Source organism: Vipera berus (assembly GCF_964194415.1).
Source record: "Vipera berus genome assembly, chromosome: 1".
Classification (NCBI taxonomy): domain Eukaryota; kingdom Metazoa; phylum Chordata; class Lepidosauria; order Squamata; family Viperidae; genus Vipera; species Vipera berus.
This window is the reverse complement of record NC_138202.1, coordinates 152,851,405-153,110,700: the sequence shown is the minus strand read 5'-3', so window position 1 is coordinate 153,110,700 and position 259,296 is coordinate 152,851,405. Positions and strand designations below refer to the sequence as shown.

At 41.2% G+C, this 259,296-nt stretch overlaps 2 protein-coding genes across 4 annotated transcripts in view; one reads left to right on the top strand and one right to left on the bottom strand.

Moving 5' to 3' along the window:
* The window catches only part of DPP4 (dipeptidyl peptidase 4), an 89,823-nt gene extending 77,738 nt beyond the window's left edge, over positions 1-12,085 (top strand). For both annotated transcript variants that reach the window (XM_081314536.1, XM_081314537.1), the window contains exons 24-26: positions 5,796-5,868; positions 6,719-6,792; positions 9,735-12,085. In XM_081314536.1, coding sequence (XP_081170662.1) covers positions 5,796-5,868; positions 6,719-6,792; positions 9,735-9,833 — 246 coding nt within the window. In that variant the 3' untranslated portion in view covers positions 9,834-12,085. The remainder of the gene's footprint in view (positions 1-5,795; positions 5,869-6,718; positions 6,793-9,734) is intronic.
* Positions 12,086-17,670: 5,585 nt separating this feature from the next.
* SLC4A10 (solute carrier family 4 member 10) lies at positions 17,671-149,839 on the bottom strand (the record flags this gene model as incomplete). Of its 2 annotated transcripts, XM_081315154.1 has the most annotated exons (26): positions 149,819-149,839; positions 126,816-126,897; positions 117,354-117,500; positions 104,070-104,208; positions 99,574-99,734; positions 84,310-84,498; positions 78,047-78,138; positions 75,798-75,896; positions 67,789-67,946; positions 66,454-66,541; positions 66,001-66,147; positions 64,770-64,870; positions 63,487-63,661; positions 63,199-63,332; positions 61,786-62,031; positions 47,772-47,877; positions 43,725-43,886; positions 41,539-41,652; positions 40,655-40,816; positions 39,482-39,733; positions 38,301-38,369; positions 36,158-36,331; positions 33,137-33,259; positions 29,413-29,480; positions 28,032-28,148; positions 17,671-17,737 (listed from the first exon to the last, which is right to left on the bottom strand). In XM_081315154.1, the coding sequence occupies exons 5-26, from the start codon at positions 99,602-99,604 to the stop codon at positions 17,671-17,673; spliced, it is 2,874 nt and encodes a 957-aa protein (XP_081171280.1). In that variant the 5' UTR covers positions 99,605-99,734; positions 104,070-104,208; positions 117,354-117,500; positions 126,816-126,897; positions 149,819-149,839. The 2 variants fall into 2 exon arrangements, with proteins under 2 accessions (XP_081171280.1, XP_081171281.1); XM_081315155.1 differs by lacking the exon at positions 75,798-75,896.
* Positions 149,840-259,296: the final 109,457 nt, after the last annotated feature.

Genomic DNA, 259,296 nt, shown 5'->3' with positions numbered 1-259,296 from the left:
AGCTGAAGCCACCAGCCTGAGGATGACGGATGAGATTTCGTTGAAACGTTGCTCTTACACCTTCAATTCTACGTGGGAAAAAACCCCAATGACCAAAGATCTACATATATATATATATATATATATATATATATATATATATATATATATATATATATATATATATATATATATATATATATATATATATATATATATATATATATATATATATATATATATATATGTATATATATATATATATGTATATATATATGTATATGTATATATATATGTATATGTATATATATATATATATGTATATATATATATGTATATATATGTATATATATATATATATATATATATATATATATATATATATATATGTGTGTGTGTGTGTGTGTGTGTGTGTGTGTGTGTCAAATGCTTGTTAACTATTTAGATTACCTTGCTAGGCCCCAAACATGGGGCAAATCTTTATTTCCTGTTTCAGCCTATCATGAAGGCCATCGAACAGGCAGTAGTCACACCAGTGACAGCTCATATATTTGTGTAAATTGCCTTAATTCCCTTAATTCTTTGTTAGCAATTTACACACACACACACACACACACACACACACACACACACACACATATATATATATATATATATATATATATATATATATATATATATATATATATATATATATATATATATATATATATATATATATATATATATATATATATATATATATATATATATATATATATATATAAAGGGGACGCGGTGGCTCAGTGGGTTAGGACGCTGAGCTTGTCGATCGGAAGGTCGGCAGTTTGGCGGGTCGAATCCCGAGTGCCGCGTAACAGAGTGAGCGCCTGTTACTCGCCCCAGCTTCTGCCAACCTAGCAGTTCGAAAGCACGTCAAAATGCAAGTAGAAAAATAGGGACCACTACGGTGGGAAGGTAACAGCGTTCCGTGCGCCTTTGGCGTCTAGTCATGCCGGCCACATGACCACAGAGACGTCCTCGGACAAGCGCTGGCTCTTCGGCTTTGAAACGGAGATGAGCACCGGCCCCTAGAGTCGGAAACGACTAGCACGCATGTGCGGGGGAACCTTTACCTTTACCTTTTTATATATATATATAAAGAAATAGTACTGCAAGCTAAAAAAAGGCAAAGAAAAGGACATTCAAAACGGGGTGCAACGCGCGACGAAATGCATATCGTGTAAAACTTGTAGCTTGTACTTGAAGGTCCTCCTTTACTGTAGTCGCCTATGGTTGTCTCTAAAAAGCAAAACAAAAAGCTTGGTGTGAAGATGAGAAAGAAAAGACATGATGGGTGAAGTGTTGAAAGTCATGCATAATGTAAAATAAAATAAAATTGAACAGTCTTTCCCCCCACCCTTCCCTTTAACAGGAGGAGAATCATGGCATGAAAGAACATGTGGGAAAAATTGGGACTAGCGAAAGAAAGAACTTGTTTACACATTCATAATTAATTGTTGGAACTCCCTGCCCTCCCTGTTATTTATTTATTTTTAAACGGCTTTCAAAGTCCTGAACAGAACTCATTCAAATGTGGGCAGCAGCTATTTCTCCCTGTCCTTTTTGTGACTTTCCTCCAAGCAGTTGAGTCAAAAGTCTTTGTGAGGTGCACTTGGCCTGATCCAGGGCTCGTCCATTGTTTTTATCAAGTTAGGAAATAAATTGTAACAGTCTCCAGGGAAAAATCTCTGGATTCACAGTTTGGCCCTTGACCCTTTCTCAAGTCTATGAGAGATTTAAACTTAGAAAGTTGTCTGGGTTTTCAGTAAAACACTCTCATTTAAGTCCAACTAGTTATGAAATCTTTATTCTACCCTACCCATCCGTGCTTTCTATGTTTGGGGTGGAAGGTTGCTTGCTGAATAACTTTGGGCTCTAATAAGTCACTTTGTAGAGTAGCAGATCCACAAAGCCCTTATGGAATTGGAAGTCTCTTCACTTTCTACAGATTGAAATGTTAGTGCTCTGGGTGCACTGTGTCACTCTGCAGCTTCACAGCACAGATGGCTCCAGAGGACTGTGTAATCTTCCTTTTTGCCAGGAGTCGACTTCTCTTGGCATGGCGTTCGTTGCTGGCAGTGTCCACGTTGAAACTGCCAGTACCCAAAAGTTAAAGGTTTCCAGTGTGTTACTCAGAGGATTAAATGGGAGAATTTGAAAGTTAGGGAGAGATGAAGATATGGAAGAGACTTATTGTGAATGCCCTGAAGGAAGAAATGTTTAATTCAGTTCATGTTATAAGTAGCAAGGAATGAAAATCTTCTTGGTTTAAGATATTATTTGGAGTAGATTTCTCCCCTTTCAGTGGCCCAAGTTTTCATCTCTTCAAAGAACTCCTCAGAATATCCTCACTTTTCAGAGATCCTGATATTTCTTTCCTTCCTTCCTTCCTTCCTTCCTTCCTTCCTTCCTTCCTTCCTTCCTTCCTTCCTTCCTTCCTTCCTTCCTTCCTTCCTTCCTTCCTTCCTTCCAAAGGCAGTCAGCTCTGAACAATCTACAGAATCAATGTAACAGTGCTAGAGGCTCATTATTTCGCTTTAATTGATACTCCTATGGTGCAAAAACCTTTCTAGCATAGATAATGGTATAGGCAGAAGCTCCTTTACAAAATTCTTTTTTTTATTATTTTTTTAATCCCATTTATATCCCGCCCTTCTCCGAAGACTCAGGGCGGCTTACAATCTAAGCACAAATCAAATGTGCTTAGCAATAGCCTTCATTCTATGTATATGCCTGCTTATTAGGGCTTTCGCCCCCCCCCAAGCGGCATTATTACAAAGTCAGCTTATTGTCCCCAACAATCTGGGTCCTCATTTTACCTACCTCGGAAGGATGGAAGGCTGAGTCAACCTTGAGCCTGGTGGGATGCGAACCTGCAATAATTGCAGGCAGCTGGTGTTACTTAAGGAGGCATTAGCCCACTGCTCCACCAAGGCTCTAAAATTCTGTCTTGTTTTCTCCAGGTTGGGGAGCACATTCCCTATGTTGCTATTAAAAGAATGGTCATGTACTTGATTGCCATTTCAAGAATTCCTCCTTATTTTCTTAAGGAAATAAAACCATGCTGGGTGGAAATTTATCTCTGTGAATATTAAGGCTGCAGGCAGGCTGTCCTGGAGCCCATGCATTTCATAGTGACATGTAGTACTGATCCACCATTTAAGATTGCTGCTTTTGTGAAACCCAGTTTACATCAGAACATACAGTGTCTGTCTTCACATGGCAAGTGATTTCTATTCAAAGGCCACTCATACCATTTGGGGTATCGGCATCACAAGTCACCAGCAACTATTAAATCTTTGGTGATGCAACACACTGGGTGTCTAATTCACCCAAGCACATATTGCAGTTCAGGGAGATTCCTCCCCTCAACAGCTGAACATGTGAACATTCAAAGGGATTCATTCACCATCTCACCAGAGATTGTGAGATGGTGCTAAAATCAGTCTGTCCATCACATCAGACTGAGGCTTTGCCTTTAAATATCCTCACTTGATATGGCAGCCATGAGGTGATGAAGGAGTGTGGAGCAGCCCCGGGTCAGAGCCTTTGTTCCGTTCAATTTTGCAGCAATGGCTGGCTTCCCAAGTTGTACGGTGGTCTTCAGCACCAGAACAAGTGTTGTAAAATAGAAGAAGGTGGAGGGCCAGGTGGCAGTAAATTCAGTAAGAATAATGCCGCGTGCATTGTGGACAGGTCACTCCACCAGCGTCTCTGGATTGCAAACTGGAAGAGATTTTAAGCCAGGGAGATGAGCCCTAAAATTGTAAATGTTCCCAAAAGGAAGATCAGGAGAAGGCCTGAAGGAAATCAGACTGACATGTACAAGGGGGTGGGGGATGTGAGGGCTGAATTGATGACTTGGGGGGTGGGTGGCAATGAAGGGTGATGCAGATAGTAGCTGTCATGTGCTGCCAGAAGACCATGCACTGGAGGGGAAGTGGTGGTGGGGGGACTGTTAAACTTGTGAAAGAGGTTGTTTTGCAGATCTCTCTGAATTTGATATGCTGTTGGCAAGTATTCGAAGCAGTCATAGATTTGGCAATCTTCTACTAGCAGATTTGAAATGTTCATTCCTCAAGAACTGCTGCATCATTAGGTTATGCAAAACAGGGTACAATTTTGTAAATATGCCATCTTGTACTGGTATGACATTTATTCTGTTATCCAAGAAATATGCCAAAGGGAGAGAGACCTTCAGATTTCAGCCAAATATTAACTTGTTTATTGAGTGCTGGTAAAATGTTGACTGCTGTTTGATCTTTTCACAAAGCGAGCACTCCCTTGCTGTGGCTTTGGTGTTAAAGAGGGGCAGAGGGCATTTTTTGCAGCTGGATTCATGAAAAGAGTGCAGGCAGACAGATTGCCTTGCCTGTAAAAATTCCCTGAAGCCTATTTCCTGAGTCCATTTCTTCCTCGTAAAGATTCATTCGATAAGAATTAGGCAAACGTGGCTTAATAAAGAGCAGTTGAGAATGGTGATTCCATTTTTGGCTGTTCTTATTTTTTTTTTGGCAATATTTCAAAACTGATCTTACATTCCCTAACTCCCACCCCAGCCCCGATGGGTCACAGTCAACAAATTGAACAATTGAAGGATGAAAAAAAATCAGGTCAGTTTCCCAGGAGAACGAAGAGCTATTAAAATATAGCATAGATTATCTCTTTCTTGATTGTCACTGGATTCCGTACAGAGCATCCATGCTGAGCACTGCAAGTCCCAAAGAGGAGCACCAGAGAAACACAGGGAAATGCAGTGTTCAACTTTGTGCAGTGTCATACTATAGTTTTACACATCTACTCGCTGCATGTCGGAAGCCGAGTTATCTTCCTGCTGAAAAGTGGCAAGTACGATTACCTTGAGGGCACTAATCACGAAAGGGGAACAACAGGCATAGAGTTATTTCTGTTTATTCCCCTAAGCTAGAAGCCTGTGCTGTCAACACAAAGTTGGCAAGTGGGCTGTGAGCTTTCACAAACACATGCATACACAGCTTTGCAGGGTTGAACACAATGGCTGCCTCCGATCTGTGGGCACGGTATATATGTGTGAGATAAATTTTTAAATTTACGGAACATTTTTATACAGATAGCTTGAATAGGTACTAAAACCCTAGCTGATCAGTAGCAAACATAACAGAGAGCTCTTTTTACCAAAGCTGTAATGAGCATCAGTGGGGAAGTAATTTCCCGAAGCTATGTTTTGGTTCATGCAATGTGTTACTTCCACTTATTTAGATTCATATTTTGCAATTTGTCTTCAGAGCATGAACAGCAGTAGCTTTTATACAGTTTTTTTAGTTATCCAAAAGTGTTGGGTACTTGTCCAGTCATTTTAGATAAATGAAGAAGTTATGTTTCTCCATTTAAAATCCGGGTGTAGTAATTAGAACATCAGCTTTGCAAGTTAAAAAGCTTATTTCTATAAACTTCTCTAAGTGAACCATTCCATTTCTGTTCTCAGAAAGTAAAATAAGATCCAGAAGTGACATTTTTCCATCATCAGAGTTCTGTCTTTGGACATATTTGTGATGATAGTTGAAGCTTTCAGCAGCACTTTAGAGGGAACAGCTGCATCTGTGTCTCCTGAAGTCAACTTAAGGGAATCTTCATGATAGGCACAGAAGGGTTTTCGCATTTGTTATATGAATACCATAGTCATATAGACATAACCTGTATTTTCCTTTTGAATTAAAATAGCAATCTGTTGTATTCATGTGTTTTTGAGTTACTCACACAGAGGGTTGTGTGGTTTATTTATGTTTGCGTTTTAGAACTCTACAGTTATGGCTAGAGCAGAAAACTTCCGAACAGTCGACTATCTACTGATCCATGGAACAGCAGATGGTAAGCAGAGTTGGACCTCATTGGTCATATAGAGAATGGGTCTACTACCGTGTTTCCCCAAAAATAAGACCAGGTCTTATTTTATTTTATTTTCGGACTGAAACACCTACCTGTTAGGTCTTATTTTCGGGGGGGCATGTGTTTATTTTGCAGCCGCCCGCCCACTCCTTCCCACCATCTGCTTGCCTGTGGCCACAATGGCTTATAAGGCTTCCCAGGGCAGATGCACTTCTCACCTGGACAGAGATATGACAGGAGACTGGAAGCTTCGTCTGCTTGCAAATGAGACGCTTTGAAACTGAGCGAGTCGCTCTTGGCTTGCCCGTAGCCGTGCTGGGATCACCTGCTTTCCCCCCCCCCCCATGCCTCTGCCTCCGCTTGCTGCCAGTGCTGTCACACAAGCCTCCACAAGCCTCCTGTGAGCCAGGTGGATGTGCAGCACATCCAGATCGCCTTAATCCCCTCCCCCTCTGACTCCGTGCTTGGACTTTCCTGTGCTGCATGAAGGGGCCGGAAGGCTAGGGCTGCTGCCAGACATCTTCAGCCCACACATGTTCACCATCTCTTTGTGCTGGCCATGCCCCATCCCCCAGGCTTATTTTTTGTGGTACGGCTTATATTAGGCCCACCCAAAAAAAATCAGGCTAGGGCTTATTTTCAGGGTGGGTCTTATTTTCAGGGAAACATAGTAGTGACAGAACAACCCCCCCAAAGGGAACCACCTTGAGGACTGCTTTGCTCACGTCTTGGAAATCTCTAGTAAAGCTCCGGGATGAGTTCTCCCTTCTTTCTTTCCATCTAAGCGATAGTCTGCTATTATTGTGACAGTTTGTCTGTTCTTGTTTCCTAGATAATGTTCATTTTCAGCAAGCAGCCCAGATTTCAAAAGCTCTGGTTGATGCACAGGTGGATTTCCAAGCAATGGTATGTGAAGAAATACATACATGTGTTTTACATTCTCAGTGAAGAGGTAAATGTAGATAGTCCTCAGTTTACTACTTTAATGGATCCTGCCCATTCTAAGTCATGACAGTCATAAAGCAAGAGATCCCGTGACAACCCTGATTTTATTACCTTTTCTGCAATGGACGTTAAGTGATTGACATAGTCATTAAGCCAGCCTTGCGGTCGTTAAGTGAACCCACTGTTTGTTATGAGGCATTTCTTTTCTGAAAACCAGAAATAACTGCCACTTTTGGGCAAAAACATCGTAAATTGCAGTCACATAATCGCAGGATGCTGCAAATAACCATAAACGTGGACCCAGTTGTCAAGCATTCAAAATGCAGTCATGTGACCACAGTTGACCATTGCAACTTTGAAACCAGGTAATAAGTGTGTGTGCGTGTGTGTGGGGGGTGTCTTTCTGACTTTGGTCGCTAAGCAACTGGTCATAAGTCAAGGACAATCTGTATAAGAGGAGGAGGTTTGTAAAAAGGGGATGTACACATTGCCGAAAGCAATGTTGCAGATATGAGATTGTAGAAAATAGAAGGCGTGTGCATTCCTTCCTTTAAAGTGAAGAAGTTGGCTTCATTTGCTGAAAAGCTCCAATTAGGTGTATTTAGGAAGGGAGAAGATACGATCCACTGAGTAGATCGCAAACGTTTTCCCCCCTCTTTTTTAAGCAGCACCGATTTATTTTCTTGCTACTGAGAGGTACTAAGGTAAAGGTGGGGAACTTGGGAATATACAATGGATACATTCACTAAATAGAAACTTGCCCATCCCCAGAATGGGTTCAATAGAGAGCATGGCCAATGCATAAAATATCCATTTACCAGAAAGTAAGGATGCTTGTAACTATCCCGGTAGAAATTGGGTGAGGGGAAGGTATTCTTCTAAATAACTACAGCCCTAGAAACTATAGCTACTTAATTTATTTTTCTTTAAAATGATCTTTCAAGAGAAACCAGGCAGAAGAGAGAGTTTGTTGAGCATTGTGGAATGTAGGGCACACTGGTGCTTGTGGGTGCTGCATGGTCTGCCAGCACACAAAGGGCTTGCTGATGAGAGCAACTAAACTGTTGCTATGGTTACGCAAACCCCATCTTCTCCCAAATGTTCTTACCTATCATTGAAAGTTGCAGATGTCAGGCGTCAAAGAAGGATACATAGTGATTCTGCTAAGCAGATTTCTTTATTGATCCATGCCTATAGGCGGAATCTTGCCAAACTAAAGCAGTCTGCTATATGTGCAAGCCTATGCTCAAAGAACTATTAGAGGAGGGGGGATGTCTTCACCCTCTTTCTCTCACCCAAAATATCTGAAATGAGTTGCCTGCTCCTCTGAAATCGAACCCCTCCCTCCTTGATGATATATATTTGGCCAGGCCTTCAATTAGAGATATATTTGGCCAGGCCTTCAATTAGATTCTGGCATAGTTGTGTTGATACTATCTACATCATAGCAGTATTACATAGATTATTGCCACAGGAGTGCTCTCGTTTCCTCTCCTGGCCCTAACTGGGAATTAAACACCAATCCTAAGTCCAGCATCCACAGCATACCAACTCTCAGCTTTTCTACAAAGAATGTGTATCATCTCCCCAAGTTCTTTCTGATCTAATCTAGGTTGGCCAGATCTGGGCTGCAAAAAAACCTGTAGCCAAGAAACACAGGGAATCTTCAGTAATTGGCTGCCATTGAGCAGATCTTAGCAAGCCTGTTCTTGCCTCAAAGGAGCCTTTTTGTACAGCCCTGCCTCTGTGCATAAGGAGTGTACGGACCTGTTGAAGAGGGCAGCCTTGCCCGCTTCGAGCTCCCCTCATCCCAATAGCAAAACTTCTAAGGTTAGGCTCAGTTCCCCAGCTCTAAATAGGGGTGATTAGTTGGAGCTTACTTTCGCTCTGGATGCTAAGCTTAGGGCAGGAATTACACTTGGAGGATTCGTATGGCCAAGGCCAAGAGAAAAGTGAAGGAGCTCTCTTCATAACTTATATAAGGCAAGAATGGACTTCCCGCACTGAGAAGCTTCCAGTCAGTTCTCAGGCAACAGTCTTACAATATGTAGTTATCTGGAAGCAAAGCCCCTCTAAACCCCTTCCCTTTCCAGTCTTTCCCTTCCGTCTTTTCCTGCTCCACCCTCAAGTATTGGTGCAGTGTATGCCTCCCAGCATACACAAAGGGACAGCACAGCAGGAGGCTGATGGTGCAGATCAGCAGAGGGGTTGGACAGCTCCGGGCGATAACTGCTCACTCAGGATAAGCCTAATGAGTTAAGCTGTTGACAGCCCCAGGCATGGTCAGCCTGGTGGGAAGCCAGGATCTACACCCATTGTCACCTGCACTGGCAGGAAGCCCAGGTTTGAACTGATTGGATGCCATCCACCTGGGCAGGTATAAATAGATGCCAGGCTTCCCTGTTTCCCCAGTTCGTTCTGTTCAGAATAAACTCATCTTTACCCCAGCTCTGTGTCCGTCTCTATGTGAAGCACGTGACTTTACAATTACGGTATCTTCTCTTCTCTTGCATAAAATTGTTGATCCAAGAGTCATCATCATGATTATCCTATGATAACCACCTGACTTCAGTGGCACTTTTCCTACGTGAAATTTACAAAATGTGAAACAATCCATAACTGAAGGGAATCCTGTTAATTTTCACTGCAAATTAAAGCTGGGATTGACCGTTTTTAGCCCTCAAACAAATCAACTTTCTTCAAATGTTTTCATTACATTCTGGTTTCAGTGGTATAAAAGTACTGTTTCTGTTGATCCAGCATGCTGGATGTACGTTTTATCATTTCAAGTAATCAGTGGTGTTATTTGCTCTAATGCAAAGCACAGGGAGTTCTGAATTCGTGTAGTGTTCCAGTTTTGTGATGGGCCATTGATCATTGATTTTTTTTTCTTCTTTTTTCAGTGGTATACAGATAAAGATCATGGAATTGGAGGACATGCCCACAGCCATATTTACCATCACATGAGTCATTTTATGAAACAGTGTTTTAAATTGCCATAATATTGGGAGTGCCTTATCTGTGTGAAGCTGTTCAACTTCTGAAGTCTTACGAGCACTTTTTCTAGTAAATTGTCCCATGTTTCATTGGATGACACAGTCAGTTTAATTTGTTTGGACACTTGAATGAAGAAAACATATATTTTTTTTCTTTCTGCAATTACCTGCAGGGATCCACTGAGCACAAACCAAAGAACTGCAGATCCCTATCGTTCCTGTAAGAGCTGCTCTAGTCTTTTTTTTTCTTCTTAAGGACTATTTTGCATAATAAGTGTTTTTTAAATGCAAGTTTCCTTGCAGTAAGCAACCATTGCCCTGGGTGCAGAAATCTTGATATATATATATATATATATACATATATAAATATATGGAACTTGTTCTTTTGAAAGAAGGCTTAATCCAGGTTCATCAGCTGCTCCTTACAAGCTAGGAAAAAATACTTGAATTTTAGGTGAAAATTTAGCATTTCAATAAGTATCAGTTTGTAGTTTTAGTTTTTAGTTTTTCTTTACCTGAACCTACGTGGCAGCTCTTTATAAATAGGTGGATTTCTACCAAAATAAACAGTAGCTGATACAGGGAAATCAATCTGTGATGGGAGAGCTTTGCAATCAAACTTCTTGCTTAAATGGAGAGGAAAGACCCTAACCCTAGAAGCTCCTAACTTCTTTAAAGTCAAGATGGCAGTTTTATTGGAATATGCCTCCAGATAGATGGAAAAGGAGAGGAGGGACAGGAACATTAAAATGTTTTTTTCTATCTGGAATATTTGGGAGAAAATTCCAGGAGACACTCTAGAACAGAGGTCCCCAACCTTTTGGGCACCAGGGACCAGTTCTGTGGAGAGAGGTTTTTCCGCAGACCGGAGGGGGCGTGGTGTTGTGTGCTGCCTGCATCTCGCGGATGAGGCTTTCCTTGTTTGTGCGGACTGGCTGCTGGCATGCCGCGGCCTGGTACTGGTCCACAGACCGGGGGTTGGGGACTCCTGCTCTAGAACCAGCAAGTCAGACTACTTCCAGAACTGCGGCAATTGATAATCACCTAACAATGAAAATACCAGCCACTTGAATTGTTCCCGTTGGGCATTTGGGAGGCAGGGTACCAGGGCCAGCTCACCAAGGGCTTTCATGAATCTGTCCAAATGAATGATGCCAGGTTTCAACCTTGAGAATGGCAGGATACTTGGAAAAAAGCAAAAGGTGTTTGGTTTGTGCATCTAGCGTTAAGCAAAGTGGAGGAGTGAGTGGCTACATCTGGGTGCCTCAGGGATTTTATTAAGCCTGTTGGCACCAGCAAGCAGCCAATTTTCTCCCTTCTGCTTTCTATATGCTTGCTATACCAGATGAACTCGTTTCCCATCTCCAGCATGTATCCAGTACAGTGGAAATTGCTTTTCCTGTATGATTAGCCCAAACATAGGCAGCATTTCTGGTGATACTGCCTGCAGTGGGTTCCAGATTGGGTGAGAGTGAATATCTAATCTGCCAAATGCACATTTCTAAACAATCGCTAGGGAGGGACCCGGGGTTTCCACAGAATTGGAAATGGAGAGTAAGGTTAAATGCTACAGGGTGAAAATTAGCACATGAATTGGAACCAGACTACCTACTTTCTGAGCCATTAGATATTTAGTCTCTGTATTAATCCTATCTCATTTGAATTAATATCAAATTTAAGACCCGTGGTACAGGTTTGGTTCTCTGTATGATATAATTATATGTACCCATCATACATAGGAATCATGAAGACAGCAATAATCTGGTTATGGTGAGTAATATAATTTGTGAGAATGGGATGCAAAACATGGTTTCAGAACTGTTCTATGCATGAGATTCATATTGGATGAATGTAATTTGTTAGCACAATCTTCTAAAAAGTTCAATATGGTCGAAAAGGATGGTTAAAATAGACCGCCTTGCAAACGTTATTTTAACTGTAATGCAATAAAACAATTTTCTACTACCAAGGACTAAAACGTGATGAAGTCTTTACTTGTTAGCCTCAGCTACAGATGTTGCAACAATTTAGAGTACAATCCATTGTTGGTCCTAAACTTTGGGAACTTCTCTGGCCCACACTTTTTACATTTTCATAATAGGCATCGTCATAGTGTTTCAGTTTAATTGATCATGATTTTTATGTTACTTTAATTTGCTTTTAATTATAATTTTTATTAATTATGCTTCCCTCTCTTTTTGAGAGTTGAAGATCATTTGGAGGGCATCCAGGTTGGGAAAAGCGGAATTAATAGGATTGTACTTTGAGTCTCTTTAATGAGTGGAAAATTTTAATTTAGTGAATATTAGCAGCTTTTCATAATTGCAACAGTTCATATTAGTATCATGTAACAAAATTTGTTGAGTATGTTATATTCAGTAAGTCAGTGTCAAATCTTACTTTTTCTGGCATGGTGAGTTGTCAGTGACATTAGGTGTGAATTCAAAGTAGACAAGGGAAGGGAGAGGAGAGCTGTGTGGAGAACAAAAATCATTTTGTGATACATGTCATAAAGATTTTAGATTCAGCAGGGAAAGAAAATGTATTCTGATTTCTTCAAAGTGAAAGTTGTGCAGGAAGCTTGTTAAATAAAGCAGATATAAAGTGTCATAATCCGCATGTCTCTGCACCAGGAAGCAGTCCTATAATGTTACTTTTTGAATACCTCCTGCTAGCTCTGTTTAAAATCCACAGATGCCTGAATTTTAAAGTAAAAACAGGCAATCATTCATGAAGTCCATCAAATACATATGTAATTTGCTCTTACATAAATTGTAGACTTGCAGTGAATTGTAAACTTGCAGTGAAAAAAAGAAGACTGGATTTAGTTCTACCAAGAATAACACCCATCTAATATATATGTAAAGAATTAGTCCTAATGGGTTCACATTGGCTTTTTTCAAGTGTCTGCATATGTGGGTCTAGAGTTCTACATAATTGTAAATTGTGTGGAACAGGAGGGACAATCTGCATCCCGAGAGCCACATATGTCCCTTAAAGACTGCTCTGATCATGATTGCTGAACCCTGGCAGCCTAGTTTCTTGCCATTTTGTGTGGGGATCAAATAGGAACTCAAAGACATTTAACACCCCCATTCCTCCTAACGCTTGATTTAGACTTGTCTGCAACTGCATGTAGCATCAACACATACCTAGGCTGAGAAGAGGGTTGATGGATAAGCGTAGGTTGCAGATGGTTGCAGACAGGTAACCATGCTCATACTTCCCAATCTCAACTAAGCATTGTGTGGAGATGCAAGTCCTGCATGCTGATTGGTTGATTCAACTTCCTCTTGGGAGGTGGGAGGAAGGCAAGACATATTCAAACATTTATAGAAGTGCTAATACAACAGCTCTGCAACCGTCTCTGAATGATAAGTACATACTTGGGATAATGGAGAGGTCTAACCCAAGCTTTACTCTCTTTCCTTATCCCTCCCTGTTAAGGGTTGCTCATCCCTAATTTAGGTAATTATATACACCGATCTTACATTGGAAAAAAATATATCCTGGAGTGGGTTGCAAAATAAAATAAAAAATATACTATGGTGTAATGTCATATCAGTTCAAATGTATAGAATTCATCAATCTAGTAATGATTAATGCTATTCCATAGCAAACAAACTCCAGCTGGAACTCAAATTCTGGTGGCTTCATAGATATATCCAGTGGTGGGATTCAGCTGGTTCGCACCATTTTGGCAGAACCGGTGGCTAATTTTTTGTTGCCCAGGCTCAGAATGGACTTCAGGAAGTGGCATCCACACAGAGAACCGGTTGTTGACTTATTTGGATCCCACCACTGGATATATCCACATAGCTTTGTTGGCAACAAGATATAAGTGGTTTGCCATTGTCTCCTCAATGTTTTTTTTAACTTCTTGGTACCCTCCAATCCAATGACTCCTCCAGTCTAACCTTGATTAGCTTTTTGAGATTAGCTAAAGTCTGATAGATGCTGTTAAAGCGTCGCGTATTGATTTAGACATGAAATAGTACAACAAATCTCTTAGGGTTATGGCAGGGTTAATAATTTTTAAATTTGGATCCTGATCCAGAGAACTGCAGGATCTAAAATTTGCATGTTTACTATAAGAGAGGCCTGAGACCAGGACTTGCTAGCAACAAATCACTGCTGCAGTGGTCATAGGAGAGTGCTGATTAGCTGTGCATGTTGGATTAAATCCTTGTATAAAATCTTATTTGTATTTGTGGAAAAGGTTAATGACAATGTATTTTGCCTGCATCGTAAGCAATAAATATAGGCATGTTCAATATAAACAGGAAGAACAGTTAGGATAAATATTTATTTCTGGATAACATTTCTTGATTCATGAAAAAACAATACTCCATTCACACGTACACTTAAAACTTTTTAATAAATTACATCCAAGAAATTAAGCAGTTTGACCAGGAAATGGGAAATTAAAAGTAAATATACTACTGCCAGTTGCATTTTATTCTCTTACTGTGATTTGAAAATGTTGGGATTGATACTCGCACAAAAACAGGCTGTTTTTAAAAAGAGCCCTCCAAAATACTGAACAGAAATACTGCAGAATATAATTCAGTCCATGAATTTTTAGTGTCCAGAAAGCTGAGTTGATTGTTCTGCATATCAGCATTTTTTTTAAAAAAAAAACAACAACCAGCGGTCAGTTTCTCTTCATGGACTACTCTGCATTGCATGGCTATTAAAAGACTCACTTGGAATGTTACAAGGGATCATCCAGTACACAATGACAAAGCATTTTAGAGTCATACTTTTATCTAAATTTATCCATACATTTTATTCAGTGCGGTTTTTTTCCTTTGAATTTATCATTTGCATACATGAATTTGAAGAATTTAGACAACACTGAAAAAATATTGGGCATCAAAAATAGCTTCAGAAGCAATGCTTTTTATTATGTAAATCTAATCTAGCCTACTTTTGGCACAAAAGCAGCTGGTGTGATACTGTGTACAAAGCACAAGGCATATGGAATTGGGTAGCCTAGATTCTTACTCCACTGTCATTGAAGAAAAAGTAGCCTGTGCAGATGGATGAGGCCCATTTCTCAGACCAGTCACTCCCAAGCTCCTGCAGTTGAGCAGGTTGCTGTGAATCTGACACAAATGGCTCTTAAGGCTACAACTTTCTTTCAAAAGGCAAGAATACATTCTCTTCTAGCTGATGACAGGAGAGAACATGTCTATGGCAAGGCCTTGGCTCCTTAATCTTGGTTCTCCATCCGCAACATGGAATTAATACCACATACTCCCCACTTGAACAGGCAGAGAAAATCTGAAGCTGGTGGATGCATTTGACTACAATCGTAGCAGATGTTCTATACCAGGGGTAAGGAACTATGGTCCCTTTATGACTTGTGGACTTCAACTCCCAGAATTCCTGAACCAGCTATGCTCAGGAATTCTGGGAGTTGAAGTTCACAAGTCATAAAGGGCCTGTAGTTCCTCAACCCTGTTCTACAGGAAAGACCAGAATCTAGTTGCTGCTGGTGGTATCCAATAAGTGGATCTAGTGGGGTGAACAAAGCCTTCCACACACAAACTGTTTAAAAGGTATGCTAAAAGGTTAAGCCATTTCCAAATTGTAAAAAGAACCGTGCCTTTTTTTTTCCTTCTGTCCTGGAAAATCCCTATCCTTTGGTCCTATGTTCCTGTCAACATGTACTGTATTTACTTTGAAATTCATGATCCTTTGGAGAGAAACAGGCACAAATGCTTCATCTAAAGATTCCCATTTGTTTCTTGCACAGACTTAACTTCCAGTGTATGGCACCCACTCAAACATTTCAATGGAGAAGTCAGTTCGACAACTGCAACCTTTCCAGGTCCCTGACTAGCAAATCAGAATCAGGGATGATTCTTATCACTGATTCTGCCCCTTTATTCTCTTCTAGCTATGCAAGCCCTGCTGCTTGCGGCTGTTATCATGCCTGGCAGCAAAACTCGGCTGAGGATTCTTCCCATATTAGGGGCAACTTGGAACTTGAAAAAGCCTGAATGTTGAAATGCCATAAGTATATTTTCCTGATTCTTGAAACCACTGGTGAGCTTGTAAGATCCGGTTAATTGTTTGTTAATGTCCCCCCACCACCACAAAAGCTAAAAACATATAAAAATAAATTTAAAATGTTTGATATTGCCCTTTTATTTTACTCACAATGCATTCATTCTCACAGGTGCTTGGAGCATTTTTTTTTCCTCCAGCTGCCTTCACACAATGGAACTGAATCCTTCTTCATGAATATGCAACCACAGGTTGCTTATGCAGATGCCAAACATGAGCAACCAATGGGTTTGTCTATGGGGAGAATCGTTATGGTGAGATTGCCCTAAGGAAGTTGTGCTCAGGCAGCCTATTAAAACTAGGACGCCATATAAAGCATGGCTTTGCAGCAACCTGCTTGAGGGATGGACCCTCTTTGAAGTTGTTTTCTGGGATGAAAATATGTAATTTGGCTATTCATAAAATCCAAGACAATAATAACATTATATGGCTTCTACAGAAAGAGTGTGGATTCCAAAATGCATGAAACTATTAAGAAAGACTAAACATACGTTAGTGCAGAACAGTGATCTGATCAGTAACAGCCTTGTCCCTAAATGTCAACACTTTTATTTCAGTGGGATTCTGACTTCGAACTTAATTAACAATAGGAAGTAAATGAAATTACAGTCAAATCACACCTTGGTCCCACTGGTATCAAAAAAGGAAAAAAAAGAGGTGCATGCTTCAACCATTAACCTGAAATCAATAGGTTTAAAATTTTAACTATAGATGGATTGTGCCTGGAAGCATGCACTTGAGGAAAAGTGAGAAGCAATTGCCCTGTTGATTATTCTGGGTCATTTTTACTGATCATTTCTGTCAAGGATTATAATCCAGAAAGTTAGGAAAAAAAGTATTATTTATCTCCACAATGCAGCTGTTGGACCTACCACTGCAACATTTAGTACAGTACAGTATAAGATACAATAGTAACAGCTTGCATTCACAACAAATATTGTACGGATATTGCACATCGATGGATGTGGCTTTTTTTTCCAAACAAGATGAGAGAATGTTAACTATATTCTATATATCTTTATATATTATATTGTTTTATTTTTCCAGTTATATATAAATTTAAATATTAAATATCCAGTATTAAATCAAGGAAATTGCACAAATATAGGTCTCATCCTGTAAATCACACACATACATACAATCGTACACGCACACATACAAGCCATGATTTTAAACTTGGGGGGGGGGTAACTCATTAGAACGTTGAGTTTGGAGGAGGGTCAAAGCAATCCTTATTGAAAAATAGCTCTAAAAATGATTTTTTTTTCTTTGTTATTTTTAGGTTTCTGAAGCAATTGGTCCCAAATTATACAATTCTTCCATTGTAGGAATATGGATTCAATATTTGAATCCTTTACTCAGATGAATAAAGACTATTTCCAGTTGTTTTTTTGTTTTGTTTTGTTTTGTTTTCTTCTAGTATGGAAAAGCTATGAAAATAAGCCACATAGGCAAAGTAGGAAAATAGGTCCAATTCTACAGAGAGTAGTTGGAATGGAAACACTGGTTCACATTTCCAAAGGGTTTTCAATTGGGGAACCCCAGCAAGGTTTCATTGGCTACCCCCATTTTCTGCATTGCTTCAGCCAGAACCGAAGAGCAGACAATGAACTGAAGCACATACTGCACGACTTACATTTTTTTACCAGTGCTACTGTGAGATGATGCACAAGATGCACAAGGGGGGGGCAATCAAATCTGGAACATTCATGATTGCAGCACTCCTGCATTTGCCTTGTTTTTTTAAACAGACACACTGAAGAGCAAGTCACAGACAAGTCTCACGATCCACACCTTTCCCTGAGTCAGCTTTCTTCTCTTGTTGGCCTTCAGTGCTAGTTGGGGGAGAAGAGAGAGAAAGAATTAAGTTTTGCACTTGTGTTTCCACAATGCATCGCTTTGGGGACTGAGTAAATGAAGCAGCTCTCTGTTGCCCCCCCTCCTCCTCCTGCCCCCATATTTATTTATTTATTTATTTATTTATTTATTTATTTATTTATTTATTATATTTTTATACCGCCCTTCTCCCGAAGGACTCAGGGCGGTGTACAGGGCAATAAATACAAAAACAGGATACAAAAGTTAAAAACGATTAAATAAATGCCCAAGGTTAAAACAATAATTAAGACGTATTAAAACCCCAACCCTAACCCATCAGACCAGGTCAGATTGCTCAAATAGATATGTTTTTAGACCGCGCCAGAAGGAGCGAAGGTCGGGGGCCATCCGGAGCTCAACCGGCAAGCGGTTCCATAGGTCTGGCGCGCCCACAGAGAAGGCCCTCCCCCTGGGGGCCGCCAATCGACATTCTCTGATCGGAGGCACCCTGAGGAGGCCCTCTCTGTGGGAGCGCACTGGACGGAGGGAAGTTGACGCCGGCCGCAGCCTGTGCTCTCATGCTACACTGTTCAGTCTTGGACACGAGAACAGAAATGGGTCTGCTGTTTGTGGATTACGATTACAAAGAAAACTGTCAACATCACAGATAAATAAGGAAGGAGGCCACAGAGATATTTTAAAAAAACTTGACATACAAATCTGCATGCACAAAGACAAAAAAAAAAAGATACAGTACATTGCATGGGGCAAACAGCAATGAAAATGCCTCTTGCAAATAACAACTGACAAGGTATTTTAATTGCAGAAACAAGAGAACGTCATCCAATTTATTTGCCATATTTATTATTATTGTTGGTGGTGTTTTTTTTATTCTCATGACCATTGACAGAAAGATTGGATCAAAAGTGTCAATCCATCAATAAGCACATGTGCAATAATGCATTCTTTCTTTTAGTAATGTTGCTTGAATGCAACATCAAGGAAAAAAATCATACTGTGGGGGGGGAATGAGAAAAAATAGATGTGCAATATTTACAACGCAACAGAATAGGAAGTTCTACTTGAAAGTTTATTCTATAGTTGCACAATAAATTGTATAATTCAAGCCTACTGTTAGGATATTGAATGTAGTAGCTGGAACAGTAAAGTGTGCAATAGGCCAGAACACACAGCTGATTAGCTAGAGAGTGCTGACTCATGCACGAGGCAATCTACATTCCGATTGGTTGCTGTAAGTATAAAGGGGGAGTTTCCCTTTTTTCCCCTCCTTTTTTCTTCCCTGTGTTCTGCATACTGTTTAATTTACTTCATGATATTCTTGTCTTCCTGACTATCTTATGTTCTTTCTTTCTGGATGATGACAAATATTGCTGTAAGTTTTATATATTTATATATATAAAAGACTACAAGTTTGTGTTAGTGTCTCCAACTTCATGTGGACAGCTGCCGCACAATTCCATGACATTTGCTTCTATAAATCAAGAAATGTATAATATCATTTTCTCATGTTCATGCATTTATTGATGCTCTGCTGAAAAGCATTTATTCTGCACAGCTCTTCCAGGCATAAAGATGAATTTTTGGTCACCATCTCCTCTCATACCTTCTTAATCAGAATTTTTCCAACACCTTCCCAGATACATTTGTTGTTGTCTTGGCCTTTTACAAACTTTCCTTTCGTTTTGAAGAATGATTACAGTATTTTTCCGGTAGTTAATCAATCTGCAAAACTATATAACTATATCTTAACATTTCTTCAGTTAGATCATCCACGGCTGCAACTTTATCAGTTGTCAACATTCTCACAACATACAAGGCTACTTTTTCCTTATTTTTTTCTTGGACTCTAATGCTTTTAGCATTTGTTTCAATTGCACTGTTCCACATATTATTATCATTTGCATACAAATCTCTAAAACATTTATTCCAGCATTGTCTCCTTTCAGTATAACTACAAATCTTTTTATCATTTTTAATTCCATTCATTCTGCTGGATGTCCTTTTCATTGCAGTTTCCGAAAGGTTTTCTATTTCCATCAAAGTTGGACTTCCTTTGTTTTTTCCCCTCTTTATCATCACTTGCTTTCTTTGCTACTGTTTTTCTCTCAATAGACATTGTCTAATATATTTCACTCATCAGTTTTAGAGGTAATCGTTCCCTTATGTTCACTTTTTCTCATCCATAGCAACTTTCACTTCATTCCCCCTTCAACTATTTTATGCTATCCATTCCATACACTTCAGTAACACTCTGTAATATAATTCTGTTCACTTTGTACTAAGTATCTTTGATATCCTTTTCCTTACATCCACATTCCATTCATTTTGTTGTGATAGTGATCTACCTAATATATCCCATGTTTAAAATATTTCATCATCATTTTATGCTTCACTAATTATCTCAAAATTTCATTATAAACAATTTTTTTCTGTTTATATGTATTTTTTCTATGCAGATACTTGCAAAACAGTCATCATTCTTATTCTATTCATATTCAAATGGTGCAATAATTTTTTCTACATTACCTTCCCTTGGCTCCAACCATCCATTTATGTCACTTAACAGAATACTTCTTCTCCCCAGCTTCTGGTTTTGCACAGTAGCGCATCAGCAAAGGGATTGCAGGGCTCTGCACCCTACGGCCAATTTTTTCCTGTTAGGGGACCCTAAATGGGCCTAAAGTTGCCCCATAGAGGTGACAAAGAAGAAGGGGAACCCCGCTGACCGTGGAGAGATAGTGGTCGATCCGGTCATTCAGGAAAAGCCCTCCAGAAACCAGCAGAAGAAAGACTAGCTTCACTCCAGAGTCTAGCCCAAGCTACAAGCAGCCGAAGCCAAACAGCACTAATTTAAGCTTGATCATAAACAACGTGTTTGGAACTGGGTAAGAATATCGATTCTCTCTCTTCTACTTGATAATTGATTTCCTGGGGGGAAAAACCCAAGAAGCAAAAATCCTCCAAAAGTGAGAAGGAGGGACCCTTGCCCCACCCTCCCACAGAAGAAAGCGGTGAATTAAACTTTTATGGGGGACAGAAATATATTGAAATGAAAATAAGATTTAAATCTGGATAAGTTGGAAATTGGTGGAATTTATTAAGATTTTCTTTTCAAAAGATTACTAATGAAAACAGGAGAAAGTAATTGCTTGTTTTGAAAACTGAAAACTGAACTGGTGCTGACATGTTGATGAAGATATACAACTGTAGTTGCTCTAATACAGGAATTGGCAGAAAGCCCAGAAAAAGATGTTTTTGTGACCTTCAATGTCTTAACTAAACAGACCTTCAATGTCTTAACTAAACAGAGAACAGCTGTAACAAAGAAAAGAAAACATTTTGGGCTACCAAAAGGCGAGAACTATAAACCTTAGGGGAAAAAATTGACCTTCCTGGATTATAAATACTTATTGAACTGTGACTCTAAAGCTGTTTGCAGAGAAAGGAAAACTTTGATTTTTGGCTATCATTGAACATCAGAGATCTGCAGAAAGAACATATCAAGAAAAAACAAATACTTTTCAGGAGGAAATGTATGCTATGTTGCAACTAATTCAAACGACTATGATTTCAAACCACAAGGAAATTAAAAACAACTTTGGAAATATAAATAAACACAACTTCGATTTAACCTTACAACAAAAATACTCTCAGAAAATAAAAATAGAGAGTGATCAGATAAAGCAGACAACCAGAGGAAACCAGAGGAAAGAGATTTAAAGATGGAACCCAACAATGGAAGGAATTATGATTTAACCCAGGTGGAGAAAAACTTGCAGGACATATCAGACATGGAAAAGATAACCTACACTTTAAGATTGCAAAATAAGTCTGAGGACAAGAAAAAAGATTTGACAAAATGGATTATAGAGCTGTCAAGAGAACTATGAGAACTTGAGAGACAAAAAATGATAAGAGAAATTAAGAAAGAAAGAAAAAGATTTTCAATGAATACGAATACCCTCCCACAAAAACATCTTACTGGATTTGTCTCTTGCACTTATAACAACATCTACAAGACTATGGGAAGACTTTTTGGTCCAGTGGAGCATACAGATTAGGAAAGAAGTTTGCCCCCCCCCCCAAAAAAAAGGCTAAAGTTAGAATTAAGAAATTAGATGATGGGATTTATCAGATGGAATATCTAAAAATTAAATACTTGTTTGAATATGGTTAGAAAATAGGAAAATTCTGGATATAAATGTATTTTAGTTTAAGAGAGATGGGCTCCTCAAGTAACATAGTATTTTTTATGATATGAGAAATATAAAAATATAGGGATGGTTTATATGAGGGAAAAGTTTTAGATACACAAGTGTAATTGATCTTGAGAAAATCTCAATTGATAAAAATGTTCTGAATAGATTTCAAAGATTAGATGATTGGATTTATTAGATGGAATACTTAAAGATTAAACATTTGTTTGAATATGGTTAAAAAGAATAGAAAATTTTTGGATATAAATGTATCTTAGCTTAAGAGGGACATGTTTCTCAAGTAGTATAGTAATTCCTTTTTTTCTTCTCTCTTTTTTTTAACATATGAGAAATGTAAAATTGTTGGGATGGCTTGTATGAGGAAAAAGACTTAAATACTTAAGTGTAATTAACTCTGAGAAAATCTTAACTGGTAAGAATGTTTTGAACATTGTGGGGAAAACAAATCTAAATAAGCACTTTGAAAATAGGATCTATGAAGAAGTAATTAAGATGATCAATTAGAAAAGAAGCTTTATATTGACATGGTTGTTAAATACTAGAAAAAATGTATATTCAATTGTTATCTATCAAAATACTAAGAAATGTACTAATTCAAGGTTGGTAAAAGAGAATATTATTGGAAAAAGAGAAAATCAAAGAAAGCTACTATGTGGATTATGGAATTATAGAAATTGTTAGGGTTGGGGTTAGATATAAACCCATACAACACACTGTTTACCAAATATTAAGATGACTATGTTAAAAAAAATCAATAAAATATATTTTTAAAAAGAATACCTCTTCTCCTCCTCCATAACATCCATTGCATAATTTTCACCAAATGAGAACTCAGGTCAGTCCATTACCATCATTCCCTGGCACGTAATATGCAGCTACCACAATCCTAAACATTTATACAACTTCATAATAACCTAGATCATACCAATCCACGCTTACTGATATACAGTTTATCCCTTTCATTCTTTATTAAACTACAGCTTCATTTTTGTGCCTATATTCACCAACTCCATTCTCCTAGATCAGACCGCCTTTATTCAATCAGCTCCATTTTATTCCTATTTTTCATTTTTTTACTTCATATCACTTTTTTATTTCATTACATTCATTAATGGTCTTTACCATTTGGCATTACATCGTGCACGGTTAGCATTTAGAAGAGCCCCTAAATATTGACTTCTACTGCCTATCATGATTTTGATCATCTGAAGCTTTCACATAATGCGTTTTCATAAGATGAGACTGTATGGATCGCTACCAGTCTTTGCTGTACTTGTGCCACAAATATTGTTCCCTACTAACAGTAAGGGCAGTAATATAGAATTAGGCAGATTTTGGTCAGTATATTAGTGGCACATCCAAGGCCCAGTTTCACCTTATCTAGGAATTAATTTAATTTAATTTAATTTAATAATTTGATTTCTATACCGCCCTTCTCCCGAAGGACTCAGGGCGGTGAACAGGGCAATACACAATAAAAATCAGATACAAAAATTAAAAAACCATTAAAAACCAATTAAACATCATGCCCATAAAATCAATACATATTAAGTTAAAAACTAATTTTAAAAAAACCCAACCCCACCCCGTCAGACCAGGCCAGCTTGTTCGAAAAAAATGTTTTAAGATCGCGCCGGAAGGAGCGAAGGTCGGGGGCCGTCCGGAGCTCAACCGGTAAGCTGTTCCAAAGGTCTGGCGCGCCCACAGAGAACGCTCTCCCCCTGGGGGTCGCCAATCGGCATTCTTTGATCGGCGGCACCCTGAGGAGGCCCTCTCTGTGGGAGCGCACTGGACGGAGGGACGTTGACGCCGGTCGCAGGTGTTGCCGTAGATAATGTCTTGTAATCCAACATACAGTCTAACAACCAGGCCCTTCCAGAATCTAACAAGAGAAGATGGGCTATTCACAGCACTCTACTGCAGAAAGAACTCCTTTGGAAAGATTTGCTGTTCTGTTATTTTTCTGTTATTCTTGGTGTACAATCCAACTTCACCATTTCCTGTCAGCACAGGCTCTTCTCTTATTGCTGAAGCTTACAGAATAACAGAGTTGGAAGGGACCTTGGAGGTCTCCTAGTCCAACCTCCTGTTGAAGCAGAAAACTCTATACCATTTGAGATAAATTACTGTCCAATCTCTTCAGTGTTGGAGCACCCACAATTTCTGGAGGCAAGTTGTTACACTGATTAATTGTTCTAACTGTCAGGAAATTTCTCCTAAGCCAGTGATGGCAAACCTTTTAGAGACCGAGTGCCTAAACTGCAGCCCAAAACCCACTTATGTATCGTTGGGCGCTGGGTGGGCATGGCCCATTGGGTGGGTGTGGCCCATTGGGTGGGCGTGGCTTTGGTGGTAGCGGCAGACTGGGTGGGACTAATCAATCAATCAATCAATTCCAACTTTGTGAGATCTTTTTTTCCCCGCAAGAAGTTGAAATTGATTGATTGATTGAACCTCTCTTTTTTGCACATGGCGGTGGAGGCCTAAAGCGAAAAGGTTTTATAAAACCTAGCTGAAGGCCTAGAACTTGAGCAATGGCGCGCGTGCCCACAGAGAGGGCTCTGCGTGCCACCTGTGGCACGTGTGCCATAGGTTCACCACCACGGTCCTAAGCTATTAAAAACCAGTTTGCACCCACTTAGAATAGGGAGACATTTGAGAGCTCATGGTTGCTTAATTAGGTGCCAAGCTACCCAAGGGATCTTTAAAATGTTACCCTAACTCATATATTCAGAAGCCAGGGAAATGGCAGGATGGTAGAGCAGTTTGAATCTTTCCTCCCACCTTGGCAAAGCAGGGTGATGACAGTCTCCATCGAGGATCAAAATGACACAAAAATTAGTTAGTGTGATTCTATCTTTCATCCAAGGTGGTCTTGGACCACAGCCACTCACCCAGAGTCAGGATGGACATCTGTTGAGGATTGGGGACTATTTTTCAGTCTATTTTCCAGAGAGTTGCAGCAGGCCATCTTGACATTAAAGCATTGGATGGGAGATGAATATTGTTTGGGGATTACTTTATATAGAGAAGCAACCTAGAACTAAGGAGAAACTTCCTGACAGTGAGAACAATTAACCAGTGGAACCACCTGCCTCCAGAAGCGGTGAATGCTCCAACACTGGAAGTTTTAAAGAAGAGACTGGACTGCCATTGGTCAGAAATGGTATAGAGTTTCCTGCCTGAGCAGGGGGTTGGACTAGATGACCTCCAAGGTCCCTTCTATCATCATCATCATCATCATCATCATCATCATCATCATCATCATCATTATTATTATTATTATTATTATTATTATTATTATTATTATTATTATTATTATTATTATTAAATGGTGGTGGTGAAGGGAGGGAATGAAAGCAGTATGGCTCCCAGAGCTACCTGCTTCTCTTCCCATCCTTAATTTTGGAAAAAAGAAACCTGACTGCCCAAATACATTCTTCCCTTTATTTAAAACAAAAACCAGCAGCGACCATGCTGACTGCAGGAGGAGGCTGACTCTGGTCTGCAATTATGCTGTTGCAGCATCTCACCCTATGGAATGAATGAATTAACCTTAACCGTGGACAGATTGTCTTGTTTAGGCTGCTGAGAGGGAGGGAGACCACAGCAAAAGCAGCATGCCATTTTGGGGTGACAAAATAGCAAGACCCAAGCTGACATCTTTCATCCCTGCTACTTTATTAAAGCTAAGGAATGTGGCTAAAAGCAGTATGCTCCTCCAAGTTGCATGTGTTACTGTTATATTAGAATGAAGCTGGGCGCATCTACATAGTTTTCCAAATGTGCTTTTCGTATCATTTTGAAATGTATTTTGTCCCCCCAAAATTTACACATAGTATGTTTGTAAAAATTTCAAAAGATACCAGACAGTAACAATCAAGACAAAGATTTGGGGAAAGGATCTTACCTTTGGGAAATCAGCTTCTAGAGATTAGGAAGGGGAGCTTATGGTAGGAATGTGATAATGGAACAATCAAGTAGAAAATCACGTTAATTCAGAATGAATAGTAACTGAGGGAACAGTAATTAAACAAGATTGCACTCCACTCAACACAGAGATTATCACACAAATAAACCTGCCTTTTTTTTTTCTCCAGAGGCCCAGCAGCCTCGGAAGATGGAAAAGGTGAGAGAGGGGCTACTTAGCCCACACCCTCCATACTCTGATCTCTCAGAAGTAAGCTACTTGAAGTCATCTTCTCATGGGAAGGACCCTTTTCAATCGTTAAAAAGGTAAAGGTAGAGGTTCCCCCGCACATGCGTGCTAGTCGTTTCCGACTCTAGGGGCCGGTGCTCATCTCCGTTTCAAAGCCGAAGAGCCAGCGCTTGTCCAAGGACGTCTCCGTGGTCATGTGGCCGGCATGACTAGACGCCAAAGGCTCACGGAACACTGTTACCTTCCCACTGTAGTGGTCCCTATTTTTCTACTTGCATTTTTACGTGCTTTCGAACTGCTAGGTTATGCATATTACATTTTCATTTACAATATTTTATTCAGACAGGAAAGTCTGCCTTTTTTAGCTCTTTTCTACCTGTCATTTCTACACTCTGGAACACAGTGTAATTTTTTTTTTAAAAAAAATGTGCCATTATTTGTCTCCCTTCACTCCCCTCCCTCCTGCTTTCCTCTGTGTTGCAGCCATTGGATTATTAAACCTGAAGGCGGAAACTATTTGATGATTTTGTTTTTGTTTTTAAAAAAATGTCATCTGTCAAACCCTTCCCTATCAGGTTACACCAGAAAATAGATCAATTCTGGTTGATGTGAGAATCAGCTTATATCCGCTGGAATCTCTGTAGCACCCAAGTGATTTAAAAGAGGTGATGACAGGAGAGACTAAGCAGACCCATGATAAGGAATAAGGCAAGAGGTTCCATGGCATTATTAGCACACGTCTCTGATGCTAGTTTTAAGAGTTTGCAAAGGCTGTCAAAGGCCTGCCGCTGTACTATAATTATATTGAAAGAAACAAGCTCTTTTTGTGAGACAAGAACATCAGGAAAGAAGAAGGGACAGAATGGAGAATGCATCTGAGAAGTGTGCTAAGCCTTCTGTTTGTGTAGTTTTAAAAAGAAAGAGGTCTACCAATGAGAGAGATTGCTTGTATCCCACCTCTAGTATGATAACTTCCATATGGAGGACTCTGTCTGTGCCAAGGGATTGTACTGATCCCCAAGGTGATTCTAGTTACCTTGATGATTTACGCTAGCACGTAAATCAGACTAGCAGGATCTATGTGGGTGGCACACCACAGATTTCTATGCCAGGGAGCTTACATGTGATCTTCAATATGATTGCTTCTGAAAAGATCCCTGTGTCAATCCAGTGAGCTCCAATGCAAATATCCATTGGGCCTCAACAGAGAGGGGAAATGGGGTGGAAATATTTGCCTGAGCTTCTTCTAGCTTATGGTATTCTGGAGGAAAGCAAGGTTAGCCAATATGATCCCTGAAGAGAGGCACTTTTTCAAGGGGGCAAAGATGCATTACAATATTTTGTTATAGGCTCCATTTCTATATTCTAGAAATTCTCTTGGAATTCTCACAGTTTTGGGGAAGAAAGGAACAAATCCCAAGTTATACATACCAAGGTCTGTAAAAATTTTACTGAAATTAACTGTGGGCAACTATTAATATCAAGATGTTGCCAAACTAGAATTTGCAGGATCCCTTGATCCTGCAGGGCATCTTGACTAAGGTTGCTTGAAGATGTTGGTCAGCAATGTCTGAAAGGCCACAAAGTGACCACCGCTATTATAGAAGCTGAATGTTGGTGCAATGGCTTAGTGCGTGTACATATCTAGGCTGCACTTTTATAGATCTTTCTTCAGATGACTTTATTTTATTCATACTTTGGGGTTTCCCCCACAAAATCAGTTGAATGCATTCTCAATCACATTATGTAAATCTAAGTAATAAATGTATAGTGTTTTTACTGTGCTGAGCAAAGCAAATACTTAACCCTCCGCTAGCATAAATTATGAAATAATCTGTTAGAGCTCAATATGCTGATTCAGTCAACCAACCCCACTTTAAAAAAAATGTATAAAATAAAAAAATATTTTAAAACCTTTTAGCAGGAAAGCTGGACTCCTTGTCCTTGGCATTTTCTGATGATATCAACAGTGTCTTCCATACAGCTGTTTTTGCCATCTCATCAGAAATATTTATTACAGATGGGTCATCTCTGGAACAAAATCGGCACGCTCAGAGTTACAATCAAACTGCTGAATGTTATCGTTTAGAAGTGCTTCAAACGAGAAGAAGTGGGTCGATCTGTTTAAGGTATTCATTTACATTACCTGCTAGAACTGTGTGAAACTTTAAGTGGGCAATTTATTTCGAAGGAGGTTCAGCCAAAGCACCCCTCTCAAGTTGAAACTTTCAATCAGCTGAATTGAATTATCTGCCTTCCAATCAGTTTGGAGTGATTCAGTTGCAAACTGAAGATGTAATGGATTTCCCAACTGAGTTAAGAAAGTGGCAGCAGCATTCAATGATCATTTCTCGCCCTATTGGTGCCACCTTTATTCAAGCACCTATTTTCCTGGACCCGCGCCATTTTCCTGGTTAACATGAGGGCTCAGGAAAAGGTGGCTTCTTTCAGGAGTCACCAACAGCAATGTGTGCATACACCTCTGAATTTCCTTTCCCACCTCAGATTTGAATGGCTGTCCCCAGTGCTTTTTTTGTAAAACAAAAAGGTGCCGGAACTCACACATGTCATACAACCTGCCTTGCCTACCCTACAAGGTTCCATCCAAAAAAGGTGCCGGAACTCCGTTCTGAGCGTTCTATGAGAAAAAAAGCCCTGGCTGTGCACCATTAGGAAGAGCTACCCCTCAGTGACAAAGGATCTACTTTTCACATGGCAAAAGCCCCAGCTAGATCCCTGGCATCTCAGAGGCTTCTGGCTGAGAGTCACGCAGAGCCACTATGAGCAATAAGGAAGTAGAAAGAGGCCACCTCTGGAATTAAGGCAGCTTCCTCATTGGGCTAGAAATGATCCAGCCTTACCATATATAGACCAATAGGCAGGCAGGCCCTTTTAAAGGTTGAGCTCCAAATAAGAAGCAAACCAGAAATGAGATGGGAGACATATAATCAATGTCTACTTTTTAATTTTGCACTGGTGTTATCATCGTCATAATCAAAGGAGATGCAAAGGTTTTTCTTCTAGCAGGGAATGAAGGCTGTGGGGTTTTTTCAATAGAAATCACAGAATTTGGGTTGGATCCTGCTAGAATCTAGATAAAGATGGAAAATATCTTTTTATAGCTTTAACAGTGGTTTAACTGGAAAAATGGGATGGGGAAAACAGTTAAATAACATTCACTCTCAATCCAATTATGAAACAACTGCATTGCATCTCTTTTGGTTCTCAAGCAACAAGAGAAGCCAAGATTCAGTTCCTCACTGACAGGGAACACAATTAGTTCTGAGTAGTTTACCTGCAGTGTCCTTCAAGTGGCAACTGGACTGTTCCTTCCTCTTCCATTGCTAACATACTTTGTTCCTCCTAAGACAAAAAAAATGGAGAGGTTGACCAACAAATTATTGCTACCATATTGCAATTTTCAAATCAAATCCCTTTCCCTTAAAAAGAGCATAATTTCTTCACTTCTTTTCCATCCAAATGCTTTTTTTTAAATGTTCTGAGAAAATCAAATGTCATTTCAGTGATATTTCTCATTCATAAATCCTCTTAGAAATCATAGGTGCCAGAAGTTAGGCATTTGCTCTCCCCTGCCAATTTTGATGTACAAATCAGGATTAGTAAGTGAGGAAGGAAAATAAAAAAATATGAAATGAGAGAGAGAGATGAGAGATGATGATGGTGATGATGATATAGATAGATAGACAGACAGATGATATAGACAGACAGATGATATAGAGAGATAGATATAGATAGAAGATACTGTAGATATTTGCAGTACTTCTCTCTTGCTTTGTGTGTAATTTCTATTCATTTCAATAGAATAGCACAATTTCATTTTGGGAACATTCTGTATCTTCTTTCATTTCATGATATTCTTCTTCACCTCTGTCAAGCAGTTCAGCTCAGCCAAACAATACTGATTCCCTTGCCCTGGTTTTGCCCGCTGGCGGAAAGCTTAAACCAATTATGGAGTCCTTGGTTGTTTTCTTGCAGACATTTCATTACCAAATTAAGTAACATCATCAGTCTGCAAGCAAGAAAACAACCAAGCTCGGAGAGCACCAATGACTCTACAATTCAACCTTGAAACTCAGTCATCTGGCATTAGTCTTATACTCTTAAGTGAAGAGAGGGCAATAGCAACTGCACTCAAATAAAATTTAGTACCTTTGCTAGATGTTTCCATTCAAAGAACAGATTTTTTGATGATTTTTAGCCTTTTTTTTCTCAATCTGCTGGACAAGTAGCCAGTAGAGGTATTATTAGCTCAAGGGTCATAATTGATAAAAGAAATACTACAGTGATACTCTCAGTTTGTCAACTATTATTCCCCATGATTTAGAAATGTTACTTCTGTACATGCAACCTAAAATTGCATTTGCCTTTAAAAAAAACAAGTTTATTTATAAACATAGAACTGTGCGGAAAGGCAACACCAGAAAGCGGCATTTAAATATGGTCAAGGTATAAAAATGGCCATACAGATTCGTAACAACAAATCTATTTTTACTCCATGTTCTAAGTACCCCTTTCCAAGTAATGACGACCTGCATATTGTGTGGGCAGAGGGAGAATTTGGAACAAAAAATGGAACAATTGCATTTAAATGACTACATCAACATCAACAATACAAGTTAGTAAGTGTCCCACTTACGTCAATGGGAATTAAATAAAACTAACCGCTAACCCATTATGATGAGGAACTGTTGAGATAACAGGATTTCCTCTTTTTTGGATGTATGTGTGCATCAAATTTAATTTCAATTAGGAATATCACATTAATCCATGACAAAATAAGTGACTGAGAATAAATATTGTTTCCCACCTTGATGCTTAATGGTTACTATTAATGGAAATTTAATATTAGATTGAAGATCAAGCCACAAAATGAAAATCTTGATCCAATCAAATCAGACTTTTAAAAACATCTTGTCAACTTCGTTTCTATCTGTATGGAGAACAGATTTCTATTTTTAAAGCCAGCATAATGGTGCCTTTGCAATTAAATTCCAGAGGCTCCATGTCAAAATTTTTACTTCTAGTTAATTTTGTCATTTCTAAGCTTCACAGCTTCCCAGGATTTTGACAGCTGAACAGGTTTAATAATAGCCTCAAATATTTAGTAATGCCATAACATGTAAAAATAGGGGCTCAAAAAATATAGCAATTGAAAAGAAAAAAATACTTATTGCTTTGCTTTCTGCCACCATTCATATTTCTAAAAAGAAAGCGCAACATAGAAAGCAAATCAGACCAAAAAGAATGCATCTCTGTTCAAGCCAAAGAAATATCTTGTCTACATTTGACACTTCTCATTGCAAGAGACAGAACATATCACTTCAGCTGAACACGGGTGTATGATTCAATTATTTCTCTAAAGAAAAGTTAGGTAAAAGAAATCTAAGAGCACGCAAATACCTATTGATAAATCTTTGTGTTCCTTTTCTAAGCAGCAGAAACCTGGATAAGCATTAGATGGCAGCAAAGAGTTGGAACAATCAAAGAGTCATAGGGATGTTTGCAGCCAAAAAACTCATGCCGACTTTCCTATTTCTTATACGCAAACCTGCACTATTTCAGAGAATTACTGAGCATAGACACTGACATCTTAATGATTCCTAGAAATAACTTAACGTTGGGTGGATTGTATCTGTAATTATTTCATTCAGTACTTCATATTTAAACCAGAACTTTGGCTACTCCATGTGGAAATATACTTCCTATTTGCATGAAAAGTGTACCAAGAGGCTTTATCAGTCATACCGTATTTTCCGGCGTATAAGACGACTGGGCATATAAGATGACCCCCTACTTTTCCTGTTAAATTATAGGGTTTAGGCTAATAACTCAATATTTCACTTCCTGGAACACAATCTGCATATTAACAACTCGTTTAGCATTAGTACCCTTTTTTTATAAGTGCCACGATGTTGCTAAAATAAAAGAGGTAAACTTCGTGACCCTCCCAGCCCGTGCATAAAACAGAAATGAAAAGTCTTAAGCCTTTCTGTTCCCAAATACCAAGGTTTCCCCTGAGTTTTGTGCGGTTAAACAAACAGCATTTGCGTATTAATGTTTCTCCACGAAGCACAAAATTCGCCCAAATTAAGGAAAGTGGGGAGCTAAAGAATCTGGGGCTACGGGGAATGCCTCGTGGGAAACACGAGGACTGTAGCGGCACCCTCAGTTTGCACATTCCGATCCAGAAAGCGCCTGGAACCTCCTCCATTACTTCTAACGGAACGTCTCCACGCCCACGTCCTGCCCGCCTCGCCTTTTAAACCCCGCCTTTTCCCCCGTAACATTTCTCTGCTCCGCCTGCTCTGTGATTGGCCCAGCTTTGCTCCTTCCCTGCCAAAGGTGGGCCTCGCCTTCTTTCCTCTGAGCTCTCTCGCTTGGTGCGCTGCTGCTCTCAGTTCCGCACTCCGTGACCGGGCAAGCAATTCTTCTGGTCGGCGCAGGTCAGGCGGTGCCTCAGCAGGAGCAAAGGTGCTCCCTTCCTATTGTCGAGCGGTGCGCCTCTGGGGACCGCCTGCCCCTCCTCTCATTGGGGACCTGACAGTGAGCATTGGAAGCGCCAGCATGGCCAGTCCTAGAGAGAGCAATGGCAGCGTCTGCAGTAGCCGCCCCAGGAGCTGACGAGAGTTTGCCCTCCATCACCCGTTCGCCGTCGGCCGCTTAACCACGGGTTGCCATCGCCTACCTCCATTCACCCAGCGATCCCGCCGTCCAGCAGAAAAGAGAAAAGACCAGAGAGGTGAATAGTATTTTCCGGCGTATAAGACGACCCCCAACTTTTGAGAAGATTTTCATGGGTTAAAAAGTCGTCTTATACGCCAAAAAATATGGTACTCATGTAAAAAATGACAAACAAATCCCCTCTTAGTGAATTGGCCACCTTTATCTGCACCATTGTGTGTTAATTTGCTGCTTCAAAATATAATTTTAATAAGCTTAGCCAATAATATTGTAGAAGGAACAAAGAGACAAAGACAGAAAAGATATTGTAAGCATACCTCTTTTTCAGCATCTTCAAGTTTTTTTTTCTTGCTCTCAGGCATCAAATCATCCAGCCAGCTTAACTCACGTTTGGTGAAAAAGAAGTCCATGAGTTTTCTGACAAACACCAATGCCAAGACCTAATCCAAATATTTATACTATGGTAAGATTATTGACAGGCACAGATGACACATTTATTCTTAGAAGGAAAAAGTCAAAGTCTACAGTTCTAAAATTGTTTTGCAAAATTCCCTCAAGCATCACCAATAATTTACTGCTATAAGCATGCAAGTAATTTATCTGAGTTACAGTATAGGTCAGTGATGGCGAACCTTTTAGAGACCGAGTGCCCAAACTGCAACCCAAAACCCACTTATGTATCACCGGGTGCTAGGTGGGCGTGGCCCACTGGGTGGACGTCCCCCCCCTCGAGTCAGGGGTGCCAACTCAGCAGCAACAAGGTGGATTGGTGTTGCTCCTGGGGAGGGATGCCTGTGGGGGCCGGGCAAGGTTGGGGGAGATCCAGGGGTCTCTGGTGGGTGGGGCAGTGGGCAGGAGGGCATCTTGCTCAGCTGATGGCTTGAGGGGGAAGGGGGAAGCTACACCCCCTCCCAAATGTTGCCGTCTCACGAAAGCAGGATGAAAACTCCAAAAAGCAACAAGGAAAAAAGTTAAAACAGAAGAGTGTCTCATTACGGTTTTCTTCCCCACTTCCTTGTAGCTGCAGTTTAAATATGTAAAGACCACAAAAGAAAAAACTTGGCTTTCTCTCGTTTTAATTCAGAAGGCAGGAACGGGAGGATTGGGGGGCGGGGGTGTTTGTTTCAAAGGAAGGGAAAGAGTGGGGCTGGGGGAGTGCAGCAAGCCAACAGCGATGGTGCAAGGCTTCTGGCTATGCAGGGGGGCGTTGGGGCTGCGTTCTCTTTAAAAGAGCAAAACAAGGCAAAAAATAAAAATCCCCCCCTCACTCCACCTCCCAAAACACAATAACAGAGCTTTCAATGAAACAAACAGTCTTTGGAGGCCATCTGGGTGGGCTCACTGCCCCTCTGGCTCCCTCCCAGACACTTGCCAGAACCTCTTAATCGCAGAACGTTGGGCAGAGGGGTCCCCCCCTCGAGTCAGGGGTGCCAACTCAGCAGCACCAAGGTGGATTGGCACAGTCTGTCTCACCCTCGTTTCACCGTGTGTGTGTGTGTGTGTGTGTGTGTGTGTGTGTGTGTGTGTCTTCCAACCCAGCCTTGGCCTGCAGGGCGGGTGGCGTCCCCTAAGACCACCCTTCCTCGGGTTGCCAGCATCCTGCTCTCCCCCCCCCTTCCTGGACTGCCATCTGTCAAAAATGGTGCTTGAGCAGTGTGTGTGTGTGTGTGTGTGTGTGTGTGTGTGTGTGTGTGTGTGTGTATCTGGACTAGAAAAATCAGAGATCCCAACCTTTTGGGCACCAGGGCCTGGTTCCACGGAGAAAGGTTTTTCTGTGGACCAGAGGGTGCATCGTTTTGTATGCTGCCTGCATCCCACGGATGGGGCTTTGCTTCTTTGTGCAGACCAGTTGCTGGCATGCTGAGGCCTGGTAACGGTCCAAGGACCAGAGGTTGGGAACCACTGGATTAGATGACCCTTCCAACTCTGTTATTCTAATTCCCCCTCCCATGCCCGTCAGCTGCTGCCAAGGTGGCTCATCTCCTTCCTTTGGGGAGAAAGGTGGCCAGCATGCCCTGGGGACCGGGGGGATTGGGGGGCATGGGGGAGGCTCCTGAGCTCCGCAGCTCTTCCAAGGGGGGAGGAGGAGAGTGGGGTGGGGCTGTGCTGGGATCGGGGCTCCTCAGGCCCTCTGCTACCCACCTGTGCTCTTCTGCCGCAGATGCTGCGGCTCCGCTTGCCTAGCAGGGTGGGGGGCACACTCGCTCATAGGGACATGCATGGGGCTGCTGCCTTGCTTGCTGTGCCACACCGGAGCTGGGCTGGGTGTGGAGCCTCCTCATTGCTTCTTCCCCCATGGACATTGGGAGCACCCAGCCCATCTACCATTCATCCAGGGGCAGCTACTGCCATCTAGCACTCTCCAGCCCGTCGCCGGACAACCAAACATGCCGAGCTCGGGCCTCAGGGGATGGAGGCCAGAGGGGAGCGAGATCTGTGACTGCCCGGCTCCTCCACCTGAGGACACATGCGGGGAGAGGCACCACTGGCTTGGTAAGCTGCAATCCGCACAAAGGAGGAGGGCTGGCTGGAGACGGGCTGGTGGTGGGCGCAGCACTGCCCATGGGGGGAATCTGACCAGCCCCAGCTGGGGGGGGCAGAGAGGCTAAGGGAGCCCAAAGAGAGGCAGGCACAGTGCTCAAGGGATAGCTGCTCTCCCCCCCCCCCCCGCGTTCCCACAGAAGGGTTGGCTGGCTTCAGCGTCACCTGGGCAGACCTGGCTGCACATCTGCCAAGCGATGCTGGCAGGCCTGTCCTTCCTTCCTTCCTTCCTTCCTTCCTTCCTTCCTTCCTTCCTTCCTTCCTTCCTTCCTTCCTTCCTTCTTCTCTCTCTCTCCCTTTCTCCAAAGTCCAAACTCATGTCTCCTCCTTCCCCTGCTAGCCTTCTGCAAAGCGCAAATGGACGCCGCGTCCTGCTTGTCTTCTCCAAACTCATGCCCACCATCACTTCCGAAGGCCGTCTGCTCACTCACTCGCTCTCTCACTGCACTCCCGCCAAAACCTGCTCCTTTTATAGGTTCCCGACCAGCTCTTGCAGCTGTTCCTGCGAGAGTGCTGCTGGATTTGGTTTCCCTGCCCTCTGCGGTTCTCACTAGTCAGGTGCACGTGAAGAGGGGGAGGGGAGCGTCCCTCTGGCGTGTGTGCCGACAGAAAGGGCTCTGCATGCCACAGGGTCGCCACCATGGTTATAGGATGAAGTTGGTATGATACGCAAGAGAAAAGTTACCCTTTCACTATGGAAAAGAAGTCAGTAATAATCACATCCATGCTCAAAACGACTACTGTCCCTTAAAGACAAAACTGAATCTTATATGAATGTAGAAATATTGGATTCATACCATCATTGGAAATACAATGGCAGCTTTTGAAACTTTAATAACCCATAGTAACACAAGACAGCTCAGCTGGATTACTGTGAAGAGATGGACTTTTCGAAGGGGAACATGCCTTAGGTAGATGAAGTCTGGCTGGTGTTTGGCAGGCATCCAGAATAACTTGATTCTGTCAAAAAGCTAACAAAGGACAAACTAATTGTTTATATTTTAGAAAAGACATTACTTTAGAGATGTTCAAATGAAATGTCTGGAGAACAAGGCAACTACGGTAACAAAGTCTTTTCCATTGTCTGCCACTGTTATGAATTCACATGATTTCCCCATCTCTGTGATTCTTGATTCCTGAATTAATCTTAGTTTTGTCTCTTAATTCAGAAACTTTTTAGAAGTACTAGTATATCTGAGAATGTCTTTACCAGAGTAAGATTGAAATAATTCAATAATAATCCACCTGTGATCTGCATTTGAATTCCATTCTTTCAATACACACCTGAATTTTTAAATAACAAATAAAACCTACATAAAACAGCCCTCCTACAAACCGTTTCCTCCCAGATGTGCAAAAATTAAGCTACCATCATTCTTCAGCTAACAAGGCCTTTGACCCTTCACTGTGGATAACGGAAAGTTCAAATCCAATATATCCAAAGCGCCCTAAATTGGGGAAAACTGTTGAAATCCATGAGTACAACAGGTGTAGCAAAATAATCAGTGGTGGGATTCAGCCAGTTCGCACCAGTTTGGAAGAACCGGTAGCTAATTTTTTGTTGCCCAGGCCCGGAATGGACTTCTGGAAGTGGCATCCACACAGAGAACTGGTTGTTCACATATTTGAATCCCACCACTGAAAATAATTTGGCGGCAGCCATTCCAGCCACTTCCAAAACTCAAGGATGGAGCAGAGAGAATTTTTTTTCCTCACTGACTGTTGAAGATTGACTTTTTTGCCTGAGGGAGAGGAAGTGGCCATTTTTAAACCTGTTCTCTCCTCTTCCTCTTCTGAGCACACACACAAAAACACACACAATTTACTGTAAAAATATTCTAGAATGAAATATAATGGGATTTATCATAGTAAATCTTTTTTTTTACTGAAATTTCATTTTATACATTAAGTGGTGCTTTCTGTTGTCAATATATAAATCTTGTCTCTTCACTTACAGTCTCCATTTTAAATACCAATAAGGGGTTGTTGTTTTTTCTCCAGATAGTCACTTTCCATGGTGCCTTTCCCTTGACCCCACTTACTATACAGTTAGTCCTCAACTTACAACAGTTCATTTAGTGACCATTTGAAGTTACAACGGCACTGAAAAAAGTGATTTATGACCGTTTTTCACAGTTACAACCGTCGCAGCATCCCCCATGGTCACGTGATCAAAATTTGGACACTTGGCAACTGACTCATGTTTATGATGGTTGCAGTGTCCCAGGGTCATGTGATCACCTTTTATGACCTTCTGGCAAGCAGAGTCAGTGAGGAAGCCAGATTCATTTAACAACCACTAGCTTAACAACCGCAGTGATTCACTTAACTGTGGCAAGAAAGGTCATAAAATGGGGCAAAACTCACTTAACAAATGTCTCGCTTAGCAACAGAAATTTTGGGCTCAATTGTGGTCATAAATCGAGGACTACCTGTATTAGCATTAATAAAAAAGCAAAAGGAGTCTTGGCCTCTCTGAAAGAATCCAATAAACAGGGAATTGTGACAACCCAACATCTCACAATGGATGCTGGGTTAAAGGTGCTGTTTGTTAATGCTGGATAGTTCCTAAATTCCAGAGCCATACATCGGTTGATAAAGAGTAGATAAGGTAGCTGAAATGACCTTATACATCCTTACCAGCTATTGTGTCTCTAAGTTTCCCAAGCAGTGATACCCATGGTGATAAGGGGTGGGAAAGGAAACAGGATCATAGGCCCAGTAATATGTCAGATGCAAGCTATAATTCTGGCAGTCTAGAGATGTGACTCAGAGTTTTGCTACCAATGCTGAAGTCTAATCACCTCTTTTTATGTAGGTTGCGCTTTTTTCACATTTGTGTCCAATTTAATAATGCATAGCAAGCAATAATAACTTGGTTGTGTTGACCAGGGCAACAAAAAGGACAGGAACATAAATATTTCACATCCTCCACTTTACCTGAATTCCTTTGAGAGAAGAGGCACCCATGTAAAGAAATACACCATAAAGTACTGGCATGGGAATAAACTGCAAAGAGTAGAAGGAAAATATATATCGTCTCAGTAAATTGGTAGCGACAGGAGACATGAAAAAATGAACAACCTGGGCAATTTATTTATTTATACTGTACTTTTCTATTGAGATCTCACAGAAGAGCAGACAAAAGGTGACACTGTCTATCTTTATAGATGATGTTTCACTGCTGTAACTTCAGCTTGCAGGGTTCATATGCTGAACTATATTGTATTGGATTTTGGCTTAAGTTACTGCGTGAAATTGTGGATTACAATTTGTGAGTTTAGCAGGTCACTATAAGTTGCTCAATAAACCACAGTTAAAATACTATGTGAGCCCAGCCACTGGAGTTGGGCAGCTTATAAATGTAAATACATACATACATACATACATACATACATACATACATACATACATACATACATTCATACATTATATACATAAAATGTTTTTCCAAAATGTTTGACTTCATCTTGCTTCAAATTCAGCTTTGTTCACAGAAGAAAAAGTTTCTCTTGAAATTCTATCGTGCCCAACAGGGTCTTTCAACTCAAATAGAATAGATTTTTTAAAATGAGCTGGGGGGTCAGATGTTCAAAGAGGGGGGAAAAAGCTTATCTTAACAATCCTCTGAATTTGGCCATATCTTTTGTGAATGTATTAAATGAAATGCCAATTTATTACATCATTATTGAAATGTTAAATATTCTATATGGCACAGGGAACTTGAGTTAACCATTACTAGAATTATTCAAATTATTACTGAATGGGTATTACTCATATTGAATTAGTATTATAAAGACATGATGATATCTTTCTAGTCAAATATTTAATCTATGGAGCTCAGGTCTATCTGGATGGACAGCAGTTCTCCAAGATCTCATCCAGCTATTTTTCTAATACTTTGCAACCTAAAATCCTTTGTTTAAAATGGAAATACCCAGCATTTGCACCCACGGACTTCCAGATCCAAAACATATGCTTTATTGTGAAATGGGAAAAAAGTGTATAACAAAAGTATCATTTGTTTGTTTTAAAATAAGAACCCATGTGTTCCAAACTGACATCAGATGTATGTAAAGTGCAATTCACTTTTAGTTTGGTTTTACGAAGTGTATACTTACTTTAAGCACTCTGGTTAAAAAAACTGAGCAGCCCATAAGGATAAATATCATGAGCCCAGTGACCCGTTGCTCGCGAATGCCAAGAAATTTGGGCTGCTCTCCTGGAGCTGAACATTCAGATTCCAACTTTAAGCTGTTCACATGAGAGATGGACAGAACAGTGGCAGCCACAAACCAAGGCAGGCCCATGATTGAACACACGCCAAGCATGAGGGCCACCATCAGCAAGTCCAAGTGATAGCCACAGCCTTTCTGTTAAAACAGAGGAGACAATGGACAAAGCTAGAAGGATAGGAGGCAACATCTACTTAAGACAGAATATGAACCAACAGTTGCACCTAATAAATGTTTATATGCCAGTAAGTGAAAAGTACAGGAAATTGTATTAAAGTTTCTCCTACAGTATTTTTTTCTCTTATAGTGTATCAACTTTTCTCAATCTAATATCTTCTGTTCTAGATGGGATTCTGAGAGCTATAGTCCAATACATCTGGAAGGCATCAGATGGAAAGGATTCATAGTCATACATAAGAGAAGATGTATCTTCCGTTCCTTCTATGTATTATTTGTCCAGGTGAGAAACCACAGCCCAATGCTTGATAGATTGTACTATTTCAAGGGATGTTATTTTATTCCCATTTCTCCTAACCTAATAACTTTAGATTGAAACCTTCAACTCTCTAGATGCTAGCCAAGTTAGGCTATTGATGACAGAAATTGTAACCCAAATGATCCAGGAGACATTAATTTTGATAAGATTGTTTTACAGAATCACTGCTATTTATTTCTTCATATTCTGGTCTATAATGCAATTCAAAACAATGTCAGAGTCCACTAAGTGTGTTGGAACTAATTTCAAATTACATCTTCATGCCTGATGTATAGACCTTTTGCATAAATGCTCCACTAGATAATATTTATGAAATAGCATCTATGCTGGAGCAGGTTTGCCTACTCATGCTAACAAAAAAAAATCATCACCATTTCTGACATGCATTAACCCTCTTTTGCATCAAGAAATATGTTCTCCTCTCTACCGATAATCTGTAGTGAAAGATACAAAATACTTGCTTTTAAATGCTGTCAAGTAAATAATTTACATTTAAAAATATGCAGGAAGCCTGGAATTCTAAAGTAAAAGGTTAAAATAATTCCGTGGAGTTACTTTCTTACCTTTAGCTTATGTTCTTTTCTGTTGATAATAACAGCTGTAATTTGTTGGTCCATAAATATCAGAATAGTACAAAGAAGAGCTGGAATTAGAGCAGCTAGGACAGTCCACCAAGGATTGGGACCCAAGGGTGAGACAATCCAGCCACGGTCATCCCTGGTAGGCTAAAAGAATTCAAGCACATTCAGACGGTTGAAACTTATTAAATCAAAACATCATTTGCCCTTGAAAAAAGGGCAAAATGTGCTATATGTTATAAAGCCAATATGTTTTACATTAGGTTCACACCATTTTAATAGCACTGGTAATGGTTCAGAATTTTTTTAAAAATAATCCCTGCAAATTTCAAATGGGCACAGTGCTTGTTCTTAAAATATAAAAACAGTGTTAAGGCAGGGGTCTCCAACCCCTGGTCCGTGGACCAGTACTGGGCCGCGGCATGCCAGCAACCGGTCCGCACAAACAAGCAAAGCCCCATTTGCAGGAAGCAGGCAGCACACAAAACCACGCCCCCTCCCGTCCACGGAAAAACCTCTCTCCACGGAACCGGTCCCTGGTGCCCTAAAGGTTGGGGACCTCTGTGTTAAAGAACATATTTTAAAAAATTCTATGCAGGATTCTGCTGTTAATATTACAAGGTCTTTAGGGATTTAACATGGATACTGGAGCAGAGCAAGGAAGTCCTTACTAAGCTTAGTTAAGAAAAGCAACCTGAGCTTCACTTATCCTTTGAGTTTATTCTTAAATTCCTCCATTAAAAATGTGCTATACAAACTTCGTATTCCTGATTTTACAATCACATTCAGCATGAAATAGCTGTAAGATGCATTGGTTGTAACAAATGCCAGATTTTTGTGAGGTCTAGCATAACTTGATAAGCAATTACCTTAAAAACATTTGGAACCTGAAGTTTTGGTGATGGGATCCCGAGGAAATAGTCAACTACCACCATAGATAGGATGGTGAGAAAGACGGCAAAGTCACTTATCACAGACCGTACCTGTAAATATTAAGCCAATCATCACTAAGAATGCAAAGAGCTTTCATAGATGAACAGGAAGAAAAAGCAATACCAGGAGGGTTGTTTCAGATTTCAACAACCTTACAGAGTAAGTGCTTCAAACTACCTGTGAGCACAGCACCTTTGTTGTTCTTTAAAGTCTTCTTTGTGAACCTAAAAAATGTGCAGCTGCTTTGACAATTCCTCAACACAGACAAGCAACACACACATACACACACACACACACACACACAAACACACACACATTATCTGACTAGAGGCAGCAGTTTGGGAAGGCTGGTTAAAGACCCTCTGAAATACTTGAAGATTGAATTGTGAGAAAGCAGCAGCAGTAGATTTGGTATAATGCTGGCTACAAAGCAATCCGTAACTCTACAAGCCATAAGAAAGTTAGCAGAAGGAATGTCAGACCATTAACACTTTATCCAAAGTTTTAAATAATAAAATTTGCAATAAAAATAAATAAATAAATAAACTGGAACCTTCTTTCCTAAAAAAAAAAAGAAAAAAAAGAAAGAAAGTTAGCACTAAACCACAGGATGCAGAAGCATTTGAGTTTTGGCTTCAGGTACTAATATGCTTAAAGCTGCCTTGTTGTATTAAGAGATGTTATCCCTAAGGAGGACCTGACACTTAAAGCATGCTACATACAGGTACCCCTTGACTTATGATGGACTCTCCAGGCGTACTTGCAACCAGTAACGCAGTTCTAATGACCTCTGCCCCATGCGGCTATGTAACTGCATTTTGGGTACTCAGAAACTGGCCTGTATTTACAACTGTTTGCAACATCCCATGTTCACACATGACCGTGTTTTACATTTTTGCCAAAAACTGACATTTACTTTTTGTTTCAGCAAAACCCGCTGTTGTGATTCAGGGTCAGCCTGTGGGTTCGGCAGTTGGGTCGGATGACTCAGATGAGGGGGAGGAGGGGGGTGTTGAAGAACTTGCTGATGATGGCTTTGAGGCTCCGCAGAGCCCCCAGCCAGGCCCCTCCTACCTGGTGGAGACCCAGCTGTGTGAGCCTGACTGTGGATGAAGATGACCCACAGCTGGCCCTGTTCAAGGACGCCCGACGCAGGAGGCAGTCAAGTAGGAGCAAGCAGAGGAAGGCTGTGGGACTTCTCGGAAGGAGGCAAAGAGAGGCCACGCCCTGAACTCTTTATAAAGGGAATGTTTGGGGGAGGGCTGGTTTGCTGAAAGCAACCGCTCCGATAGTGTTTCAAAGCTCCGGTATCTTGTTTCATGTTTTGTTTGTGTAATAAATTTGGCAGACGTATTCCAGCCTTTTGCCGTCTGTAAAGGGGTTGCCTTTTCTGCAAGGCCGGTAGCAGGCTGGTACAGAACACCCGCTCATAGCGAACAACTGATTTGTCTAATGACCACAGCATTGGATCAACAACAGGAAAGCTGAGTAATTGGCATGACTGGGGAATGTTGCAAAGTTGAAGGCTATCTGTACATTTTCATTTTAAAATTCCTGCATTTGATTTATTTATTTTGCCGAAAGTTAATCCCTGCCCAGTATGGGGAAAACAAAGAAAGGTTAAAACATACTTTCTCTCCTCTCCATTGCTATTCTCAGATATCAATGCCCCAATGGTATTAAAAAGTAAAGGTAAAGGTTCCCCCGCACATGCGTGCTAGTCGTTTCCGACTCTAGGGGCCGGTGCTCATCTCCGTTTCAATGCCGAAGAGCCAGCGTTTGTCCGAGGACTTCTCCATGGTCATGTGGCCGGCATGACTAGACGCCAAAGGCGCACGGAACGCTGTTACCTTCCCACCGTAGTGGTCCCTATTTTTCTACTTGCATTTTTACATGCTTTAGAACTGCTAGGTTGGCAGAAGCTGGGACGAGTAACAGGCGCTCACTCTGTTACGCGGCACTCGGAATTCGACCCGCCAAACTGCCGACCTTCTGATCGACAAGATGCTGCCCTGCCGAACCAAGATGATACTAATAACAATTGAGTTAGAGGTAACTGTATCCGGCATCGTGTGCTTGCAATATTTCTTTCATGATTTGATTACAAAAAAAATTAAATTACCTTGGTTGGGAAATAACGACTAGTCTTGAACTGCTTCAGTGTGGATGACAGTATGACTGTAGAAAAGAATAAGATGACTGACCAGAAGAGGACATCTGGAACATAAGGCCCATGATCACGACAGGCTTCTCCAATGAACATTCCTTTCCAGTTCTTACATTCCTGGCAGAGAAAGCAAAGGCATTGTTTCTGTTTGCAAACTGATGGCATGCTGAGGTGGGGGACTATGGCGCCTTTATGACTTGTGGACTTCAACTCCCAGAATTTCTAAGCCAGCATAGCTTAGAATTCTGGGAGTTGAAATCCACAAGTCATAAAAGAGCCATAGTTCCCAACCCTTTATAAAGAAACCAAAGATGGGACTTTACACTCCATGATATTTCACTGTCATGGTCTAAAACCTAACATTGAAGTCTATTGTAGACTTTTTTTAAAAAAAAAACTACCCATCAGTTTATATTGTACATTTAAATATCTTACATGTTTGAAAATATATATGTATATTATATACAGAAACTCTAATCTAGGAGTTTAGAACTGGCTCTGGACTTATATTGATAGTGCAATTGTTGGCAGATTAATTCTGCTGCTAAAGAAGTTAGGAAAAATGTTTACGCCTTTTTATCCCTGCTGTCTGGAAACATTGGAGGAACATACATAATCATCAGCGCACTGATGATGTTCCCTAGTTTGGTAAGGAAACGTCTGCAAGAAAACTCAGAGAACACCAAGGACCCCACAGATTAAATAGCATCATTTTCCCTTGCTAATTCCGATTGGCAAGCGCTGAAAGGGATTGTTTTTCACCCTTCGCAATACAGAGCCCAGAAGAAAAGGTGACTTGCAATGGCAGATGCTAAGTGAGGTCATGTGTCCTCTTCCAATTTGCTGGTGCTTTCCCAGCAATTCTGAACCAACAGCTTGGACCAACTTAAGCACTTGCTTCCTGGAATCCTAAAGCTAAATTTAACAGCCAGAAATTAGAGGCATCGTTATATCTTTCCTCATTAGCTTTCCCTTTTTTTCTCTCTTCTTTGAGCCTCATATTCTGGCTCAATTAAAGCACACACAGAACTAGTCAAGATGTTAAATCGGCTTCAGACAGTTATTTCAAAACAACTAATCTGACTTAAAGCCATAATAGATTAGCTATGGTTAAATGTAACTAGTGGGAGATAGTGAGGAACAGAGAGGTTCAGACCTGGTTGATATCACGTTTCATACCAGCCAGTGACTGTAGTCGCATGAGGAATATTACTGGAAGGTTCTGAGGTCTATTCTAATCTGGCACTTCCCCTCAATTTGTTAGCAATCATTATTTTACATTTTTGGTAGCTATGTTTTTGTTCATTTTGTTTTGCTAATGCAGTACTTAGAAGAAATTATCTAAGTTTTAATAACTAACTTAAGGCAGGATAAAGTGCACATTTAAAAATCTCAAAACCATTTTCTCTGGATCAGTGCCAAGTAACTGGTTTGTAAAGACATCTTCTGTGATGGAAAACATCAGATGACTATACAAACATTTAAATAATTTCTGGTAGCTTTTACTAGATAGGTCTTTCTGTTGCCACAAGGGGGCGATAGACTCCACACAACCACATTAGGATAAAACTTGTCTGCTGAAATATTTGAATGCTCATTCAAAAAGGTACACATTCCCAAGCTTTTCATGGTGCATTTCCCCTCCTTCTATGTGCAGAAACATTTTGTACAGGTAGTCTTCAATCTACGATCACAATTGGGCCCAAAAAGTGAATCTCGCTTTCCCACTGGAGCTGATAGTTGTTAAACGCATCTGGCTTTCCCATTGACTTTGCTTGTCAGAAGGTCACAAAAGGTGATCACATGACCTTGGGACATAGCAGCAGTCATAAATACGAACCAGTTGCCAAGCATCTGAATTTTGATCACGTGACCATGGGGATGCTGCAAAATTCGTAACTGTGAAAAACAGTCCTAAGTCCTTTTTTTTAATACCACTGTAACTTTGAACAGCACTAAGTGAATTGTTATAACTCAGGACTACCTGTACAAACATATCCAGAATCATATTTCCATATCAAGCCCTGCAGCACATAGCATGCATAGTTGTTCACTGTAAATGTTTTAAAAGACCATTTAAATGAGTTCTGTCAGCAAGCTGCACTCTAGTCTATGTGGTTACACTCTTTCCTATGGCTGAACTGACAGATTAATGGAAATTGTCTAGCCCAGGGGTGCCCAAACTGCGGGCCGTGGCCCACTACTGGGCTGTGGCTTGCTGGCCAGCGGGCCGCAGAATACGCTGGCCAGTGCTTGCATGTGTGCGCACACACTCATCCCCACTCGCGCTAGTGCCACTGCCGCTATGCAAACGGGGCGTTGTGTGGTGAAAATGGGGTGCTGTGTGGTGAAAACAGGCACCACGCAGCAAAAACAGGGCGCCGCACGGCAAAAATGGGGCGGTACTAGCAAGTGTCACGCAGGTGCTAGCACCGCCCCAGTTGGATCGCATGTGCTTGTGGCCTCGTTTGTGCGTGCGTGCATGCGCGTGCCTAAAATGCTTCCCCTGCGCTTTCCCTCTGTTCCGCCAACCGAGGAAGGTTGGAGACCTCTGCCCTAGACTAGGTTTTCCCCTGTTAAACAGGGAAGGGAGTGGAGGAAAGAACATTTGGAAAGTGAAGTTTTCTGCAAAAAAAAAGTTAGGATTAAATCAGAGAATTATACACATCAGAAGACAATAAGACTAGTCTTGTCTTCCAAGACATGCATTTTTAGGAAGCCAAATCATTCAGAGGTTAGAATGATCCTTAAATCAATTTTAGCTATTTACCGTAACTAATGATCGTAATTCATCAAAAGAGATGCATTGGAAAGAACATTTAAGAAAAGTCTGTACATAGCCTGTTTTTATCCCTGTGCTTTGTCTAAGGATATTCGCAGACATTTTACAACTCTCCTCTTAGTAAGATTCTCAGGCCACTCAGATTCATCCTATTCTTACTATTTACTGTCTAGCCGGAATGACAAGCACCATCTATTTTGTTTGACTTCTCTTTGTTTATTTATTTCAAAAACAAAACATAATAAGCATTACAAAAGCCATATCCAAAACCAATAATTAACCGCAAATGAAAAGCCAAGATGAAACTCAGAATAGGTCCCACGGTCAGTCATCTGGGAGCCAAAATGTAGTGGAATGGAACAGCTTTAACATTTAGAGAATTGCAACAAGGTGGGGCCTCCACAAATGCTTGGGAAGATTAGTCCAAAAAGTAGGGGCAGTTTATCTTCTACTTTCTTTTCTTCCTGCTTGCTTTTGCTTTTATTCTTGTTTTATCGGTCTTACCAGGTTTCCTGGTTATCAACCATAATAAAGAACATCGTACTGATTCACGTTCATCATGCTGGTAAAAGAAGAGTTCGTGTTTATGACTACCCTGCTACCTTATGGCCTACTGAAAATGCTATATGGATGCCAAGGGATTTTTCTAAACAGAATGAAATGTGGAGCCAAGGGCAAATATCTAAAGCCCCTCCCCCCCACCCCAGCTCAAAAAATAGATGGAAGTCAATTCTCTTCTGAGATCAGAATCTGCTTTTTCAGGGAGTCCAATGAAATACACAAAGCCTCTTTTCCTAGAATAGATCACTACTACCTGTCTTCAGAACTGCTTGCATATCTGGTGCAAAGTGAAGAGGCCTTCTCCTCCTTCCCATCATAGTGAACACTTTTTTTAAAAAAAAAATAGTCATCTTCTTTTCCAGGGTTTGATTTGTTACTTGACTTTAGCATAAATTGTAATTTGTATTTTGAGACTTTTTATGCCTTATGTTTTATTTTTTGCCAATCATCTTGAATACTCAGTTGAATAGCAAGGAGAGAGAATGAATGAATGAATGAATGAATGAATGAATGAATGAATGAATGAATGAATGAATGAATGAATGAAGTAGTTTGCAGACTGGGGAGAACAGCCTGCCGTTAGCCTCTGTATTCGACCCAGATGGGTTCTATATGTACACCTTGAATGCCTTCACGATATGATTTGGTGGCGCACTTACAGTCACAGTAAGATTTGCCCAAGGTATTGCAGATGAGGACACATTTTCTGACTGCCAATATTGTAAGGTAGTATTGCTTGGGTTATCTGGTTCAACACAGCTGCATCTGAAAAACAAATCGATGGCTGATGTTATCTCAATTAGAAATGAATAATTTAATTCACCATTACTTTGTAAATTGTCTGGGGCAATCACATATAAATTAAAGTTGATTAAACAGCCCTTAATGATACCAGACATAATTTTCCCATCCAGCAATGCAGCAATGGAATTGAATTGCTCCTGTATTGACTCTCCCCCTCTTCTCTTAAATGTTACATAGGGTGCTTGTTTTCATAGTATATGTCAACGCTGCCAACATTGGATGTTCCTGCTCTGACAACTGATGAAAATGCAGCCATTTTCTCTTCTCCTTTAACATGCTTTTCTTTATTTTTAGAATTTAGGTGCAGCAGGGTGGGGGTTGGGGGTTGGGATGTAAGCTCAGTAAGCCATAATAATAATATGGGAACTCAAGGACGAGCTGATAACGTTTTGGCGGGCTGAGGAGCTAAGGAGAGAGCCTGTGCTTGAAGCTAATTGGGGAATGTGTTTTATGACAGTTTATTGGGGGTGGGAATTATACTTTGTTATTTTGTATCAGGGGGAAGGGAATTTAGTTTTAGGGTTCAGCTATGTAGTGCTGATACTTTGTTTCCCGAATAAATGTTCTTTAAGGAAGAATTTTGCCTCAAATTTCTTTTGATGGGTTTCATCTATCGGAACCATGACAGTATATTACAAAGTTGCATAGTGATTCATTTGTAAAAGCTCTCTATAAGATCAAACCTCTGCCTCAGCCCATTTTTTTATTATTTATCCTTTATTTTTATCTTTCTTACTCCCCCTCTTATTGGTATTATTATGATGATGATGATTATCATTATTCTGTTGCTTTGCATGTACACTGAGAACTTCTGCACTGGAGACAAATTTCTTCTGTGCCTAATCACACTTGGCCAAATAAAGTATTTCAATTCAATTCAATTTTAGTCATTGCTCCACTTTGAAGGAAGATGATGAATCTCCAAAAATTTTGTTTCTACTAGGTTCTCAAAAGAACAAAATTTTATTCTGTTCAAAAATAAACTTCATTACAGTGTAAATTGAAGGAGGACTGCAGCATTGAGAAGATTCTCTAAAAAACAGGAGAGAATAAATAACTCTGTTGTGAATCATTTTTATAATATTACAGTCCTCATTCACCTATTTTAAAAAGTACACAAATACATGTGCCTTCTTCAGTCAATAACTGTTCTCTGCACTGAGATTATGTTGGAATTCCTAGCTTTGTATGGCTGAAATCCTTTATTTCATTACAATAATTACATTACAATTATTCAGTCTGAATTATTCTCAAGAAAAGGATGCAAAGGAATAATAGCTGGAAAATATTCTGTTCCTATATCTTTTTTATAAATTTCCTATGGTGAAATTAATTGGTTGCTGGATTTGGTAATAATTTACTCTGCTTCAGTAGGGCTTCTTTATGTTACAGAAGCCTGGAAGCTTTGAAAGATCTATTTACAGATTTATGAATCAGCTGGCTCCAATAGTACATACATAAACTCATAACAATAAGGTGCCTAGATGGGCTGAGGCTGCATTGGCTCTCAAAGGTGAAAAGTTTTGGGAGGGATATACTGTAAGGGATATAGGCCACATGATTGGGAAGGTTTTAATGTATTTGAGCAACATGGTGGAACTAAGGTAACATACGACCGACAATCTTTGCTGGCATGGCAAGTTTCTAGCTGTTTTGGAACTTTTGGTGAGACCGTTAAAAGTCATTGGCGCTGTTTGAAATTGTTCTGCCGGCAGCGAGATCTGACTGCTGGCCCAGCGACGGATTCTATTGCAAATCAGGGCTGTTTCCAAAGGAGGCAGAGGAAGAGAAGCCCCGGGTCTTATGGAGTGAAGGAACTGGATGAGGCTGTCGGCAGGCCCAGAGGAAGGGAGACAGGCTTCTGGAGGAGTTGGTGGCAGCGGCAGCGTGTTCCAGGGGCGAAAAGAAGCAAGGCCTCTTTAAGGAAAAGGAGCTTGTTTTTTTGCAGACGTTTCATTACCAAACTAGGTAACATCATCAGTACTGATGATCTTACCTAGTTTGGGTCATGAAACATGCGTTAAGAAAACAAGCAAGCTCAGAGAGCACCAAGGACCCCTCATTTCAACTGAGAGTTATCTATTTACAAAATAGATGTCCTGCTGGGTTATTGAGCTACAAATATTCTCCTTTATTGGGCTCAGCAGATACAGGTACTGTATTTTTCCGTCTATAAGATGCACCCTTGTATAAGACGCTCTGGCACGCGAGTTTCTCCATGCTGATCAGCTGTTCGGCACTCCAGCAAATCCGGAAGTTCAGCTGGCCGACAATCTTGCCCCCTTCTCCCTCTCATTAGTGGCAAGCCCACAGGGGCTTGACACCTGCACCAGGCGGCATGGCAACGCACACAGGCATGCCCTGGGCTGCGGAGGTAACCATTATTTTTCCGTGTATAGGACGCTGCACTTGTATAAGACACGCCTGATTTTTGAACAGGGTGTTTGCAGGAAAAAATAGCGTCTTATACACAGAAAAATGCGGTAGTCCTTATGACCACAACTGAGCCTAAAATTTCTGTTGTTAAACAAGATAGTTGCTAAATAAGTTATGCTCCATTTTACAACCTTTCTTGTCACAGTTGTTAGGTGAATCACTGCAGTTGTAAAATTAGTAAAACAGGAACTAGTAATTTGGCTTCCCCGTTGACTCTGCTTGTCAGATGATAGCAAAATGTGATCACATGGCCCTGGGACACTGCAACCATCATAAATACATGCCAGTTGCCAAACATCCAAAATTTGATCATGGAACCACAGAAATGCTGTAATGATCGTATGTGAAAAATGGTCGTACGTCAACATTACAAGTTGCCCACCAGCTCTAGAACTTGGATCCTCTTGTATTAAGCCTTAATTCATTTTAGATAAAAGAGACCATTAATATATACAGCCCTATGCTGTTTCTTCTGGCTTTCAGCAGGTTATCTCAAGCAGAGAAATTTTTCTATCAGAATATTAATCTTTATTTTATTTTTTAATATCAATCGGGGATTGAACCTGGGCATAAAAAGCCTGTTACTAAGCTTGATGGGGTTGCTAATATCAGTTTTCATGATTGTCATCCAGGGATTTGTGGCAAAGCTAAATGAAAAGGTTATGGATAAACAGGAAAAAGGGATTATAAAATAAGGGATTGGGCTGGAAAACAAAAAAAAAGATCATACAGTGGGGTAATTCTGTTTGCAACTTCAAACTCTGTGAAAGTTTTTATCATGTTTCAGGAACAAAACAAAGATTTTACTTTTGCCATTTAATTTGGAATGATATGCAACTGCACTGTGGAAAATAAAAATAATTTGCCCCCTGCTATGGGAAACAAATAGTATTGAAAAAGAGATTTGGACCAGTTTTATCAAACCATGTGGACATGCATTAATATTCCACTTGGTCATACTGCAATGTACTTATCCTATTTCCCAGCTGCTGTTAAAGCCACACGTCAAAAATGAATTATGAAGCTAAATGAAAGAACTACAGAAGATGCCATGTAGGTTATCCAAGTGTTGAAAAAGCAACTCCAAAGCAACTGTGGATCCAAGGAGGAAGATTATTCTATACAGTACAGTACATTGTCTCCCCCCAAAAAAATGAAGAGACAAATGCTTCTCGGAAAGTAACCATCTAAAGCAGACAATAAGCTACACACACACACACACACACACAAAGAGAGAGAGAGGGAGGGAGAGGGAGAGGGAGAGAGAGAGAGGGGGGGAGAGATGCATACATATAAATGTTATCTTCAGATCTAGAAAGTATTTTTGTTATCTTGGGCAGTTGAAACTAGAAATATGGGCAGTTGATTAAGACAGGTGCCCACCTGTTCAGGCTTTCCAAAAACTCTGTTCCAAACCGAAGAAAGTACCTGTAGCTCATGCTGGAACTGTGGAGTCCTTGGTTGATTGCTTGCAGACGTTTCCTTACCAGACTACTGTAGGTAACATCATCAGTCAGCAAGCAACCAATCAAGTTCAGAAAGTATCAAGGACTCCATTCTGTCCCCTCCTCTCCCGACCACCAGCATTCCACACCCACTGAGCAACCTCAGGAATGCCTGTGCTGTTCTCAATTCTTCCGCCCCCCCCCCCGCCATACACAAAGAATGTCTGTGCATAAGTGCACTTGTATGTGTGAACATACACATTTTCTGACAAAAGCACCAGCCCTTGGAAACTGAATTCTCTATCAGTGTACATGGGCAGGTGCTTAACTACATGTGTACATATGTTAGCATATGGGTGTGCATGTTTATATGTTTGTGCGTGTGCGTGATGTACGGTGTTCTTCTAACTTAGACTGTTTTTGTTGGTTTTCTATTGTTTTATTTAGAGTAAAAAGTTTAAATACGTGCTGCTGTCCATAAGATTTCAGTACCACATTGCTGCTATCCAGGAGAAATGCTCACAGTTGGCTTCTGTCTCCTTCTCTTAAAATAAATTAGCTTTTATCCGTTTTACAGACTTGATGGAAACTATGTCTACATCAATGTTTACACGTAGGCTTGAAAAGGGACTACCATGAAGAAGGAAGGAAGGAAGGAAGGAAGGAAGGAAGGAAGGAAGGAAGGAAGGAAGGAAGGAAGGAAGGAAGGAAGGAAGGAAGGAAGGAAGGAAGGAAGGAAGGAGGAAGGAAGGAAGGAAGGAAGGAAGGAAGGAAGGAAGGAAGGAAGGAAGGAAGGAAGGAAGGAAGGAAGGAAAGAAATGAAACATTGTCTTAGTTGTCATTTGACACCAGTTAACATCCCATACATATAGTCAAGGCTATGGTCTTCCCAGTTGCAATGTATGGCTGTGAAAGTTGGACCATAAGAAAGGCTGAGCGCCAAAGAATTGAGGCCTTTGAACTATGGTGCTGGAGAAGACTCCTGCGAGTTCCTTGGACTTCAAGGCGATCAAACTGGTCAGTCCTAGAGGAGATCAACCCTGACTGCTCTTTAGAAGGCCAGATCCTGAAGCTGAAGCTCAAATACTTTGACCACCTAATGAGAAGGAAGGACTCACTGGAGAAGAGCCTAATGCTAGGAAAGGTTGAGGGCAAGAGAAGAAGGGGACGACAGAGAATGAGGTGGCTGGATGGAGTCACTGAAGCAGTAGGCGTGAGCTTAAATGGACTCCAGAAGATGGTAGAGGACAGGAAGGCCTGGAAGAACATTGTCCATGGGGTCACGATGGGTCGGACACGACTTCGCAACTGACAACAACAACCATCCCATAGTAAAGGCACACAGCTTTCAGGTTCAGATTGAGTGTAGGAGTATTTTATTTTAATGCTTCATGTCCCTTGATGACTGCAAAGTATCAGGATGTCCAGTGAGTGTATGAGGGGTTAGCAGAAGCATGATAGATGGTGTCCAGATTCCTTCCACATCAGTGTGCCTGCTGACCATGTTCATAAGAGATGGTACATTTGGCTTCATTAGGGAAGTGGCTACATATAGAAATAGTTGTGCGCTTATCTGAATCCTCTCTCCAATCAGGCACCATCGATCAAATTTCCCCATCTGGTAAAAGAACATATTCAGGTTCCCTTTTCGCTAATGTTTCGAAGGCATTTAGTCAAATGTGAGTAGAAGCCTCTTTCAGACTCAGTAACTAGTGCCTGAGAAGCTGAACTGGAGTCTACATTTAGAGAGCTGATGGTTGTGAGGCCTACTTGCAAAAACCTTTGTTGCTAAGTCCCCTCATTCATACTTAGTATTCAGAGATAGTTGGAGTTTACAGGTTTTAAATATGACTAAACCCCAAAATAAAACAAACAAACAGATAAGTAATAGCAGCATCCTTTAACTAAAAGAACCAAGCATAGTTATTCATCAGAATGACATGAACTTGGCACCTTAAACAACTTTCACAGTGGGATATTATGCTCCCAATTCTTAAATGTATGCCACGGACAGATTGTCATATGCATACCGCCATGCCAAAGCTCTTTGAAATTATTCAGTATAATCTGTTAATAATCAAGGGACGTCTGGTAAAGAATTAGTTTTTCTTTTTTGTTAGAAAACATCAATTCATCCCTTTTGAAGTACAGAATAGAACTGCCAAAGTAAAGATGAAATTAGTGAATCAATTTTTGAATATTATCTAGAGAAAACTGAAGTCACGGCATATGGGGATGACCTTGGGAGATAGGAAGAAGAGCTACAGACCAGACAATTGGCACATAAAGATGCCTTAACTAACACATAGAAGGGGGGATGGCATGGAAAATATTTCAGAAGGGCCACACCCTAGTAAAAGGAAAGAGGAGAAATGCATTCAGTCTTGCAAGATTCTGTTAATGTAGCCTTACAATGAAAAATAGAGCTTGTACTCTTGGTTGTGCTTCTTTTATGGACTACCTCGCAGGGATAACACATAATTAAAAAAAACTGGCAGCATTTAAAAATGATTTCAAAAAGTTATCCTTTTTAAAAAAAGAGAGATAAAGAGTCACATTTTATTTTGAAAATTTGCCTTCATTTTTCTCCCACCCTGTCAGCACTTAAAGAACACACAGCAAAAAAGGGGCGGGGCTTCTCAGCAGAGGCGGATATCCAACATTTCAATGCGAATATAAGCAGCCATTGCTGTTCTCGAGGATTCCATACCAGTATAAAACTATGGGAGCAAATCATTCAATGACAAAACTTCAGTTGCCAGAAGGAAGCCCACAACCCTGTCAACTTTACTGCTGTGGCCATTGGACCCTAAAAAGAAAATGTGTGTGTGGTTACCAAAATGCCACCTGGCCCTGTGGTAGGCGCTTATAACACTGCAGTCTAAAAACCCTTTTAATAACAAAAGGGAAATGTAGCATATACGTTTTATAGATTTATTTGTAGATTGTTGTTGTTGTTGTTAGCTGTGAAGTCGTGTCCGACCCATCGCGACCCTATGGACAATGTTCCTCCAGGCCTTCCTGTCCTCTACCATCTTCTGGAATCCATTTAAGCCCATGCCCACTGCTTCAGTGACTCCATCCAGCCACCTCATTCTCTGTCGTCCCCTTCTTCTATTGCCCTCAATCTTTCCCAGCATTAGGCTCTTCTCCAGTGAGTCCTTCCTTCTCATTAGGTGGCCAAAGTATTTGAGTTTTAGCTTCAGGATCTGGCCTTCTAAAGAGCAGTCAGGGTTGATCTTCTCTAGGACTGACCGGTTTGATCGCCTTGCAGTCCAAGGGACTCGCAGGAGTCTTCTCCAGCACCACAGTTCAAAGGCCTCAATTCTTTGGCGCTCAGCCTTTTTTATGGTCCAACTTTCACTGCCATACATTGCAGCTGGGAAGACCACAGCCTTGACTATACACACTTTTGTTGACAGGGTGATATCTCTGCTTTTTAGTGTGCTATCTAGATTTGCCATGGCGTTCCTCCCAAGGAGCAAGCGTCTTTTAATTTCTTGGCTACAGTCCCCATCTGCAGTGATCTTGGAGCCCAGGAAAATAAAATCTGTCACTACCTCCATTCCTTCCCCATCTATTTGCCAGGAATTGAGAGGGCCGGATGCCATGATCTTGGTTTTCTTAATGTTAAGTTTCAACCCAGGTTTTGCACTCTCCTTCTTCACCCGCAACAAGAGGCTCTTTAGTTCTTCTTCACTTTCTGCCATTAGAGTGGTATCATCTGCATATCTTAGGTTGTTGATATTTCTTCTGGCAATCTTAATTCCAACTTTTGATTCATCTAGCCCTGCCTTTCTCATGATGTGCTCTGCATATAAGTTAAATAGGCAGGGCGACAGTATACAGCCTTGCCGGACTCCTTTCCCAATTTTGAACCAATCCGTGGTTCCGTGTCCAGTTCTCACTGTTGTTTCTTGGCCCACATATAGGTTCCTCAAGAGACAAATAAGATGGTCTGGTACGCCCATCTCTTTAAGAACTTGCCACAGTTTGTTATGATCCACACAATCAAAGGCTTTAGCATAGTCAATGAAGCAGAAGTAGATGTTTTTCTGGAACTCTCTAGCTTTCTCCATGATCCAGCGTATGTTGGCAATTTAATCTCTAGTTCCTCTGTCTCTTCGAAATCCTGCCTGTACTTCTGGTAGTTCTCGATCCACATACTGCCAAAGTCTAGCTTGTAGGATTTTAAGCATAACTTTACTATCATGTGAAATGAGTGCAATGGTGCAATAGTTTGAACATTCTTTGGCACTGCCTTTCTTTGGAATTGGAATGTAAACTGATCTTTTCCAATCCTGTGGCCACTGTTGAGTTTTCCAAATTTGCTGGCAAATTGAGTGTAGCACTTTTACTGCATCGTCTTTTAAGATTTTGAATAGCTCAGCTGGAATACTGTCACCTCCACTAGCTTTGTTGTTGCTCAGCTTTTCTAAGGCCCACTTCACTTCACATTCTAGGATGTCTGGCTCAAGGTCAGTGACCACCTCATTGTGATTATCAGGGATGTTAAGCTCATTCTTGTATAGTTCTTCTGTGTAATTTTGCCACCTCTTCTTAATCTCTTCTGCCTCTGTTAGGTCCCTGCCATTTTGGTCTTTTATCATGCCCATTTTTGCATTAAACGTTCCCTTCATCTCACCAATTTTCTTGAAAAGATCTCTGGTCCTCCCTATTCTATTGTTTTCTTCTATTTCTTTGCACTGTTCATTTAAGAAGGCATTCTTATCTCTTCTAGCTATTCTCTGGAATTCTGCATTCAATTGGGCGTATCTTTCTTTTTCTCCCTTGCCTTTCACTTCCCTCCTTTCCTCAGCTATTTGCAAAGCTTCCTCAGACAGCCATTTTGCTTTCTTGCATTTCTTTTTCTTTGGGATGGTTTTGGTTGCTACCTCTTGTACAATGTTGCGAACCTCTGTCCATAGTTCTTCAGGCACTCTGTCTATCAGATCTAATTCCTTAAATCTATTTGTCACCTCTACTGTATATTCAACAGGGATATGATTTAATTCATACCTGAGTGGCCTAGTGCTTTTCCTTACTTTCTTCAGTTTAAGCCTAAACTTTGCAATGAGAAGCTCATGGTCTGAGCCACAGTCAGCTCCTGGTCTTGTTTTTACTGACTGTATAGAGCTTCTCCATCTTTGGCTGCAGAGCATATAGTCAATCTGATTTCTGTGTTGACCATCTGGTGATGTCCATGTGTAGAGCCATCTCTTGGGTTGTTGGAAAAGAGTTTTTGCTATGACCATCGTATTCTCTTGACAAAATTCTATCAGCCTGTGCCCTGCTTCATTTTGTACTCCAAGGCCAAACTTGCCTGTTATTCCAGTTATCTTTTGGCTTCCTACTTTAGCATTTCAATCCCCCATGATGATAAGGACATCATTTTTTGGTGTTAGTTCTATAAGGTGCTGTAGGGCTTCATAGAACTGGTCAATTTCATCCTCTTCAGCACTGGTGGTTGAGGTATAGACTTGGACTACTGTAATATTGAATGGTTTGCCTTGGATTCGAACTGAGATCATTCTGTCATTTTGAGGGTTGTATCCCAGTATTGCTTTTCCTACTCTTTTATTGACTATGAAGGCTACTCCATTTCTTCTGAGGGATTCTTGCCCGCAGTAGTATACCTGATGGTCATCTGAATTAAATTCACCCATTCCTGTCCATTTTAGTTTACTGATACCTAAGATGTCGATGTTCAGTCTTGTCATCTCTTGTTTGACCACGTCCAGCTTGCCTTGATTCATGGATCTTACATTCCAGGTTCCTATGGAGAAAAAATCTTTACAGCATCGGACTTTCCTTTCACCACCAGACACATCCACAGCTGAGCGTCCTTTCGGCTTTGGCCCAGTTGCTTCATTCTTTCTGATGCTACTAGTACTAGCCCTCTGCTCTTCCCCAGTAGCATATTGGACACCTTCCGACCTGAGGGGCTCATCTTCCAGCGTCATATCGTTTTGCCTTTTGGTACTGTCTATAGGGTTTTCATGGCAAAGATACTGGAGTGGGTTGCCATTTCCTTCTCCAGTGGATCACGTTTTGTCAGAACTCTCTGCTATGACCTTTCGGTCTTGGGTGGCCCTGCACAGCATAGCTCATAGCTTCATTGAATTACACAAGCCCCTTCACCACGACAAGGCAGTAATCCATGAAGGGGTATTTGTAGATAAGTATCTATAAAAGGTAAAGGTAAAGGTTCCCCCGCACATGCGTGCTAGTCGTTTCCGACTCTAGGGGCCGGTGCTCATCTCCGTTTCAAAGCCGAAGAGCCAGTGCTTCTCCAGGGACGTCTCCGTGGTCATGTGGCCGGCATGACTAGACACCAAAGGCGCATGGAACGCTGTAACCTTCCCACCGTAGTGGTCCCTATTTTTCTACTTGCATTTTTACGTGCTTTCGAACTGCTAGGTTGGCAGAAGCTGGGACGAGTAACAGGCGCTCACTCTGTTACGCGGCACTCAGGATTCGACCCGCCAAACTGTTGACCTTCTGATCGACAAGCTCAGCGTCCTAACCCACTAAGCCACCGCCTCCCTTCCAAGTATCTATAGTATAATCCATTATGAGGTAAATGCAAAGATATCATTCAACATTCAAGGAAGGCCTATTTTTATACCCGGTAATAAAGTATCACACAGAAATACACACAGACACAAATACACACAGACACACACAAGGCATTCTTGTACTAAGGACAGATTTTACACAACTATTCACACAAGCCAAAGGACTATTACAGAGGGGTATAAACTCCATATATACCCTTTAATTCATTTTCCCACAAGAACCTCTATATAAATATACTTATTTTCTATACATGTCCACTGAGAAATGAAAAATTATTGATATTCATTGGACTGACTTTTAATAAGTACTCAGAAAGTTGCAACCATATGATTAGATATTCAGCTTTGGAAAATATATGATGCCTTTTTATTCATCAGCTACCCATCAGTAAAGTGATATTTTGGCCAATTACAAAGTCCATATATAATATGTTTGGGGAGGTTGGGGGTTATTTCGAATGTGAGAGAGCTTTTAAATATGTATGGAGCTAAAGAAGTGGAACAAGACAAAATGAGCAGGTGTGTATATTTACTAATGATATTGGCTAGCAAAACAAAAAACAAAAAACCACCAGACAATTTCATTTGTTATCCCTGACAAGTAAGAGACTGATAAAGATTTAAAACTGAAGAGATCTTTCAGAATTTATTACTGTGCCAACTCATAAGCAGACTCATACATCATTTACAATTGCCCTGAAAATACCTATGTTGATTTCCTTAGAAATACTTAACCATATAATTAACTATTCTAGAAAGAATTTCAGGATAAGGACCTACAGCAGGGGTGTCAAACTCAATTTCATTGAGGGCCGGATCAGCATTGCGGTTACCCTCAGGGGGCCAGGTGGATATGGCCAGGGTGGGCGTGGCTAGAGTGCATATGGCCTACTGGGTGGGCGTGGCCAGCTCTACATCGTTCGCATCAAGGGTGCCTATGGGGGCCTGGGCAGGAGTGGGACAGATCTGAGGGTCTCTGGCAGAAGGAGGGTCTCTGGGCCAGGGCCAAGGCAGTGGGGGCCGTTCCCTCACTGTTTCCAGGATGGCTTCGTGGGCCGCATGAAACCTCTTCGCGGGCCGGATCCGGCCCCCGGGCCTTGTGTTTGACATGTCTGACCTACAGTATACGAAAAACAAAGGATTGAACAGCTTTCAGAACACTGAGGCAAACTTCACTACAAAATTGTGGATAAGCATATTAGCAAATTAACCACTGGATCCCATCCATCATCTTGATGCTCCCTCACTAATCCCATTCTCATTGTCCACTTCGCCATCTTCTCTTTCACCAAAGTGGAATAGCCTCTACTAGATGCTTTGAATTTCAGCTCCTATCAAGTTTATCCAGCACAGTCAATGTGAAGGAACTATGGGAGTTGTAGTTCAGTAACTTTCTGCCTCTGTTATGGCTCAGCTCCTTTCATCCCTTCATTCCTTCATCCCAATTCAATGGGATTCTGACAGTAGGAACATTTTCATTCTCTACCAGTTGCATCTGAATGCAAGTTATTTTAAATGGTAGCACGCGCAACCTTTCCCGCCACAGATAATTACAATCACACCTCGATATGCCACCAACATTTATAAGATACAATACAATAAGATACAATAGTGGGCTGCAGTTGTGAAATTCTAGCATAAAAGTAAAACAGCCAGCCTTTCCTTGGCACCAAACCCAAGCAGTGTTATAGTTGAGGAAACAGTATTCCAAAGCTGTAGAGAGGAAGATGACATTGACAGAAATAGATGAGCTCTGTCACCAAGATGATAAGGGGAAAATCATATATTAAGCCCACAAAATAGCTTTCACAAATGGTTCAAAAGAAACCTCATTAATTCACAAGTGTATAAGAAAGGGAAGGAGATAGAGCATAGCGTAATTAGACTTGAAAGGTCATATTATTACATCCAATAATAGTAGCTTTGGCCTTCCTAAGGAGTTCGTTTCTTAGCCTGGTCTACCTAGTCAGGCTGATAGAAACCATGACAAAGAAGGTCCACTAGTGCATTCTCTTCACAATGCCCCTTTTCCTAGCTAGGGTGCTGAGGGCACTCTATCCTAAATATTTTTATGTATTGGAGAAGGCCCCCTTTCAAGTACCAAGGGCCTCTGAAATGTTATTACTAAAATCTTAAAAATCCAACCACTAGCAAACACATAGGCAGCCTGGACAGCTCCTATAAAGGTATCTACAAGTTATTCAGGCAATACTTCACAGCATTCTACACTAACTGCAGGGTCCACATTATTTTCAGAGAAAACCCATGGAAAGGACACAACACAGTTTAACTACAAACTAGATTTTTAGCATTAAGTCTAAGATATACAGTAGACTAAGTTAGCATAAACTTAGTTCTACCAAATGAGCTGGCTAGATGTTCATTTAATTCAAAGATAACTGAGTAAAATTAATTTAGGGTTAGATGAACATTTTAATTGATTCAGAATGGTTTTGCTGAAGGGCTTATGTTGCAGAGTATCTGAGTTGCCGAAAGTTTGTGGCTATCAAGAGGCAGCATAGTAGCTCTTAACTGAAAAGGAGAATTTTGGCCTGCACACAGACATTTCTTTTTAAAAAATAAAATAAAACCAGCCCTATCCTATCTATTAGTTACTACTTTAAAGCTTACATTTGTGGGAACGGCCAGAATTTGGTCTCTCAAGAATTTGGTTTCTCACCCTTCAGCCTTTCCAGACCCCCCTAATGGGCCTCCCTGTTGGTTTCAGTGAGAGCACACTCTCCTGGCTCACAGGGGGGCTGGCATGTGGGAGGTTTGGGAAACGCTGTGATAAAGCCTTCACATACATCTTATGGTACCTTGTTTTTGTGTGATCTCATAGGCACCTGAGTAATCCAATTATTTCTATGTATCCTACGTTGTATGAGATTGATGTAGTTTTTGTAATGTTGGAGGTGAATAAAAGTTCAGCGGGCAGTGCTCACGGGAGTTCTTTTTCGGAGACGAGGCTGCCTGGCTGGTTCAGGACAACTCTATCGACCCGGGTCCCCGGATTTCCTTTTCCCTTCATATATTCATGAAATAAATTTTCTTTTGGAAAACATCAGTTTACCCTTCTTTGAATTTGTAATGATTTCTTTATTTATACAGTATGAACTGGAGAAACAGTATAGAAACAGTATATAGTGCAACTTCAAAATTAATAGGTATGATAATAACAAAAGGGGAGATAATGAGTCCATATCACTGGAAGCCTTCTGCTGTGCCTCGTTTATTTAAAATTTAATTAAAATATTGACAAACAACAGATACCAATGTGATCTTGGTGACCTTGACAAGTTCATAGCAAATTTCTCTTCCTACTGGGCATCTCCTTCTAAGTCTCATAGTAGAAACTCTCCCTTTGGCAATTAACATCAGCAATGATTAATGAAGAAAATCTTACTTACGAGTATTGTGTAAGGAGTTCCAAGTTATTATGCATGTTGATTGGATATGTTTCTCTGAGATGATAGAGCTTTTCTAAGGCCTCATAAATGAAAATGATGCAGATAAGAGATGCAAAGGCTTCTTCCGTAAACCGAGTTATGTAGCACACCAAAGAACTTGCATCAGTCGCAACGAGAATGAGACACAGAGTTGCAGTCCATAAACCAATGCTCGCTCTCAAAGAAAGGTAAGACAGTTCGTATTCCCTATGAATAGATTTTTTAAAATATTACTGCGGTGGTCAAATGAGAAGACATAGATTTAGGAATTCCATGTGGTCTCTAGACAATCAATTATTCTACAAAATAGCTTTTTTTGGAAAGCATAGCAAAGGCTATAACTACTTGTTGTCATTTGCCAATGCTAAGCCATAAAACCTATTTCAGTAATAAGACTGATTTTACTGGCTTATAGTTGTGGCATTGCCTTGAAGGCAAATTCCTAGATTTGCTTGCAAATCTCAAAAATAAAAAGGCTTCCATTCTGCTCTTGAAGAGTCCATGATTTTATTACTGGATTTTATTTATTATTGTTCATAATAGGAGGGGCAATAAGTACATGAGTCAACAAATATATAAATACAATGCTATTTTATGTTATGATTCAAGGACTTGTGCTTCACACATTCCCCTCACTCAGGAGAAGCACTTGGAATCCATTTTAAAGAAAAATGATATCCAAATATATAAAATAAAACAAATGCTTAATTAGGCACAATCCCAAATGATCAAGAATTTGGGCATAAACTATCAAGATAGGCAAATAACTCTAGGACCACTCTAAATTGGCCAGGGAATGTAACATTTTAAGGATGCTGCCATGTTGTTTTTTTCTTTGTCTATCTGATCTGCAGTACTTTGGCCTTAAATTAACCTCTCTTAATGCTATTTTGTAGATAGCAATAGCACTTATATACTGCTTCACAGTGCTTTACAGCCCTCTCTTAAGCGGTTTACAGAATCTGCATATTGTCCCCAACAATCTGTGTCTTCCTTTTACTGACCTCGGAAGGATGGAAAGCTGAGTCAACCTTGAGCCTGTCAGAATCGAACTGCAGACAGCTGGCAGTCAGTAGAAGTAGCCTGCAATACTGCATTCTCACTACTGCACCACCACGATTCATAGAAGCTCAAAGACACTCAGGAATTTTTTAGATGGTACTTAAAAATAGTTCCCATCGTCCCTGATTACTCGAGCTATGGGCAAGGCACATGGCTCTACTCCAGTGCTAATACCAATCCAACAGTAGTCTTTTAGAAATGATATTAAACATATCAAAAGATTTAGCACATCTTTTTGAGTTTTTCCAAGAGGCTTGTTCAAGGGAAGGCAGAAATGATGAAACTCAAAAAGGAGGAACACGGAACACTTACTTGCAAAACTTGTATAATATCTTTTCAAACACCAAAACTGGTCCTGTGCTACCTAATATGGTCAGAGGCTGCCCACCAAACAATGAGTAGGCTATTCCAGTCATCGATGCACCAAACAAAGATTCTATTGCACTCTGTGTATTTAGAAAAAAAAAGCAGAATTGAAAAGTTAGAGCTGTGACTTGGGAACTGATCCTTAGAAAATGCAACCCAGAACATTTTATTTATTGGGATAGGGATAGGGACAAATAGATATGGCAAGACTGCAAATCCAATTGCAACACATACTATACGACCGTCTGTTGCTTCTCCCAGCAAGCCGCCAAATGTGATAACAGGAGACATACAAGCACAATAGAGAAATAGAAAAGATGCTAGACACTGCAAGCTGAATGCATCGGTGAAGTCACTCAAAAAGAATGGCACTTTCCTCTTGATATCTAAAACCAAGCCCCCAAAGAGCCTAAAGAGAATGAAAAAAGAAAGAATATCACTAAAATGTGATAATGGGGGGTTTTTTGTTGTTGTTTTAAGCAGAAACATATACTTACACGAATTCAATGTAATGTGCTATTTGCATTCACTTTTAAAATGAGGTATGAAATAGACAAGAGCTCCCCAGCTCACCATCTCCCTGTTTTTAGCCTGAAGCCTTAACCAGTAGTACATCAACGGGTTACTTGCCTCCGAGATATTAGAGAAAGCAGAACTATGGCCACTTCATTTTGGCAGCAATCCTGACAAGAGGACTGCCTGTTCATTTACAAATACAGCCATCCATGGCATGGAGAGATCTTCAAAATTGCAACTAGGCCCCACAAGAGAATACAGCGAACTGATCCTTCAAGTGGGAAGTTTAGTGCCTTTGCTTGAGAGAAAGCCAAAGCGTTCACCTAACCAGGTTTTCAGTATTAATTGAGATGAACAATTTTGTAGGAATTCCAAATCATTGGAACTTCAGTTATAGCAATATTATATAATGCATCCCAATTGAGTAATTATTAGGTAAAGGTAAAGGTTCCCCCGCACATTCGTGCTAGTCGTTTCCGACTCTAGGGGCTGGTGCTCATCTCCGTTTCAAAGCCGAAGAGCCAGCGCTTGTCCGAGGACGTCTCCGTGGTCATGTGGCCGGCATGACTAGATGCCAAAGGCGCACGGAACGCTGTTACCTTCCCACTGGAGTGGTCCCTATTTTTCTACTTGCATTTTTACGTGCTTTCGAACTGCTAGGTTGGCAGAAGCTGGGACGAGTAACAGGCGCTCACTCTGTTACGCGGTGCTCGGGATTCGACCAGCCAAATTGCCGACCTTCTGATCGACAAGCTCAGCGAGACGAATCTCATCCATTTTACTAGAAAAAGTACATTTACGTAAGTATTGGTTTTAAATAAATGGGACAGCCTATTCATTTTAACCATCATTTATATGTGGGTATCAGAACACCTATTGACCTTTAGGTGGGTGCTAGATCATATTTTTTAAAAAGAGTCTTACATGTCTTTGTACGTGTGTGTATGAATGGATATCTATATGTGTATGTATACAAATAAAACTACTATCTTACTACTAACTTTCCAGTACGTTGTAATTCTGGCCCCGAATGTCCCCCAAGTGGCTCTGGATCTCCATGAGCAGCAGTTCCATTTGGTACACCTGGAATTTTACGTTTCTCCTAAATGAAAAAAAATGGATGTGTCTGTTTTGAATTTGTTTTCCATTCCAAATTGTGGGCTGTCAAGGTAAGTTAGAAATGTCATGTCTAGCTTCCTTTGATAGGCAGCTTTCACAAATGAAAGTCATCAAAGTAACTTATTTAATAGGACTTCTAGCATTTGGAGATGCCAAGCAAAATCTGAGAGAAGCGTCTTGAAAAGTGCTACAACTTGAGCCTCCTTAATAATAACAACAACATTCTGCCAGTCTTCAGCACCAGAGATTAAAAATCAAAAACAAAAACAAAAAGGACTATATTCAGCCATCTTTCTCCTGTGGGTTTGTGGGATGCTGTATCCACCACACCTGTTACATTGCTGAGACTGTTCAAGTGCAATGAAGTCCAAGTCAAGACAGAGAAGGTCCATATTCCTGCTGATTTACTATTAAGACTCAAGGACATGTTACTGCCGTATGTGTGCTACTGTTGTACCTCTTTCTGGAATCTCTTGCTGTGTCTGTCTGCCTGGTAAAATTTATTTACAATAAAAAAAATACAATGACAAAGTCATGCTCAGACTTTTACTGAATCATACAAGCTGAAGAATAGAGCAGAATAGAGTAGAGTAGAACAGAACAGAACAGAACAGAATCTTTTTTTTAAAATTCCATTTATATCCCGCCCTTCTCCGAAGACTCAGGGCGGCTTACAAGCTTAGCAGTAGCCTTCATTCTATGTATATGCCTGCTTATTAGGGCTTTCACACACACCCCAATCAGCATTATTACAAAGTCAGCTTAATTGCCCCCAACAATCTGGGTCCTCATTTTACCTACCTCGGAAGGATGGAAGGCTGAGTCAACCTTGAGCCTGGTGGGATGCGAACCTGCACTAATTGCAGGCAGCTGGTGTTACTTAAGGAGGCATTAACCCACTGCTCCACCAAGGAATCTTTATTGATTTATACATGACATATACGTTGTATATGTACTGAAAAGTCATGGGGAAAAAACTCTTTGAGATGCCAATGATCTACAGTATAAGCAAGGTAAATGATGCAGAGCACAGATTGTATCTTATGTAATTGTATCACAACTGGAAGAGATGAGGAATATAAATGTAAAAGATAAATAAAACTAAATAAATACCTGAGAAGGAACATTTTTGGGAGGTTCTATGCGAATTGTTGGGTCCCATTCTCCTGGAGGGAGAACTGTCACTTGATCAAGAAACTCATCAATTCCAGCGACTAAGTCATTGCGGTCCTTAGCTTTATATGCAACATCATGAAATACCTATGAAGGAAAGAAGGAACTCCATGAGATTTTATTTCTAAGGAGAAAAAAAATCCAAACACAGTTGTTTCTCAAAAAATCATAAAATTTATTTTCCTGCTCATTTTCAGTTTTGTTCCCTGTGATTCAAAATACTGATTTTTTTAATCTTTCTATTTAAATGGCTCTGAAGGTTGAAATAAGAAACTGCTAGTTATTAAACTAAAGCATTTTAGATGGACATGGTGATGTAAATTTTCATACAAAGCACTTTAAAACAGGTAACCTTTCAATGGGTTTAATCAACGCCTGTGAATAGATAAGTACCTCATCTGTCATTAATGTGCCAATTGATCTGCCAATCTCATGATACTGTTGACCTTTTCCTGAGGGTCCCAGAAGAATAAATAAAAATCTATGAAAAATAGAACACAAAAATATTCAGCTAATGTTAATTTTACATAATTCTAGTATCTGAACAAACACAAGTTAGAAGAAACTATGTCTGCGTTTTAACTGCTCTTGAATTTGTATTATACAAGTTGGAAAATAATTTCTTTTGAACAATGATATACCATCAAAAACATTTTTTAAAAAACCCCAAGAACATGTTATTTTTTTTAGGAAATTATAAACACTTTCCCTGCTGATGAGGTAATTGGTAGTTTGGGGCTCATGTGTTTCTTAAAACTAAACAGAGAAGTATACACATTAAAATGGTTTCCTAATGTATTATTAAGCTGTAACTGTACCCAGGGCTTTTTTTCTCATAGAACGCCCAGAACGGAGTTCCGGCGCCTTTTTTGGATGGAACCTTGTAGGGTAGGGAAGGCGAGTTGTATGACATGTGTGAGTTCCGGCACCTTTTTCTTTTACAAAAAAAGCACTGACTGTACCAATACATAATGTTACACAAAACAAAGTGAGAATCATTTCTGTTTGAGAAGGTTTTTTGCCGTGTTTTAGAATAGTTAATGCTTATTATGTTCTATTTAGGCTCATGAACATCCTCCCAGCTTTGTACAACCATTGATTCCCTCTTAATCATGAATACAAAACCCATTTTCCTATCAGATTTAAATGGAATTTTTCATTCAGACTCTTATAGAATTTTCACATATGGATTTAAACTTTTAAAATTGTAAAAAGGAAAAAGAGAGAGAGGATAGTCTATGAAATGTAGACTTTCTTTTGACTTTATTGCAGGGCATTAAACTACTGCGATCCTAGGTAAAGTTTGAGACTGCTTAACCTTCAAAGCAGAATTATGCATACATCAAACTGTACTCAGTGATGTTGGTTTTCAATGACTTCTTATCTCATAGGTGGATGGAACACATTTTGGCTACAGTTGTTTGCTATACAAATCAGGAGTTTTGCTAAACTAGTTAGAGAACTTGTGAGCCTAGCGTTGATGATATTGTCCAATTTGGGTGGTGAGGTGGTCTTCACATTTTTTTTAATCCCATTTATATCCCGCCCTTCTCTGAAGACTCAATGTGCTTAGCAATTGTGCTCTGGAGCAATATATAATCCTTAACATTATTCAGAGAAGTCTTCCCTTATTCCCTGATTGGCCCTTATTCTTTTTATCTGTGAGCTGCAGAATATAAACCAAGCTGGAATAATTACATTTCTTTCTTAGCAATGGTTATAAATTACCTTGATGGGATTGGAACTTCTGTCAATCCTGAAAGCAACATAGCAGGAGACAATCTAACAAAAGCGACTACGGCACGGTCCAAGAATTCAAGCTCACCAACCAAAATGTTTGAAGCTTCAGCTCCAGGCGGGATTTTTTTCATGAAATGCAGGTCAACCTGATCATTAAAAAAAAAAACCATACAAGAAAAAGAAGAATGGGGGGAGGAGAAATGAGAGACCCTAAGAGATGTGAAGATTTCTAGCATTTCATTTCACTGACACATTGATACATCATAGATCATTAACCACAGGACAAGTTAGCATAAACATGTATTAGTGCAGGTACAAACTCTGATAAATTAATTGAAGTTACCAATCAATAAAAACTTTAATTGTGGTTTTATAAGACTTGACAGCTAATTTAACAATTAAAGCTCTAAAATAAATATTTGTGCTCTAAATATAATCTACAATCTGCAAATGTTATCCTAGTCATATTGATATCTTACAAAAAAGCTAATGTTTCTGGTACTGTGCAAAGTCTATTTAGGGTTGTTGATTTTACAACGCTTGCATAGGCAGCTTAAGAATGTGAATTCCAATCCAAATAATCTTCAACCAAGGTGTTAATGAGTTTGTCCAACATGATTCATTCGAATAGGACTAAGATCTGACTATTTTTTAAAAAAAATGGGAATCATAATTCAAGCTTACAGAGAAAAGGAGTACAGTTATTTTTACTTATTTAAAATTTTAACTAAATTGATGAATGAAAATGAGATTGTGATTTTGCTTTACAAAATTAATAGTTTTATTTTTGTTATAGAAGAATATTACATTTTATATGGAAGATTCTTCAATGTGGCACTTCTGCCATGGCCCAGAATGAGCCAGGTGGCTCACACTGGAACTCCATGATTCATTTCCATGGGAATCAAGAAAGATACACTCAGTGTCCTCACCTACTGCTCACATGGCCACAATTATTGTTCCATGATTACCATGACCGTGTCTATGCCGCCACAGCAGTTCCACTGTAAAATGCAACATGACTGGCAGCTGCTGCAATACATAAAGCATCCAATGAAGTTTTCCTTTTACAGAATAAGGCATTAGAGTAATCTAGACCAGGGGTCCCCAACTCCCAGTCCGTGGACCAGTACCAGGCCACGGCATGCCAGCAACTGGGCCGCAGAAATAAGCAAAGCCCCATCCGCGAGATGCAGGCAGCATACAAAATCATGCACCCTCCAGTCCACAGAAAACCTCTCTTCACGGAACTGGTCCCTGGTGACCAAAAGGTTGGGGACCTCTGATCTAGACAACGTCCGTGGATTTCCACTCCACAGAATGTTTAGCAATGACATGTGTCTGGGGAATTCTGGGAATTCAAGCCCACACTTCTGGGAATTGTCAAGGTTGGGAAGCACATTGGGAAACACCCAATGGCCCAACACAGAGCTTGCTCAAGTTCCACTGTCACAAAAGCAACAATATTGTTGAAAGTTCAACACATCATACATGTGTTGTTAAACTTTAATGCTTTAAATTGTGTTTGCTGCTACTGCAACAAAGCGTTCCTCATCACTTTTCCTACAATGCCTCATTCTGAGGAAAAATCTTTTCCTCAGTAGGATGCATAAACATTCAGGAAAAAAATTCACAGGAGGCCTCTGCTACTTTATAGAGACACTGTTACACTGTTAGCATTAAGCATAACAGATCTCTCATTAGATTATACCGGCCACAAGTACTTGCAGAGTTAATAAGCAATCAGTTGAAAGACTTTTAATCTTTCTCTCTTTCTCTCTCCAGAAACAATTATTTTGTATTAGCTTTCTGAGAAAAAGAGGATTTGTAAACAAAAAGAAAGAAAGAGCAACATTATGGTAGAAGAGTTACCTACTGATTGCATTGAACTTCCTGTTGCCCAAAAATCCAATGTGAGAACACTTAGGAGCATTATGTAATGCAAGAACAGTAACCAGAAAAGCGATTCCATAACTATGTGGGCGGGGGTTGAAAGGGATTGTATTAGCTTTTTGAGAAAATAAGGAGGAATTCTATACACACAAAGAGAGTGCAACATTACAGTAAAGCAATTTGTTATTAGCTGCATTCAAGTTCCTGCTGTGCCAAAGATTAATACTAAATAATACCACTGAGAAAAATAAAAAGGAAGGTTCAGCTAATGGAGGGAATGTCAATATGAGTATTGTGCCTAGGCCAGGGGCAGGCAACCTCGGCTCTTTTATGACTCATGGACTTCAACTCCCAGAATTCCTCAGCCATGCTGGCTGAGGAATTCTGGGAGTTGAAGTCCATGAGTCATAAAAGAGCCGAGGTTGCCTACCCCTGGCCTAGGCAAATACAAAAATACGGAATCAACAGTATTATAGCAAAAGTTCTCTTTATTCCTGGTCCTTCCTTTTTTATTTTATTTTATTTTTATTCCATTTATATCCCGCCCTTCTCCGAAGACTCAGGGCGGCTTACAAGCTTAGCAGTAGCCTTCATTCTATGTATATGCCTGCTTGTTGGGGCTTTCACACACACCCCAAGCGGCATTATTACAAAGTCAGCTTAATTGCCCCCAACAATCTGGGTCCTCGTTTTACCTACCTCGGAAGGATGGAAGGCTGAGTCAACCTTGAGCCTGGTGGGATACGGCCTGGGTACTAGCTTGATACAGTGCTTTTATGATAGTCCACAATCATGAAAATAACGTTTTACAACCACAAGATCTTTTTTTTAAAATCCTAGTTTAACATGCTCAAATTAGAAATTCTCTCGAATTATTAGAAATTATTATAACATATATGCAATTATACTATAATTATATATTATTATTATTGTTGTTGTTGTTGTTGTTGTTGTTGTTGTTGTTGTTGTAGAACACAAGCCCCAAATGACTGCAGGTCTTTGAGGGTATCACAGGTAGCCTTGATAAACTAAATAAAGCATTAAATGGGCTGGATCTCAGATGTCAGAAAATGGCCAAATCTTGTAAGATTTTAGTGCTTTTGCTTCAAATCTCACAAGATTTTACCATCCTTTCCCCCGTATCACACCAGATTTCAGGTTAAAACACCATCTGTGATCATGCAGAAATCTTTCCAACAAGCTTTTAGAGTGATCTTTGGAACTGACAATGCAAAGATCCACATGAAGAAATGGTTCCGATTTGCTACTCTGTTCATCAAATTATTGAAAAGAATTTTTTTCTCTCTTTGATCTGTGTCATTTACTTTATGTTAACAGTTAACTGTCTGGTGTTCACAAACATATTTTATTTGTGTTCTCCCCATAATACCTTTCTAAATGTTATGAAGAGTAATTCACAAAACAACATGTTCAAATTGATATCACAGCTTCATATTCTGAGAATTTCAAATTACTGCGTTTTCTTCCCATTTGCTTTCCCATTACCAATCTAGAAACAAAAACAGTGACCAAATCCAACATAAACTGTTAAAGTGACCATTTTAATGTCTATCTCACAGCCATCTGTCAGTAGCAGTGTGCAGTGTGTCTTCAATAGTGTTTACAAAGTTGTTTTCTTGCAAATGGCTCTGGCACGTGGACAGAATTTAAGCGCCATGGCGTTGTCTGTGTTATGAAATCATTTTCAAAACTTCCAACATCTCCAACAATTAAGCCCAGAGTTCTTTTTCACTGCTTTGCCATCTTATTTACATATTTCTTGTGGAATAATAATTTAAATCTACATATTTATCCAGTACCAAGGAATTATCACTGATTGCTTGAAATGGAACAGTTCTCTTGAGGGAGGACTACTTCACAGATGGGAGAAAGCATATGCACAAGCTTGGAAGGATCTGAGTTACTTTTGATGGCAGGATTGTAAGTGAGCCCTCATACACTGCAGCAAAGAGGCAGCCAAGACTTTTTAGTGGGGTGCTTTTATGCACAGATAAATTGCCCTACCTCTTATCCCCAGTCTCATTTCCACTGGTCATCAACACCCAAACGGCTGGGAATTAACCAAGCAAGTATGCTGATGATACCCAGCTTTTTCTTTCCACCCCAAAACCAGCCCAGTGATGCCCTCGACGTGATGTCCCGTTGCCTGGAGGCGGTCCGGGTTTGGATGGGGAGAAACAGGCTTCGACTCAATCCCACCAAGACTGAGTGGCTGTACATACCGGCATCTCGGGAGAACCAGCTTTGTCCATCTCTAACTATGGGGGGTGAGGTGTTACCCCCCGTTGATAGGGCTCGCAACTTGGGCCTCCTCCTGGATTCACGGCTCAGTTTGGAAGATCATATAGGAGCCGTGACCAGGGGGGCTTTTGCCCAGGTTCACCTGGTGCGCCAGTTGCGGCCCTATCTGGACCGAGATGCCCTACGCACAGTCACTCATGCGCTCGTGACCTCCCGGTTAGACTACTGCAATGCTCTCTACATGGGGCTGCCCTTGAGGACCACTCGGAGGCTTCAACTGGTGCAGAATGCGGCCGCGCGAGTTGTGATGGGGGTTTCCCGATACTCCCATGTAACACCTTTACTCTGCGAGCTGCATTGGCTTCCGGTTGCCCTCTGGGTGAGATTCAAGGTGCTGGTGATGACCTATAAAGCCCTGAATGGCTTGGGTCCGGGATATTTGAGGGAACACCTGCTGCCAGCATCAAGTTCCCTTCGTCCAGTGCGCTCACACAGGGAGGGTCTTCTCAGGGTGCCGCCGGTGAAAGATTGCCGGCAGATAACACCCAGGGGGAGGGCCTTCTCTGTGGGTGCACCTGCCCTCTGGAACCAGCTGCCCGTGGAGCTCAGGACTGCCCCTGACCTGCGTTCATTCCGCTGGGACCTGAAGACCTGGCTGTTTGAGCTCTCCGGCCCAGGCTGAGAATTTTTAACTGGGGCTTTTATTTTCAGGGATAATTTAATCTTTTTAATTGTTTTTTAACTTTTGTATTTGTATTGGTATGATTTTAAAATACCCTGTAAACCGCCCTGAGTCCTTCGGGAAAGGGCGGTATATAAATCTAATAAATTAAATTAAATTAAATTAAATTACCCCGTTGATAGGGCTCGCAACTTGGGCGTCCTCCTGGATTCACGGCTCAGTTTGGAAGATCATATAGGAGCCGTGACCACGGGGGCTTTTGCCCAGGTTCGCCTGGTGCGCCAGTTGCGGCCCTATCTGGACCGAGATGCCCTACGCACAGTCACTCATGAGCTCATGACCTCCCGGTTAGACTACTGCAATGCTCTCTACATGGGGCTGCCCTTGAGGACCACTCGGAGGCTTCAGCTGGTGCAGAATGCAGCCACGCAAGTTGTGATGGGAGTCTCCTGATACTCCCGTGTAACGCCTCTTCTCTGCGAGCTGCATTGGCTTCCAGTTGCCCTCCAGGTGAGATTCAAGGTGATGGTGATGACCTATAAAGCCCTAAATGGCATGGGCCCGGATTGTCTTAGGGAGCACCTGCTGCCAGCATCAACTTCCCATCGTCCTGTGCACTCCCATAGGGAGGGCCTCCTTAGGGTGCCACCGGTCAGGGAGTGCCGGCGGGTGATCCCCAGAGGGAGGGCATTCTCTGTGGGCGCGCCTGCCCTATGGAATGACTTACCTGTGGAACTCCGGACCGACCCCGACCTTCGTTCGTTTCATCGGGACCTGAAAACTTGGCTCTTTGATCTATCTGGCCTGGACTGAGGGGTTTTAAGTTTTAAACTTTGTTTTAATTTGTTGGGCTAGTAATTAATTTATTTTAATTCTATTTCTATTTTAACTTTTATATTGTTTTTTAAACTTTGCCCAGTAAACTGCCCTGAGTCCTTCGGGAATAGGGCGGTATATAAAACTAATTAAATAAATAAATAAGTATTCAGCACAACTCCAACTGGGTTAGTCAATTGTTGCCATCAAAGAGATTGTCCAATGAAACAGTAGAGGTCACCTAATGCACTCTACAATGCCCCCTGGCAAATTTTGATATTTAAAAAAAATCAATTAATTTGCAACACGTTGTTCACATCTAGAAATAATTGGCCAACAAATGAAATCGATCTTGGCAATCCATGAATTGGAGTTATGATCATGTCCTGTAGTCCTGCAGACTTGAGAGAGACCTTGAGTCTATTAAGTCTCGGGCTGTAGATGGCTTTTCAAGCACAAATGTGAGTGAAGCATGAAAAAGCACATGGAATGCAAATTAATGCCTCTTATCTCCCACTAGTTAAGCTTTGGCCATTGCAAAAATTGCTCTGCCAATTGAAAGAGCTATATGACATGAGAAACTGTTTTACAGAGATCTGCATGATTTTTTTTCTGAATTCCAGAGGACTCTACTTGCAATCCATTCGTTAATAAGTTTACTTGCTTATTGTTGGAAGCAATCTGTTTGTCTTTCAATACTTCTTGGCCTCCAAAGATGTTGAGGCAACTCTAAGCATTGCTTCTTATTCCTAATCTTTTTTTCATAACAAGCAGATTACATCAGTTAGCCTGAGAAAGAGAAACACTGATCCTGGTCACTTATGGGTAAGGTTAAGTCCTAACAACATGTATTTTGTTTTGTTTAGCATTCTTTGTATATTAGGCCACTGTGGTTTTTCCAACAAAATCCCATGCGGAGGCCTTGGTGCTCTCTGAGTTTAGTCTTCCCTGAACAACCAAACTTAGAGAGTACCAAGGATCCCATAGTTTACTCTGAGTTGCATATATATTCCCTTCTATTAAAAATATCTTATCTCAGCTAGGGATTGACAACCTTTTGGGGTCTTGAGCACCACTGTGTAATCTTATACAAGTCTCCATGCACTAAAAAAAAGTATCAACCCAAATCTTATTATATCACTAAACCTTATTAGATGTACCACAATACTTTGACCTTCCCATGCAACATCACAGAAAATTATCACTGAGGTTGCTGAAATCTCATACACACCTTGCATGAACTCAGTCTATGGCTAGCTCAAAAAAGCAGGATTCAGAAAGCCTACATACTCACTAATAAGCTCAAGTAAGCTGCCATACTCCACCAGCTGAGTGGAGATCTGAATGTGGGTTTTTTTAATTTGATGCCCATATCTGATGCATCACCAATCAACTTAAGACAATTGCATTCAGAAAAGAAAAGAGCCATTACCGTTTGCTATTTTGCAATATGAATCTGTACAGTTTATGGTACATGTTTATGCTAAGAATGTTTACCTCAATTCCTGGTGATTTAACAGACACACACATGCAGTTTTCTTGGCTACCATATGGAAGTTGTTTACCTTCTCCTTCTTATGGGATGCCCAGCACCACAGAGTTTTCTGATAGGCTCTCATCCAAATATCACCCAGGCCTGAACCTACTTAGCTTCCAGGATCAGGCAAAGTTGAGAAAAGCAATCTATAGTTTTCAGTACTTCTGTTTTGCTGGCAGTACAGATAAACACAATGCCTCTCAGGGCATTTCCTCTTTGGGTCTGATTTTAGTGAGTTTATTTTAGCTTGTAGTCCTGTATCAACTTACCTGATAGTAAGTAAGTAAATAAGTAAGCTTCATTGAATTCAATGGAAGTTCCTATTATATTACGAATAATATTATGGTAATATTAAAGATAGTTGTGCTGAGAAAATATTTTTGCTTTTCTGGATTTATGTGTGCGTGTGTGAAATAAATTTATATCTTCAATTTCTTAAAAAAATCTTTGTACTGTACTATACTGTATATAGGAAGGTTATGAGGACAATCGTCAGATGAAATGAAGGGGGGCAGGATTGCTGATGTTTAAAATGTTCAAATGTATACATGAATCTAGAGTAGCTTTCCCCAACCTGGTACGTTCCATAAAGATTGGACTACATCCTATCTTCCTCAGGAAAAAGCATGCTGCCTGCTGGGAGGAAGATGCATGGTCCAGGGAGAGCCAGACCAAGGAAGGCTGATCTAGAACATCTGGAGCTTCTGCCAGCTGCACTGACCAAACACAGCATTGAACTGGTACTAACATTTAGCAAGAGTTGCTGCTTGCAATCACCATATAAAGATAGACAGAGTGGGTCCTCACCTCTCTCTCTCTCTCTTCCTGATGAAGGTGTCCTTTTTCATTTCTCTGTTTCATCCCAAATAGACTACTGTTATGCCCTTTTTGCTGGTCTCCTAGTCCCTGCACGCACAATTAACAGACTTCAGCTGGTTCAAAAGGCTGCTTCTCATATTCTGCCTGGCACCAGATGGAGCAAGCACATAACTAGAACTGGCTCAGCCACACTGACTGGATGTCACATTCAACAACAAGTCAAGGCACTGTTGGCATCAATTTCCTTAGAAGAGAAACTCAGTTCAAGATACCCTCTTTAATCCTCAACTGCCCGACTTGGTTCAGCTGAGGCCAACTGCCATGGCTAGTGTTTTGTTCAACCAAAGCCTAATACAACCGTGATTTGGTGACCCAACACCCCTTAGGCAATTTTTAGCTACAAAGAGGTTATATAGTGTTCCCAATAAATCCATGTTTTCCTTTTCAGTTCTTTTGGACAGCCATGCTGGTCGTCACAATTTACAGTGAGCAATGAAATATCACAATGTGATCACAAATCTCAGATTTTTGTACATGATTAAAAGTGGTTTTTATATTGCCAAAGGGTAAATGTCATAGAATATGTTAGAACCAATATAAATTTGAACAGGAAGTCAGCAGAAGATTCTTTCCCAATTTTCTAATTTGACAGGAGACTATTTCCACAAATAGTCTGAAAATGAAACACAGGAATGATTGTTTGGCTGTAGCTAAATATTTGGGATAGACTTTACCGGAAACAGTCTAAGTATGTAAGTTATGGGATAAGAAATCTGGGGAAGGGCATCTTCCTGGCTGGTCTAATTGCTCCTTTAGAAAAGCCAACTTCAGGGGTTAAAAACTTCAGGGGGCAGAAGTCAGAAAGGAAAAAGCACATGGAGCTTATTGCCCTGTTATTGCTTTGCATGTTTCAATTAACACCTGGAAGACAGAGGTTGCTTAGACAAGCTAGCTCTTCCTATTTACTCTTGCAAATTGTGACATAACAAAACTTTTTGCTCTAACCTCAGTCAAATAATTATTTCTCTCTTTTGTCATAGCGGGGGCCCAGTACCTGCTGGACACTTAATCTTCATTAATATCTAACCTTCCTTTGCTGATACCTAACATAAGCAACTCTGGGATGGAAGGAGAAAGATAGATTGCAAGGCTATAAAAGGTGGCCAACAAAAGCATCTCCTTTGTGAATCAAATTTCAGAGACCACCTCACCATTTGGGCTCATCCAGCTGATTGGGGCAGATACCCCTGTGCTGTGAGTATATTCAGGGACAATTTAATAAACTTTCTTCAAAGTCTGTCACCATGCCAGCATCTCCCTTAATGTTATAGTTCTTTAGCTCTGTCCTGCAAATCCTAAATTAAGTATTGTCACACTAATTAGTGACAACACCTCTTTTCCAGCAAGTTAGATTATGGATTTCTTTCCTTAGCCTATAAATACAGCTGTCCTGCATTCCAAGCAAAATCTTTTCCAGATATCCTTAGGAATTGCTAAATTGAACCCAAGTTCTCATGTATGCAATGCAGGGTCTTTATATTATTGATTGATAGCCTATTAATATCCAAGCTTGGCAACTTTAAGACTTGTGGATGTTAACTCCCAGAATTCCCCAGCCAGCATGGGTGGCTAGGGAATTCTGGGAGTTGAAGTCCACAAGTCTTGAAGTCACCAAGGTTGGACACCTCTGCTGTAGAGCTTTTATTAAGGGACTTCCAGGGTTTTGCTGCCAGACAGAAACTAACTGGCTCTTTCACAGTTGACATCACAGAGAGCAATTTTTATACCCTAATACTGTAGCGAAAGGGTGAAAAGATGAGTGTGTCTATCAGAACTCTACTACAGTAATAAAACTAAGCCTTAAATATATTGTTCCCATGTTTCACTTTCAGAGATGGGGAAATGCTTGAAAATGCTACCATATCACTGATATTTTTTTTCACAGAGGCATTCGTTTCAAAGATTTTTCAGCTCAGATATTGAAACACAGCTTTCATCTCTTCTAAAGTTTAATGATGTCCTCACAGTGATCTGGAATGAAATGAACCATCTTTTTTTTTAAAAAAGGATAGTTTGTCTTAAATGATTAAATGCATCCCCCTCCATTCATTTACATAAAATGCATGTAGTATGAGACAATGGCCAGTAATAATTTATTACACTGAAATGAAACGTGCTTTATTGCCAGAACTAAGCTATATACTCTTACCATTCAAAGATTCATGTTATTGTCTTACCTTACTAAAGTCAACAGTACTGTTTTCTCGGCTGACGTCATTTTTGGCTTCAATGCTGGTTGGCACAGACTGTGGGGAAACAATCTGACCTGCTGGAAAAAGTTGTTATTACAGAATACTAACGCTTTTCTGTATAATTGTTATAAAACAGCCAATTGAATTAAAAAGTAAATTCTCCCTTGAGTTAGCTTGAGACCAGTGGACCTCAGAGAAGGGGTTGCAGTTTGCTTGGCAACAGTAGATAAATAATAATTTTCAAAATATCAGTCTATAGTTCTGGATTTCCTAGTCTAGCCTCACATTCAAATAATAATCAGGGCAAATGCTTCTTAGCTTTTTCAAATTACTCGAAGACTTGCCAGGTGCTACTTGAGAGGGGCACTCAGATGAAGAGATATTTAAATGAAAGATTCATATACTTCAGGAGTGTCAAACTGCTGGCCTGCAGGCTGGACGCATCATCCAGAAGCTGCACCCACCCCATTGCCGGCAATGGCAAAACAGTCCCAATACGCCTCGTGATGTCACGTGACGTTGCGAGTTTGACATATATACATCATATTTTACATGCAAAACATTTCATGTTCCAAAGTACATCCCGTTACTACATGTCTAAGTAATACATTTTCTTGATCATAACTTACTAAGATTAAGGCCAACTGAATAAAAACTTTCGATCTATTTGCAATATGTAGCACATTATAAAAGTCTGCTAAAGCCATTTCTTTATTAATTTACTAAAGCTCATGACTCAACTTGTGTTTAAATAACAAAAGTAAATTGGTTGTTTAATGCAGAGGGAGGAATATTAGATATGCTTGCTGCCCTGAGTTCTTTATATAAATAATAAAGGTGAGATTAAAATAAAATAAAATAAAATAAAATATTGAAATAGTCACCCCTTCTGGATGGTGGTTTCATGAAACATTAAATATAAAAAGCATGACATAAGGCAGGGGTGGGGAACAATAGCCCCTTTATGACTTGTGGACTTCAACTCCCAGAATTCCTGAGCCAGCATGAATGGCTCAGGAATTCTGGGAGTTGAAGTCCATAAGTCATAAAGGGGCCATCATTCCCCACCTCTTACATAAGGGAACAACTCTGTACCTCTACTCTGAAAGTTCAGCTAAGGAAAACTATTCCTTCATAGCTTGTCCATATATTCCCCATCCTGCAAATCCTGAAAATCAGAGCCATTATAGTTCATGAAACTAAGTGCCCTATATAAAATACAATAGCTTAAGAATTTAATTCCTGGCAAAGTGGGGGAGATTGAATCCTATACAGTCTAATCCCAGTTATAACATATGTACCTGATAAGTCCCAAAAAGGATGAAACTGGTAATCAAGTAATGTGTAAAATATTAATCAAATGGAAGTTGACTATTGCAACTGCAATAAATACATTTTCCCAGGATCACTGATAGAAGGCATCTCTATACTGCAATAAGATGTGTATTTCCTTACAAAATTGTACAATGCTTATTCATATCATGAGTGTTTAGGATTGAAGCATTTAACTCTTCAGTATTAATTAATTTTCCCAAGGAGGTTGTGGGAATTATAGTTTTGTGGGTGAGCATATAAGAATTTTGAATGCGGTGCACTCATTCAACTATGCTCCCAGCAATATTGGGGAGAAATCATTCTTTTTAAAAAAATCTGCACAGGTTAAGTGGTACCTTGGTACTTGAATGCTTTGAAATTCATCAAATTTGGTACTCAACACATTTTGATGTAAAAAGTTTGTCCCGGTACTCATTGTTTGCTTGCTATTCACGCACAAGCTAGAACTTGTCAGTGTCAGCTGCCTTGTGATTCACTATATTATTTCTAATGGGAAAAAGTTGTTTGGTACTCATCATGCCTCCTAGAACCACATAATGTTAAGTACCCAGGTACCACTACATACATTGTTCAAATCCATTCTATATTTTCATTCAGACTTTTTCCCAATTTTAGTGTGTGTGTGTGTGTGTGTGTGTGTGTGTGTGCGCGCGCGCAATCCATTTCTAATTTGTACTTTTCAGATTAGAAAAATATTAAAACTATTTGCAAAAGAAAATTATCCTGGCTAGAGTGGAATAGCTATTAAAACTCTGGTACCTTTTGCAAAAAGGCCCCAAAGACCTTAAAAGTGATGGTCTAGATTAATCATGATGATACATTATGCTAGAAGAAACTGATTTGAAGAGTGAATATCTGAATTGACCTAATGTTCATGCAAGATAGATTGATAGTACACTACCTCTGGACCTTCAAGGAGTTTACAGAACCCAAAGGTTAGAGATGAAGGAGGACAAAGATGGGATGAGCCTGTTAGAGACAGATACAATAAAGATACAGCAAAATAAAGAACATGGAGATGATCATGCACAACAGCAGAGTTTAGATAAGAGATTGTCAAACTTTCTCTGGCTGTGAAATCTGCTAGTTAGAAAAAATATATATTCAAAAAGCCTTTATCAAGAGGTACACCTCTCGTGATAGAAAACCTGCTATATGCTAGTGAACTATTTTTTTTTCCTTATCCTCAATCTCTCAAACACCCCTATCAAGTTCTCACAGAACTGTAGGGTTCCATGAAGCATAGTTTGAAAAACTCTGGTTTAGATCATGCTCCATTATGAACAGGAACGCCTATGGTGAAAGAACCTATGAAGGAGATGTGATATGAAGTGGAAATGATTAAGAATGATGGAATATTTATTTCAAAATAGTAGCACAATAACATTTTTATGAAAAGAAACAGTAAAACTGAAAGGAATGAACAGAGGGGAACAAGTGAGAAAATAAGTGCTGCACTGCTGTAAAACAATAAAGCAACTCAGCTGTGGTAATTTTGAAGTCAGGAACATCTAAATTTGTAAGGAATACAAGCTAGGAATTTCAACCAGTGCGGTATTTTCCTCCAGCAGCATGAACATTTATGAACATTCCATAAATTCGTTAAGACTTTTATTGGAACTCACAGCAGAAGAAAATTCTGGTAGGGCAGTCTAAACATAGGAAAGGAAAGGAATCCCTGCGGATTTTACTCCGCTAGTCATTGCTGACTATAGGGGACAGTGCTCCTCTTCATTTCAAGACCATGAGCCAGCACTCTCCGCAGATGTTTTTCCCAGCATGACATCACAGAGCACTGTTTCCTCCCCATCAAAGTGGCACCTGTTTATCTACTTGCATTTGCATGCTTTCGAACTGTTAGGTGGGCAGGAGCTAGGCCAGGGGTCTTCAAACTCGGCCCTTTTATGACTCATGGACTTCAACTCCCAGAATTTCTCAGCCAGGCACGCTAGATGAGGAATTCTGGGAGTTGAAGTCCATGAATCATAAAAGGGCCGAGTTTGAAGACCCCTGAGCTAGGCAAAGATGGGCACTTTTCCCATTGCATGACACCCAAGTTTTGAATCCAGGCTGTCGGCTTTCAAGCTGACAAGCCCAGCATCTTAATCACTAAGCTATCGAACCACACCATCTAAACATATCAGTGGCATGTTGTAATCTCATATAGCCTCCCAGTACCATGGAAACTGAAGACAGGACTGAAAATGACAATGTTACATTAAGGATGTCACCTTAATCACAGATGTCATAATTGTTCTGTATTTTAATATCCTCACTTCCACCATTAATGTCAATAATTAATGTAAAGCCAATAATGTGAAACCTACTCTCTCCATAGGACATTATTTAAATGTGTATGAAATAAATATGTAAATATAAATATGTAAATATGTTACTACTGAAGTTGCAATAAAAAACTGATCCTATGATTTTCTACATATAAGAAACAAGTAGGGATATTTTTTTTTAATTCCATTTATATCCCGCCCTTCTCCGAAGACTCAGGGCGGCTTACAAGCTTAGCAGTAGCCTTCATTCTATGTATATGCCTGCTTATTAGGGCTTTCACACACACCCCAAGCGGCATTATTACAAAGTCAGCTTATTGCCCCCAACAATCTGGGTCCTCATTTTACCTACCTTGGAAGGATGGAAGGCTGAGTCAACCTTGAGCCTGGTGGGACTCGAACCTGCACTAATTGCAGGCAGCTGGTGTTACTTAAGGAGGCATTAGCCCACTGCTCCACCAAGGCTCTTAACTGTTAAATGTGATATTTTACTGATAAATGTGATATTTTACTGATAAATGTGATATTTAAAGTTTGGCTCCCTCAAAATACAGTCCATTTAGAAAAAAAGTCATGCATGGCCTTATTAATTGGGATATCATGAAAAAAGTTAGATTAGGAACCTAGTGATCTGGTTCTACAAATGCAAGAATTCTTTTATCTGTGGTAGAAAAGATGACAGTTACCTATATGAATAGTTACCTATTCCCCAAATCTGCTTTTCCAGAGAAAATACTGTCAGCTCAGCCATAAAATAAATGGAAGGTTAAGGAATTTTGCTAAATATGGAATATATAATAGTAGGCAAGCACAGGTTATCCCATATAAATAACTCTCTAGGAAGGAAATATATTCATGAAATACTGATTTTTTGGGGGGGTGGGGGGGAGGTGTCTCTCAAATAAAGCTTTGTTTGTGTAGTACTGTCTTCATTACCTCACATAATCCCCCTTCCCACAACTGATCTCAACAAATACACAATGCTATATCCATTCATGCATAGTTCTATATAGGAAAATTGCATCTTTGCCCTTGTTAAATTTGCTTCTGCTGCCTCCAGTACCATAATAAAGAATCTGTGCTTCAATGGTTCAATTTAAATAAATTCAAGAAAATTTATGAGAAGTTTCTCCTACCCAGCATCTGGTCATAAAGGGCTCCATCTACTGACTTCATTAATATAGGTCAGATACAGATGATGCAGTTGGTGAAAACAGTGCTCAAATTAAGCAGCTAAGTAGTAATAATAAACTAACTAAGTAGTAATAAGACACAATGACAGAGATTTAATATCACTAACTCTTGTTACTTTAAAAAAGATTTATCACACGTGATGCTGTTTAAAGGATGAGTGTACTGCTAAGTGTTCAAAGTAAGAATTCCTTGAAAATATTCAAAGTGGATCCAGAAGATATACTTCTGGTTTGCACTGTATAGACCATAACATTACCCTAGCAAGATTAGGTAATCTGTAATTTAATCAGTTTAATCTGTAATTAGAGCCATCAAAATAATCTCTTGACTTGTATTAAAATTTGCACTCGAATATAACCAACTCAAATACCTTGTTGTTAATAGAACTTATTAAATGTTAACAGAATGTAATTGCATCAGTGTTAGTTTACTAATATGTACCAATCATTGCAAAATGAGTCAAAATAAATTGATACTGTTCAAATATATTGATCCAGAATTTGTATCATTCTCAAGGAGCAGTCAATAAGCAGGTGAGTATGGAATTGTATTCTAGCACAGATGCAGGGCATCAATTTAGAAAAAAAGTGCATGACATATATCAGGGGTCTTCAAACTTGGCCCTTTTATGACTTGTGGACTTCACAAGTTGAAGTCCACAAGTCATAAAAGGGCCAAGTTTGAAGACCCCTGACATATATGGTATAATTCTGAATCTGCTTACCTGAAATATGTTCAGAGAAAGCAGATTTGGTTAAAGCTTTTATTTCAAAACAAAAGATGACTAATTTGCAAAATCTTTTTCATAAGAGATTTTATAAAATTCATTGCTTAGGTCTCCTGAAGTCAGGATAATTGGCTTGCCTTGTTCTGAAAATATCATCTTTTCCATCTTAATCTTAGCAACTCATAATTGTTTAGGAAATGGAGTGAAAACAGACACACTTACATAACCCCATAAAAATGATTGCTTTTTCTTTATTTTATAACTCTCTTCTCACTTTATCTCAAACCAAAAATGATGTACATTGGAAGTACACTTAGGAATGTTTAAATGTTATTTAAACCCTTTCAGTAAAATCAAAGAGGTATACAGGTATATATCTTTCTATAAAAACAGCTAGTTAAATAAAGAAGCCAATTAAGCTACTGCACATCAGTGCCAAAAACTTACGTTTCCCCTTCCTGATTGCCTGTAAATTGATTCCTTTCATGAGGTGTCCTACTCTATAATTTCAGAGCCATTGTCAAAGATTTGCTACCATCCCTTATAACTCCAATTTCCCACAGTGAAGGAAAGGGAACCTGAGAAAATGTAAGTGTTGCAGTGATGTTGGACAAGAAGACTTGAAATGGAATAAATCACCGATTTTGGCTAATCCATTGTATCAAAGCTACAGTAACCATTACTTAATTAACATGACACTTTACCATTTTTGTCCATGGAATGAGGTTCAGACTGTTTCTTGCCAATGTCAGCAAAGGACCTGACTATTGGGATCCTATTGCTTAACTTCTTTTGGTTCTGATGGTGATGCTGTTTGAGTAAAGCCTCATGGACTCTGTGGCGAACATCCTCACTGAGCTGTCCAGACCCTACTTGTTGATCAAGAATCATATCTGAAAAATAAAACAGCAATTGAATTATCTTTTGAGTCAATTGTGTAATAACTAGCCACATTTCTAATGGATTCTCTGTGGAAGCATTCAGTCAAATCTATCACTTATACGAGACTTTATCACTGCGCTGCAAATCTCATTGCAAGTAATACCTAATATTGATTATTCAGATTTCCAAGGGAGAGCTAAAGGGATTAAAAACAAGGGAATATGTGAAAGGTACCCCCTGAAATCACCACCCAGGTCTGCTTGGTCACTGGCCTCCAGGATTGAACTGGGAAGTTTGCAAGGGGCCTCTATTCACATTTGTTTGTAGTGAACTTGGATCAATGTAAAAAAGTTTCCACAAGCTTGAGCCGGATGAATGTCTGCCCAGACCTCTATATCCTCATAATATCAGTTTTGGTGCTGGTATTTGGTACTTTGGTAATTTACAACTATGATTATAAACATGAAACTTAAGCAGAATTGGCAAACAAGCAGACCAAGTTTGCTATTAACTTCAATATGCAACTATTCAAATTTATGTAAGCATTTGAGTAATCAGGCTACGGACTATGGAAAGTCAATTTTTGTATGCAGTATTTGCATCTCCAGATACGACAATCCTGTGGAAAATAATTTAACCAAGAAAGGATATACATTTTAATTGTCCTGTTCAATGTAAAACGGGCAGCTAGATAAATGCTGTAAATAAATAAATAAGATTATATGAACAAGGGCCATAGGCTTTGAGCAGCTCACACATTAATTAGGGGGCCTGTGCGGCTGAAGTAAAGTCAACAGACATCTTTGTAAAAGAATATTACTTTGTGAGTCACTTCTTGGAGTCCAAGGTTAGAGAATAGAATCAGAATATCTCAAAGATCATTTATTTTGTACATTATTAGACCACCTGATTGTTTGAATCACAGTTTCAGAGATTTTCGTTACCTAAACAGAGAAGCCAAATGACCACAGGAAAAAAAGCATTGAGACTAAGAGCAATTTCCAACTTCCTGCCAGCTTCCCTATTGGCTTTCCTTGTAGGAAACTGGCAGGAAGCATTGGAAATGATGATCATGTGACCTTGGCTCCCATCAGTGGCAGCACTGAGGCAGCCCCAACTCTACCAAGTTTGAATCTCATTGGAGCCATGGGTCCTGGATTTTGGACACATTCTGTAAGTTAGCCCATTTAAGGTACGCTGATTTAAAACTGTTGCCCTATGATACACCATTTTGTCCAAATGAAGGTTACAATCAGCCATACATAAGAGTTTTAGTAGTATACTAGACAGCATATGACCTGTTGGATCTTTTTTTTTGCACATAAAATATAGGCCTATGCTGTTACCCCTCCTCTCACACTCTTCAGAGAGCCCCAGTGAAGTGGGAACAAAGGGAATGGAGGACTGTGAGGAAAACTGCACCCTTGATCCTATTCCAGCATCTCCCCAAGACTTCCCTGCCTCCAGGGAGGAAGAAGTCTCACAGTTAATGGCACTCCCCAGCCAGCCTTACCTCACCAGCAGGCATCCCAGTTGCTCCCTAGTTCTTCCTCTTTTCACACATATATTTAGGCTTTCACCATTTCCCCTCCCCTCATGAACCTCAAGGGGGTCCCCAATGAAGCCGCCTCTGCCATCACCATCATTGCCTTTTTGGCTGACCTGCAGATCTGCCAGCCACTTTGTTGTGGGGAGGGGGAACAAAGGGAGCCAAGAACCACATTGAAAACTGCAACCCTGCCCCTCATTCTTCCAGAGGGCTCACCTACCGATTGATGGTGTTGCACAGCCAACCCTACCTTGCCAGCAGGCATCCATGTTGCTCCCTCGTTCTTCCCTCACTGGCCATTGTCATTAAATTTCACATTTAGACTTTAGTTTGAAAGCAGCCAATGGCTGCTCACCTGTCGGGCCTTGCCCTAGCTGATTGGGTGTGGAGGCAGGAAAGAGGGTTGGGATATGTCTCTCCCATCCTTCCTTATGCCACACAATCTACAAGTTTCTAGGCACGATAATACTAAACAGGCCACAATTTTGCTAACTTTCAATCCCACAGGAGCCATGAATCCCAGACACATTCTCTAAATTAGCCCATTTGAAGTATGTTGATTCAAAAATTATTCCTACATGGTGTACAGTTTTGCCCAATTGAAGGTTACAAAGAATCAAACAGCCATGGGAATTTTGACTGTAGTATTGGTTATGTTTTGATACAGACAGAAACATGGATACCGCCATACCTGCAATCTACCTGAGTAATTCTGCATATGGTAAAAATCTAAATCCTATGTAGCTGGCTTTTTCATAAATAAGACCTGAACTGTATACATGTCTCAATTTTCTTGCTCAGCCATCTTAGACCTGAATGGATTTTTAATGTAAAAAGTTAAGGTAAAAAAAAAATCTATTAGCAAAAGGAGTACAAAACCTTTACAATGCTTCTGTGAGCTGCTCAGTCTTGGACCGTAGGTTCACCTTTATAGTTATTCGGCATCTTATTTACTCACTGTATAAATCTGAGGGTGTTCACAATGGTATTCCTGACTGTGGAACTAACAGTAACAATGCAAATAAGAACAAGAGACTGGGATTAAGCCCCAAGAAAAAGCCACCAAGTAGAATTTAACTCTTTCATCACACATCATTTTCATTCCACCTGCTGGCATTCCTACTGTAATTTTCTTGTTGTACAAAAGCCACAGGGAGTGGGCTTTTTAAAGAAAACAAAATAAGCAAGTAGGGTAAGGATTAATCACTATTCCACCTCACTTCAAAAACTCGGTTTGCCTCTGCTGCTTTGCAGCTGTTTATTGGAGACCTTGTTTTCAAAATGTATGATGAGATAGCATCTTTTAGAGCAGTGTTTTTCAACCTTTTTTGGGCAAAGGCACACTTGTTTCATGAAAAAAATCACGAGGCACTCCACCATTAGAAAATGTTAAAAAATTTAACTCTGTGCCTATATTGACTATATATAAAGTAATTCTCTTGAATAGGAATCAAATAAACACAAAGAAAGTATTTTATAATTACTTTTCAATTTTTCCCACGGCACACCAGGCAACATCTCGCGGCACACTAGTGTGCCGCGGAACAGTGGTTGAAAAACACTGTTTTAGAGGAAGCAATGTGTGTGTGTGTGAGACAGAGAGAGAGTATGTGTGTGTGTGTGTGTGTGTGCACGCGCGTGCGCAATTATTGACTATATCAAATTAATAGGCTGGATAGATAGAACATTTTCTCCTATAAGAAAATTAAAGAGGGAAATAACAAAGAAGGAAGCTGGAGAGAGAAATTTTGTACTGTTAAGTTTTAGATATTTTTAGAAAATGGTAAGACTTTAAAAAGCAAGTTTCTTAGTGCAACAAATGAATCAACATTAATTAAACCACAAGGAGTTTGCATATTCATTAGAAGACACAATGTCACACAGCCCCTCTGACATAGCCAGAGTGAGTCATCAACAGTTTTGTTGAAAATCCTTGGATGGCTCATGAGCCTTTTTCTGAGCCATTCCACTTCTCCAAGAAAACTCAGGCGTGAAACAAGAAGGGCACGCAGATGTCAAAAGCAGATGGGATTAGTCAAGTGTTTGATTATTTGAGGGAAAAAGGCACAGGTACTCAGAATAAAAGGCACAATTCTTAATTATGTATGTCTTCAGAAGAAGCCAGCTTGCCATAAAATGATGTGACAGTCATCCTTTTATATCTTATTGAAACAAAAGAGACCATGTGATTCGAAGAATACTATTGTCAAGGCCAAGCATTCTGCATGGATGTCTACCAAGAGATGTCTTATTTGTATATCCATTAACCCAAAAATCCAATTGCACGAAGACAAGTACCGTATTTTCCGGCATATAAGATGACTTTTTAACCCATGAAAATCTTCTCAAAAGTCAGGGGTCGTCTTATACGCCGGGTGCTGAAAATTTAGGGACAGGGCTGGCTGGAAAACCTGGAGCGGATCTCCCATTTCGTCTGCGCAGGGAAAGTGGGACCAATTGGAGAAGAAGCTGCAGTCTGTGATTTTTTAACAGGCTGGGGTCTGGGCGTCTTTCCTTCTAAAGTTGAAGAGCAGCTGCAGTCTATCCCAACTTGAAAGGCAGGTGGGGAATGCAGCAGCCAGAGCAGCTGCTTAGCTCTAAGGACACATTTGACTCAGGAACTGGGCGGGCTGGCTGGAAAACCTGGAGCAGATCTCCCATTTGCGCAGGGAAAGCTTTAGAGTGAATTAGGAAAAGTTTAATCCACTTGCACTGTTTTATATTTACATGTTTGATGACAAACAGCCTTATGTTTATAAGTGACAGTTTTCCTACTAAGTACCTGCATGTCATAAGCATTTGAATTAAAATTACCATATTAAAATCAAATCTGATGTTTTTTAATTTTTATTTGTTGTGCGTTGGAAGAGGGGTAGTCTTATACGGCGAGTATAGCCCAAACCCTATAATTTAACAGGAAAAGTAGGGGGTCGTCTTATACGCCCAGTCATCTTATACACTGGAAAATATGGTACACATGTGCAGAATCTTTCAAATGTGCAGGGGTTGACACAGAGGTAAGACGCTGGGTGACTTCTAGGGCCTGCTTTCCGTTTAATTACATTGACATCTTTCATGGGATCACCACATGGAGGAAGAGCATAAAAAGGCTGCCTTCTCCCCACATTCTTCGACCTGAGATGTCACATAATGACACTTTTATGCACAACTGTCAACTTCATGCTCAACTTAAGAATTTCTCAAGAGCATACTACATATCAGGGCACTTTAGGACAAAAGTCTAATCCAATAGTATAGTTTGTGTCTGTTTAAGAAAGGCCTATGCAGAATGGCATCATATAGTTCTACTTTCTATTTCACCCATAGCCAACCAAATAGCTCTCTGAAATGTATTAGCAAAGTAGAATACGTTTTCCCCAGCATTTAATGCCAAGTATTTATACAGTCTCCTATAAAAAAACCCTTCTTGGGTAAGTAGGTAGGTAGGTAGGTAAAAAGAATAACTAATTTTTAAAAACAGCCAAAATCAGCCAAAATTTACATTAATACATTAATAAACATAATCTATCCTTGACCAGGATTGATACCTACCAAAATAATAAGTATATCCTTTGAATGAAGGATTTGTGCCCACGCACCCCCCCCCCCAAATATCAATGTCCATAGAGGTGCTATAATGCCCATAGCTTCTGGAATATTAAATACTAAAATACTCATCTTTTATTCTTAAGAACAGCCCGTGGCATTCTGGCATCAACCTTTAAGTTCTCCTTAAAGGAGAATATTTGTAGCTTAGGGTTGAAATGAAGGCTCTTTGATGCTCTCTGAGCATGGTTGTTTCCTTGCAGATATTTCATCATCATGTCAGTGATGATGTTACCTATTCTGGGTAATGAAATGTCTGCAAGAAAATAGCCAAGCTCAGACAACACCAGGGACCTCTCATTTAAATCTCCTTCCAAGATTAGATTTTCCTATCCAAATTTTTTCAAACATTTTTATAAAAACCCATTTGATTTTGATTTGGGATGTAAATGGAGGCTAATAATAAGGTTTTATTATCAAATTTTCCCTTGAGAGTAAGATAAATCCTCATGCTTATTTTTTTGAATCTTTTCTATTTTCAATTCTAAATTGGCTTTAATTAATATGGCCACTCTCTGTATTCATTAACACTTCGGCAAAAAAAAAGCTTTTCTAAATTGCTTTTCTTAAGCAATCCTAATTTGTATGTTTCCCACACCATCACTATTGATGCGTTAAAGGATCTTAATATAATTACAGATATTCCCTTCTATTGGAATTTATATATTTGCTAATTATAGTTCTTTTAAATCAAATTTCCCATTCCCCTAACATTTAAAGTTACTGCTGTATTTTATATTAAGTCATTTCTGCTTTATATTTCTCCAGTGTACATTTTGCTTCCCTAAATAAGGCATTGCAATAACAGCTACAAAGATATCATGTCAGCAAGCAGATAGTTTGATTAAGTTGGAGTAGATTTCAGAGAAACCATTTAACTTAATCGTCCCCTTTCACCTGAAGCCTCCCTTCTTCATTCCATTGCCCTAATTCCCATCTAACATCTCCCAGCAAATATTGCCCTCCCTGATCCTCTTGACTGGATGTGAAGACCCTCACAGAGGATTGAAGAGTCCTAAAATGGAGCACTGCGGGCAAGGAGAGGTTATGTAGTACTGAATTCATATTGCCCCCATATCCAGCTAGACTTAGGCCTTTTAAGTATCTACTGTATAAAATAGGCTGTTTTATATTCATCCTAATATTCCTTAACTGTTCTCAGACACTTATTTTGTCCTTTAACATTTTTCTTTCCCTTTTTTTAATCATAAAGTCTAATTCTTTAATATGTTTTTCAAGTTCATTTACAGTATCTTATTTTCTCAGGGTTAAGTCAGCCATTTTCCAAGTATACGAGTTCACCTTCTGATAATAATTCATGGGGCTGTCAAAACTCATTTTGGAGAGAGTGTAGAAGTAATCTCCTTTCCCTGTAGTTAAAGACAATTAACTTATTCCTTGTTTTATAAACCTCTTTGGTACAAAGTTTGAAATCTCTCCTTCCTTGTAAGGTAGTCAGATTTACATCCGGGAAAAGATACATAGTTTCTTCCCATCTGTTTTATTTTCTCCAGCTCATGAGCCTTTTATAAATTTTATTTCTCACCCAAGATTAAGAAATCTTATAATAATATCTTGTGGAGTTTGCATTCTCATGAGCTTTGGTCTGTAAATTCCAAGGGCACATTTCAGATCTTTCTCAGTAAGTTATACTTCCGGCACATAAATTTTTGGAATAAGATAACCTAATAGTCTTATCTATATTCTCCCAAATGCCTCTAATCCTTAAATTGTTCCTTCTGTTTCTACCAGCCAAGTCCAATGCCATGTTCATCGAATCTTTTTTAAATTATGCTAATATCACTCTTAAGGGACGCGGTGGCTCAGTGGGTTAGGACGCTGAGCTTGTCAATCAGAAGGTCGGCAGTTTGGCGGGTCAAATCCCGAGTGCTGCATAACAGAATGAGTGCCTGTTATTCGTCCCAGCTTCTGCCAACCTAGCAGTTCGAAAGCACGTAAAAATGCAAGTAGGAAAAATAGGGACCACTACGGTGGGAAGGTAACAGCGTTCCGTGCGCCTTTGGTGCCACATGACCACAGAGACGTCCTCGGACAAGCGCAGGCTCTTCAGCTTTGAAACGGAGATGAGCACCAGCCCCTAGAGTCGGAAACGACTAGCAGGCATGTGCAGGGGAACCTTTACCTTTACCTAATATCACTCTTATTTTTATAGCAGCGTATTAAGCCTTGCTAACTGTCTGATCAATTGCTGAAATCTGATTAGTCATATCTTTGAATTGCTTTTTAATATGGTCAGGCATAATTTCAAGGTGTTTGCAAAGTCCAGTTGTTAATTTATCCTATTCTAATTTGAATTCCTGCTTGAATTGTTTGTTTGTTTATATTTCCTATTTCTAAACAAACCATCTCCCTCAAAGAAGAACTCTGAGTAGTATACAATAAAACAGTGTTTCTCAACCTTGGGGACTTTAAACCGTGTGGACTTCAGCTCCCAGAATTCTCCAGCCAGCATTGCTGGCTGGGGAATTATGGGAACTGAAGTCCACACGGCTTAAAGTCCCCAAGGTTGAGAAACACTGCAATAAAACATTGATACATAAAAAAGTATATTACAGTAAACATTAAAACAGTAAAGTTAGAATGTGGGTTAAAAAATTAAACAATTGTATTTTTTTAAAAGTTATAAAATTCCTAAGGAAGCAAGAATAAGTTTATCTTGTTAAAAGTTATTTAACAAGGACAAAGGGAGGACTCTCATGGCACTAATGAACTAGCTGGTGCACAATACGTTCCGTGCGCCTTTGGTGCCACATGACCACAGAGACGTCCTCGGACAAGCGCAGGCTCTTCAGCTTTGAAACGGAGATGAGCACCAGCCCCTAGAGTCGGAAACGACTAGCACGCATGTGCAGGGGAACCTTTACCTTTACCTAATATCACTCTTATTTTTATAGCAGCGTATTAAGCCTTGCTAACTGTCTGATCAATTGCTGAAATCTGATTAGTCATATCTTTGAATTGCTTTTTAATATGGTCAGGCATAATTTCAAGGTGTTTGCAAAGTCCAGTTGTTAATTTATCCTATTCTAATTTGAATTCCTGCTTGAATTGTTTGTTTGTTTATATTTCCTATTTCTAAACAAACCATCTCCCTCAAAGAAGAACTCTGAGTAGTATACAATAAAACAGTGTTTCTCAACCTTGGGGACTTTAAACCGTGTGGACTTCAGCTCCCAGAATTCTCCAGCCAGCATTGCTGGCTGGGGAATTATGGGAACTGAAGTCCACACGGCTTAAAGTCCCCAAGGTTGAGAAACACTGCAATAAAACATTGATACATAAAAAAGTATATTACAGTAAACATTAAAACAGTAAAGTTAGAATGTGGGTTAAAAAATTAAACAATTGTATTTTTTTAAAAGTTATAAAATTCCTAAGGAAGCAAGAATAAGTTTATCTTGTTAAAAGTTATTTAACAAGGACAAAGGGAGGACTCTCATGGCACTAATGAACTAGCTGGTGCACAATACGAAGTTGAGCAAAGATCAAGCTGAGCAAATTGTTTCATCCATTATTGATTTATTTGTTCAAGATCCTGATTTCACCCAGGGCAATACTTAACGTTTTCAGTTGTGCTCCCTGGATATCCTCCCCCTCCTCCTTTGTTTCTTCTTCATTACTAGAGGGGGATAGTGCTTCAACTCTCTCTTTAAATCTACCAGGTGTGCCTTTATTCCTTCACCTCTTTGTGAAATTCCTTTCTTGGGTATCTCTGCCAATTTTTCTTATCACCCAGTGAAGTCTTTCGCCCAAATTCAACAACTAAACATTTTAATATAGCTGGTTCAGGTGGAGAGCTACCAGCTCAGCGTGCCATCTTTCTCCATGGCCAGCCATTCCCATATAGGCCAAGGAGTCCTGAGATGCAGATGGTGATTAGTTTGTTATAAAATAGGCAATCTGCAATGGTGAATGACATTGCAGAGCAACAGAAAGAAAACTGGAATCAAATGTGCCCAGGAACAGACACCTGCATGTGAAGGCATGCTAAGTCAGTCTCCAGGGATCCTGGTGACTCAACCAATGGTGGCAATACAGGACAGAACCTAAGTCTACAGAACTGATTATATCGTGGTTATTTTCCTGGTAACATTCTTATAGTCTTCCACAAGAATAATCTGAACTGAATTAAATGGAGAATTTAATTACAAAGTGGGAAGCACATTCTGAAGTTAATTAAGGTAAAAAAATGTATTCTAATCTAGTGCTATACGTTCCTGGTAAACATAATGACTTTTTTTACTGTTTTCTACAATATTTAACATAGGAATGATTTTCTTACAGCTTTTGAGTAAAACTGTACTTTTTGAGGGGCACTTGTGTGACTTCAGGCTGGAAGAATGCATTATTTGAAGAGAATGTGGACTGTGGCTATGGGAGTCAGCAAACAGCTAATATTAGGAAGGAGCAATGGGTTTGGGAGCCATCAAAATATTTTAAAACGATGACCAATCTGTAAAGAGGGCAGAGCAAGTCAGAAGGTGTGATAGAAACACTGGTCAATTGCACACTTAACACACTGCCAACTACTTTATCCTTATGACAGCCTTTCCTCTACACATATACCGTCAAGAATACACCCTGTCAGAGCATGCACAGTCTTATTGCGCTGAGGTAACCCAGGAGTAAATGCAGTACACAGTGGCTTGTAATTAAATGTTGGTTTATATTACACTCTACCTACAAATATACACTAGAAACAAAATACATACAAGTGGTGAAACAGCAAACTCCAATACGTAGCAATTACAGCAGGGAACAGACGAGAGAAAGACTCCAGCAAAAAACTTCCCTTTTATACTCAGACTCTTAAAGGGATACACACACCTGCTGAGTCATTCCTATTATTGCATAATCCAGATTACATTACATCAGGGGTGTCAATCTCACAACGTCATGTGACGTGTCACGCCGTATGACTTTTTTTCCATTTCCGGTAATGGGGTGGGCGCAGTTTCGGCATGATGCATCCAGCTCATGGGCCGGCAGTTTGGCACCCCTGCATTACATGTTAACATGACCTGTTTAGCTATTAAATTATTATCTTGACACACCCTGTTTAAAGTAAGATATTATGCTTAAAAGTAAACAGTTGCTTCAAAGGAGCAAACTGAGGATTGGGGCCAAGTCCTCCCCCACTCCACCCCTGCTGCCCTTATGAATCACCATCTGGATCCCAAGGCAAAGCAGCTTTCTAGGGCAGACTTTGAAGGATTTTTAGAGGCATGTGTTATGAGACCATCAAGCCATCCATGGAAAGCAACTGGAAAGTTGGTGATGTGGCCAATCAGCCAGTGTGTGAATGGACTTTCAAGTGTCAAAGGTGGACCAGCTCAGCTTCTCACTAACAATACTAGCAACCTCCTAGAAGATTGTTTTCACTGATTTTATACTCAAGGTTTATTTTATTGATGTTTTATGTATTTATTATTTTATTTATTAGATTTATTTGCCGTCCACCTCACCTCATGTTTTGTAATATGTTTTGTAAAACGTTTCTTCCTTCCGCTCTTTGTTTGGTGCTTTATATTTTGGAATTCCAGAGCAACAGTTTTAATTATTATTTAACTGTTACAAAATATTTAAATCCTTCTGGAAAGTAAGGTGGGATATAAATCTATTAACATTAAATTGTTTGAACAGCCAAGGAATTTACAGCAAAAAAGATCGGTAATGTTTTTCTTTTAAAGAACTGCAACCTACACAGATTTTAGCAGGGATTCCACTGGGAATATTTTGGGCAGTTAAAGGATATTCAGTGTGGATACTTGAGTGATGCTAGGCAATAGCTACTTGGAAGTAATCTAGAGAGGCCAAAACCTTGATATAATCTGACTCAGCCCTGCTGGAGGAAGGTCTATATGAATTCAGCATTAGAAACTGTAAGTTGTAACAGCTGTAGATGAAGCTGTAGTTCAGAGTTGCAGACAACAGCTTCTTTATGGCTATAAAAGCTAAAAGAGACATCAAAACAGGCAAATTGTCAGACATCATACTGCGCACGGCAATAAATGTTGATTCTCCAAAAAACTCAACTAGCTAAGAGCAGCAGCTTTGTAAACTCTATATTGCTATCTAAGCTAAAGTTGCTAAATGGCAGATGTGAACAAACTCACATACTCTGTGCACAGAAGATCCGATTCCTGCAAAATCAAATTCATGTACCTAAGGTTGCTTCAGAGTGTAAATCCAAGATGTATTTATGGTTTGATCTGTTTAATTATATTTGTAGCCTGCCCCCATCCTGTCTGATTCTGGGTGGGGTACAAAATAGTAAACAAGATACTTAGATACAAGTCTTAAAGTCATTAAAAATCAAATAAATATAATGCACTTCTCTTAGAATGGGGATAAATAAAAGAAAAAAATTATACTAAGATACCTGAATGGCTTTCAACAATGGAAGCCTTTGCTTACCCAAACTTAATTAGCTATGATAAACTCGTAACATATAAAGACTTACTGGACAATGAAGGAAGATTGAAATCTAGACAAGACTTACAACAACAAGATATTGACCTATCATGGTGGCCATATTTACAAATCCAATCAAGATATGAAAAAGACGTGAAAACAACGGGGCTCTGTAAGGAACAGACAGAACTTGATCTTACATTGCTAAAAACAGATGAAAAGCTGATTAAAAAAAACTCTATAGATTACTGCTTAACTTAAAGATGGAGGAGGAACAATGATAATATGGGCAAAAATGTTGGATACACTATAGAGCTTGAAGAATGGGGAAAGCTATGGGATAGAAATATTAGATTAACCAAAACTGTATCATATAAAGAAAATTTGTATAAAATGTTTTATAGATGGCACATGACACCAGTGAGACTAGCTAAAATGTTTAAAAATACTTCAAATGTTGGAAATGTAATCAAAGACCAGGTACTTATTACCATATCTGGTGGTCATGTCCTAAAGCAAAAAGGGTTTGGCTTAAGATACATTTATGGTTGGAGAAGATGATTAAAAAACAAATAGAATTTAAACCAAAATTGTTTCTCTTAGGAATGATAGGCCCCAACTATGACAAGGAGAGCGGATACTTAATGTTACATGTATTGACAGCAGCGAGAATTATGTATGCCCAATATTGGAAAAATGAAAAGTTACCGACTGAAGAAGTATTAATTAAGAAAATATTGGATTGTGCAGAAACGGATAGATTAACTTTAGAGATTAAAGAGAAAGAACATTTAGTTTACTATAGAACTTGGAATAAATTCTATCAATGGCTAGATAAGCGAGTTAGAGAGAAAGGAATGTGATATGCAATTTTGAATTTATTTGAGTAAGAATGATATCATACACTGAAAATTTAGTATTGTTTTTGATAATTTATTATACCTATCAGTGTTATTATTAGCTTTATTACCTTTATTTATGTATATTTACCCAGACAATATGCTGTTTGCCAAATATTGAATGTTATTGGGGGAAACCCCAACCCTCACCCCCAACCTTTCCTCTACCCTATCCCAAACCCCCATTCCCCTACCCTCCTTTTTAACCCTATAAAAACTAATAAAAAAATAAACTCTGAAAAAATCAAATAAATATAAAGAGCCCAGGTGCCCAATAAATTAAAGCACAAATGGACTCAAAGTCGTTACTTATTTATGAAAAACAAACAGGGCTGGGGCTACCAATACTCCAGGAAAAAAATTATTCTTTAACATCAAAGACACTGCAGAGAAAGCTTGTTGCCTAATCTAGACTCCGTGCACTTTGTGAAGGGAAGGGATGGTCCCACAACAGGCTCTCTCTCTCTCAATGGCCAGACTGGATAAGCAGATTCAATGTTGGCAGTTATAACTGAAATATCTTGGTGCTACGTTATAAAGAACTTTGAAAATAATTACCAGCATTAACATGGAGCTCAGAAGACAAAATGGTAACCAATAAAGTGACATCAGAATGGGTGTTACAGGAGTTTATGTTGTGTACAGGGTGTTATGGTTGTTCAGGAGTTTATCTTGTAGCTTCCCAGTCACTTCCAAAGGCAACCCTACGTAGAGCACCTTATAGTAATCTGAGTGGTAATCAGGGAGTCTTATCCAGGTAGAGACATACCTGACACATCCGGTAAAGCTTGGTGAAGTCTCTCCTGGCTACTGCTGGATTAGCAATTTATTTTTAGTAAGATTTCATCTGTGCTTATTTTGCTCTTATTTTGTCCTGTTCAGATCTTCATAATCTCCAGGTACGGTACCAGTCTGTTCTTCCAGGCCTTTAGAATCAATGGACTTTTGGCAATTCTCTCAGCCAGAGAGTCAAGATAAGACTGTCTCTGTTTATAAAATGGCTCAGTCTTGTAGGTTCTTACGTTGCCTGCTTCAACCCTAACACATATCACTATCTCTTGGTTTTGTTTTTTATCCCGCCCTTAAATAAAAATGAATTTTAATAAAAATGAAGGTTTGATTCCTTAACAAGAAAGTCACCATGATCTAATAATAGAATTATTCAAAATAGAAACTGGACCTTATACAGAGATAGACTTCTAACCAGAAATTGTAAATCTCACTTATCATAGTGTGAGAAATCTCTTCTAACAGCTTTGCAGATAAATTCTGTCACAGTAATATTTCATTTTATAACAAATGTTTATTAATCAAAATGAAAGTTATATGTAACTGTTAATTTATTTTACCAGTTTATATTACTGGTTGCATTCCTATATTCACTTAGCTAACAGTAAGCCCCATTGACCTCAGTGAAACTCACTTCTCAATTAGGATGTAAAAGAAATCTTTTGCTGATTTATTTTCAAATAAAATATTTCATCTGACAAAACAAAATCTGTTGTGATATGGTACAAAGTCCACCTAATGTACACCTTGTATATTTCCTAACAAAAAAAAATCAAATAAAAATGAGCACAGTTTGGAAAGATTACATATAAAAAAGAGAGAGAGGAACAAAACAACAACTGAGAAATTGTGTACATACAAAAATCCTCCTAGGTATCAGAGGTAGCTGGATAAAAAATATTAGAGAGAAAATTACTTTACAGAAATATCTGGTGTTATGGAAAGTTTGTTTCCAATATTTTCAGGGGTTTTTTTTACCATCAGAAAATAATAATTTCCAGAAAAACTGATAAGGAGAACTAATAGTCTACTTACAGTCATGGCCGAGCTATAAAATTCTTAGTTCTGAATACACTATTATTTATTAAATCACTTTTTTCCTGTTCAATAACAAAAGCAACCCACAAAACATAAGCTTCATATTTCTTTCATTACTCAATATAAAGTTGAACAATTAATGATAGTATTGAAGTGCAAATTTCAGCTTTCCAAACCAGCTAAATGCTATTTCAGCAATTTATGTAGTATACCAGGAATGCATTCATACCACTGTTACTGTTACCTATAAAAACATTTCTTTTTGAACATTTCAGTCGTCTTTCATATTTATTACCACCATGAGTTCGGAAATTTCTTTAAAACACACAGATGTTAACACACAAACACACAACATGGCAATTACTGTGGTTTCTTTTGGGCCTTACTAATGAAGCTGTATGTAGCTGAATACAAAACTGGGTCTTTCTGCAGTATCCCATCTGATCCCCTTACTATTATTCTGATAAATGGTATATTTCTTTCAAGAACAACCTCATCCAAACAGATTTTTTCTATTCACTCTTACAGTTCTAAATCCACAACTAATAGCTTCCTGCCTTGGAGAAAATAATGCAAAGTGCAACATCAACACTAAGTAATATATATGACACATGCTAAAAATGCATGTAATAATGTTGGAACCTTTAAATTAAATTAAATTAAACTTTAAATTAAAGTTTTAAAAAGTTTGCTATCTCACCCTAACATCTTGGGAGAGGTTTCTGAGCGGGTAAGTTAAGATGGAAAGATGAAATAAATAAATAACTCACCTGCAATTTCTTCTAAAGAATTTGCTCGCATGTCTAGTAAGACTGTGCCATTAAGGATACAACTTCTCAATTCAAACAAGCTATGAAGTGATAAAGTAGCAACATATGGTTTACTCCACCTCTCGCCTCCATCTTCAACATCTTCTTCAAACTTCAACCACCTGGGGGGGGAAAAAACCATTTTAGTCGGATCTCCTCTGCTGAAGAGCAAGCATGCAGTATGACAACCACACATAGAAAACAGTCCACAAATAGTTGATATAATATAGTATGAGAGAAGATATGAGACAAAGAGGGAACTGCCAAAACCATCTTTCTAGGTTTCCAGTTTGTGGGATCAGATAGCCTACTACGAACAGGGGATTACCACTAATCTATCTTTGTTTCTGAATTTTTGACTCAATTTGTATTAGAAAAATTATACTACTGCTATAATGTCATTAATTCTGTATTACAAGGATTTCCAAGATTGTGTATGCAGCACTGACAGTAAAAAATGGTATATATTTGTCAGAAATCATGTTACAATAATAATAATAATAATAATAATAATAATAATAATAATAATAATAATAATAATAATAATAATTAGTAGTAGTAGTAGTAGTAGTAATAGTAGTAGTAATAGTAATAGTAGTAGTAGTAATAGTAATAGTAGTAGAGTTGGAAGGGACCTTGCAGGTCACCTAGTCCAACCCCCTGCTCAGGAAGGAAACCCTATACCATTACAGACAAACGGCTGTCCAGTCTCTTCTTAAAAACTTCCAGTTTTGGAGCATTCAAAGCTTCTGGAGGCAGGTTGTTCCACTGGTTAATTGTTCTAACTGTCAGGAAATTTCTCCCTAGTCCTAGGTTTCTTCCCTCTTTGATTAGTTATTAGTTTATAATAATACACTAAAGCCTATTACTTTCTATTTTCAGCTAAGAATATACTAGAATTTTGAGAGCAGCTTTTGGCATGCTTGCTAAACAATTACTATGCTGGAAACCCTGTGGAATTTTTCATTTAAAAGCATGGAAACCAATGATGAAAAATATTCCTTCCCTAAGACCTTCTAAAAAAATGGACTGATGAAATTTGATCCACACATAGACAATTTCAGTGGTTTCTCCCCACCTCATCTACTCAATAATTGTATTCCAGACCATTTCCACACCATCTTTACCTAAAAAAGGATTTTGTTTTGCTTATGTTTGTGGCTCTTCTTATGACTGTGTTATACTGTTGCATGTAGATTTAGGATATGGTATTCTTGGAAATCCAAGAAGATGAAGCAATAATTGATCGGATAAAACAACAGAAATGTAATCAACTAGTGCACTGTGGCTAGTTTCCACCTGTACTGAAAGGCCCACTTAAGATATATTCCTCAACATACTTTTTAACATCCATAAACTGACTACAAAGCATACACCAGAACTAACATAATTTCCTGAAACATTGCTGGATGGCATTCGAAGTGTAAGATAGTTCTTTCATGGATTATATCACTGGATATGATATAATTACGTTACAGATGATCTGCTCAACTGAAGACAGAAAGCCTGATAATTACATTGTATAATCTCATAAAGCTACCAGAGCTAGGAAGTGGGACTATGCATTTGTGTTTCAAATAAGACACAGATACAACCAGTATTTCTATGAGCAAATTAGAATCCAGCAATCAGTTTGCTATAGTTAGAAACCTCCAACTTATGCCCTACGACTTCATAATTATGAATACATTACTTCCTCCTCAGCCACTACAAAAACACAGGGGGAAAATCTGGCACATGTTATAATTCTATGAAACATTCTTAATGGAGATGGAGGGCAAAAGTTCTGATAACTTTAGCTCAGCGGTCTTCAGACTTGGCCCTTTTATGACTTGTGGACTTCAACTTCCAAAATTCCTCAGCCAGGCACACTGGCTGAGGAATTCTGGGAGTTGAAGTCCACAAGTCATAAAAGGGCCAAGTTTGAAGACCCCTGCTTTAGCTGGAGATTTTAACAACTGGCAAAAAATGTTTATGAACTCTATTAATACTACTCTTTTCCTGCCTAGACATAGAGTTAGCTCCTTGTCAACATAGAGCTCCAAAAATAATGGAGTTTACTTTTCTGGAACCCATTATATAAAAGTATACCTTATTATTGATAAAAGGTAAAGGTAAAGGTTCCCCCACACATGCATGCTAGTCGTTTCCGACTCTAGGGGCCGGTGCTCATCTCCGTTTCAAAGCTGAAGAGCCAGCGCTTGTCTGAGGACGTCTCCGTGGTCATGTGGCCAGCATGACTAGACACCAAAGGCGCACGGAACGCTGTTACCTTCCCACCGTAGTGGTCCCTATTTTTATACTTGCATTTTTACATGCTTTCAAACTGCTAGGTTGGCAGAAGCTGGGACGAGTAACAGGTGCTCACTCTGCTACGTGGCACTCGGGATTCGACCCGCCAAACTCCCGATCTTCTGATCGACAAGCTCAGCGTCCTAACCCACTGAGCCACTGCGTCCCTTATTATTGATAAACCTGCTCAAAAAGCTGTGTTGCTTTAGTAGAAGCCACGTTATAATAAACACAACCACGTAGGCTCAAACACTTTTGATACAGCATAATCATTTGCTTAATACTGACAGAATTATTTCAGCTACATCTGTTGTGTTTTTAGAAGGAGCAGTCCTATCTTTATCCAACAGATATATGCTGAGACAAATTAGTTACTTTATTTATTATCTTTTTTACTGCCAAAAATGTTACTTGTGGGATTTTTTTTTGCCAATAACTTAGCTGAAGAAGGGGTGTTATCTGCAGCTCCATCTTGGGCAGTAAAATGTCTTGGGACAGTTCACTGCTTTCTAAAGATACCAAAATCTAGTAATTTCCTCAAATTATGAATATGGATTTACTTTTGCTTACTTTCTGAATAAGTGAATCACAAACACCCTGATCAAACTCACGCCATTAAAGATTACAGAAGTATTATCTTGATTAATACATTCTGCCACTTCAGTTAATAATGGGTTCAGTCTCTCTCCTAGGTTGATTTATATCACTGATTTATTCATTATTATTTCTGTTTTCAGACACAGCATGTAGAAAGCGAATTACCACATTCTTCTCTGAGGAGACAATTTCATAAATTGTGCCGCCCCAGTCCAATTTAGGGCTTGACAGTTGTTCACAATTCAACCCAGCAACAAGTTATCAATAATATTTTGATTTATATTCTGATTCTATATCATGTCTGAGATACTGTATCTGTTTCCCTTCCAAGCCCAGTCCCTCTCTTTCTGCACCTGTTAATTATAAACCTTATCAATTTTTCATTAATAGAGAAAAATGAAATTAAAGTCAGGTATATATATCCTACAATGGAAAAGTTTGAATTACCACATTAGATTATATCAGCTACACAGAGACACATACACACAACTTCATATATCACCTTTTCTTCTTGAAAATTCTTTTTGAAGTTCTAAATCTAAACCCTCATCAACTCCCTCCAATCACTGCTTTCTCATTTTCTCTTGTACCTATCCCATTTCCTCGTCCTTCTTTGTTTTGTAATTTGAAACTCAGTCAATTTGAAATTTCAGTCCAATCAGAAACAATTCTACCAATCCATCAATAGAGAGTACTGTAATAAACCAGTCACCACCTCACAAAGAAGAAATTGTGCACTTCTGGATGCAGCTATGGGACAGCTCAAAGAAATACAGCGAGAATGCAACCTGGATAAAGAAGGTAAATAGGGGGGGGGGGAGAAGCTAAAATGAAAGAACTTTTAATAAACAGCAGAAATGGTGAAGGAAAGGGCAAAGGAGACCAAGAAGTGGTCACCCCCAGGTGAAGATGAACTGCATGATTTTTGTAGATCCAAAAAGTCCAAGTTAGTGGAGGAAACACTATCAAATCAATTAACACCTTGGTAATTCATTAGATTCATTAGATCCACAGCTGGAACAGTGGATTGGACTCATGCAGAACTAAAAACCAGAAAAATGATGACGATGAATCACTCCCTTCATTCACACACAAACATTGACAGACTCTAGTTACCAAGAAGCCTAAATGGACATGGAATGTTGCAAATATACCAGACAGTTGAAGGAGATAAGGGGGCATTGGAAGGATATTTGAAGGATACTTGCCCTTTTCTTCTTCTTCAGCTATCTAGTATACTTGCAAAATTACACCATGCAGGCTTACTGAATATCAGAGAGGCCAAATGGCCTACAAGAAAGAACAACTTAAGAACAGGAAAGAGAGCATTACATGGCCTTCCATCCCTCCGTGGTCGGTAAAATGAGGAACCAGATTGTTTGGGGGCAATATGCTGACTTTGTAAACTGCTTAGAGAGGGCTGTATAGTACAGTAAAGTGGTATATAAGTCTAAGTACTATCGCTATTGCTAAATGTAAATGGATATATTGTGCTTCCTGTTTTTTCTGCTGCTATTCATTGGTCTTAAGCAATGGGCCAGGTGAAAGGAAAAGAAAATCCCATTTACCTGGCACTCTCCCTCCACTCGGCATCGTCTCCTTCTCGCAAACAAAGTTCATCAAGCTCGGTGAATAAATCATGTGGGATGTGCTCCTCATCATCATCTTCTGTTCCAAGAATAAACTGCACCCTCTGTGAAGGAGTATCTGGGGAGGAGAAAGATCAGTACTCAGAAAGTTAACCAGAAGACAGGACCTTACCAAAGCAGCTGAACAGCCAGCAATATATGATTTGATAGAAATATTATATGCATCATAGTAGGCAAACATTATAGGAGAGAGGACCAATGTGAAATTTCAAGAATACTCATTCATTCATTCACAAAATGACTGCCGTATGTAGATTTGTCAGTTGATAAGTTAACAACATAAATTGAAAAATACCCCTTTATTAGAAGACAAGGATATGCTTTCTTGTACCATCCCATCCGACATCCCAGCTCACCTCTTTTCTTTTCAGAGGGGGTATTTCCAAACAAATCTAGACAGCACACTAAAAAGCAGAGATATCAACAAAAGTGTGTATAGTCAAGGCTATGGTCTTCCCAGTTGCAATGTATGGCAGTGAAAGCTGGACCATAAAAAAGGCTGAGCACCAAAGAATTGAGGCCTTTGAACTATGGTGCTGGAGAAGACTCCTGCGAGTCCCTTGGACTGCAAGGCGATCAAACTGGTCAGTCCTAGAGAAGATCAACCCTGACTGCTCTTTAGAAGGCCAGATCCTGAAGTTGAAACTCAAATACTTTGGCCACCTTATGAGAAGGAAGGACTCACTGGAGAAGAGCCTAATGCTGGGAAAGGTTGAGGGCAAGAGAAGAAGGGGACGACAGAGAATGAGGTGGCTGGATGGAGTCACTGAAGCAGTAGGCGTGAGCTTAAATGGACTCCAGAAGATGGTAGAGGACAGGAAGGCCTGGAGGAACGTTGTCCATGGGGTCACGATGGGTTGGACATGACTTCGTAACTAACAACAACAACAATTTCCAAACAGAGCACTGGACCAACCCCTCCCCCACACCATTTTATTAATGATGCCTATAAAATAGCTATAGCACTTCAAAGATTGGACAGAGCCTGGCTAGTACAGAGGAAAGTGTCAGTGGTCATACTGGTGCCCCGATACAGATAAAAATTGTTAAAGTAGATGTAGCCCCTATTAAGAGTTCAATTAGGAGTGTTCCTGAATTCTTTTTATCTTTCCACTGGGGAGAGGAAACTAAATGTTCACTATAAATGTAAGATGAATTTAAGCATGACAATGAATAAATGTAATCACATTTGCTTTATAAAGGAAATGAATATGTGGATGTCCAACAAGAATAAACTAAGGATAAGCACAATTCACTGACTAGGAAAAAAATATATATATCCTGTGGAATATTCCCATCTCTCTGGATTATCTTAAAGTTCCTATGGATCTTGTTGTTCTGAGAACTATTTAGTGATTTGGTGAACTGGAGGCAGTTTGAAGTGGTCCATTGTGATTCAGCCCCCCAAAATCTGTTCCATCTGCAAAGCCATGTCCAGAATACTTTGACCTACTTCTGATTCAAAGGATTTACTTTCCAGAGGGTTAATTTCTGGTACAGAGGATTAATTTCCAGAGGAAATTCAGCATGGTCCTGGGACAAGTTTTACACATCCCTGCAAGAAAGGAAGAGGCGTGTAAAGGTTCATTTTTTAGGGGGAGGGTTATAGATACGACACTGCATGGACATCTGGTTTGAAAAACCCACACTTGCTTCTGGGTTTGGGTCATTCTATACTTCCAGCTGTTTCTTTTAGATCCTGTTTTTTTCCTTCAAAGTTTCTGATTTAGTTTGGTTTTAAAATTGATAGATTTCTTGCTTTGAGAAGCAGTAGGCACCATGAAAAATATAATGCCAATAGGAATTATTAGGCATTAGGCATTAGATAACTAACTGGGCTTTCCATTAAAGCAGTCATTTTTTGTGAAAATGGAAGTTGGAGAAGTCATGAACTGGAGGACTTCTACACAAGAAATAGAAAGAGCTGTGTGAACAATGTTGGCATTTCCCTATGAAATATTCCATGGCAGAGAAAGACTTCACAAAAGAGCAATGTCTCACTGCCTTGTGCTTGAAGGGGTGGCCTGGGCCTTCATTATAAAGAATTTTTGACTCACCCTACCTCCCACTTCAACTGGGATCCTGCTGTAGCTCCATGCTGATCTGATTAAATCTAGGAGCCGAATGGAGAACATGTGAATGTGTCAGGCATCGGGCATTTGGAAGACAGCAGAGTTTTGCCACCACAGCATGCACAAAAAGTAGGGGAGGAGGGGGGGACTGCTAGCAATTTACTCTCTTTTGTACTTGTGCAAATGGTAAAGGGATGTGTTTTAGGCATGGATCTTGAGTGGGCAGGGTCAGCCACTTAGTTGCCAGCTGGTAACTGAGGTATTATTATTATTATTATTATTATTATTATTATTATTATTATTATTATTATTATTATTATTATTATTATTATTATTATTATTATTATTATTATTAATTATTTGTACCTTCAAGTCAGTTTTTGACTCCTGGATATTGCCTAGAGACACATCCTTGCAGTTTTCTTCGCAAGATTTGTTCTTGCCTCCTTTCTAGGGATGAGAGAGTATGACTGGCCCAAAATCACCCAAGTGGCTTCATGCCTAAAGTGAGACTAGAATTTACAGTCTCCTGGTTTTTAGACTGATGCCTTAACCATTACACAAAACTAGTTGTCAGTTGAGTTTTTAAGTGAGCACTAATTGGCTAACAGTTCTCTGAGCTCAGCTATTAGCCAGAATGGCAATCACAGACTGGCTAATGGTTTATTGCAAGCTCTGTGAACTCACACACCTGTCAAATGTGTTCTATAGACAAACAGACATTAAAAAAAACAGCTTGGGGTGGAGGTAAAAAAAAGAATGTAAAATTCTGTATACAACTAGATGTTGCTCACACAAAAAGGTTTTCTGCTGTCGTACTTTGTTGTTAAGAGATGTTTATGCAAAAGTAGCATAGTTCCCTATCATTGTTGCTCGAATAATTTATTACATTTTGGATAACACAAAGCAGTAAACATATCTGATACTCCTGCCTCCACAACATACCTCTGAGGAGAGTTGGGCTGAGAGAGAACAATGGGCCCAACATCACTCAGCTGACTTTGCTCCCTAGAACTCACAGTCTCCTACTTTCTAGGCCAAAATCTTAACCAGTACGTCAAACTGGTTCAAATTAATTCTCTGAATGAATAGGGGAGTATGTAAATGACCCTTGAAGTTTGTTCCAGATTTTAACAGATGAATGCCCCAAAGCTTGTGTTAATACAAGATATGCAGAATGTTGTAGCAAAGCTCCTAGATGTGTTGCCTTTGAGGTATTAAATAACAAACTATGTCCAGGCACTATTTACAGGGTTCCTCGTTATCTCAACACCAAAAGGGTATCTTGCTTCCTCTCAGTGGTCTCAAAAGAGAAGCGTCTTTTTGATCATTACACTCTGAATAGGATCTGCATTTCTGGAAAACACAGAATGATGGCTGCTGTTTCTGCCACTCTGCTTCGCCATGGAGAGCAGGGCAGGCATTGCTCCTAATTGCGCAAGAGCCATTCTTTACTCAAGGCACAGCAGCAACCAAGGGTTTTCAGCCGTAATGGTGGGGCAGTCTTAATGCATGGCTTTCCTGCATGGTGATAGAAGACCTAATTCCCCAGCTATGCTAAGCCGTTCGCATAGAGTGGGAGAGAATGGGGGAGGAAAGGGCTAGTTTAAGATGGCAAAAATAAAGGTGGATACATTTCCTGACTGCAGCAACAATTACAAATGGACAGCCATGGTGTGCAACAGGTAATCTTCAGGTTATGATGGCAGGTGGGCAGGCCTCATGTGACCACATCACTTAACGACAGCCCTTCCAGTAATGCCTGCTGCCATCGTTAAGCAAAAACCATGTGAGTCATTAAGCAAGGACCTCACATAAGTGCGACTTATGACTTCAGCCATCAGAAGTTTGAATGGTGACAGAACAAATGGTTGTAACTGGAGGACCACCTGGATTTCAAATCCACGCCAAAGTCCATCATAAAACTGATCCATACAAAGACTGAACCCAGCATGGGCATGAACTCAATTGAGGGTAGACACTGGTCTTGCACCTCTTGGAAGAATCTTCATGGGGAAGGAGCAAAGATATGGAGGGTGGAGGGAATGGCCTTGAGGGTCAGGAAGAAGAGTAGATACTACCGTGGTAAAAGGTACCCCCACGTGCATGTGAGTTACAGCGCTGCCGAGGCAAGAGTCAGAAAAAAAGTGTAGACCAGGCCAAGAAAATATTGTTAAGTAAGCATCTCAGATTAGCCTCTCCATAGTTCACATGAAGATAAAGGATGAGTGCATTCAGACATGCAAGATTCTGTTACTATAGATTTACAATAAAAGTAGTTCTGATCTATATGGTATTGGTTTTCTAATTTGGTCTACCTTGAAGAGCTGACGGGTAGGTGGGGGGATGTATCTGTTTTTCATTTTCTGATGAGGCCATCAAACCACTGCTACCATTTTGCCTCAGTTTCAGTTAGTTTCCAGAACAATAGTTACTTTAGTGTACATCCAGCATGAATGCCTCTCAACTCTTTTCTGTGGCATCTAGAGCATCCCTAACTGCTCTGTAGATTTTCAGTTAATTTTCTTTTCTTTTTCTTCCAAGAGGTACAGCAGATAGACGTCTTAAGCTTCCGTGAATCTCTATGCTTTGTTTTGCATTAATTCCCCCAAATTCTTCTAAAACAAAAAGCTAGCAAATGATGCCGTGTCTCTTGGTAACTTCATTCAGTATCCCTAATTTATCTCTGGAGTTCCCTACCTCTCTCCTTGATAAAAAAATAAAATGCTGTCCTTCATCAGAAAAAAAATATATTTTCCCTGGCCAATAGCAAAAAAAAAATTATCCTTAAGAGCTCAGTAAGAATATTCATAATAGCACAAGCTTTCATAAACTGTCTGTTTTGTCATTTGCATGAAACTGTGGTCTTCAGTTAGCAAATGCTATATTGTACATACACAGGCAGAGAAAGAAAATAAATGTCCATAATACTGACTGTGACAATTAAGCAAAAAGTAACAGTAAAAAACAAGCATGATGACAGTTCATTAAAATAATATTGCTAAAAGCACTCATATTTCAGCACACTGATTACATCTTATTGTGAAAATGAAAACTGATCAAGGGCACAGATTTAAATCAATAAAATTACTTACTTACTTACAAATGAATGTGCACAGATGATTCCAAAGAAAGAACAGGGGAAGTTACAAAGTAGGTTACGCTTAATTTTTAATAATACACAAATAGCTCTTCTTCTATGGACTCCCTAGAGCCATATGTTAAATAAGCCTCAGGAATAAAGTTTAGCCTGCTATAAAATCCAGCCATATGGATGTCTATGTTGTTAAGCTCTTTAACTTGTTCAAGCCAAAATTATCATGAAAGATAAAATATGAATATTGTACAGACTGCTATTTTCATAAAGCATCTTAAAAAAGACGGAAAACCTTAACAAAGTTATGGGAAACTTCATTATTATCCCTTTATTCAGATAAAATATTTTACCTTTGAATCTGTGTGTAGCACAAAAAATATTACTGATATATTCCATGAATTTTGGGAGGTCTTAAAACTATCAAGAAAAGGGACATTAGATGCTATATAATCAGGTTCAGAAAATCAAAGCAACATGTAGACTGGTTTTTCCCCCCTCTTTCCTAGGAACAGCTCCTTAAGAAACATATGGCATGCTAGAAAAAAATCTGTGAAATCTATTATTAACTACCGGTAGATTATTGCTCTATTAAACTTACACTCTTTTCCATTACATATATGTATTTGCACAAGTTTACTTCCTGTTTGCACATAGTACATATCGTTCTACTTTGGAGAAGCACTATGATCTTTCTAAGCAAGCATCTTTGAATGAAATAAAGAATGAAATAAAATCAAAGGGAAAAACCCCTTAAATTCTATTGTATCTTAACAGATAGTTTACTTAATATACAGTATAAGAGGGTTCTGACCATAGGAACTAGTTCTACCTAAAATATCTGGTCTGTTTGTTCAATCTCCAATCCAACCATGTTGGGCAGCAAAGCTTAAATTACGACTCTAGTCATATTTCCTTGAATAGGAATTTTTTCACAGTTGGTGGAAACCTGCATAATGCAAAATCCATGACTGAACAGAAAGTTTATGCAAGTCAAAATCTGCTTCAGAGACTGCCAAAGCACAAAAGGAATATTAGGATGAGAATGGCATCCTTCATTTCTGGTCTAAGCAGGTCTATACCTATAAATCTAGCTTCATGCAGAATGTGAGGGGAATACGAATTAGTTAAAAATCTTCCAAGCTGGCAAAAGCCAGGGCTTTAAAAATGCCATTTTAACAACTGAACAAGCCATTAATATCTATATGACCTTATGCTGGGAATTTTAGCAGCTTCAGTTGAAAATTTCATAACATTTTTTCAATTGTTGTTACCAAGGTGACAGCTATGAAATTGGTATTTAAAACACACACTGTATTAGTTAAGGTTCCTATCGAACCTAACCTGAAAATGCAACCTAGTTCTTTCAAAAGCAAACAACCAGCCATGTCAAGTTGACCCATGTATTATCAAATTCATCACACATTTATCCCATTCTTTTTAAGAAGATTTTCAGAGAGACTTAGAAGCTCCTTTTACACAGCGAGGAGATTTATACTCGCTTAACACAGTCAGACCTTTTTCCAGGTCATGTGGAAAGAAGATGCTTTTTTTTTCCTTTTGTATTAGGTTATTTCCCCAAACTCTAAATTTATACATGGATACTAATCTATGCTGACAGTTTGGGGTCTTTTTTTTAATGGAAGTATATCATTGAAGATCTAGACCAGGGGTAGGCAACCTCAGCTCTTTTATAACTCATGGACATCAACTCCCAGATTTCCTGAGCCAGCATAGCTGGCACAGGAATTCTGGGAGTTGAAGTCCATGAGTCATAAAAGAGCCGAGGTTGCCTACCCAAGATCTAGACAAAAAGACATTTGTGTCGCTAGTAGTGTTCTTGAAAGAAGGCGCAATCTGAGTCAGAATTTCCTTGTTATGGATAAGAGAAGCTTAACATTATGATTTCAAAACAGTGGTAGGAGATGACCAGGCTGAGCCCAAGGGCAGAGTCAAATGTGTCATCAGTTTGGAAGTGGAAACTTTGTACTTTCAGACTTGCAAGATTCTGTTAATGTTAAGAGCCCTGGTGGCGCAGTAGTTAGAATGCAGTATTGCAGGCTAATTTTGCCGACTGTCAGCAGTTCGATTCTCACTGGCTCAAGACTGACTCAGCCTTCCATCTTTCTGAGGTGAATAATGAGGACCGAAATGGTTGGGGGCAATATGCTGACTCTGTAAATTGCTTAGAGAGGATTGTAAAGCACTGTGAAGCAGTATAAGTCTAAGTGCTATTACTAATGCAGCCTTTCAATAAAGCATTATTAGTGCATCTAATCCAGTTTCCTGTCTAAATTACTGGAGAGTGTTGACCATAGAGTACATAATGCATAGTTTTTCTTTTTTTTATTGAAAGTTTTATAAAAGTTACAATATAAACCCACCCCACCCCACCCTCCACCCTCCCCCTCCCTCACTTCCCAGAGTTGAATACAGGGTTACAAATAAAATAAACATAATCTAACTAACATTAACCAACTATGTAAGTAACCAAGTTCTTAATGTGCTTTAACTCCCTTTAAACTAAAAATACAACTTGATAACAGCTAATTTGATGTTGAAATGCATAGTTTTTCTTGTCTTAAGTAATTTGATATAATGAGATGAGGCATGAAAATAAAAAATGAATTACCTGCCTCTATAAATAGACATTGTCTTTCAGCAATTAATAAGAAAAGATTGTAACCACATTGTCAGCTTTCTCTAAGTGCAACAATTTCTGCAGTACATAAAACACTACAACACCTGACAAAAGTTATTTATCTCTACAACTCATCCTGATGACTAACATTGGTATTAAAACTAATGCAGAGATCTTTATGTTCTTTCTCAGTATGACATTTCATGTATAAAAGCTGGAAAAAAATCTCCATATCTGAGAAATTTGGAATTCTTTTTTTCAGGTCAACGTTCTTCAAGGCAAAACTTTGTTATGATGTAGTAGCCAATAGCAATTAAACATTAAAAAGAATACTCTGTAGCCAAGCTCCCAAATGACGTAGATTTGATTATGAAAGAGAGCTTAACATTAAAAGCATGAAAGAGGATTAAGTAAAAAGCAGACTGTGTTTGAGTATGCCAAAATATCCACATCTCTGAAGAGTTTTGCTAGCATCAACAAGTATATCAAAAATTCCAGCAAAATAAATAGGAAATGGGATAACTCAGCCTGCATTCTTACAGCACCAAGTGAAACTTCTACAAACCAGGATTCAGAAAGATAGACATACTCATAAATGCTCATATTTTTGACAAATTAAAATGCTAATAATAAATTGAGATGTTGAGAAGTAGTGATCTGATCAAGTATTCATAAAACTGGCCCAGGAAGTAAAGAAAAAACAAACCAGAATATAGATCCCCTCTTACTCCTTTGCTAAGCATAGTGAGTAGGTTCCAGTGAATTCACTGGGGCTCAAACATGGATAAAAACATATTGCTAATCTCTGATTAATCCCCCCCCAATTTTTCTTTTAAACATTTGGATTAATATTTGAATAAATCATCTGTGGACTTCTGTAAAACTTCCCTATTTATTTTATCAATAATTTTGGTATTTTATATGTATTTTATTTTCAGTCCACATTGATACAAATGGCAACTCTGGGAATGGATGACTTTTTCATTTTACTTTCTATAATATTCTCATATTTTCAAGTACAAGTTCGTTCCAGGCCATTTCTGCCCTGTTTCTTATGAAAAATCTGTGTGCAGTTTCTAACCAATTTCCATTCACATTTTCAGATTCTTTTTAGGAAAGTGAGAAAAATCAAAGAACAATTTATTATTTATTTATTTATTTATTATTTAAATTTATATACCGCCCTATTCTCGTAGGACTCAGGGTGGTTTACAGGGAGAATTAAAATACATAGCATACAAAAATTAAAAGCAGTTAAAAACTATAATTAAATTACAGTCCCCGAAATTAAACTAAAACCCAATTAAATTAGTTAAATTAAATTAGTTAAAACCCCTCAGTCTGGGCCAAACAGCTCGAAGAACCAGGTTTTCAAGTCCTGGCGAAATGAGCGAAGGTCGGGGGCAGTCCTGAGTTCCGTGAGAAGTTGGTTCCATAGGGCCGGCACGCCCACAGAGAACGCCCTTCCCCTGGGAATAACCCGCCGGCATTCCTTAACCGGCGGTACCCTGAGAAGGCCCTCCCTGTGGGAGCGCACAGGACGATGGGAAGTTGATGCCGGCAGCAGGTGTTCCCTTAGATAATCCGGACCCAAGCCATTTAGAGCTTTATAGGTCATTACCAGCACCTTTAATCTCACCCAGAGGGCAACCGGAAGCCAATGCAGCTCACGGAGAAGAGGTGTTACACGGTAGTATCGGGAAACTCCCATAACAACTCGCGTGGCTGCATTCTGCACCAGTTGAAGCCTCGAAGTGGTCCTCAAGGGCAGCCCCATGTAGAGAGTGTTGCAGTAGTCTAGCCGGGAGGTCACGAGCGCATGGGTGACTGTGCGTAGGGCATCTCAGTCCAGATAGGGCCGCAACTGGCGCACCAGACGAAGCTGGGCAAAAGCCCCCCTGGTCACAGCTCCTATGTGATCTTCAAAATTGAGCCGTGAATCCAAGAGGACGCCCAAGTTGCGAGCCCTATCGATGGGGGGTAACACCTCACCCCCCATCATTAGTGATGGAACAACCTGGTTAACCCGAGATGCCGGTATGCACAGCCACTCAGTCTTGGCAGGATTGAGACGAAGCCTGTTTCTTCCCATCCAAACCCGGACTGCCTCCAGGCAAGTGAGCTTTTGGTCAACTCATAATAAAAAGCCATTGAAATAAGTGCCTCCAACATCAGACAAATCTATTCAGGCATTATTCACTGAACATGATAACACAGAATTCTAAACTGTGTGCAGGTAGCCTGGGAAACTTACTATCAACTTTAGAATGAGCACGGCTGCAGCCATTTTTCCCTTTTCATTCCTAGTTGCCACATAGCATGGAGGGAGGGGGGTTTGCCAGGTTTTGTGCTAGACAAAACGGACTTTTTATATTCAACTTTCTCTCATGGGAACCAAGGTCATTGGCTGCTCCCGAGACTGCGGGCTGGGCCAACAAGCTGAGTGGGGAAACGTAGTTGTTTGCATAGCCTTGGGGGTGGGATTTCTTAATTTTGTATTGGGGAATTGTTATGCATCTCTTCAGTCTTGGTTTCACTTTTGAAGTACTGATACTCTGTAGCAATAAACACATTCTTTGAGGAATTTGAAAGCCTCGGAGTTCTGCTTTATTTGTCTCTGTCGGTCGGAACATTGACTTTTATACCTGTTTAGTCTTTTATATTTGTTTTCAGGCTACCTGCTCATCCCTTAAAGGCCCCAAAGAAAGTAACCGATGCCAGAGGCAAAATATTTGTTTGCCACTCAATAGCTCTGCTGTATCCAAGTTGCTTGGTGGGGTGAGTAATGTTTCAACTTGGCTACCATGTAAACAACACTGATATAACTTCTAGAAGACGCAGAGTATTATAGTTATTCTTACCTTACTGTCATCCTTATGACAGAAGCAAGAAATCACTGTAGGCAATTAACAATGGCCTGTGATTCAGTGCTCATGTAAACAGATTCAGAAACAGATTCCAAAGAAAGGCAATGACTCAGAAGGCCAGCCATAAATTAACAGCCCGGGTAATCAGCCCATTCTGAACACACTATAGATCAATGGGAAAAAATCTGTCAAATATAAAGTTCACCCCGGGTTCTCCCTACAGAAAGAGGTCTGGCCCTCTTATGTAAGTGCCTTTATGTTTATCAATAAAAGATTGATTATAAAACATGGCAAACAGCACTTCCAAAAATTGCAATCGTCAAGAGGAAAAGCTGTGTACGCATGATTTGTTAAAAATGCAATAAACTGAAATATGACAGAGGAAACATTAAGATGATAATAAATGTTATTGTGGAAGAGTATATGGAAATTTAAAAGGCAGACAATGTGAATTCAATTTCTCTCTCTGACCGGTACTACCAAGATCTCAGCAGCTAGCAGCACTGGATTGATTTCTATTAGGTTGGGTCAGGCTAATCAATATTGGGATGGGAAACCTTCAGGGAATATTTGGGCTGCAGGGCTAGACTGAAAAAAAAAAACATCTCAGAAGCATGTGATGGCAAAGCTCTTTCTGCAAAGAAAACTTTATGGAAATGAAACCGGTCAAGCTTGAAGGAGTCTTTAGGTAAAGGTAAAGGTTCCCCCGCACATGCGTGCTAGTCGTTTCCAACTCTAGGGGCCGGTGCTCATCTCCGTTTCAAAGCCGAAGAGCCAGCGCTTGTCCGAGGACGTCTCCGTGGTCATGTGGCCGGCATGACTAGATGCCAAAGGCGCACGGAGCACTGTTACCTTCCCACCGTAGTGGTCCCTATTTTTCTACTTGCATTTTTATGTGCTTTCGAACTGCTAGGTTGGCAGAAGCTGGGACGAGTAACAGGCGCTCACTCTGTTATGCAGCACTCGGGATTCGACCCGCCAAACTGCCGACCATCTGATCGACAAGCTCAGCTCAAACCCACTGAGCCACCGCGTCCGTCAAAGGAGTCTTGTTATGTCTTGACAGTAAGTCAAGGAGTCTTTACTTACTGTCAAGACATAACACCATGGTAAGCAGCCAAACTGCATTCTTGTTTCCCCTATAAATAATTTCCACTGATTAAAACTCACTTGTATCACATCTTATGTATTGCTCTACCTTTTAGCCCCATGGTTTAAAAAGCTTTACCAGCTACTGAACACTACCGTACAACAGATCATCATGACCACCCTCAGAAAAATTGCACTAGATGCTTTCAACCTCTTACTTGATAAAGAGAAGTGCAAGTTTTGGCTTTGTATTTTCATCTGAAGATCCAGTGGTAACAATAAACCTTTTATGAAAGACTTGCCTGGAAGCAAGCAATCAGGACTCACTGCATTGCTCATATCACCCTCATCTCACCTGCCCTCTTGGTTTTTAGTCTCTGTTTTGTATTATCTTTTTATCATTTTGTAAGCCACTCAGAGTCGCTGTAATAGTGAGATAGGCAGGGTCTACATTTAATAAATAAAAATTGTAAGTGTACTATTTAAGTGTACAGTTAACAGTAATTTTTGTTAATAATTTCATTAAGAATTATAGTAAACAGATAAAACAGATAGAAAAATACCAAACCAATACAAAAACACATTAAAGAAATATAGAAGGTGGAGAACCCCACCCCATTTCCCCCCAAAAGGGAGTGAAATAAAAAAAAACCTTCCTTTTTATCCCCAGCAAGTATATTCAACATTAACAATTTATCTCTGTCTTTTCACAATACAACCAAATATTTCTTTATTCCATGCTTCACCTAATTTTCTACAAACTCATCTCTAGATCCTCAGCGCACGTTATTAAACAGCAAAATCCAATAAAAGTTAACAAAAATATATATTCCCATTTCTATTTAATGCCTAATCCCCCTAATTCCTCATAAGCAAAACATGGCTGTGCTTTGGATGAGTCTTTAGAAGGTTCTTGTCATAGGGTAGATACATTTCTGAACAAGGAAATGGCCCTTCAATCGCATTGATGTGTCTCCTTCATTCTACCATTTTCCAGGTTTTTACAGAGTAAAAATCATCTTAAAGTAGACAAAATAACTCAGTCCTGGGAAGAAAGAGATGCTGATGGTAGGGGGATTTCATTAATCCAGTTTTGAGGAATATACAACTGTACTCTGATTACATACTCTTTTATGAATTAAGATTGCAGGCAAGTATTTTTTTGGTCTGTCATAATTCCTTAGCTGTTTAGATATGCAGCAATATTTGCTAGCTTTGCCTGCTATACCATCCTGCTTTGTTCTAGGAAAAAGGAACGTAATTCTATCATATATATTCTCTTTTGTCACCTTGACGTGTCTGCTTTAATGCGTTCCTGTTGAGACTACCCCTATCATCCAAAACTTCAAAAGGACTAGAATGTATCAGTTCTTGTTTACTGTGGTTCCCATTTCACTGAACGTTTTTCAAAAAGAAACTCAACAATAAAGCAAGACTTACCAAACGAAGGAGACTCTCGACCATCCTCTAATCCCGAATCCCTTTCTCTGTCTCTCTTTCTGTGTTTGTGTCCACGGTGTCTATGGCGGCGATGGCTTTTTCTTCCACCCAATGGCACATGAACCCCGATAAACAAAGTCCTGTGACCTACACAATAGAATACAGTCTAAATAAGTATATTTGATAATACATTCAACACTAAGATGTTAGGACTACAATAATGTTTATGCATTATATCGGGGTGAATGGAAGTCTTAAAAACATGTTAAAATGGGGGGAAAGGGGGGGAAAGGCACAACAGATTTAAAAGCATAACACACACACTTCTATGCTATCGTGTGTGTGTGTGTATGTGTGTGTGTGCGTGCGTGCACATATGGGGATGCATATAGTACCCAGTCTTTCACATACTGACTAGGAATGCTGGGATATTTAATTCTAACACATTAAACAGCAATAGTCTGAGTGATGGTGCTAAAGCATAAAATTACAGTTTCAGAGGCTCTGAGAACCATCCTAAGATTACAACTATAATCAATTAAATAACATGGAATGATAAACAGCCGAGGTAAATTTTAGAAAGAAAGTAACTCAAGCAAGTTAGTAAGAGAGAACAAAGTAAGTTCAATGCTAGTTCCAATTAGGACATTTTCCCCACCTAATCATTTGCTTTAGAATATAGATCATCATACATGGCAGGGTGTGTAGGTGAGTGCTGCCATGCAGCACAAACAGAGCAGCATGCCCAGGTGAGTGCGCCGTGTGACACAAGTGCCAGCAAGTGGGGGGAGGGCTGAACCTTGCCACAGGGCAAGAGTGCGATAGGGCATGCAGGTGGATGCTGCTGCATGGCATGAATGCAGCAAAGCACTTAGATGTGTGCTGCTGCAGGCCCCAAGGGTGAACACTGAGGTGGGGCCTAAATGGGGCCCACACTCACCCTGCCACCCAGAGGCTCCTCAGACGTGGAAAAAAAAAGTAATGGGAGTGAGAGCAACTTAGAGGAGCGACTTGCGATCTTCCCTGCCTGTTTCTCTATAGACTTTGTTTGTGGGAAACTGGCAAAGAAGGTCGCAATGCTGATCGCGTGACCATGGGACACTGCAACCGTTTTAAGTGCAAGATGGTTGCCAAGTTGGGTGTTGCAGCCATTTCAAGTACAAGCCCTGACTGCGTCGATACTGTGATGGCTGCAATTTTGAAAGACTGGTTGTAGTTTGCCCTCATGCAGTGCCTCCATAACTTTGGACATTTGCTGAACAAGTAGTCACTAAGCAAAGACTGTATTTATTAATATTACTGACTTACACTTTCCTTTCATGCTGACTTATGAACAAAGATTGGGAGAAGCTCGTAATAAAAGATGCTTGACAGTTAAGATGCTGGGGAAGTTTGTCTTTGTAGGTGGGACTCTATTGGAATTATTATGGTTGCAGATTTCTGGATTGAATCAGTTTTCATGGCCACCAAGACCTCTTCAGAACATTCTTCTACTATCATCACCATGTTCATATAAAGGACTGAACTGCCTGATGAATGAATGAACCTTTATTGTCAAAGTACAACCATGTATAGATTGAGATTGGCTGATTTCATCCACCCATTAAGATTACTCTGCCTGTTATGTGCCACGTTCATTTCATCTGTTTTAGAAGCAGGGTTGATGCAAAACCGCCCAATGCTTAAGGCAGAAAATATCCACCTGCTGCTAATCCCCCCACCCACCCAGCTGAAGTTTGAATTGCAACAACACTACTGATCTTGCTCATCAATAATTTCTTCTGGGACAAGAGTGAGAAATATAAGCCTCCAGTATTGCTGAGCTACAACTCCCTGCATATCTAATCACTGATATGATCAATGGTGAGTGGTGCTCAAAATTATAATTTATCAACATCTGGAGAACAATACAAAAGTTCATTCCTCTCCTGAGAGGGAGAGTACAGTAAAACACTTTAGCCATGGTATCTATAGATTCTCCATAGAAACCTTGACTACTGCCTTGACTAAATCCTTCCTTGGAAGAAGGCATTAGAGTTGGCAGGGGTTCCAGAAAGGGATTTAGAAGTGGTCTTTGGGCCGGGCAAATATTCCAGAGAGCAACTTGTAAGCCATCCAGAGTCATTGACTGACAATTGACAAATAAACTGCTTCCCTGCAAATACAATAGGAACAGAGAGTTGCAGGATCCGATCTGGGTCCCTCTTTCCGAACAGTAGTTCACCCACAATAACCTTAGAAGAGGGTGTAAAGTAACATATTTTACCAGCCAAAAGTTCACTTGTCATGAAATGGATCTGAAGCTAGATTCCTGGTCTCAGCATTGAATAGCATTTGTCACCCTCTCCATTAATGCAGTTTCTCTGGAAACAAGACAAAAGGAATTCCCTGGGAACATCTTGATTAAAACTGATAATGTATGATGTAACGTGGCTTTATCAAAGTGGCACTGTATCCTAGACAGGGTTCTAAATAAAAATAGATTAAGGGATAGAAAAACTCAATAAGAAAGGACGGTTGATCTCGGGCAATGCAAACATTTACTGAAGAGCGAAGAAAGGATCAAGGAAGGAAAAGAGAACATCTGCAAACCACTATTCAAACTCTGTGTTCCTAAAGTTAATTGTAGCCCAGAAACCAATAATTTGGGATTCAAAAAAGGGGGAAATTAGAGGATTGTAACAGATGATAACTACTGAAGAGAAGACAGAATGGGAGCTAAGGAATAAACAGGAAACATGAGGCCTAATGCACACTGAGGTGATAAAGTGGTGGGCCTTGGTGGAGCAGTGGGCTAATGCCTCCTTAAGTAACACCAGCTGCCTGCAATTAGTGCAGGTTCGAGTCCCACCAGGCTCAAGGTTGACTCAGCCTTCCATCCTTCCGAGGTAGGTAAAATGAGGACCCAGACTGTTGGGGGCAATTAAGCTGACTTTGTAATAATGCCGCTTGGGGGGGGTGTGTGAAAGCCCTAATAAGCAGGCATATACATAGAATGAAGGCTACTGCTAAGCTTGTAAGCCGCCCTGAGTCTTCGGAGAAGGGCGGGATATAAATGGAATTAAAATAAATCTTGTTTGGAGCATTTCAAATTGTGGGCAGGGGCTTCCCATGATTTTGTTCTTCCAGATAAAAATTTCCCACAGCATAAAAACAAAAGGCAAAAATAGAGGCACATTCTATATAGGAGCTGTTACATCATGTGAATTTCCCCTGCCTTTTCATTATTGCAGTCCCAGCCACCGCTTTCCCATACTATTGTGAAATATTCTTAAAATAATAGTTATTGAGCATAATGGTTCCACCCTGACACATTTTTTGTGCTGTTTCCTCCACTGCCCAATCGGAGACCATGGGAACTGCCTTCCAAAGGCTATACAACTAAGCAAACATTTAATCTACATTAAATTAAATCTCTTTACAAAGAAGAAAAGAGAAGCATTCCATCTAACTGAAAGCTCATTTACACCAGGAAGGATTATTTTATTTATATTTATTTATATTTCATATTTCTTATGCACCCATCTCCCTCAGAGAGCGGCTGTCTGCATTATAACTTAGGGCAGCAGCTGTTAACCAAAAATGAACTAAGAATTATTGCTGCTCAGTCTATTCAGAACCTAGAGTTTTTTTATACTTCGTCTTCTGCTTTATTACAATAGATCATGGTTTGCTATTTTTCTCCATCAAGCAAACATTTTAAAGAAGACTGTTCATTAACATAATCTGATGTGCAGAAAAACAGCAACTTTTTTATAATGACTGTGAAGCTCAAAAATGAATCTCCCTAAAGAGGCATTTCTCTATTTTAACATTTAGGAGAAAGTTAAAAAAAGCAACTTTTCAAAATGATTTAACTTTCAAGTATAATGCTTTTTTCTCCCCTAAACTTCTGTTACTCTGTTGATTTTATATTCCACAGAAGTTTATCTGATTTGAAAACCTCTTGAAACTAGGGAGAACAGAATTAAGCAAATAAAGCACCATTCAGGATGATGACATTAGTCTTCCTCAAATACTGGGAATGACTAGCTCACTATAAATAATAATTATCCTGTTTTAAGTGTTTATTTATGCAACTAATTTTTCTGTGCCTGTTCATTATCAGTGAGTGCTAGTCACAATGAGTAATTCCCATTTTGCTGATTGGATCTTGCAGACATTTGATCATTTATAGTACTACTTCTTCCACTATTTTTTTGTTTTCTTTGGGAACATAGGTAGTCCTTGACTTATGACCACAACTGAGCCCCAAATTGAGCCCAAAGTGAGACATTTGTTAAGTACATGTTGCCCCATTTTGCCACTTTTCTTGTCACAGTTGTTAAGTGAATCTGGCTTCCCCATTGACTTTGCTTGTCAGAAGGTCACAAAAGGTGATCATGTCACCCAGGGACACTGCGACCGTCATATATATGAGTCAGTTGTTAAGCACCTGAGCTATGATCACATGACCATGCTGCAATGGTCGTAAATGTGAAAAACAGTCTTAAGACACTGTTTTCAGTGCTGTTGTAACTTTGAGCAGTCACTAAACAAACTGCTGAAAGGAGAGGACTAAATGTACTCTTTGTCTTATATAGACTTGTGAACGAACTAAACTAAACTCTTCAGAGTGATTTAAAAAATATAATTATGAAGAGCTATAGGAGGATCTTTTGAAATTGTGTGAAAGATCAATCAAATAGCAAATACAGTGTACTTTTAACTAAATATGCTGCACTGGGGTAACAATGGTAACAAATTGACTTTACATAAGGTCTATGTTATCCTTTATCTGATCTTTTTTAATGGTTTAGGAGAAACCTAGAAAATATGTAAAAGAGGGCAGAATAATTTGAGCATATGTGTTTAAACACCTTTCTTAAGAAACATGGTTAGAATGCTTGAGACTCTTTAGGTTGGAAAAAAAGGGATTGAAGACTCTTAGGATAAGAAGAACATGATCTGAGGTTTGGGCGGCATGGTTATTTATGGTACAATGAAGTTAAAGTAAATGTAGATTTTAAAATCATTATTATCAGGAATGCTATATTCCAAATATGGAGCAGATACAAATCCAGGCTGTGCCCAAAAATACTTTCGCATGTCTCAGCCAAAGAAATGTTTTACAGAAAAGAAACACTGTCAAAGATAAATGGTTACATTTTAAAGGCTTGTTAATGCAGGAAAATAGAGAGCTTAAGATGAAATCAACTGACTGCTGAGAGACCTAGTTTTCAATGGTTTTCATATGCACAATTAAGAGAAAGATTTAATATAGATATCACAAATAGAACATGATAAAATGAAATGAAAATGAATTGTGCATAAATGATGAACATGTAACTACTAAAATGTACTGTATGAAATTTGAAATGGAAGAAGTTACAGAATGCATGATAAAATGGACCAAGAACTTTGGTTTTTATATTTTGGCTAGAAGGGACTGTGATCTTCTAAGGCAGGAGATCACTATTTAAATGGATTAATGGAGAGAATAGGGTTAAAAGCAGTGGTGGGATTCAGCCGGTTCGCACCACTTCAGCAGAACCGGTAGCTAATTTTTTGTTGCCCAGGCCCAGAATGGACTTCTGGAAGCAGCATCCACACAGAGAACCGGTTGTTCACATATTTGAATCCCACCACTGGTTAAAAGGTTTGAAATTTAGGCTCTCTTACAATTTAAATGGGTAGCTTTATAAAATGATGCACAATTGGTATATGATTCCAGAAAAGTTGTCTAAGGTGTACAGTGGTACCTTAGTACTCAACTTTAATTGGTTCTGGGAGGTGCAATGAGTACCAAAAATGATGAGTACCAAACAAATTTTTCCTACAAGGAATAATGTAATGAGTCACAAAGCAGCCGATACTGAGAAGTTCTAGCTTGTGCATTGAGTACCAAACAAATGATAAATATCAGGACAAAAAGTTTACATAAAAGTGCACCGAGTACCAAATCTGATGCGTTTCTAAGCAGTTGAGTACCAAGGTATTAAGGTACTTCTAATATTGTTGGAAATGTGAAAATATGGAGAGACATTTCATCATGCATTTTTCTTTTAGTCTTTTATAGTTCTTTTTTCTCTTTCCTTGGTCAGATTCAGTGCCTTTCCAACAGCTGAAGAAATTTCTTTCAAACTGAGACTGTGTCCAGGTGGTAGAGGAATAACTGAATCAATGGAATATGTTATTCTGTGTTGCCGTCTCTATGTAGGTGCTCACCAGGAATGAATGTTTTCATTCTTTACACAATAACCTGGTTATTCCAAATTGTTTTTATCTGAAGAAACTGTTATCAAATCAATCTGATCTTATTTCCTTGACCACAGCCAAGTACTGTTCCATCATCTGCACAGAATGCCACAGCATTAACTCTAAACCTTTTTAGAAATTTTAGAATAACTATATTCTTCCTTTTATCTTAATTAATTGTGACTCTTCCATTTTATTGGACTGAATAAAGATTTTATTGACTGATTTTCCCCCTACTTTTTCATTTATGTTTCTGCAAGTTTTTTTTAAGCCTGTATAAAATATTTTTTCATAAAAAACTCTTTCAAAAGGAAAAAAAGGAGATAGAAGGAGGACATAAATCACGAGATAGGTAAATTCATAAAATGTATAAATTCAAATAGCATGGAGAAAATAGACAGCAAGAATCTTTTTTTCCACTAAAATTGGGGAATCATCCAATAAAGCTAATTAGAAAGTGTTTTTGAAAATCAAGCCTCGAACACATATTGTAATTCACCTCTGGGACCCATGAAAGCAAAATGCAATGATGGCCACTAATTTGAATGGTTTAGAAGAGAACTGGATAAATTTATGGAGGACAGGTCAATCAAGGGCTACTAATTTTTTTAAAAAAATGTTATTGATTCTTTTGATATCATATAAAATAGACAAATAACGTAAAACAAAAATCATCACAAAGTTAACGTAAGAGCTATTAAAACTCAGCATCAACTCCAGATGCAGGCTGCATGCTTTCAAATGACAGTTGCAGGGGAACAACACTGGGAAAAGAATAAATCCTCATCTCATCTTGAAGACCCAGGAACAGCTGAATGGCTGTTGTGGGAAACAAAACACCTACCCGTCCTGAATTAGCAGAACTATTCTTTTACACCTAACCACTTCGTGCATCTGATGTGGTGATCTCTGATCAACCCAGAATAATAAACAAGTTGATATTCATTAAGAGGTGTGCATGAATTAACTAATTAACTGCACGTTTTTTTGTTACAGATAGTGTAAGCTTGCAAGGTTCTTCTACTACAGCACAACCTAAAGAAAGATAACTCAGTTCCCTCCTGTAGGCCTTCAAAAAGTAGCTTCCGAAACCTGAAAACATTTCACAGCTAGTTTTAAAAGGATGCAGCAGACAGGAGAGACATCCCACGATGCAAAGAGACTTTGGCAAAATCATGAAGGCTTTCCTATTAGAAGTAATACATACAAAGCTTTCACAAAGACACCTGAGGAAATAAACAGCTTAATCATAATATGTCACTAACCCGTGATAAATTTAGGATTCCACATTTAGGATAAAGATAAAGGGTATCTTTATCCTAAATGTATAATGAGCATCCATTTAACAGTATACTATTATAAGGCAAACATTTATTTTTATTTTCTTTCCAGGCAGAGATTGCCTTTTTTTTTACAGCATTCTGAGGCTGAGACATATTCTCCATCATGATCCGAACAAGTCATCGGAGACAATGATGCTGTGTTTTGTATCTCAGTGAATAAGGTCACAACAAAAGGTATGGTTTAAAAATAACCAGTAGGAATGTTCTACGCAAAAGACAGAACTGGCCAAGAGGTTTTTAGCTTGTCAAATCAGTCAATTCAACCTAGAGATCTAGAAGGAAACCGAAGACTATATAGCTTCCTGGGTAATTTTTAAATGAGCAGACTGGAGCTTTGCTTTCTGGGTCAATTAACTTCCCACACATGAAATAAAATGTAAGTGAAAGCTCCACGTCTTAAAGCAAATAATCTTACCCACATTGATGAGATTAGTAATAAATGGTAATAAATATATCGGTAAGTCTGCCCCTAACATGAATTTCCTTTTAATGATTGGTATTCAATATTATTGTGTTTATTAGCAAAGAAGGCCTTACAAATCTGACAGCAAAATAAAGGTAGTCCTCATTTAACGAGCAGTCACCCAACAGCTGTTCAAGTTATGATGGACTCCCCCAAAAGCTAATTACAGGTAGTCCTCGACTTACAACAGTTTGTTTAGTGACTGTTCAAAGTCACAACAGCACTGAAAAAAAGTGACTAAGGATCCTTTTTCACAGTTATGACCTTTGCAGCATCCCCATGATCACATGATCAAAATTCAGATGCTTGGCAACTAGTTCATACTTATGACAGTTGCGCAGTCTCAAGGTCAGGCGATCCCATATTGCGACCTTCTGACATGGGGAAGCCAGATTCGCTTAACAACCATGTTACTAACTTATCCACTGCAGTGATTCACTTAACAATTGAGGCAAGAAAGGTCGCAAAACTCACTTAACAAATGTCTCACTTGACAACAGAAATTTTGGGCTCCACTGTGGTCATTAAGTCGAGGACTACCTGTACAACCCAGTTCTGGAGTTCTGATGGCTGCACACACAAACCATATTTCAAGCATTTGGCAACTGACTCATCTTCATGGCTGGTTGCAGTATTCAGTGCTCAGGAGATCATGATTGATGGTTTCCATGCAAAAGACACCATAGGATTATATTGATTCATTTAATGACAGTGGCATTCACTTAACAAGTGCTGTTTAAAACTCATAAAACCAGGTCTGGCTACATGAGTGTCTCGACCTATGACCATCATGACTTATGACAGGTAAGTAGCTGCTGCCAGGCAGGGAAACAGGCACGGGTGGCCAGCAAGGCTTGGCACGATTGCAGACAAGCCCAAGATGGCTGTTACTGAGTGGGGTGAAGTGCAAGCAGCTTACCAGAACAACTTGCGGCCTATCCTTGCTGGCTGCCTCATTGACTTTGCTTGTGGGACAGCAAAGAAGGCCGCAAACAGTGTTCATGTGACTGTAGGATGCTACAGCCATTGTAAGTGTGAGCCGGTTGCCAAGCACCCAGATGACAATCAGGTGAGTATGGGGGTGCTGGGACAGCCAGAATTCAAGGACCATAAGTACCACTTGTTCAGTGCCATTGTAATTTCAAAGGTTGCTGAAAGAGAACTATGTATGTCCTCCTCCTTAAACTTCAGTGAACTGAGGAGGAATCTGCCTGAGGCACTTCCAAATTTTACCTCATTGCTTTTTAAAAAAAAAATTCAATCCCAAATTGTCGTCAGGAATTGGAGGGGGGGCGGGAAGGAGTCCAAAACTTAGATTACTTCCAAACATTTGAATTGGTTGAAGATTAGCAATATTGTATCTTCTTTATATACATTTCAAAGAAATAAAAGCCTAAATCAGGAAGAAGCAGCTCTCACCTTCCAAATCCTCCTTTTCAAAATGCGTCTTGAGGATGGAACGTGTTCCTCCCTGGTCCACCACCGCCTCTTCATCATTCCTCTGTAAAAATAAAAGTGGCTGTAGAGATCATTGAAATTCTGCGTGATTTATTTGAAAGCAACCATTAAAAAAAAGCCCATCAGAATAAGCACTGCTGGCTCTAATTAAAAGACAGTGCAGTATCCTCTTCCCATCAACACCAAAAAAATGTCTCTAAGAAACAGATTTCAACCCTCCCTGCTGCTGTTTTAAAGACTGGCTCCAATCTAGAGAGCTGAACATGGTCATCCTAAATACTACGGTAGCATCTATAGATAGCCTTAATGCTTCCATATAGCTTCACAGAAGCTTATGCTGATAAAATGCCTTCCCTGCCCATGCTAATGAAGATCTGACTGCCCAGCAGAAGGTTAATTAGCATGTAAAATAACGAAACAGGATGAGTAGGCCACTAAGCAATACTGACATGTTGCCTGAGAGAGCCAAATGGAACAAAAGGTGACAGGCTACTTCCTTTATATAGAAGGGCAGATCTCACCAAGGAAACTGCAATGTGCATCTTAATTGGTTAGAATCAATCGCTTAAGCTCTAAAATGGCATGCCACTATTTTATTTATTCAATTTCTATAGCCGCCAATCTCAGTCATTGACTCGTGCCACTGTACAAACCGCTGCAGACTTTTTAAATGAATTATCATGGGCAGTGAATGAGTCAGAATTAGGCTTAGAGATCTGCTATTAGTGCATCCTATTCATGATACATGAATACATGTATTCATGTATCGTGAATATCATGAATTCATGCATAAATGATATTCATGTATCAGGAATATCATGTATACATGAATACATGATAGTCATGATGCATGAATACATGATACAGCCAGAGCAATCAACAGAGAGGTGCTGAGTCGTATAAAACCAGACACATTTTAGAAGCCAAAATCACAAGACTATGTCTGATATACTTCGGCCATGTCATGTGTGCAAATTCATTGGAGAAGTCAATGATGCTAGGAATGGTGGTTAGTGGAGCAAGGAGAAGGGGCAAGCAAAGAACAATGCTGGCTTGATAACATCAACAACTGAAAGAAACTGTGGCTGACAGAGTAGCATGGACAGCACTTGCCTATAAAGTTGCAAAGAGTCGGACACACGATTGAATGGTTAAACAACAGTCACAATACCAGAAGTAACTGAGTTCAACACAGAGATATTAGTTAAGATTTCTATTCATCCACCATCTCTTTATTACCATAACACTATTCCTAATTACGAATCGTCCTGTTTTAGTTCATAGGAACAGTATCATGATTTCCACCTTCAATAATTCTCATGTATTATTGCCAGATCTTCTCATCATGAGTAAGTCTGAAAAAATGTCTCTGATCCTATCTTGTCACATGAAGAGGTTTGCCATTGGCTTGTGTTTTCAAAGTCTTGTTTAGTAAAAAAAAAAATCTGATGCAGTGTTGTGATGTTCAGTATTTCTTATGCTCTGCAGGTAGGCTGGGGAAATGCCAAATGCGAGGATGACACAAAACTTGTTATTCTTATTAGGCATTCCAGCAAGGTGACCCACGAAGAAATGTAGGTCAGCAATAGTCATACATCTCTCTGGGACAGCTAATCAAGTGTTCAGCTACTGATAATGCAAACGTTGCATGTTGCAATTGATATACAATCTTCCCTTGTTCTCCTCCAACATACCTTTACTTCTAATCACGGTGAATGACAGTTTGTCACTACAGGAGCTTTTGTCACTATGTACAACCTGTCAAAATAGATGCTAGGTAATTGGAGTGGAGGTAGTCCTAACTGTCAATATCAGAAGAAGAAAAGGTAAACACCCCCCCCAAGTGGTCTCAACTACTTTCACAAAGCTAATGACTGATCTTCAGTGTTAAAGTCCAGATGACTGTAAGGAATATAAATCCATCCATTCCCACCATTCAGTCAAAATTGAAGAAGCTTCTTGGATGAGAAGTGAAACGTCTTCAAGGAAAAACAAAGAAAGTCCACTTTTTTTTAAAAAAAAAAGCATCTTTGGGACAAGAAATGAAAAGCTTCCACTGAACCAATCATGAAACCATTTCATTCAGGTAATGCAGACATAAAAAGAACTAGTATAAATTGGATCCTGCCCTTTTAAGAGGCCATAACGCTAAGCTGCAAGGTTTCTATTTTTGGAAAGATATTCAAGGTATACAGCTAATAGAGGTATATTTTATTGATTGATTTATCAAATTTCTATGCCACCCATCACACCTGTGCCCCTTATATCATTATCTATTGCATATATTTTAGTAGTGTTTTAATTTTTACTCTGTGGTAATCAGCCCAGAAGTTTGTGACTGGGGAGAGCTATAAAAAAAACCTGCAAATAAATAAATAATTCAGTATGATGTGCAGACTATGTCCCCCGGGGCTTATTTTACATTCTATTGTTTAAAATTCTGGCTAGAATAATGTGCAAATCAGGCCAACGTCTCATTAAGGAAAAAAACCTGTGGACATGCATGTGTCATCCAACCACTCTTTCTTTAGAAATGTAGGTCTACAATACAATTGCTGATTTTAATATCACTAAAGAAGTAGTTCATGCCGTTATGACCAGTACAATACTTCATACAAAACACATATTATAAGATAGTCCTGATTATCTTATAAGAAAACCTGAACAGATACTCACTACTAAGATGCATTTTCTGTAATGAAATCCCATCTTTTCTGTTCCGTTTATTTTTAGGCATTTAGACAAATCCAGAGAAAACAGCTCTTTTGCTGCATTATTAATCGGTATACATATCTAATTTCTAGACGTTTATTAGGTTCAATGCTGTTTCTTAATATTCACTTTGATCAGTGCAATAATTAGCTTCATTAAAGCCAAAGAGGAGCATGCTAATAGAACATATGGATAGCTTAGAGCACAGAAGAAGACATATTTTCAAAGGTTATCAAGTTCTTGTCTTGGTTGTAGAAACTAACAAACCTCTGCAAGCTGTCCATGAGATGAAAGCCATTATGCACAACTGATTTATTAGACTAACATTTATTCACCCATCCGATGCCGCCACTATCCTCACTTTTTACAGACATAATGACATTATCTCTCTGAACCTGATAAATGTAGTCCTTGGTTAATGATGGTAATTGGAACCAGAAACTCTGTCACTGAATGACACGGTTCTATAACACAATGTCACATGGCTGTTCTGGCTTACAATGGCAGTTCTGGCAGTTCCAGTTGCACTTGTTAAGCAAATCCCGCGTGGTCACTAGGTGCAACACCATCTGATCGCCATTTGCAACCTCCTGCCAGTAATCCCATTCACACTGCTTGTCAGAAGCTGGCAGTGAAGGACACAAATGGTAACCATGGGATGCTGCCATTGATATAACTGCGAACCAGTTGCCAAGCGCTCAATTCATGATCACATGACTGCCGGGACACTGTGAGGGCTGCAAACTCTGAAGACTGGGCATAAGTCTCCTTGTTCAATGCCATTGTAACTTTAAACAGTTGCTGAAGGAGTGGTCATTAACTGCGGACCACCAGTATTATATTCCACATAAAAAAGGAGTCCCTGCAGATTTTACTCTGCTAGTCATTGCTGACTATAGAGGTGGTACTTAGCTCTGTTTCAAGACCACTGAGCCAGCGCTGTCCGAAGACATTTCCATAGTCAGCATGACGTCACAGAGCATTGTTACCTTCCCACTAAAATGATACCCATTTACCTGTTCGCATTTGCATGCTTTGGAACTGCTAGGTTGGCAGGAGCTGGTGCAATGACCAAAACTCACCCCGTTGCATGACACTTGGGTCTCAAACCTGGGCTACAGGATTTCCAGCTGACACTTCAATGCCTTAGTCACTGAGCTACCACACCACCCATTCCACATAAAGCACTGACAGAAATGTACTGATGTTTATACACTATTTTTATATGTGGATGAACTTTGGGGATGTTACAGATAATAATGTAATATCATTACCAAAACTGATCCATATCATTACAGCAATATAGCTTATATTCACAGTATTCTCTTTATTGAAAAACTCTGGTTGGCTTCATTTGGAATAAAAAATTGCTTCTGAAACTGCTAAAGCATCTGGACCATAATGTTGTAATAATATTGTACATATTTTAATTATATATACTGCCAAGCAAATAATTCCAATATATTGTTTTGAAAACATAACCCACACAATCCTTGAAACACCCTCCTTCTAATGCCCATTGTAAATCAATTGATCCAATGTGTTTATTCAGACTTCCAATAAAACATTTTCTTACAAAGCCCATTACATTGATGTAATGCTCTGTAACACCAAAGGTGTTGGAAATACATGATATTGATGGGGGTTTCCTCATACTTCAAAAACAGAACAGACTGCCATTTGGCATCCTGAAACAAGTGGGACCTGCAAGAAAAGGCTGTGTGTGAGATTTCAGCTCATTGTTAGCCTCCCTGAAAGTTTATGAGACTTTTGAAAATGAAATAAATTGTCTACCAATAAAAATAGCACAGTCAGAAAATCCTAGTTTTCTAATTCCTCTACCAGGATAAAGATGATCCTCCAAAACACCCCACTGCCCACACTGAAAAAAAAACAACATAAAATGGTTTTAGATTAAATTAATGAGGTTTCTTTACTGACAATGTTTTTAACCTTTAATAATATGTATTACCACATCCTGAATTTAAATTCCTTTTAAGCTATAAAACTGCAAATGCCTCCAATTACTGTCTCATCATCTATCCACTAATTACCATGTCCCCTAGATTTATTCAACTACATCATGGTGCCTTAAATCCTTATTCATAACTACCTTAAAGTCTATACAATCATCATACACAGGACTGTAGTCCCCTTATACTGACCAGGATTTGCCTTGGTTAATCTCCTTCAGGTAAGGATCACATTTGAAGGGGCTGGTGGCCTTCCAAAGTACAAATATGTAGGCACCACAATTACTTCAACTGCAACATGCCAAAGACCTTGGAGTGATCATATTGACAGAATGGCGTTGTTATTCCATTAAAACTTTAAAAATGTCAAATGTTCAACACTCAACATGTCAGGTCTAGTGGGAATTACCATTTCCTTTTGTGACACAGATACAAAATGGGCATTGTGGGACATTTAAGTTAACAGCCTGTTGATCACTTCAGAGACCAATTCCCAGTGCCCTGTGGCATTGGGAATTACTTAATTGGGCCCTGTTTTTTATGGTAGGTAGCACATCCGGTACAGATTTCCACAAATGTAAATCATCTACATATATTCATTTCCTGTCTCCCACACACATTATAAGTCTCTCCCTATCCAGATTTTCATTTACTGCTTTCCACAGACTTGATAATCAGCTTCAAAGTACCTCTTTTTCACTTAAGACTCCACTTCTAAACAACCATTGTTGTTTCCCTGTAAATGACAAGCTTTGTTTGTTTTGGGGCCCTAATCAATGATGGCAATTTTCTACCGGCCATTCTCCCATAACTGTATCATTAGCTTAAAATAATGATATGGTAACAGCGTCCATTGCCTGAAATAGGCAGCTGGAGAAAAAACAGGTGCTAAGGATAACAGGCCTCTCAATATTTTCCAGCCTCTTCTTTCAGCAGCTGACTAGGAGCTAAAGGGGGAGGATTCACATCCTTTATGAAGAGTTTTATTACAGACAAACTAATTTGCAGTTTGCCACTGCAAAAATAATAATAATAAGCATATCATGAATTTCAATAGATGCAGAATATGAACTCCAACTCAACACAGTAGAATTGACAAACTCTTTTGGAGAAAGGTGAGTGACTTGATTCAGAATCCCACGTTCACGCTGCTCTATGTGAGGTCTTTCACGCCTGTATTACTCAAAACTACTAGAATGGTAAAATCTTGAAGAAAATGAAACTGTGCTGAAAGAGAAAGTGAAGGAAGATGCGATCGATGACCTATTTACTTCTGAAAGCCTTTCATTTCAGGTTAAATTGTAGGAATACTGGGTTGATCATAGCTAACACATTTTGCAATTTGTACACTACAGTCATTAAGAAACAGACGTGAAATTCCTTCCCTGATTACTCGGAATAAGGCCCACTGAGATTTCTTCCGATTCTTCCATATGCTGAAAGAAAATAATTCACTGTCTGTAAAACAAGCTAAGGTTTAAAAATAATCTGGTATGAGTCATACACTCTGGGCTAACTTGGTTTCAAATTCAAATACTTTGACTACTGGGTCAGAGTGCAGCTTATGCTTGTTCAGAAATAGTGTGTCCTTTCTGCATTCTACACCAGAACTGAAGACAGTTCTTTTTTGGGAGCTGCTTATCAATCCTCTTCTCCTTATGTCCCTGCTATGAGTTCAAAGTTATGTGCAATTATAGTAAAACTAGAGCTACTTACACAAATATCATTCTTTGGGGAAGTGAAATAAAGTTGCTTCAGCACAAGGTAGCTTTCCAAAAGAAAAGTCATTTCCATATAGAAATATGTATAAATCCTGCACATACAACATTTCCACTGCATATAAATACATTTGAGCATGCTGTTTCAATTGCATTGCTAATACAGTATTACATAACTGTGCATTAAGCACAGTTTCTGATGCGCAGAAAGCGATGGCACCCCTTACTCCAAATCCTTTGGAGGAAGAATGATCATAAATAAATTTAAAAGGTCTGAAATCTTGCAAGATAAAAAAATCTCATGAGATCCTGCTCTTCTAGCATTAGATTTTACACAAGAACCATAAAAATTTGACAAGATCTGAGAAGTTCAGCATTTTTCTCATAAAAATGCTTGGAGATAATGCTTATCTTGGAGATAAGATTAGCAAATTTTCACAGATATTATCCTTTTTAAAAAAAATGGAGGTTCTCACCAACCTATGAGATCACAAAAAGGCAAATAGTGTCTAAAAAAATAATCAAGCCGAGTCACAAAACAAATGTGTCTTTTCATCTTAAATAAACAGTTGATAAGAAATAAGTTAACAGTGCAAACATTCCCATTAAAAGGATGGTAATAAATGTATACTTTTTCCCCCTATATTTTAATGACAAGTAAGAGCATCCAAGTGAAGTTTCATAATGTATCCTGGTTCTAATGTTTCTTTATCGAATCTTCTTTATTATTAATTTTTTAGATAGTCTGTTGATATGAATGAGAATACTTTTTGTTATAACTGTATCCAGAATGGGGAACTGGAACCCTGAGAACAGATTTTACTTGCTTCTGCCACGCCTCTTGGAGAAGAAGATTTAAGGTCAGTCTTCTATTTTTACAAGCTCTAATGCAGCCGTCTCAGAAAGTTTTCACACTCACAGAGCTCATGCTAAATATGAGTGGTTCCGTGCCAGACCAGTGAAACGTGGGCAGGATGTAATTTATTATTCTCCTCATACCCCTGAACAAACTCTGCCTAAGAAGGCTGTTAAAAGTTATTGTGAACAAATTGATGTTTTTGAACAGAGGCTCCAACAGGTGAAAGCATATGTCTCAATGATTAAGCAGCATGAGAGGGACTCTGCTTTTATTCAAAGCCCAGATTCAGCCATATTGCCTTCTTCTTCCAAGCCAAAGCCACACCCACCAGTGGGTGTTATGTTAGACGAAGGGAAACAGAAAGATCAAATGGCACACAAGGCTACAGTGATGCCTGAATCTAATGTTATAGCACCATCTGCTGGTGAATTTGTTTTACAAGATAGAAATGACTTATTATATGGAATGCAAGAGCAAATTAAGAGAATGCAAAATGCATTTTCACAGATGTCTATTCATCAATCATTGCTCCAAGCTGATGATGCTAGAATTCCTATTAATACTGCTACTAGCCAGGTTCCTGTCCCAGATAGAGCAAAGCAGCAGTCAGCCCAACTGCAGTTACCACTGGGTTCTCAAATACAAAGGCCAGTGCCAACTGCAGGCCAACTTAATGTTGCAGCTCAAGCGCCAGCACCTCCTGCTGGCCAGGGCAGAATTGCGGCTCAAATGCAGCCACAGCCAGCACCGGTACCAGCGGCAGTCCCAATGCATCTGCCCCAATTCTTGACACAGGCGCCACTGATGCCTCCTGCAGGTCAAGTCCAGATGGCACAACCTGCACAGCCAGTACCTCAAATGCATGTTCCTCAACAGGCATCTTTTATTGTACCACTGGTTGGCGACTTGAAATTGAAGCGATCAGGACAAAATTACAGGGCATGGGTCAGTGAAGTTGGACTTTTGCTTTGCAGAAGGTACTCATGGCATGGTATTTAATCCTCCTAACCAGCCATGGACTCCTGATATATGGGACTTGAATAATAAAGCATGCACAACATTATTGATGTCAATGGACACTGAATTGCAGCTTACGTTTTCACAAGATGCAACTGCCCAACAAATTTGGACTCAATTAGAAGCATGTTATCGGCCTACGTCAATTCAGTCTACATGTTTGCGTTTGTTCGAGTTCCATGGCTCTAGATTAAAACCTGGTGAACATATTGGAGAACACTTAACTAAAATGAAAGGAATAAGAAGAGAACTGGGTGAAAATGGCTATCCTACTGATGACTTTCAAATGATCAGCATTATTATTAACTTATTGAACTATGAATGGAAATATGCTATTACCAAGATTAATCAAGTGCCCATTGCTCAACGCACAGTGGATCATGTATGCAGAATTTTAACCGAAGAAGAGGCACTTATGCAAGCCGTGCCACATTTGAGAGGCATTTGAGAGCTCCAGCGAGGCGTCCCTTCCATGAAAGACCCTACGTTCCAAGGATGCCAAGATGTTACATCTGCAATCATGTGGGACATGCCACCCAGGATTGTCCCCAACGATTTCCAGCACCCGCCACGTACCAGCCCAGAGGAACAGATTCCAGAGGAGGCAGAGTAGAGGCGGACGACAAGGTCGTGATCGTGGTCCCAGGCATGATCCGCAAGCTCCACTTGCCACATTGGCTTTAACCAACGATCCACAACCTCAACCAGAGTTCGACAGACGACTTCTTTGGACTTTGGACAGTGGAGCAGCATTACATGTTACCTATAGAAAAGAGCTTTATACAGATGCACGAGCCTGAACCTGAACTTCGTGAACTTTACTCTTTTTCAAGTCATCCTGTTCAGGTCATGGGAAAAGGAACTGTTTACATTGAAGAGCTCGATGCATTTATTTCTGATGTTTACTATGTACCATCAGCTAATAGTAATTTGCTTAGTCAGAGTCACTTGTCTAAGGTATCAAAATTCCAGGTTCATCATCTTGAAAAGGCAAGTTATGTAGTTAAAGACAGAGATATTGCTGAAACCATGTTGATTGGTGGTGTTTACTACTTAAAGCAAAAGTCTAAGCAGCAAGAGCAGGCAAGTATACAAGCTCAAAAAGGGAAAGTGCAGGCCCAGAGAGAGATGTACCAGAGAGAGATCCTGTTACTATTTCAAAGGCTCCTAAAGCTAACAGGAAGTCAAATAAGACACAGGTTGCTCACGGCAAGCCTGAGGTTCCTAATAAATATGTTAATGTTGAGAATTCACTAACAGGTAAACCTTTGCATTACAGGTGTATTCATAAGTGGCATAGAAGATTGGGTCATGCCAGTTTCCGTGTTCTGAAGAAGATGCCAGAGTTCGCAAGAGGTTTGGATCTAAAGGAGTGTAAGGTGTTCTTGGATTGTGCTGTCTTCAAAAAATCCAAATCCAAAGCAGCAGCAATTCCAAAGCGCGCTACACGCCTGTCAACACGCATTTTTGATTTGGTACACACTGACATAGTGGGTCCTTTTACACCAACAATTGGTGGTAAAAGATATTTCTTGACAATTGTTGATAATTATTCTAGATATGGATATGTATTTCCTATGAGAGAAAAATCTGAGACCTTTCAGATCTTTAAAGACTTTGCCACTCTTGTATATACCCAACACGAAGTTAGCATCGCTAGAATTCAGAGTGATCGCGGTGCTGAATTCATGTCTCAGCATTTTCAGGACTGGATGCGTAAGAATGGCATACTACACCAGACCTCAGCTCCTTACACTCCAGCTGAAAATGGAGTGGCAGAACGCAGAAATGGGGTTCTGCAAACAATGATGTGTTGCCTACTTGAAGATGCTAACCTCAGTCTCCCATACTGGGGTGAGGCTATTAAATATGCTAATCATATCATCAACTGTACTTGGAGTAGTGTAATAAATCAGACCCCTTACTTCATGTTCTATGGACACAAGCCTGATCTCTCGCATCTTCATATTTTTGGTTCATACGCTATGGTGAATATTCCTTTAGCTCAAAGAAAGAAAGGGGGTCCTGCAGCAAAAAGAATGAGATTTATGGGTATTGATGATAATTCAAAATGGAGCAAATACATTGACTCTTCTCATGTAATAGAGATTTCACAATCCACTACTTTTGAGGAAGATGCTGACTGGTCCAGGATTCATTCTAACGATCCTGGAGTTTATTTTCCTAGAGATGATGCTCCTAATGCCACGCAGCCTGATGATCAAGATTCACAGAATGTTCCTTCCACGAGTTCTTCTCAACCTACTGTTCCGTCTTCACAAGCTGCCGATGCTGCCACTGGCAACAATGATGAAGACGAGGACGAAACGGAAGAAGAATGGACGGTTGTTCCGAGACGTTCCAAGAGGACCACAAAGGGAATCCCTCCAAAACGGTATTCGTGGCAAGTAACGAAAGCACCTTTACCTTTGATTTGTAATGTTACGCTTCCTCCTGAGAAGTTCACACAAATCAAACATCTTCCTGAATCAGAGCAAGATAAATGGTTTGAGGCAATGCAGGCTGAAATGGACAGTCTAAAGAAACTTCAAGTATTTACACCTGCAAACCCTCCAGCAAACAAGAAAGTTATTGGCACTCGATGGGTCTACAGAATTAAAAAGAAGCCAAATGGTGAGTCGTTGTATAAGGCCAGACTTGTAGCCCAGGGTTTTTCTCAACGTTATCCAAATACTTATTCACCCACAGTGCGGACCGAGAGTGTGAAAATCGCCTTAGCCACTGCAACTATTCTTGGTTTAGAAGTTTTCCAGTTTGATGTTGAAATGGTTTATCTACATGCTGATCTAGATGAAGGAATTTATGTGAAAGGTCCTCCAGGTTTCCGACAACAGGAAGGGGATACTTGGTTTCTACACAAAAGTCTTTATGGTCTGAAACAGTCTGGTTTAATGTGGTACTTATGTCTTTCTGACAAACTAAATTCAATGGGCTTTATTAAGTCTGAAACAGATGAATGCATGTTTACTAAAAGATCTAATAGGTATGAGATAGTTCTTGTTTATGTTGATGATATGGTTTATATTGGTCCAAAAAAGCAGATGAGTGAGATGTTTGCTAAAGCTTTACAAAAGTTTTTCACATTGAAGTCTTTAGGATATATTAACACTTATTTGGGTGTTCAAGTTGTCAAAACTCAGAAGGGGTTCAGTCTCACACAAGAAGATAAAATTGAACAACTATTGCATCACTGCAACATGAAGGATGCTAAACCAGTGAATATACCCATACAATCCAATTTTCACAACTTGGCACATGAACCAAGTCCTGAGTTCGAAGATCAAACACTTTATCGCTCAGTCATTGGGTCGCTGTTGTACAGTATATTAGTAGTTGGACTAGACCCAACATTGCATTTAGTTTTAATCTCCTATCACGACACATAGGCAGGGCAAAACAGTTTCATTGGACATGTGTTAAAAAATTATTGAGATACTTAAAGCACACTAAAAACATGAAGTTATTATTAGAACCGACACATACTGACTATGCAGAGTTATGATGTTATGCAGATTCTGATTGGGCGAGTGATAAGAAATCACATAAAAGTACTTCAGATTACATGCTGTTTTTAAATGGATGTCCTGTTTACTGGCATGTGCGTAAACAAAATTTTGTTTCTTGTTCATCTACTGAAGCTGAATATGCTTGTGTTTCAGATGCATGTAATTCTCTAACGTGGTTTGATGCTTTAGTCACAGATATCTGGACACAGCCGATTCGACCAATCACTGTGATGGAAGACAATGAATCTGTGGTTTATATATCTGAGAATCGCTTTACAGGTTCTAGGTCTAGACACATTGACATCCGTTATCAAAATATAAGACAAGTAGTTAAACAAAGTTTTGTAAAATTGCAGTATGTGCCTACACATGATCAGATTGCTGATATGCTGAACAAGCCACTTCCTGCAGCCCAGCATGAGTATCTGCGTAAGAAAATGTGTCTTATCTGAGTTTTGCCTTACTGACAAAAGAAGGGGATGTCACTGCGTTTTTTTTAGTTTTGTCAGTAAGCTCCTTGCAGTTTGTACTTTGCAAGCTGTCTTGTTATCTTATCATTGTAACCATGGTGAGTGTCACATGTTCAGCCAGTTTACTACTGTGTGCGCATGCCTAAAACAAGTTACTTTCTTTTTCCTCTTCTTTGTGCTCTCTGGTGAGATAGACATGTAGTCATGAGTCTTTCTGTGTTTTTACAAGTTTTCTTTGTAATTAAAAGGTTAATAGTAGAATATATGCTTCGGGTTTTCTTTGTTTATCACGTATCAAAATGAACCACAATTCATTGCCCTCTGATAGGGTTTGATTACTCTTTTGACAGATTTAGACTGAAGCAGTTTCATGAAACAGCAAAGGAACAGAAGCTTCACACAACATGACTGTGCAGAAGACAATCAAAGCAAGAATAGATCTGGCAATAGCCAGAAATGGAACTACAGATAATTTATGATTTATGACAATAACTGAGCCTAGAATTAGAGTTGTAAGTTGTGCTGGTTGTCAAACAGGTCACCCAATGACCATGCTCAATTTTATTACCTTTTTCCCGATCGTCATTAAGTGAACACCAAGGTAATTAAGCAAACCCATTTTAGCCAATTATTTATTATTTTATTATTTATTAAATTTTTATACCGCCCTTCTCCCGAAGGACTCAGGGCGGTGTGTTGTTGTTGTTGTTAGTTGCGAAGTCGTGTCCGACCCATCGCAACCCTATGGACAATGTCCCTCCAGGCCTTCCTGTCCTCTACCATCTTCTGGAGTCCATTTAAGCTCACGCCTACTGCTTCAGTGACTCCATCCAGCCACCTCATTCTCTGTCGTCCCCTTCTTCTATTGCCCTCAATCTTTCCCAGCATTAGGCTCTTCTCCAGTGAGTCCTTCCTTCTCATTAGGTGGCCAAAGTATTTGAGTTTTAGCTTCAGGATCTGGCCTTCTAAAGAGCAGTCAGGGTTGATCTCCTCTAGGACTGACCAGTTTGATCGCCTTGCAGTCCAAGGGACTCGCAGGAGTCTTCTCCAGCACCATAGTTCAAAGGCCTCAATTCTTTGGCGCTCAGCCTTTCTTATGGTCCAACTTTCACTGCCATACATTGCAACTGGGATGGCCATAGCCTTGACTATACGCACTTTTGTTGACAGGGTGATGTCTCTGCTTTTTAGTGTGCTGTCTAGATTTGCCATGGCTTTCCTCCCAAGGAGCAAACGTCTTTTAATTTCTTGACTACAGTCCCCATCTGCAGTGATCTTGGAGCCCAGTAAAATAAAATCTGTCACTACCTCCATTTCTTCCCCATTTGCCAGGAATTGAGAGGGCCGGATGCCATGATCTTGGTTTTCTTAATGTTTAGTTTCAACCCAAGTTTTGCACTCTCCTTCTTCACTCGCAACAAGAGGCTCTTTAGTTCCTCTTCACTTTCTGCCATTAGAGTGGTATCATCTGCATATCTTAGGTTGTTGATGTTTCTTCCGGCAATCTTAATTCCAACTTTTGATTCATCTAGCCCTGCCTTTCTCATGATGTGCTCTGCATATAAGTTAAATAGGCAAGGCGACGGTATACAGCCTTGCCAGACTCCTTTCCCAATTTTGAACCAATCAGTGGTTCCGTGTCCAGTTCTCAATGTTGCTTCTTGGCCCGCATATAGGTTTCTCAAGAGACAAATAAGATGGTCTGGTATGCCCATCTCTTTAAGGACTTGCCACAGTTTGTTATGATCCACACAATCAAAGGCTTTAGCATAGTCAATGAAGCAGAAGTAGATGTTTTTCTGGAACTCTCTAGCTTTCTCCATGATCCAGCGTATGTTAGCAATTTGATCTCTAGTTCCTCTGCCTCTTCGAAATCCTCCCTGTACTTCTGGTAGTTCTCGATCCACATACTGCTGGAGTCTAGCTTGTAGAATTTTAAGCATAACTTTACTAGCATGAGAAATGAGTGCAATGGTGTGATAGTTTGAACATTCTTTGGCACTGCCTTTCTTTGGAATTGGAATGTAAACTGATCTTTTCCAATCCTGTGGCCACTGTTGAGTTTTCCAAATTTGCTGGCAAATTGAGTGTAGCACTTTTACTGCATCGTCTTTTAAGATTTTGAATAGCTCAGCTAGAATACTGTCACCTCCACTAGCTTTGTTGTTGCTCAGCTTTTCTAAGGCCCACTTCACTTCACATTCTAGGATGTCTGGCTCGAGGTCAGTGACCACCTCATTGTGATTGTCAGGGACGTTAAGCTCATTCTTGTATAGTTCTTCTGTGTAATTTTGCCATCTCTTCTTAATCTCTTCTGCCTCTGTTAGGTCCCTGCCATTTTGGTCCTTTATCATGCCCATTTTTGCATGAAACGTTCCTTTCATCTCTCCAATTTTCTTGAAAAGATCTCTGGTCCTCCCTATTCTATTGTTTTCTTCTATTTCTTTGCATTGTTCATTTAAGAAGGCATTCTTATCTCTTCTAGCTATTCTTTGGAATTCTGCATTTAATTGGTCATATCTTTGTACAGGGCAATAAATATCGAAATACAAAATACAAAAGTTAAAAAAGATTAAATAATTATGCCCAATATAATACAATAATTAAAACTATGTTAAAACCAAACCCAAACCCCGAAGCCATCAGACCAGGCCGGATTGTTTAAATAGATAGGTTTTCAGATCGCGTCGGAAGGAGCGAAGGTCAGGGGCCATCCGGAGCTCAACCGGCAAGCGGTTCCATAGGTCTGGCGCGCCCAACAGAGAACGCCCTCCCCCTGGGGGCCACCAATCGACATTCTCTGATCAGAGGCACCCTGAGGAGGCCCACTCTGTGGGAGCGCACTGGACGGAGGGAAGTTGACGCTGGCAGCAGGTGCTGCCGTAGGTAATCCGGACCCATGCCATGTAGGGCTTTATAGGTCATTACCAGCACCTTGAATCTCACACAGAGGGCAACTGGCAGCCAATGCAGCTTGCGGAGCAGAGGTGTAACATGGGAGTATCGGGAGACCCCCAACAATGTGTCTATTTTGCTGGAAACCAGAAATAAATGCTGGTTTCTGACAAAAAAACTTCATAAATTGTGGTTAGGTGACAGTGACACTACAAGTAGACATAAATGTAAACCTGTTGTCAAGTACCCAAATTGTGATCACATAACTGTAATGGGGGGCAGGTGACCTTCAGACCTTCAAAACCCAGTCCTAAATGGCTCTGGGGAGATCCATCATAACTATGAACGGTCACTAAGCATCCTGTGAAGAACTACCTGTAATGAAATTGAATTCACAAAAGAAGGAGACACATTCCTTTCAGACTCAGAACCTACAACACTACCCTGGAAGCAAATTCCAATGAACTCAAGAGAACAGATTGGTGATGACAGCAGCAGTCTTGGAATTTCATATATTTATATTAACCCAATTAACGGTCAATGGTCTTGTTTTATGATGACTCTGTTCACAAAGGAATAATCTCATTGACATACATCTACCACTATTGACAGCATCTACTAAGAACTGAAAAAAACTAGGTATTCTCCAGCAATTCATCATGCTTTTTGATACAGGACCCCAACATGCCTTGAGTACCACTGTCACTAATACCCACTCATGATGATAACTACTGAGTGTATGCATAAAAACATTTTTAAAACTACCACACTATATATTTTCTTCATGTTATTAGTTCAGGTGATCACACATGCACGCGCGTGCGCATACACACACGCACGTATGTACAGTATGTATGTATATCCCATCCAAGGAAAAGTATGTTCATGTAGAATGTAGAAACAGATAGTTTATTTTGGTCCAAGACCATAATAAGCATAGCTACGAACAGAAATTGCATGAAATAAATTTAAATTGCACAAGCTGAATTGGACTTGAATCTATGTATCAACCTTTCACCTGAGATGCCATTTGTTTCATAGTAAGATGAAGCAAACTTTACCAAGCTTTTAAGTAACATCTGCATTTGAATGAAATAAAAGGGAATGACATAAAATATATCTGATCTACCCACAATGTTATTAGTAGAAGTGTAATTTGTAGATGAAAGGAATCCTTTTAAGAGGAACATACCGTATATACTTGAGTATAAGCCGAATTTTTCAGCCCACTTTTTGGGCTGAAAAATTCCACTTCGGCTTATACTCCAGTCAACAAAAAAACTTACCGAGGACTTGTGCGCGGCCGAGGCTTTGGTGCTTCCGGGATCGCGCGCACCTCTCCCAAGCCACCGCCGTCCGAGACCTGCCGAAGTTTGGGGAGGTTTGGGGAGGTGCGCGCGCACCTCCCCAAACCTCCCCAAACGTCAGCAGGTCTCCGTTCCTCCTGCCGACGTTTGGGGAGGTTTGGGCGCCTCCCCAAACCTCCCCAAACGTCGGCAGGTCTCCGTTCCTCCTGCCGACGTTTGGGGAGGTTTGGGCGCCTTCCCAAACCTCCCCAGGTCTCCGTTCCTCTGCACAGACCTGCCGACGTTTGGGGAGGTTTGGGCGCCTCCCCAAACCTCCCCAAACGTCGCCAGGTCTCCGTTCCTCCTGCCGACGTTTGGGGAGGTTTGGGCGCCTCCCCAAACCTCCCCAAACGTCGGCAGGTCTCCGTTCCTCCTGCCGACGTTTGGGGAGGTTTGGGCGCCTCCCCAAACCTCCCCAGGTCTCCGTTCCTCCGCACAGACCTGCCGACGTTTGGGGAGGTTTGGGCGCCTCCCCAAACCTCCCCAAACGTCGCCAGGTCTCCGTTCCTCCTGCCGACGTTTGGGGAGGTTTGGGCGCCTCCCCAAACCTCCCCAGGTCTCCGTTCCTCCGCACAGACCTGCCGACGTTTGGGGAGGTTTGGGCGCCTCCCCAAACCTCCCCAAACGTCACCAGGTCTCCGTTCCTCCTGCCGACGTTTGGGGAGGTTTGGGCGCCTCCCCAAACCTCCCCAAACGTCGGCAGGTCTCCGTTCCTCCTGCCGACGTTTGGGGAGGTTTGGGCGCCTTCCCAAACCTCCCCAGGTCTCCGTTCCTCTGCACAGACCTGCCGACGTTTGGGGAGGTTTGGGCGCCTCCCCAAACCTCCCCAAACGTCGCCAGGTCTCCGTTCCTCCTGCCGACGTTTGGGGAGGTTTGGGCGCCTCCCCAAACCTCCCCAAACGTCGGCAGGTCTCCGTTCCTCCTGCCGACGTTTGGGGAGGTTTGGGCGCCTCCCCAAACCTCCCCAGGTCTCCGTTCCTCCGCACAGACCTGCCGACGTTTGGGGAGGTTTGGGCGCCTCCCCAAACCTCCCCAAACGTCGCCAGGTCTCCGTTCCTCCTGCCGACGTTTGGGGAGGTTTGGGCGCCTCCCCAAACCTCCCCAGGTCTCCGTTCCTCCGCACAGACCTGCCGACGTTTGGGGAGGTTTGGGCGCCTCCCCAAACCTCCCCAAACGTCACCAGGTCTCCGTTCCTCCTGCCGACGTTTGGGGAGGTTTGGGCGCCTCCCCAAACCTCCCCAAACGTCGGCAGGTCTCCGTTCCTCCTGCCGACGTTTGGGGAGGTTTGGGCGCCTCCCCAAACCTCCCCAAACGTCGGCAGGTCTCCGTTCCTCCTGCCGATGTTTGGGGAGGTTTGGGCGCCTCCCCAAACCTCCCCAGGTCTCCGTTCCTCCGCACAGACCTGCCGACGTTTGGGGAGGTTTGGGCGCCTCCCCAAACCTCCCCAAACGTCGCCAGGTCTCCGTTCCTCCTGCCGACGTTTGGGGAGGTTTGGGCGCCTCCCCAAACCTCCCCAAACGTCGCCAGGTCTCCGTTCCTCCTGCCGACGTTTGGGGAGGTTTGGGCACCTCCCCAAACCTCCCCAGGTCTCCGTTCCTCCGCACAGACCTGCCGACGTTTGGGGAGGTTTGGGCGCCTCCCCAAACCTCCCCAGGTCTCCGTTCCTCCTGCCGACATTTGGGGAGGTTTGGGCGCCTCCCCAGGTCTCCGTTCCTCCGCGCAGACCTGCCGACGTTTGGGGAGGTTTGGCAGGTCTGCGCGGAGGAACGGAGACCTGGGGAGGTTTGGGGAGGCACCCAAACCTCCCCAAACGTCGGCAGGAGGAACCGAGACCTGCCGACGTTTGGGGAGGTTTGGGGAGGCGCCCAAACCTCCCCAAACGTCGGCAGGTCTGCGCGGAGGAACGGAGACCTGGGGAGGTTTGGGGAGGCGCCCAAACCTCCCCAAACGTCGGCAGGTCTGCGCGGAGGAATGGAGACCTGGGGAGGTTTGGGGAGGCGCCCAAACCTCCCCAAACGTCGGCAGGAGGAACGGAGACCTGGGGAGGTTTGGGGAGGCGCCCAAACCTCCCCAAACGTCGGCAGGTCTGCGCGGAGGAACGGAGACCTGGGGAGGTTTGGGGAGGCGCCCAAACCTCCCCAAACGTCGGCAGGAGGAACGGAGACCTGCCGACGTTTGGGGAGGTTTGGGGAGGCGCCCAAACCTCCCCAAACGTCGGCAGGTCTGCGCGGAGGAACGGAGACCTGGGGAGGTTTGGGGAGGCGCCCAAACCTCCCCAAACGTCGGCAGGAGGAACGGAGACCTGGGGAGGTTTGGGGAGGCGCCCAAACCTCCCCAAACATCGGCAGGTCTGCGCGGAGGAACGGAGACCTGCCGACGTTTGGGGAGGTTTGGGGAGGTGCGCGCGCACCTCCCCAAACCTCCCCAAACTTCGGCAGGTCTCCGGACGGCGGCGGCTTGGGAGAGGTGCACGCGATCCTGGAAGCACCAAAGCCTCGGCCGCGCGCAAGTCCTCGGTAAGCTCCGGGCGGTCACTTGCTTCGCGTCTCCTGAGGGAAGGGGGGGCGACTGGAGCGGGCGTGTTTCCTCGCCTGCTGGGTGCCGCGATTTGCCCAGGGAACGCGCGGGCCCCGAATGGCAGCGTGGAGCGAGGAAGCGGACAGCCAGGGCTTCCCCGAGAGCCGCGGCCACACAGGGTATTCCTGTGTATTCAGGCTTGCAAAATGGCGGATCGAGCCTCTGCTGGCGGCAGAGGCTTGCAGAGCGCGGATCCAGCCTCCGCCGGCGGCGGAGGCTTGCAGAACGGCGGATCGGCTTATACTCGAGTCAACAACTTTTCCCAGTTTTTGGGGGTGAAATTGGGGGTCTCGGCTTATACTCGAGTCGGCTTATACTCAAGTATATACGGTAATAAAATCCATGGCTTGGACTCAACAAACCCCCAGAAGGCAGGAGTATAGCCATTCTGAATATCTTTCTTACACGAAGATAGAACATTTAATTGGAGTAATAAAAATCTACTGCAGTGCCCTCAAAGGAAGTTATTGCAAAAGTAAAAAGCCAGAGCAGGGATTTCAATGACGTACCCTAAGGTTCTACACTGAACCATTCTGTTAAAATTCTTTGGTTTACAAGTGTTTCAAATAAACTGCTTTATAGCTTCTTTGGCCTTTAGATAATCCTATGGACACAAGAACGATGACAAGCCAGGTTTTTTTCCAGAGCGCTTATCCACCTGGAATGGTGCTGATCATACAAGTCAAGGGAGCTAAGTCTTCTGGGCAAAATAACAGCTTTAATCAATGAATGAGCCTACACTGTCAAAACAGACTTCAAAGGAAAAAAGATTGGTTTCAATGAGCAGAGCAGCATTTGGGAACCCAGCAAAGTGAGGGGTCCTTGGTGCTCTCTGAGCTTGCTTCTTTTCTTGCAGACGTTTCATTACCCATTACCCATCATTACCCTGCTGATGTTACCTAGTTTGGGTAATGAAACATCTGCAAGAAAACATCCAAGCTCAGAGAGCACCAAGGACCCCTCATTTCAATCCTGAAGTACAAATATTCTCCTTTACTGGTACCCAACAAAGTGTTCCCAAACTCACTGTCAGAAATATAGACTGTATTTTTTAAGTCTTTGTAAGCATAGCTTCGGCTTTCACAAAGGATTGTGGAAATATATTTTTAAAAATGAGGCATTTAAGCTGTGTTTGGATGAACTATAAATGCATCACTAATACTTTCCTCCAAAATTTTCCTTTACCTGCTTCAATTCTTCCCTTGTCGTTACCCGCAAACTGTAGTTTGCTATTGTAATTGTGCAGCATGCAGTCTGCTTTTACATTGTACAAGATAAAATTCTACTTTCTCATCCCAGATGTGGAAGCCAATTAGCAGCAAACCAAAGTTTATAAACACAGAGCATGACTCTTGATTTTCCAATTTAGTCACCCCTGAACATTTCCCCTATACATACATTTTTAGGAACTGCTGTAGTTGTCACGAACTGAAGTCTGGTTCCTTCTGCCTGCTGCTGCTGTTTCCATGATACTTTATCCTTTTCTCTCACTGGCTTAGATGTGTGTAATGCCAGCCAATCAAACCGTGACCGAGAAAGCATTCTAATGTCATACAACCAATGAGGGACAGTTTCACGTGGCCATCACTTTCACTTCCCTAAACCTTGGCATCTTTTTGAAGGTGACCCAGAGCTGCTGCTTCTCTGAGAAGCTCAGAACAAAGAGTAAACAAATCATTACCTTGGCAGAAGCTGCTACAGATCTAGCAGCAGTAAAAATAAAAATAAAAATAAAATCTCCCCCTTTCAGTTCCTGCCATGCTGAAAAAGCAGTACATTAGTCTGGCACTTTGGGGGAAAACCTGTAAAATGTCACTCCTACTCATTTTCTGGGCTACTGAGGGGTGGTGTAAATATTCCTGTCAGTGGGAAAATGGAGCCAAACATCTGAAGCAAACAAGCAGAAACAACTTTCCTATAGTTTCATCTATACAGGAACTCAGCTGCAAATCAACTGGCCGAGCCTCCCAGAATGGGAATATCAATTTATTTGATAAGCAAGGATACAATTATAGGAAAATAATTGAGAAGGACAACAATGTTTTTTTATTAAAAATTTAGATATCTCCAACCAGTCAGAGATCATGTAACAAATGGAGCAAAGCCACCTTATCCCATAACTAATCAAATCACAATGACGTTTGCTGGTATCATGAAGGTCAAGTGATCTATCCCAAAATGACAAAGAGGGGCCAATATTACTCTGTGTGTGTGTGTGTGTGTGTGTGTGTGTGTGTGTTGCTAAATAAATAAACTTAGCCAGAGAAATCATTACAATATCTGAACTCTCAGGAATTTCAGTAGGCTGCCAAGAAACAGAATGTACTCCTTGCATTAAAATTCTCCAAAACTCAATTCTGAAAGATTAAACATGGTTTGTTGCAATGTTCAAAAAGTATCCTTAAAACCATTCTAAAACTAATCAAGCTTAAGAATGTGTCCCTTCCCTTACTGTTAATCAAAATATAAGCTGGATAAGAACTTTACAAAAGATATAAATTACACTTACTAGCAACAAGCTAAATATTATTTTAATATACCGGTATGTTTTTAATTAAAAAATTATGGCCTTGAGTGAACCTTATTCTTCAGCGAGCCATAGTTTTGGACTTCTTCTTACATGCCTTTCAGAAAATAAACTGATAGGGGAACAATATCGATGCAAGTTTAAAATTCAATTTTGGAAACTGCGTTTCCAATACTATCCTCCCTTGAACTTTAAACATACACATTTTTTAAACAAAGAAAAGAAAACTTGAAATTCTATTTTTAGGATTCAAGAATGAGAAAGGACACACCTCCTGGGACAATCTGCACAAACTATATATCGGCAACACATGAAGTGTAACATGTAAGCAACATTAGCCTGAACATTTTTCTTAGCTTTAAAATATACCCTGATTGGTTACCATGGAAATGCCCAGAAAACAGTCCAAGCAGAGCAGTTAGTATATTAACAAGTCCCCCCTCCTCCTATAGTCATGTTTGTGTTTACTTTTAGATATAACCTATTTCCATTCTCTGTGATATGCACTGATAAGAGCTTCTTTCTTTGGTGATTCAGCATGAACATGGTTAAATTGATTGTGGTGCTTTCCATTTCTTTTCCCCTATATAAAAATAGGCTACCACTGATTTATATAAAATGCAGATCAAGCTGCCTCCTTTTTCTGAAACTTTCTTTCAGAAATATAACCTCTGCTAATAATGAAGCTGATAGGAGTTAAATCTAAAAAGCTGTAAAACATTACATCCATTAAAATCAGCTTGTTTTATAAGTACGCTTGTCACCAGTTAAAAGAAACAGAGAGATCAGGGGTAAATAAGCCTATTCAGTACAGTACACTGTTGAGCGAAGCAAGGCAGATCTCTACAGTATGCCTACAACTTTCTGGAATAATTGAGCCCTGTTATTGATTATGTTACCTGTTTTCAGACTTTTCTCACAATTACATTAAAATGTATCTTCAAGGAAGATATGCACAATTCTACCAACATGCTACTATGTGCATGAACTTTTAATGTAAAATATAAATGAAAAATCCTCAAGGGTTTTGCACCTTGTACAGGTGCTTTAGCAGAACCAGCATAACACCATGCATGATGCATTTGCTCACTTTTAAAATGGCTTTTGACGGGCAAGTGATTGCATGTTTTGATTTCTCACATCCACGCACTTCCCCCCCCACACACACACACACTTTATTTCCTACGATTCGAACAACCTTGTGGATTTCTAAAACCAGCAAGGACGCCCTCCAATTTCTCCCCATTTTAAAATGGACCCCTGCATCTATCTCTAGTGGATAATAGCATTATTGAACTAAACTGCAATAGGAAATAGGAATATAAAAAAGCAGAGAGCCATACCTGATGACTTAGTGGCTGGAATGGCTCATCAATTCCAAGGTGCATGGCCCTTTTATTCCCAGAGAGCATCTCTCCTGCCTTATAACAACGAGTCACTCGGCTGTCTATCTCCCAGGCATCCTTTGGCTAGCAAAGAGAATGCCAGCCCTCTCCATTCTGAGGCAAGGAGCAGCGTTCTCTAGTTTTTGAAATGCCAGATCTCCAATGTCTTACTCCCCCCCCCAGCCCCCATGCAGTCACCCTCATCTAGTAGCGACAGAGGTGACAGTGATGGCGATAATGGTATCTCAAGAGCAGTAAGCTTAGTGCTTAAAGCAATCCTGCAGCATCTAAGCAGAACAAGCTGCCTCCTCCAGCCCCTCACCGGTGTTACTATTTTAGAGGAGGAAGACGGCGGCTTTTAATCTCTGAACAATTAAAGTCAGGAAGGAAGGAAGGAAGGAAGGAAGGAAGGAAGGAAGGAAGGAAGGAAGGAAGGAAGGAAGGAAGGAAGGAAGGAAGGAAGGAAGGAAGGAAGGAAGGAAGGAATTTTGTTTGCATGACTACTTGATAATAAGCTGTACTCTTCAACAGAAGGCAGCATTACACAGTGCAGAAACGAATAAGGTTTCAAGTCAGGCACTCATTTCAGATCTTCTGAATTAGAACTACACTTATCAATACATCAAATCTATTACACTGAAAAGACTTTAAATATGTATCTAATGCATGTGTGTTTGTGTACAGTACATGCATCAGTTTGATTCTGCTTCCAAAACCCTTGTTGCATTTTTTTTTGCACTGTTTCTCCAGCAGCAATCCAGAAATCAACTTGGCTTAAAGTCATGCCAGTATTATGACAAGACAAATGTATTTCAGGACCAAACTGCACGATCAAATGTCTTTATTTGTGTTCTAGTAGCCATCTTATTCATCACAATTTTTATTGCTCCCTCATGAAAAACTGTGAATAATTTATTAACAACTTCAAAGAATAATCTGATTATATCTCACAATATTTTAGCATAAATCATCCTGCATGAATTTGGTCTTAAATTAAGTACAAAACCAAAAAACAAACAGCATTTCCCATAGAGAGACACTGATCCTGAAACCAGAAACACCACAGACTTTTCCAAGGGATTAATTCTGAGTCTGGGGCATAAAGATGGCCACGCAAGTAATATTCTGGGGGGAAAAAAGATTGAACAGATTGAAAAACAATCAAATTTATTTTCAGCATTTGCTTGAAAATAACATTTTACTGCAGGGACATCCATATGGAATTGTCACAAGTACCATATGAGGACAGGTTTCTTAGCTTAAGGAGAGCCAGTAGTTCAGGTATCAGGCTACAAACCAGGAGACTGTGAGTTCTAGTCCAGCCAGTGGTGAGATTCAGCCAGTTCGCACCAGTTCGGCAGAACCAGTAGCTAATTTTTTGTTGACCAGGCCCAGAATGGACTTCCAGAAGCAGTTGTTCACATATTTGAATCCCACCACTGAGTCCAGCCATAGCAATAGCACTTAGACTTATATACCGTTTCATAGTGCTTTACAACCCTCTCTTAAGCAGTTTACAGAGTCAGCATATTCCCCCAACCATCTGGGTCCTCATTTTTCCTCAGAAGGAAGGAAGGCTGAGTCAACCTTGAGGCTGTAAGAATCGAACTGCCAAACTGCAGGCAGCTGGCAGTCAGCAGAATTAGCCTGCAGTACTGCATTCTAACCACTGCACCATCAGGGCTCATGGCATGAAAGCTGGCTGGATGACTTGGGACCAGTCATTCTGTCTCAGCCAAACACACTTCACAGGGTTGTTGTGTGTGGGGGGGGGGAATAGAAAGAAGGACTTTATGTATGTTCGCTGCCTTGGTTACTTGTAAAATAATAAAAGCAGGCTAAAAAAAAAGTAAACACCGAAACCATGGTTTGTCAAGACTATTACGGAGAAGCAATGGCAGAGGAAGAGGAGTGTCTCTGGCTGTGATGAGGCCTGAGTATGTGGAGAAGAGGGCAGGTTCCCTCTGATCTGCTCCCCCAAGGAATCACACATCTTGGGGCCATAGCAAGGAGGAGCGACAGTTGTCACTGTAGGAGCACATCCAGTGGTGGGATTCAGCCAGTTCGCACCACTTCAGCCGAACTGGTAGGTAATTTTTTGTTGCCCAGGCCTGGAATGGACTTCCAGAAGCGGCATCCACAAGAGAAACGGTTGTTTACATATTTGAATCCCACCACTGAGCACATCCCCACCACTCCAGCCCTCACAGTTTGGTGCAGTACTTTGATGGAGCAGGAAGTGCCCCCACTCCCCGCCTTGGCTACCCCACCTAAGTGTGGGCCTGGGGTCTTATCTCCTATTCAGGATGAGGTGCAATGTCGACTGCCCTAATAGCCCCTGCTGTTCTACTGGATGTGAGTTAGACCATCCCTCCAAAAGGCCCTAGAGGGCTGCCCATTCTTTTTTGATACCTCTTTTTTTCAATGGATGAGATAATCACTCTATTTTGGAAGATGAAAAGACAACCTTGCATGTGACACATTCTTGAGGAATACTCCTGTGTACCAATAGATGTTGATGAGGGTGCAGCCTGGTAGCCTGGTAGCAGCTGAGGTCAGTTTAATCCAGCCTCAAGTAAGCCATGAAACAGAAATGGTGAAAATTCATGAAGCAATTTGGAATAAACAAGTAACTGGAATTGTCTCTGTCATGCTGAGCCACTGCTAATGTGTTTTTCTGCGATTAGGGAAGGAGAACAGTAGATTTCAATAGCAAGGGGATTAAAAAGGGGTTTGAGGAATGCTCTGACTGATTTGGGGGGAAAAGTACAGGTAGTCCTTAACTTACAACCGCAATTGAGCCCAAAATTTCTGTTTCTAAGCAAGACAATTGTAAACTGAGTTGTGCCCCCATTTTATGAGCTTTGTTTGCCACAATTGTTAAGCAAATCACTTCGATTGTTAAGTGAATCTGGCCTGTCCCATTAACTTTGCTTGTGGGAAGCTAGCTAGGAAGGTAACAAATGATGATCACATGACCCTGGGACAGTGCAACTTTCATAAATACATGCTGGTTGCCAAGCACCCCAATTTTGCTGGAAGGAGCCAAAAGGAGATAAGAAGGAAGGAAAAGAAGGAAAATAACAAAATTTTGGAACAGGAGGAGATCCTGGAGAACAAAGCAGATCAGTTATGGGTCCAGAAGAAAAGAGTTCGCCTTTCCTTGAAGAACCCATTTCTTAATCCAGCCATATCTAAATAAGTCTTATAGTTGGGACAACTATATTTCCAACCTTTCCTTTTCAGGAAAATATTGTGGTATCTCAGTAGTATCTCAAAACAAATTTCACCTGCAGGGGATCATAGAAATGGATTTTCTGGATTATTTTCAGTATGTATTCAAACTTGATTATGAGATAACAATTGCACTGGGGTTTCCAGTAGATGATCTTAGTTCTTTTAGACTCAGCAATCTCAGCAACCATGTTATCTTACTGAATCATCTTTAGAGTTGAAGCTATTATTTGCAGTGGTTCAGTTGCTACGTTAAAAGGTTCGGCATTTCTACGCGATTGGGGCAAAGGCAGTCTGCCAGGTGTTTAGGGTCTTATAAAAGGCCAACAAGGTCAGGGCCATCCTGATCTCCGGAGCAGACTGTTCTATAAAGCGGCACTCTATCACAAAAAACCCCCACATCTATTAGGCCCTTTCAATTGGCATTCTTTTGCCAGCGGTTTCTGAAGCATGCCCCTCCTACCTGACTGGATCAAATGGGTAGAAATACTTCGTATAACCCATCCTTATGAGAAATTAGAGGGGGTCCAAAGGAAGCCTTCTCTGCAGTGGCACCCACACTTTGCAATAACCAGGACATAACGTAAAGCTGAAAGTAGAGTAGAACCTCTGAAGAAAACCAATACTTAAGAAGGGTGGGAGGCCCTCTGGATTATGTATTTATATGTTTCCTTGTTTAGGATTTTATGCCACTTTAATCTCAGTATTGTAAACAGCTAAGATTACTGAAATAGGCCTACCAACACACTATGTTGTTATTATGAAATAATTTCGTAATATTCAGTGGTGGGATTCAACTTTGTGAACAACCAGTTCTCTGTGTGGATTCCGCTTCCGGAAGTCCATTCTGGGCCTGGGCAACAAAAAATTACCTACTGGTTCTGCTGAAGTGGTGCGAACCGGCTGAATCCCACCACTGATAATATTCCATCAACCTCAGGAAGAGGTCATTCATGCACTCATTTCATTCTCCAGGGCCCCAATAACACCAACAGGGACAGAGTCAGCTTTGTCTCCAAGGTTAGGCTGTTCCAGAAGAGCAAACTCATCCCTGGGTCCTCGTTTTATTACCCTGGAGTCAGAGAGCTTCTGAATCGACCATCATTAAACCTCATCTAGACTTTAACAGTCTTTGGATATTGGGAACAATTTCAATGCTTCACCTGATTAGCTCAGGGTAAGCCTCTTCTTCAGCATACAGATGATACCTCAGCCTGTATTAGCAAATGATCTTTCCTAGTGACTTTGTGTAGATATAAAACAGTAATGGAGAGAATGCAGAGCCTTGGGTCATCCCATATTGGAATTGCAAGGGCTCAAACACTCCCTGCCAACACCACTTACTGATATTGCTCACAGCCCGCTCCGGAGAAAACAAAGCATTGCAATACACTGCAAAAAATTTATCAACTTCAAAATAATCAGACATATCAGATTCACAATACAAATTGGAAGGGACAGCTAAAAGGACAGAATGAAGAGTTTGACTCTTTTGAAGAGTTTTATAGGCTGAAACTCTATCAAGATGCAAAATAACCCCACATAAACAAAGATATTCAACTGAAATAAAAGTCTTGTGCCTAAAGTGCAATAGTTATCACGCACCGCTGCTGCATCTAAAAGTACTATTGCAGAAAGCATTAACATGGATGACTAAAGTTAGTCACGATCTTACTTCCCAAGATCAATCAATCTATTCATACATCCTACTTACATAATTGAAAATAAGTTGTATCATCATGTTATACTGTAACTCAAAAGAGAATACGGATATACTGTAACTCTTCTCAGCATTAACAGTCTTTTCAGGTTGGCCTTAACATGATTTGCCATCACTTGATTTTAGAATTTATTTATATTATTCCTCCTTGCCTTGGATTTATTTACATTCCACCATTGTGTTCAGTGCATAAAAGGCAGCCAGCCATAAAGCTTTTCAACATCTGAGCCAGTTTTAATGAAACCAGCATCCAAAATGTGCATTTTGTGGTGCCAATTTTCTGTTGTTTATGATATCAGTGTTTGCAAGGGAGTTCTCTAATGTTTTCAAATTACATGATGACACTATACAGCATCCATTGATATCAGTCTGAAACCCATCAATGAAAACTATGCTAATTTATTTTGCTCAACAAAAGGAAATTTCTCCATTTGAACTGAACATACAATAAATAAACCCAAGGAAACATAAATACACACTAATAATGTAAACAGTATTTCAGAAAAACATTCATTTATGTTCCAGGGGTCTTGGATACGAAAAACTTTTCGTATGTATTATTCTGCTTATCTAAAAAACTGATCTTGGTTAATTTCTGGTTTGTTCCAAAGGTGCTTTTTTCTAAAAGGCAACTGGATTTTCTTGTTGTTTTTTTCTTTGAAAATGTTTCGCTTCTCATCCAAGAAGCCTCTTGGGAAAATGTGCCTTTGGGGCAACCATGGTTATCCCTGGATGCCTGAGAATCTCTATAGACAGTCTGATTTGTCCAGTAAACCATAATGATAAGAAATCACACTTTAATACGGAGAATGTATTCTCTGTATTAAAAAGAGTTTTGGAAGCTCATCTCACTCATTCTTAGATGGCTCTGTAATGTCTAGTATCTTTCTGACCTTAATGATCTCCTTTAACTTTTAGCAGTGGTCACATATTTGCTTGCTTAGACCAGACAGCTCTTCTAATATCATGGGTATGCACATGTATACACAGTTTTTTCTTCTTCCCTAATGCAACATATCCAATTCTCTCTAACTTGTCTTGGAAGACTCATTACTGGCAATGTGAACAGAATTCAGAGAAGCAAATCATTATAATAATTGACTCAACACAAATCAATGCATGGCAGGTTTAAAATGTTTTTGCATAGGAATATAAACTTAACATGTTGGAAAGAATATACTGAACATGCATTAAATACTATTAGGTTCATCAGTCAAGTGATATAGTTAAATATTATTGCAGTGAATTGCTTATTTGAGAGCCACTATTTGCAGAACTTTGTAGCCCACAAGAAGGGGGCTGTCCCCATCGCAGCTAACTGGAGGAAAATAACTATACCTGTTAAAATACGGCACTATTGGGGGGCTTTGGGGAAAATGTGTCAGGGAAATAAGGGGGATAAGATCTATAGCCACACTCAAATATTGCCATCCATGAATTTCCCACCATCAAAATTTATTCCTCAACCTACCAAGAATGATAGCAATCTGGTGATTGGAAGTGGATTGTGGCCTCTTAAAGATGCCAGACACAATAACAGATTCATATATCACCATAAATCATGGTTTGTTTTAACTATGGGGTGGTGGATATATCAGAGTGGTTTGACAAATGCACAGATGATACCCAAGGCTGGGATCACACATCAGATTAGAGCACAAACTAGCAAATCTCATTATAAATCAGCCTGACACTGTATACAGCTAATGTGTGTCCCATCATTCTGGGATTCTTAATCCCTGCCATATAACCATTCGGGAGAAGGGCGGTATAGAAATATTATTAAATTAAATTAAATTAAATTAATTACTAAAAACAGGCATTACTTCACTGTAACAGAAAACATTGACAGACAGACTGGAAGCAACATTCTAGAATCTATAGTAACATCCTTCATGGGCTAACAATAATAGCTTCTGGGGACATAAAATAATACCTTTTGGGGACAAGAAATGCTAGATTAGTACACCCTTATAAAAGATAATGTCAAGTCATGTTGCTTCAAGTATAAAGAAAAGTGAAAATACAATGAAGCTAACATTAAAGTGGGTGCTAGTGCATGGTCTATGAATTATACAGTATTCATTTAGCTGTATAAGATGTTCTTGTACTGGGCTTCCAAGACGTTAGTTAGACCTCCTCTACTTGGAGCAGGAAGGCAGATTGAACCATTCAAGTTACGCTATAGATAGGACAAGTTTCATCATTATCAATGAGGATGATTAGGGGCTATAATAATTCTGGAGAATCAAATATAAAAGAGGATCAAATTTTGTTGCCGATGCCATTATGATGCAATGAAAATACAAATGGGTAGATCTCTATGCAAGGATTTTCATCAGAAGGAATATCAGTAGGGAAGGGTAGACAAGAGGTTCACTCCATAAATAACAGAAGGTGTCGTCTATAGCCAGGGGATTTATCCTGTCCTATCTGGAAAAACATAGGCATTAAAGATAGGGCTCGCAACTTGGGTGTCCTCCTAGATTCACAGCTTTCCTTAGAAGATCATATAGTAACTGTGACTAGGAGGGCCTTCGCCCAGGTTCGCCTGGTGCGCCAGTTGCGGCACTATCTGGACCAGGATGCCTTGCGTACAGTCACTCATGAGCTCGTGACCTCTCGGTTAGACTACTGCAATGCTCTCTACATGGGGCTGCCCTTGAGGACCACTCGGAGGCTTCAACTGGTGCAGAATGCAGCCGCGCGAGTTGTGTTGGGGGTCTCCCGATACTCCCATGTTACACCTCTGCTCCGTGAGCTGCATTGGCTTCCAGTTGCCCTCCGGGTGAGATTCAAGGTGCTGGTGATGACCTATAAAGCCCTACATGGCATGGGTCCGGAGTACCTAAGGGAGCACCTGCGGCCGGCATCAACTTCCCTTCGCCCAGTGCGCTCCCACAGAGAGGGCCTCCTCAGGGTGCCACCGGTCAGAGAATGTCGACTGATGACCCCCAGGGGGAGGGCGTTCTCTGTGGGTGCGCCAGACCTTTGGAATCGTCTACCGGTTGAGCTCCGGATGGCTCCCGAGCTTCGCTCCTTCCGACGTGATCTAAAAACTCACTTATTTGAACAAGCTGGCCTGGTCTGATGGGTGATGGGTTTTGGGTTTTAATTACTGATTTTAACTAATTTATTATATTCGGGCACAATTGTTTAATCTGTTTTTAATTTTTGTATTGTATTTTTGGTATTTTATTGCCCTGTACATCGCCCTGAGTCCTTCGGGAGAAGGGCGGTATATAAATCAAATAAATATAAATATAATTGTTTCCCTGAGATGGAGGCAGATCAATCTTGGGGTTGCCTTAGTAGGATTTGATAAGAGCTATAACTTTGAGAAGCAGCCTTCTATTTGTAAGTGGTTGACTGCCATCTCTGATTTTTCCCCCCATATATACAGTATGAATTTATACATAAAGATTGAATGTAGGACCTACCAATTTCATACCTGTAAGATATAAAAGATATGAAAATGGAGTGGACTTCTCACTTGTTTGTTTAACAATTATACATACACATAGACATAGACATATACATACATACAGTATATGTACCCAACTCATGCACAGCTAACTTCTGGCAGCTTATAATAGCCCTATTATAGGAGTTTCTGATCTGGGATGTGGCAAGAGTCCTAGACCACATGAACGCTAATAGTAGCACGTAGAAACCAAGGAAACACCTTGGTGAAAAATCAGCCACTTGCAGGGGATGGAACTGGAAGCTTTGCACCATTTAACCCCAGTAAATCAAAGGTGTTCAGTTTCAGCTATGTTTGAAGAGTAAAGGAACTTTGGATGTTTAAGACTCTCCAGAGGACAGATTCTCTGTTGGAACAACACTGGCAATGGTATGCCTTGGATCTGTATGTCATTAAGGCTATGTTGATGCCTAACTCCTTCTTGGAATACAAACATTGTATTCACATACATCAGGGGTGTCAAACTCAATTTCATTGAGGGCCGCATCAGCATTGCGGTTGCCCTCAGGGGGCCAGGTGGGTGTGGCCTGGGTGGGCATGGCCTACTGGGTGGGTGAGGCTAAAGTGCGTATGGCCTACTGGGTGGGCGTGGCCAGCTGTACATCGTTTGCATCAAGGGTGCCTATGGGGGCCTGGGCAGGAGTGGGACAGATCTGAGGGTCTCTGGCAGAAGGAGGGTCTCTGGGCCAGGACCAAGGCAGCGGGGGCCGTTCCCTCACTGTTTCCAGGATGGTTTCGTGGGCCGCATGAAACCACTTCATGGGCCATATCTGGCCCCCGGGCCTTGTGTTTGACATGTCTGACATACATGGTTGGAATTTTAATCCCCAAACTGATTCAGACATTACTGCTGCTGATCCTTTGTAACCCATATAAAAGATGAAAGCTGGATTCATGACCTTACAAGCAAGCAAAAGTACAGAGCTGCACAAGTAACTGCATTTTAGTATAAAATTTAATTCCACTATTAACAGTTGAGGACCAGGTGGTACCTTGGAATGAAGCATGACATCAATTTATAGTTTTTTCATCAAATAAAATTTCCAAACTAGCAAAAGGATCTCTCTTTGAGACTCTTCATTTTTTTTCAAAAAGGCACAGTTGTCCTTTCAGATATTGTTCTAATTACTTCTGCACTGAGAGGACGGCGTGATGCCAAGACATGTTAATAATGCACATCATCATCTGCTCCAGGAAGTCCACTGACTCACCTGGCAGCTTGCTTTGAAACCCTCACCACAGCTGGTAGCTTACAAGAAGCAGAATTTCCTTCTCTCAACCCTCAATAAAACTCAGTGTTTTGATGACTTTCCAGGTTGACCACAAGCTGGCATAATGGCTAACCAGAACATAGCAAATGGTAGACAAGTGAGTCACACACAAAAAAGTCCCCCCCCCAAATCATAGTAATTGCATTTGCTTTCAAACACCACCAGGAATAATCAGAAACAAACATCTGGGAAGACAAGGCCTCTATACTGTATCATAGTGCAATGATGAAATGGACTTATCAACACTATTTGATCTTTCAAATATAGTTATGGTGCTTATATATATAAAGGTGCGCCTATAGCAGCGCTCTGAACCCAACAGACATTAGCCTAGGCCAGAAGAGGATGTACATTTGACCTAAACCAGGAGCTGATCTACTCGTCCTCCATCCAGCACTGAAAACCACCAATGTCTGTGGATGAACAATCGGGAACTTGAGAAGCATCAGCCTACTTGGCTATGCTGAGAAACTGCTTAATTCAAAAGGTCTACTCAGGAATACAGGTAGTTGATTTACAACCATCCCCTTTTGACCAAAGTTACAACAGCACTGAAAAAAGCAACTTATAACCATTCTTCACATTTACAACCATTGCGGTATGGTTGGGCAGGGACAGGAGCCTCCGGTATAAATCCAATAAGAGGCCCCTGGTTTACTTTTTAGCTAAATTTTTTGTGGGGTTAGGGAGGGGGGAGGGACTACAGGTTTGGTTGGAAACTGGGCGGTATCCACCAACCGCTATTCAGGCCAGGCCTGGGATTGATCACGGCGGGATGGAGCTTGGGCTGGTTGCCTCCGGGGCCCCAGAGCGGGGTGTGGGATTACCTATTCCCACGACGTTAGGGAATGGCAGCAGGTGCACGAACAGAGGGCCGCATCAACATCTGGGAGTGCGTCCCCACTGTCTTCAAGCGGTGATGTGCTCCGACCCTCTGGTTTCGGCCCGTGGTTCCAGGAGTGAGGATGAGCAGCCACCTGAGCTCAGGCTTCTGGATCTTAATGCCAGGTCCGTAGTTAATAAGGCTCCTCTCATCCGGGATCTGGTTGAGGGGGAGCATGCGCACCTGGCTTGCATTACGGAGACCTGGTTGGGCTCAGAGGGTGGTGTCCCTCTAGTTGATCTCTGCCCACCAGGTTTCCAGGTGCTGCATCAGCCTCGGGCTCAGGGTAGGGGTGGGGGAGTGGCGGTAGTTGTGAGGGAGACCCTATGTCCACGGGAGGCCACCGTTGTCCAAATAGCTGGGTGTGAGTCTCTCCTCCTGAGATGTGGCCCTAGGGCTCAGTTGGGCTTGCTGCTGGTGTACTTTTCGCCTAGTCGCGTAGCAGCAGCCCTGCCTGAGCTTCTCGACATCCTCTCGGGGCTGGTGATTGAGTTCCCCAAATTTATGATCTTGGGTGACTTCAATCTACCATCCCTGGGGGGATCATCTGAGTTAGCTCGGAAGTTCATGGCTTCCATGACGGCCATGGACCTGATGCAAGTAATTCAGGGCCCGACTCATGTGGGGGGTCACACGCTCAATTTGGTTTTTCTATCTGGACAGTGGTTAGATGATCTGGGTGGGGGTTCTCCAATTGTTATGCCCCTGTCATGGACCGATCATCATCTCCTGCGGTTGGTCTTCCGTTTTGCCACTCCCCGTTGTGGGGTTGTTGAACCAACGAGATGGTTCCGCCCTAGGCGCTTAATGGACCCTGAGCGGTTCCAGGAAGCGCTTGGGTCCCCACCTGCCTCCTTTGCTCACAGCTCGGCCGATGCCCTAGTGGAAGCCTGGGAAAAGGCAGCCACGGAGGCACTCAATCAAGTTGTACCCATGCGGCCCCTGACCCGGTGCAGATCCCAGTGGGCTCCATGGTTTTCTGTGGAGCTCCGGGAGATGAAGCGTCGGAGATGGGGCCTAGAGAGCTGTTGGAAATCCAGCCAGTCTGAATCCGACTGATCGCGACTAAGGTCCTTTACAAGGTCTTATCTCACAGCGATGAGGATGGCAAGGTCTAATTACTTTGCTACCCTCATCGTGTTTGCAGATAATTGCCCGGCCGCCCTGTTTAGGGTGACCCGCTCCCTCCTTAATCAGGAGGTGAGGGAGGAGCCCTTGCAGGGTCATGCCGAGGAGTTTAGCCAACATCTGTCGGACAAAATCGCTCGGATCCGGACCGGTTTGGACTCCGACTGGGCAGAGTCTGACGATGAGGACATGGGCAGTCTTGTTGATGTTAACTGGGAGGAGTTCTATCCTGTGACTCTGGACGATGTGGACAGGATCATGGGGAAGCTGAGCTCCACGTGTTTATTGGACCCATGCCCCTCCTGGCTGGTTTATGCGGCTCGGGATGGGACACGAGGCTGGCTCCAGGCAGTGATAACTGCTTCCTTGAGTGAGGGTAGTTTTCCCGCTGCCTTGAAGGAGGCGGTGGTGAGACCCCTCCTTAAGAAGCCTGCCCTGGACCCAGCTGTATTAAACAACTTTCATCCGGTCACCAACCTTCGCTTTCTTGCGAAGGTTGTTGAGAGCGTGGTGGCGCATCAGCTCCCTTTGTTCCTGGAGGAAGCTGATTATCTGGACCCGTACCAATCGGGTTTCAGGCCCAGGCACAGCACGGAGACGGAATTGGTCGCTCTGGTGAATGATCTCTGGCGGGCTCGGGACAGGGGTTGTTCCTCTGTCCTAATCCTATTAGACCTCTCAGCGGCTTTTGATACCATCGACCATGGTATCTTGCTGCGGCGTCTCAGGGGGTTGGGAGTGGGAGGCACTGTTTTTCAGTGGTTCTCCTCCTACCTTCTGGGATGTTCGCAGTCGGTGTTGGCAGGGGGGCAGAGGTCGACCTCGAGGCCTCTCGTTTGTGGAGTTCCTCAGGGGTCGGTCCTCTCGCCTCTCCTGTTCAACATCTATATGAAGCCTCTGGGTGAGATCATTCGTGGTTTTGGAGTTGGGTATCATCAGTATGCGTGCCGGCATCTCGGGAAATTCAGATTATTCCACCTCTTACTATGGGGGGGTGAGTTATTACCCCCCATAGATAGGGCTCACAACTTGGGTGTCCTCCTAGATTCACAGCTCTCCTTAGAAGATCATATAGGATCTGTGACTAGGGGGGCCTTCGCCCAGGTTCACCACCGGTCAGAGAATGTCGACTGATGACCCCCATGGGGAGGGCGTTCTCTGTGGGCGCGCCAGACCTTTGGAACCGCTTACCAGTTGAGCTCCGGATGGCTCCCGACCTTCGCTCCTTCCGCCATGATCTAAAAACTTATTTATTCGAACAAGCCGGCCTGGTCTGATGGGTTTGGGGTTTTAATATTGATTTTAATTAATTTATTGCATCGGGCATAATTATTTATTTTTTTTTAACTTTTGTATCTTATATTTTTGATATTTATTGCCCTATACACCGCCCTGAGTCCTTCGGGAGAAGGGCGGTATATAAATCAAATAAATAAATAAATAAATGCTTGTGGCCATGTGATCAAAAATCAGATTTTATTTATTTATTATTTATTTATTTTTGGGACTTATATGCCGCCCTATCTCCCGAAGGACTCAGGGAGGCTAACAACAATAAAAACAACAATACAAAAGTTAAAAAAGAATTAAACAAACAGCCCCAAAATAAATTAGCTAAACAATTAAAAATTAAAACAATTTTAAAACCCATCATCAATCCAGGTCAGCTTGATGAAAAAGGAGTGTTTTGAGGCCGCGGCGAAAGGACCGGAGATCCGGGGCCATCCGGAGCTCAAGGGGGAGTTGGTTCCACAGGGCTGGCGCTCCCACAGAGAAGGCCCTCCCCCTGGGGGTTGCCAGCCGACATTGTCTAGCCGACGGCACCCTGAAGAGGCCCTCTCTGTGTGAGCGCACCGGGCGATGGGAAGTTGTCCCCGGCAGCAGACAGTCCTGCAAATATCCCGGGCCTAAGCCATGTAGGGCTTTAAAGGTAAGTACCAGTACCTTAAATCTCACCCGGAAGACAACCGGTAACCAATGCAGCTCACGCAGGAAGGGTGTAGTATGGGAGTATCGGGTTAGGGTTAGTGTTAGGGTTAGGCCAGTTGCTTGGCAACTGACATGTATCTATGAATGTTGCAGTGTCCAAGGATCACATGATCACCATTTGCGACCTTTTGACAAGCGAAGTCAATGGGGAAGCCAAATTCACTTAACAGCTGTGCTTCTTACTTAACCGCAGCAATTCACTTAACAACCGTGGTAAAAAAAAGGGTCATAAAATGGGGAAAATTCACTTAAGAACAGCTTAGCAATGGAAATTTTGAGCTCAGCTGTGGTCATACGTCAAGGACTACTTATGACCTGCTATGTTCAGGCAGGGCCGGAGATCTTTGGCGTTTAGGGAGCAATCTGAGCATGGCAAAGGATGTTGACTTTCTACTTTGCTGCTTCAGCCATGGAAGCCAGTGCTGACTCTCAATTTCACTGGGCCCTTGCTAAAAACAGACCCTTAGCATTTGATTGCAGCCTGTCTCTTGGCTTCCCTATTTATTTGTTCTTTCAGATGCTGATCTCCTGAGTAGTTTGTTTTGCATTCTGAACTTGGATTGGATTGATGACCTTGAGGTTATAGACCAACAAATTTATCCTAGATAAACACACTGCCATTTGTGAGGCTGGGTGCCATCAACCCACTTCTCTCCCAGTTTGACTTCACAGCCAAGGGCTCAGAGAAGTAAGCCCCTTGCTCACCAAGAAGGGCAGAAGCAAGATAAGCAGCCATTTGGCCAATTGATGGACAGAAACAATGTATAACCAGCTGTGTTGCATTTAGTTGTGAAGTGGAAAGACCGAAAATAAGCTGATGTCCTCACAGTTTTCTATGACCTGCAATGCTTTACTGCTGCTTGTTGTATTGTATGAGCAGCAGGTATTTATCATGTGGTAGGATGCCATGTTTCATCATCTAAAATTGCACTGACTGGAACTATTTGTCAGCTAGCATAGCGAAGCTTTACACACTTATAAAGTGGATCAGTATCAACTATTAGTTCTATATCCAACTATGGGTAATTGGGTCTATAAATCTAAAAGCAAAGCAAAAACCATGCCAGTAACATAAGCCCAATCCACTAATTCTAGAAGGATATATGTGTTAGCCTGCTGCAATAAAAAAAAATAGCAATAGCACTTAAGACTTATATACCACTTTATAGTGCTTTACAGCCCTCTCTAAATGGTTTACAGAGTCAGCCTATTGCCCCCAACAATATGGGTCCTCATTTTACCGACCTCAGAAGGTCGGTAAAATGAGCCGGTGAGACTCAAACCCCCAAACTGCAGGCAGCCGTCAGTCAGCAGAAGTAGCCTGCAGTACTGCATTCTAACCACTGCAACACCACAGCTCATAAACAAATGTTAAAATCCCCTACCAGCACAGCTTAGATCTGGCTTCCCAGATCTGGCTTCCCAGATATCTCATTAAATTAAAATCAAAGAACAAGTAAATGTTCTTAGAAAAAGGCCATATGGAAAGTAAAGTCAGAGGAAAGTGTCCATGCAGCCATTTTACTTTTACATAAGCATAAAAGCCCATAATAATTTAGCTCTATCTCTCATCCAAATAATATACTCTATAAAATGGCTGAAATCTAGAATGCTGAAGACATGCTTTTATCAGAGAAACATTTTAAAAATATGATTGGAATTGGAGTTTTCTTGAACTTCCAGTCTGCAAGCTGAGCATGCAAAATGTATTTATTGCTCTTTCCAGAGAATCACTGTAGACATCCGAATATATTCTGTCCTGGAACAGGATTTTACTTATCATATTTCAGGGTCATTAATATATATATATTTCTATGGATAAATGCTTCTGTGGATGGAGCAGCTTGTTCTCTGCTGCTAATAGTTCTTTGGTTTCTGATACGTTTACATGAGAAAAACAATGTTTCTGCACTGATGTAGTTACCTAGTCTGGTAATGAAACGTCTGCTAGAAGAAAAACAAGCTCAGACGATAACAAGAAGTCAATCCTGAGCTACTGATATTCTCCACTATTGCAACCAGAAACAATTCAGACATCAAATAATCTTATTCCCAGGGTGATCCTTACCATGAAGTGATAAGCTGTTGAGTTTGGACAGCAGATTCCAGAAGGGGGACCATTCTCCTGCCTCCAGTCTTCATCTCTGTGCTCCTCTAATAACTGTATGGAAGAAGGGGTGATTGTAGCATGTTGCTTCGGGAACAAACATAGCAAAGACAAACATTACTGACTCCACAGGAAAAGTTGCTGCCTGTTATGACAAAGGGTCAGGTGGCATGAGTAGCCGTTTCGGTATTTATGAAACAGCACTCAAAACCCTCATAGTTCTTATTCTCCTGAAGGTTAGTGGACATGTCATAAAAGAACAGAGTATGGTTGGATACACACATTGTGCTAAATCATAATTTAATTACAATTTCTGGAACAAGACACATTTGTTAGGGTCTTTACATCACAGATCATGGTTTACAAAGCATTACGGCTCAGCATGATATCTTCACTCATCCTTGGATATGCCCTGTCTACTGAAGCACAGAAAAATACACAAAGGTCTCAGACCCACATAATAATACATTATCCTTTAGTACATCATAATAATGTCATTATTTGGTACAGGAATAGTCAACTTGTCTTTGGCCAAGGCCACTCTAATAAGTGATAAATGATTGACAACCGAATTATAAAGACGTAATCAGAATGCAAAGATATTTGCAGTCCCTGAAAATCTGTCCACATTAAGTAAGTTTCAAAGCTACATCCATTGACCTCTGAGCCACACTTAGTGGTTCGTAGCCAGGAACCTTAAAAGTTTTCAGTGTCACTGAAAAATGTTTTAGAGGACCAGAAATAGAAGAAGCCCGACAAAAGAAATTCTAAGCACAATATCATGTCTATACAAATTCTCAAAATTTGGTTCAGCTCTCAAAACGAAACCTGATGCTGTATTAGTGTGGACGGCTGTTCAGACTACTGTATTGTTATAATAAATGTGGAAGCACTGAAAGTAGATGAAAATACATTTTAAAATTTATTTATACATCTAATTGCATACCACCTATTCAAAGGCCGCTTACACTCACTGTGAACCTTAAGGTGCATTTTGTAACATCTACATTACAATGACCCAAACCCAGGCTATTAAACTAAAATTATTTTCTTCAAGGATAGATTCAAACTCCACACACATTTATCCGTAAATAAAATATACTGTATCCCCTGTGTTTTAAAGAGTGACTCCACAAAGTGCATGTTTTCTTCTTTTTTTAAAAAAACCCCACTCTACATCGTATTATTATTTATTTTTGTTTGGAACTGATAGCTAAGCATTTGCTGCTTAGCAACATGCTAAATCATTTCAGATTGCCAACAGCTTGTTTTTCTTCTGTTTTAAGTAAAGGAGCCTTACCTTTTTAGGGAGCAGGCTTTCCAGACATGCTGGCGGAATTGCTAACATTTTGGAAGATAGACTCTAGATTCAGAAGGATCTTGACAGGCTTGAGCACCGGGGCCCCTCCAAGATGCAGTTCAGTGGAGAAAAGTAAGGTCCTGCACTTAGGCAGGAACAACCAAATGCATAGGTACAAAAATAGGTGGTACCTGGCTCAATAGTAGTAACTGTGAGAGAGATCTAGGTTTCCTAGTGAACTACCACTTACGTATGAGCCAGCAATGTGCTTCAGCTGCCAAAAAAGCCAATACAGTCCTGGGTTGCACCGGTAAAAGGATAATATCAAGATCACAAGAAATGATAACATTGCTTTATGCTGCACTAGTGAGGCCATATTTGGAATACTGTGTCTGCTTCTAGTCAGCAGAATACAAAAAAAGATGCTGAGGCCCCTAGAAAGTGTGCAGAGAAGAGCAACAAAGATGATAAAGGGTCTGGAGGTTAAATTGTATGATGAACGGCTAAGGAACTAGGTATGTTTAGCCTATCAAAGAGGATTGAAGGGGGGATAATTGTCTTCTAGTACTTGAGGGGCCATCATAGAGATGGAGGACTGACTTATTCTCCAAAGCACCAGAGGGCAGGGCAAGAAGTAATGGATGGAAGCTTTTTAAAGAGAGATCCATCCTAGAAGTAAGAAGAAATTTTCTCTAAGCGAGAGCAATTAATCATGGAATATCTCGCCTCCTGGAATTGTGGCTGCTCCATTGCTGGAGGTTTTAAAAAATAGACTGGATAACCATGGGGTAGGCAACCTTGGCTCTTTTATGACTCATGGACTTCAACTCCCAGAATTCCTGAGCCAGCTGCTCAGGAATTCTGGGAGTTGAAGTCCATGAGTCATAAAAGAGCCAAGGTTGCCTAGGTCTCCTGTCTTAAGCAAGGGGCTGGACTAGAAGATCTCCAAGATCTCAGCCCTATGATTCTATGTTCTTTCTTACATGCTCTATGACTTTTCATACATAACTGGGGCAGAAGCTTAGACCTGGTGGGTTGGTCAGCCGCTGTTTTTCTGTAGAGGTGTCAGTTATAACCTTGATCTTGTCAGCAGGTGCCAACCTACAGATTCTTCCTCCATCACTCTTTTTTTTTCAATCAGTCACACTACATAAGATGTTATTTTGTACCAGCTCCAGGGGCAACAATGCCGTTTATCTGCTCACTGTTGGTTCTCTTTCTCTTCTGCTAATTCACAGTATGTTATTCGTTTTTTGCTTTCTGTGCCTGGGGCTTCTGTAAGAATTTAAGCCACCCTTGCCTTCAAGTAGGAGGAAGAGGGAACTTGCATTTAGGGGGGGGAAAAGCCCTCAATTTCAGCAAAGCTTGTTCACACAGCTTTCAGAAATATCCACAGGAAATGGCACAGAAGACAGCTGCAGTTTCAGAAGGCAAAGTGCTTTGCTTGTAAGGACCATTTATGTCCTTCCCACCCCCACCCCTTGACATTAGAAAGATGTCAGAATTTTTTGGGTATAGTTTTCATAACAATGCAGCAAACTGCCAAGCAAATTATTTTAAAAACTCCAAGAGGACTATTGTTATTTTTAAAATGGCAATGTGCCAGGCATTAGCATTATTTTAAAAATGACAGGAGATCTGCTTAGAGTTCCAGAAAGTTCAGGCAGATTGTACTTCCCTTAATCCCTTCCTCCATTCTGTTATATGCAGACAAAGATCCTCTGGCTTAGAAAGCGCAGAAAGCAATTTTCCAAGTAGTTTTTAGGATAAGCTAGATTTTGTAACTGGAGAAACGTCTTATGGCAGCCATTTTATAAACAGGACAGTTCTTCCCCATTTTGTGAGATTGCCTGAAACGTTCTTCAAACACTGCCTAACAGTCAGCTGGTATGGTAGAAAGATCTTGTATCCATTGAACCAACACTTTCAACCTCAACTTCACCTCTGTTGCTCCAAAGAGGAGTTGAACTAAGGAGCAGAAGGTTAAAATGAGATTTTGGATAAACATTAGGATAAATCTCCTAATTTAGCACTAAAACACATGCAACTGTGGAGCAGACTGATTTACAAAAGAAATCATAATATTTAAAATTGAAATCCAATCCTTTTATTTTAATCCAAATTTGAAACAGATATTTCATAAAAATGAACCTAACTTAAAAATACAGATGTGAACAAGACTTCTAACTGTATTCTGTTCTACTTCCTACAGGTAATAATATGGATGTGAAATGAGACAACCCTAGCAAATTTATCTCTAAAGCAAAAAAATATATAGATAAATGAACGGAGAATTTTAGAACTGGGCAAGACTGCAAGTTTGGGTACGAATGCAAGGGATATGATTAAGGAACAAAACTAGAAAATCTTTTAAAGAAATGTTAAAGAAATTCACACCAGTGAGCTGATAGAAATCAAATATTTGGTTTCTGGGATTATTAAAGTAGTAATTCATTTTTTAGCACCAGCAGCTTCTTCCACTGATGTACGTAAAATGTATTTTTTCTTTGGAGTAATTCATTAAAATTGAGAAATGGTTTGGGAACCAAAAAACCAGGAAGATTTGTCTTCCTTTCCAGATTCTGAATAAAAAATAGACACAAAGAAAGAATTCTAAATGCATGAGCACCACACAATTATCACATGACCAAACTGCCCAAGTTTTGCTTTCAAAACACATTTGTTAACTAATTTAGTTTTGTTAAATAATTATAATTGTATTGCTTATTGGAAAAAAAATATCTAGAACTATACTAAAATGCTGGTTGTAGAATAGCACAGCCAAAATATCCTCTGGTTCAAATCCTCCCTATAATATATTTGCTTGACACTGAGGTACTGTAATCATTTTATTTTTCAAATGGAAATTAAACTGAAGATATTCAGATTGTTCTTTAATATGGTCATACTAGTTAGAAATAAAATTTGTATTTCTCTATCAAAGGTTAAGTCAAAGTACAAGAATTCATTTTACTGAAATTGATAATAGGATCTTCCAGAGTAATGTGGAAACTGTGCTTTAAATCAGCGGGCCCAGGGGAGGGCTGTGGTTTCACACATTACTTAGATCTCACACATGCACAGATGAAGCTTTGCTTGTTTATGCAGCCTGGTTCCTATCACGCTGCAGACTGGTACCCATCCGCTGCCTGGGGGTTGGGGACCCCTGCTTTAAATAACTGAAACTGAATCTTCCCAACTTGTAATTTAAATTAAATCTGTCCTGCATCTTTGGGAGAAGGGAGGGGGTCTTTTCATCCAAAATTTTAGAAAGACTATCAAAGACGTTTAATTCAAATATTTCTGAACTGAGTGGGGGTTGGATTTGATGATCTATAAGTCCCTTCCAAACCTATGACTTTATAAAAATAGTTTCTCTAGAACGCAGTATTTGAACAAACATGGTTAGAACAATTCAGAAATGCCTACTTTTCAGTTTTAAAACTGCAAGTCAAAAAAAGCAGTATTATAATTCAATACCGGGAAATGGATATCAATGGGGAGACGGGGGCAGCAAATGACAACACATTGTTAGAGATTAATCTTGATTTGGGTGACAATATTATATAATGGAGTAAAAGCACCTTTAAGGAGTTAAACGGCCTAAGGGTGTGGCTGTAATTATTCCACATAAAAGAGAGTTAGATGTTACACGTAGTTGCTCTTGTATATGTGTTTGATGTTAGTGTTTGGATACCTCTTGTTCTCTTGTTTGCTAACTTGATATTTATTCTCTCAAGAATCAACTGCTTGCTACAGTGTATATTGTTTTTGATATTGGTAAGCAGCTTTTGTATTTTGATACTATGTTTTTTATGGACTGACTTTTATGTGCATGATACTGGATTGATACTTGGACTATTTCTTACTGTGTTTCTTTTTGTTGTCTGAGTAAAAATAAGTTATAAAACTCGTGTTAGTGCATTACTGTTTGCCTAAAAGTCCCAGTACAACTTCCACTGTGTATTAATAATACTCTGTTAAACAAACCATTTTTTCAACAACATATTCTAACACACATCCATCATGGTATCATCATGCAAATGATATAATTTGGCTAGTTACATCACTGTGATGTAATCACATGATTTTTGTCATTTGCATGATTATGTGTTATCATGGCTTGATATGGAAATTTCAGAGCTTTCGAATAGTGAGGTAATTATGATTATATCACAAACCAGAAGCCTGGTCACATTAGTATTTTCAAAATAGCAGATTAAGGATTGTATACAGGAACATTATGTTCCATTAAAGAGTATGCAGAGGAAGAAATGATAGGTAACCCCAACAGCAAACTCAAAGACATGTTCGAGATAGAGCACACTAACCATCATCAACCAGCTGTTCTATACAACATTCATCCATTAACATTTTCTTAAAATTATGCTATGTGCCAAAGGTTTCCAAAGCAATAAATAGTCACTCTATTTCAGTTTTCAAGGGTGAAATATATAGATGGCTGAAAGTGTATCTACCAATGTTTCAGAATCTATACAAGCAAATTTATTTTGCTTTTTCTTTTCATCATATACAGTATTCTGTTTTTAAAACCATGATGGGGCAGTCTTCAATCAAACTAGATCTCCAGTTAATTAATTAAATATGTTTACTTCATTATGTTTACAGAGAACCTTGGACAGTCCTATGCTGGTAACTGTGGCAAATATACATTACCTTTATGATGGAGTCAAATTCACAGCAGATGGAGTAAAATCACCCTCCCCATCCAAATTAGCATGGGCAGCAACTCATACACGCTGCTGCCCATCAATTTCATAAATGAGTGGTTCTCAATCTTCATATATTTTAAGTCCCACCAATCTCAACTGGAAAATACATTTATAATTTGTGCTTCATACAATGCTTCAAAATTATAGCAGCACGTGCACAAACAAACGAAAATCCCAGTCATTGCTCAAGGAAATAACAAATTTCTGCAGAGAGAGTAGCTGGCAATGAAATACAGATGAAGAGCAATTGACTTAACACTCTCACATTGCCCCAGTTGAGTTTCCATTGTTCCTAATGGGTGACAGGAAGAAGATAAATCATCCACAGATAAAAACGGCATTAAATGTGCTTGCCTAGAAGGAGCCCTTAATGGGGAATGGAAAAGAGAGAGAAAGAAAAATACTCTGTGGGCTCATCCCCACTTTCTTCTTGCTCCAGCATAATAAGGATGGATAATTTACCAACTACCATGGACAGGAAGAAACGATACTGTCTGTTTCTCTGTTGCTAGGCTGCTACGAAGTTTTATTGCTCACATCACAGGTAGCGTTTTCCCTTCTCTGCTGTTGCAAAGTAGGGCACAGTGGTTTATTCCATCTTAGACAAATGCCTCCATTCCAATTGGCTTGGCCTTGGTCCCAGCTTTCTGCCTTCCATGACCATTTTGTACAAGGCAGTCGGTCTGCCTGCCATGAAAGGCTAGCCCAGGGGTAGGCAACCTTGGCTCTTTTATGACTCGTGGACTTCAACTTCCAGAATTCTGAATTCTGGGAGTTGAAGTCCACGAGTCATAAAAGAGCTAAGGTTGCCTACACCTGGTGACCTTTGGGTCTTTTTTCACTGGGCCCAGTAGCTGAACAATAAAAGACAGCCCTTTTGTTTCATCTTTTTAACAAGTTCAAATAATGGGCCATTTGTCTGGGTGAAATTAACAAAAGTACTCCCAAGTTTTATCTTCTGGTCCAAATGATAGGAAGAACTGTAGAACTTTTTTTTTCCCCTTTTCCCACCAGTCCTCAAAATACTTGCCCAGAAAAGGGAAAGCAGATGGTGCTTCTTCTCCAGGATGGATGAGAGGAGAGAAGCAGGAACCGGCAAAAGTAGTCTGGACCCATCCTGACAATCCCTGTGGCCAAATGGGAGAAATGGAGCTGAAATCCAGGGGAAAAAATGCTTAATCCAACTTCATTTCCCAGCTAATTTGCACGTGGGATGTAATGTATTGGGATTTTTACTTGAACCGATTCATGTGTCTGTTTGAATGCTGGTTAAGGTTGCTAAATGGTGTCTGTGTAACGGTCACTGACTAAGGCAGACTTGTTGTCTCCAAGAAGATCATTGGTTGATTTGGGGTGGGAATGGGTTCCTTTAAATCTCTTGGCTGCTGCCTAGTGGCCAATCATATAAGTAGCTGCGCAGCAGCCTCTGTTTCAGTTCTGTTCCTGTTTGCCTCAATAAAGCATGTTCCTGTTTGCAACCTTCCGTCTCGCTTATTGCCTGCAAAGAACCGGCTACACAACACTGGCAACAAGGGTGGGATGCTGCTTCTTCGCAAGAGCCTGAAGTCACTAGGGGTGAGGCCAGCACAGCACCTGGCAGGGACTGCGTTCCCCCCCCAGTCTGCCTAGCAAGCCACGCTAGAGATCACCCGCCCTGAGGACCAGTCCCAGGGCCTACGAAGAAGCAAGCAGCACAAGGCAATGCGAGACACAAGCCGCAAAGACTTCTCACCATGTCGAAGGTCAGAAAGCTTGAGGAATTCGATGTCATGCACCTGGAGACATGGTCGTCCTACGTTTCAAGAGTGGAGAACTACCTCCGAGCAAAGCAAGTCACCAAAGATAGCCTGAAGGCCGCAACACTTCTTTGTGTCTGCAGGCCTGCAACATTTGACATCGCGGAGAACTTAGTTGCACCAGCACAGCTGGAGTCCGTTACTTACGCGGACCTGAAGAAACGGCTCGGTGACCATTTCCAACCGAAGCTGTCGGTCATAGCATGGAGGCATGCTTTCGAACAGCAAGTACAGCAACCTGGCGAGACAACCACAGAGTTCATCATGGTGTTGAGACAAGCTTCGCACCTTTGTCAGTTTGCGGACTTGGAAGAGAGGCTCCGAAATCGTCTCGTCTGTGGACTCAGGAGTAGAGAGCTCCACAAAAACTTTTCACGAAGGAGACCCTCTCGCTCCAAGAAGCCTTAAAAGAAGGTTTTTAAAAAAAATTTAATCCCATTTATATCCCGCCCTTCTCCGAAGACTCAGGGCGGCTTACAATCTAAGCACAAATCAAATGTGCTTAGGAATATGGCAGATGAAGCTGCCAGGAGGGCTGTGAAGATGTTGCAGCCCACCAAAAGCACTCCACATGAAGAAGCCATCCACCATGAGGACGCTGAGCAACGAGAAGATGTCGACTCTGACTACAAAGTTGACAAGATTCAATGGCACCAAGACATAGAACAGAAGCCTCTTTACAAGGCAGTTCCCTTCCTTTGATGTTTGGGATGTGGCGGCCGCCACCAACGAGCGGACTGCTGATTCCGGTCAGCCACGTGTCAGGCTTCTGGAAAATCCGGCCACATCGCAGCCATCTGTAGAGGTCACCAGAAGGACTGTCAACCAGACGAGCCATACAGGAGAGGTACCGGGGCCCTGGGGCAGCATAGAGTAGGGTTCTGCTCCAGCCGCAGGAGTGTCTGCCGCATGGGAGCTCGCCGCCCCCTTAAACAAAATCTTCGGCTTCAAGTTGAGCTGCAAGGTGTTCCTTGCAGGATGGAACTGGACACTGGCTCAGCTGTATCCATTATTTCACTTGAGGCTTTCCAGTTCATGTGCAATCACAGCAAGAGGTGGGCCAAGCTTAGGCCGTCCAACATCATTCTAACTGACTTCCAGAATTCCTGAGTGGCCATCAAGGGAGAGGCCACTGTGGCCGTAAAATTCAAGGGGTTTTCGGGGGCCCTAGATGTAATTGTGGTGGAGGGCCAGAGAACGAGCTTAATAGGGCTTGATTGGCTTGATGCATTGGGCATTCAAGTAACTGGGATCCACCGGACACAAGCGGCGAACTTGGCGTCAGTATGCAAGGAATTCACAGATGTTTTTGACACAGGCCTGGGAGAGTACAAGGGCCCTCCAATAGCCTTTAAGCTTGATCCTTCCATAACGCCCATTAGGATTAAGCCCCGTCGAGTGCCATTTGCACTAAAACACAAAATCAATGCAGAGCTGGACAAGCTAGTCAGTCGGGGTACTACAGCCCGTAGATGGGGGAGAATGGGAAACTCCCATAGTCACGCCACTTAAGGCCAATGGGGAGATCAGGATTTGCACTGATTACAAGTGCACCATTAACCGGGCACTGCAGCAGCACGCATACCCAGTGCCAATCATTAGTCACATCTTGGCATCGCTGCAAGGGGGTACCATGTTTGCTAAGTTAGATTTGGCACAGGCCTATTAGCAGTTACCTCTGGATGAGGCCACAGCAGCTGCATAAACAATTGTGACACACAGGGGGGCTTTTAAAGTCAAACGCCTTCAATTTGCGGTTAGCGTAGCCCCAGGAATTTTCCAAGGAGTTATGGAGCATACGCTCAAGGGTATTCCGGAGGTCTGCCCCTATTTTGATGATGTACTCATCGCCGGTGAGTTCACTGAGATGCTAGCAGGGTGGCTCAAAGCCGTCCTTCAACGGTTCCACACAGCTGAACTCAAGTTGAAGAGGGACAAGTGTAAGATTGGGGTCCCTTCCACTGAATTCCTGGGGTTCCATATCAATGCTGAAGGCATCCATCCTGCAGAGTCCAACCTGAAGGCAATTCAAAGGAGAGCTCCAGGCATTCCTGGGTCTCCTGAATTTTTACCATGCGTTCCTTCCTAACAAGGCCGCAGTGGCAAAGCCATTATACCGGCTCTTAAACAAGAAAACCCCATGGAAGTAGACTAAGGTTTTAAGGCAGCAAAATCACTACTGTCCTCAAATTCAGTGCTTACGCACTTTAGTGAAAACTTGCCTGTACGCATTGCGTGTGACGCATCTCCTTACGGGGTGGGGACTGTACTAAGCCATTTGTCAAATGATGGGACTCAAGTCCTCATTTCCTATTATTCAAGGACATTGTCCTCGGCTGAGCGCAATTATGCTCAGATTGACAAAGAGGCTCTGGCCATTGTGGCCAGGGTGAAAAAATTCCATGATTATTTGTATGGCTGGGAATTCACGGTCTTCACTGACCACAAGCCATTGTTGGGGTTATTTACCACAGACAGGCAGATGCCTCAAATACTTTCCCCTAGAATGTTAAGGTGGTCCATTTTTATGTCAGCCTACAGCTACAGGCTGGTTCACAAACCCGGCAAAGACATGGGCCATGCAGACAGCCTTAGCAGGTTGTCATTGCCACACATGGAACCAGCCCCAGCTCCAGCAGCACGCATCTTGTCAATGCAAGATTTGCCTGAACTTCCCCTCCATGCTGGGGATGTAGCTGCGGAAACTGCCGCAGACAGAATTTTAAGCAGGGCGTTGTTATGGGTTCACACAGGGTGGCTAGAAAATAGCCCGGGACCAGAGTTCCAGAGCTACTTCACACGTAGACACGAGCTTTCAGCTCACAAGGGCTGCATTCTATGGGGGAGCAGAGTTATTGTCCCCAGTTCATTAAGGCACCGTTTGCTCCAGTCTCTGCATGAGGGCCATCTGGGCATAGTCCAGATGAAAGCATTGGCATGGAACTACCTATGGTGGTCAGGGTTAGATAAGGTTATCGAGGCCCAAGTACACAGGTGTTACACATGTCAACAGTCCAGATCAGAGATGCCGCAGGCCCCTGTCCACCGATGGGAGGAGACTCATACACTGTGGTCAAGGATTCATGTTGACTTTGCTGGGCCCTTTCAGGGACAGCTATTTTTGATAGTGGTCGACAGCCACTCTAAATGGTTGGAAGTAATTCCTATATCTACTATGACTACTGCTAGGACCATCCAGGTGCTTAGAAAGCTTTTTGCCACACATGGGCTGCCGGACGTCTTAGTCTCGGACAATGTGGCCCAGTTCACAGCGGCAGAATTTCAGGCCTTCTTGAGGGCCAACCTCATAAGGCATGCAATGTCGGCCCCTTTTCACCCCTTGACTAACAGGCAGGCTGAATGCATGGTGCGTACGATGAAAGAGTCACTCAAGCGCATTGTTTCAGGGGATTGGCACCATAGGCTAGCTGATTTCTTGCTTTGCCAGCACACTACACCATGCACAGCCACGGGCAAAAGCCCAGCAGAGTTTCACTGGAGAAGAAGATTAATGACGAAACTGGACAGGTTGCATCCTGACCGGGTAGCAGCAGACACCGCACACCCAAAGGCTCCAAGGGGGTTTCAAGTGGGTGATGGGATGTGGGCCCGGAACTACAGGCATGGGAACCTGTGGGTGCCGGGTAAAATTGTTAAAATCTCGGGACCCCTTTCCTACGAGGTGGCTCTGGATGGGGGGGCAAGTCATTCGCTGACATATTGATCAGCTGTGAAGGCATTTTGCAGAATGGCCACTAAGCGAGGACCTCACTGCGAGTCCGCAAGCAGAGCCGGCAACCGGCAGCCTAACAGAGCAGTTCACACGCTCTGAGGACTCATTCAGTCATTTCAACAGGGAGGTGGTCGTAGATGGACACAGTCTGGGAGTGCAACATGGATCTCCTGATGGGGAAGGTCAATCCGAACAAGGCAGCAGCTTCGCTGACATAGCTACCTCATTGGACTTTGGTTTGGGCCGATCAGGAATGGCCAGCCAAAGGAATTCAAGTCAATCTGACTCACGTGAACCCAAGAGTCTTGGTCTACCCAGCCCGGTGGGCAAGCTGGTAGACCGGGAGCTGCCTGGATTCCGCGGGCTTTCTGAACAGTCGCATAGACCACCACAATATTTACAAGATTATATTCTTAAATAATGTGTGTACATTCTAGGGGGGAGGGGTGTAATGTATTGGGATTTTTACTTGAACTGATTCACGTGTCTGTTTGAATGCTGCTAATGGTTGCTCAGTGGTGTGTCTGTGTAACGGTCACTGACTAAGCCAGACATGTTGTCTCCAAGAAGATCATTGGTTGATTTGGGGCGGGAACGGGTTCCTTTAAACCTATTGGCCACTGCCTAGTGGCCAACTGTATAAGTAGCTGCGCAGCAGCCTCTGTTTCAGTTCTGTTCCTGTTTGCCTCAATAAAGCATGTTCCTGTTTGCAACCTTCCGTCTCGCTTATTGCCTGCAAAGAGCTGGCTACCCAACATGGGAGAGAAGGAATTCAAGGCTGAAGCACAAAAATCTCCATCAGGAACAGCATGAAATTGATCGGAGCAACTTAACTGATTTCATCTGGTTGTTTTTTTTGTTTGTTTGTTGGTTTTCTGAGACCAGAAAAATGCTGCAGCATCACTTTTAAAAATATTATAGGAAATTTATCAGCATTATAAAAATATACCCGTATTATCTTCTCTCTTAAGGCAACTGATGTATATTAATGCACAAAATCATTTGTTACTTAAGCATCTGCATTTTGATTGTTTCATCAATTACATTTAAATGCATTTGCAGCTTGGGGGGAAAAACCCAAACATCAAAACTGCTTCTCTGAGGTTTTAAAAGAACTTTGTGATGACACAACAAAGAGCAAACTGGCAAAATTCATCTTCCCCTCCCATATAAGCCTTTCATGATTGAATGCTATTCCTGAATTTCAAGAATGAATTCAGAAAAACTTCCAGGTTACAAACTCTTTTATCCATGTGTTCCTGAGAAGTAAGCTGAAGGCAAGGAGAACAGAGAACAAAACGTCCAAGCTATTTCCACTCTTCGTTTCCAGGCGAGAGAACTTCCTTCACAAACTTTTTCTTCATGAAGTCAAAAAAATTCTTCACAATTTAAGAAAATGAGGGAAGGAAGTATTCCACACAGAAGAACAACATACACTTCAGAAGACTTTCCAATATCTAGTTAGTCGAATGCTACCATATGTTACTTTTGTTCACATTGAAATGTACTGGATGCAGAATTAATGAATGCATCGTTTGATTGGTGCAGACATCAAGCCTATTAATAAAGGCCTATATTAGAATTGGTTTGAAGAACAATTCCCAAATGATGGCTGAGAACTGACAGACGGCTGTGGGAGTTTTGTCAGAGAGTTGTTAGAATGCCAGCAGTGTGTCTGGGAAACAGTACTGAAAAAGAAACTCAGGAACAGAATCTTCCAGGTCATCAGTAATAACTGATTATTCCTAAACAAAGATAATCATTCCATTTGTGCTGTGTTTGCCATGGGTTTCTAGCAACAAGACTGAACAAAGGTATTGCTTCCAGGGGCATCAGGGGTCAGCTAAAAATGACTACATCTAAATATGTCCTCACTACTGTGTAAAGAACATGAGTTGCCATTCCAGGAATAAAATGACATAAAGATATTTTGAGCTTCAGAGGTATTCTCCTTTCCTTTTATGTACCCACATTCTAAGAAGCTCTTGGTAAACAGATTCACAAGAACACTTTAAGTATGTTTTCAAAGTCATACCCAGGTAGTCTAAGCCAGGACTTTTCAACATTTTCACCCATTGTACCACTTTTAGGATGTGGCAACATCCGAGTACCACCAGTCACCTAGCAAGGTGTCAAAAACTTGATGACCAAAAAAAAGGAAAAAAGTAATGACGTACAGGTAGTCCTCAACTTACAACAGTTCGCTTAGTGACTGTTTGAAGTTACAGTGACACTGAAAAAAGTTCCCCCCAAGCCACAGCCGAGCAAGACATCTGCCTACCTACCCGGCGGCGCTTTTCCTCCTGTCCGAGGTTTTCATTGTTGTGAGCATTTCTGTTGAGGATTGGCAGCGAGGGTGGGGGGGTGCTTGGTTTTTATTTCCCCCCCCCCTCTGCTGGGTGGTTGCAGCAGGTTTTGGTCACTTCAAATGATCCTGGGACACTGTGACCATCATAAATATGAATCAGTTGCCAAGCATCTGAATGTAAATCACAAGACCCTGGAGATGCTGCAACATTCCAGCTGATCAATGCTTCTTCTGGGCTCAGCAGAAGCACCAGGATCAGCGCTGAGCTCCAGCTGGAGCCTGGCGCTGATCCTGGCGCTTCCGCTGAGCCCTGACAGCCCTGCAGCTCCAGCCATCTCTTGCTCAGGCTTGTGCGGTGCTGCCACCAGTTCAGCTCAATCCCCTCCCTCGCTACCACTTTTCTAGGATGGTCACATACCACCTGCTAGGTGCCAATGTACCACAGGTGGTACCCATACCACTGGTTGAAAAGCCCTGGTCTAAGCTTATTTCTTGGAAGACATTCAATTATAAGGGTACTTTTTATTTCAACATAATTATATTATTGAAAAATTACTACAGTATAACACTTGGGATTTTACTTGACTAGTTTTTTCTGCCTTTGAGAAATATCAGTCTATTGATTCTTTGGAACCACTGGATTATGCTTTGGATGGGCTCTGAACATGTCCAGAGCCTGGGACAATTGGTTCTGTTTCCACCCAGCCACCCACAAAAGAGGTGCTATGTAGGACTGCAATGTTCATCCACTCTTTGCTCTTATTCAAAAACAAGAGGAAAGTGAATGGGAGTTGCCAGATTTTTTAAAAAACACTCCAATGTGGAACCCTGCAAACTAGAAACAGACCCTTCCAAATGTTCTAGAAGTGGCCCGGCCACAATATGAACCTGTTACGTGGTTGCAACATGTTCCTGAGGGAACATTCTGCATACTCCTAAGTATTTCTTATAGAAAATATTCAACACTCCCATCAAAATGGGGAGCCTGTAAGTTGGCTGTTGTAGAAAAGCAGGCTGAGCTGGAGGATGGAGTAAAATGTGTCATCATCTTTGCGCTACCACAAGAGACCTAAGTCCATCACTCCATGAATTCCGCTGACCCTTATTCAGCTTTGACCATTAATTGACCAGGTTCTTGCATACAGGTAGCAGTAATAAATTCTTCCGTGCTTTGAACTCAATGAATGGTTATTTGCACCTGACAGTTGTATGGGTGGGGTGATTGTTGCTCTCCCACACTTTGGGGGGTTTATGTTTTTTATTTCGTTTATATTAGTTGTTTTATATATGGTTGTATAGTTCTTTATGGTCATCATGCTGTACATGCTCAGAATACATTTTTGGTGGGCAGTTATATAAGCATACTGAATAATAAATAGATATAAAAATATAATTTCCAGAATCCTTTGAGAAAACTCATCATGGGTGAAGTGGTATAAAACAACCATAGACTTGTAGCCTAGACAAGTTCTTTTGCTTTTGGAACAATGTATCTGTAGTTGTATGAAAAACCAATGTGCAAATACATATCCATAATGTACATGCTTTTTCCAACAAAAATGTATATTAAGAAGGGTTCAAATTTGAATGAAAGAAGTGCATACTGTAAGTGGATTGCAAAATAGACAGAAATGAGAACATCTGTAGTTGTGGGAGAACATAATGCCATATTGCTAGCATCTGAGTCAATTCCACCAAGCCTAACAAGAGCCAAATCAGAGAAAAGTTGTAAGATGAGCATTTGAATAACATCTCCTCTTCTATATAGAACTTCCAAATTCTTAATTTAATTACCAACATTTTTTAAAGAGATAAAGCTTAAAACTGAAATTGCTATTTATTTTATATGCATACCAGCTATAATGCTCCAGAGTTCACAATATAAGAAGATAATGCAAAAGAAAATTCCCCCATTTCAGCCTGATTCTCAGTGGCCTACGTTATGATTTACAGCAACATATATGCTCAGTTATTAGTAATTTACAAGCAGATATATAAGTATTGAATGACCTGGTCATTCATGATTGCCATGTACCTCCTCTCTATGTGTCGTCCAATCATTATTCTTCCAAATAAAGGCAAAATCCCAATAGCTGTGAGAGATCTCTAAAGGATCTATATGTTTTGCTGCTATCCCCCACTCCTTTTATTTTTCTCCTCTATGTCTCTGAGATAACATGACTAGAACATAGGAAGGATGCAACAATTACATTATATTAAATAATTCAACAGCTTCACATAATATTATCCCTATCTACTCTCTATCCACCCACCCATCTAGCCCCAATCTCTCCGACAGATGGAGGTTTTCTTAAGCTAAGAGAAATTGAGATTCCACTAGATTGGTCTTTCATCCACAGCTCCCCAATCCCTCTCTCATCAGTTCCTCTCCCACCTCCAAAATATAACTAGAAGGAAGAGCCCTTGGTTATCTTGTTTTAACTGACAGTTCCACCACCCAATAATCAGAATATTAAATAAAAATTAAAGGTAAAGGTTCCCCCGCACATGCGTGCTAGTCGTTTCCAACTCTAGGGGCCGGTGCTCATCTCCGTTTCAAAGCCAAAGAGCCAGCGCTTGTCCAAGGACATTTCCGTGGTCATGTGGCCGGCATGACTAGACGCCAAAGGCGCACGGAACGCTGTTACCTTCCCACCATAGTGGTCCCTATTTTTCTACTTGCATTTTTATGTGCTTTCGAACTGCTAGGTTGGCAGAAGCTGGGACGAGTAACAGGCGCTCACTCTGTTACTCAGCACTCGGCATTTGACCCACTAAACTGCCGACCTTCTGATCGACAAACTCAGTGTCTTAACCCACTGAGCCACCGCATCCCTTAAATAAAAATTAATCATAGGTAAATAAATCACAATAATTGACATCAGTTGCTGATCTTGCAGAAGCTAGCCCAGGTTAGACCTTATTAGCACTTGGATGGAAACTACTAACAAACTATAATTGTGGCAAGGAGATTTTCCTCATCTTTGAAAAACATGGTAGATCCAGGAGAGCAATAATGATGAACTCACAAGTACATGAGATGGGTCAATTCTCCAGCAACAAGTAGCAACAAAGAGGGAGCTAGATTGTCAACCCATAGACCTGAGCTCTGTGGCGGCTCAGACTTTTGTTTTTTTGTAGCTTGGGATAGTACTAGTTCTTTGAAGTTGTTTTGCTGGACCTCTTTATATATATATAAAATGTTGCAGATTGTGAAGTATATCAGGATTTGTGACCCACTCTAGATTGCATTTGTTCAGGGATCAGGGAATGGAGAATTGGAGGGTAGTGTGTGCATGTGACTTTGGAGTTGGCTTACCCACAGCAGCATAGTACTCCTCAAGCTGCTGAGAATCCACAGAAACGGTTAGGGAAGGTCCTGGGATCTGTTGTGAGGGTAAAAGTGGATGGATGGGTTCTATAGCCCAGATGGGGTTAGTGATGGTTGAGATTGGAGTGTAGTTGGAAGGAGAGGAGAGGGCACACAGTATAGTCAAGATCATGATACTCAGAGGAAGATGTGGAGAGAACTGAAAGCCTTAAGGTCACAGTGGGGCAGATTGCTGAAACTGATCCCAACTTATCTCTTTACTTTTCTCCCCCGAAACCAGGTCACTGGACCTTAGATAGTGTACTCTGGTTCTGCTATTGGATACCAGGTTACTATTAATGACTATCCTCATTTATGATTTGGAGACACCTGAATGCTAAAAGCTAATGGTTTGCACATCAATACAACTTAATAAAATGTCTTGCTAGTCCAAAACGTATGTATTAAAAGTCTATTAGATTTTGTTATCTGAGTCCTAGTAAAATATTGCATCCAATGGTGATTTTGTATAATCAGAAAACACTTCTATACGTCTAGGTCTGACCATCCAACTTTTTCTAATTTTCCCTATCCTGCTTATATGTCAGTTTCCACAAACCTTGAGTGTTTTGTATTCAAGAGGCTGTAGTAGATTGAGAGCAGGGTGAAATCTATAAACATCAAAATTATACCTTGTACAAATGGATTTATTTGCAGGTAACATAACATTCATAGATAGATAGATAGATAGATAGATAGATAGATAGATAGATAGATAGATAGATAGATAGATAGATAGATAGATAGATAGATAGATAGATAGATAGATAGATAGATAGATAGACAGACAGACAGACAGACAGACAGACAGACAGACAGACAGACAGACAGGCAGACAGGCAGGCAGACAGGCAGACAGGCAGACAGGCAGATAGGCAGATAGATAGACAGACAGACAGACAGATAGACAGATACTTGCAGTTTATTAATTTATTTGCAGTTAAGTTAACATTGATTTATTTGCAGTTACCATATCATCATTCTCTGATACATTTCAATATATTATTGGGACCATCAAACTGTTACTCATATGAAACACTTCTAGGTATTCCCCAATCATTTTGGAACAAGTGGGCGTATTTGAAATTTGAGGATATGTTGTGGGTTTTCGTTCACAGTGGTTGCTATGGTAGGTTGAGACCTGGCACAAAACACCCTGGGAGCAGAAGGCAAAGGAAAAAAAAAGGATTACAACATCCACCTTTTCAATTTTAAGAATGCCTAGGAGTCTACACAGAAATACAGGTTGTGCTTGAAGAAGGAGCTCTGATTTGCAGCATTATAGCTCCCTATTCATTTTTTTTAAAATTAGAAGAATCAAGCAGTCGGATGGAGCAGGGAGCTTATGGAGGCCAAGGTGAGCATACTGTTACTCTTAGGACCTATCTTGGGGACCACGGGTTAAACAATAAAACCGGCATTCGCCCTGTAATGCAAGAGTTGCTTTTTATTTAGTATGATTAAAGGGTTAATTGGTCACTTCCTAATAAGAAAGGCAGCCATAAAGCTGAGAGAATTTAATGATTAAAAAAGGGGTAAGAGGATAGAAACAGGCTGATCTTCTCTGGGCTGTGTAGCTTAAGGGAAGCGGGCAGGAGAGCCCTCAAAGGGATAACAGGGATGTAAACTAGATTAGAAAAGATTTTTTTTTAATCCTGGATGAAAGGAATGGCAAACTACTTCTACACTGTTTCCAGGAAAACTGCATCAATAGTGTCCAGAAATCAAGCTGTTGTTTAATTGTTCATGATCACCTGGTCCTCCAAGTAAATTAAATATTTATTTATAAAATTTATATGGCTGCCCATCTCACATAAGAAGATCCGGAGAGAGTACAAACATAGCAATAATGAAAACAACATCATCTTAAAACATTAGACATAAATCAAAATAAATTTACGCACCTAAGATATTACAGTACCACAAAAAGGACAAATAAAGAAGGCAGTGATAACAATTTAAGTTTAAACCTCTATATAATAATTCCGATATCTGGGGTCAGTGGTAATGAGTTTTCAAAGGCTATTTATCTACTCATTCCCCCAAACATGGACCAAAATTGTGCCATGTCTGCCGAAATAAATCATGGTTTCGTCACAAATGGTAGCAGTGTTAGAAACTGTAGAAGTCTCAAAAATCATGAAGAACTAATAGGATCGGGAATCAGCGGAACTAAGAATGTCTTAAGCCAAAAGTGTTTTGTAAAAGGCCACAGGCAAATACAGGTAGTCCTCAACTTACAACAGTTCATTTAGTGACCGTTCAAAGTTACAACGGCACTGAGAAAAGTCACTTACAGTACAGTATGAGCGTTTTTCACAGTTATAACCTTTGTAGCATCCCCATGGTCACATGATCAAAATTCAGACGCCTGGCAAGTGGTTCAATATTTATGACTGTTGTTGTGTCCCAAGGTCACATTTTTTGCAACCTTCTGACAAGCAAAGTCAATAGGGGAGCCCGGTTCACTTAACAACCAGATTCCTAATTTGTCAACTGCAGTGATTCACATAACAACTGTGGCAGGAAAGGTCATAAAATGGGACAAAACCCATTTCACAACTGTCTCACTTAACAACAAAAATTTTAGGCTCAATTGTGGCCATAAGTCAAGGACTACCTGTAGGGGAAAAACAAGAAATACCGTATATTTACATACAACCAGGAAAAGAACATCAGAAAGGCTTGCCAGAAGTTGAACAATGAGCGATGCTGCCTTAATAAAAGAATGTGAAGAACAGAATCTACAGCATGAAGGAGACAACGTGAAAGAAACAAGAATGAGATCAACTAAAAAAGAGTTATTAAAAAAAAGATATAAAACTTAAGTTCAAGCAGGTACTAAACATTTAGAGAAATCTGAACACCAAAAAGCTATTGAAGTGCATAGACTTTTCATAGGCAAAAAAAAACAGTAACATAACCACATGATGTTATAATTGTGATAAAAATGGGCACATTGAAGCTCTTATTTCAAGAGACAAGCAACTGACTCAAAACCAGAACCACAAAACAAGTCGCTACAAAAATTTTAAATTGAAGAAGAGTATCCAAATGATTACTTGTTACTAATTAGGTCCAGAGGAGCACATATTGCAGAAAGAATGCAAGAACCATTATGAGAAAGTAAATGTTAACTCAGCCTGAGGAAGGAGTAGGCATGGAAAGTCACTCAAAAACTGTTACTACAGTATACCCTATAACAGGGGTACTCAACCCCCGGTCCATGGACCAGTACTGGGCCACGGCATGCCAGCAACCAGGCCGCAGAAACAAGCAAAGCCCCATCCGAGAGATGCAGGCAGCACACAAATCCACGCACCTTCCAGTCTGCAGAAAAACCTCTCTCCACAGAACTAGTCCCTGGTACCCAAAAGGTTGAGGACCTCCGCCCTATAAAAATACAGAGTCCTTGCATTGTCTGCTCCATAACCTGACTTCTCTCAAAGGGTGATCAAATTAAATTAAATGATCAATTAGGAGAGTCAATCACAATAGGTAACCAAAATATTATGGGAATAATAGACACAGGTATCCCTTTTTTCTGAGGTATGTTCAGATTTGGTGAACATAAAGAGTGTTCCTAAGCAACATGAAGTGGCTGCAGCTCACTTCTTTATCAGATGTATCAAATACTGTAGGCATTTGTAACCAAAAAGTCGTTCAATATTTAAATACTTATTAGCCCACAGGTGTGAGGATCTTATTAGCTGCCTCCTTGACAGGAGCATACAGACTATTTTCTGATTTGTCAAACAACCCTGTGTCACCTAGAGAAGTAAAACTTTTGTGTCAAAGGGCAAGGATCAGGCACAGGCTTCAATCCCTGCCTCCCCTCCTTTTATAGGTTATCCCTGGCTGGTAAAGATTGGTGCCAGCTCAGGCATTTTGAAATAAAGAGTACCTTCATTCTATAATTACATCTTGTCACATTCTACATTAGTCTGCTATTTTTTTTTCATTTTGAAAGTAAGGATTTTTTTATTGCTACTTTCCATATTTTTCATTGAGCAGTCTATTGTACTGAGGGAGAAGCAGTTTTGTTACAAAGCACAGGAAGACTCATTCCCTCAAAAAGAACAGCAGATTGGTAGGCACAGTCCGTTAATGTATAATTCATACTGAACAATATCTAACATATTTAAAAAGGCCAAATAAACCCCCATTTCCAAACAGAAATTTTAACCAAGAAAAATTTAAAACTCTGTGTAATGTATTCCTGGAAAGTGAAAAAGGATAGCTTACAGCCAACAAAATTTATACTAAATTACCTAAAGGATCACAAAAATAACCTGACTATTATTTTGCAGAAAGGTTTTGATAATATTTGCACTGCAACTTTGTTCTGGCTCATTTTTGCAGTGACCAGGTTATTACCTATTATCATTTGCAAGTGAATGAGACTTGTTTTCTTAAAAAGAACATGTCATGTTCAGTAAAAACTGTTCCAAAGCTAACAGCATCAGCTGAGCCATTGCACTCTTATTAAAACTGAACAGAATGTTGAAGTAAACTTCAAGTTTCACAAAACTGCACAAACTCACTCAATGGGAAACTGACTCTGAAAACAGAACCTGCCATTTAGTATTCATGAATTCAGCTAATTATATATTGTTAGCTATGAAATGTGAATTTATATTCAGTGTTTAACACCTGATATATATCCATCACGAACCAGTAATTAAAACATCACATAGGCATCTTCCCCAAAGCAGTTCTCAGGAAACATTCTATTAATTTACCACACAATCAAAGACCAAAAGTAATGTGACCTATTGTCGGGCCTCGGCAGCCCGGCACACGAGGGGGGGCCCCTCCACCCCCCCGGCACACCCGGCTTCCCTCCCACCGACCCCACCTGGTTCCAGCGCGGCCCGGAGAAGCCGGAGGCCCGCGACGCCCCTCCCGCCGCCTCCGGACGCGCCGCGGCTGCTTTCTTCGCCCGGCGGCGCATCGTTAAGCGGCTCCCCAGCGTGGAAGGCTCCGAGTCCCGAGCCATCTCTTCTGGCGCTTCCGGACGCGCCGCAGCTGCAGCCCTCGCCTGGCGACGCGTCTGCGCGCGGCTCCCCGGCTCGGACGGCTCCGGGATCTGCGCCGCGGCTTCTGCTCCCTCGGAACGCGCCGCGGCTGCTGTGCTCGGCCGGCGGCAAGCTTGAGCAACGGACCCCGGCCTGCGGCCTGCCCGGTGGAGGCCTGAGCCGGCTCAATGTCTCTGCGGCCGGGGAGGATTCGGGAGCAGCGGCCTCACGGTGGACTGCGTCTGACTCCGACGCCATGCCTGCGCGGGACTGTGTGGATGGGTCCCTCCCCCCTACGGTGTCCGGGTGGCTGGGTGATAAGGGGCTTCGGGGGTGGGTGCAGCAGGGAGTGGGTGAGGGAAAAGGGCACGGTGGTGGCGACACGTTGGGGGGGCCTTACCTGCCTGAGCGACGGGCGAAAGGCCTTGTAGGGGAGGGGTGGGGGAGTTATAGGAGATGGGAGGGCGGAGGCCTGTTTGGGTGGAGTTTGGGTGGGGTTTTTGGATGTGTATATAGCAGCGTTGGTTGCAGATAGCAGCCAACGCTGGCTTTGTTTCTCGTTGCGGCTATTGCTCTGAAGAATAAAGTGCTTCTAGACTGCAGCAGAGGTCTCTCGTTCCTGTGTTCGGCACCAGCCCTGCTTGTTGCAGGACGAGTTGTGACAGAAAGCCAGCGTTGCACTAGCATTGCGGCCCTACTGCCTTTCAGCTGTGTTCCGTTTGTGCGCCATGGCGGAGGGTGTGCAAGGGGCCGTGTTGGAGACTGCTTCGGAGGAGGCTGGCGTGGCCGGGGCGGAGGTGACAACCCCTGTGGAGAGGGACGTGGAGGACGTCCAACCTGTTGTGAGGCCCAAAGTGCGGGACGTGCAACCAACAGACCCTGCGGTGGAGTCCCAGGGCGCTAGTAGCCAAACCCAGGGGGGGGAGTGGTGGCTGAGCTCGATCCTGGGGCGCACGGGGCTCGAGCAAGGACGAACGGCCCGGCCCGGTGGGGCTCCACTGGGTTGGAGGGAGCGTCGGCTTACCGATGATGATGGCGAGGAATACAGCTATTCAACTGCACCCGGGAGCCAAACTATGGACGTGCTGCGCGAAAGGTTCGGAGAAGTCGGGGCACGTGACGGCGGTTCCTGGGGAGCCATGGCCCCTGATGAAGACACGGGACAGTGGTCTCTTGGGGGGGCACCCAGTCAGTCAGCAACGTCCCGTTTCCGACTGGCTAGCCCAAAGTTCAAGGCGCCTGGGGAGGGAGGCGTTCGGGGCCCATCCACACGAGCCCAAGGTGGGCGTGAAGCTTGGCCAACGCCTGATCGGGGCCCTGGACGTCCTGCACCCAGGTCGGTGGGGGTGTCCCAGGCTCAGACCCGTCCACCTGTTGGGCATTGGGGACCGGGCGTGGTGTGGGGACCCCCACCGCTCACTACAACCTATGATGGGCATCCCGACCGCCTGGCTATGTTCCTAGGGCAGGTGATTAACCATCTGGACGGGTATGCCCATGCCTATCCTTCACAGTGGGCAATGGTGGTGGCGGTCACCGCGTGCCTTCAGGGAGAGGCTGCAACCTGGGCAGCGGACCTCTACAGTGACCACGCCCGCGAGCTCGGGGACGTGGGGCTGTTCTTGGAAGCCCTACGCGTCCGCTTCGAGGATGTATCCCGCTTACATCGCGCGGAAGCGGAAGTGTTAGCCATCAGGCAGCGAGGACGACCGGCAGAGGAGTACGTGCTCGAGTTCCGCAGGGTTGCAGGCAGGTTACGCTCGTGGCCCGAGCGCTTGCTGGTGCACCACTTCCGGGCCGGTCTTGATGGAGCTCTCCGGCGGGCATGTGTGGTGCGGGGGGTTCCTGCACGGCTTCAGGACTGGTTCCGGGTGGCGGTGGAGCTGGACATTGGGTTGCAGGACACCCGGGGCAGACCAGTAGCGGCCCCTGGAGCCTGGAGGACCCCGGAGGGGCCGAAGACAGAGAGCCGGAAGCCCGTGGCGGCGGCGACACAACCCGGCCCCCCACCGGCGCCCCGTCCAACAATCCGCTGCTTCCGCTGCGACCAACCGGGCCATCGGGCGGTGGACTGCCCGTTACCTCCGCCGCGACCGGGGCCCAACCCCCCGGAGGCGCGGGTCCCGACCCCCAGAAGAGCTGCAGAACGCTCCAGAACAGCGTACCAGGTGGCCGACAAGACACCCCGAACGTCGACACCGATACGTCCAGTGGGCCCGGCGGATGGACGAACGGACACGTCCGACGGCTCTGAGGATCACGAGTACGAGGAGGACCCGATGGTAAGCGCTCCGGTGTGCCCTTTTGTGCTGCCCGTGGTGTTGATAAGCCCACGAACGGGTGAGAGGAGGGAGTGTAAGGCTCTGATTGATACAGGCAGCACACGCTGCCTTATTAGCCTGATGATGGCAAGGGAGGCCGGTATCCCCCTTCAGCGGCTCCCCAAACCTATCCGATTTCAGCAGGTAGACGGGTCTCTTTTGGGTGGAGCACCCATTACGCATGTAACGGCACCGGTGAGGATGGAATTGGGTACACACTGGGAGACTCTCCGGTTTGTCGTGGTGCCGTCTATGACGGAGGCAGTCATCCTGGGGCTTACGTGGTTGGACAGGTGGGGCCCCACGGTTTGGTGGGAGGGGGGATGCCGACACCTCCGCCTCGGGACAGGGCCCCAGCCTCCTGAAAAACATTCCTTCTTGGGTCCGGAGGGGATTGGTGGGCCAGAGGGGGCCGCAGGGGTGGGTACCGGGCTTGAGACACAGGTACCACGGGAGTACAGCGATCTCGCAGATGTCTTCGATGAGAAGGAGTGTGACGCCTTGCCACCCCACCGCCCCACGGACTGCGCTATTGAACTGGAGCCAGGGGCAAAATTGCCGAAACCCCGCATGTACGCAATGGCACCCCGGGAGATGCAGGAGCTCCGTCAATACATAGACAAGAACCTGCGGAGGGGGTTCATCCAGCCCGCTCGGTCTAGGATGGCGGCCCCTGACTTGTTCAGAGAGAAGAAAGACGGGACCCTAAGACTGTGCGTTGATTATCGGGGGGTCAACGCGGTATGTGTGGAGCACTTGTACCCCCTCCCTTTGGTGAAGGACCTTTTAGCTCATTTGGCTACGGGCCGGGTGTTCACCAAGTTAGACCTAAGGGAGGCGTACTACCGTGTCCGGATAAAAGCTGGTGATGAATGGAAGACGGCTTTCAACTGCCCGTTGGGGAGCTTTCAGTTTAGGGTCATGCCGTTTGGCCTGCAAGGAGCCCCCGCGGTATTCATGCAGTTGATTAACCAAGTCCTGCATGACCATTTGTACCGGGGGGTCCTTGTCTATCTTGATGACATCCTCATATATACGTCTACGCTGGAGGAGCATGTCGCCTTAGTGCGGAGTGTGCTGACCAAGTTGAGGGACGCCCGGTTATATGTGAAGCTTTCTAAATGTGAGTTTCACAAGCCCCGGCTGGACTATTTGGGATATCGGGTGTCCTCCAGCGGGGTGGAGATGGACCCGGGGAAAGTGGAGGCTATCCAACAGTGGCAAGCCCCACGGACCCGGAAACAGTTGCAGAGTTTTCTAGGCTTCGCTAACTTTTATCGACAATTTATTCCACATTTCGCTTCCATCGCCCTGCCGCTCACGGACCTACTGCGGACTAAACAGATGGCAACGTCGCCGCGGCCAGGGCAGAAGCTTGCGTGGACCACTATATGCCAGCGGGCTTTTGAGGCGCTCAAGGCGCAGTTTGCCAAGGAGCCCGTTCTGCAACACCCGAACCCTGACCTGCCCTACGTAGTACAGGCTGATGCAAGCGACGTGGCTGTTGGAGCTGTTCTTCTGCAACGGCATGCGAAGGGGGGATTGCGGCCCTGCGCGTACGCCTCCAAGAAGCTAACGACCGCGGAGAGGGCTTGGGCTATCTGGGAGAAAGAGGCCTTCGCGGTCCGCTGGGCCCTGGGGACTTGGAGACACCTTCTGGAGGGGGCTAGCCAGGAGTTCGAGGTTTGGACAGACCATAAAAACCTGGAAGCCCTGCAAACACCCCGCCGACTGTCCCCGAAACACGTACGGTGGGCCCAGTACTTCCAACGCTTCCGGTTTCGCCTCAAGTATGTGCCTGGGGGTAGGAATTTCCTGGCGGACGCCTTGTCTCGGCTACCGCAGTACGATTGCCGGAAGGAGGAGGTAGTGCAGGCACTGGTACCGCCGCCCCGCCCGGTGGAGGAGACGGAGCACAGGGCCAACACCGTGACAGACGATTTCCTGCGGACATGTAAGGGAGCGTTGGCGACTGACGACTGGATGCGGGCGCACCCCGACACCCTCTCGTTGCGGGATGGTTTAGCTTGGCACGGGGCCAGGTTGTATGTGCCTGCAGCGGCACGAGATCAGGCACTCTACCAATGCCATGACGCTAGGCAGGCAGGTCACTACGGGTACGTGAAAACCCTGCATCTGGCCCGCCGCCAGTTCTGGTGGCCAACCATGAGACGGGACATTGAGAGCTATGTGCAGAAGTGCCGCGTTTGCGCCACCACTAAGCCCTCTACCAAGAAACCGGCAGGCCTCCTGCAACAGGTGGCAGACCCCGTACGACCTTGGCAGGACATTGCAATGGACTTCGTGGTTGAGCTACCGGAAAGCAGGGGATATAACGTTTTGTGGACAGTAGTAGACTTGTTCTCGAAACAAGCCCACTTCATTCCCTGTAAGGGATTGCCCTCGGCCCGTCGGCTGGCATGGCTGTTTGTCCAACATATCTATCGTCTCCACGGGGTGCCACGACGTATCATCTCCGACCGTGGGGTACAGTTCACGGCCCGGTTCTGGCGGGAGTTCGTGCGTTATATTGGAGCAACACAGGGTCTGAGCTCGGCGTACCACCCAAGCACGAATGGAGCCGCGGAACGTGCGAACGCGGCGGTGGAGCGATACCTGCGTTGTTATGTGTCATACCAACAGTCCGAATGGGTGGACTTGTTATCCTTCGCGGAAGTAGCCTACAACAACGCAGTGCATAGCAGCACTGGGTTCTCCCCCTTTAAAGTGGTATCTGGTTACGAGTTCGTTCCTATTGCAGGGTGCGATCAGGGGGCCCCGGCATCCTGCACACCTGGGGCGTGGATGCACCGGTTGGAGGAGGCGTGGGGGGTAGCTAAGAAGGCGTTAGAGCGAGCAGCAGAGTCATACAAAGAGCAGGCGGACAGGAAAAGACGGCCGTTTGCACCTCCCAAAGTAGGTGATCTCGTCTACCTCTCTACAAAATACCTGCGGCTGCAGGTGCCATGTAGAAAGCTAGGACCCAAGTATCTCGGACCCTTCCGAGTTATACAGGTAGTAAATCCCGTCACCGTCAGACTCCGGCTACCTCCCCTACTTGGAAAGATACACCCCGTATTCCACAGCAGCCTGCTGAAGCCTGCTACGACCGCCTCTGCGGCGGCAGGGGAGGGCGGCCCAGGACCTGTACAGGGCAGTCACTATGAGGTACAGGAGATCCTGGACTCCCGGAAACGAAGGGGGCGGGTGCAATACTTGGTGCTCTGGAAGGGGTACCCCATGGAGGAGGCCACCTGGGTACGGGATGAGGATGTGTGTGCACCACGCCTTCTCCGTGCTTTCCACCGGAAACACCCGGGGAAGCCGGGGGAGACCCCGGGGGGGACAGTTGATCATGTTACGGATTGCTCACCTCTCTCTCCTTGCATTCCAGGTGGGCCCCTGGTAGAGGGGGCAGCATGTCGGGCCTCGGCAGCCCGGCACACGAGGGGGGGCCCCTCCACCCCCCCGGCACACCCGGCTTCCCTCCCACCGACCCCACCTGGTTCCAGCGCGGCCCGGAGAAGCCGGAGGCCCGCGACGCCCCTCCCGCCGCCTCCGGACGCGCCGCGGCTGCTTTCTTCGCCCGGCGGCGCATCGTTAAGCGGCTCCCCAGCGTGGAAGGCTCCGAGTCCCGAGCCATCTCTTCTGGCGCTTCCGGACGCGCCGCAGCTGCAGCCCTCGCCTGGCGACGCGTCTGCGCGCGGCTCCCCGGCTCGGACGGCTCCGGGATCTGCGCCGCGGCTTCTGCTCCCTCGGAACGCGCCGCGGCTGCTGTGCTCGGCCGGCGGCAAGCTTGAGCAACGGACCCCGGCCTGCGGCCTGCCCGGTGGAGGCCTGAGCCGGCTCAATGTCTCTGCGGCCGGGGAGGATTCGGGAGCAGCGGCCTCACGGTGGACTGCGTCTGACTCCGACGCCATGCCTGCGCGGGACTGTGTGGATGGGTCCCTCCCCCCTACGGTGTCCGGGTGGCTGGGTGATAAGGGGCTTCGGGGGTGGGTGCAGCAGGGAGTGGGTGAGGGAAAAGGGCACGGTGGTGGCGACACGTTGGGGGGGCCTTACCTGCCTGAGCGACGGGCGAAAGGCCTTGTAGGGGAGGGGTGGGGGAGTTATAGGAGATGGGAGGGCGGAGGCCTGTTTGGGTGGAGTTTGGGTGGGGTTTTTGGATGTGTATATAGCAGCGTTGGTTGCAGATAGCAGCCAACGCTGGCTTTGTTTCTCGTTGCGGCTATTGCGGCTATTGCTTCTATTGCTGCAGTCTAGAAGCTAGTGCTTCTAGACTGCAGCAGAGGTCTCTCGTTCCTGTGTTCGGCACCAGCCCTGCTTGTTGCAGGACGAGTTGTGACACCTATAATCAAAAACATCCAGAGGACTCCAGGTTGAAAAAGTTTGCTACTGAAAATCCTTCTCTAATTATGGAGGAAAAGTAGATCTGTGGGGTCCCTGGTGCTCTCTGAGCTTGATTGTTTTGTTGCAGACATTTCATTACCAAAAAAAGGCAACATCATCAGTGATGAACGGCACTGATGATGTTACCTTGTTTGGTAATGAAATGTCTGCAAGAAAATAACCAAACTCAGAGAGCACCAGGGACCCCACAATTCAACCCTGAGCTATAAATATTCTCTTCTAAAAAGTTGATTGGCAGCTACTGACAGATCTCTGTGGAACATGTACTAGTTTACAAAGATTGCTTATTCTCAACCATTAAACAAAGGCGGTACCTACAAATCTTCCTGCTCTATTTATCCATCCCATCAAAATTAGTTCTGGGAAAAACAATTGAGGAAGCTATAAGTGGATTTTGTACTACAATACTTGAATTGCTGTTGAAGCAGCTTTGCATTCCCAGGCTAAGCAAGGAAAATCACACTGATTTTCTCTGTTCCATATACGTGGGGTGTTAACTCAGCACTGTATTATTTATAAATAAATTATTTTAAGACAATTAATAGTTACACATTATAACTATTGCAAAACATAGAAGTAAATACACAACTACAAAATTCATATTCTTTAAAAACTAACAGTAATGAAATAAAAACAACAGCACATTGAAGCTTAGGCCAAATTCTACCCTTAATCAAGGTAGAAGCATATATGAACAACTTTGTCTTGTTGATACAGTGAGTTGACTAGGCACATTTCCTGTACAAAGTAGTTCCCTCTAAAAGAAGTTCCCTCTAAAAGTAGTTCCCTCTAAAAGATGATAAGACACAGCCTCAAAACAACTTAATGACAAGGCCTACTCTCATTGATGTAAGCCACATATAGCTTTATTACCACATGCAATACTTTGCAGTAGGCCCCAAAGTGTTCTGCTTGGCTGCCTGGAGATCTGCTGCAGGGTCAATTGCACAATGTTCTAGACCGCATCCGCAACCCCCTCAAATACTCCTGAGAAGTTTTTTAAGTTTGTTTGTTTGTTTACTTAAAGAACCTGGACCATCATTAGAAGCAACTGAAGCAGAAATTCCAAGCTCATCATTTTTTTAGATTATTATTGATTGTGCCTATGCAACAAAGATGATTACAGAACTGGAGACTAAAACATATGAAGAACGGTTGCAGGAATTGGGTACGTCTAGTTTAACGAAAAGAAGGACTAGGGGTGACGTGAGAGCAGTGTTCCAATATCTCAGAGGTTGCCACAAAGGAGTCAAGCTATTCTCCAAAGTACGGTACCTGAACACAGGACAAGAAGCAATGGATGGAAACTAATCAAGGAGAAGAGCAACCTTGAATTAAGGAGAAATTTCCTGACAGAACAACTTGTCTCCAGAAGTTTTGGTTGCTCCAACATTCAAAGTTTTAAGAAGAGATTTGACAACATTTGTCTGAAATGGTATAGGGCAGGGGTGTCAAACTCAATTTCACTGAGGGCTGCATCAGCATTGCGGTTGCCTTCAGGGGGCCGGGTGGGTATGGCCAGGGTGGGCATGGCCTACTGGGTGGGCATGGCTAGAGTGCGCATGGCCTACTGGGTGGGCATGGCCAGCTCTACATCATTCGCATCAAGGGTGCCTATGGGGCCTGGGCAGGAGTGGGACAGATCTGAGGGTCTCTGGCAGAAGGAGGGTCTCTGGGCCAGGGCCAAGGCAGAGGGGGCCGTTCCCTCACTGTTTCCAGGATGGCTTCGTGGGCCGCATGAAACCACTTCGCGGGCCAGATCCGGCCCCCGGGCCTTGTGTTTGACATGTCTGGTATAGGGTCTCTTGCTTAAGCAGCAGGTTGGACTAGAACATATCCAAGATTCCTTCCAATTCTGTTACTCTGATCTGTTACTTATGCAGATTCATAAATTCTCCCTCCCCAGAACGTCTATCCTACCTAGTTTAAGCTTTAGTTGAGCCCCCCCCCCTCCCCTGAACTGCTTCCATGGATTCCTTTGGACAAGCAGTTAATTGTGTGCCATTGGCATGATGAAAAGATTTTAGCATTCACCTAGTCCAGGGGTAGGCAAGCTTGGCTCTTTTATGACTCGTGGACTTCAACTCCCAGAATTCCTAAGCCAGCCATGCTGAGGAGAAAGGGAGAGGTTTCCATGCTGAGCTATGCTGGCTCAGGAATTCTGGGAGTTGAAGTCCACGAATTATAAAAGAGCCAAGGTTGCCTATCCCTGACCTAGTCATTTATATATGGGATGCTCTTTTATACTTAGGCTAGATTCACACAACTAGGCTACACAGGAGCTAGGAATTTGTAGTTCAGCATGATGTGGGAATTCAGACATTGCCTTAGACTACTGGGTGAAGTAAGCCATCATGTTAATCTGTAATATTCTTTGAGTGTAGCATGTTATGGCAACATGGCAACCATGATTTATTAACATGTTAAAGTATTATATTAGCCCCAATCTCTTAGAGTGAATGTTAATTCATAGGTTAAAGTTCTTTTAAGTCTATGAGGTAAAATTAATGTTACTAAAATGACCATAGTCCCTTATTTGATTTATGTGCTAATTCCTGATAAATATTTTCTTTGAATTGATAAATTATTTTAAAAAATTATTTGACATAGTGGATCACTGAGATTTTCTTTGGCTAAATTGCAATTAACATTTGATAAAGGTTTAATTCATCTGATTTATCTGGTTAATAACAATATTATTGTTTTATTTTAGCAGTCACCTCATTGTGGAATGAAAACATAATTTACCCTTTATGGGCTTATGAGCTTCATCTGTTGAAACTAAATATTGTGATATTCACAAAGTTTTTACGCAATACACTGTGGAACGCCATCCAAAATAATTGCAACATGTGGTAATTGTAGACAGTTTGGATGATTTTAAAATAGATGGACAAGTTCAATTATATCTGTAGGAGAGTTGACAAAATGACCCAAAAGCTTGGGTTAAACTTCTGCATCACAGCGCATCAGGAACATATCTGTCTATTGTTCAGAGATGATTGCATAACTGTTGTATTTATACTTCTGTGAATGTTAACTTCATTTAAATGTGCCTTGCCCTCCACCCACCTCTCAAGCGGAAGTTGGATAAACCAATCAGTATGCAGGGCGCGCATCTCCACACAGTGGAGATTTTGGAGGTGTGTACATCAGCCCATCTGTAACCATCTGCAACCTTTGCTTACCCATCCACCCCTTTGCAGGGTAGTTATGCGTCTGCACCTACATGCAGTTGTTGGCAGGTCTAAATCATGTTTAATGCATCACAATCCCAACCCTTTTGTACATGCATTATGACATCACTTAGACGTGGAAAAGGAGAGGGATTTGCAGCATGACACTGCTTTCATTATCTGGAGAAAATCACCAGAAGATACAGGACAGGCATTCATGGACAGCTTCATGGAAGATCAGCCTGTTAATATCTACTCCTATTGCTTTCTGTCCTACAGTAGATTGTAGGCAGCACTCTCAAATACTAGCAACTGGGAAGAGACTGTAAGGGCCAGACTTCTAGGTTTCTCAAAAAACATCCAGTTGCTAACTGATGACATAGAACAGGGGTAGGCAACCTTGGCTCTTTTATGACTCATGGACTTCAACTCCCAGAATTCCTGAGCCAGGATAGCTATAGTGGCTCAGAAATTCTGGGAGTTGAAGTCCATGAGTCATAAAAGAGCCAAGGTTGCCTACCCCTGACATAGAAGGTTAGACCAGACTTCAAAATACTTTCTTTACAATTTTTGCTAAATGTTCCCCTTACTGGGGGAGACGAGAGAGAGAGAGAGAGAGAGAGAGAGAGAGAGAGAGAGAGAGAGAGAGAGAGAGAGAGAGAGAGAGAGAGAGAGAGAGGCCTCTCTCTCTACACACACACACACACACACACACACACACATATTTGGCCCTTCCCTTACAGACCATTTTATTATCCCTTTTCAACGCCATGTACTTTTTTAGCTTTACATTCTATATTAAATATGTCCAGTCTTCTTTGGACTGGCTCCAGGAGATATTGTAGGTTTCAAGGTTAGTATTGTTCTGTATTTATTATTCTGTGTGATTTACCCTTCTTTTTTCCCCCTAAGTAGTCATTTCTGGCTAAAATCTTGTAGATTGATTCTACTATCAAAACTGATTTTGGCCTTTTCGGTCTTAAGACCTAATATCCAGCATGGTGTGATAGCAGCAAGAGGGAATTAACTGCGGGGAAACCAGAGTTGAATTACCTACTTCAAGCAAGAAGCCCAATGATTAATCCTAAAATAATCACTATCTAGGATACCTGAGAATTGAAGCTGTTGGTCTGCGAGATTAACCTTGAGAGACAAGAGGAAGAGCTGCAACCTAAGGAAAGGTTTGATGAGAGAAATTTGAGTCCAAAACAGGAATGGGGGCACAAAAAGTAATTCAAAATTGAGAACCCCCTAGTTCTCTGGAATGTAAAAGAAATGGAAGGGAGAAGCCCTTTATATAATAAATACTTTAACCTTAGAATAAACGTAGTAATGATATTCTTGGTTTTGGTTTCCTGCTCTGGACTATCTTGAAAGGCTACAGAAGCAAAATTCAATGTTTAAAAAAATACATATTTTCTTTCCTCTTTATTGTTATCTAATTTCATTCAACCAAATGAATAAAAAAAGAACTTTTAAAATAATGTTTTTAAGTATATTTCCCAAAGAACTTGAAGGTGTTTTGTTTGTGCCATCAAAGAGATGTACAGTCGACTTCCGGTGGCGACGCAGCGCCGAAGACAGCCGCCTTCGGGCTGTCCGCTCCGCAGCTGTGTTTTTCCATCGTAAACAGCGTCGATCAGCTGTTTAGATGGATTTGAAGCCCCCTCCTCGGGAGAAGAGGAGGGGGTGAGGCCCCAGGTAGGGGTTGAGCTCTCCAGGACCGCCTGAGCTGAGAGTTTGGGCGGCTGAAGGATTGAGCCCCCCCGAAGCCTGGGTTGCTCCGAGCTGCGCAGCGCCCCTGCTCCGGGATTTATGGAGCAGAGCCAGGCGTTAGCAACCACCCCTGCCAAAAGGAAATACTTTTGATTATCAAGATGCAGGCAGAGCGGTACAGGAGGTCAAGGTGATGTGGACTCTTATCTTTACTCTCTAGCTCAATGGATTTTATAGCTTTAAAGTGAAAGTGCGCAATAAGTGAAAGTGGGGGAAGATGGCGGCTAAAACTTCTAAAGCTCTTCGGAGTGCGGGGTCTTCCCTGGTGCAACAGACCTCATTGCAAGCTTTGCTTCCTCCTGCACCTCCTCCGGCATTGACGCTTAAGGATTTACAAGATGCTCTTGGAAAGCATTCACAATTGATGTCTGACATGATGGATGAAAAGTTGAAAAAGTTGGAGGAGAAAATGGAGGAGAAAATGGAGAAATTGGAGAAGAAGATGGAAGAGAAGTTTAGAGCAATGAGGGTGGACATGTTGTCTATGATTGAATCTGTAGCTGAATGTGTGCAACAGCTGGATGTAAAAGTGAAGGATCTCAGTCAAAAGAATTCTATATTAGAAGCAAAGGTATTAGAAAATGAAAATATAAGGGATAAAATGGACGGAGAATTGAGCCTTGCTCAGTATCATCAGATGCAGTATGCTATTAGAATCAGGGGTTTAAAGGAGAACTGTAAAGAAGATTTAAAGCAGCTGATTTCTGAGGCTCTGGAAGGGGTATTGGGCCAGCCAGCATCTGAAATTGAGGGAAATATGGACAAAATTTTTCGTGTAAATTCATGGATTGCAAGACAAAGGAAATTACCCAGAGATGTGGTGGTCTATTTTACAAAGAGAGTAATTAGAGATGAAGTCATTCAAGCTGCTTATGATACTAAACTGGTAGTGGCTGAGCAAGAAGTCTTGGTTTTAAAAGAGATTCCTCCGAAGATTTTAAGGAGAAGGAAAGATTTTGCATTTCTAGTACAGGAACTTAAGAAATGTGATATTAAGTTTAGATGGGAGATTCCAGTTGAACTGGTGGTGACGCATGAAGGTAAAAGACATCGTCTGGTTACTGTGGCCCAGGCACGTGATTTTTATAGCAATGTGTTAAAAGCAACCCCCCCCCATCATTTTTGGAAGCTGTAAAGGGATACGGCGAGGGAAAGCTTCAAGATGTTGCAGACAGACAGATAGAGGACAATGGTGTTGGAGGGGATCAAGATACAGTTTCATCGGATGTTGCAGGAGGCCAGAGGATGACGCGTGCCGCCCTAAGAAGAGCGAGACGAGAGCAAGAGCAAGACCAGCAGATAGTTATGGAATCTCCAAAGTGTACTTACAGTGAAGCTGTGGGAGGGGCGCGATCCAAAGAAGTTTTGGGGGTCATGACAGACGTGCTCCAAAAGCTTTGGGGCGTTAAGATTGCTGATTAAATTTTTAAATTAGAATGTTAATGGATTAAATTTATCATAGAGGAGAAAGAAAGTTTTTTTTTACTATTTAACACAATTTAAGATGGATGTTATTTGCTTGTTAGAAAAGTATATTAGGGTTATGGACTAAAAGTATGTGTTGAACTAAGAATGGGTATGCAAGCTCCTAATTAACAACAAGTTGTCTTACAGACTGCTTAAACCTTTTTTTTTACTCTTTTTATTTGAACTCAAGGATGACTTGGAACTGCGAGACATTTGGCGTGATACATGCAAGAATTATTTTTGATTATGGTTTAGTTTGGTTGGAGATTATTAAGGTTAATAGATAGGCGCTTTTGGCGCGTAACTGAGAATTTGTTTAGAAATTAGAGAAAGGTTGGAGAATGTAAATAGTAGGTGAAAGTTTTTTTTTTCTTTCTTTTTTTTGAAATTAATATGAATAAGGACTGGGATTAAGAAAATCTATTCTGAGTAAAGCTCTTTTTCTGTTTTTCTCTTTTTCTTTTTTACTTTATGTGTAATATTAATATTGTTTGTATTCATTTTACATGAGCTAGAGGGAGATAGAATTAATAGTTTGTTGTTGATAACATAGGGGTGTTTATGTTTGTTTTTTGATTTTATACCCTGTATTTAGCTCTGGGAAGTCGGGGGGGGGAGGAGGGAATGGGGGGAAGGGATAGGGAGGGTTGGGTGGGGGTGGGGGAGGGGGGATTAAAGTCAAAATGTATTGTAAAACTTTTTAAATAAAAAAAAAGAGATGTACAGTCAAAATATCTTTGTGAAAAGTGAATTTTAGGTATTCACAAAATCAAGACTGAATGTGAAAATAAGGTGAATATTGTACCAATTGTACTTTATCAAATGATCCAGATATTTTGGTGAAATATGCCATAATATGTAGACTCACATATGCCATGCCATTCTATAATCAGTATATCAAATGTAAGATGAATAGTTTTATTAAAACATACTCTATTTCAATACTGTATTCATTCCTACCCCCTCTTTTTTTAAAAAAGAAGAAAAAGCAGTAATAGGTGTTCCTCATAAAAATATTATCACTTGGCGTTCCTTGTTCTAGAAAACTATATAAATGGAAAGGTGGGGAAAAAGACTCAAGTTACTCTAAAGAGAAACTGATTTATCCCAGATATCCCAGACAAGAAACACATGTATTATGTGTACTCCAGGAGAAAGTATTCCAAGCAAAATGAAAAGGCATTCAAATTTGACACACAAGGTAAAATTTCACACAGAGCATTCATTTATTTTATTTCTCTTGGTTGGGTTTATGAGATTACAAATTATTTCTGCTGGCACACATCCTGAATACTATAAATTTAATCTGCCCTACCATCAGCATACTCTATGAGGGTACAACTAGTAAGAAAGGAGTAGGTAGAGTGAACTTTTCTTCCATAAGTTCACACCTGGCCGGGGAGCATCTAAGGCAAACAGCTGACGAGATTTAAAATGGCCAAAAATATTTGCACAATGCACAATCAATACATCATTAATGGATTTTGAGATGCCTTTAAAAGGGATTTGGATAAATTAATGAAAGGAAAGGCCATTGTACTCATTGTAGTATGAAAGCCAATTGTTGAAAATTATTAATGGAATTACTGCTTTTGAGCATTACCTGTGGTGGTATTCCCAAAGACATTTCAGTGCCCAATTTTGTGTAATAAGACCTTTGATCTGACTGATCAGATGTCTGAATATGACATACTCCAGCTTTCTCTAATCTGCAATCGTTCATATATGTTAGATTGTGCAATGTTCTACTTAGCTAAAACTGTGGAAATTGGAGGCTGCAGTTTGAGGGGCTCCATTCCTTATTCCAGTGAGTCTAATTTTCCTGCTGAGTACAGCTGTCATATAAAGGACATGGTGGCAAGGTCACCACTTCTTCCATGAAGGAATCACTTCAGCATTCTTGTTAAAAATCTGCTATTGTAACCATTTCCTCACTCCTTCCACTATTCTGGGAGAAATCCAGCTATTTACTTTTGGTTAACTTAGGTTGGAAACTCTACACTGTGTAAACATTCTACACTATATTGCCATCAACAGACCAATTAATATTAGACTACAACTCCCAGAATTCCAAGTCATCAAAACCATTGGGAATTCTGGGAGTTAAAGTTCAACGTACCTTAAGGATACTACAATAGAAAAGGCTGAACTAGTTATACATACAGATATTATTTTTCTGACACTGAAGTCTGCCTCATGAGGCAGAATGGCACAACTATTTAACTTTTACAAGAACATGACTTGTAAGCAATGGCCAAAACAAAGGAATCAAAAACTTTACAAAAGCAAAAATGATTTATATTATTTATTTAAATTTCACATGACTATTTCTTAATATTCCTTGCAAATGTCAAGAAAAACTTGGTAGTTTTTCTGCTTATGCAATGCTTATACAATACTCTGCCAAAAAATTTAAAAAGTTGAAAAGTGTTCTGCAGAGCATTCATCTGAAAATGGATTTTCTGAATAACGGGCAGGCCTTTTAAAACTGTATTATTTCTGGCAAACGTGAAGGAAGAAACTAATGTACCTTTTTTCTTTTAAAAAACTGATACTTGATTTAAAAAACAATTATAGAGGTGAAGGCTCATGGCTCCAAAAACCACTACTTACATATTTAATTGGCATCCAATATCTACAAATCCACCTGTGACATGTTCATATGCGGGCAAACTGGACTAATAGTATAATGCAACCTATATCAATATCAATATTAATTATTTTTTTACTTCTCCTACTTTATTTCTGTTTGCTGATTGTTTTGTTGACAATAATGTACACTAAATGTCCCTTTAATTGTACTGTTGAGCCAGATCTTGTGAAAGCTCCCATATGTGATAAGGCTGCTGATCAAAGCATTCAAATATATTATCAATAAAGGATTGATCTGATCCATTGAGAATGACATTATGTGGTAATACAGACTTCCCAATCTGATTCTTTGCATATATGTTGAACTGCATCTCAAGAATTCCTGTCAAGCATGGTCAATCCAATGTATCTGGAAGACAAGAGCTTGAGGAAAGCTGCCATAATAGATAACCACAAATATCCTTGATCTAGGTCAGGGGTAGGCAACCTTGGCTCCTTTATGACTCGTGGACTTCAACTCCCACAATTCCTGAGCCAGCCATGCTGAGGGAAAAGGGAGAGGTTTCCATGCTGAGCCATGCTGGCTCAGGAATTCTGGGAGTTGAAGTCCACAAGTCATAAAAGAGGCAAGGTTGCCTACCCCTGATCTAGGTACAGGGGTAGGCAACCTTGGCTCTTTTATGACTCATGGACTTCAACTCCCAGAATTCCTGAGCCAGCATGGCTGGCTCAGGAATTGTGGGAGTTGAAGTCCACGAGTCATAAAAGAGCCAAGTTTGCCTACCGTTGCCATAGGCAGATTTCTGACATAATCATCTTCCTCATAAAACTATAGCTGATTGCAAAGCTTTAAAAACTGTAGGTAGAATGTCAGAGATAATTTCAGTATTTTGTTATAAAAAGAATATACAGAGGAGTCAAGACGTGTAGCAACTCACTCATGCTCTCTATAATGCAATGAAGAGAAATGAGTGTCTTTGATTTTTTTTTATGTGGAAGACACCAAAAAAGAGGATACATCCCTAACTAGAATGTTTTATAATTTTAGCTTTATACCTCTACAGGAGCAAATGGAAAGTAATCAAAGTTGCATTTACACAAAAGAAGACACCAGAATTGTAGAATATACTGGCTAGATGTTCACAGATATGGTAGCGCATGTTTCTAATTTATCTAGCTTGGGTCCTATTATTAGCAAGACAATCTTAAGAAAACAAGAACCCTTTAAGAAAATGGTTTAGCATAAAATCAGAACTGGGTCTTCTTGTCTATCTTCCTTTAGCAAGAATTAAGGTGGTTTATACAGAGCCATAACATGCTTGTTTCTGACTTAGCGTGATATGTGAGATATATATATATATATATATATGCTATACTTTCTTTGAGCTTACCAATTTGGCTGTATATATCCAAAACCTGTCACACCATCTCTTGTCATCAGCAATTCAGGAAGTTTTCAGATGGACAGCTCCTACCGGTAGTACTACCAATCCAAAGTTGCATGAGGCAATTGCAGTTTTTCCTTCCTTTTGTGTGTGTGTGTGTGTGTAAGGGAAAGATGAAAATGCAAGGGATTATTAGAAAAGGAAGAGACATCAGAGTTTCGCGAAGGAGCAGTTGCATAAAACCTTCTTCAGAAGCAACCACTAACTAGCAGAAAAAGAAAGCCAACATCATTTGCAAGTTGATTAGAGTAGAACTTTAATAGCATTACTTCTTGTCTTCCAAGGTAGATGTTACTGCATTTTTCCCCCAACATCCAAAATATAGAATTTTGTGGGAAAAATTCAACAACTCTACCTTCTTGCCCTATGATTGTGTTGTTGCTTCAGACATGACAGCAGATCACCAATATTAACATTACCAACAGTATTAATATAAATCTCTACAATATTTAAAAAGTGATTTCCTAATGATAATTTTTTCCAAATGCTTGTTGTCCAAGTACACATTATTTAGAATTCTTCTCTGGAAATATATTTAGTACTCTAATAGGATGTGAATTCTTTAAAATTTCACACACACACACACACACACACGTGTGAACAGAAGCAATCATCCAGATGCTTTCTGGTTTGAAAGTGAAGAAAGTGGTTCAGGATGTGACATTTTGGATTTTTATCCCAGAACTCTGGAGTTCTGTGAGTCAAAATATCCATGTAATGACATTGTCTTCTGCTTTTCAGTACCTGATAAAATGGGACAAAATAACTGGAACAAAATATATATATCCATTTGGCATTTCAAAAATTTAAGTGACATTTAATGTGTTGGATTTATTCCGGTAAGTTCTGCTTCATTTTTATGCTATACTTTATTAATGTTAGATTTCATGTGTTTTGTAGGTTTTCGTAGTATAAAAGGGAAGGTATGCTTATTTTAATAAATACATTTTCTTCACATATTTGAAAGAAGAAAAATGATGCATCCAATGAATGAGTCAGAGTATGATTAAAACAATGAGTCCATGAAGTAAGAGATCTCTCATAAACATCTGAAATAGAATTGCAGACACACATGAATGGAAAAGAGTGCACATTTATGTGCACGTCCACTCATTAGTTATTCACTAGTTCATATTTTATAGAAATAAAAGATCAGCTATTGATTTGTCCTTTTTCTTTATTTCAGCAATTTGAAATACTATTTGAAATCTACAGAAAACTTCATAAATACAAGCTAATTTTTAATTCTTCATCCACTCTTCATTTTGCTTAGCATCCAGTCTATTGATGAATTCTAGAAGAATTTAAAAAAAATTTTTTACTATTCTCTGATTATTTGATTCTAACAAATAATAGCCTGATTGTACATGTTGTTGTTGTTGTTGTTTAATGAATGCATGGTTTCTTCAGGAACTCTTGCTGCCTTCCAAAATTTAATTCAAGTGAAATTTTAAATTAATCAGAGCAAAGCCCTGTTCATGCACTAATTATACTAGAAAAATGTTAAGTGGAAGAGATGGGGCTATTCGTAACAAGCCACACACACACACCCATCTTTTCATTCCCCAAATTTCAACTTCTTGTGTTAAATTGCAGCGCCTGTTTCTTTTAATACAAGCAGCACTCTTTACACAGTGGAAACTTTACAGTACATGAGAGCAAAAACCCCCTTCAACATCAGGAGATTCAAAGGGCAAAGCTGTATCTTGTGAGGATACTTGGGGCATGGTTTTATTATACAAGTATAAAAGCCAATTAAGACTCATTGAAATTCCAATAAAGGAGAAAATGTGTAGCTCAGAGTTAAAATGAGGGGGTCCCTGATGCTCTCTGAGCTTGGTTGTTTTCTTGCAGACATTTTATTACCAACCAAGGTAACATCATCAGTACTAGATGTTACCTAGTTTGGGTAATGAAACATCTATAAGAAAACAACCAAGCTCAGAGAGCACCAAGGACCCCCTCATTGGAATTCACACTCTGGGCAAGGATCTCCAAGATAATCATCTGCATCAAGCTGAGAGTACAACATAAAAACAGTGCTTGCTATATTTTTTTAAAAAAATTCAATAATGCCCTCTAAACGAGCCAAATTGCATTCATTTTGAAAAGCTATTATGCAAATGTCATTATGTCATCTGAAATAATGTTCCCCAGAGTTATAAATGTTGAGTATTGACCATCCAGAAAGAGGCTGCAGTGGTCAACCAAGCGATATGTTGAGGATATGTTTTGAAAGAATAAAAGGCAAAAATAGGTTTTGCCTTACACTTAAGGGCAGAATCACACAGGGGAAAGCAAATATTTCATAACATCTATTCTCCTCACACAAGTCCCTAGCAAGGGGCTCATAAACTACAAGCCATTTCCAAGGAAAAGCAGCAACAGAGGTGCAGTAAGAGAGTGTCCCCCACTCCTATGCACTTTATCATCATCATCTTATGCTTAAGGCCCGAAAGACCTGATTTTCTTCAGCAGTACCATTCGTTAAGTTGTAGCAGAATGACTATACAAGGCTCTTTGACTCAGACTTTGATTCACACTGACAAGTCCATGATATTTTGTTGCCAGAGATGGACAAAATGGCGTCCTATTTCCATTCCTCAGGCAAAAACTCGCTAAATTATTAGTTGCTAGGGTATCACTCATCACATGCTAGAGGCAGATTTTAGGGTCAGGGGAGGCCCTATAGCTACTCTGCAAGCAAGAGAAACTCAGGAGGAACAATCTAGAATAGCTTTCCTTAGCCTGGTTGCCTCCAAAGCGTAAATATCAGGTCTCCAAATTCCCAGCCAGGCTGGCCATTGCGGAAAATTCCATCAGTTGAAATCCACACACACACACACAGGAAATAAGTTGGAAAACAGGTTGCCCCGGAGGTTACTATTGTCCCCTGCATTTGTCACCTTAAATATTATTACAGTTTCCAACAACAGGGCTGTCTCTGGATAAGGAGATATGCTGGAAGCCAGAGGTTGTGTTCAAACTAGGATCTAAATTCTCCATTCTTAAGCCTAGAAACATCATCTTATTAACACAAGTAACACTTCTCGGAAATCCAAACATGCATTTGCATGCTAATGACCTTCATATAAAGGAAAAGATTCTCTGAATAGGTTTCTAAGACATTTAAATCTTTTGATGGTAAGAAAACCTCCCCAACCTGGTACTCTTCTGATACACTGAAATGTGGTTCCTATAATTCTGATGTGCAGAATTTGGATAGGAATTAGGGAACCTGCAATGCAACACATTCACAAGGTACGAACTTACGCAAAACTTGTTTAGGAACTAGCTTAAAGTTCTTTCAAATTCACTTAAGCACCAAAAGGGTATCGTAACAGAATGCAAACTGGACAGTTTCGGGAACTGTTATATCTTCATGCACTCCTACTTTCCTGTGTGATCCTTCAACCACGGAATTTTTCTCTCATATACTTGGCACTTCTTGTCATTTCTAAAACTATAGTTCATTTCTTTCAAATGAAGCCAGGGCATTGCAAAGGCTGTGCATATTTGTTCAAATGTGTGACTTGTTCAACTCCTCCTTCCTTTTGCTAATCACCATCAGCCTTACCCTAAGGGAAAATAAGAAAGTTTAGAAATTGACTTGTTCATAGAGGGCACAGGTGCAAGAGTATTGAAAAGGCTTCTGAAGTCTAAGCCTTCTACTGTATTTCCCATAATCTCCTGTCTGTGCTGGTGGCTGGCATGTTGGCTGGCATGCTGGAAGGCACCAGGTTTGGAAAGACCATTAACAGAGTATGTGTAATAGTGATATCACACCGTCTAGCATTTTTTTTTAGTTCAACATAGACTCTTTAAATTAATTAATTATTTTGTTAAATTAAAAGATCCACACAGCAAACCATCTTGCCATAAACGCAGTAGATGACTATCCTAGCTTTTTTACTTTACTGATTTACAAAGGAGCTTTAAACTAGGAATGTATACTGCAATTGATTTTCACCATACAATAAAGGTCAAGATTGTTGTAATTTTTTTTATAAAAAGAGAATTTCAGACTTTGAATAGAAACGTGCACTTCAAAGCACATCCTGTATGAACCAGCTGTTGTTCCACTATATTTATCAGATTTGTCTGAACATATGGAAAGTGTCTACTCCTCAGTGCTGTATGCCAGGTTGTGAGCATCTTGAGATGCAATCTTGAGATGCAATGAATACCATTTTCAGGTTATATAATGGACAAATACTAATAAGAAACTTCCCTAAGTATATAGATTAGCCTATTCCCCTTACACTAAGGGAACAAACATCTGCAACAATTCTGAAAATAAAGACTTTTGCCCAATAAATCAGTCAGTAGATACAATGGACATTACTACCTATCAATTTCACTGTGGTTTAAAAATAGTCCCCAAACTATTCACATGTACAGAAGAAAGACTTGAATACCCACATGCAATCACAGTAATACAAAATATAGTTGGTGATGCTGCTAGGACCACCAGTTCAGCAGAGCATTATAATGGTTAGTTGCACAGACATCCTGATACCTAGACTGAATTTGACATTTTATCCATCTATCAAGTCTTTCCCAAGGACTTGAGAGAAGTACATGTTATTATTCTATCAACATTATTATTATGTTTAAAAAGGCAGCAGAAATCCTGTTCTGCTTCTCCTAGAAGCCTGTAGAGAAATGAAGATGCCTAGAACAGGTGAGGAACGAAGGAAAGGTGGGATGCCAAAGGGCATATTGTCTAGGATCTTCTCACTCTGGCAAGGTTACTGAATGTAGTTGATGTAATTTGCTCCTAAGAGGTCTCAAAAGACACACATGTTCTTCAGAAAACCCACAGGCCAGCCCTCTGTGGAGGTATATGTATGCATATATACTCAGTGCTTTTTTTGTAAAAGAAAAAGGTGCCGGAACTCATACAACCCGCCTTTCCATCCAAAAAAGGTGCCGGAACTCCGTTCTGAGCGTTCTGTGAGAAAAAAAGCCCTGCATATACTATGTCAGGCAGAAAAAGGGAATTTATCCAATCAGGCAACCTATGCATAACAGAGGATGCCAATAAGTCTAGCTGGAGAGAGAGAGAGAGGGGAGAGAGAGAGAGAGAGAGAGAGAGAGAGAGAGAGAGAGAGAGAGAGAGAGAGAGAGAGAGAGAGAGAGAGAGAGAGAGAGAGAGAGAGAGAGAGAGAGAGAACAGATGTGAAAGGTCTGCTCTAAGAACCCTTTAAAAAATAACCACAAGTGAGTGTGTGTTTGCAAAGCAGTCCCCTTCTCAGCCATTCTGCATCCATGTGCAAGAGCAGGTTGCTCCAAGAATACCTGTCTGAGTATAAAAGACAGCTCTCCCCTATTGAATCTCTCTCTCTCTCTCTCTCTCTCTCTCTCTCTCTCTCTCTCTCTCTGTGTGTGTGTGGGGGGGGGGTGGACAAGAACAGACAGAACAATGCAACTTGCTCGCGCAGGTGCACATGGAAGCAAAACCACTTATCTGGGACAAATCAGGCACAGGGGCCATTCCTGCGTGCCTGGCAAGGTCCGGCGGGCCAGACAGATCGTCACCCTCGTCCAACACTCGGTCTCCAGGAAGAGCCAATGCGCGAGAGGAGCGAAAGGAGCCGCAGCATCTCCGAAGCAGATCTGGCGCAGGGCAACCAAGGAGCGCAAGCTGGCAACTCCGGCGTCTCCCGCTTCCATCCGAGGCGCGACCCCCGCGCTTGGCGGCCCCAGGCCTCGCGCCTTCCCTCCCTCCCCCTAACCTCCCCCCCCCCCGCAACCTCCCGGCCTCAGGAAGAGGCCGGGAGAAACCCCGGGGTCGCGCGCGTCTTGAACCCGTGCGCACTCCGGTGGCTCCGGCGCTGCTGATGGCGACCGGCAGCCGAGCGTGGGGAAGGCTTCCCTCCCCCAAATTCAGCCTCCCGGTGCCCGGACCCCGAAAACCAGCCACGCACGTCTCTCGCCCCCTCCCACCAGTTGGCTTTGCGGCACCACAGGCTCGCCCGTGGCTCTCCCCGCCTCTCCTTGTTGCGGCTCTCCTTACCGTGGGCAGCAGCGGCTCCATCTGAGCGCCTTGATCTTTCATCTCCATCTTCGGCGCCTTTTGGGAAACGGGCAGCCCAGGCGCTCGATCCGCCTTGCAACGCGCCTCCCTCGACTCCCGCAGCCCCGGCCGCAGCGGCGTCGTTACCCTCGCTGCCTCTGCTTAGTATTCGGAGCAGGTAGCTCTGAAGCAGGAGGCAGTCGCACGCCCCGACTCACCGGCGAGTCACATGGCTCCTGCTCGCACTGGAGAGGCGGCGGCGGCGGCGGCGGCAGCCTCCGGTCCTCGCTCTTGCACAGCGCCTCTGCTGGGAATCAGGACCGCAGGGCGGAGAAAGGTAAGAGTGGGTTGACCTGGCGGAGGAGGAGCCTCGGCGCCGCCGACCTCCCGCTATCCAAGCAGGCACGGCGCACCCAACGACGCTTCGAGCCGACATGCTGCCCATCCAAGACGGGCTTTGCAAATCCTACAGGCCAGAGCTGGCCACGGCTTGCCAAGCGACGCATTCCCTCCCCAAATATTTATTTTTTATTTATTTTAATCCCATTTATATCCCGCCCTTCTCTGAAGACTCAGGGCGGCTTACAATTTAAGCACAAACCAATGTGCTTAGCAATAGCCTTCATTCTATGTATATGCCTGCTTATTAGGGCTTTCGCCCCCCCCCCCAGCAGCATTATTACAAAGTCAGCTTATTGCCCCCAACAATCTGGGTCCTCATTTTACCTACCTCGGAAGGATGGAAGGCTGAGTCAACCTTGAGCCTGGTGGGACTCGAACCTGCACTAATTGCAGGCAGCTGGTGTTACTTAAGGAGGTATTAGCCCACTGCTCCACCAAGGCTCTATAAATATGCCGACGACGCTGCACCCCAAAGCGCTGGAGCCCATTTCTAACTGCGGCTGCAGGAGCGGCTCCATTGCTTGTCCCACAAGTTTCCAAGATCGTTCCCGGACGCCAACTGTGTGACCTTGGAAAAAAAAATTCTGTCCAAACTGATTTCTACCCGTCACGCTCCAGGGTTATCTGACAGGCTGCAGCTCCAGTTCCATGGAAGGATAGCGGGTGCACGTTAGCTCCTTGCCCCCTTCCTCCTTCCGTGTCACGATGTCTAGTAGGCACCGAGGCAAATGTACAGCGCACGGACGTGTAACATGATTGCACAAAGAGCATCCCAGCAATTGGATTCTGCCAACTTCAGATTCCAACCTAGAAGGGAACCAGTATCAGAAGAAAAATATCCAGGACTACAATATGTGGCCTGCAAAATTCAAGACAAAATTCTGCTAAGCTTGTAAGCCGCCCTGAGTCTTCGGAGAAGGGCGGGATATAAATGGAATTAAAATAAAATAAAATAAAATAAATTGCTAATAGATGGCAGCAAAGAGATTCAGAAAAATCTGACTCTTCTGCCACCTAGTGTCTGTCTGGAGTTTTGCAGCCCAGAGATGGTAGCATAAACAAATCTCATTTAGGTAGCAGCTAAATCAAATATTTTGGTGCATTGGGATCTGCTTTACCTAACTTCAGAGCCCTGAAGCTGGAGTGTCATATTCCTGTAACAAAGTGGGAGAATTTTTTCTGTCAATTTTATGCTGAGGAGCTCGATATAAACTCTTCCTCAAAACCTTCGGACTTTGGACTTCTTTCGTACAGATCTCAGTGTAAGAAATCAATAGATCACCTGAAATCTGGAAAGGTGTTAGGAGTAGCTCTCCAGAACATATTAAAATAATCTGGGTTGGTTTGAATGTATTTCATTTTTAATTGCTACTTTATTACTTTTATCTATATGCTCCTCCATTTCCAAGGATAAAGTATCAGTACACTAGGATTAAAGCAAGCAAACAAAACCCAGTTAATACAATTTATAACTCAACTTATTTCATGCACTACAGTTCATGGGTAGCATTATTTTGCTACATCCCCAAATGCCTTTCCAAAGAGCCATGTGTTTATGGCTCTTCCAAAAAGTTACAAAAAAAACAAGTTTATTGTTTGGATATCTGGGGCAGAGGGGACAACATTAAGTAGAAGTCCAAGGAGAGGGCATTCCCTTGATGGTGGAACTCTCTCCCCATTAACTGGAGAGATAGATTTAATTAGAGAAGTATACACGTAAGGCTTAGCCTATATAGCCATGTGGGGCTTTAAAGATGGCAACCAGTATCCTGAATTGCTTCAATGACTGAAGGTTCTACATCAGGGGTCTTCAAACGTGGCCCTTTTGTGACTTGTGGGCTTCAACTCCCAGAATTCCTCAGCCAGGCACGCTGGCTGAGGAATTCTGGGAGTTGAAGTCCACATGTCATAAAAGTGCCACGTTTGAAGACTCCCTGTTCTGCATGGTCTTTGAGGGCAGGTCTGTGCAGAGTGCTGTGCAGTCATCCAGCCATGAAGTGACAGAGCATGGTTGACTATGGAAAAATTCTCACCCAAGAAAGCCATAAGATACCTATAAAATGTAATTATGCAAAAAAAAATCCCTTTAGCCCAGCCTCTACCTGTTTTTCAAGGATGTACTGTTTTTGGATTCAAAAGCTTCTGAATCCCCAGCTACTTCATCCGGATTCAGTCTAAATTTGTTTGACGTCATGAAACTTTCCAGAGACTCTGGACCAGGACCACCACTAATTGCCTGCCTGAAGATTTCAAGCCACCTTATTGATATAGTCTTCTTTAATCTGGTGCCTTGAGGATATGTTCAGACTGCAGTTTCCACAGTTCCAAACCAGTATAATGCAGTAGTTCAGATGCTAGACTGGAAAAAGCTGAATAATTCATTATTATTAACACTCCTCTTGTCAAAACTACCTATGTTCCAACAGGCAAATTCTGGTAGGCTTGAGGGAGTTCCTCAAGTACAACATAATTTCAGCAGCAGTTTGCAAGATCATTCACTGCAATAAGTTTGGCGGGTCGAATCCCGAGTGCTGCGTAGCAGAGTGAGCGCCTGTTACTCGTCCCAGCTTCTGCCAACCTATCAGTTCGAAAGCACGTAAAAATGCAAGTAGAAAAATAGGGACCGCTACGGTGGGAAGGTAACAGCATTCTGTGCGCCTTTGGCGTCTAGTCATGCCGGCCACATGACCACGGAGACGTCCTCGGACAAGCGCTGGCTCTTCGGCTTTGAAACGGAGATGAGCACCGGCCCCTAGAGTTGGAAATGACTAGCACGCATGTGTGGGGGAACCTTTACCTTTACCTTAATTTTATTATGACCTACTTTAGTGAGCTTTTATTTCAGTTTTGTGTAGCAGAACTACTGGTACAACTGATGGAGAAAGAGAGAAGCTGATAAGTTGATGTAATAATTAATATTAGGGAAAGAGAACGTGTTCTCCCTTTCTATTCTAAACTGATCTCCCATAGAGGGAATTCTTCACCACGAGATTCAGTAATGGCCAACATGTAAGACAAATTTTTAAAAAGTAAGCCTACCAAACGTCATAACAAAGTATCTTTTTTAGCATTCAGAAATGGCAGTCAGGCACTGGTGGGCGAGGACGGGATGGTGATGCCTTTTATTTTCTGGCTGGGCAATTTCAGGCATATAGTTAAAAACAGAATACTAGATGAGATGAATTAGAGACACCTCCAACAAGATAGCTTTTTTCCTAAACCATTTAACAAGTGAACCTAATTTCAGTTGATCACCCAATGGAACAGAATGGCCAAGTTACCTAGTTAGTGTATTTAGGGAATGCATACATAGCATCTCCATCATGATTGGGTCATTGAATGAATAAGACTGTTTTTTAAAAATTTAATCAGTTAACTTTAATTACAAATATCATAAAAAGTAGATGCCGAGTCTCACCCCAATTACACCGTATTAGTTTCAAATGATCATGAATACTTTATGAATTATGCAGGGATGCAAAATAAAGAGATTCTTCTTAATTTTTAGTTAGCATGCTCTATTGTTCGTCTTCATCTCTTTATTAATAGTCAGCATTTCCTGGAACAAGTAAATGCGTACTCCAAAGAAATTCTGATATTTTAACAAAATATCCAAATCATGACTGGAAACTTATTCATATCTGTTTTAAAGAACCTGTGCAACCAATGTGCCTACAAGCAGCAGAACAAAGTAAATTCAAAATGCTATTAGCATAAAATATATTTTTACAAGATGAAATGGTAATGAAATCAAATGGCCACCTAATATCTACAAATGTTCTATTAAGGATGCAATTCTAAACATTAAATATTTCAATAATTTCAACTATGTTAAGTATGTTAAATATCCTAAATATGCTACAGTACATCAATTGATACAAATGTTACATTCTTCATACTTGCAAATGAAAGGACTTGACCACTAACAGTTGATGATACACATCTGAATAAAAATTGCATTTGCTGATAATAGGAAAAAAAAACCTTTGTCGTTGTCTTTTGATCTGTTATACTCATCAGGGGATGAGCATGCATGTGAGAGAGAGAGAGAAAAAACAATAAAATGGCAGTACTCTGCTTTCTTCATAATTTCTAGTTTGTCAGCTTTAGCTAATGTATTCATACTTTTTAACTCCCTTTAGGGAAAATAAGGAGATTTCTCAGATCAGAAACAATGCCTGGTCTATTGATGTGAGGAGAATGCCAAAGTGAGGGAGGGGGAGATAAGGTTGGGAAATAGAAAAAACAGATTTGGATTGACCAAAATTATGGAAAATGAGATAGAACTGTTTGAATTCACTTATATAGAAATAATTTGTTACAATCAGTGTTGATCAATCATCCTAACTGGCTAGTAAACATAGCCCCAGCCATGTCGTGTGGCTCCCTAAGGAGAAGCAAATCCTAAATTCTGGAATTGGGAGATTCTTGGATTCTTTCAAATCCCAGCTTTCTCCTACCACCTCTTTTCCTAATTTTCCCCAACGTCTCCCATTTCCAAAACAAAGACTCCAGTTCTGAGAGTGCCAAAGGTGCTTTTCCAAAAGGTAATTGGGCTTTGTTTTTCACTGAAAACGTTTCGCTTTTCATCCAAGAAGCTTCTTCAGGATCCTTCTATCCTCCACCATTTAGTCAGAACTGAAGAAGCTTCTTAAATCAGAAGCGAAACATCTTCAAGGAAAAACAAAGATTTTTGTTGCCTTTTGGAAAAGCACCATTGGGACAACCGCGACCAGGATGATTTGAGAATCTCCATAGACATCTGATAGCTCACTGGTAGCTTGCTGGCATTTTCAGAGCCAAAGATGACAACAATCTGATTGGCTGTTGTCGCCAGGGGGATGGTGTGTTATTGTTTAATTGTTTGTATATTAGATTTTTATCTCTGTAAGCTGCCCAGAGTCACTGAGGGTGAGTGGGCGGCCATATAAACTTTCATTTATTCATAAATAAATAAATAAAATTATATCTGTTCTTTGTATGTTCTGTTATGCCTTGGGGATTTAAATGTAAAGTGTGTGCTCTAATATTTCTCAAACAAAATTCTGTGAAAAGCTAAATTAAATACTTGTGGAATACAGACAATCATCACATACACATACATCGGAATGCTAAAAAGTTATTCCCGGATTAGTTTTGGACTATAGTTCCCATAAACCCATCATTGAATTGTTACTGGAGCTGTAGACCACTATATTGCTGAAGGCAGCAGATGCCTGTTTCTTACCTAGTATGAAATTATTGATTTTATACTGCATTTTCATTGCAAATATGCTGAATTAAGGCTGGAAAGCTACCAAGAAGAAATCCAATTTATATTTTAATAATAAATTTATAAATGAAATTGGGGGGAGGGGAAACATGTAGAACTAATGAGACAAAAACGTTTAAGCACCACCAACACAACCGACGCATGCAAAGTTGCATATGTGTAAACAACCTTTCCTTAACAGCTTACGAGTAATTATGTACAATACTGTATATCCACATTATTTGAACTCTTCTTAATTTGAAGTGTTTTAACACTGCCAAGTTGCACATTCTTTAGATAATTGAATGAAAGCACTGAGGAGGTAACTAAGCCTCCATTTAGCCATTTTATGATGCGCATGACCCAGGACTGCCTCTGTGTTTATGGTTATCCTAAGGAATATGTCCTGATCCCATAGCGGGCTTGTGTTATGTTGAGCAGGGCTTACTTAGTGGAGGTTAAGTCGTCAATTCTTTTCCTTGCTAAGGAAGATTGAAAACACCAGTAGGTAATCCTTCCACAATTTAATTACAGCAAGCTGCCCTTCATTCCTGCCAGACATATTTTAGCGGGGTGGGGGGATGAAAACCAATGAAAGCAGGAATGCTTCTGGAGCAAGTCAGGCAAATTATAGTTACATTTTAACAGGCCTGCTCACAGGAGAGTGTGCTTGAATGGGAGGCCTTCAGCCAAAAAATGTAGGGTCACTTCTAATCCGCCTGTCACCTTTAACCTTTCTTATCCCCACTCCCCCGCCCATACTCCTGACCTCCCATCAATCTCCTGCCTCAATTTCCTTTTCCCATTTCTAATTTCTCTTTCCCACCTTCTCGTTTTTGCCTTTCCTTTTTTATATCGCACTGACCTTGTTCCTGTGTTACCCTGCTAAGCAATAATATTTGGTTTGAGTTTAGTAAAGTATGTGAACTCAGCCTTAGTAGATGGATCACCACATCATTACACCAGGGAACCAGCCGTGCCCCCCTTAGATTTCCCCCGATTCCCTGTCATATGCTTCATACATACACATATACACCCACACAGATGCTCACTGCGGAGGGACGTCATTACCCCCTCCCCCGATTTGTGAGGGAGGGAAAAAGAGGCCGGCCCAAAGTCACCCAGGAAGCTTCCATGGCTAAGAGTGAGTTTGAACCCTGGGTTTCCTGGATCCTAATTCAACACTTTAACCACTATGCCATATTATTAAAAGTAGTGTCATTATGAAATAATCTGTATTGTGCTCTATCATTAAAACAATTATTTTTTTTATTTTTTTTATTTTAATTCCATTTATATCCCGCCCTTCTCCGAAGACTCAGGGCGGCTTACAAGCTTAGCAGTAGCCTTCATTCTATGTATATGCCTGCTTATTAGGGCTTTCACACACACCCCCAAAGCGGCATTATTACAAAGTCAGCTTAATTGCCCCCAACAATCTGGGTCCTCATTTTACCTACCTCGGAAGGATGGAAGGCTGAGTCAACCTTGAGCCTGGTGGGATGCGAACCTGCACTAATTGCAGGCAGCTGGTGTTACTTAAGGAGGCATTTGCCCACTGCTCCACCAAGGCTCTATTTAGCTAAAATTAGCTAAAATAATGTGATGCTGATTTTGTAGTTTTTGGGTAGGGAAGGGACTCTCTCTCCATCTGCCGTAGAGCCCCCGACATATTCTTTCATTGGCTCTTGCACCTATTAAAGTTGCATATCTCTGGCTTCACAGATGCTATGAACCCGGTCAATTGCTGTTTAGTCAATAACTATGGTTAATCAAGTCCTCTTATTTGTAGTGATGTATGAACACAGTCTCTAGATTGTAGCCCTTATCTCTTTTTCCACGACTCGGAGTGTACCATATTTGCACATAATACCCATTGCTTATTTCGGCCATTGGGCATAAAAAGCAGCCTCCACACCCCGAAATATTTTGAAGGAACACAGCCCTCAACAGAAAAAAGATGGCCCACCCTCATTTTCTAACATGCAAATTCAAAGCTGCATCTGAGTGAACACCCAGATACAAATCTACTTGGGGGGGTGTCGGGGGGATGTCACTAAAGGCTCCCATTAAGTTTCCCTTTGCTTGCTCTCCCACTCTAAAGAGCATCTTACTGAATTTTCTCCTCTTTGATCCCCTTTAAAGCTTTGTTTAATTTTCCAAATCAATAATTCTCATTAAAACAGTCTTGTCAAATAAACCGTCTGGAGAATAAAAGCAGCTAAAAATAGGCGAATAAAACAGTCACCAATTAAAATCAGACAAGGCAGTAGGCAGATCTCCCTTCGCCTCATGGCATGCCGCATATAATTCCATTACTGTCTTAAGAAACAACTTTAAACCAATTATTAACAATAATTACCCAAGCTTTGTCCTGGCAAATTTCTGTAACGTGATCTATATTGTATTTACTTTGAGCCCTGTGCCATATTGAACTGAGCAATACGGACACTTAACTCGGCAAATAACAAAAAGCTGTATCATTGTTTGATACCTCCTGACGTTGTAGGTCTATTCACAGCTGTACCATTAGCAGCTTCCTGATATACAGTCAAAGGTGAGTGTAAACTAACAAAAGAGGTCCTGATGAGTTATTTATAGAAAGAAAAGTAACAATCACTATCAGATGACTGACACAATGTTACCTAGGTGTATCTACTGTGAATTAACTGAGGAAGTTGTTATGAATCACATTAGAGCAGCTTAGATTCTCATGGAAATAAATAAGAATGGTGTTCCATAATGGTGTCAAAATTGGAGTAGATGCCTTATGCTAGGATTAGAGAAGATATCCAGAAGGAATCTCCAACTTGATACCCCTCACACATGTGAGGTCTACTATTCACAGAATTTCCACTGAATTTGTGCTGTCCAAGGATCCCCAAAATTGTCATTTCCAGCATTTGGAAGGATACAAGTTTAAGGGAATGCTATGTTATGGCTATAACATAACCACTTGTCTTATGCATTTCACTAATTTTATCAGGTTATATTAGATTTTTTTTTCTGATACCAAAAATCTTTGATGAAAGGTCCCATTATTCTTTAAGGTAGGAATTCCAATAAATAGGTATGTATACTTCCGGTGGGAAGGTAACAGCGTTCCGTGCGCCTTTGGCGTCTAGTCATGCCGGCCACATGACCACGGAGACGTCCTCGGACAAGCGCTGGCTCTTCGGCTTTGAAACGGAGATGAGCACCGGCCCCTAGAGTCGGAAATGACTAGCACTCATGTGCGGGGGAACCTTTACCTTTACCTTTTATACTTCCATAGCAATAACACTTAGACTTATATTACAGTATATACTGCTTCATAGTGCTTCACAGCCCTCTCTAAGCAGTTTTACAGAGCCACCATATGGCCCCCAACAATCTGGATCCTCTTTTTACTAACCTCGGAAGGATGAAAGGCTGAGTCAACCTTGAGCCCCGTCAGGATCAAACTCCTGGCATTGGGCAGAGTGAGCCTTCAATACTGCATTTTAATCAGTGCACCACCAGGGCTCAGTGGAGTCATGCCTGTGTGGCCATATAAAGCATTTTAAATGTTTGTTTATTTGCAAAAGATGAATGTCGCTTCAGAGATTTATGCAGTTTATAACTAGTACAATGAAACAATCACAACAAAAGGAACCAATAATCCCAAAACAGCAGATCAATAATCAGCATCTGAGAAGAAAAAAAATCATATCATATTGAGCTGTGGTGGCGCAGTAGTTAGAATGCAGTATTGCAGGCTAATTCTGCTGACTGCCGGGAGTTCAATTCTCACCGGCTCAAGGTTGACTCAGCCCTCCATCCTTCTGAGGTCCTAGATTATTGGGGGGCAATATGCTGACTCTGTAAACCACTTAGAGTAAAGTAAAGCACTGTGAAGTGGGGTATAAGTGTAAGTACTATAGTGCCATTGCTATCTCAGTTAATACAAACGTAACAATAAAGTCTTTGTTGTTGTTGTTAGCTGCGAAGTCATGTCCAACCCATCGCAACCCCATGGACAATGTTCCTCCAGGCCTTCCTGTCCTCTAACATCTTCTGGAGTCCATTCAAGCTCACGCCTACTGCTTCAGTGACTCCATCCAGTCACCTCATTCTCTGTCGTCCCCTTCTTCTCTTGCCCTCAACCTTTCCCAGCATTAGGCTCCTCTCCAGTGAGCCTTACCAGATTAAAAGAACCTTACCAGATTTAAAGAAAGGAAAAAAACAGTATCTCAGCTATAATAGCATTCATTCAATCAGTCCCTGAAGCTTACCTGCAAAAGCAGAATTTTAATTGCTATCATAAATTTTTTTACTGTCCAGGCTTTGAAAGGGAAACTGGAAAGAGAAAGTGGGCAGGTCCACCCAGCAATTCAACCCATAATATTTTTTAAATTGTCACCTAGCTTTAATAGTCCTCGACTTACGACCACAATTGGAACCAGAACCTCTGTTGCCAAGCAATGTAGTCATTAAGTGACTTTTCAAATCTTTTTGCTGTGCTAGTCAAGCAAATCACACATCAAGTCCGCTTCATTGGCTTGGCTTGTCGGAAGCCCTCTGAGAAAGCTGCAAATGGTGATCAAAGGACCCAGGGTGCTGCAGCCATCATAAATACCTGATGGTTGCTAAGTGCCCCAATTTTGCAACAGTCATAAATGTGAGGCTCAGTCATAAGGTCAAAGTTATAATGGCATTGAAAAAGTGAGCTGTGACTTTTTCAGCCCCATTATAACTTTGAACAGTCAAATGTAAGAGGAAAGGCAGAGCATAGGGAAAACCTGAGCTGATCCTTCTAATATTTCTACATTAAGGTCAATCAGAGTAGAGCTGGAAGGGACCTTGGAGGTCTTCTAGTCCAACCCCCTGCTCAAGCAGGAGACCCTATACCATTTCAGACAGGTGGCTGTCCAGTCTCTTCTTAACAACCTCCAGTGATGAAGCACCCACAACTTCTGAAGGCAAAGCTGTTCCACTGGCTAATTGTCCTCACTGTTAGGAAGTTTCTCCTTAATTTCAGGTTGCTTCTCTCTTTGATTAGCTCCCACCCATTGTTTCTTGTCCTGCCCTCTGGTGCTTTGGAAAATAAGTTGGCCCCGTCCTCTTTGTGGCAGCCTTTCATGAGTGAACAACATGAGTTCTGCTTCCCTTCTCTTTGACCCCATGAAAGGGAAAGACACAGTGAAAGCAGAGCAGATTAGCCGGGAATGGACCTCTGAGGGGAGAGTCTTTCCTAAGGACTGTAGTCCAGAGGCTTCTCATTTTTGATGCCCATTATTTAACCCAAGTTTCATATTATTGGCCAAGTGGGATATTATTTTAACATCATTTTTGAGAGAAAACTGAATTATGTTAATCTGTATTTGTACAGTTAAAAACGGTCTCTTAGGAGTACACCAAGCAATTAGTTTATTTCTTCTGTTTTGCATATACCCCATCCATATGCTCCTGCCTCTGGCTAGTGTAACAATGGGATGTTTTATTTTGTTTTTGAAGAAGTTAGAAATCCCGAAAGCTTAAATAATTTGAATGCCTTACTTCAGGTCTGCCTGCCTGGCTGCTCCCTGACCAGGCCAGCAACTTCTTCCAGAGGGCACAAATGCCTAATATCACCTTTCTCATGGCAAATTTGATTTCGGCTGCATTTTCCAGCTGTGGTTTTAAACTATTCTCCCCCCACCCCTTTTATATTGCTTCCACTGCTTCAGTCTGTTTTGGCTGGTGCACTATACTCCATTACAGGCTAAACCCAGCAGTTCACTAGCTAATTCTCAGAGGAACGCTCCCTCAGCCGAGTCAGTGACCACCATGATCTTTAATATCTTTGACAGCTACTTCTAACATCTGTCTTATGAATAAAAGATTACTGTTTCAAAATCTGGTAGAAACTTTTTTTTTATTTCAAATTGTGATTTTTCTTTCCCCAAGCTACCTACTTTTCCCTAGAAAAGAGAAAAAGGAAATTTTTGTAAAAATAAATAAATAAATAAACCCAGCCACGCAGTTTCATTTTTTCCCCACGATAACCAGAAAAAGGATATTATATTTTTTAAAACCCAGAAGAAAGGAAAGAAATAGAGTTTAAGGAAACAAATATAGCATTTTCTTCTGGGTTTTGAACCAGCATCCTTCTATTTACAAAGCAAGTGTTGTAACTACTGTAAGCCTTCCAGAATCATGGACTAAAAAAAGGCAGCTATAGAAATTGAAAGAATAAATAAAAAAGTAAATAACTATGTACTGTATTTCTGTAGCATTAGTGGTAAAAGTAGCTCTACGAACAACAGAGCCTACCAGAATAAGAAAAGGAGTTTTATTTTAAAGCTGATTGTTGTTGTTGTGTAGTGAGTTCTTTGGAGGCAGTAAGTGAGACGAGAGGTTGTAAACAGGAACATTGCTTTTTTGAGGCAAACAGGAACAGAACTGAAACAGAGGCTTCTGTGCAGCTACTTATATGGTTGGCCACTAGGTGGTGGCCAATAGGTTTAAAAAGGAACCAATTCCCACCCCTAATCCTCCAATGATCTTCTTGAAGACAGCTTGTCTGGCAAGTCAGTGACCATTACACAGACACACCAATTGAGCAACCTTAAGCAGCATTCAAAAGACATGTGAAAGCAATTCAAATAAATCCCAATACATTATGCACCTCCCCCCTAGAATGTACACACACATTATTAAGATTATTTAAGAATAAAGTCTTGTAGATATGGTGGTGGTCTGCGCGACCTTGTAGACCGCCTGGGGGATCCAGGCAACTCCCGGTCCACCAGCTTGCCCGCCAGGCTGGGTAGACAAGGACTCATGAGTTCATGAGAGTTGGATTGACTTGAGTCCCTTTGGCTGGCCATTCCATGTTGGCCCAAACCAAAGTCCAGTGAAGAAGCAGAGTTAGCACAGTTGCTGCCTTGTTCGGGTTGACTTTCCCCATCAGGAGACCCCGTCATGCACTCCCGGACTATGTCCATCTACGACCACCTCCCCATTGTACTGACTGCATGAGTCCTCAGAGCGTGTGAACTGCTCTGTTACGTTGCTGGTTTCTGGCTCTAGAAGCGGACCCATCATGAGGTCCTCGCTTTGAGGTGATTCCGCAAAATGCTTCCGCAGCTGATCAATATGGCAGCGAACAACTCACCCCCCATCCAGAGCCACCTCATATGAAAGAGGGCCTGAGATTTTGACAATTTTACCTGGCACCCACAAGTTCCCATGCCCATAGTTCTGGGCCCATGCCCCATCACCCACTTGCAACCCTCTTGGAGCTTTTTGTTGTGATTCAGGGTCAGCCTGTGGGTTCGGCAGTTGGGTCGGACGACTCAGAGGAGGAGGGGGGTGTTGAAGAGCTTGCTGAGGGGGTTGAAGATCTTGCTGATGAGAGCCCTCAGCCAGGCCCCTCCCACCTGGTCACGACGCAGACCCAGCTGTGTGAGCCTGACAGCGTGGATGAAGATGACCCACAGCTGGCCCTGTTCAAGGATGCCTGACGCAGGAGGCAGTCAATCAGGAGTAAACAGAGGAAGGCAATGGGGCACCTCGGAAGGAGGCAGAGAGAAGCCACGCCCTGAACTGTACAAAAGGTTTGCTGATCGGTCAAGGCGGGATACGCCTCCACTATCGGTGGGAGATCGGGTCTGGTTGTCCACCAGGAACCTACCGTCAACACGGCCGGTGAGAAAGTTAGATCACTGATATTTAGGACCGTTCCCAATCGAGGCTGTCATCAATCCGGTCGCCTATCGCTTAACTCTGCCACGTTCCCTGCTCGTGCACCCAGTTTTTCATCGGTCTCTGTTGGTCCCCGAGCAACCGGCCTGTCCACTCCGCCGAGCGAAACCTCCCCCATCAGGACCTCGTGATGGAGACAGCACCCCCGAGTACGAGGTCGCCAGCATCAGGGACTCCCGTTGGCTGAAAGGTCGTTTCCAGTACCTGATTGAATGGAAAGGCTACGGACCAGAGGAGTTCACCTGGGTAGACGCGACCGCCGTTCATGCCCCTGCTTTGGTGACCACTGTTCATGAACAATTTCCATCCCAACCGCATCCGGATCGGCAGACCCGGGGAAAGGGCCCTGCGGTGCGGGATAGTGTTGTGATTCAGGGTCAGCCTGTGGGTTCAGCAGTTGGGTCGGACGACTCAGAGGAGGAGGGGGGTGTTGAAGAGCTTGCTGAGGGGGTTGAAGATCTTGCTGATGAGAGCCCTCAGCCAGGCCCCTCCCACCTGGTCACGACGGAGACCCAGCTGTGTGAGCCTGACAGCGTGGATGAAGATGACCCACAGCTGGCCCTGTTCAAGGACGCCCGACGCAGGAGGCAATCAGGAGTAAACAGAGGAAGGCAATGGGGCACCTCAGAAGGAGGCAGAGAGAAGCCACGCCCTGAACTGTATAAAAGGGGAATGCGTGGGAGGGCTGGTTTGCTGAAGGCAACCGCTTGATTAGTTCCTGTTTCATAGCTCCTGTTTCATGGTTGGTGTCTTGTTTTGCTCTGTTTTATCTTAATAAATTTGGCAGGCTTAATTCCAGCCTCTTGCCATTTGTAAAGGGGTTGTCCCTGCCTTTTCTGCAGGGCCGGTAGCAGGCTGGTACAGAACACTTTTGGGCGTGACGTGTCTGCTGCCACCCAGTCAGGATGCAATCTGTCCAGTTTCGTGATGAGCCTTCTTCCCCAGCGAAGCTGTGCTGGGCTCTTGCCCGTTGCTGTACAAGGCGTAGTGTGCTGGCAAAGCAAGAAATCAGCCAGCCTATGGTGCCAATCTCCGGTCACTATGCACTTGAGTGATTCTTTTGTTGTGCGCACCATGCGTTCAGCCTGCCCATTAGTCGAGGGGTGAAAGGGAGCTGATGTAGCATGCCTTATGAGGTTGTCCTCAAGAAGGCTTGAAACTCTGCCTCTGTGAACTGGGCCCTGTTGTCCAAGACTATGACATCTGGTAGCCCATGTGTTGCAAAAAGCTTTCTAAGCACCTGGATGGTCCTAGCAGTAGTCATAGTTGAAATAGGAATTACTTCCAACCATTTAGGGTGGCTGTCGACCACTATCAAAAATAGCTGTCCCTGAAAGGGCCCAGCGAAGTCAATGTGAATCCTTGACCATGGTGTATGAGTCTCCTCCCGTCTGTGGACAGGAGCATGTGGCATTTCTGGACTGTACTGTTGACACGTGAAACACCCGTGTACTTGGGCCTCGATAGCCTTATCTAACCCTGGCCACCATAGGTAGCTCGTGCCAATGCCTTCATTCGGACTATGCCCGGATGTCCCTCATGCAGAGACTGAAGTACATGGTGTCTTAATGAACTGGGGACAATAACCCTGCTCCCCCATAAGATGCAGTCTTTGTGAGCTGAAAGCTTGTGTCTACATGTGAAATAGCTCTGGAACTCTGGTCCAGGGCTATTTACAAGCCACCTGGTGTGAATCCATGACAAAACTGTACTTAAAACTTTGTCTGCAGCAGTTTCTGCAGCCACATCCCTAGCATGGAGGGGAAACTCAGGCAAATCCTGAATTGATGGAATGTGAGCTGCTGGAGCTGGATCTGGCTCTACCTGTGGCAATGGCAACCTGCTAAGGCCGTCTGTGTGGCCCATGTCTTTCCCAGGTTTGTGAACCAGCTTGTAGCTGTAGGCTGACATAAAAATGGACCATCTTAACATTCTAGGGGACAATATTTGAGGCATCGGCCTATCTGTAGTAAATAACCCCAACAGTGGCTTGTGGTCAGTGAAGACCATGAATTCCCTGCCATACAAGTAATCATGGAATTTCTTCACCCCGGCCACAATGGCCAAGGCCTTTGTCAATCTGAGCGTAATTGCGCTCAGCTGAGGATAATGTCCTTGAATAATAGGCAATGGGGACTTGAGTCCTATTACTTGACAAATGGCTTAGAACAGCCCCCACCCCATAATGATTGGCACTGGGTACGCATGCTGCGTAAGTGCCCTATTTATGGTGCATTTGTAATCAGCATAAATTCTGACCTCCCCATTGGCCTTAAGTGGTGTTTCCCATGCACCCCCATCTATGGGCTGTAGTACCCCACGACTGACTAGCTTCTCCAGCTCTGCATCGATTTTGTGTTTTAGTGCAAATGGGGTTTGATCCTAATAGGCATTAAGGCAGGATCAAGTTTAAAGACTATCAGAGGGCCCTTGTACTCTCCCAGGCTTGTGTCAATAACAATCCCGATTACTTGAATGCCCAGAGCATCAAACCCTATTAATAGAGCATCAAGCCCTGTTAATCTCGTTCTCTGGCCCTCCACCACAATCACATCTAGGGCCCCCGAAAACCCCTTGAATTTTATGGCCACAGTGGTCTCGCCTTTGACGGCTACTCGGGAATTCTGGAAGTCAGTCAGGATGATGTCAGATGGCCTAAGCTTGGCCCACCTCTTGGTGCAATTGCACATGAACCGGAAAGTCTCCAGGGAAATGATGGATACAGCTGAACCAGTGTCCAGTTCCATCCTGCAAGGAATGCCTTGCAGCTCAACTTGAAGCTGAAGTTTGGGCTTAAGGGGGCAGCAAGCTCCCGTATGGCAAACGCTTTGACGGCTGGAGCAAAACCCTACTCTATGTGCCCCCAGGGCCCCAGTACCTCTCCTGATCGGATCGTCCAATTGGCGGTCCTTCTGGCAACCTCTACAGACTGATGCGATGTGGCTGGTTTTCCCACAGGCCTGACATGTGGCTGTCCGGAACCGGCAGTCCATTCGTTGGTGGCGGCCGCCACAGCCCAAACATGGAGGGAAAGGAACTGCCTTGTAAGGGGGCTTCAGTTCCTTGTCGTGGTGCCGTTGGATCTTGTCAACTTCATGGTCGAAGTTGGCATCTTCTGGAACTTCGGCATCCTCATGGTGGACGGCTTCATTGTGAGGAGGGCTTTTGGCAGGCGGCAAGGCCCTCACAGTTCCGCTGATGGCTTTGTCTGCCATGACTTCTTTTAAGGCTTCCTGGAGCAAGAGAGTCTCTTTTGCAAAAAGTTTCTGTTGCAGCTCTCTGCTCCTTAGTCCACAGACAAGTCAGTCTTGAAGCCTTTCTTCCAAGTCTGACAATTGGCACAGGTGCGAAGCTTGTCTCAACACCGTGATGAATTCCTTGGCCATCTCTCCGGGTTGTTGAACTCATCGTTCGAAGGCGTGCCTCCATACAATCACCGACAGCTTGGGCTGGAAATCGCCGAGCTGTTTCTTCACGTCCACATAAGTAACGGACTCCAGCTGCGCCGGTGCAACTAAGTTCTCTGCAATGTCGAATGTTGCAGACCCACAGACACAGAGGAGTGTTGCGGCCTTCATCCCACCTTCGTCGCCAGTGTTGTGTAGTGAGTTCTTTGGAGGCAGTAAGCAAGATGAGAGGTTGTTAACAGGAACATTGCTTTATTGAGGCAAACAGGAACAGAACTGAAACAGAGGCTTCTGCGCAGCTATTTATATGGTTGGCCACTAGGCGGCAGCCAATAAATTTAAAGGAACCCATTCCCACTCCAAATCCTCCAATGATCTTCTTGGAGACAGCTTGTCTGGCAAGTCAGTGACCATTACACAGACACACCAATTGAACAACCTTAAGCAGCATTCAAAAGACACGTGAAAGCAGTTCAAGTAAATCCCAATACATTACATTTTGCCTATATGTATGTGCACTCTGATGCTTTAATTTTGTATACCAAAATATATTATAACTTTGCATATATGTGGGTGGGTGTCCACCTGTATAAACACACATTCATATGTGCTTTACATATACAGGAACACAAAATAAAATATAACCAGACTTGACTATGGATAGATTACTTTGATTACTTTCTTATATCTTTTCTGAATTCCTAAAATAATCACATTTATTGATAAGTTCAAACTGTGTCTTCATTAACTCCTAACAAAGATATTTTTCTTGGCTGATTTATTCACTGTTATAATACACTGTAGACTATTAGTGTAAAAGGAAAACTATAAATTGGGACTGAGTAATAAGATTTATACTTCAAAAGAACCTCACTGCAAATACAGGAAAAGCCTCACGGAAAGGTTTTATGATCTGCAACCTTTCTGTATTCTACTGTGTAAACCTCATGCATCAGTGTGAGTCAGCTGGTCTGCTTACTGTAATGTGATAATTTGATCATAAAGATTTTCTAAAGTCAGGATTCTCTGTCACCTTTTATGTCAAAAGTTGATAAATCATCCCACAAGCACAATTTTCAAATAATAATATAGACTTTCTCTGGGAAAGGTACTCAGCAATTTAGCAGGACACTATAGAGTTAATTATGGTGTAGCATACTATGTAATCATAGCCACAGTGCGGGTACAAAGTCCTGCTTGGTAGCTGTCAAGGATGAAACTTTGGCAGTTATGTGCCTCTGTGTTTCATCTTGCCTTTAGATTAAGTGGGGGGAAGAGATGTTACTTTCAAGTGGGTTAAATGGAGAAGCGAAACCTCTTCAGTTCAACTGAAGACTGTGAGAGCCTGAAGCCTTGTCAGGGACACCAGAACAGGTGTGGATTTGAAGCAGACAGTTCCCATAACAAAGTTAACTTGTTGATATGAATTACATAAGATGGGGGTTTGGCTGAGAAAATTATTGTTTAAGTCTATGAACTGGTTCTGGAACCTCAGAGTTAGTTTTGCTTCAACAAAATCATGCAGTGTATTCAATAAATGGAATGAACCTAGAGTTTTATTTGGATTCTTGAGCTGGCTGTTGACAGTAGCCTTCAAAGTGATTTACTAGTCTTCTAGAAGGATTCCCAAATTCTCTGTCCTGAATCTTTTAGATTCTTATCGATGTGGAATTGGAATCATATCTGCCCAGCAATTCTCAATGATGAAGCAGCCTTCTTTTTAAACATATTTTAATAATCCCTTTTACATTCAGATGTAGAGGCTGTAAGAAGCAGATCTACAAGGGAACTAATCTATTACAGGAAAATGCTATGTTGCTACAGATGGAGATATTCTCATTTAATCCCTGCTGTATGTCCATACTGTCAGATTAGTGTTTTCATAAGCCATGATTATAGTTATTTATCAAATTCATCTGGAGTTGGAAGAATTGGATCTAATGTGACTTATTTTTTCTCTCCCTCTTCTTTATTAGAGAATCCTGAAGCTTGAAATTGTTCAGGGGATCCCACTCAAATGGCTAGACTTTGGACTTAACCCACTATATTCACTGGGTAATGCATAGTTCAGAAATGATTCCTGGACTTTGTGTGAACACAGCACTTATTTTCTATTCACTGACACAGCCCAAACTTTTCCAGGCTTCTGTGAAAGGAGTCAACTCATGAAACCTAACGTGACTTTTAAAGCAGCCAATTCCACGTTTGTGTGGAAATCTGAAAAAAAAAATCAGGCTGTTTTAGTGAATAGCTAAATAGTGGTTCTCTGCTCATGCAAGGTCTGAAATAATTTTCTGAATCAGTTTCAAAAGGTGCACAGAACCCTAATATATACTTTGATACACATCCACTACCTTGACTCCTTTGAACAAGAACCTGGGAAGAATATTGGAGGAGACACAATTTTAAAATTCCAAGACAGAGAGAGACCGACTCCCGTATTAGTCTTCTGAAGAATAAACCAGTTCCACAGAATGATGTTAGTTTCCCTAACCAAGTTCTCCTAGTTCTCTTATATGTGTTGGATGACAAACTCCAACTTCTATAGCAATGATAACTAGATTTAAGAGGAGATATAGCCAAATGCATATATAGAGCCCTGATTTACCACTTCTACTTCCAGCAGACTTGTTCTTCATAAGTGAGTCTTGTCTTGATCTATGTCATATTCAGATATCCTGAACAGCAACAGCCTTAGGTAAGCATCTGTCAACTTAGATAAGAATAATAGTATTGAGCGCTTGTTGCTAAAATAAATAAATTTTATGTATATAAGGCACAATATTTAAAACAATATGCAGGGGTGAGTAATCTGATGCTCTCCAGATATTTTGAGCTTCAACAACCACAATATCTGCTACTGGACTAGGTGAGACTGGTGGAAACTAAAGGTCAATTGAAGTAAAGCAGATGACAATATAAATGACAAGAAAACAACAAGGATATATCCATGTACCCACCAGGCATTAAAGTTGACTTGAGAAAGACTCTTATTTCCTGCACAAAAGGGGTGTTAGGAAACATACTTATTACCCTGTGTTGCAATCAGCTTTAGCTTTGATCAGTTTTTGTTTTTCAAGCTAACCCTTCAACCCAACCAAGAGAAGCCTTCAAAAAAGTTATTCTCTTTTTATAGTAAGAGCTCAATATAAATGTATATTTATATCAGTTGCAAATGAAAACCAGAAATCATTTCCTTGTATTTCTTTTTCTTTCTGCGCTTTTGTTTTTGTTCCTTCTTTCCTTTTTTATTTTTTTGTACTTAATTATTCATTTTTGTTCGTTTTTATTTCTCTTCTTTAAAAAAAAATCTAATAGTTATCTTTAAAAAACAGGAGCTGATGGAAAATGGGATCAGATCAACTAATTATAGTGTGATTATTTGTTTTAATAGTTTGATGTTTTATTCAATGCCTGCTAACATATGTGAATCATCAAGAGTCTCTATAGTAGTGCCAGAGTAAAAATAAAATAAAATAAATAAACAGTAAATCTATTAAAGCTTTATGCTAAGACAAAGACTTCAGCTCAATGGAAAAATTAATTGTAAATACATGCACACATATATTTAACTCCCAACTTCATTTCTAGAGTGTTCCCACATTAACTAGCAATTCACAACTGTTCCTATAAACAATGTCAATTCAAAAATGTGGAGCATACTTCAATGGAAAATTATATGCACTGCATGCAGACCCAGAAAGAATTTTTGCATCTCAAATTTAAAAGGTTATATATTAAAAAAACCAGGAAATTAAACAATCAGACACAAAACTACTTGGAAGAATCAACAATCTGAGACAATAGGCTCAGATGTACATAATTTGCATATCTTGAATATATTATCCAGGTTTGAAAAAAGTAATTCTCAATGCAGACAATTTTCTGGTTTCAGTTGCCAAGGCTGCAGTGCCACATAGTGGTCATCGCACAAACTGCAAAGCACAGATTTAGCAACAGTTACATAAGCAGGCACCACAACAAATATTTAAATTTAGGAGTTGCTACTTACTTCCCTTTCCCATTATTTCCTATAATGGATGGATTGCTATTTAAAATTATCTGTAAGTCAGCAGATGTCCAGAATCATGAACACTCATCAATGCAAAGGAGGGTGAACAAAGTCACAGGCCTCCTGAAGTTTAATTTGTTGGTTTATTTTTGTTTTGGCCTAAGGTAGCATACACGCCAAAGAATTGAGGCCTTTGAACTATGGTGCTGGAGAAGACTCCTGCGAATCCCCTGGACTGCAAGGCGATCAAACCGGTCAGTCCTAGAGGAGATCAACCCTGACTGCTCTTGAGAAGGCCAGATCCTGAAGCTGAAACTCAAATACTTTGGCCACCTAATGAGAAGGAAGGACTCACTGGAGAAGAGCCTCATGCTGGGAAAGGTTGAGGGCAAGAGAAGAAGGGGACGACAGAGAATGAGGTGACTGGATGGAGTCACTGAAGCAGTAGGCGTGAGCCTAAATGGACTCCAGAAGATGGTAGAGGACAGGAAGGCCTGGAGGAACATTGTCCAACTTGTGGACACGACTTCGCAGCTAACAACAACAAAGCATACATAGTTTTTTCTCCTCCTATATATTTGCAAAACCACCTTGTAAGGGGTTGATTAAGCTGACCATCACCCAGTGATCGCCTTTGGTTAAGAATGGGCGCAGAACATGGGTGTCCTGGGACCAGTTTAACTGCTTAACCACTTCGGCACTTACTGGACATGAATTAAGTAATTTGCATCAAAACATAATTTTCCTCATTGGCCTGAAGACATCATTACATATTATATCCTCGTGGCTCCAAACAGCTATGCCAAAAATAGTGAAGGGGTTCCATACTACGGGTGCAGCCACTGAGAAGGCCCTCTAACCCACTCTTGCTAGAACACGGATCCCTTTCTCATCAAAGGCAGAACGATGTTGGAAGAAGGAGGTGAGCCAAAGCCTTTTAAATCTTTAATCATCCACACTGCATAACGACAATAAATAAACCTGAAATTGGCACAGTAATTACAGGGTAGAATTGATTTCTAAGCAAATGCCCTCCAACATACTTACTGTTGTGTTTAGAGTCAACAGACATGTCAATACATTGTTCAAATGTAGAATTCATGGCATCAATCTCATTTTGACTGAAGTATGCTTCTGTTACTGCTCGTGAGGCTGACCTCTTCAGCACTTTATGTTATTCCAAGCCAGGGACAGCCAGGAAAGATTCTTGAGTGCTCAGGCCATGTAGTCCAAGATTTAACTATGCGTCCACAATTAGTTTCTTTCTGGAGAAAAATAAAGCACCATAACAATCTGACTGAATTCCTATTCCACAATTTGTCCTTTTCCTGAATTATCTGTTAGATTCAGGAACAGGATCTGTTTGCTGAAAACAGCATCTTGTGGGAAATGTTTATGATGGAGAAAAGCCACACACAGAGAGAGAGAGAGAATATAAAAGCAGGAATGAAAAGCAAAAAACTCACAAGCAGGAGGCTAAGTAATAAAAGAGAACTGCCAGTCGTATATCACTCCACAATAAGACTTTGTAAAGTACAGACCTATATCAATTCATAAATTAGAGTTGTGATGCATATCAAAGGAGCCTTGGTGGAGCACTGGGCTAACGCCTCCTTAAGTAACACCAGCTGCCTGCAATTAGTGCAGGTTCGCATCCCACCAGGCTCAAGGTTGACTCAGCCTTCCATCCTTCCGAGGTAGGTAAAATGAGGACCCAGATTGTTGGGGGCAATTAAGCTGACTTTGTAATAATGCCGCTTGGTGTGTGTATGTGAAAGCCCTAATAAGCAGGCATATACATAGAATGAAGGCTACTGCTAAGCTTGTAAGCCGCCCTGAGTCTTCGGAGAAGGGCGGGATATAAATGGGATTAAAATAAAATTAAATTAAAATTAAATAAAGTAAGACAACAACACATGGTTTGGAATTCAGTTTTCTGCCTATAGATTGTACCTATTCTAGGTTCACATCCAATCTGTTGAGCCAATCATAGTGTCCCACTACAAAGTTTACACCAAGTCAAAACTGGAAAACCATATTATAATTTAGTATTATGTCTGAACAATCCCACAGTTAACAGGATTTTGGTCATCTATTGGAATTGTCAAACCGCTATCCCACTTCCAAAACCACTTGTTCCATGGAGAAAGGAGAGGGAAACCTGTGAAACGGAATGCTGAGCAAATGGAAAACTAAAATAGAAACAAGAATCTCCAAAATATGGTATGCACAGTATGATTGTGTACGTTGTAACCAGGGCTTTTTTTCTCATAGAACGCTCAGAACGGAGTTCCGGCACCTTTTTTGGATGGAAACTTGTAGGGTAGGCAAGGCGGGTTGTATGACATGTGTGAGTTCCGGCACCTTTTTCTTTTACAAAAAAAGCACTGGTTGTAACATTGTCAGAGAGAGTATATAGATGAGTTTCACTCAACTGAAATGATTCCTTCCCAACATTCCTGGGCTTTGGGAAAAGCAAAAGGAGGGAATATGTAATGCTTGATAACTGCAGCAAACTCCATCACCCTTTTGGAATCTATACTTTTTTTCACCTATAAGTTAATGAGTGTCACCCAGTCATGTGGCAGTAAATTGCATAGGTTCATCCAGGAAGAAGTGCTTCCTTTTTTGTTATTTCAATTCTGGCATTATGAAAGAAAAGAAGAAGAAAACCCTCCAGTGTCTTTACAAAATGCATTAATTTTGCAAATTGCAAAATGCCTTTTAAAATTTCCCATCGTGGTCCTCATGAAGTGTGGTTTTTTTCCCCACTCCACTATGAAATCTCTCAAATATTTCCTTAATGCCATTTGATCCATGTCCACCTTATTTGAGGAAGCCTATCTCCATTTATGTAAGGGATGCGGTGGCTCAGTGGGTTAGGACGCTGAGCTTGTCGATCAAAAGGTCGGCAGTTTGGCGGGTCGAATCCCGAGTGCCGCGTAACAGAGTGAGCGCCTGTTACTCGTCCCAGCTTCTGCCAACCTAGCAGTTCGAAAGCACGTAAAAATGCAAGTAGAAAAATAGGGACCACTACGGTGGGAAGGTAACAGTGTTCCGTGAGCCTTTGGCATCTAGTCATGCCGGCCACATGACCACGGAGACGTCCTCGGACAAGCGCTGGCTCTTCGGCTTTGAAATGGAGATGAGCACCGGCCCCTAGAGTCGGAAACGACTAGCACGCATGTGCAGGGGAACCTTTACCTTTATCTTCATTTATAGTACCTCTTGCTCCCCCTCTTCCTGCACCCTTGAATGTGGACCTTTGACTTAAAGTATTCTGCCCCAAGGCGTGCAACCTTTTCACCTCATTTTATTTTTGACTGTTAAATTATGATCATATCCCTCAAAGTGGCTGAAGTCAGGAGAAAAACTGACTTAAAATTAATTTACTTTTCAATGAAATGAAATCCAGTTAATAGGTTTATGGTCTATGTATTACAGGTATCCTTGTTTGACTACAGCCCTGTTTAGCAACCGTTCTAATTTATGGCAGGGTGGGGAAAAATAGTTTTAGGATTGATCCCTGAACTTACACCATCAGGTTCCCACAGTCACATGATCATACATCCCATTCCACAGATGTTTTTGGAAAAATTCATTCCATTCCAATTATTATGTTTCCTTACATGTACTTCCCATTTATTCTTTTGGGAAAGTAACCTATCATCTGATAATTTCATATTTTCCCTTTCTCATTTCTTTCACTTTTTTCCTTTTTTTTTTACATTCCTTTTTTTCTGAAGTCCCAATCTTAATATTACAATATCGACAATGGTCTGTCTTCTCATTAACCTTGTATTCTTCATTAATTGTAACAGTATAACATAGTTGGAATGTATTTTGGAGGTCTTCTAGTTCAACTCCTTGCTCAAGCAGGAGACCGTATACCAGGGTGTCTTCAAACTTGGCCCTTTTATGACTTGTATACTTCAACTCCCAGAATTCCTCAGCCAGGCCTATACCATTGTCCTATACCATTCTGGGCAAATGGCTATCTCATCCCTTCTTTAAAATCTCCACTGATGGAGCTCCCACACCTCCTGGAGGCAAGCCACTCCACTGGTTAATTATTGTCACTGTCAGGAAATTTCTCCTTAGTTCTAGATTGGATCTCTCTTTGTTAAGTTTCCAACTGTTACTTCTTATCCGGCCCTCAGATGCTTTGGAAAATAGATTGATCCCCTCCTTTCTGTGCCAGCCCTTTAAATATTGGAAGACTGCTATCAAATCATCCCTAGTCCTTCTCTTTGTTAGTTAAGACATACCCAATTCCTGCAACTTGTTCACTGTATGTTTTATCCTGCTGTTACCAATCATCTTTGTTGCTCTTGTTTGTACTCTTTCTAGAGTCTCAACATCTTTTTGTATCTTGGCAAGCAAAAGTCAAGGAGAGAAGCAACCTAGAACTAAGCTAGTCAAGGAGAGAAGCAACCTAGAACTAAGGAGAAACTTCCTGACAGAACAATTAACCAGTGGAACAACCTGCCTCCAGAAGTGGTGAATGCTCCAACACTGGAAGTTTTTAAGAAGAGACTGGACAGCCATTTGCCTGAAATGGTATAGGGTTTCCTGCCTGAGCAGGGGGATGGACTAGATGACCTCCAAGGTACCTTCCAACATCATCATCATCATCATCATCATTATTATTATTATTATTATTATTATTATTATTATTATTATTATTATTATTATTATTATTATTATTATTATTATTATTATTAGTGTTCGCAGTGTTCCAAGTGTGGTCTCACCAGCGATTTCAATCCTTCATCATAAACTATCAAACAAATCACCCTCTTAGATTCATATGCCTTTATAGTATACAGTGTATGCATGAATAATGCTTAAACCACATAATCCAAAGCAAAATTTTCCAACCAGACATTTATCATTATTCATTCATTGTTTGGTCTCCAAATGACCAATCACTTTTTCTGTATTGTCTCATTTTGTTCATGTTCTTTAGAAGAATAATTTTTTCTCTCCTGGGTTATTTCATTCAAAATAGCGCATAATTTTTCCAAAAACACATCTCTGGTTCTTCCATTATCACCATTCACTGGAGTGTAACAAGCAATTAACCCCAAAATATGGATTCATACTTCATATGCCCGTAACAACCTAGATGATACCAATTCATATTTTCTGCCACACATTTTAGCCCTTTCATTCATAATTAAACTTACATCTTCACTTTACTGCATATAGTCATCAACTCTACAAGATCAAATGACGTTCTTTCAGATCCTCCCCTTCTCTCTTAGCTTCGCAAACACATGTTTATTTTTAATTTCATTTATTAATTCATGCTTTTTATTATCTAGGTCAGGGGTAGGCAACCTTGGCTCTTTTATGACTTGTGGACTTCAACTCCCAGAATTCCTGAGTCAACATATGCTGACTCAGGAATTCTGGGAGTTGAAGTCCACGAGTCATAAAAGAGCCAAGGTTGCCTACCCCTGATCTAGGCTTTCTGAATTCCAAATGGCAAGTGTTGATCACCACAACTCCATTGACATTGATCTTTGCTACCCATCATGGTTTTATCAATCAAGTTTTTCACACAATGCTTTTTAGCAATATAGAGAAAGTATAGATCAGGCTACCAATGACAATTGTGCCACACGCAGCATTCACTAATAGTGATGAGGACAGTATCAGTTTTGAGTCATGGAATCAGTGTCCCTCTTCCTAAGGGCAGGGGTTTTTTCCCCTCTCAAAATTTGGCACTCCATTTAACTTGGTGCCCTGGGCAACTGTGCAGTTTATTTACATGGACAAGCCAACTTTGAGCACCCACTTTTATCTCAGGCATGTTCATGCTCTTCAACACAAGCTGGGATCTTTACTCTATAGAGTACCATACAGATACTGACAAACACACAGGATGGCAAATTTTTAACAAAGTTGGGGCTGTACAAAGTTGGGGGACCCCGTGTGTCTTCAGAACCCTTATGCTACATCTCTGCTTTACCCTGGCACTGGCAGGACTGAGCAAAAACTCCTCTTATATCATTGCTGGTAAAAATGTACCAGGCAACAGTAGCTGCATGGCCATTGTTTTCCTATGATATAAAATTACAGTGTCATGAAATGCTAATGTCCAACTTAACAGCAAATTTGTCTCTTCCTATATTCATTAAAAGAAATGTGAATTCCGAATGTAGGAAAACCAAGATATCAAATGGGAAAACGTTTGGACTTAACAAGGATTAGCCGTTCCACCAGCCAATTAGAATGGCACGCTTAAGCAAGACAAGCTTTAACTTGTGTTTCTTTTGAGTACATTTGTGTAACCACCTCCTAATTAATACGTTAATTAGTTATATTTTAGGGTAGTGTGCAACTGCAGCCAAAGGGAATAAACAGGTTCACCAGCTGCTATTTTCTATATAGGAAGTAATATCCCTGCATATTCAAATTCAGACTTTGCATTTCTTTTTTTAAACTGCCCTGCAATGAATAGCACAAATGTCCCATTTATTTCAGGGAAACTTTGCAAAATTAAAATGCTATGTAGTAAAAACAATATGTGTGAACCACCTGCTTTCTATTGGATGAAGTTGATTGTCACGGAATGACAGCTGCCGCAAAGCCAACACCATTTCAGATTTTATCTTACCTTGCCAACTGGACTTACATTCACGCATGGGGTTCTTTGCTAGCACTGAATGAATTTCACTGCTATTAATATGCACTGGCAACTGCTTCTGCTCACTGGGTCACCCAGGGTCAACATTAGTTCAAACAAAGAACAATCCAGCCCCAGTTGGAAAAAGACTGATGGGAAGCTTTTGAGTAGAGGGATCACTCTAGCCAGGGAGCAAAGATGGAGTCAGCTTCTTACTCAAGGAAAACTTCTCCCCACGTGCTTCCTTTTGAGGGTTTCTTCAGATTTGGGAGGAGATGGGCTAAAAACCACTTTGGGATTTTTTAAAGACTCCCCAAAGGGATAAAAAATAGCAACAACAACCCAGCAAACAGTTGGATCACCTAGTTATACATGCTCACAATTTTGACATAGATATACACTTAGAATTTTATTCTGTAGTGTTGCCTTCTCTATTCTGAACTATTGGATGCAAAGTACCCTCACTAGTCACTCCCAGCATCAAATTTTCACACAGACAGAATTTTTAAAAAACTGCTTTTGTATATCAATTATGCCATGGCTTGTATTAGTGGTTTGATTCTCACAATACACCAAGCCGACCACGGTTTTCTAATCACACTATGTTTATTCATCTTGCATAGTTCATGGCTTAGCACAATGTCTACACATCCCACTCCATGTGATATTTCCATGTGATATGAACCAGTGGCTGGCTCTGCCAAAAATGCAGGAGGCAATCAATTCTATCTGGCACCATGCTGACCATTTTGGAGAAATTCATTAAACCCATTCATTTTTAAATATAGCCTTCTGTTGGCCATTCTCAACTGCAAAATAAATATCTAAATCTTGATAAAGTAATCCACCAGAGGGCAGGCTGCTGTGCTTAAAAGATACTCCGAGAAATAATTTCAGAGAATCTATACAGCCCAGCTTTCCCCCAACCTGGTACCTTCCAAGTATGTTCAATTATGACATCCATCACCACTAGTCAATACAGACTTCCTAAGCAGGATAATAAAAATTATACTAAAATAATGCCCTGATTGGAGAAGATTTCTATAGCTCAGTATTAGAGAAAATTACAGCTGTGTTTTTCCTCATCCCACTTCAAATGTGGATTCAATCTGACCAATTCACTATAAAGCAATCAGCTTGTTTTACCATGCAACAAATAACAACTGAGAATATGAGAGACCTTTAACAGAGAGACTGGCTGTTCATATTCATACAGCGTTGTTTCTTCATTTTTTACAACATATTTGTGAGAAGACCTAAGTAATCAGTTTAATAAAGAAAGAGAGATTAACGGTGATACCACATATAAATATCAAGTCAACGTTGAAGTGCAATCATTGTCCAGTCTCATTATTTTACTGAATTTATATTAACCCCGTGTTATATTAGCACAAAATACCAGGCTCAAATTAGCCTACTTCAGAGGGATATGTAAAGAATACCATGTAAGAATGTTAGAGCCTTTGGAAAAGGTTTTAATGCCAGATAGAAAGAAAGAGAACAGAACAACCAATTGCAAGATGGATGGACGCTACAGTGGGTGCACTGTTGGAAGACCTGAAAGACCAGAATAAAGACAGATTGTCATGGAGGAAATCTATGTGGTGGCTAGAAGTTAACACAGACTTAATGGCATATAATCAATCAGTCCAACCATATTAGCCCCATGAAATACCCTTGAAGAAAGGTAAGATATAAATGGAATAAAAAAAGCTTGCTCTCTTCTGTTGTGCTAATCATTCTGTACAATAATGCCCAAACTAGTCTTCAACCTAGGAAAAACTCACCTTTAATTTTACTTTCACACTAAAATCCTATCTGGAAAAAATACTGCACAAAGAACACAGATTCATAAGATAACAACTTAGACCTAAACCAAAGTTTTCCAAGAATCCATAATTGCAAAAGATTTCCCAATAGGAATACATTATACGTAATTTGAAGCACACACACACATACAATTTGGGGAGAGAGGGAGAGAGGGAGAGAGAGAAAGAGGGAGAGAGAGCGCTAGTTGCATTGGAAGATGTTATAAAGAAGATAATATAGGTTCAAGCTAATTTCTACTTAGGTGGTTTGTTTTGAGGATATTTGTTCCATGCAAAACAAATCCCATTGTTGTATGCAAGGCTCTAGCATGGCCTTCAAAACCTAATGTTCAAGTTCTTGTAATTATTTTATAATTTCTGATGCTCTGCCACACTTGTCTTGACCGAAGCTCTGTCAATGGATTAACTGAACTATAGAACAGCAGTTTGACTCTAGTTATTGACTTTGTTCAGGTAGCCTGTCTCTCTACGTAATAGTGCAGATGGGATTCTTAGGGAGCAGTACTGTAGTTTCCCCACTTCTAGAAGAATTCCTCTCTGACAACAAAGGAGTCAAAGCCAAATTCCTCATGAATGAGAATAAAAATGTGAGACCATCAAGAAATAACTTTCAAGTCCACAGAAATTAGATGCTATGTACTCCCATTCTCACATTCAGGCTGTGAAGCTGATCAGAGAAGTGGAACCAAAACAGATTGGAACTACCAGGTTATCTTTTTCCAGTCTACTAAGAAGGTCTCCAAATTCCTTCCTTTTTTCTAAGCCATTCTGAAATTCCAAGGCAGCTCCTACAAACCCCAAAGAGAAAATGCAAAAACATTCATTATGGCTTAATATGACCCCACAAGAATGGTTTTCTAGAAATAAACAACAACACTAAAATGAAAAGATGCTTCACATTAACCTATTTAATCAAATTGATAAGGAAAGAAAGGAAAGGGACGTCCAGTATAACATATGCCACAATCAGGAATTGATGTAACAATAAAATCCTCCATATTCTGACAGGTAGGAAAATTTGGTTCAGATTCTGACACTGTGTCAAATTACACAAGTATGTGTAGGATGAAAAGGAGAATCATTTCGTGTCATTTTTCAATTACTTGTCACCATACAAAATTCTACAGCAGCAAGAATAATGGTCTCATTAATATTCTGAATGAAGTAGTGGGGAGGAAATCATGGCTCACTTTTTTTTCAGGAAATTAATTTGTTCTCATTTATTTTAAGAATATCTTCCCCAGAAGGTCATATCACTTTACCATCTGCCCCTGACTACTAGCTTCCCACTCTACCATGTCATCCTTACACCTAATGCTCTCTGTAACCCTGAGTGCCTCCTACACTACTAAGCCAAGTTTTATTCTTGGAAAACTGTGCACTTGCAGTTCTGCCCAGCCCCTTCTGTTCCGGGTAGCCTCTCTTTGCCAGGTTGAGGCTTTTTATGCATCTTAACCAACTCCATTCTTCTCCTTAACTATGGGTTATTTGCTCTGCCTCTCTCTTCTGCATCCTTCCTTCGCTTTAGGGGTTTTTTATATTTTATTTATTTATTTATTTTAAATGTTTGTTTATATCCCACCCTTATTATTTTTATAAATAACTCAAGACATCAAACACACACAATACGTCTTCCTCCCTCCTTCACAACAACCCTGTGAGGTGGGTTGGGCTGAGTGAAGGTGACTGGCCCAAAGTCACCCAGCTGACTTTCATGCCTAAGGTAATAGTAGAACTCACAGTCCCCTGGTTGCTAGCCTGGCACCTTAGCCACTACATCAAACTGGTTTTCCTTACAGATTTGATTTCCTTACATCCTTAGACATCTCTTCCCCTAATAGAGGACAGTCTACCTTCCATTAAAGATGGCTAAAAAGGTAAAGGTAAAGTTTCCCCCGCACATGCGTGCTAGTCATTTCCAACTCTAGGGGCCGGTGCTCATCTCCGTTTCAAAGCCGAAGAGCCAGCGCTTGTCCGAGGACGTCTCCATGGTCATGTGGCCGGCATGACGAGACGCCAAAGGCACACGGAACACTGTTACATTCCCACCGCAGTGGTCCCTATTTTTCTACTTACATTTTACGTGCTTTCGAACTGCTAGGTTGGCAGAAGCTGGGACGAGTAACAGGCGCTCACTCTGCTATGCGGCACTCAGGATTCGACCCGCCAAACTGCCAACCTTCTGATTGACAAACTCAGCGTCCTAACCCACTGAGCCACCGCGTCCCTTAAGATGGCTACTACTCATTAAATCATAAACATTTTTAAAGAGATAATTGTACAGAATATAAAACCAGAAAACCTAAGCTCTATACTCCGCAGAACTCCTTCAAGGGAGGATATGATTCAAATGCTATTTTAACCAAAGTTTTAAAAATATCTTCTCAGAATAATATAATCACAAGAATACAAGAATTTCATGCAGCTGAGCAAATCATAATGAAATTGGGTGAACGTGAAATTGGGTGAAATTGGGTAACGATCTTGAACGTTAACCTATTCTAACCTGATTTCACAGTAATTAAAAAAACAATTAGTATATGTTTTTAAAATGATTGCAACAGTCTAAAAATGCAAATATCCTCCAAATACTATGCCTCTAAAAATCTTTACTAGCAAAGAAGAATTTTCTAATCCCCTTCCTGAAGAAAAGGATGTTGGGTGATAGATTGGCTTTCCAAGGGAAGGAAGTCATCTCAGCTTTTTTAGAAAGACATAAAGGAAAGACATCTACTAAATACAGCCTTTTTCTTCTGGCCACCAACCTCCTTTTTGAAGGAAGCCAAATATAAGAATGTGAGAAGAGCCGTGCTCGTTCAGGCAAAAAGACCACCCAGTTTTGGTCACCAAGATATAAAAAAGATGTTGAGACTCTAGAAAGAGTGCAGAGAAGAGCAACAAAGATAATTAGTGGGCTGGAGGCTAGAAAAGATGATGAATAGTTGCAGGAATTGGGTATGTCTAGTTTAATGAATGTTTTTATGCGCCTGCATGTTTGTATTCCTTTTGGGATTCCCCATCTGGAATTTTGAAGGAATTTTTTCCTCCAGCATGTATGTCTATTGTAACTATGTCCTCTTGGTGGTATCTTTCCTGAGCAATGAGATAGATAGATAGATAGATAGATAGATAGATAGATAGATAGATAGATAGATAGATAGATAGATAGATAGATAGATAGATAGATAGATAGATAGATAGGCAGGCAGGCAGGCAGGCAAGCAGACTCACAGATTGTAACTGATATTCTGCTACATGGTCTTTTGAGCAACCAACCCCCCCCCCCACCAACCATTCTGCAGTTATCTGAACTTTTTGACACACTTTCAATTTTCTTTTAACCAGCTCACTATTTTTTAGAAGTCTTATCTTAGAATCATGAAGGCATAGCAATAGCACTTAGACTTACATACCTCTTCATAGTGCTTTACAGCCCTCTTTAAACAGTTTACAGAGTCAGCATATTGCTCCCACTAATCTGGGTCCTCATTTTATCGACCTCAGAAGGATGGAAGGCTGAGTCAACCTTAAGTCAGTCAGGATCAAACTGCTGGCAGTGTGCTGAATTATCCTGCAATGCTGCATTCTAACCACTGTGCCACCACGGCTCTTGAATTGTAGAATTAAAGCTAACCATTAGGATCACCCTAATCCATTCCTCTGCAATGTGCAAGAAAACTAGTTAAACCATCTATGAAAGATTTAGTATCTTCTTAGAAACTTCGAGAAATGAAGAACCCACAACATCTAACTTCTTGAATTCAGTGTAATTGACTTTTATGGCACCATTGCATATTATTTCCAATCAACTTGATTTTTCACAGCAAAATTACATATTAAAGGGTTTCTGTATCAATTTATTAAATATGAATGCCTAGTTTTATGTTTCTTTTTTGTTTTTTGGCAACATTGACCTATTTTTAATCTACTTTCCTCTCACCATATTCACATTTTGAATAGGGCTTTTTTGGACATGCCACACACAAAGCTAACTTGATACTCTTGTGTCCGCCCCGCCCCCACCCCACAGAAGTGTTGCCCACCTCTATTATATAGTCTGTGTCTTCAGATGATTCTAATAATCAGCAGGTTCCCTCCATTCAGCTCCATTTCCATGATGGCTAATATAGCTACATTATTCGTTAAATGTAACATTCACAGAGAAACCCATAGACAAAATAGTCATCTCCATGTACTTTTTTCTGTAACATTTTTTTTATTTTGATTGCTTCTATTTATGTCCATTACTATCTTTACTTTTGAACATTCAGATCCACTGATAACTTTATCTGCTAACAGATTACACAACCTTCTGAGATGCTCTTCTCTTCCCATCAGTCCAGCTCTATCGTCTGCGAGCAGGGAAGGTGCAAGGCAAGGATCCAAAGCATGCATAGGATGGGGACACAGCCGCCAGGCAAGGTGGGCATTGTGACTTCTACCAACATATTTGCCAGAATAAAGTTATTGCAGCTGTAGCTAGCCAAATAATAATTACAATTTATTAAAATTGTTTTTAAACAATTAATCAATTTGCTTATTAAACTATCAGTGGAATGGGTTGCTTCCAGAAGTTGTGGGTGCTCCAACACTGGAGGCTTTTGAGAAGAGACTGGACAACCACTTGTCTGGAATGGTATAGGGTGTCCTGCTTGAGTCGGGGGTTGGACTAAAGGACCTCCAAGGTCCCTTCCAACTCTGTTGTTCTGTATTCTGCATTTTTAGGTTTCGTTCAACTGTGGTTCAAATGGATCCCATTTCCTTTGTATTGCTTGGTATATATTCCAAACATAATCCCTACTTATCCCTAATAAGTAAACCCTGCCTCTATGAATGAAAACCTCTCATTTCTGCATCTGGCTCACCTTGCACAGAGAGTTTTTCAGAGACTGCTACTTTGGCATTCCTCAACCACACACTATATTTACCCAGATTACTGATGGTGACGTGCATTAGGGCTAGCCCAATTTTATCAAGCCCACAAGATGATGGGCTTATCACCATGTGAGCTTGATAATTTCCTATCCGTGCAAAATTTCAAACTAAGCAGCAAATCTACATATACATTGTAATGTATTGGGATTTTACTTAAACTGTTTCACGTGTCTGTTTGAATGCTTGTTGAGCTTGCTCAATTGGTGTGTCCGTGTAACGGTCACTGACTAGCCAGACTTGCTGTCTCCAAGATGATCATTGGATGATTTGGGGGGGTGGGAATGGTTTCCTTTAAACCTATTGGCCACCGCCTAGTGGCCAGCCGTATAAGTAGCTGCGCAGAAGCCTCTGTTCCAGTTCTGTTCCTGTTTGCCTCAATAAAGCAATGTTCCTGTTTGCAACCTCTCGTCTCGCTTATTGCCAGCAAAGAACTCACTACACGACATACATCACAGCCTTACTATTTGTAGTCATCAAATTGCCCATTGTCAAGACTTCGCATTCTTCGCAACAGCCAAAGAGCAAGAAGGAGGGCAAAAAAAGAGCATACTGGGCACTGCTCATATTCTTGGAATGTTCTTTGTCCAGTTTCTGCCTCTCTCAGTTTCAGTGAAGTTGAGTTCAGTTAATTTGTTTTATTACAAAAAGGATTTTCCCCCTTTTCTCTAAACCAGACATGTCAAACACAAGGCCCGGGGGCCGGATCCGGCCCGTGAAGTGGTTTCATGTGGCCCGCGAAGCCATCCTGGAAACAGTGAGGGAACGGCCCCCACTGCCTTGGCCCTGGCCCAGAGACCCTCCTTCTGCCAGAGACCGTCAGATCTGTCCCACTCCTGCCCAGGCCCCCATAGGCACCCTTGATGCGAACAATGTAGAGCTGGCCACGCCCACCCAGTAGGCCATACGCACTCTAGCCATGCCCACCCAGTAGGCCACGCCCACCCTGGCCATACCCACCCGGCCCCCTGAGGGCAACCACAATGCTGATGCGGCCCTCAATGAAATTGAGTTTGACACCCGTGCTCTAAAGGATTCTGATGTCCTGCAGAAGTAAACAATAGACTAGAACATTTTCTATTGATAAGAGCCTCTCAGACTGCACACAGCTACAAAGGCATTTTTTTAGAGAATCAAAAGGCTGAATGGCTGCAGCCCAGTGATTTCTTGAAAGTCCCGTATTTACCTAGGAAACAAACAAAGGCAGGTTGAGACAACAGGGAACAATCTCACTAGTTTGTCTTTTGCGAAGGGGATTATGTTGAGTCTGGTCACACCAATCATGGCAGCTGTTCTGTGAGCAATTCATGGCACGCTGTCAACATTCCCAGTCTGCTCACGGAATCGAAAAGATTGCCCACCTCAAGGCTGACTGCACTGAACATACACATACCTACTCTATGCAAGGTATCTCCCATTCTCTACACCAGCTTTCAAACATGATGGCTGGCTTTTGTTTTATATTTTTCCTGCTAATTTGGGAGGCAAAGTGGGCTTGCTGTCCCGTTTCTGAAGAAGCCAAAGTCCAGATTGCTGTGTTTGGGAAAAGGTTAAATTGGTGCTCAAACCAAAGTATTGCTACTGAAGGATCGGACTGGTCTTTCCTTTGCTTCATGCCCTTCTCATGGCTAGTTTGTGTTGAGTCTCCCAGTGTTTGCTTTTTCCTTTTATTCTTCCTTCTTGGGTCTTTGTTCTTTTCCTTTGCTTCCCCAGATATCTGCATCAATGGACACTTTCATATTCCCTTCCCAAATTCTCTTCCTTGACATTTAACATAACCCCCTTTTTTCCCCCTCCCTTTCCTTTTTCCATACAGCTAGCCCTCAACTTACAACAGTTCATTTAGTGACTGTTCAAAATTACAACGGCACTGAAAAATGTGACTTATGACCGTTTTACACGGTTATGACCGTTGCAGAAGCCCCATGATCATGCGATCAAAATTCAGATGCTTGGCAACTGGTTCATATTTATGAGCATTGCTATGTCCTGACATCATGGGATCACCTTTTGCAACCTTCTGACAAGTAAAGTCAATGCAGAAGGTAGACTCACTTAACAACCGGGTTACCAACTTATCAACTGCACTGATTCACTTAAAAACTGCGGCAAGAAAGGTAGCAAACCTCACTTAACAAATGTCTCACTTAACCACAGAAATTTGGGGCTCGCTTGTGGTCTTAAGTTGAGGACTACCTGTATTGTACTATCATTGTAATGATTAAAGCAAACGGAAAGGCTGTTCCTTTGCTCCAACAGTACATCCCACTGTAGGACCGTTGAAAGTTTATAGCAGCGCTTCCCAAACTTTTTCTTTCATTGCCCCAAATCACCTATCAGAAAGTCCTTTTCACCCAGTGAAGGTAAAACATCTTAAGTGAATTTAAATGTCCTTGTTGTAATTGAGCAATGGGTTTGAACATTGTTACTCAATGAAGGGACACGGTGGCTCAGTGGGTTAGGACGCTGAGCTTGTCGATCAGAAGATTGGCAGTTTGGCGGGTCAAATCCCAAGTGCCACGTAACAGAGTGAGCGCCTGTTACTCGTCCCAGCTTCTGCCAACCTAGCAGTTCGAAAGCACATAAAAATGCAAGTAGAAAAATAGGGACCACTACGGTGGGAAGGTAACAGCGTTCCGTGCGCCTCTGGCATCTAGTCGTGCCGGCCACATGACCACGGAGATGTCCTCACACAAGCGCTGGCTCTTTGGCTTTGAAACGGAGATGAGCACCAGCCCCTAGAGTCGGAAACAACTAGCACACATGTGTAGGGGAACCTTTACCTTTACCTACCCAATGAAAAGCCACTTTTACCCAGTTTGGGGTAATTTGCCCAGGTCTGGGAAGCACTGCATTTATGGCAAGAGAGAATGGATGGTTCAACTTCAAAGGATCCGACGTGGCATTCACTAAATCTATGTGACTTCATTCCAATGTGCCTAGAGATTGGAGGGACAAGAAGGAAAAGGAAGTGCTGCTGTACAATGGGCTAAGAATGGGAAAGCACAGAGAGCATGTTTCATCCTGTGGGACAGAAACCAGAGCATATAGGATGCGGTGGAAGGTAGTCCAGACTCCCAGGAGGATGGTAGTACATCCCAAGGAATAAAGACAGCTGGGAGGAAGAGATTCAGGAGAGGCTGAGAGGAAGAGAATCAGGCAAGCTCCTCCCTTGAATTTCTCAGAGTATATCTTGGATGAAGCAAGTAGCTTGCTTTAGTTTGGTAAGATGCTGCCTATGGGTGAGGAACAATAAAGTAAGTTGCTTAGAAATACTCTGTACATCTTTCTGGGATTTGGGATGCTGATATTCACCTCTGATTTGGCCTACTGCTGACTGGTAACTCAAAATATTAATATTCGCACCATTGTCTCTTCTTCCATAATTCATTGGTTGATGATGTGCCAGCATTAAACCTTTCCGGGTCAGTTTTGAAACAGGTTTAGCTCAGTATTGTAACTTTTTAAAAACCGCATGGTCTCCTTCATTCTTCCAAGTAGAAAGAGAAAGTTCCAGGTTTTTTTGATTCTGGGTCTCTGGAAAAAAGGCCTGGATTTTATAGTTTCTGCATGAACCCATCAGTTCCCAAACTGTTAACAGAACCCTGAGAATAGCCTCAAAAAGAATCACAGATCACACACGGGTTTCCTATTTTTGTTTTCATACTTTTTCAGCTTTTAATGATCTTCAAATTAGAATTTATTAATAATCAATGCATATGCTCAACGAAAAAGAGGTCCATTTTCATTGCAAAAGAAGAACAATTTTTGATGTATTTATCTGTTCCATATATCCACAGAAAGGCTCTACATTTTTTGACTAAGTGTGGTGTATAAAGAATTAGAAGACATTTTAAACTTAGAACAGAACAAGCATCTTGAAAATATTTCATTGGAATGTCAAAAATTCCACATCCCCTAAGAGGAAAACTCAACACAATGGAAGCTCACAATAAGCCTTTGCGCCTTCATTTTTTGGCCTAGTGAGGTAAAAGTGGTGGTTTACACTGAGTGATAGCTAGATAATTAGAGAAACAAGTTTAAACAGGTTACAATAAAAGCCTGTGAACACTCAATTTTGTAATAAATTAAACTCAAGGATGCTAACAGTACTAATAAAGGTGAATATTTGTAGCTCAAGATTGAAATGAGGAGTCCCAGTGCTTTTTTTGTAAAAAAAAAAAAAAAGGTGCCGGAACTCACACATGTCATACAACCCTCCTTGCCTACCCTACAAGGTTCCATCCAAAAAAGGTGCCGGAACTCCGTTCTGAGCGTTCTATGAGAAAAAAAGCCCTGAGGAGTCCTAACACTGATCACCCATCATTAACACTGATGATTTTGCCTGGTTTGGGTACTGAAACATCTGCAAGAAAACAGCCAAGCTCAGAGAGCATTGAAGATCCCCTCGCTAACAGCACTCTTGTTATTAGGAGACTGTAGCTCTGTTGCATCAGTTGATTCAGCAAACTCCCCCAGATGGGCAGGAAAAATTGTGAAAGTAACCTAGAAGAATCTATTCTACCAAAACACTTGCAAATCGCTTAACATGAATGATATCTATGAGACAATGATCCAGCTTTTTCTGGAGTAAAGCTGGGGAGACAATCTCAAAATCTCAAAAGGCATTCATTTTCTTTCAATAACAGCAATACAGGAGGTGATGTTACTGCATAGGATTAATAATATAGCAAAATAATATAATATAATAATATAATAATATAGCAAAAACTGCTAAGCTTGTAAGCCGCCCTGAGTCTTCGGAGAAGGGCGGGATATAAATGGAATTAAAATAAAATAAAAATAAATAAAATAAATAAAATAAAATTTACAAATAAGAAATTAAGCAGAGTATGCTTTGAATACACAAAAGCACATTAGATGCACACATAAGATTGATCTTTTAGAAAATATAAGCAATTGATACTATAAAAAGATAAATCTAACAATTATTGTTAGTGAGGTGATGAATCTAACAATTTTTAATTTAGCAACTAGGTGTAATAGAGTAAAAGAGGACTATATATCCTCCTGCTATAAAAAGAGAGCTGTTAAAATATATAATTTAGGAGGCATTAGGTTGTTAGATATATATATAGTTTTGATGCAAATTATTAAAAGAAAATAAAAGATGATAGAGATAGATAGATGATAGATAGATAGATAGATAGATAGATAGATAGATAGATAGATAGATAGATAGATAGATGATAGATAGATGATAGATAGATAGATAGATAGATAGATAGATAGATAGATAGATAGATAGATAGATAGATAGATAGATGATAAACAATCAGAGATGGATGGATAGATAGACAGACAGACAGACAGACAGCAATCACTCATTAATAGTTAAAAAGAATCAAGCTAGTAGACATTGAAACGTATCCAACATCTATCCAACTCCTACATCCCATTTTGATGAGACTAATAGCATGCAAGAAAATATTCATAACAACCAGCTCTGATTTTAAGATAAAGATATAATTTAGCAAGCATAATGCAGACTTGTGCTCTGTTTAATGTGAATGGTATAATCTTCATTGCTAGTTTGATTTCTAGCAGGCAGACGGTGTAATTCCAGTCTTCATTTTCTGGAGAGAAAAAAATCCCATGGTGTTCAGATAGATTTATTCTGATCAAACATCCCTACAAGTATTGTTTCAACATATCACTCACCAGACATATTAACCTTGATCAGGATGAATTTCTGAAATAAAAAAGTGGGCTATAATATAAGATGACAATGAAACTGAATAGCACCGAGATCAATAATTTTGAGGAAATCTTGTTGTTTGGAGAGCTCCAAAGCTTACTGTTGTTTCTAAACATGCAGGTGTCATTAAAATTCTGATGACATATTATCTGAATCCCGTGCATTGTAATTTTTACCATTAATCATTATGTTTCTTGATTCACAGTGAAGAGATTTTCAGTGCACTGCTGAAGCACGACTAATTTTTTTATCAGGAGAGTTTTATTCTGCTTTTAGCTTGGGTCAGTTCACAGCGGCATGCCTACCTAGTGTTACTGCCTCCTATCTTCCCGGGAGCAAACTTGTCAAGTAGGTTGCACTGGCTCAGAACTACTACCCAGTGTATGTAATTCTAGCTCTCAGGATAGAGGGGAAGAGAGCTGTGATGGATGAGCAAAATGTTTTTTTTTCCCCCTATGGCTAATACCCAGTTGTGGATATCAACTGTATCCAGGAGAACACACATGGCTGGTGATTTGATTCCTTCTCTTCTTGTTGTCATAACTGCAACCCACAAATCTGCTCTGAAAGGTTGGAAGACAATCTGAAATAAATGACTGGAGGCACATGGGGACAAGAAAAGAGGACAGCAGGGAAAGCTCACATTGAGCAAGCAGATGCCTGTCCATGTGACACCAGACATAGCCTTGGATAAGCAGCTGATCAAAAATATTACATTCTTTCAGTTAATAATCTTGTTATCTAAATGCCTGACGTGTCTCCCATCTGATTATCCTGATACTCTGAGCAGATCACTGCACAGCTTTAAGATCACCATCAATGTAATGAGTTTCATGGAATGAAACTTCCATATGATACTAACTCAGTGATGTAGCAGGAGTAGCTTTTTTTCAAATGAAAAAAAAAATCTGGGCAAATCTTTCTACTGTTCTACTGTTAAATGCCAACCAGCCATACATTCCAATTTGTATTATTTCTTTTGTCAATAGCTGGAAACTAAAATGCTGCCAGAACAAAAATGTTATCATTTAATTTACACTACTAGACTAGGAGATTCTTTAAATGTAAATTTACATATCCCTACTCTCATGTAGAAAGGGACGCGGTGGCTCAGTGGGTTAGGACGCTGAGCTTGTTGATCAGAAGGTCGGCAGTTTGGCAGGTTGAATCTCGAGTGCCGCGTAACAGAGTTACTGTTACTCGTCCCAGCTTCTGCCAACCTAGCAGTTCGAAAGCACGTAAAAATGCAAGTAGAAAAATAGGGACCACTATGGTGGGAAGGTAACAGCGTTCCGTGAGCCTTTGGCGTCTAGTCATGCCGGCCACATGACCACGGAGACATCCTCGGACAAGCGCTGGCTCTTCGGCTTTGAAACGGAGATGAGCACCGGCCCCTAGAGTCGGAAACGACTAGCACGCATGTGCGGGGGAACCTTTACCTTTACCTTACTCTCATGTAGCGTTATGAGATGACTAAACTTTGTTGGTAGGTATTATGAATAACAAGGTTTTGTCTTGAAGCAGGACTTAATTTAGTGTTAGTATATTCTATTCCGTGGATAGAAAAACATAATGAAGTTTGAAGAATGCTGTGCCATTTTGGTTACTATGAATATAGAAAAAAAGTCATGAAATAAGAGAGGTACAGTAATGAGGATTAGGGCACAACTCAAGGGCCTGATTTGTTGTTATAGAAATGGCTAGTACATATTAAGTATGTAAAAGTAAGAAGTTGAGGCTATAATGTTACTATTTTACTCTACTATAGTAAAAAGAGTTGGAAGTCAATGCTTTTGTTCCCCCCCTTTTTTTCCCTTTACCCTACTTTTCTTTCTCTTCTTTTCCACTCCCCCATTTTCCCACTATTTTCATTTTCTTTTGTATTTTATATGTTGATAAGCTTAATAAAATTATTAATAACCAGGAAGGGGCTAAGGTCATTCCGTCGTGCCCCATAGATGAGATGTAGATTCAGATCCCCATCCTGAACTAATACAGCAGTCCTCAACTTACAACAGTTCATTTAGTGATCATTCAAAGTTACAACGGCACTGAAAAAAGTGACTTATGACTGTTTTTCACACTTACAACTGTTGCAGCATCCCCCGTGGTCATGTGATCAAATTTTGGATGTTGGCAACTATGATGGTTGCAGCGTCATGTAATCCCTTTTGTGACTGTCTTATAAGCAAAGTCAGTGGGGATGCCAGCTTCAATTAACAACCATTTTACTATCTTAATAACTTAAGATAGTAACTTAAGATAGTAGTTAATTTACTTAACAACTGTAAATTGTTAAAAAAACAACTGCAAATTGTTATTTGCCCATAAAGTAGGGCAAAATAGGGCAAAGTTCACTTAACAAATGTGTCGGGCCTCGGGAGCCCGACACTCGAGGGGGGGCTCCTCCACCTCCCCGGCACCCCCTGCCTGGCACCCGCCGACCTCACCTGGCTCCTCAGCGGTCCGAGAGGCTCCGGAGGCCGCGCCGGTTTTGACCGGCTCCATGGCGGCCCGAAAAGCTCCGGGGGCTGCGCCGCCGCTTCAGCTGCTTCCAGACGCGCCGCGGCTGCCGTCTTCGCCCGGCGGCGCGTCTGCGCAGGGCTCTCCGGCCCACGGCGTGACCGGGAGAGGCCCGGACCCACCCTGCGTCTTGGCGGCCTGGGAGGCTTCGGGAGCTTCGGCCGCGCCGCAGAACACTTCGGAGGCCCCGCTGCTGCGGCAGTCTCCTCCGGGCGATGCCATGCCCGCACGGGGCTCCCCAGCCAGTGGCAAGCCCAACGGACGCTCCAGGCCAGCTGAAGGCGGGGCTGAAGGTGTTGTTCGTGAGCTGGCGGGGCCGTTAGGGGACGGGTCCCTCCCCGCCGCGGTGCCCGGGTGGCTGGGGGTCCCGAGCGTGGACGACGACGGGGGGGTTCGGGGTTGGGCGCGGCAGGGAGGGGGTGAGGGAGAGGAGCATGGTGGCGGCAAAGCACGGGAGGGGGCTTACCTGACTGGGCGTCGGGCGAAGGGGCTTGTAGGGGAGGGGTGGGGAGGTTATAGGGAATGGGAGGGCGTGGGCGTGTTTGGGTGGAGTATGGGCGGGTATTTTGGGTGTGTATATAGTAGCGTTGGCTGCAGGTAGCGGCCAACGCTGGCTTTGTTTCTTGTTGTGGCTGTTGCCTTGGAAAATAAAGTGCTTCCAGACCGCAGCGGAAGTCTCTCGTTCCTGTGTTCGGCACTCTGCCCTGCTTGCTGCAGGACGAGTTTTGACAAAATGTTTCACTTAGCAACAGAAATTTTGGGCTCAATTGTGGTCATAAGTCAAGGTACTGTACCACTGCATTTGAATATTGAATATTGAATATTCAAGAAGGAATTCCAAATAAATCACAGAAGTGGATTATAAATAAAATAATGTTAACTGTGATTAGTATTCACCCTCTTTTTCACAGATTAAAAACCTTTTTATTATGATTTACTGCTTGATTATAAGAAAAAGCCCTTAAGTATCTCTGTTCCTGGCAATCTTAATCCAACCAAGTAAAATAGATTCAGATACTGAAAATGACACTCATTTAAGTGAGACATCTTTCTCAGGAGTTTTAGCCAGACGATATCAGGCTGGGAAATGTGACGCGGGCTTAATCCACTGGCTCAATTGAAAAAAATAATATGATTATGCCTTACGCTATCAGGAGCCCTGGTGGCACAGTGGTTGCGTGCAGTACTGCAGGCAAATGCTGTCCACAGCCTGGAGTTCGATCCTGACAGGGCTCAAGCTTGAATCAGTCTTCCATCCTTCTCAGGTCAGTAAAATGAGGACCCAGATTATTGGGGGGCAATTTGCTGACATTGTAAACTAGCCAGAGAGTGCTGTAAAGTGCTATATAAGCTAAATAAGGTAGTGTATAAGTCTAAATGCTATTGCTATCTAGCTGGATCCCTTATATCAGGTTGTAGAAGGAGAGATTGAAGGCAGAGCTTTCCATCAGTTTTCTTTAAACATCTCTTCCATTTGACTCCAGCTGTCCCCGAGTTGAAATGTCCCATGGCAAATGCACATAACTTTAACCAAATGGCGCCTGGCTGTTATTTCCCTCTTCATCCTTTTACAATGTGTATCATATGTCTTAGAATGTAAGATTGAAGGCAGAAACCACTTTATTTTGACAAAAGAATCTCTGGGGATCTTTTTAGCTGAAAAATGGGAAGTTTTTCTTTTTATACAATAATGGCCATAGTGGCTATGCACTCTGAGACAACAAATTGATACTTACTGGAGAGGTTTCTGTCTACCGTGGCGCTCTCCAAATCAAATAATTTTATTGCAGCCATTAACCAGCAGGAGGAAAGAAGGGCAGAAAGTAGTTTTCAAATATCCAGAACAATCACAAATAAATGAGGAGGAGCAATACGTAGGAAAAAAATGCTTAAAGGTTTCATCCGTTCTTTTAACTAAAATGTAGAATTATAGAGTCCCTGACAAATCTAAGGAAGGTGTGGTGCTCTCCACACCTCAACTTATTTTGGTCTTTTGGGGGAGAGCAGGGGGGCACATAACCAAACAGGGCATTGGGCTGCTGCTCCCAATCATTTTAATGTTATGAGTGTCATGGTTCCGGGAGATGAGACCAATTAAAAGAACTTCAAGGCAAGGAATTCTTCCTCAAAGAACATTTTTATTTGGCCACAAAATAATGGCACGTACAAAGGTGAACCCAAGACTAAATTCCCCTCCCCTTGGTTACAAAGTTGCAAGTAGCAATTCCCACCCCAATTAGATGTCATAAATCACATTCACCAATTGTTAGAAAATGCAGGCACTCCCCCCAAGCTCTCCAGCCCGCCAAAATGTTATCAGCAATGACCTTGGTTCCCATACATTTGAATTGTTTTGGCTAACTGACAACTACACTCCCCCCCACTCTTTCTTCTAAACTAAATATGTGGCAATGAGGACAAAATGAAAATGGCTTCAGTTCAGTTTGTCACAGCGATGACAATGAGAACGTCTCCATGCAAAGATAGTAGCACTCTTGGAAGTAATGATAACGCATGCTAGCTTTCCTTTTAGCTTGTTTAATGGAAAACACTGCAAAAATATTAGGTGAGGCATGGAACACATTGGGTACCAAAGGAGGTGTCACTGGGCACACTGAAGCCTTTGAAGTTGGGACCCCAAATAAAAGCTCCCTTTTCGTCACACCTAGGCACTCCGTCAATGTGACAGGAACAAATATAGAAGGATTGATTCAGCTGAGGAAGGAATTTAATATAATCATGTCAGTAGGGTGATCTCCATCACCCCAAATTTCCAAATTAGAAAGCAGTCCTCCACGAGGGACTTCATAATACTTTATGAAGATAGACTCGCTGAATATAGAGCTACAGAAGTTAAAGCCCACACTGGAAATATGTTTCGTAATCTCTGACTTCATTTGCAAATCAGCCAGATGGCAATTAGTGTGGAGGTGTATTTTATTCAGCTTGGAGGACAGGTTAGCTTTCACTGAAGGATATTGGCTCTGGCTAGGAAAGGGTGAATAAGGTCTTAAAAGAGAAAAAAAATATGTATCAGGATCTTATACTGTAATAATTACAAAAAATGCCTATGATCAACTCCAGAGAGACCAGCAGAGTGAAAATGAAGGTGGTGGAAAAAAAGGAGAGAGGCAAATCTAGGGTCAAAATGCTGTTAAACTACATCATGCAGGCAAGCCACTAGAGCTTTGCTATATCACATCCAATAATGAGCTGTCCCCATTTAGACCTTGGGCAGCAAATCCAACCTCTTGAAAAAGATGTGACAGAGTTATAGATTGCATTTGTTGCTCTGTTTGTAGCCAATAGTCTAGCTTGGCATCTAGGAGAACTTGACAGAACCTCTCTGAACGGTGAGACATGGGAAACTCTCAGAAGCCTGTTTTCCACTCCTTAACTATTCTCAACACAGGAAATCCATTCGTCTCGAATGAAGCTTAGGCTTTGTGATCTACTGGATAAATAAATTAATCTTCTCCCCTCTACCAATACTGAACTCACATTTCCAGATATTTCCCTGCACACATGCACATAAACACCTACCAGTCAATACATGAGATAGGATACATATTGTTGAGGATAAGTTGTTAAAGTGAATTTGAAATGTGCTTCCCAAAATATCATTTACACATTTACCAGATGGTAAAATAAACATGTAAATTGTTATCAAGTATACACCAACTTTATCCTGCAAATTTTAGGCACCAGAGGGATGGTGTAAAAATTGTTGCATATTGTGTTACTTGTTCATTTAATAGTTTATTAGCATTTTAAAGTAAATATGTATAATCTTCCTTTTTTTAAAAAAAGGCATTGGTATTTTAAAAATAATTCTTAACAACTTAACACTTCTCCAGTTATGCAGCAGTTCCAAGTCCCACAATGTAAAAATCAGGGACACACTTAAATTTGTAGTTTGCACAGTGAGATAATAAAGGAAGAGTAATTATACTAACCAGAAATTAATTTTGTAGAGTAAGGAGCATTAAAAAATGGCTGACAGCATTATCTTTGGAGCAAGTGGAGAAGAGGAACAGGGTGGGGTGGGATCAGAGGATCAAATCAACTTACTAATGAATACCGTTGATTTAAGTAAAAATCCACTGCTGATTTTGGAAATCCACTGAAACACTTCTCTTTTATCTTTAGAAAGATTAAAACCTTCTAAACATCATCTGAAAAAGTTCCCTAGATTGTACTAGGGTAATAATCCCTTATTCACTTTCTTATCTGCCTAGGTTTATTTATTCTTCTAAAGCTATAATGTGGCTTATTTAATTTTGACTCAGCATGTTATGTAAACTGAGCTATTGTGGTTTGATTTAGAGATGTATGTTTATAGGTTAACATTACAGTTGAACCTGGCCACTATGTTAAAAGCAATGAATGAATCTGCCATAACATCTCCTGGTTCAAGTTAAAAACTGGTGCAACCATCACATGATGTAACCATGTAGAACTGAACCCCCAAAGCAAGCGGTTTTTATCTTTCAACTATGGAAAGATCATAGAATTAGAATAATAATAATAATAATAATAATAATAATAATAATAATAATAATAATAATAATAATAATAATAATAATAATAAGAAGAAGAAGAAGAAGAAGAAGAAGAAGAAGAAGAAGAAGAAGAAGAAGAAGAAGAAGAAGAAGAAGAAGAAGAAGAAGAAGAAGAAGAAGAAGAAGAAGAAGAAGAAGAAGAAGTAGTAGTTGGAAGGGACCTTGGAGGTCATCTAGTCCAACCCCCTGCTAAGGCAGGAAACCCTATACCATTTCAAGCAAATGGCTGTCCAGTCTCTTCTTAAAAACTTCCAGTGTTGGAGCATTCACCACTTCTGGAGGCAGGTTGTTCCACTGGTTAGTTGTTCTAACTGTCAGGAAGTTTCTCCTTAGTTCTAGGTTGCTTCTCTCCTTGACTAGTTTCCATCCATTGCTTCTTGTCCTGCTTTCAGGTGCTTTGGAGAATAGCTTGGCTCCCTCTTCTTTGTGGCAGCCTAGAATCCTAGAGTTGGGTGGGGTTATTTAAGCCACCAAGTTCAATCTCTCACTCTGTGGAGGTTTTCAGATTACAACATCCCAGAGAGTATGTTTTATAAGTACCATTATGCGTGAGATATAGTAATAGCTTCCACACGTGCAGTATGAGGCTTCTCAAGTGTGCAAGTCCTTCTGAGGCAAAAGATACGAAATAACCTAAGTTCAGTTATGGTGTCAATAAAGATGAAAGATGCAATGATAGGACAGGCTAAAGCAAGAATAAGCCAAACACGAGATATCTGGATGCTTGGAATAGCAAAGGGGCAGCATTCCTACATTCACTGAAATAGAAACCTCTACACATCTTGCTCTTTTTTTTCTGTAAATAAAAATACACAGTATATTACTCACATTTTGTGACATTCTTTATTTCCTGCCTGAGCTGTCCCTTTCACTATCTTATGATAAGTATAGGCCTGATCAAAGATTCCTAAGGTAGATGCATGAAGGAAAATAGCTTTCTGGGTGTATGGTGCATTTAGCAATCTTGCACCATTGGTAGCTTAAGAAAATTCTGTCTGGACTGGACTCTTGAGAGCAACTTGCACAGTGCTCAAACCACCAGCTACCAGGTCCTCCCACTGGACAATTCCCCTGCTGCTCTTTCCTCCCACCTATCTCTTCCAGGAAAGCAACTCTTAATCACTTTCTTTCAGAGAGAGAGAGAGAGAGAGAGAGAGAGAGAGAGAGAGAGAGAGAGA